Consider the following 288,358-nt stretch of genomic DNA (forward strand, 5'->3'; position numbering starts at 1 on the left):
GCTACTTGTAAACACCAGAGTATTGCTTGCTGAGTGAGGGTTCTAGAAATTAAGGGTAATATAGTTTCACAATTTTCGAAGTAAAAAAATTCGAAATTCGAAGTAATTTTTTGGATACTTCGACCATCGAATAGGATACTACGACTTCGAATTTACTTCGAATTCAATTAAGTAAGCTGCTGACTCGGTCTCTCTGCAGCTTTTATCGGCCCGTGTATGGCCACCTTAAGAGGAGATTGCAGAAAACACTACTAAGTACTATGGCTGCTGGTAGAAATGAATTCCAGGGTGTTGAAGGACACAATATGTAGAAAAACAAAAATGTTGGAGCAAGGCACTCAAAAAGGTCACACATAGATCAGACTAATAGTAAGTAAAAATTAAAGATATTTTATTTGTATAACCAACTCATGCCTAATGCGTTTCGTGCCTTTAGGACACTTGGGGGCAGATTTATCAAGGGTCGAATTTCAAAGTGATAAATACTTCGAAATTCGACCATCGAATGGCTTTACTTTGACTTTGAATATCGAAGTCGAAGTTTTTTTCACCGAATTTGACCGTTTTGTGGTCGAAGTAAAATCGTTCGATCGAATGATGAAATCCTTTGAATCAAACAATTCGAAAGGATTTCCTTCATCGATCAAACGATTTTTCAAAAAACTGCTCTAGAAGGTCCCCATAGGCTAACATAGCAGTTCGGCAGGTTTAATTTGGCGAAGTATTGAAGTCGAAGTTTTTTTAAAGAGACAGTACTTCGATTATCGAATGGTTGAATATTCGAACGCTTTTACTTCTAATTGAATTCGAAGTAAATTCGAAGTCGTAGTATCCTATTCGATGGTCGAAGTATCCAAAAAATTACTTCGAATTTCGAATTTTTTTACTTCGAAAATTCCCTCGAATTCACTTCGGCCCTTGATAAATCTGCCCCTTAGTCATAGGCTTGAAGGACACAAGCCAGGGCACTACAATTGTTTTATTATATATCTTCTGATATAGGATGTTCTTAAACTAAGGGCTGGCTTTGCGGAAATGTTGGATCCAGGCACATAAGATGTGAAAATAAAAAGCTCCATGGGCATTAAAGTAAAAGGACCTCAATATTGATGCATTTGCTACAAGTTATATGAAGCTTGAAGTTCTATCTGTATGAATGTGTTTTTTTCTCTGCCCCAACTGGTAACTCCATTGCTGCTATTGTATGTGGGTCCTGTCACGTCCCTTCTATTCCTCCTTCCCCTCCATGAATCACCTGGAAAACCAGTTTGTCTCCTTCGGTGGGATTTGACACACGCTTCATGTTGCACGGTCAGATAAACTCTATAAATAAAATGCCACTACGGGGGAACATATTAAAACAGTATATATCTAGGAAAGCAGGCAAGGGAATTTAACAAAGAAAAGAAAATGTGTGTAACATAACAGAACTAAATGGAACCGAGAGGATTTCCCACTGTAAAGAATCCCAAATATTTACATAAAAGCTGTGTTTCTTGCCAAGGCAAGGCAAGGCTTCAACTTTTACTTTATAATCAATAATAAATAAACCTGCCCTATTAATATTAACGGGATGTTTAGCTTCAACTAGGTAGTTTGTGTGCACAGAACATCATTTCTCTGCATATTTGGACTGGAAGCTGTTTGCTTTGGCTTTCTATGCTCAACAATTCCATTTATTTAACACCACAAGGGGCGCTGCTGCAATTGCTGTTTATGAAGATATTGTGCAGGTTTCCAAGCAAAGGTGTCAGTGGAGCAGGCGGTATATAAACATCTGCACTCGTACTCCACTGGTTAAGATCAAATAAATGGAAATTAGCCACCACACAAAAAAAAAAAGCTTCTCTATATTTAAAGAAGCCAAACATGGTTCCTAGGAAAATAAAATGTTTATTTAGTGCAAGGTTCACTAAGAAGACATTACCAATCACGGTTACAGGCTAGATCAGGGATCCCCAACCTTTTAAACCCGTGAGCAACATTCAGAAGAAGAAAAAGGAGTTGGGGAGTAACACAAGTATGGGTGCCAAATAAGGGCTGTGATTGGCCATTTGGTAGCCCCTATGTAGATTTTCAGCCTACATTGAGGCTCTGTTTGGCAGTACACCTGGAATTCAAAAATAAACACCTGATTTGAGGCCACTGGGAGCAACAGCCAAGGGGTTGAAGAGCAACATGTTGCTCATGAGCTACTGGTTGGGGATTACTGGCCTAGATGCATATGGTAAATTAGCACCACCCAGTTTTTTATTTTTTTTTACAATTCAAAGGCTCATGCAGGTAGAACAAAGGGGTATCTTGTAACTATTAGGAATTATGTCTTCATTTATATAAGGGGTTATATTTATATAGAAGAGCCCAAACTGAATTTTGCATCTGTTCCCAGCCCTAAATATAGCCTCTGCCTCCAACGCCCAGTTGTAATGGCTTATGGCCAATATAAACAATCGAATGCCAGCCTTAAGCTCTGATTGGCCAGTTTGCCAGCTTAACGACAACTAGATTGTTGCTCAACATTACTTTGATATATAAAGATCACTTGTGAACAAATCCTGCTGCAAGACACGTTGGCGGTCTAATGAACTGACTTGGCCAGACGAAGAAGGGCCGAGTAGAATGAAAGAAGCCTTACTATACAGTACGTGGCATTAGGATTCCAGAAAAAGAGACCACTTTCTAATTGCTACTCTCTTCCCTTGTATCTACATAGATACAGATTCATTACATATTCTAGAGCAACTTATTGCCCTTAAGCATTCTCTTCCCACTCCCACTAGTCAGTTCATGTTTTGTCATTAAACACTTTCAAAAATAAAAGGCTTATAGGACTTCATACTTGTGTATAAGAAATTATGACTCTCTATAGTACATGCATGGGTACAATATAGTTTTTGACTTGTGTATTTACATTATAAGGATCTGTACAATGCTTTGATGCAGGTCCTTAAAGGAGAAGGAAAGCTACCAAGGCAGTTTATTGCCAATAGATTAGCCACAACAGGGCAAGCTATAACACCATTTTTATTCTTTAGAATGCTTTCCATACCTGAGCAAACAGTTCTAGACATGTCTCTGTTTGTTTAGGATAGCAGCTGCCATATTAGCTTGGTGTGACAACTTCCTGCCTGAGTCTCTCCCTGCTCAGTGCTCCTGCTGAGCTCTGTGCTTACATTACAGCAGGGAATGGAGGAGGGGGGGAAAGGAGCAAACTGAGCATGCTCAAGCCCTAGCCCTGGAGGTTTAAGCTGAAAACAGGAAGTCTAATACAGAAGCCCATGTGTACACAAAAGAAGTAAAAAAAATGTGGGGTTTCTTTTGACAGAGGACTCAGAGCAGCATTACTTTGAGGGTTTACTGGTGTATTTATATAGACATTTCTGATAAAGTTAATTTACTTTTTACCTTTCCTTCTCCTTTAAAGAGACAGTAGTGTTGACGATGGGGCAATTTAGAAAACAAATTCCCAAAAAGTCAGCAGTAGAACGTACTTGTCTAACACTGGAGAAATGTTCCAACAAACATTAGTGCTTCTTGGAGAAATCGCATTTTGCGCTGAGATCATGACAAGGTTATCTACAGGCAAGAGAGAGGAGACATAACAGAGGTGCATGCTTTCCATTCCATTTATCCTATGGAAATACACACATTTATCCTGGTATATAGTGATTCAGTATAAAATATATTCCTTGTGTGCGTGTGTTTAGTCTTCATGACAAAGCAATAAGGGTGATACGTAGTATTTACAGTCTACGTTAACCTCCCCTCATTATATTGAAACCACGGCTCATTTAGAAGAAACGATTAATAAGATTGGTGCGTTTCCTCTGTAATACACATAAAAACAAAGAGAGACAAGGACATTCGTAAACCCCTGTACAATTCAGCTTCCAATTTTCCTAGAGGAATAAAATAAAAATATATTTGTGCAACGGATAACCCCCCGCCCCCCACTTTACATTATAAACATGTTACAGAGAGAGCGAAGCCTGTTGTATTCAATAATGTTACGGCTCTTTGATAGAAGCAGCCCAGTCTTCCATTGGATCTTACAGCTGTTGGTTGAACAAAGCCAAGCATCATCCTGTGTTACAAGGGATCTAGAAATGGCCGTACAGATTAAAACACATATATTTATGCTAGTCAGGGTTCGATCCCAAGTAAAGTTGCACTGAACCAGCCAGTGGTCTCTGTCTCAGAATGCGCATAGGCTCAACCCGCTCACAGTAACAGTCAAGTGCAGTTTTGTCAACAGAAACATTCATAATTTGTAAAACTTATTTTTTTTCCTTTTTACAAATTAAATGCATTTTTATGCAATATATTTGTACATTAAAGTACACCATTCCTTTATCATTTTTGTGTTTCATTCAGTTTCCAACAAATATGACCTACCATCAACGCCGACCTGTAGTGGTTTGGTATGGACAGGAGATCTGAGAAAACACTTCAGCGGCTCTTGCGTTTGGTGCAGGCAGCTGAGTTCCAGCTATGCACCCAAGCCTATTAGCCAAAATGAAATGTTAGATGCCACCCACATGAGAAGTCCTATTCCCAATGCAAGTGTAAGTCATTGGAATCCAGGAAGTCAGTGGAAAACATACTTGGGAGAGTAGAGCTTAGGGGTGTTAGTGAAGATGAAGAATTGGGCATGGTTAGGTCTAGCCACTCCATGTTGTCCAGATTTGCATCAGCGAGATCAAGAGATAAGCAGCTATTTGCTGTGAATGGTGTATCAGTGGTCTCCATGGGAGTAGATTCATGCTCCAGCATGGCAGTGTTTTCGAGAAGATCATTGTTGAGGTCGTCTATGAGGGAAAACGTTTCTCTGTCATCACTGTTGCTTTCGAGGTGTGGAATGTTATTTCCTGAAGGTAAAGTTCCATCCAAGAAGGCTTCTAACTGGCTCTCTAAGCTAACCGACAAGCTGTTTGTTGATTCTAGAGACAGAGGTGGTGCCATGTGGATTTGTGGAGGCGGCCTTGATACTACAGTGTTCACTGGCATAGTGGTCACATTGGCAGTAACGGGTCTCATCTTTGATATGGGCGATGGCTCTTTAATTAGAGGGGACATCTCTGCATAGGGGAGAGCAAAATACAAACATTAAGCCAACTGTAGGATAATGATTTAAGCGTGTAAATTTAAGTGATTATTATATGCTTGTTTATATGACATATTCCAAACCTCTTTTCAGTAATTATTCATTGTTCACATTGGTATCTGCCCCAGTGTAGGTTACAATTGAATGTCCTTATCACATTTACACACACACTATAGAAAATGTTACCTGGAGCCCATTAACCTTCCTGTATTTGTGAGGAAACTGGAGAAAACCCAAACAAAAGGGTCCTGGCTGGAAACAAACCTAGGACTCAAGCGCTATATGTAAAGTCCAGCTTCTTTTCATGGAAAGTTTTAGCCAAAATACAAGGAAAAATTAAATAATGAAAATGTAAAAAAAATGAAGTAGTTGAAATGATTTTAAACAAGGAGCAAAAAGGGCATAAAAATATTTGCTCATTATTTTGTTTTTTCATTGTTCCATTTTTTCCTGATAAATGTTCTGCATCTATAATAAGTAAACATAAAGCAAAATTACTACTGAGGAACAAAAGGCAACTTTTAGGGACACAATGTATTTTTGGTGGTTCACCTTTCAGTTCATTTTTAGTATGTTATAGAATGGCTAATCTTAAGCAAATAGCTTCGTTTATTTTAAAAATTGTTTTTGAACTATGTGCTGCCTTCTTCTGACTCTATCCAGCTTTCAAAGGGGGTCACTGACCCCATCTAAAATACAAATGCTCTGTAAGGCTAAAATGTATTGTTACTGCTACTTGTTATTACTCCTCTTTCTATTCAGGCCTCTCCTATTCATATTTCAGTCTCTCTTTCAAATCAATGCATAGTTGCTAGGGTAACTGGAGAGCTGCTGAATAAGAAGCTAAATAACTCAAAACCACAGATAATAAACAATGAAAACCAATAGCAAATTGTTTTAGAATATCACTCTCAACATCATACTAAAAGTTAATTTGAAGGTGAACAACCCCTTGAAATGAAACCGTTTGTCTCTCTAAGTCACTAAGAAAACATTCACAGCTCATTTACTAGACTGCATGTGATAAATGACACAATTGCACTTGATAAGGCGGAATTTGACTGCAGAACCAGAAAAATGAATGCCGGCCATCGGTTCTAGGGCTTTTGGAGACGTGCCAGTAATTTGTACACAGCTCACATCGTGTTTGCTTTTCCTAAACAATTCCACTAGCATTCAGTTCAATCTTTAAAAAGGTTCTAATGTGTTTCATTTGATCTGCTGCAAATAGGGTTGCCACCTGGCTGGTATATTACCGGCCTGGCCAGTAAAAATTATGGTTGATCCTAATGTTACTAATAGAGAAAAAAGATAAATATATAGGAAGGCCGGTATTTTTTACAGAAAAGGTGGCAAACCTAGCTGCAAATGATAAACAAACACGTGTCTGGTTACGGTCGCTGGATGACACTGCTGGATTAGATGGAAATGTCTGGCTCTGATCCATTTATCTTCTCTGGATTCGTTTTTCTTTTCTTTTTTTTCCCATAGTTTTACTTTAGAAGGCCTAAATGCACAGAACTTCGGATGTGGTTGAAACTCGAGCTAACTGCTTGCTATCAGATGTTTAAATCTCAGCACTCTCATTAACATCAGGATTCTTTGACAGCAAGATGAAACAGAGCTCTCAAATTGACCGCTTGCCATAAAAATAATCAGCCTACGCGCTCCCTGCTGAGACTTGTAATGGTTTCTCAAGCTGCGCTCCTTGCTCGGTCTCCCTTAGGTGCTAAATAAAAAGTTTAGTGAAATTGCATCACTAGGCTTTTCTAACTCGTTCGGCGCTGAAAGCACTTGCCATGTTAGACGCTGTGAAGACAAAAGAGAGGCAACCTTAGACTTTGCTTCTGGGAAATATACCATATGTATCTTCAATAGCCTTCACTTGAGGAAAAGAGAAAAGCATGACAGCAAAGCTTACTGCGCACACACAGAGCATTCCTTTGCTCTGAAATTTGTATTTATCCATAGAAGTGGGATCAGCCATATGGAGCTGAACATCATGATATTGCTACTGAGTGCTGATGTTTTAAACATCAGTAAAATGTAAGATAATGCATATAGCACTTTTTTTAAAAAAAAAAAATTCAACAAAAAGTCCTTTGTAGTGAAGGAAGTCAGGCAAAACCTCTTAACCCCGCAGGCCAATAATTCATACAAATTTCAAATTGATCATTGTCAAAAAATGGCAGCTCCCTCTCAAATGATTAAATGAAAAGAAGTAATAATAGTCTGTGCATTAAGTAAGCCTTTCTTTTATTTTCCTAGCTCCTAAAGTAAAATAGAATACGACTTTTTACAGGGGCCACAGAGGAGAAAGTCTCCATCTTGACATGTTCATGTGACAGTTTTAACAACACTTGCTGGTAAATGCTGTGGACATTATTCTCTCTGAGACACACATCTTTCATAAGGGGAAACTAGACTGGCTAGTGCCATGACTGACCCAAAATCCAAACTGTGGATATCACCAAATAAACATTCACTGACCCTATAGAGCAGGGGTCCCCAAACCTTTTTACCCGTCAGCCAAGCCACATTCAAATGTAAAAAAAAAAAGTTAGAGAGCAACACCAGCATGCAACACATCCTGTGGATGTAAAATATGGCCTTGTGATTGGCTATTTGGTAGCCCTTATGTGGACTGGCAGCCTACAGGAGGCTCTGTTTGGCGGTGCATATGATTTTTATGCAACTAAAGCTTTAGAATTGAAAAATATTCACTTGCTTTAAGGCCATTGGAAATAACATCCAATTGATTGGTGAACAACACATTTTTACAAGCCACTGCTTGGGGATCACTGCTATAGAGCTAGCGGACATACCAAGTCTTACAACCTATGAATTGATTTCCACCTTCAACTACATCCCTCCTATTCCCCTCCCTCTTGCCTTACTATATTACAGTGTATTTTGGGTCATTCTCAGGCTTGAGAAAGGGCCCCGTGGGGCCCAAAAAGTTATCTTGTATGTATATACTAATAGAGCCATTAAAGCACTAATTCTGAAGTTGTGGTGTGCTACAGTGTACTTTGAACTAGAGACAAATGAGCAGATTTGGCCAATACAGCCCCGACCGAGCTGGTGTTTTGGATGCTGGCCAGACAATGGATCAGGCAGGGAGAGAGTTCATTGGATTGTGATCAGGAATCAAACTACCATTGGTCAAGCAGGTGCACGGGGGCCTGGCCACTGTAGTGGAACCCAAGGAATGGGAACGAGACAAGGAAAAACAAAAAGACTAATGGTCTCAGAGCAGGAAAGTCCAACTTCAGGCAAGCAGAGATTTCCCATCAGAGTTTCAAAACTCCTAACCTACATAAGAACTCCACTTTCTTTGGATAGTATGATTTCAGAAATTATAGTCTGCCCAAATACATGTAACTTGTGGGCCAGCACTAGTCAAATAATGTGCTATGTAAACATTTTTTCATAATTAATAATTTTGGGAACACTGTCCCATCTGCCTAGTTGTACACTACAATAAAGCAAGCTTTGCGGCATGCAGAATATGTATATGGTTAAATGTGGCCATACGCTGACCAATCCTGTACTGTTTAGCCTAACAGCCTTCTGTGGCTCCACTTCATTTGCTCCATGAACTGGAGTCAGCAGATGGAATGGTATGTATGCTACATGTATATTGGTCAGGATCATCTATCCAACATCCATGCACTAAATATGAAACATGTTGTACACATATGGGCAGCTTAAAGTTGTAGGCAGCTTCTGTTCCAGAGAAGGCTGTTAAACATTAGAAACTGGCATGCGAGCTGAAACCGAAGTCGACTGCAAAGATCATTGTGTGTCATTCCAATGAAGAAGCCATTTATAAATGACCACATACTGTATTTTGTGTGCTGCTTCCTAGTAGCTTATGGGAATAAGCGCCGTGTTCCTCCCTTTCTAAGATCTTTCTCGGAAGGTGTCTGCTTAAGCACAGATGGACATGTATCCAGAAATGAATAAGAGAGCAATGCAAAACAACTTTTCGCAGCTTCAGTGGAAACATTTACTCGAATATAAAGACATTGTGTGTATTACGGGAACACACGGCAATGTTCAACAATGAGGAGGGGCACAGTGAATAATGGGCTCGTCTGTAACACTTGGACTCTGATTGTAATGAACTTGCCCAAGGCACTATGCCACCCTCTGCTTGAGACACCAGTAATCAGACTGCAGTTCCAGAAACAGGCAATGGCTGCCCAGTGATGCTTATATCTATGCTGCTGCTGCACAATATCAAGTGCCATACATGAATACAGATTACACTGTATTTTTTTCATAGGTGTGGCTTCCAACTGTGCCTATATTTCTACTTCTTCTTTGTAAAAATCAGCAAATAGAATATAAAGTGTAGCAACATTCTGTTTGCCAGTTTGTAATCCATCATGGAAAGAATGGCATGCAGCCATTATTTACTATTTTCTACCAAGATAGAGCTAGACACAGCTAACAACGCCTAAAGAAAATAATAATGTTATCTAAATGTACATACGATTTCCATGCAAAATGTGAATATGATTTTTGGTCTGGAGAAAATCAGGACAATGCAGAAACGCATTTCAAACCCATCTGATTGTGAGTGACATGAATGGGGCAGAAAGCATAAAATGTGAATAAGGGGTAAAGATCTGTCTGGGGTTTCTTACTAACCTGGTATACTATGGACGGTGTCAGACTTGCCTACCGTGATACCAGTAAAACTTCCAGTGGGCCCTCCTGCTCACATACACATTTGCCTTGTGTGTCTTTACCATGGCCATACCCCATTTCAATATGAATATATAACAAATTAAAATATAATATGAATTTATATGAATAGTGTGAGAGTGGCCTATGGTTTTGTGGTGGGCCCCTGGCACCCCAGTCCCACAGATTATGGAACAGAAGCAATCATACATTCTTCAATGACAGCTTCAAATTCTTTCAGTATAATTATACATATTTATTTCAAGTTGGCTATGGCTTTAACCAGTGCTTTGCCATATTTGACATAAGTGGTGTAAAAAAAAAAACAGCTGTCAACCATCTGATCTGATGGTGCAGTAAGGACTGTATGGTGTTGTATTAAAACCAGATGAGAGCATGGCCATGCAAAGCTGCTTTAACCCTAGAACCCCCAAAGGTACAGTCCTGCCATTAGATATATTTCCTGGTTTATGGTCTGGTTCTAACTACAATACATCTTAACAGATTATGATCAGGTTGGTCAACCCTCATTCTTCCTACAACTGTGCCGACTGCTTTCAACCCCAAATCTCTTGTGAGCCAAGTTCTTCAGTCAAGAAGGTCTTGGAAGAAGTCAAAAGCTGTATGATATACACATTCACCCTTTCCAGTTTGGAGGGGACATATGTAGAAATACATTTGCTGCATGCCCCATTATGCTATTTATATATTAATAGTATTAACATTTTTGGCACAAGAGGAATAATGTTTGGGGGTGGGGTAGGTTGCAGCACACCTTCTTTGCGCTCAAGGGTTAGCAGCTCCTTAGTGTAATGGAAAGTAAAGAACTTACCCCACGGGACATCCAAGATGGCGACCTCCTGCTCCACCATGCGGCTCTTCCTGGTCGTAATATGACTGCGTCAGAAACGTGTCGCCCCAGGATTGGTCGCCGGCGACGGAATGGACACCGGCGTCAGAATGTGCGCCGGCGTCAGGACGCCAACGTGTGGACGCCGGCGTCGGCGTCATGACGTCAATGCGTCAAGTTTGGCGCCAACTTTTGGACTATTTAATTCCAAGTGCCCTTTCTGTCCTTGCCCAATTATAGGTCTATCTTGTATAGTTCCTGGGTGTGATTTCTTGATATTCTGCAAACCGTGTACCGACTTCTTGCCTGTTTCATCGATTCTGATCCTTGCCGCCTGTATTGACCATTTGCCTGATTACGACTATTCTTCTGATAAATCCTTTTGTACCGCGAACTTGGTGTTGTTGTCTCCTCCTTGGTCCACACTACAACAGAGCCTTCGGGCCCTGACAGTATAATTGGGCCATGGACCCCTCTGAGGAGCCCCAAGTTCCTACTGATGTCGGCAGAGCCGTTCGTGGATTGGCTTCCCGTATGCACACCTATGAAGCCCAGCAAACCCACTTCGGCCAGGCACTTGAAGCAATCCTGGAGAAATTATCTGCTTTATCTCCTGTGGCTCCAGTCCCTATGCCGGTTCCTGCAACTCCGCTCCAGGTTTCCGAGCCTCGCATCCCTGCACCTCCTCTGTATAGCGGTGATCCGGAATCATGCCGTGGTTTCATCAACCAGTGTGAGATCCAATTCACCCTGCTTCCAGGTCAGTTTGTCTCGGAGCGAGCTAAAGTGGGCTATATTATTACCCGCCTGCAAGGGAAAGCTCTGGAGTGGGCTTCTCCTCTTTGGGAGAAGGAAGATCCGGTAATCGATGATGCCAAGGCCTTCATCCAGGATCTTCGCACAGTCTTCGATGCTCCTGGTCGGGCTACTTCTGCCTCGGCTCGTTTATTCCAGCTGCAGCAAGGCACTCGTTCTGTTCCGGAATATGCCATCGAATTCCGAACCCTCGTGGCAGAAACTTCGTGGAATAATGACGGATACCAGGCTGCCTTCTACAACGGCCTGGCGATGCGCATCAAGAACGATCTTGTTTCTCGTGAGATTCCTTCCCGATGGGAGGACCTTGTTGCGTTGGCTGTGAAGGTTGACACCCGACAGAGGGAGTTCCAGGTCGAAGTTTTCCAGGTACCAACCCACCCTGGCGCCACGCTTCCAAAGACCCTTACTTCCCAGTCCGGCTTCCAACCTTTCTCCTCCTCCTCCTCCTGCGGCACCTGCTACCTCTTCTTTACCACCTGAAGAACCAATGCAGATCGGGCGGGCACGCCTTTCCAAACAGGAGAAGCTCCGGAGAAGGGCCGCTGGGTTATGCCTCTACTGTGGGGGAAAAGCCCACTTCGCCCAGGAATGCCCAGTGAAGCCGGGAAACTCCAACACCTAGGTAAGCTTGGGGAGACTTACCTGGGTGGAATTTGTTCTCCTCCCCATTCCTCTGCTCAACGCTTTCTTCTTCCTGTCCAAATCCAGTTCGGCTCCAAGAAGATCTCTTCTCGGGCTTTCCTCGATTCTGGTGCTGCTGGCAACTTCATGGATCGTGCCTTTGCTGTTAATCATACCATTCCGCTCCAACCCTTGGCAACTCCTCTTCGAGTCCTGGCGATTGATGATCGTCCCCTTTCTTCTGCCATCATCTCACAGTCTACTCAAGAACTCTCCTTCAAAGTGGGCACTATGCATTTGGAAAGACTGTCTTTTCTTCTTATCGACTGCCCTTCAACTCCCGTTGTCCTGGGATTGCCTTGGCTGTGTGTTCATAATCCGGTCATTGACTGGTCCTTTTCTCAAATTTCCCGTTGGAGTCCATTTTGTATACACAACTGTTTACCTGCTGTTCCTGTTGTCAAAGTTTCTTCAGTATCTTCAAGTTCTTCTCTCCCTCCTGTGTACCAAGCCTTTTCCGATGTCTTTGATAAGAAGTCCGCTGAGACTCTCCCACCTCATCGTCCCTATGATTGTCCTATCGAACTTTTACCCGGCTCCATGCCTCCCCGAGGCCGCACTTATCCGCTTTCTCCCTCCGAAACTTCTGCTATGAAGTCCTATATCCAGGAGAATCTTCAGAGAGGATTTATTCGTCCTTCTACCTCCCCTGCCGGAGCAGGGTTCTTCTTTGTTGAAAAGAAAGACGGTAGTCTACGGCCCTGCATTGACTACAGGGGGTTAAATAAAATCACCGTAAAGAACAGATATCCTCTTCCTCTCATCTCTGAACTTTTTGATCAACTCAAGGGGGCTAGTTTCTTCACTAAGCTGGATCTACGAGGGGCCTACAATCTTATTCGGATTCGTGAGGGAGACGAATGGAAGACCGCTTTTAATACTCGTGATGGCCATTACGAGTATCTCGTCATGCCTTTCGGGCTTTGCAATGCTCCTGCGATCTTCCAAGAATTGGTCAATGACATTTTTCGTGATCTTTTGGGACAGTGTGTGGTCGTGTACTTAGACGACATTCTTATTTTTTCCAAAAACCTTTTTGATCATCGTTGCCAAGTACGTGAAGTTCTTTCCAGGTTGAGGAAAAACAATATTTTTGCCAAATTGGAAAAATGCACCTTCGAAGTTTCTTCCATTCCTTTTCTTGGCTACATCATTTCTCCTCAAGGTTTTAAGATGGACCCCGCCAAAGTTTCTGCAATTTTGGATTGGCCCCTTCCTACCAGCGTCAAGGCAGTTCAGAGATTTATTGGCTTCGCCAACTATTATAGACAATTTATCAAAAACTTTTCTTCCAAGATCCATCCAATCCTTGCCCTGATCCGTAAAGGGAACAAACCTCAACCTCCTCAAGCTCTCGAAGCCGTCAAGACCCTCAAGGAAGCCTTTTCTTCTGCTCCAATTCTCAGACACCCTGAACCCCTTCAACCTTTCTTCATTGAAGTCGATGCCTCTGATGTAGGAGCTGGAGCAGTTCTATCTCAAAGATCTTCTTCTGACGGTAAACTCCACCCTTGTGCCTTTTTCTCCAAAAAATTTTCTTCCCCTGAGCAGAACTATGATGTAGGCAATCGGGAGCTACTTGCCGTTAAGTTGGCCTTGGAAGAATGGAGACATTTGCTTGAGGGTTCTTCTATTCCGGTGACAATCTTTACCGACCACAAAAACCTTGAATTTATCCAATCCCTCAAGCGCCTCAATCCCCGACAAGCCAGGTGGGCACTTTTCTTTTCTCGTTTTAATTTTATTATCACCTTTCGTCCTGGCTCCAGAAACAGAAAGGCTGATGCTCTGTCCAGAAGCTTTGCTCCTGAAGATTCCTGCCCCGAAGATCCTGTACCCATTGTGCCCTCTACCAAGATTATTGCTGCCTTGTTTCCCTCATGTGCCTCTCAGTTACTTTCTGCTCAGTCTTCGGCTCCTGTAGAGACTCCTCTTGGTGTTGCCTTTGTCCCTCCGGAATTTCGTCATGACATTTTATCCCAAGCTCACAGTTCCAAACAGGCCGGTCATCCAGGGGTTAAGAAGACAACCGAGCTCCTGTCTCGTTTGGTCTGGTGGCCGACCCTAAGGAAAGATGTCAAAGACTTCGTTTTGTCCTGTTCCACTTGTGCTGTTTCCAAGTCCGGACATTCCCCCCCCAAGGGTTTACTCTTGCCACTTCCCATTCCATCTCGACCTTGGACTCACTTGGCGATGGATTTCATTGTCGATCTCCCTGTTTCGTCTGGTCACACTGTCATCTGGGTGGTGATCGACAGATTCAGCAAAATGGCTCACTTCACGCCCCTTCGGAAACTGCCTTCTGCTCCCGAACTCTCTGAACTTTTCATCAAACACATATTTCGTCTCCATGGGTTTCCTGCCGAGATTGTGTCTGATCGGGGTTCCCAGTTTATTTCCAAGTTCTGGAGATCTCTTTGCAAAGCTCTTAACATTTCCCTTCAATTTTCTTCTGCCTACCACCCACAGTCTAATGGAGCCGCAGAACGGGTCAATCAGGCTTTGGAACAGTTTCTTCGTTGTCATGTGTCCTTGTGCCAGGATGATTGGTCGGATCTTCTTCCCTGGGCTGAATTTGCCCACAACAACGCTCTGCATTCTTCTTCCCAAAAGTCTCCTTTCTTCTGTGTTTATGGTCTCAATCCTTTGGCTTTTTCCCAAGATTTTCTTCTTACCAATGTGCCTGCGGCTAATGACCAAGCTGCTCACATGTTGGCTATTTGGCATGCTACTGCTGCAAACTTAGAGAAGAGTTCCCTGGTGCAGAAAAAGTTTGCTGATAAAAGAAGGATTTCTTCCCCTCCATAAAGTCCAGGTGATAAAGTTTTTCTTTCCACACGCAACATTCGTCTCAAGATCCCTACACCCAAGCTTGGTCCTAAATTCATCGGCCCCTTCCCTATCATCGAAATCATCAACCCTGTGGCTGTTCGTCTTCAACTTCCTCCTGAGCTGCGGATACCTAATGTTTTTCATGTTTCCCTGCTTAAACCTACTATGTCTTGCCCCTCTTCTTCTTCCTCTCCAGCTCCTGTTTTGGTTGACGATCACAAGGAATTTGAAATCAAAAAAATCTTGGACTCTCGTATTTCCCGAGGCTCTCTTCAATATCTTATCGAGTGGAAGGGGTTCGGTCCAGAGGAGTGTTCTTGGGTGAAAAGCTCGGACGTTCATGCACCTGTCCTGGTTCGTAAGTTCCACAAACTTTTTCCTTCTTCTCCTAGCCTCGGTGGTCCTGAGGCCCCCCCTAAGGAGGGGGGTACTGTAATGGAAAGTAAAGAACTTACCCCACGGGACATCCAAGATGGCGACCTCCTGCTCCACCATGTGGCTCTTCTTGGTCGTAATATGACTGCGTCAGAAACGTGTCGCCCCAGGATTGGTCGCCGGCGACGGAATGGACGCCGGCGCCAGAATGTGCGCCGGCGTCCGTCGGCGTCATGACGTCAATGCGTCAAGTTTGGCGCCAACTTTTGGACTATTTAATTCCAAGTGCCCTTTCTGTCCTTGCCCAATTATAGGTCTATCTTGTATAGTTCCTGGGTGTGATTTCTTGATATTCTGCAAACCGTGTACCGACTTCTTGCCTGTTTCATCGATTCTGATCCTTGCCGCCTGTATTGACCATTTGCCTGATTACGACTATTCTTCTGATAAATCCTTTTGTACCGCGAACTTGGTGTTGTTGTCTCCTCCTTGGTCCACACTACAACAGAGCCTTCGGGCCCTGACACTTAGTGACCGGCGTGCACTAAATAAAACAAGAAAAAAATAATTTTGTCTGGGGCCAACCTATTCAGGGTTAATACTTGGAAGAGGATGAGTCTCTGCTATAGGCTCTTTATGTGTCATCCTGCCCCTTTCAAGGTAATAGTCACAGTGCAATAACTCTTCTGACCCTGTGCTAGCCTAGGAATGCCTCTGAAACACAATCATAGGAACACCATTTCCCCCTCTGCAGACTAACTCGATTTGGCCATGTAAGCCACCAGCACTTCTTTAGTAAAGACAACTTCTGAATTGCTTCAATAAAGCACCCTTATGCACATCATTTTCCCCTTCATTCATTGCAAGGTTTGAAAAACATAAAATGGGTGCCCATTCGCACTGCTATGCGCAGAACAATATATAGGACTATGGCACACACAACAATTCAGGGCATTTTGCCCACTGCGTTTTTTTTAAATTAAATTTATGGGACCAGGTTTTTCCAGATAATCCATAATTTGGATTTCCATATATTAAGTTCGACTAAAAATGAATTTAGACATTAATTAAACCCAGTAGAACTGTTTTGCCTCCAATAAGGATTAATTATATCTTAGTTGGTATCAAGTACAAGGCACTGTTTTATTATTACAAAGAAAAAGGAAAATGTGTTTAAAAACTTAGACTATTTTATTAAAATGGAGTCTACGAGAGAAGGCCCTTCCATTATTCACAACTTTCTGGATAACGGGTTTCCAGATAATGGATCCTACGCCTGTATTGAAAATGCTGTGTCAACATGCCCAGAATTGACACGTAGTGCTAGCGACTGGACTATATGTCCTCTCATGGGCTAGTATTTGCTACGTTCTAAACATGGGAGCCATTGGTTAAACAGTGGATAATCTAGAAGAGCAGTGTTCATGTTTTGATGGGCCTCTTTCAGGCTGGATTTTTGGGAAGGTTAAAGGCCAGGGATTAGGGTAAAATGATGACATATTTTATACTTAAATATTGTTATATCCTATGGCTGTAGCATTAGATAAAGGGGTGTGTTTTGGAGAATTAGGAAGCAGTGGAGCCATACCTTACCTCCCCTGCACAATGGAATCAACTTTACATGCAAAATGGTACTCTTTGCAAAGAATAAAGGCAATGCTATGACAAAGAGTTCAGATGACCAATAGGATGATCGGGTTCTCGCTTACTCAGTTCATGGTTTAATTTTCATTCAGCTGTTGCTTATTTAAGTTTGGCTTCAGTTTTACTGTCACAGCCAAATTGCCTGTAACATTAGTCTGTCATCCTCCTATCAACAGTGTTTCTCCATGAGGATGATTGGTAAGAATGGAAGGTTACTTCACATTGTAGCAGGACAGGGTCAGAGCTCTGGAAAATGGGATTCGTCAGCTTTGAACTCGGGGGAAATTCTACTATCAGCTCATTTTAAATCTAAATTGGCCCCCGGGCAAGGTCTAAATCGAAAATGAATAGTTATAAGGCAAAATGAGGGAGAAATGAGAAAATCTGTTTTATAGCTTCACATTTACTGATTCTAGAAAGTCTATATGCAGTGATAAGTGTGATCTCTCCATGCAGGAAGGAATAAAGCATATTTGCTCCTGAAAAAAAGTCTGATAACCGTAAAGGTGGCCATACACGGGCCGATAAAAGCTGCCGACAGACCGTGTCGGCAGCTTATTGGCCCGTGTATGGGGCCCCCCGACAGGCTTCACCGATCGAGATCGATCGGATGGGACAAAAAATCCCGTCCCGCCCGTTAGGCATCGTTAGGATCCGATCGTTGGGCCCTAGGGCCCACGATCGGATCAGCCCAATATTGCCCACCTCAAGGTGGGCATATCGGAGGGAGATCCGCTCGTTTGGCGACATAAATGAGCGGATCTCTCCATGTATGGCCAACTTTACAGTCTTCTCTGTCCTGACCAGTAACATTGCAGTGTCTGGATGATCAAGGAAGTCACAGAAGAATCATATTGATTAAAGTGGGACATTTATGATATGATAAAATGCCAGTAGTGTTATGAAGTTACGACTCCGTCAACAAAATAAACATTGCTTGCTGAGGCTACATCTTTATAGTTATTGTTACTTTTTGTTACTTGGACTAGTCCTGTCCTATTCATATTCCAGTCTCTTATTAAAACCACTACCAGGTTGCTGGGTGAATTGGACCCTAGAAACCTGTTAAAATGTCAAACTGGAGAGCTGCTGAACAAAAAAAGCTAAATAATTAAGGAACCACAAAAATAAGACCAAGTGCAAATTATATCAGGCGATCATGGCCTACATCATACTTTTCTGACTCTTTCCAGCTTTCAAATGGGGGTCGCTGACACCTGTACACAAAAATGATTGTTCTGTGAGGCTAAAGTTTTATTGTTATTGCTACTTTTTTTTTATACTTAAACTACTAATTCAGGCCTCTCCTATTCGTATTCCTATTCTCCGCTTGTCATATTTTCATGCTGAAATACTAAACTGGAGAGCTGCTTAAAAAAAACCTTAATAATTGAAAAACAATACAAAATTAAAAATGAAGCCCAATTCAGGGGTGCCCATAATAATGCGAGGTCTACTTTTAGGGCTGAACTCCACGGCGCGACGTCTTCAGATCCGATGCGCTGAGAGGAAGCGCATGCGACAAGACAAATGCGCCGAATATAATGTAATAGAAATATAACACCTACAAACTGCATACATCCGAACGCCGCACGTTGCGTCTTCATCCGAAAGTCGTGTCATTACAGATGCATGCAGTTTGTAAGTGCTATATTTCTTTTACTTACATTATATTCAGCACATCCGTCTTGTTGCATAGATCTGAAGACGTTGTGCCGAGGAGTTCAGCCTTTAATGTTGTTGTCCCATTATGATCTACATTCATAAAGGCATTGTTAGCTTTTTGTTCAATGGAAAATATTGCTTAAATATTGATTTGTGCAAACAACTATTCCTATACAGGTATAAGATCCCTTATCCGGAAACCCGATATCCCGAAAGCTCCGAATTACGGAATGGCTGTCTCCCAAAGACTACATTTTATCCAAATAATCCAAATTTTTAAAAATGATACATACCCCCCGACATAGCCATGCTCGTTAATGGCATATCGGGGAAAGATCTTTGTGTCTATGGCCACCTTTAGACAAGCTGTTTGTTAACAGTGTCTTCAGATCTACTGATCACCATATAAAGGTCTACTGGTAGATCCTGATCTACCTTTTGGGCACCCCTGGTCTACATCATACTAATTTAATATGGAACTCAGCTGATCATTAATTATTAATAAAGAACTCATACAGATGCTACATGCTTTTCATTGAGTGTGAACATTTTTTTCACTCCCTTGTTTTGTGATGAAAAGTCATGTGATTTCCCTCCCTACCCCTAATTTACATATGCAAATTAGGATTCGGTTCGGCCTGCTTAAAAAGGCTGAATCCTTGTCGAACCCCAAACTGAATCCTGGATTCGGTGCATCCCTAATACATTAATTTATATTTTTCTTACCCTGATAAATATTATTGTTTGTTAAGAGGTTCTCCATTCTGCACAACTGCTGTACTTCCTGCCATTGTCTAAAATGGGAGTCCTCAGACCAAGCTCTCCCTGTACCAGTGGATTTCCATTTTAGTCAATGCAGGAGGCATGGTCGGCACCAGGTTGTTCTCTGTCAGCATACTGTATGTCATAAGCCTTAAATCTTTGGGTTATTGGGATCTCACCACCCTGCATCTTAAAAGGAACACCAAAAACAGGAAGCAGGTCTGAAAGAAGAAATCATGAAAACTTGCTCATGCAAGTGACCATCTGTTTCTCTTTATTTAAATACATGCAGAGTGAATGGCTCTGGTCTGCTGTACCTACACAATGGTCAGTTCTGATAACTGCAATATTCAATCGGGGAGTTTTACTCGGAGGTTACTCAGTCCAAAGGTCTGTCTGTAATATATGGAACGGCAGGCTCCACAAACATTCACTAATCTAACGCGTCACATTATAGCTGAGTGAATGAATGAAGGCAAAAGGGGGCTGAACTGTAACGCATTCCCTGATGTGTGTTGTTAGAATGTATTAAAGCAGAATGCGAATGAGGATTAATTATATTTTAGTTGGGATTGAGTACAAAGAACTTTTATATTATTACAGAGAATAAGTAAATCACTTTAAAAATTAGATGTGCTTAATATGGAGACTATTGGAGATGGTCTTCACACAATTCGGAGCTTTCTGCATGACAGATCCCATACCTACACCTGTTCACACATTCTTACTAAATAATATACACAGCGGGTACCAGACAGCCGCTGCCCCGTCTGCAAGGAAATCTTCAGAGTGTCCCAGCATGCTGTAATACCAGTGTACCTCCTCCTTTGCACATGTCCCTCTGCTCCCTCATGTGTCTGTCTGAACCAGCAGACTATTGTGGCTGCAGAGGCAACTGATCCGCACAATCCAGGCTCCCCTGCGACCGTGGGGTCTATTTAGTTTATGCTCTCTATTGCCTCCTTAGAGAGTGTGTGTATTGAGTATTGTAAATGGTCCTTTCCATGACAGGTAAGTTCCATGGTCTAAAACTAGACTCCCTCGTTACATTGCTCCCATGTCATTTTAGACACTGATGTCTGGAATCTCCATGGTAAGCTCAACAGCGGTATGCTACATTTATCATAAATGATTACGCTAGACAAAATGCCAAGCATCCATCTCATGGACATCAACACAGCAATGAAATGGCTGCCACCTGCTTAGTAGCACCGACATAGGTGTAAACATTTTAGTCTTAGAATAAACTGTATAAAGAGAAGCAGAGAAGTCTCACGCGAGGAGCTTCTTTCCTACAAATATAGCTTGGTACAAGGGACAAATTGATTGCCACCAAGGCACCTATGTCTTGTTATAGTCTCAGTATTACAGAGAGATTTGGCTGGGAATAGCTTCAGTTGGGAGGGGGGGAGGCATTATGGCTGGAGTTTGGTTTAGGGGGTAGGATGGTTGGTAGGTACATTTTCCATAGCTACTAATAACATAACCTATTAAAGACTCCTAAAGGGACTCTCTTGGTTTGTTGTTGGAAAATGCTTATATAGAAAAGAACCTAGCCTGGTTATGGTGAGATGGGCTAAAAGGAGCCAAAAAGCCCTTCACATGTAAAACATGAAGCATAAGTACTTCTGAAAACAGAAGGTATTTACTTGCCTCGTGCCATATACATAGCACTGCCTTAATACCCAAAATAAGAGTTTAACTCTCACATAGGGCATTAGGGTCGGAGTCATGCAAATCACTCCTTTATGTCCCTTTAGCCAACTATGTATCCAGAATAGGGTTGCCACCTGTCCTGATTTCACAGCCCGGTTTTTGGAAGGGCTGCCTGGGTGAAAAGTTCCTGTCTGGATTTCCAAATTAGGAAACTTGCAGACAGCCTGTTTCTATCTCATCAGTGCAAGATATTAGAACATAAATAGAAGAAAGCAACTCAGCAGCTCTCTCTCCTACAAACACAGACTGTGACTATAATGAGCACCTAATAAGCTACACCTGCTACAGACTCATATTGAGGAGATAAAAAGAGATTTAACTAGTTTATAAAATAAAATGAGCATCAATGTAAGCGACTTGAAAGACAAGAAGCCTCATTTATAAATGCAAGTGCTACGTCCAATAAGGGAGCAGATCACCACAACACAACTTGTGCACAATTTTTTTAGTGGATATAGTGATATAGGGATATAGTGAATAAAGTACCCCCCGTAAATTATAAGGATATTATAAGTAACCGAGGAGTTTCATGACCATATAAAAACACGAGGCTGAAGGCCATATACAGGTCATGGAACTCCGAGGTTACTTCTAATATCCTTATATTTTGCAACAGGGGGTACTTTATTATAATACACAAGTGTTAGTGAGTCATGTGACACAAATTACATCACTACTCACCGTTTATAACTGATGACATCAGAACTCACCGTTTAGAAGGATATAATTTATAAGATTCATGGTGTTCGTGTATTATAGATGTATCATGAAGCAGTGTAACTTCAATGAGACTACATGAATGGAAATGTCAGCACTGTTACCCCCATACAGTGAAGCATTGTATATAACACAGGGTTTGCAGCACAACATTTTGTGTTTGACCATTTTTGAGTTTGTATCCCCCAGGGAATAGTTTTCAAAATAGGTATGTTTAAACCAATATATATATATATATATATATATATATATATATATATATTGGTTATATATATACTGTATATATGATATACAATAAACTATATCACATATCATCTTTGAATTAATCTACATTCTCACATCAGAGTTGACACATCAGAGGCAGAGAGAACGTGGACTTGGGCACAATTAAGAGATACATGTGGATTACCCCTTGAGGGGGCTTATTGATACTTTATAGCGGAATTTAAGATTTAATTATATTCCTGATGCAGCCTATAACAGGTTCAACTTTAAGTTAAATTTTAGTATGTAGAATAGCTAATTCTAGCAGAAGAATCAAGCGCACACTGAGCCCTTCAATATAATGTCCACCTGGTGCACAGACCCTGGGAAGACAGCGCTCCCCTACTAATTACTGGAAACAAACAAATAGGTACCGGCACTCAAGGTAATTACAACAGGGGACAAGCCCCTTGTGAGTTTATTTGTGTCACAACATTTAGGGGGCGTCCCTCCTTTGTCATGTGATCGCAAATAAACACACAAGGGGCTTGTCCCCTGTTGTAATTACCTTGAGTGCCGGTACCTATTTGTTTGTTTCCAGCAAATAGCTAATTCTAAACAACTTTTCAACTGACCTTAATTTTTTCAGTTATAATTTTTTAATAATTTGCCTTCTTATTGTGTTTCCAGCTTTCAATTGGGGGTTACTGACCCCCTCTAAAAACAAATGCTCTGTAAGGCTACAGATTTATTGTTACTTTTTATTGCTCATCTTTCTATTCCAACCCTCTCCTATTGATATACCCGTCTCTAATCCAAATCAGTGCATGGTTGCTAGGGGTAATTTGGACCCTAGCAACTGAATTGCTGAATAAAAAGCTAGGTGCAGTGTTTTGACATATATAATTGGGTTATTACTGCTTTCAGCCAATGCATGAAGTGATCCGGTTTTGCTGTTTCATAGAAGGCTTAGTTGTCCCATAAAGGGGAATGAGGGAGTAAACCAGTTTTTTGTTATTTCAAACTGCAATGGACTTAAACCCTTGGGGTTTGTGTTCTGCCACCGAATGTACATAGTGGCTTTTGTTTTGAGAGATTCATGCTTATAGATAATTTGTCTGCTGCAATTTTCCATCATATTTGGTTGAGAATGCAGTGTAGTAGGTACTTTCCAATGTTTGTTTTAACAGCCAGCCTTCCAAACAATATGTTTAATAGATTCAAAGAATGGATCATTAATGTCTATTGTATGTTAGCTTAAGAACAGACCAATGAGATCCGTCCTTATGCTTATTCAGAACTTATACATAAATGAAGGACATATACAAGTTTTAACCTGCTTATAAAGGTCTAATAAACACATTGTAATCACTAGGTACCAAATGGCAATAACCCCAATTTTGCTTACCTCCGCTTTTAATGAGAATGTCAAACAGGTCATCCATCTGCTGGCTGTGCGCATTAGATACCTGGGAACAGACACTGCTTGATGAATATAAAGCAACCTAAGCAGCATTCTCAAAGATACAGTGAGCTAAATGCACCTGCTCTGCCGTTTTCAAGGAGAACTTCAAGAATGTACTATTTTTTGGAAAACAGTTACTGGAAAACGGTCATTGTTTAATATTCTAATTTACAATACAAGCCAACAGCTACCAAGGTATAAAAAAGCATTTTTAAAAATAAATATTTTTGCTCTCAGGACTCCTTTTCAGTGAGGAGCAAGGAATGTCAACAGCAACTGAAGTTTCAAAAGGTGATGTTAACAGTAGGGTTGCACTGAATCCCGGATTATTTTCAGCAGGGATTCGGATTTGGCTGAATCCAAGAGGCTAGGTGAACAGAATCCAAACCCAATATAACACCCCCAGTTCAGGCATACACTTTTTGCATACATTGGATCTTTCCATCAGTGCACCTGATTTTTCAGTGCAGATGAAGGGTATGAATTTGGTTCAGTATTAGCAAACCCTGATAGGGGTTCACTTGCATCCCTAGTTAACAGATAATAGACTCTCAGGGGCAGAGACACATTTAGGGCTGCGAGATTGAAAGGACATGAAGCCACCCCCTCTCCTCCACTGCACAGACTGGGGCAAGGAGGGGCAATAAACTCTGGTCTAAGCTATTACTCATGGTAGAAATGTCTACAATTAATATATCAGAATGTTACATGGAATCCCTACTAACACTTGAATAGTGCCACTTGGCCATTGGCAGACACACGTGGAATTCTTAAATTCTAATTAAGTAGCGTTGCAACACTTTCCAATTTATATGGATTATAAGAAAGGATCCCCTTGTCCCTAACACTTTAAACAATAAAATGCTCTGGCAGTGACAATATTCCCATTGTCGCTCCATTAGAAAGAACCTACCTCTGGCTGCGATGCTGGATTGTTTCGAGCTTGCTTTATGGCTTCTTCATAGCGGGGAGGGTCCTTGGATTTAGTGGTAGGACTGCTGAACAATGGATGCTGCTGTACAATGAACTGTTGGAGTTGGGGAGGTGTAGACGACTTCTGTATAGAAAAAAAGTATACATCTCTGTTTCAGCAACTGAAAAATATCTGAAAGCTCTAGGGTTTCTTCCTTTAACAGCAATGTAGAAAAAAGAGCTTATGTTTATCTGCTTTAGGGATAACATACTTAATTGTGCATTGGAATTCTTTTCATGTACAAAATCTCTATGATAAATACCTTCCAATATTTTGTGTCTCCGTATTAATCAAGTAAAGCCAAATCTAGCTATGCTGTTACCGGTCAAAACACCCACTAGTACAATGCTAGAAATGATATCAAAACCACTACAGCCGAGTTGTTGTAACCATGCTTGAAGTGACGGCCATTTTGTTTACCTACTCTGGCCCAAATACTACCCCGAAGGGTCTGCCTACTCTCTATATTTCCTCTTAGAACACATAGATCTTTCTATACTAAACGTCTATGGGGTATTTAGCATATTTAACATTCTTTAGTAAACACCCAAAACAAATATAAACAATAACAAGCAAATAGTGCGGTACCAGAAGGCATGACCTGCAGTGAGAAATGTTATTCTAAATCCAAAAGAGATCATGTAGATCAGAATGAATATGGGCACCCTGCTGAAGTGATAGGAAAAGGAGCGCAGTAATATGCCTGGCTGCCAAATTCTCAAGAAGGTCAGTTTTTCCAGGGCTTATGGCAGAGTAAAAATGCTAAACTCAAGAACTGGACTGGACCCCAAATGTCCATTCCGGTTAGTCTTGTGTGATGTGTCTATGGCAGGGGATATTAGAATCATAATCGAGAAGGAATTAGAGGGATTACTGAGTCTAATATTAAAAGCATGAATGAATAACAATACGAACTTCTCCAAATACTAATATAAAAACCTAAAAATCCTCTATTTTTTGTGCAGTTAAAAATTAAACACCCCCACTAAACCCTCTAAAAGCTCAAATACACTGACCCCAAAATCCTAAAGATGGCAACATTTAGTTTTAGTGTTTTTCTTGGTTTAAAGTAATTAGTATAATCCACTATTTTTAGCACTAACCAAAATGATTTGGGGAAACAAACACAATACGAACATTAATTGACTCCTTAGTGTTTCATTTGCCAGCATTGCCTCCTCAGGCTGCCTAGACTCTATATTTATCTACCAAAAATTCAAACGGGCACATTTTTGGGCTATATTGTTGCAGTTTGCAATGGAACATATTCCCATCACTCACCAGGAAAGGCAGCGGTGACAAAAATGCCCCATATGATATATTCCTCAGGGTTGTGTCGCATGAAACATATTCATTTCAGTGGATCTGAAATTCAAGTAACCACTGAAAACAATCACCGGAGCCTTTTCTAGTAACAGTTCCTCGTCAAAAGGCTACTCACCCGTAATGGGAAGCAATTCTCTGCAATTAAAGATCTTATGTGCTATAGCTCAAAGGGAAATGATAAGGCCTGCTCTTTTCTTCCTAGAACTCTGCACTTCATTTCCAATAACTGTGTCAGTTAACCTCTAAACTCGCTTTAGCTTTCATTCTTTCTGAGCTGGATATAACATATTAAACCTTATTATGGGTTGTTATATTCTGTTTTTGCAGGAATCACAAAATATGAAGCTTGTGTTCATCACATGTGATGCTGGCATATGTTTCTTAAGTACATGGACTCAACATACAGTAGATTGTTTTTAAGGGCACTGTCACATAGTTCAGCTAAGGGCTTTTTCCCCTTGACATCAATACATGTTGCTGCAGGTCACTCCTGAATGAAAACTGCTCTGCTGCAAGCTTCCTGGTAACAGTTGCTTGCAGGTCAGGAGCAAACAGTAATCACTGCACTCTGCTCATTATCACACAGATAATATGTGCTAACCTCATGAAGAGATGTGGGACCATTCTGCACAGCAGTAAGCTGGGTGCTTCTTTGTGGCTGGGCACTAGTTGATATACTAGCGCTGAAGGATTGTGGAACTGCAGTAACTGGATTCTGCGGGTAGGAAAACACGTTGCCTGATGTTGCAGACGGACAAAGCTGTAATACATAAAGTCCAAAATCACACACAAAAAATACTGACATATTTGCCCACAAAGCCCCCAACACTTGTAATTTATGCTGTATTTATTATATGTTTTAAACCCTTTAGTAATGCAAATTACAATTCAAGACATTATCGCCCTCTGCTGGACAAGTTACAATATACTTAAAGTGATGCAGTGCACATTAGAACATAAAAGGGAAAGGCAAACGTGGCTCTTTGACCATTCTCATTATTTTCATCAGTTAAATCACTGTTAAGTGCCATGAATTCTCATTGGAAACCATCTATCTCGGTGTCTCACCTGAAAATGCAGACCATGGGACAATGGCTGGGGAACCATGCAAATCAGCTGTTTCATGAGAATCCCATTCAAATGATTTTTGATGATCTGACCCCATATACGAGTGAGAACATTTTATCACATGACAGTGGTAGCACTGCAGGTGCCAGGGCACTAAATTAGCCAAATGCAACTTTTTACATGCAGCGGGAAGAATATTTGTAGTAACACATGTCTAAGGGCTGGATTACTTTACAATGACAATGATGTAAAAAATGGAGCTGACACAGGGCTCACGATTAGGCTCAAGAATAACAGGACATTGTTTGATGTTGATGAACGCAGAGTGCATCCCAACAAATAAACCGATTCGCTGTGGTGTGTGTGCCTCTACTTCTGGAACATTGTCCATAGATAAATGTAGATTCCAAAAAAATTCCTTATTCCCTTAAAAAAGTCATTCACAGTAGTCTAATCCCAAGCAGACCCCCAGTCCAAGGGCCATGTGATTTAATGTATTCAAGCAAAAAAAAAAATAAAAACGCGGGATAGATTTACTGTTAGTTGAAAAAGGAGCCCAGGTTATATAAAAAGTAGAAAATCTTTATTAGGACATACTCAAACCTAACGCGTTTCATGCCAAAGGTGGGCACTTACTAGCCCATGTGATATAAAAAAATCTATATTAGGACATATTCAAACTTAACACGTTTTGTGTTACTTAAGTGTCCACCTTTGGTATTAAATGCGTTAGGTTTGAATATGTCCTAATAAAGATTTTCTACTTTTTATATCACCTGGACTCCTTTTTCAACTAACAGTAAGTCTATACCGCTCTGTGTTTTTTTTAAACACAGAGAGTAACCCCATAGCTTTAATAATCATGTATAACTTCATCCAATCATATTCTTGTTACTAACTAACTGTAACTAACCTTTCTGATTTGCTGGTTCTGATTCAGCAAGTGCGGTGTGAATTTGTCTTGTGTCGGAGGTGCCGACTGTTTGGGTGGTGCAGAGAGCAGAGTTGTAGTGGTGGCTGCTGCAGTGGAGAGCTGAGCTGGAGCTGGATTTACAGTATGTGGCTGTGCCTTAAAGTGCAAAAGAAAAGTACAGAAATCATATAACCATCCACTGCTGGGCAGTTGCAGACTTGTGCACATATGCATGCTTTGGGTTATATGCATTCTCAAGGCGCCCCCTTTCACTGGTCTGAATTAGGATAGTCAGCAATTATATAGTGGATAATGTACCCCCTACTGTAATTTATAAAGATATTATGTCACCGAGGAGTTATGTGACCATATAAAAGCACGAGGCCGAAGGCTGAGTGATTTTATACAGGTCACATAACTCCGAGGTGACTTCTAATATCTTTATAAATTACAGAAGGGGGTACATTATGCGTTATAATCTACATTTTGTTTGAAATGTTGGGAGGGGGGTCGGCGTCCAATTCTGGTTGCCGGTGTCCAAATCGGGTGCGCCGGCGTCCAATTCGGGCTCGTCGGCGTTCAATTTGAACGCGACAGTGTCAAATTCGGACGTGATGCGTCAAATTCGGCGGCCGGGGACCCCTGTTATAAGCGGCGTGTTCAGACGTTAGATCGCACCGTTTATAAGGATATAATTTACAGTCTGGTCCCATAGGGAAATGACCAGACTGTAGATTATAAGAGAAATATTCTCAGTGGCATCGATTTCCCTGTGTCAATAACCGTCCTATAACATCATCAGATGAGAAAATGCAACTGCTATTGGTTACTGAACGGGCATAACTGAGGTTCATCACATAAGTGGGGAACAAAGTGCCCTCTGCTGATGAATAACCTGAGGTGGCTGCTAGAGACAGAGCAGTGAGTTGCACACTTGGATCATTAATGCCCCCTTCCCCAGGCCATGCAAAGCAGGTGTGGGTTTCATCTGCACTCCATTCTCCTTTCTGGCACTCATTATTTTTATACTGTTTAGTTTATCACTTTACCTCCCCATTCCCAGAATAAAAGCAGCCCTTCCTCACTCTAGTTCTGCTGCCTTAGTAATTGCACAGTATTTATTTATAAATGCATGAATAACTTGCTTACTTTTAAGCATGTGAATGATTTAAATTTACAGTATAAATAACAATCAACAAGATTCTTGGCACTATTTGGATACGTCACTTGACCTGAACTCCTCAGTGACTTATAATATGCTTATATTTTACAACAGGGTATATATGTGTGTATATATGTATATAGGATCGGGTATCTGGAAACCAGTTATCCAGAAAGCTCCGAATTACAGAAAGGATGTCTCCCATTGACTCCATTTTATACAAATAATCCACATTTTTAAAAATGATTTCCTTTTTCTCTGTAATAATAAAACAGTACCTTGATCCCAACTAAGATATAATTAATCCCTATTGGAAGCAAAACCAGCCTATTGGGTTTATTTAATGTTTACATGATTTCTAGTAGACTTAACGTACGAAGATTCAAATTATGGAAAGATCCATTACCCATAAACCCAGGTCCCGAACACTCTGGATAACAGATCCCATACCTGTTTGTATGTGTGTGTATATGTGTGTGTGTGTGTGTATATATATATATATATATATATATATATATATATATATATATATATATATATATATATATATATATATTTATTTTTATGTATTTTTTTATTGGAGACAATAGTAACTGAAATGACGAAAATCAACATGAATGTTGCATCTCAAACTGGACAGGTTTCATTGATCTCCCACAATCTGGACCAGAGGCTGTCTAAACTGACACTAGGCCAAGCATTACGGTCGAAATTGTCAGACAAATATTATCCATTAGCTTCAGTGTAATAGTGGCAAAAGAGTTTTCAATGAAGCCCCCTCAGTCTTGGAAGAACGGTATAAGGGGGTTCCAGGTGCCAGATCCCATTCATGTTCAATTGTTATCATCAACAAAATAAAGCATAAAATATGTCATGGGATCCGTTATCAGGAAACCCATTATCCGGAAAGCTCAGAATTATGGAAAGGTCATACTATGTAACTATCTCCCGTAGACTCCATTTTATGCAAATAATCCAAATTTTAAATAAGTATTTCCTTTTTCATTGTTATAATAAAACATTAGAATCTACTTGATCCAAACAAATAAATAATTAATCCTTATTGGAAGCAGAACCAGCCTATTAGGGTTATTTAATGTTTACATGATTTTCTAGTAGACTTAAGGCATGAAGACCTAAATTAAGGAAAAGATCTATTATCCCTGAAAGCCAGAAATTTGGAATTAGGAAGAATGTGGGACTGAGTTCAGTCAGACACTAGTATTTGGTCAAATACGAATCCAGCTAAAAAGTTGTGGGATTCGTTGAATCCCTAATGATGTCACTACATGTCACTGTTTCTTTAAGAGAAAAGAATTGGCCAGTGCAAGCAGACTGCAGGAGAATAATGAAATACTGAGTTTGCCTAGGTATAATGTCTAAAATTTAGGATTCCACTGAAAAACAAATCAAAACAAAAAAATCGTCAAAATCCTGAACAGAACACAAATTTGCAGGTGCAACTTACCAAAATCCCCCAAAATGTCAACATACGAACCCTTAATATTATGTGAGACCACTAGACAACAGAAGGTCACAATATTTTAACATGTAGAGCATTTTATGGGGTATTTTGTTTATTTGCAGGGTTTGGGATTCTGCTGAATGTTTTGAGGTGAAGTAATAGCATCCCTAGACATCATGGGGGTTATTTATCAAAGTCCGATTTTATCTCAACATTTTCTGCTACAAACTCACATCAAATCCGCTCAGGTTTTTTTTGATTATTTATAATTATATTTTTCCCGAAAAATTCGCTTTGCGGAAAAAAACAGATATTCACGATTTTTTTCACTTGAAAACACCAATTTCTTATGCTTTTCTTATGCTTATAGCACAAACCCACGCTTATCAAAAAATCATTGGGCCTTCTCCCATTGACTTACATGCAACCTCGACAGGTCTGAGATACTGGATTTTCTGATTTGGACTTTTCCATCCTTGGTTTGGTAAATTCCGAAAAATTTGTGATTTTTTCAAAGTCCAATTTTATAACAAAAATTATCACAAATTTTTTGGGATTTTTGCATAAGAATTTAGTAAATAACCCCTTATAATACACAAAAGCCATGAATATCTTGTAAATTATATCCTTATAAACGGTGAGTTCTGATGTCATCAGTTATAAACGGTGAGTAGTGATGTCATTTCTGTCACGTGACTCACTAAAACTTGTGTATTATAATAAATAAAGTACCCCCTGTTGCAAAATATGAGGATATTAGAAGTAACCTCGGAGTTTCATGCCCTGTATAAAAACAATCGGCCTTCGGCCTCGTGTTTTTATATGGTCATGAAACTCCTCGGTAACTTATAATATCCTTATATTTTACAAGAGGGGGTACTTTATTCACTATATATCTTCTACCCAGACATTTCTATGCTGCATTCTTCCCACACTATCCAATTTGTTTCACTTGATTTACCCATAGCTAAAGGGGAACTGTTCCTGTGGTATATGTCCTCCATCATACTTTGGAAATATTGGTTTAAGTTTCAAACACATATTAAGAGGCAAAATAAAAGGACCAAGGACAAGAGAAGAAGATAAGACAGATGATGCTGCTGCTGTATAAAAGACTGTAGAAATGATCCTGTAGAAACAGGCTTTCTTATTCTTACTTATTCCAGTTACACACCTGAACCATGGACAACTGCACTCCATTGGCAGCTTTGATGGAGAGTGGAAGCAGAAGCTGTGCCGTTTGTGTGGCTAGCAATGCCTGGGGCTGTGCCACCACTGCAGTCTGAGGAGGCCTCTGGGAAGTTACATAAAATTGTTGGATAACATTCTGATGCTCGGGTTTGGCTAAAGGTACTTCGTGCTTAATAACAACCGCATTGTTGGCAATAATATTCTGGGAAATGGTAGCAGCAGTAGCTTGCCCTAGGATTTGTCCACCTGACCCAACAGGTTGCTTAGAGTTTTGACAATCAGGTGCTTCAGTCTCTTCTTTTATCTGAAGGTTGAAATGCTTTGGTTCCATTTTTAGCAGGACATTAGAACATGGCTGCTGTTGTTGGCCACGTTTCTCCAATTCCAACTGCTTCTTCAGTACTTCCACCAACTTCTGCTCTTGCTCCAGCTTACGCTTGAGCTCCTCGATTTGCTTCTCTTTTTCCTGAAGCTTTCGGTCTTTCTCTACAGCATCCAATTCCACATTTGGTGTGTTTCCAGGGGTTGCTCCCATGCTGTCCTCATTTACTTTTAAAGGTGAAGTATTCATAAACTGGGATGGTGACATCATTGTCAGAATTTCCGCAAAAGTGTCTGTTATGTTAGTATCTTCTGAGCTGAAATTGGACTGTTCTGAAGGTGTAGGGGACATGGGCAATGGTGAATTAATGCCATCTAACATGGTTTGGTTGTTGCCAATAGAAACACTAGGTGTTGGACTGCTGGAGTTTATTAATGCAGAAGTGGAAAAGGCTGTTGTAGCATCATCTGTTGTATTGCAGGCAGGGTTAGTGATATTCACTGTGTTGGCACTGCTTGGGGAAACGCCATTGCTGCTGAAGTCCTGGAATGGCTTTAATCGTTCAATAAGATCCATTTTTGTGCCAGACACAGGCAGGCCCCTTAACTTTAACTCCATTTTCAGTTCAGCAACCTAAAGAGCCAAAACACATACACAGAGGTGACATTGAGCAAGAAATGCAGACAAGAGCCTTGAGATAATGTTATGCCTGTGCAGTTTATTTAAGGAGAAGGCCTGTCTAAATTAATTTCTGCTTGAGAAAGCTACTTTTGCTTTATAGTTGAGGGTCAATATGGCTTTTGGCTCTTGACACATACTGCGTGCAATGCGTGTTTAGTGCAAGGCACGTCACTGTATAAAGTGACCAAGAGAGCAGTCTGGAGCAAAAACTGTCTTTTGGCTGTGCGTCAAGACAAAAACAGCTTTGTGTTGGCTAAACAAATCAGTAAGTGACTATGCAATGCAGTCCCACATCAGCTCTCACTCATATATCTATATACATATTTAAAGGAGAACTAAACCCCCAATTGAGATACTGTAAGTCCCCACTGGCCCTCCTCCCTGCCTCCCCCTGCACAGTCTTACCCCTGAATTCTGTCCCCTCTAGAAATAGAGACCGCACATGCAGAGTGAGCACAGCGAAGCTCACAGGCGCCAGCAGTAAGCTTCATGTCTTCTTCCTTCCCTTCAGCAATTTCCGCCTCTTTCGGCACATGCACAGTTGTCACAAATCGGTAGATTTTCCCAACTGTACATGCGCCAATATGCCGCTCATTTCACGAAGATTAGTGAAGAGAAGAAGATGGAACCCGTGAGCTCCGCTGCACTCACTCTGCATGTGCGTCACTATTTCTAGAGGGGACAGAATTCAGGGGTAAGATTGTGATGGGGGGAGGCAGGGATGGGGGCCAGTGGGGACTTATCACAATGGGGGGTTTAGTTCTCCTTTAAAAATACAGAGACATCAAAGACTGAAATACAATATCCACTATTTACAATTAGAACTTGATTTGTAAAGAAAAGCCAAAAGCAGATCCAAAAATAACATGCACAGCCCTGAATGCAGACCTCACATAAGTCTGCTTGGTGTATGGCACAAGGGCATAGACATCTTTGGTTGTGGTAAGCCTATGGCAAAACAGAACTTGTGAGGGAAACTTTATAACGTAGGACTGTCCAACCTAAAGCCCTCCAACAGCTTAATGGCTACAAGCTTAAGAATACTGCATATTATCACCCTAATGATGTTTGCCCTACTGTACCTGCAGTCCCACATTCCTTACTATTATTCCCATTGATACTGTATTATCAGTACATAGTCATGGAAAACATGGTAAACTTGTGGCTCATTTCTGAGCATACCCCATTCTCCCTGCTAAAAACATCTGGTTGTCCCCTTCCTGGAGTTGACTGCAGACAGCAGACAGTGAAAGCTCTCTTACCTTCATATCGTCCAGGCTGGAAGGCAGGGGTCCTGTTTTTTTACAAGGAACGCTATTCTGTCTGTTGACACTGCACTGGGCAGGTGGTGCGCCAGCATTCCCATTGCAGATGGTTGTGTTTATGGTGTTTTGTTTTTTCTGTGACCTTTGTAAAAGAAGAAGGCAAGTCTTGTTTAAGTTCACTTGGAAGCATGTACATTCATTGACAAAACAAGTACACTCAGATTATAAACAGAAGATAGCCCTGCTCTAGGGAATTCCAACTGTTGTGTTTTCCTATGTTTATGCCATGCTGGATATGGGCTTACATTTAGTGTAGATCTAACTAAAGGTTATTCAGCCTGAGGCTTTAAAACAACCCCTATAACAAATGTTTGCTTTGGAGGGATTATTTTCCCAAAAGCTTTCACCAAGCAGAATAACCATGTCCTTCCACTAGATGGCATTACATACTTTAGTGGTGCGGGTAGGATTTTCTGGAAGTTGTAGTGTTGTTGCTGTTGGCTCAGTATTTGCAGTTGAAGGAACAGCTGTTGTTGCTGCAGGAGACGGGAATAGTTGGAGTCCATCTCTGCTTCAATCTTCTCACCCTTCTGGTCGGGTGGTATATACTGGTGGTATTTCAGCTTCTTTACCCGTGGTTTAGGATCCTTTGACTTCTTACTACGGGGCTTCTCAGTATGCTTGGGCTGGGTTTGCTGTTTGGATGGGAAAATGTAATCAATGTTAGAAATGATGATTCAAAGAAATATTTATTACAGGTATGGGACCTGTTATCCTGAATGCTCGGGACCTGCGGTTTTCCGGATAAGGGATCTTCCGTAATTTGGATCTTCATACCGTAATCAATCAATCAATCATCTAAACATTAAATAAACCTGAAAAGCTGGTTTTGCGTCCAATTTAATTATATCCGAGTTGGGATCAAGTACAGTTTTATTATTACAGAGAAAAAGGAAATCTTTTTTCAAAATTTCGTTTATTTGGATAAAATGGAGTCTATGGGAGACGGCCTTTCTGTAATTCAGAGCTTTGTGGATAACGTGTTTCTGGATAAACAATCCCATACCTGTATAAACCTTAACTTGCCAGAGCACTAATTCGCTATGTGCCACCTTTTATATCTCACAGATCTATTTTAAAATTTGCAGGAAAGGCGCTAATTATTCCTGTTCTGACTTGTGGAATAATGATATGAAATCAGTTCCTTTACTCATGGCGAATGCCACTTCACTTTGTGCTATAGAGGCTGTCTGCTTTATATCTGGTAAATGGCAAGTATAAATATAGCCCCCCCCCCCCCATGTACCTCATTCAAATCAAGAGGTGCAAGGAGTGCACTGTCATTACTTGGTTGCTGGAGACAGGGATATTTTTCACACCGGTGATCAGATACACATGATACTTAAGGTTGTGTTTGTACAAAATAGTTTCTCTTGAATTTCATTTGTGACTGCTGTAAAGCAGCTGCGTGGGATGTACTAAACTGGTTTAAAACCTGGCAGGGGATTCTTCTCTATAAAATGACAAACGTTTGACGTTTGTCTCCTCTGCACAATCCTACCACATTTATTCTGCTTTGTACATGCACAGTTTACTGTGAGCTCCAGAGTTCCTTCATTTATTCAGAAACAGTGGCTAACTGGCTACATTTTATCTATCCAGCTAAAACAGTGCAGCCTCCAGATTTAATTGAATAATGCCCCAAATCTGCCCTATGTATTAGTATAATAAAAACATTTAGTGGGAGAAAACCAAGCTATAACTAAGTAAACTTTTCATTTCACTCTGAGTTTCCACCCTTCTACAGAGGTGTTTGTGGCAGGCTAAACTAAAAGCTTGGTCACACTCTGCAGTGTAGATTTCCTTTCAGTCTCCCATATGTCTCCTATTGTGTTAGAATGCCTTTAATAAGAAGCCTTATAAAAATGAACGTGAAGTCCAATAGTACAGAAGAAAGTCTGCTCATAGCCTTTATAGGAAGACACTATGAAACAGACACCATACATAATCCCCTGAGTTGAGCTCAGCCCTGCTTGACAAGTTAAAAGTACAGGTATGAGATCCATTATCCAGAAATCCTTTATCCAGAAAGCTATGAATTACGGAAAGGCCGTGTCCCATAGACTCTATATTATCCAAATAATCAAAATTTTTGAGAACCTTGTACTTGATCCAAATTAAGATATAAGTAATCCTTATTGGCAAATCCAGCCTATTGGATTTATTTAACATTTATATGATTTTCTAGTAGACTTAAGGTTGAAGAACCAAAATAAAAAAGATCTGTTGTTCAAAAAACCCCAGGTCCTGAGCATTCTGGATAACAGGTTCCATACCTGTATAGCATATGAAGAGCAGTAGAACAATACAAAAGCACACAAACATATGAAAAGATCTTGGCATAAACATAATATTTACCTTAATGAGAGTTGGCCCAGGCTTGGAGACAGTACAGGATAGAGGGGATCGGGTAGTAAGGTCAGCAGTAGGCACAGGTTTAAAGAAATCCGGAAGAGGTGAACTTACAATTTGGCACTAATAGGAAGAGATTGAATTGCATGTATTTAATAACTATAGTTCTTCTGCATCAGCTAAGGACATTTAACAATAATAACAATAATGAACATCTCACAATCACCAGCTAATTGAAAGGAATGAAGATGACCCAACCATTTCTTCTTCATATCGGCAGCGGAAAGGGAATTAAGTTATAATACATTTGACTTTGGTTAGGCAACAGGGATTGCGCCATATGAACGCTATTAATGGTCAAGCACAGGAAAGCAATTGCCCTTCAAGAGTCAAAAGTAATTTATTTCCGCAGCATAACAAATGTGGAAATAGCTGCAGGGGAGTTCAAATTTGCCATCCTCCCCATCCAGAGAAATCAGATCTGGCAGAGTTTAAGTTTGATGAGTTCTTTACCCCCCTCGTGAACTATAAATCCTGCCAGATGGGATTTGGGAAGGCCCTGCTATTACCACTGCTCCGTTAAAGGAGTGTATATGCTGATTACATTTTAGCATTTGCCACATCTTCAAAAAACTGCTGTGTTTGTCACTTTCATCCAAATGGGTGGCTCCATCTGATGTAGATAGCGAGGAGCAGTTGTTCCCAAAATGCGAGGCTGGCTGGCCTTGGGAGAGAGAAGCATTGGAGATCCCAGCATCAAGGCCAGTTAAGGTGAGATTCGGGAGCAATGTCAATTTGCTCTTCTTTGCTTTGATGCTCAAATTGTTGATAAAGCAATTTGTTCATTCACATATAATATTGTAAGTAGCTAAGGAGGGCTTTGACCAAAAGTTTCTCCTCAAAGACTAAGCTACATAAGCATGAGAGTTTAAAAGCTGTCAAAGAGGCAAAAACTGGCATGATGATAATGCTGAAATGCTGGAGGAACAGGGTGCACAATGTAGTGTTTCAGGGTATCAGTTATTTAGTCTTATCAGCTGTACTGGCTATAACACACAATGCCAACATGGAGCTCAGTATCACCTAAGGGGCTGGCTAGTTTTGCTAGGAAAATGCCCCCTGTAGGGTTACAGCTGATTTTACTTCCTGATGTGGTTCTAGGCCGGAATCAGTTATTGGAGACTCCACATAGTAATTTTCATACTTTCTCATAACATGTATACATCATAACATCCAGCCTTATGATCTACACTCATGGTGGTTTTTTTGTCATACATGTTGTGTTTGCCAGATTTGGTCAATGGGCCCCAGTGGCGTAACTAGTTGTTACTGGGCCCCATAGCAAATTCAATTTAGGGCCCCAAAATATTTATAAGTTGGCCTATTTTACCAAGATATATTAAAATTGCTAATTAATTAGGGTCTCACTGGGCCCCCTACACTCCTGGGCCCCCTGCAACCGCAGGGTCTGCTTCCTCTATAGTTACGCCCCTGTCAATGGCCAATGTTGCCCTGAACATGTCTAGGTAATACCATCACCAAGAACTAAGAGTTATTATGCTAAATATACATGAGCAAACATTGGTTACTGACCTGCTCAAAACTTGGGCTTTGCCGCCAATCAATTGATTTTAATACTTTGTTATTTTGGTTGCATGTGGCTGGGATCATTATATGTGCACCTATACAAAGTGACACAGCAATTGTCCCATTATAATGATGTGCTCTAGGTGTGCAAAGTTGTACAAGACACTACTTCGCTAATGTTATCCGTGCAGTGCTCAGTTTTGGGACAAATGCTGCTTCATTAAAATCTGCTCCATTTGTGTAATATTCATAGAAAATGAGCCCAGATATTGATGGAGTGATCCAAATAATAAAAACGATTGCTCCATTTAGGTACACTGAAAACATTGTCGATGTGTTTTACCTAAAATAGTCAAGAGGGAATAAGATACATCTAAAAGGACCTTTACATTTTTAGTATGATCTAGAGAGTGATATTCTGAGTCAATTTGCAACTGGTTTTCATTTTTTGGTATTTTGCATTTTATTCAGCAGCTCTCCAGTTTGCAATTTCAGCAGTCTGATTACTAGGGTTCAATTACTCTAGCAACCATGCATTGATTTGAATAAGAGACTGGAACAGGAATAGGCGAGGCCTGATTAGAAAGATGCGTAATAAAAAGCAGCAATAACAAGACATTTGTTGCCTTACAGAGCATTTGTTTTAGAGGGGTCTAGTGACCACATTTAAAAGCTGGAAAGATCCAAGTGTTGCGTTGTTTTTTAATGTTGCATTCTCAACCAAGGTAATATGGCAGCTCCCATAACTATGGATATATGCATGAACGAAGAATGTATTTAGGACACAGAATAGTGTATATTCTACATGTCATATAATATATCCATCTCTCTCTCATACACTATTCATTTCCATAAAGCAACATATATTTACAATTTAAAGTATGTGACAGCATTTTTGTATATTTCCCAGAATCTACTGCTTCCAGTTACTAATGCTAGTACGTCCAGCACAATGATTTAAATACTAGAGCGTAGTTTTGCATGTTGATCTGACATTGGCAGGCACATAATGTATCATGTAAGCATTTGTCATCATAGGTAATGCAGAACTTCATACAATGAGGGGGGAAGCACTGTCACTAATACAGGTAATTCAGTTGTTACTGAAAATTAAATCTCTCATAACATAGAAGTGTGGAAAGTCTCATGGTTTCCATTAGAAAACGAAAGCTCCTGCGACCAAACAATCATTTAAAGGCACAGGCTGCTTTTAATTAGCATCTGGCTGTGTGTATACGTTCCTGCACTGATCCCCACAAGACTACAGCAGCATCTGGTGTCAAGCTGTCGACGCGGTGTCTCCAGTACTGAAAGAAATCCTTTGGAAGCACCAGGGGGCACAACATTCTCCTGGTGAACTGGCTTTGGGCCACTTCTTTCTCTTGTGGAAGGAAAGTAATATGTGCCAGAACTTCACAGCACCAAGAGGAGGCAGGCCAGGCACGTGTGATGCGGTGAACAAAATTCTTAAGTTGTACTTTTAACAAATGGCAGGAATAATCACAGGGATTTCTCTTTTTTTTGTTGTTGTTGCAGGCTAATTTGAGTGCAGACAAAGCTGCTTAGAGCCGTCTGCTTGCCATCCCCTGAAGTTAAATATATTACGGCCTGTCAGCAAACCAAAATATATTTCTAGAGAAATCTCAGAAATCCATACTTGCTAAAGGAAACAAAGTCCCTGCTGACAGAAGCAGAGTGTGTACTACAAAGCCGGAGCAAATCCATACAAGCCCATCTCATGTCAAATTCCAGTAGTAAGCAGGCCTCTTAGGAACGTAGGTGCCATTAGGGTAATGCGTTCATTGCAGTTCTGGCAGCAATGTGAGATGTTAGTTTTAGAAGTGTTTGCAAATAACTCAGCACTGTGTAAAACATCTATAAAATATGTTATAATGCACTGCCAATGCCAGTTCTGGATAGAGAACACATAATATTTGAAGGAATGCAATTTGGTGGCTGGTGGATTTTCTGATTTATGTCAGAAAATACCAAGGAAGCTTTATATAGCTGTCTGGCTATGGGCACAGTTCAGTGCTATGTACAGTACTGGATAAAAACCTATATACAAGCACGTGGTGTGAAACTATCGTCTTGAAAATACTACACTATATATCCATTTATTTTTCCTTTTTGTTTCTGGTGTGCTCGACTCCGTTTCCAAAGGTGCTGATCCATTTTTTTTATCCTATATGAAGCATTCTACAGTTGAGAGACTGAAGTAGGACAGGCAGGAGGAAACTAAACTAAAGGACTCTTTTCATTTCTTGTGCATATTTTGCATTTTTTTGCATTGTATTGCATTTTTTTTGTAAATTCTATGTACAGTATTGCAGGATGAACATTGCCATTCTGGTTGTGCGAAAACATTCTTGATTTCTCTATAATGAAATAACTAAAGACCAATGTTCCCTCTCATTCCTTCTCGGCTATGTGCCCAAAAAAATTATTTTGTGCTCACATTTTAAACTTGTGTGCGCATTTTTAAAAAAATGTGTGCGCCAGGTCAGAATAAATGCTAAATGTTGTATTTTCTCACAAAATTCTTTGTGCACACCACCATTTTTTGAGTGCTGGCCTCCAAATGTATGCGCACACACACAAGCACACTGCTTAGAGGGAACACTGCAACAGAATCAGATCCAAACTAAGAATTTGTCTAATAAAAGAAATGAAATTCTATGCAACTTTCCAATATGCATTTATTAAACATTTTCAGTGCTTTTAAAGTTATTTGTAAAAACAATTGCTAATGAAAGTAACATTTGCTTAACTCCTGGTTGTTACTATTTAAACAATGTTGCAAAAGTCTTCGTTCCCCAGCAAAGACAAATCTGCTAATTAGTTGCCTTGTCTTAAGCTGGCCATAGATTTTTAAAAGATCGTTATGGTGAGACCATGATTATTTCGAAATGATCGTATCAATGTACGATGTGTCCATCAACTAAAAAGACCATTTCAGGCGATATTGCCAGCAAAACTGAAGAGTAGCTGCCTGCTTGGCCCTGCAAACATAGATAGATTGCACTGGGACCGATAAAGATTTTTAAACCTGGCCGATCAATTTTCTGACAGATGTCGGCCGAAAAATCGATCGTTCAAATCCCACTAACCGCACGATAATTTGACGGATTGGTCGGACTGCACTGAAATCGTTCGTTCATAAAATAAGAATCGTCGCGATTATGGAGACCTTTACATTGTTTCAGTCTGAGCCATCAGGGCAGAGAATAGAAAGGGACAGACACTGCTTTCAATAGCAATACATGTACTTAATAGTTCTAGAGAATCTGTAATTAATGTATATTGCAAATATATATATCATTAGAATTATGTTTTCTTTTATTAGGCATGCCTTTAGCTGTGGGGGAAAGGAATCATAAAGGAAAGTATTGGAATAAATGCAGCTCTGCTATTGTGCATAGGATGGTAATAAAACACAAGCATCAGTGCAGGAAAAAATCATGTTATACAGACCAAGAGTGTGATGAATTAGGAAATTGTGTTACACCGCCAAGTCAGTGTTAAAAGATAAATACACTTCTGTTTAATGTCATGTCCCCTTTGGGCGGCTCTTTTTAAGGCAAGCATTGCAGTTTATTCCATAGAATATGGCCTCCTATGGATACACCAGGGGAAAGGGAGGTTGCTAACAAAACAATGGCCTGATGAAGAGCAGGCATTATGGCTGAACAGTGGCACAAATGACGTCTCAATTGCTTAAACACAAAAAAGAAGCTCAGTATTTCCAAGGAAGAACCAGGTGCAACTGTTTATATAGTTATGAATGGTAAGTGTCCTCCTTCAATCAATGCTCCTTTCAGGAACTCAGTGTATCCTTATATGTATTGGTATTTGGATTTGTATACTTATTAATGCGTCTGGAGTTCTTCTATCCCCTCTCTACAATATCAGATGGCTACGTTTTGCTGCTCTGGTAATTCATTTCCTAATTCCTAGGACGAGGGAAACTGCAAATGAATTGTGTCCTTCAGATGAATCAAAAATATCAAGGAATAATTAAGTGCCTGAAATGTATAAGTTCTTGGCAAAGAGTTTGTAGTACTGAAATTCATCTGTTGTTCAAACCACTGCACTGTAGAATATTAGTCTAGAAGTAAGGGCTATCCATCATAAGGCTCATGGGCTATTTAAGGCACAAAAGCTTTATACGCACATTTGTATAACATGAACACCTAAACACAATATGTTGGACAACTGGCCTGCTACATGGAATATGTTGGGCAGAAGAACGGTGATATAAAATAGAATATAGAGTTATAGGGTTCCAAAGCACCTTCAAAGCCAGAGACTGTTGATACCTATATTTCTGGAATACATTTCAGTGGTATATGAACAATGTGAGTAAGATGCTTGTCTAATCTGGGCCTATAAAATGATGCAGGATTACCTGGATAGTAGTGTTGGAGACAGGAGAAGAGGAGTCACTTGTTTTTATCTCTCCAGGAGAAGGTGCTGACCCCTGAGACTCTTGACTGGCCGGCTGCTCAGGTGACAAGGCATCACTGCTATCCTCATCAAATGAGAGTGTGTCCAGGTTTTCAGGGAAGTTTGTTTGGCCGACTGCAGTTATAAATAAAAGTAGCGCAATTCATGAAAACATACCAGGCAATGTTTTTCTGAGAATATCTTCACTTTTTCCAAAATTCCTCCCTGTACTCACGATTACCCAATAATACTGTTCAGTAGGACCTGTACACTCTATGCTTCCAACTCTACTTTCTGACAAATACATCAGAACACGTGCCGTGCGATGTGTACTAACTTTTAACGTGCACTTTAAAGGAACCGTACGTTGTGAAAAGTTTTGTTCTGAAATATGTCGTGATCAGAATAAAATGGAGAAAATGTTCGTGGTCAGTGCATGAGAATAGAAAATATTATGTCCAATTTCTTGTAGTTGCTCTGTGCTGCAACTAAGTTGTGGGAGCATAAAATTAAAAAAGGAAGAGAAACTCCAGAAGATTAAATGCAAGTTTGGTATCACGATATGTTTCAGGTCATTTGATAAAGGGTATTGACCCTTTAACATTTTGCAGTTAATCTGCTGGAGATCCTCTTCCTTTTTTATGTGCTCCCAGAATAAAATGGATATTTGCTTTCCTCCTTCTGCACTAGAGGTTCTGAACCTTTTTTTTACACATCTGGCAATCGGTTGGCATTTTGTAACTTGTTTCAATCAAACAGGCCAAGCAAATACTGCATTTAATAGCAATTAAAAAGCTGCCTCTTCCGATTATTCGTGCACAAGTGTGCCTTCTGGTATTAAAGGGCATGTAAAGGCAAAAAAACATTTTTACTTTCTTTTATGAAAAAGAAACCTATCTCCAATATACTTTGATTAAAAAATGTCTACCGTTTTTATAAGAAACCTGACTGTATGCAGAGAAATTCTCCCTTCATTTACTGCTGTGGATTGGAATTGTCAGACGGTCCCTAACTGCTGAGCAGGGAAACAATCATACTTATGAACAGCAGGGGGAGCCCCCACCATGCAGAACTCAAGCAGCTTTGTTTATGATGATCCCTAAGCAGCCCAGACCACACTGAGCATGTGCACAGTCTTAGTCTTGCAAAGATGTTTAACAAAGTTACAAGATGTTGACCCCCCTGTAGCCAAATTTGAAAGCATAAATCATTTGTTTGATTAGGCTTGTGGTGCAGTAAGTTCATGTTTATATTTAGTATACAAAATACAGCATTTTTAGCCTTATTCTATTTTAGACTTGACATGCCCTTTAAGGATACCTAAAGCTAATGCCACATTCAGACTTCCAGGGTTCCCACAGTAGGCTGCATCAATAGGTGCACCAGGTTTGTAAAAAAACATGCATATGCCATTGTGTTCGTTTTGGTGTACTGGGTGTCATTGCTGTGTACACTTCACAGGGTGCATTGCTGTGTACACAACTTCCCGACTGACTGCAATTACACAAAATTCTGGGGGAAAACATTGCAATGGGGAAACAAATATGGCTGTTTGCATCCAAAAAAAAAAAAAAAAACACTTTGTACCTGGTATGCAAAATGCCCCTACAAACCTGCAGCAACTACACGAATACTGGTTCCAACATAACATCCTTTCTCTATACTATAAATGTCACAGAACAACTTATGAAAGATGATGCAAAACATTTGGTGCATTGTGTATACATAAGATGCAAACACATAACAATTTGTATAGGCAAAAGTTAGTAGATATAATTGTGCACAATGAGGACCATCAGTTGTACAATCAACTTGGCCATAAATTAGTACTTGCCTGTAATTGCCTCTTTAACATTCAGGTCTACCGGCAAGATGTTCTTTTCCACCAGCTCCAGCGGCCCCGGTCTCTGAGCGATTTTCTCATTGAGATCATCAGCTAGTCGGGCCCTTTTCAGCTTCAACTGAGTGGCCTGCAATGAGGGCTCTGCCAGGGTTTCTACAGAAAAGACAGGTTGGGCTCTGAACATACATGCAGTATGTACATCTAAAAAGCAATATAATAAACTGTGTTACAGTTTCATTCTGGTATATTTGCAGTAGCATTGCTGTGAGAGAGACAAAGCTTAGTAATGTTATACTATAAGGGGAATTAAAGACTATGGGGAATTAAAGGCTAGTCATTAAATTGTACTTCTGTGAAAATGTATGCTGTCAAGTTCATACTTTTAGGTTTTTTTTGTACAGCAGCTCTCCAGTTTGCAACATCAGCAGCTATCTGGTTGCTGGGGTCTTATTTAACCTAGCAACTAGGCAGTGGCTTAAATGAGAGATTAGCACATGAATAGATGAAAGACTGAATGGAAAGAGAAGTAATAAAAAGTAGCAAGAAATTGCATGTCAACGAATAAATTCTGCACCCTGTAGAACTGTGTTGTGGTTGCAGAAATGCAGCATTTTAATATATAAATCATTTAATCACCAGCCTAAAAAAATTGCATATATTTCTAGAAAGTCCAACTAGAAGAACTGCACATTTATAAGCAACCATCTAGTACAGCCCTGCATTCAAGTGCATTCATAAGAATAGTCCCTGATTTGTCAAGTGATTTGGGAACTCTAATCTTGTCCAATCAAAAACACTGAATTAGAAAACTCAGCTGTGAAATAAATAGTCAGCGCCTTTCCATTAACAGCACTGAATACTTATAGATCAGTTACATTTCTTCCATCAGCTCCGGATTCTTGTGTCTTGACTCCCATACTTTGGTGGCAGAGGATTATGGTAACAGAGGTTAAACAAAAGATCCCAAGTGCTGCAGGTTTTTCATATTTGCTAAAAGATCTACAGATAATAAAACCCACCTTCTAAAATGTGCATCCTCACGAGCTCCGAGCGGTCAGGCCGACTGCGAATCTTGTGTTTTAAGAAGTTTTCAGTCTACATAAGACACAAAGGAATCCATGAGGCTTGTGAGTCAGTGAGTATAAGAGAATGCATTCCCAGTGCTGTATATCTTTGCATTTAGCACATAGAGATGCAGAATTCTCCACAAAAACCTTATGTAGTGACCACAAAAGATATCTGGGGGGTTATTTATAGGTTGTCACTTAGCAGCAAGTAGCTACACGTATTTGTAAGTTGCAAAGAATATGTTGCAGATACTGGACTAAAGTCTGTCTCTTACCCTGGCACGTTCCAAGCTTTTAATCTGCTCATGAAATGCAGCCGGACTTTTTAATGCTGAAAGTAAGTAGAGAGTTATGAGACAGTTCATTTTGACTGGACACAGTTTGCACCAAAAAATATATATTTTTTGCTTTCTGAACACAACAGTCTGTTCTCAACTTTAGAAGGTTAAAATCATGTTCCAACTATAATACAATTTCAGATGGTTAATATCATACTTCATATATTGGAGATGCCTTTTAACAAATCTCCTGTATCAATATATGAACATATTCACTTATGAACACCAAAGCTTTATATTAACTTAAACACACGAAGGTCACAGAAATGACTGTATTTTAATGTGTCTTCATTTTGGTCCCACTGACCTACTTCCTTCTTATCTGTGGCTTTTCCCCACTTCCTCTTCCTGCTAAAACCTCTTTCCATTCCTTTAGAGGACCAGTAACCTCAAATTTTTTTTTTAAAAAATAATTTGTTTGTATATAACGAAAAAAAAACACCAAGACATATTTAACTTTAAAATCGCAAAGTCTTTATTAAAAAATAACTTACCGAAACTCCACTTGCGCTCCTCTTCAGAAAAGACGACAGGGTGAAAAATCCATTGTTTGGCGCTCGATTTCTTCTCCCTGGCTATCTTCTATAGAACAAAAAAACACACCAGCACACGAGACTTGTATCTGCAGGGCAAGCCCTTGCAAAAGTTTTTACTGCCCTGCAGATACAAGTCTCGTGTGCTGGTGTGTTTTTTTGTTCCAGTTACTGGGAGGTCACCGTATCCTCCATCCATTGAGCACCGAGCAAATCTATACATCTACATAACGGGTGTGCGAGGGTCTATTCTAATCAAGGTATCTTCTATAGAAGGCAGGGAGGAGAAATTGAGTGTCGCACAATGGATTGTCGCCCTGTCGACTTTTCTGAAAAGGAGCGCAGGCCCAGTTTCGGTAAGTTATGTTTTAATAAAGACTGTGATTTTAAAGTTAAATATGTTAAAAAAAATTGACGTTACTGGTCCTTTAAAGGAAAGAAGTTTTAGCAGGAAGAGGAAGCGGGAAAAACCACAGATAAGAAGGAAGTAATGCTAAACTGCCTGCACATCTGCTCAGGGAAGGTTTACGGCAGGATTCCCCCATACGGACCCCCAAATCATCATTCCTAAACCCAACGCCATTCATATGTCATTTCCTATACATGCACATCCCACCATAACCAGGGCTAAACAGACAGTTTCTAGCTGTGTCCATGGCAGGATTCCACCTTAGGGACCTGCATCAACTTCAACCAAATCTTGTCTCCTATACTTATCCATCCTGCTGTTACTAGGACTAAAGCCTCCAAGAAAGAATAATTACATCTAAGTTAGGATCAAGTACAAGGTACTATATTAATATTATAGAGAAAAAGGACATTTTTACATTTTTGACTTAATTAAAATGGAGTCTGTGGAAGATGGCCTGTAATTTGGAGCTTACTTGATAACATCCTTCCTCTCGGATAAAGGATTTTATATCAGCAGCAGTGGTGCTTACCCATATGATTCTGGCCACTTTTGGACTATGAATTAATTATTTTGGGCCTTTAGATTTATAATTAACTTCCTGTATGTTTTTCTGATTTCTTACATCTGGGGCAGATTTATTAAGGGTCGAATTGAAAATTCGAATTCTTGAATTTTTTTTTAATGGTGAAAACTCTCAAATTAGAATTGTGAATATCCAAACTCAATTTGAGTTATAATTTGAATTAAAATTACTGGCCCTTTAAGAACTCGAATTCGACTATTTGCCACCTAAAACTTGCCGAGTTCATGTATAAGTCAATGGGAGAAGTCCAGGGACCAATTTGGACATGTCAGCAGCCTTCTTGACATTTGAGTTTTAATTTGAATTCAAATTTCTGGCCCTTTAAGAACTCGAATTTGACTATTCGCCACCTAAAAAATGCCGAGTTCATGTATAAGTCAATGGGAAAAGTCCAGGGACCAATTTGGACATGTCAGCAGCCTTCTTGACATTTGAGTTTTTTCGGAGGAGTTTAGTCTAATTCGATTTGAGTCGGTAAATTAAATTTTTTTTAATAAATAACTCGAAAACTCGATTTGAATTCAACTAAAACTCGATTCTAGTTTTTTCTCCGAAAAAACTCAAATTTCGAGTACATTCAAATTTCGTTTTTAAGTTTTAAAAAACTCACATGAATTTGAAATTCGACCTTTAATAAATGTGCCTCCTTATGTTAATCTTTTTTGTTCTACTTGAAAAAAATAGCTCTAGAGGACATCTTGTTTCCTAAAGCCATAACGGGTCAGTATAATGTTTCTTTAAAGAAGCACAGAGTAAAACGGAGGCAGTTTTACTAAAACATAACCTGGCCTCTTCCATTTAGGAAGAAGTTACATAGCAATGAATTTGTACAGATCAGAGGCACATATTAAGTTCTCAGTCTTTGCCTTAAAAAAAAAAATCACAATTTGGTTAAGCCACGGGACAAGAAAGTTACATTTTCCATAAGGAATAATAATAATGCTCTCCACCGATGATATTCTTAGGCGTTGTCTAGTCATAGAAGGTACAGTGAACTGTATAGACATTTCAGAACAAAGGGTTGAATTTAATTCATATGGACAACGTTAATACGTCTCTGCAACAACAGAATCGCTCTGGAATGTCCTGATTTCTTATCTCTGCTAAAGAAATCTGTTAAAATTAAACTATAAAAACGGTTAAAATATAACCAGTGTTCTTATCCCAAATTAGAGTTTGTATTCAATTAACTGTTTCCTATTCAACAAACACCAGAAGGTACAGCTCTGGTTAGTGAAGAATTCCTGATGTAAAGGGCTAATGGCTTGCTGGAATCTGCGGCCCACTGCCAAGTGTGTTTTTAAAATGTTTACATTTCTAATAAAACTATAGCATATAAATTCAAAAGATGTGATGTGAATACCCAGATGCATTGAGTGGTAGCATAAAAAAGAGTATCTTACGTGGCATGATGCCTTGATCTACAAGTTGTTCTCTTGTCCGCCTTTGCTGAAGACGCAGTTGGAGAACTGTAAGAAAGAAAAATAGATTATTATCCCATTTGTTACCATATTCAGGTCAGTCTAATAGTCAGGGTACCGAAAGTGATGTTCTCTGACCATGAGGGACATGAGGATTAATATATGGAAATATCCTATGTTCTTGTCTAATTTCTTCCTGAAATATCCACAATTTCACTGACATTCGTAAAGGCTAAAAGGAGGGAATGGAGAACACTACTTTATTAGAAGCCATCTCTTACTAGGGGAATATTTATCAAAGGTCGAATATTAAGAGTTTAAATTCGAATGAACTCGAATGACCTCAAAACTCAATAGTAACTTATTAAATAAAAAAATCAATTATCTAAAACTCGGACTAATGTTAACGACCCGAATCGAGTTTTTTATCCGAAAAAAAAAAACCTTGAATGTCAGGAAGGCTATAAACATCTTCAAATGGGTCACAGGACCTCTGCCATTGACTTCTACATGAACCCGGTAGGTTTAAGGTGGTGAATAGTCGAATTCAAATTGTTCCCAGGGTCCAGGTATGATAAATCTCAAAATCAAGTTTGGATTATTCCCAATTTAAATTTGTGAGTTTTGACCAAAAATCCAATTTAATTTTGAATTTCCAATTCAAACCTTCGTAAATCTGCCCCCAAGTTTTTAAAAAATATATAAAAGGAATGAAGAACTAAACAGTGGTGGGTTGTGGGTAGTGATCTATGTTTCCACCCTTGCAGGGCAGTGCACTAATCTTTATATGTAGACAAAAAAGATATGCTCCGCGGCCAGCATAGGATCCTGCAGACATTGTTATCTGGACCGTTTACTGGCAAGATTATATAGTGAATAAAGTAATAGTTTCATGACCATATAAAAACACGAGGCAGAAGGCAGAGTGTTTATATACAGGTCATAAAACTCAGAGGTTACTTCTCATATCCTTAAATTTTGCAAAAGGGGGTACTTTATTTATTATAATACACATGCTTTAGTAAGTCATGTGACCCAAATGACATCACTTCTCACCGTTTATAACTGATGACATCAGTACTCACAGTTTATAAGGATATTCATGACTTTTGTGTATTATATAAGGATAATGCCAATAAAACTACAGGACAATCATGTCTTAAACCAACTTAGTAAGACTGGACCTGCCAATGACTACCAATCCAGACTGCCTACTAGCAACAGACAAGTGCTGTTGGGAAGTTGCGGATCACTGGATTCAAAGTGAGTATCTAAGCTCACAGTCATTCTACCCACTATCGACCTCATTTGCTCTCCCTGCCACAGAGTCTGCAATCCAACCCTATACTGTTCTGAAACATTCAGTTGTTTTTCTGTTACACAGAGAGCTGGGGACAAAGAACAAGTAAATCCAGAGAATTATACAAAAGGTATGAAAAGCTTTCCTCCAAAATAATCTACTGCTGTTATTATTTTCTACCATTGTTTGCACAATAAATTCTTAAACAAACTCTGGACCTGGCCTCGCTAATGGAACGCAAATCTTTGACATTCTTAAAAACATCATAAAAGTGGAATAGGTCATATTGAAGAATTCAATGACATTCAGGGCAGAGACACACGCTCAGATTCGGGCCGATTAGTCGCCCAGCGACAAATCTCCTCTTCTTCAGGGTGACTAATCTCCCGAACTGCCTCCCGCCGACTATTTCGATTCTAGAGATTCAGTGTGCTTTATTTTCCTCGTGAGGCAACTTTGTAAAACGAAAGGCACCAATTGCCTTCCCACCAGCGATTTACATTTTAGCCGGCGGGAGGCAGTTCAGGGAGATTAGTCGCCCCGAAGAAAAGGCTATTTATCGCCAGGCAAATAAATCTCTCTGAATCTGAGCGTGTGTCTTTAATGGGCAACATCAGGGGATGTGACACAGCCAACGAACCAATAGTCAAATTTCTACCTTGCTAAAGCTGCAATGGTTAATGGCATCTAGATGCATCTAGGAGCAAGGACAAATTAGTTGTGATGTGTAAGACCACACATACTAGTCACCTACAGCGTCCTCACACAAATGATTGTGGGTAACGTTGACGAACCAACTTATGTTAACAGTAATTTTTTGGGAATTTTCTGGCGACAAATTACGTTTGCGAATATTTATGCTATAAAATAGTCTTGTTTTATGCCGTTTATTATGGCATGATTCATTGCCAGTTATGTATCTTCAAAACTGCTAAACTGTATAGAGATTATCAACAACACAGTAAAAAGATTTCACCCAATCAAACATGTCTGCATCATATAAATCCACATTTCAATACATCCAGTCACAAGACTTACCCCCTGGCAATAAAATCATATAAATAAAATTCATAAACAAGTTTTACCAATAAATCTGTGCGCATCATATAAATGTAATTTAATCTAGGCTGACAAAGCCTTTAGTCCCTAAATAAATTGTCTTTCAGCTGGAAAAGCTGCTGTAGCAGCAGAAAAAAGAATAATCCAAAACATCTTTGATTATCCTGTCACTTCTCTCTTCTCCGGTCAGGAATGGCGACAGGAACAAGAATGATGGGTAAAACAAGATATTTCCTGTCCCCTTGAGAATTTTCTGGCGAAAAAAATAAATTACTGCCACTATATAGATGGCGGTACCATTTTGAGAATATTCTGGCGTTGAGTTTGTCTTTCGTACATTTAGCGGTTTAGTAAACCTGCCATTAATGTGTACGTAGAGTTATTTTCAGCAAATGGGATAACTGGCGAAAATATATTTTTGCGCAAGAAAATTCTCAAATTTATATTAACCGCAGGTTAGTAAACTGGTGAAAACATATTTGGCGACAAACGTGTCTATATTTTGTGCGCATATCTTTAGTAAACGGACCCCAAAGTATTTAAGAACTGTGAAGTTGGATTCCATTATGGTTAGTACTGTTAACCTGTACACTAGAGAGATGAAGAAAGTGCAAGAACAGGGGTTGAACCAAAGGGGGAGGGGCAGAAAACAGAAATGTCAGATTAGGCAGGGTAGCTTGTTCAAGGCATAGTGTATTTTTCCTGCTAAATGCTGTAATTGTCACTGTCCCTTTACCCCACTTTTACACCCCTTACCATCCAAGGGCCACATTTTTATGAAAAATAGAAGAATATATACCACCTACAGAGAAGGTAAATGTAAGCTCTAGACACAAATAGAGTCGTGTGAAACTTTGTTTTGTGTGATTCTCAGACTGTGTGTGGATCCTCCAGACATTTTTCGCACCGATTAGAAGATTTTTGTCGACTACCGATAAGATCTCTGCATGTAATGCCTCTCTGATAATATCAATGCGTAACTGTCACTACTAATCGTCGGACATGACTTTCCAGAACATTGTCTGATTTGTTCTTTTTACTACTTTATTTAATCTGAATGTGTAGTTGCAGGTCGGAAGATTGCAACATACGATTGACGGATCTAAGAAAACAATTTGCACTTCAATTTAGAAAAAAATCCCAAAATAAATTCAAGCTGAGCAAAGTGACTTTAAAGGAGAAGGAAAGCTCCAAGACAGATTAGCCACAATAGTGCAATCTAGAACGCTATATTTATTCTGCAGAATTCTTTACCATACCTGAGTAAACAGCTCTAGACACTGTCTCTGTTTGTTTAGGATAGAAGCTGCCATATAACCTTAGTGTGACATCACTTCCTGCCTGAGTCTCTCCCTGCTCACTTACAGCTCTGAGCTCAGATTACAGCAGGGATGGGAGGAGGGAGGGGGAGAGGAGCAAACTGAGCATGCTCAAGCCCTGCCCTGGAGGTTTATGCTGAAAACAAGAAGTCTGATACAGAAGCCAATGTGTACACAATAAAAGGAAAGAAATGTTGTGTTTCTTTTGACAGAGGACTCAGAGCAACATTACTTAGAGGGTTTACTGGAGGGTTTACTGATAAAGCTTACTTAGTTTTAGCCTTTCCTTCTCCTTTAAAATTTTTTATGTTTGTTTTTTTGAGAAGTACTGATCATATACAGATGCCCCACTTCACTACTGGTTTATGCACTATAACAAGGGAATTAACACCAGAAGCAATTCAGGCACAATCTTTCTACCAGAAGCAGAAGAAACAACAAAAAATAATGGTCACAGGGAGTGAAGGGATTTCTGTATTCTTGCCAAATTAACCAGTGGATGAACAAATCTGCACAGCAGAATTTGTATGAGCTGTGAAGTCTCTGTTCCCTTTGAAATCCACTCTGCGAGGTGCCATGTATCAGGCACAGAAACTCCGGTGAACATCAGGTCCCTGGGGCGAGGATTTAATGATACCTTATCAGAGATGCTGCAATGTGTGAAACTCTCATTCAAAGCAACTGGAATGGCAAGTATAACACAAATGCTGGCTGTGCAATGTGTAGATCCCTGTCAAAGGAATATTGGCACAATGCATCTTATTGCACAAGCTCATCTGACTAATGGAAACAAAGGTAGAAGTGCACACTGCTCCTAACATCATAAAGGGACAGTATCATTTATAAAATGTTGGTATACATTAAAAAAAAAAAGCTGGTATATGTATTATAACACAATGTGTAATGTTTAGTAGGGGCAGATTTATCAAGGGTCAAACTTCGAGTTCATGGGAGTTTGAAACAACTCACATAAACTCCCATGAACTCGAAATTTGGGGGGGGGGGAATGACCAATCAAATTTTTTCCAAAAAATCAAATTTGAATCCAGGACGTCCCCCATAGGCTAAAACAGCAATTCGGCAGGTTTAAGGTGGCGAATAGTCGAATTTGAACTCTTAAAGGGCCAGTACATGATACACTTCAAAATTTGAATTTTTTTAAAAAACGCAAATCGAATTTTAACTATTCCCTAGTTGAATTACATTAAAGGCTGGTTTTGTTTGTATCTTAGTTGGGACCAAGTACACGGTACTGCCTTATAATCACAGAGAAAAGGGATGCCCATAAATATTTTTTATATTTTGGTTCTGTACATTACCACAATGAATTTTCAATAAAACAATGCAGTTGAACTGCAGACTTTCAGCTTTAATTCCGTGGGTTGAACAAAAATATTGCATAAAAATGTGAGGAACTAAAGCCTTTTTTTAAGACAATCACTTCATTTCAGGGGCTTTAAAGTAATTGGACAAATTAAAAAACTGAAAATAAAATATTCATTTCTAATACTTGGTTGAAACCCCTTTGCTGGCAATGACAGCCTGAAGTCTTGAACTCATGGACATCACCAGATTCTGGGTTTCCTGCTTTTTAATGCTCTGCCAGGCCTTTACTGCAGCGGCTTTCAGTTGACTGGTGACTGACTTGGCCATTCAAGAATATTCCACTTCTTTGCTTTAATAAACTCCTGGGTTGCTTTGGCTCTATGTTTTGGGTCATTATGAAACGCCTCCCAATCAATGTGACTGCATTTAGCTGGATTTGAGCAGACAGTGTCTCTGAACAGCTCAGAATTAATTCGGCTGCTTCTGTCCTGTGTCACATCATGAATAAACACTAGTGTCCCAGTGCCACTGGCAGCCACGCAAGCCCAAGCCATCACAATGCCTCCCAAATGTTTTATACATGATGTGGTATGTTTTGGATCATGAGCTGTTCCACGCCTTCTCCATACTTTTTTCTTGCCATCATTGCCACCAGAGGTTGATCTTGGTTTCATCTGTCCAAAGAATGTTTTTTACTGAACTGCGCTGGTTTTTTTAGATTATGGTAGACTTGAATATCGATACGCCTACCTCCTGGCTGTTGTGAAGGGGTTTCTCTTCACCATGGAAATGATTCTGTGATCATCCACCACTGTTCCGTGGATGTCCAGGTCTTTTTGTGTTGCAGAGTTCACCAGTGATTTCTTTCTTTCTCAGGATGTACCAAACTGTAGATTTTGCCACTCCTAATAGTGTAGCAATTTCTGGGATGGGTTTTTTTTGTTTTTGCAGCTTTAGGATGACTTGTTTCACCTGCATGGAGAGCTCCTTTGAACACATGTTGTTTATTCACAGCAAAATCTTCCACATACAAGCACCCCCCCCCCCTCACATCAACTCCAGGGCTTTTATCTGCTTCATTGATAATGAAATAACGAAGGAATTGCCCACACCTGCCCATGAAATAGCCTCTGGGTCAATTGTGCAATTACTTTTGGGCCCCTGAAATGAAGTGATTGTGTAAAAAAAAAAGGCTTTAGTTCATCACATTTTTATGCAATCTTGTTGTTCAACCCGATGAATTAAAGCTGAAAGTCTGCAGTTCAACTGCATCTGAGTTGTTTCATTTAAAATTCATTGTGGTAATGTACAGAACCAAAATTAGAAAAAAGTTGTCTCTGTCCAAAGATTTATGGACCTAACTGTAGTTTTTACAAAGTTGGATTATTTGGATAAAATGGAGTCATTCATGCAGTATGCAGTAATTCTGAGCTTTCTGGATAACGGGTTTCTGGGTAATGGATTCCATACCTGTAGGAACACATATTTATAAAACACCAACATATTCCGAAGAGCTTTAACAATAAATAGATGTGTTTATCACGCATATTTACATACAAAAACCTACAATAACAGATACAAGAATTAAAGCAGACCCTGCCTTAAAAGTTTGTGATCTAAAGGTTATTTGGGGTGAAGTTAGGTTGATGTCAAGAACACAATTTTTTTTTCTTTTGCCAACATTTAAATGCTAATCCTGGCCTTTACCACCTTCTCCATATTCCACTGATTTAAGTGGCATCTACCTGCCAAAATGCACACAGGCACTACATGTAGGGGGTTATTTACTAAACTCCGAATGGCAAAAATCTGAAAAAAATTTTAGTGGAAAAAAAACCACAACTTTTTCAGGATTTATTATACCCCGAGGATGGAAAAAGTCCAAATCCGAAAATCCGGCATCTCAGACCTGCCGAGGTTGCATATAAGTCCGTGGGAGAAGTTCCAAATATATCTTGATCTGTCCTGGATTTTGTGCAATAATCCGAAGATTTCGTGGTTTTCAAGTGCAAATAAGTTTTTTTTTTATAAAACAAAAAAGAGTTTTTTTCCCCGCAAACAAATTTTCAGAAAAGTGTACCTGAAAAAAAACCTGTGTGGATTTGGTTGGAGTTTTTTTTCATAAAAATATTGAGATAAATGAAGACTTTGATAGCTTGCACAGTATTGAAAGCTTGTGTTCCCTGTCACTTTCAGCCTTCTTGATGGATGATAAGAGTTTTACCGGGTAAGAACTGTTTTAATCTGACGTTGTAAAGCAAACTACCATTATACACAGAAAAGGGGGAAGGTGGTTCACGAAAGTTGAACTTCCCCTTTAATATAGTGAAACCCTTGTTATTCTTTATTGTTACAAAACACATCTTGTATTTCAGTAGATTAAGAACCTCCTCAGCTTTTTGAATGCCGAGACGTCAAAACACTAATCAGACACGTTTGAGCTGGGTTCTCATATTCTAAAAAAAACAAGCTTTGCGTTCCCAAACAGTACCCACCCCAGAAGGTGCCTGGGCAGATCATGCTCACTTCTTTGTTCTGCACAGAGAAATATCGGAAAATATATACATAGAAACAATAATGTGCATAAACAAGCAACTGGATCATTTGATTTTAAATTATAACCTAGTAATTAAGTACAAGGGGTACTTGATGTGAACTTTAAATATGTTTCAACTTGAATTAAGCAGAGAGAAGCAGAAGAGAAGTTTTAACCTCTCTGCAAAGTGAGCAAAAATGATCCACCCTTGAGTTGTTAGGGTTGGGTACCCTGGAAAATGCTTTAGCTTCTGTGTGTGACCTCTCATACACATTAGAACTGGTTACTAGGGTAACTGACAATAGCAAGATAGTGACGCGCTGCAGAAAATATAGTCCAGGACCCACATTTAGACAAAATAATGTTTGATTGTATCGGTTCCCAATCAATGGAGTAAAAGAGCAAAATAAGACTTGGTAGCAGTATAGGCAGTGCGAAATGTATATACAGGTTTGGAAGTAGCAGCATTTTGATGACATGAATTCTGCCTGGTTGTGCTTGGTTTAAGGTATACAAGGAATCTACAGTATAAGTGAAGATTTCTATTTTTTTTCTCCAACAACCAAATGCCATAAAAAAATCAGCACCAAAATGGTAATATAACTTATCAGCTAGATCTTTGGCTTAATTAGGTTTTTTGGCATAGGTGGATGATTTAGGACAAAACAGAAGGCAAACTTCCATGCAGAAAGTGTTGGTTTAATGCAACCAAACCTAAATATCAACTGGACCCTAAGGGACAGGTTTCTGATGAATGCTGAGGGCTGCAATGTCAACTACACTAGGAATAAGGGCATGTGTGCCCGAAACATGTAGTATGTTACACTCCTAATAAAGGAAGATTTGCAGCAGAGATCTGATACTTCAGCGTCCTCCATTTCTATTTGGCCTATTTGAATTAATGGTGCCTGGGCAGGAGCACAGGAGGTACGTGTGAAGAGGTCTACATTATAGACATACTGTATCTGCTAGACCTGTTCTATTTGATTGGACTAATAACTGGAATCCCACAACTGAGGGCTAAATCCAAAAGGGGTGTTTAAATTATAGAACCCCATTGGAAGGCTTTTCCACAGCAGTAACATGTATTTGCAGAACATTTGTAGCTTATGGTTGACCAAGAACAGAGGAAAAAGAGAACACTGAATGCAAGTTATTTTTGTGCACCATACACAGTGCAATCATTGCAAGTGAGGGAGGCCGGAGCCAGTGGCGATCCTGGCCGCTCTATCGCCTGAGGCAGCAGCAGTTGCTGCTGCCCCCCCTCCCCTGGAAATTCGCTCTTAAAGTACCAGGAGCAGCATTTTTGCTACCCCCTGGTACCTAGTGGGGCGCTGCCACCTGAGGCGACAGCCTCAACTTGCCTCATTGGCAAAGCACACCTGGCCGGAGCCTAATATTGAGCCCCTGTAGGGGCTGCTGCCTTCACAGGTTTGGGACCTAGATCAGGGGTGTTTCCATAAGTGTTTGGCCTCCAATAAGGAGTCATGATGTCTCAGTTCGGATCAAGCACAAGGTACTGTTTTATTATTACACAGAAAAGGAAATCAGTTTTAAAAATGTGAATTATTTGATTAAAATGGAGTCTATGGGAAGAAGGTATTCCCAAAATTCAGAGCTTTCTGAATAACTTATTCCACACAATGCTGAAGTGCTCTACCTCTGTATGCTTTCTTTCGAAATCAGGTGCTCAGCAGTAAAATACCCCACCTGCCATGGGTTAGGGAATAGCCCTTTGTCTACTTGAATTGGAGCCAATAATAAAAAACACATTCATCTTGTCAGTGTGCCGCAGTGCTTTGAGTTTTGCATGAGCTTTCTGAATAATGACTTTCTGGATAATGGATCCCCCATAAGTGTACCATTACAGAACTTGAAGAAGTCAGGGCAAGCACAAGCACAGGCGAGAAAGGCAAATGTTGTGTTGTGAATAAAAGACAGTTACTGAGAGTATTAATGACTATTGTATCCTACTGAAACTGCTTGATTCTTTCCCTCCCAAAGGAAATATGGATTTGGCAGTCTTTGTAGCCTTACAGTGGTGCTGGTAATGAGAATCCAATATCCATGGATGCATCCGTGCATGAGAAGTGTGGCATCCAACAGCAACCTCAGTCTCTCTCCTTATAACCCGCAACTCATTCTTTACATCAATCATTACAAGATAGGCTACAGACAAAAAGGAAAAATCACACAGCCACAGACTGTTAGAGGAATAAAGGTTCCCTTTTTGCTTGCTATTATGAGCTCTCCTATCTCACATCCAGACCTCTTTATTCCAATCCATAAAATAAGGCTGCAGCCTTTGGTACTGAACCCTAATACAGACTCGGAAGAGATAAATCAATGGTTGGTTTTGTTCAGGGTTTGTTTAAAGCCACATGAGCTGCTTGTTAGACACACAGCTGATTCTACAGAGAATCAATATGGCATCTAGGAATAATTATACTTTGCCTTTTTATTTCAGGCTCCATGGAAAATGTTGCCTAAGCACACACACACTTCATTCAAAGCTCTGGAATCAGCAGTGTTTGTATACAACTGACTTTCTTCGGCACAACATTGTTTTAATTAATTCATTTACTGTAGCTCATTTGGGGTGCTTTTACTTGCCCAGCCAACATGGGATCTCTAGCTTGTTAGCTATCACACTAGTGATGCTCTGCATTTGTAGGAAATAAAGCAAACATGGACGATATTTTCCAGACAGTCACAACTAAAGGTGTCAATAGACGCATAGATAATATAGTACGAAACTAATTTTCGTCTGATATTCATTGCGTGTATGGTGGAAAAAGAGCCGACCGATATCGGCAGAAGACTTGGATATCGGTCGGCTCGTCGATCAGGCTGGAAGGGAAATTTTGATTGGGCACCTTTGAAGGTACCCAAACATCGGCCATTGTTAGTGGTAGAATTCTATTGTTTCTTCCCGTATATCTACCTGTATATCTGACGATTCAGCTCTACACGTGTGTATTGAAACTAACGATCTTTCTTGGAAAGATCTTTTCCAAGAAAGATGGTAATTGCTACGTCTATGGCCACGTTAAGTCTTATGGGGAATGCAAGCATGAGCAAGTGCACTGAGACCTATGGGTTGTAGGGCACTGATAGAACAATACAGAATGTCCTCTGTTCCATGGAGCTTTATATTTTTGCTGGGAAGGGTCTGCAGTTTTAGGCAACTAAGGATACAGAAAGGCAAGATATGTTAATAAATACCAAAAAGGTCCAGCTTGCAGCCACCAGAGGTTGGAGATTGCACAATAATTCTTAATAGTACCCCCAGAAACTATTTGTAACCGTGATGGTAACGAAGAGCTACAAACAGAGTCTATCTGAAAAGAAAATACATAGTCAAGAATCTACAACAGAGAAGTAACATCACCATAGTAACAGAACAAAAATTGCCATTTAATAGAAGACAGGCTGAAGGGTGTACTTGTTGCACTGGATGTCGCAGGCATCTGCAGAGTCACACAGATTTAGCACTGGGAATTGGGGATTTAACAAAGCTGTCGTTTTCTGGATTTGGCTGAACACCAGAAATGCATTTGTATGTTCAAAAATGTTGTCCAGAGCTTTAAAGTAAATGACTGAATTATGCAAAAAGTGCTCAGATTTGGATTAAGTGTTTCCCTAGTAGGATAGAGTCAATATTGTGCTGGGGTGCAATTATGTTATAAAATATGTACTATTTTGCATCTAAGTAATACTGGCCCTCATGGAGCACAGTTTGTACTTGATACTTCCAGAAATTGCATGGGACTACAGCCCACTGCCTCCTATTGTTCTCTAGGGGAAAACCGTAGACACCCCCATGTTTCCCACTGTCAGGAAGTGACTGGCTGCCACTCCAAACATCCATGTGTATTTCCCTGAGGTAGAATTTTTGTTTGCAAACAACTAGTAAGAGCAGTGGTGTAACTATAGAGAAAGCAGACCTCGCAGTTGCAGGGGGGCCCAGACTGTGGGGTCTGCTTCCTCTATAGCTAATAAAAAAACACCTCCCCAGCCATTCTTTTACCAGCAAGGAAGGGGGAAGCAAGTCGTGCTGGATTGGGATGGGATTTTATTGCAGGGGGGACCAGCACATTCTAGTTATGCCACTAAGTAAGACCAAATGAATAATGTGAACCCAACCAGGTCAGCAAGAATGAGACAACAATCTGTATTTGAATTTTGCATCAATACACATTTGTAACTGTAATTGCTATTCAAAGCAGGATCTGTCTGACGGTTTCTGTCTGTACTACTGCTTCTGACTGCGGAAAAGTGCATCACAAGCCAGCTGAAACCGGAGAACTAACTTCTGCTACATCATTTCAAGAGTGAGAACCAGTATGGCAGAAAAAAATAATAAAGATAGAGTTTGTGCTACTGCCACACTAAAGAAAAATATAAATAGTACCACTCAAGAAATAATTAATGAATCAAAAAATTACGTTATTAAGTTAGTAACGGAGGATTCACTCACAGTTCACCTCAGTCCCACGGTGCAAAATCCAAAACACTGTATCCAAAAAGAATGTGAGGACCTCCAATAATAAAGAAACAAATATATAAAAAGTAGAAAAATTTATTAGGACATAAGACCTAACGCGTTTCGTGCCTATTGGGGCACTTACTTATGGGCTAAATTTTTCTACTTTTTATATATTTGTTTCTTTATTATTGGAGGTCCTCACATTCTTTTTGGATACAGTGTTTTAGGCAGAAAAAAATGTCTGATTTCAACGGCAATTGCATTTACAATGAACTTTCAAAAAGTACTTACCTTTTGAATTCATATAGATATCTATATTGGGTAGTTGCTTAGAATGACATTTTCTTTCATTATTCCAACGTTTGGGTAGATGTCCCCTATAGAGCTATCCTTTCATCAATATATACCAAGGACATACTGTGTTGTAAAGTTCTGTACCATTCTGCTCTACGACAGAGTAGAGAATAAAGAAACCCAGCAGTCCTTTGAATACATCATGTTCACATTATAGTTATGTAGAGAGCAGAGAATGAATCACAAGGGCACAGCGAGTTCAATGCTTCTCTGTCTGCATGACTCATGGTTTGTATTGTTTACACCACAGGAGCATGAAAAGGAACTAACAAAGTAGTGGAGAGATGTAGAAAGTAAGGAAAAGGCAGAATATACAATTCACACCACTATTTAGGGTAGGGGCACACTGGGCGATTCGGGGAGATTTAGTCGCCTGGCCTGCGGCATAGCACATGCGGCTCTTCGTATTCCGAAGTCGCCCGAAGTTTCCTCATGAGGCAACTTCAGGCGACTTCGAAATATGAAGCGCCACGTGTGCCATGCCACAGGTGACTTTTCATTATAGCTGGCGCTAGACCGAGGGCAGGCCTGGATTTGTGGAAAGGCCACCTAGGCCGGATTTTAGGGGGGCGGCATGCTGCCCAACCACACCCACATTAGTTCAAAAACACTGGGGATGTGCAGAAGATACAGTAATTTTGTAAATTTCCTGTGCCCAGTCCACATTGCTCAGGTCCCGATCATGAAAATTTGCATAAATAAAGGGGGAACACGGGTGACGAATGGCAGTGGGTCTAGGGGCACCCGCTATGTAAATCCGGCCCTGACCGAGGGAAGGCATTCGGGGAGATTGCCGCAAAGACGAGGCGTAGTCACCAGGAGACTAAATCTCCCCCCGAATCGCCCAGTGTGCCCCTACCTTAAAGGGGTTGTTCACCTTCCAAACAGTTGAGTGGTTTTCAGATTGTTCACCATGAACAAATACTTTTTTCAAGTGCTTTCCATATTTTATTTTTTACCGTTTTCCAAAAATGTAAGTTTAAATCTAATGTTCCTGCCTCTAGTGTTTCAGTTTGGCAGCTCAATGATCCAAGAATATTCTGCACTATTACAATTTGCTAAATTTAATTGATATATTTAGTTGATACATTTCTCAGCAGTAGCTGTGAAGTATTAGCAACTATTGTATCAATTCTAACAGCTGCCTTTAATGAAACTCAGGAATTCTGTTCAGCAGGGACAAAGATATGTATCAACTAAATGTATCAATTTAGAACAGTTAAAGAGTCTGCGACGCCCCTCTCAGCTGCTTTAAAAGGTGAAAAATGCTATATTAGAAATTAAAAAATATTAGAAAACCTGCCTCAAAAAGTAAATTGAAAAAAGTCTCTATTTCTGGGGAACAATCTGAAACCAACTGAACTGAAAAAAGTGAACAACCCCTTTAAGTGGTATTATTTTATGAGCGTATATGTAATGATAGGATGTAAACCCAAGTCACAGCTGGAAAAGGAACAATAAAATGGCAACATGATCATTCTGTGATATATTAATGTGATTATTAAACGACACCCCTATAAATTCTGTCAGTGCTTGGGTCACATGACCAAGGGAACACTGATGGCGACACATTGCTTGGCAAGTGCATGCACTCTCACATACTGTGCTGGATACCGGACACTGATCTCTCTTCCGCTACTCTGAGATAAGCCAAGAAGTTGATACCTTCCAGATGAACATAATTCCTAATCATTATAACTAATCATTATAACTAATGCTAACCACATGGGACAATTAAAGGGGTGCTTCACCTTTCAGTTAACTTTTAGTTTGTTATAGAATGGCTAATTCTAAGCAATTATAGGCATTTTTTAAAAATTGTTTTGAATTATTTTCCTTCTTTCTTGGACTCTTTCCAGTTTCATATGGGGGTCACTGATCCCATCTAAACAATAAATGGAAGGCTACACATTAATAGTTATTGCTGCTTTTTATTGCTCATTTTTCTATTAACACCCTCTCCTATTCCTAGATCAATCTCTAATTCAAATCAGTCCATAGTTGCTAGGGTAATCTGGACTCTGGGCACCAGTTTGCTGAAATTTCAAAAGGTAAGTAGCCCAAAAGCCACAGATAATAAAAAATGAAAACCTGTTGCAAATATTACACTTTCCATCATACTAAAAGTTAATTTACAATAGGACTCCACGAGCGATTTTGTCGCAATCCGTCGCGCTGCGACAAAACGCATGCCACAAAAATAAGGCAAGAGATAGAATTGATCCAACGCTATCCAACGGATGCAGACGCTGCGTGCTGTACGGGTTTTTCATACCTCTTTATCCCACATCCTGTTTATTTAGCGACAAGTGTAAAATTCCCAGTAAAAGGGCATCAGAATTTCTCTGGAAATTCAGATCTTAATTTCAGGTAACTGAAAGCAACTCCAAGCATGTGCTGGAATCAGCAGAAATGTAACTGGGGGCATATTTGGAAGCACAATATTGTACATTGTATATTTTTGTTTATGTAGGTATACTTCAGAACAATGCACTCTACAGTGGAACAATACATTATTGACAAAAAAAAGTCAAGAAAACCCAGTCTAGTCTACAAAACTTAATTCTACTAGTTACTGCATGTCATGACCTGGATCAATAAAAATGTTCACAAGCTACATTAGAACAATCAATTCTTAACAAAAAAAAAGTCAAGAAACCCCAGTCTAGTCTACAAGACTTAATTCTATTAGATACTGTATGGCATGACCTGGATCAATAAAAATGTTCACAAGCTACAACTTATCTTACTACATCTGTCTAGATCCCTTCCACATGCTGAGATTTGGCACAGTTGTGTGTAAATTCTTTAGGATGGTCTTTGAAGTCTGATTTAAGTGGTCATACATAACAAACAAACATTCAAGGGCAAACAACATCCTAGGCGAAGTATCGCCTTAAGGTGGCCATATACGTAGAGATCCACTTGTTTGTCGATTTCGCCAAATGAGTGGACCTCTCCGCGATATGCCCACATTGAGGTGCGTGATGTCGGGCTGATCTAATCATGAGCCCTAGGGCCCAATGATAGGATCATAATGCAGCCAATACGGGCAATTGGATCGCAGGACCGCTTCAACAAACAGATGTGGCTATGATCCGACAGGATTTTTAACCCTGCCTGATCGACATCTGCTCGACTTTCAACACGGGCCAATAAGCTGCTGACTGGGTCTGTCAGCAGCTTTTAATGGCCCGTGTATGGCCAGTTTTAGAGAGTACAAAATACAATACAATTAAATGCACAGCAACACGGATTAAAAGATAAGAGGAGACAAGAAGATGCAGGCCCCTGCCCCGTAGAATTTAAATTACCCCTGTAAAAGAGCTGGTACAGAAGCTTAAGACAAAAAGGCATATCATTTATGCTAAATCTAAACAAAAGCTTTGGGACAAACATTCAGGATAATTATTCCATACAATCCAAACAGTGGTTGCAGCTGACAATACTGCACCAGAATGGCTGCGAGCATACATCATATAGAGAATCAGTCCTGGAATAAAATGATGCTTGGAAATAGCTATATTCTTGTTTTTGTTGGTTTAATATGGGTTTTTCTTCTATTGATCCAGCCACTTATCACTCCCTTGAAGTGATTCATAGAGAACTGACATCCTGGTTAGAAAAAAATAGAATGTTCCAAGTGGGAGGTAGGACGGAAAAGTCCAAGCAGCACACTGAATACCTAGGACCCCTGCACTCACTGTTTTTCTTTGCTATCCTGAAATTGGCTCCTGGCAAAAGAGTCTCCGTTATTATAGGAAGAGGAAAGCAGAGTCTCTAAATAATCTGTGCTCCCAGATTGCTGTCTTTTTATAGCTTAACTTTAACATCCTGCAACTTCAGCCGTCAGGGATTTGGAGTAAAAAACATCATCAGGAGAGCCACAGATATCACATCCCTGCAATAAAGGATCATTTTTTCCCTTATTTATATAGCAATCACACATTTAAAGGAAAACTATATCCGCAAAATTAAATCAAGCAACAAATAGCTTACGTCATATTAACTAGCATATTAAAGAATGGCAACTGCATCAAGACAACAGGAACATTAATCATGTAGAAATGATGGTATCAAGCATTTTTGAAGCACTAACTGTACATACTACGCCTTAGTTATCATCAATATGTGTTTATTTATGAGACAAGGCCTGATCTTTTGCTTCTAATTATAATGTGGACAGAACACGTCCCTGCATATCCGCACTTATGCAGAGCTGTTGACTTTCTCTGAAGAGTTGTTGGGAGATATGCAGAACATATCTCCAGGTTGTGACCATACCTCCCAACTGTCCTGTTTTTCGTGGGACAGTCCCGATTTTGACAGCTCAACCCACGGTCTCAGATTGTTACTGAGATGTCCCGACTCTCTCTTTGATCTCCTGAACAGCCAGAAAAAGTTTCTAAAACCTAATCGGCAGAGAGCCCAGAATACTCAGCAGCGATACTTTTTGTAACAATTTAAAATAAGCAAAGAAACAATTGTAACTATAAGCAGGTCTCTTGGGGAAACTGTGACTTGCAGCTTAAAGGGCAATCACCTTCATTACCAAAACTGTAAAACCTGACCCTAAAACCCTCAGAAATGTGTTCAAACTTTCCATAACCTGCTAAATTTTGCAAAATGGGCATGGTAATTAGGGGGTGTGGCCATAAAATGGACGTGCTCAAAATCTTTTGCACAGCAAAACTTTTTGTCCCTCTTTCTATTTTCATGTTGGGAGGTATGTTGTGACGCCAACAGAAGTTACGCCATGCACAAAACTTCTCCTGGAGCCACCGAAACCGTGGAGCGCACTTTTCCCCACTGATGTTGCTGAAATGACCTAGGCATTCACACACCAGAGTTTTGCCTACAAATTGCAGGAAATCTACATCGTGGGAATACATCAGAGTGATGGGAGAACAGAGGACAGAGTTGAAAATTTGGTAACTCCTGAAAAAAATGGGGGAGTTGACAGCTCTGCTTGAGGCAAATAATATGTCAGCTTCCACTCAAATGTATGGTTGAAATAAGTTCTCCATAAAAAGAAATGATAGGTCAAGACTAGATGCTGTTGCTGCTGAAATTGCTGGAGAAGTTTTAAAATTCCCTCAACCAAAGCAATGTGGCAGCCACCATGCATGCAAATATGTCCTGAGACCAAAAAGCTAAGCTCTCTAATGTATACAACCAATATTCAATAACTGTATATTAAGTTGCTTTTAAACAGTAAACATTCCATGTATAAGAAAGAAGCATAACAATCACAATTGGGATTAGACTTTAAATGCACTTGTAATTTCAACAGTGATTTATCGGCCACCAATTTGGCATCTGCATAAAATGAACAACATCCCCAGTACTAACATTAAAGAAAACAGTTGCTAGGAAATGCCAGCAGGGCTGCATAATAATAACAAGTCTATGCATAAGGAAAGCATATGGTACCTCAATATGCGGGTGACAATGCGCGTCAGATTGTGGTTGCAGGGGTTCGGAAATATGATACATGCTTCAAAGTAAGAACATATTGTTCCGTGTCAGGGCTGTCAGCTCTGGTCAGTGTCACAGCCAGGAACAATGCTATCTAAACCCGTTGGAGATACAATATATTCAACACGACTTCCTGCTTGGAATAGAACCCCAGCCAGGCAAATGCTTTGTTTTTATTAAAGTACTTGCACACTAACAATGACTGCAGCCAAAAACAGGATGTCAACATAAAGTCCTAACTGCATTCACTGAATGGCTTCAATATATTTCATAGCAAGGGGTCCAAATCAAATGGTCGGTGTACAAGGGAAAGAAAATCAAAGATTGGCATAGGGATACTGAACTACAAGTCCATGACCTGTATGATCCACCAACCAAAAGGGTCAGGGCTCTATGATTTTGCTATGCCAAATGTAGACAGCTGGGCATAGGTCAAAAAAACTTGAATAAAATGTAATAGATGGTCTTAAGCCCCCATAGACGCAAAGATTTTTCTTTGATGAACGACCGTTTTTAGTGCAATCCAAAAAATCCGTCAAATTATCGCGAGGTTAGTGGGAATCGAACGATTGTGCATTTTTAGACCGACATTGGTCAGAAAATTGACAGCTTTACATTTGCTACTTTTCTAGTAACCCAATAAACTTGGTTATCCTGCAAATATCAGCATTGTAGGGCTCACTTCTTGTGCCCATCCCCTACATGTGGTGTGGAATAGGTTACTGTGCAGAGAGAGCCGACTTTGTCTAATCTCCAGCTCTCAGTACCAAACTGCTCTCTCAGAAATGCTAACAAATATATCAACTATAAACAGGTTAATTAGCTACACTAATAGGCCTATTGAAACTTGTATATGACTCTTCCCTGTCTGCCAGCAGCTTTAATGTAAACGCTGTAACTAAAGGGTCAGAGGTGTTTTCCATTCCCATTGTTCATTCCCTTTGTGTAAGGGGATTCCTGTTCTTGCAACAGATTCTTTGGCAAATCCACCAGTGGGAGTAGATATATCGGTGCATTATACAATCACTGGCCGAATGGATGAATGTGCAATACACCTGATGCAATCATTCAAATGGCTGCTAAATCACCACCAATAATGTACAATCTAGCTACCAGCACATGCAGCTAAATAGTCCAATAATCTCTATGTTTGACAGTCAGCTGCAAGTGGAAAAATGGAACCGCAGTGAATGGGAATCAGCTCAGATAAAACATCTGAATAGTGTAACTGTGCATTTAAAGGCAAAGGCATGGGTGGGTGCCATATACACCCAAAGGTAAAAAGGCACCCATATGCAGTATAATACTTATTTATCCTCAACTACTCAGTAATTAATTCTAATATGCCCCTTCTCCACCGAGAGAAAGGTAATAGGTACTGAATCCTCTCTTTATATTAATGAGAATTTTACCAAATGCTCTAGGCTCCCTGCCCAGTGGGTAATGACCTGTAAAACATGTATGCGTATTGTGTGTGACCTAGTGGAGGAACAAAGAGTGTGATCTGCAAGAAAAGAATTAAAGCCTAACTTTCCCTTTAATATTTAATAGTTGACATATCCTTATTGAATAGCATCAAGCGGTTGCCATGCAGTAAATATCAAAATGTAGTACACGTAGGAATTGGACAAAGCAAGGTTAGTAAAATAAACACATGCCTATACGGCACTACATGGACATACTGGCATTTTGCTTTCTCCTGTAACTGTCTAACTGTCAGGGCTGAATGAAAATCCAATTATGTATCCAACTAGCTGCCTTACCCCTTCTTTGAATTATTCACTAGCAGAGGGAGGGGTGTATATATATATATATATATATATATATATATATATATATATATATATATATATATATATATATATATATATATATATATATATATATATATATATATATATATATATATATAGTTTACAGGCTCTCTACTTCCATTTAACCCAATTTTTGAAAACGTATCACAGCCACATAAAAAATTATCATTGTCTACACATTAACAATAAAATTAGTGTAACTTCAATGTTAAAAGTGAAATTTATTTAGTAACGTTTGGCCCTTTTATCGCGAGCATTTTCTATGCGCACAGTATTTCATAACAAGATGACAGTTACTGTACATAGAATAATGTGTTCTATTGATCAGCATTCAGGCTGAGCTCCTGAGTTAGGAAACCTATGGCTTAGTGGGTCCAATTAAAGGTACAGTTAAGTTGTATATATATATATTTTTTTTTTTAAGCCCTTTGGATAGCTATGCTGAGCTTTTTTGCTGCACCCGCAGTTTTGGGTAAAATATTCACTATTATTCACATGTCTATGATAAGGCTAGACAAAGAATATATTATGTCAAGGGCTATGGGAATCAACAATTAGTCATATAAATGACTGTAGCCTGGTCAAAGGTCTGCTGGAATTACTGTTCACATGGGTGCCCAGCCATAACAAGCCAATAAACTTTTCCAGGAAAAAAAATCCATTGCTTAAATATTTCCCAGCACAGAAATGTATATGCAGTTGAGTAGATATCACAGAACTACTGCAAAGTTCTTGACGGTTCCTATGTGGCTGCAATGAGTACAGGATAGATGAGTGCCAACGTTTATGACTAATTGTGTTAGTTGAAAAACAACAGTGACAACCAGCATGGTCTGAGGTTAATGTCTGTAGAAGGCTCGCTTCTCTTTAAGGTCATTTTCGATCCAAGTCTCCCAGTGAGTCAAAATGAGCACCAATTTTTTTCTATACATATACCTCAGCCTTTATTTAACATATAATATTAGCCCCTTGTATGCCTTGAAATTACAGGTATGGGACCTGTTATCCGGAATGCTTGGGACCTGGGGTTTTCCAGATAAAAGATCTTTCCCTAAGTTCAGTCTTCATACCTTAATGCTACTAGAAAATCATGTAAACATTCAATAAACCCAATAGGCCGATTTTGCTTCCGATAGGATTAATTAAATCTCAGTTTGGATCAAGTCCAAGGAACTGTTTTATTATGAGAGAGAAAAGGAAATCATTTTTAAAAATGTGGATTAAAATGGAGTCTATGGGAGGCAGCCATTCCATAATTTGGAGCATTATGGATAACGGGTTTCTGGATAACGGATCCCATACCTGTACAAATATTTCATTACAAGGTTATAATTTCAATCAAATCTGGTGTGGATAATTAGCCAGTTGTCTTAAAGGAGAAGGAAAGGATATGGCCAAGGCTAAGGCCAAATGTTAGGTACCCCAAGTGATTGTATATACAGTACTTACCTGAAACCCCAGGCCAGATCAGCAGAAAACTGCACTGGCCTGGGGGTTATACCAGTGAGCACCACGAAGCAACCCTCTTACGGCATTTTCTTCTGCAGTTGAACGAAATAGCCGACTTTTTAGTTAAAGTTCGGCTTTTCGTTCTACTGCGCATGCACAGCCGCGTGAAGGAAAGAGGAAGAGAAGAGGATCGCTCCGTGGTGCTCACTGGTATAACCCCGGGCTGGTGCAGTTTTCTGCCGATAGGAGCACCGGCCCGGGGTTTCAGGTAAGTCAATACAATCACTTGGGGGTGCCCAACATTTGGCATCCCCAAGTGTATGGAACCTTTCCTTCTCCTTTAAGAAACATTTATCTATTGAAAAATCGGGAGTCCATATAGCTATTCTGCATGGCCAAAGGGACCAGCCCCAGTTCCAAGGCAGTCAAATCCAAAAAAGTTTATATCAAAAAAGATATATATCCCAAGGCCTTTTAGAGTAAAAATAAGAATAATTTATTGAATTTCACATTTAAAAAGTATTCAGTACATACCACCCTACATATCCCACTTTACGCGTTTCGCACCTTCCGGCGCTTAGTCATAGGTTGAGTAATCTCACAATCTCAGAATACAAACGCAGTTAGCTGCAGCTAATAGAAGGGATGGGTAATCAGAGTTAGTTTGTTTATAGTGATAATATACAAGTCAGGAGGGGAAAGGCCTGTTTAATGATAAACCCAATGTACACTGAACAGAGCGGCACCGGAACAAGAGCTATGAAAATATCCACTAAAATGCTCTCTATTTGGGTGCCGAACCCTTTTTTCTTTGTTTATAAAATGAAATTCCGTGGCACTCCATAACATCTGCAAAGTGCAGAGAACAAGCAGTGGAGTTTATTCTTTCTGTGTACAAAGTGCAGGTAATGATTTACGGCAAAACCTTGTGCACTGGATGAGATCATTCATTTCCTTCAGCACAAGACTGAGTGCCGATGATGTCATTCACGGGCATTGTTTATCCTTAAGGCTGGGAAATCATGCCATCCCTCTGTTTCTTTACAATCAATGACTTCTTCCTGGGCATGTATGATATATATATATATATATATATATATATATATATATATATATATATATATATATTATATATATATGAATTACAGCAGGTAAACTGTGGAAATGGCTCAAATTGCTAAGGTCCGTGGTACCTGTAAAATCATTAGCTTGCACTTCAACCCTTATATATAGGACTTTGAAAAAGTACCAAGGAATAGAGGAAGGAGCTATAGACAGAGATCATGTTATACACTGTGTGCACACGGATTGGCTATAGCCCCTTCATTCAGAGGGAAGAGCTGATTATAGGCTGGCGCTACATCAGGAACAGAATTCGGGTTTCCCTTAGATCAGCATACAGCAGGCATAGTGACTGAGTTACCGTGCCTCTAAACTGATCATTCGACTCAGACCTCAGTGGATGCAAAAGGATTGATGAACTTCACAGAAACAAAAGATGAGCCTGAAAGTAACAGGGGCATCTAATTCCCATGCAGTATGAGCAAGTCACTCCAATGCCTTGGCATGCCAGGAGCACAGTCACATCTGCATCCACTAGGGTTGCCACCTTATCTGGAAAAATAAAATACCGGCCTTCCTATATAGTTATCGTTTTTTCCCTATTAATAACATTTGGGATCAGCCATCATATTTATCGGCCAGGCCGGTGGCAACCCTAGCATCCACTGCCATTCACTTTGTATCCATTAGGAATCATTATAATCATGTCAATGTCTAAAACAGTGGGCACCTGGGTGTGTAGCCCCTATACACCAGCCCTAGCTCCTCTAGATTACCCCTCGAACAGACCATATGGCTGTCTGTAATGAGTATAAACTATGCCCAAGCCCCATGCTGTATAAATGCATGTTAATAATAAGAATTCAATCCTTAGCCCCCTAGGCCGTCCCTAGAGCAGCAGCAGCCCCCCCTGCCAGTCTGCAAAGCTTCTCATTTGTCCCTAGAAGTCTCCAGACGAGTCCCCAGAGACCCTGTCACAGTTGCAGTCTCTGCCAGCCTGCTCTAGATTGTCAGCTCTTGGGATCAAGGTTTTCAGTCGCTGGGATTTCTTTACTACAACATGGGGCGATATAGTAATGATATATGGGCTGCATTAACACTCCCTCCCCCCGGTGTCCCTGTAATACAAATGAACACACTGTAGCAGTCGCCTCATGTCTGCCGTTGCCTTCCTCAGCCCCCGTGTGACATCCCGGCATTACTGACCTTCCTTCAGACTTTTCTGGCTGCCGGGATCGAGCCATTCCTTCTCCTTCAATGGATCCAAATCGCCGGCAGATAGAATGTCGGAAAAGCAGTAGTGCTGCGGCGGCTGCTGCTGTTGTTTCTTGCTGCTATCAATCATGGTGAGACTCGGGCTCTAGAAACCAGCAGAGACAGAGAAGGAGCCGCAGAGCGGGCATTTACAATGACATAGTCTTCCCTTCTGCAAAACGGACTCGCTCCCGCACCGCATTCTCCCACACAGCAGAGCTCAGGAGACAGACCAGAAGCCACGCCCCCTTCTGTCGCACAGCTCCGCCCCTCAGCAGTTTTGCTACTGGGCTCCCAGTCACTTCCCTTGCTGCAGTTTCTTTATTGTTTCACAGGGGTCACGTCCATGTGGCTGGGATTATAACTTACTGGGCATGTAGACGACATTCTAAAAGAATTTACAACATTGTGTTTTTTGTTTTTTTAGCTTTTTATTCAACAGCTCTCCAGTTTGTAATTTAAGCAATCTAGACGCTAGGAACCAAATGAGCCTAGCAAACATGAATTAGGAAAAGATCTGAATGGAAAGATGAGGAATAAAAAAAAAAATTAAATCTGTGGATGTTTTTTTTAGATGGGGGTCAGTGACCCCGTTTTGAAAGCTGGAAACAGTCGGACGAGGAAGACATAGTAACTTTTCTGGTAAAAAAATACCGGCCTTCCTATAAATTTATCTTTTTTCCCTATTAATGACATTAGGATCAGCCATCATTTTTGAAAAAAGACACACATCCATCAAGTTCAACCTTTTTTTTTTTAACCTGCCTAACTGCCAGTTGATCCAGAGGAAGGCGAAAAAAACCCCATCTGCAGTGGCGGAACTACCGGGGGAGCAGGGGGTGCGAGAAGGCCAGGGCCCGCACCCCCGGCAGCCCATGTGCCACTGACAAATGCGGTCGTACGGAGGGGGCGGGGCCCGGCTGCGCGTCACGCACCAGGGCCCGCCGCCCTCTAGTGACGCTACTGCCCATCTGAAGCCTCTCAAATTTGCCTCAGAGGGGGAAAAAATTCCTTCCTGACTCTAAAATGGCAATCGGACTAGTCCCTGGATCAACTTGTCCTATGAGCTATCTCCCATATCCCTGTATTCCTTCACTTACTTAACACCATCCAACCCCTTCTTAAAGCTATCTAATGTATCAGCCTGTACAACTGATTCAGGGAGAGAATTCCACATCTTCACAGCTCTCACTGTAAAAAACCCCTTCCGAATATTTAGGTGGAACCTCTTTTCTTCTAATCGGAATGGGTGACCTCGTGTCAGCTGGGAAGACCTACTGGTAGACAATTTAAAAACTATAAAGGAATAAATAACGACAAGACGAAAAGTTGCTTAGAATTAGCGGTTCTATAACCAATTTAAAGTTAACTTAAAGGAGAAGCAAACCCAAAAGTTGAAACACCTCTACCCCCCTACCCTACATAGACCCTCCTCCACCAGCCTAAGTGTTACCCCGGGCAAATGCCCCTAACTTTTTACTTACCCCTCGGTGCAGATTCAAGCATAGAGTTCACAGACGCCATCTTCAGCCACTTCGATATTCTTCGGAATGAGACCAGCATTTCTGCAATTTTCATGAGTTTCGGCACATAGGCAGTTGTCACAACACAGAAAACTGCTCCAACTGTGCATGCGCCGATACACTGGTCTAATTCTGAAGATTACCAAAGAGAACAAGATTCCGCCTGTGAACTCCGCTGGACAGAATCTTCACAGAGGGGAAGTAAAGACTTAGGGGCATTTGCCTGGGGTAACACTTAGACTGGGGGGAGGAGGGAGGGGGTCTATTTAGGGTAGGGGATAGGTTTTTTTTTTACTTTTGGGTTTGCTTCTCCTTTAAAAATTAACCACTTTTTTATGGGTTTATTTGATATTTAGTCATGGAAGCATGCAATGTTCAGGTATATACTTTCTCTTCAGTAAGGTAGGAAATAATAGCTAAATAAAGGCACATTGTTAATTTTAAAACAAATCTTGTCCATATATGACAGTGTAACCTCCCATTTAGACTAAGGGGTAGGTTCCTCCTTCACACTGAGCACTTAATCTGTACTGTAATTATATTTTATATTTATGTACATTGTATTTCTAATCATGCACTTATTGTTACTTATTAATGCAGTGACCCCTTGTTTGTTACAACTAATTTAATGTTTTGCTGTACAGTGCTATACAAATAAAAATATATATATATACATACATACATACATACATACATACATAAGCAGGCCCAGATTGGCAATTTGTGAATTCTGGCAAATGCTCGAGGGGCTGCTGTTAGAGGCCACAGACAGTCACTATTTATTGGGCTAGTGAGGGGCTGTTTAAAATGCCAGGGCTTGTTTTGAAACCAAGTCTGGGCCTGGCTATACGTTTTCATGTAATTTTTCTGCTATATAGGCAGAATTCCTAGGGATATCCTTAACTCGTTAGCAAAACTGCCTGGTCCACCCCAAGAACAACAAACACAAGCAAGCCCTGTAAAAGCCTACTCTCTCCAGAATGTTTGTCTCTATGGGGTGGGGGTTAATACATAAATCAGCAGCGTTACAGGGCAGTGCAACTGAGCAGCAGCTTTGCCCAGCAGATTGGAATGTTTAGCACAGGGGGAATGTGTAGTGCAGCAGCAATTATGATAAGACATTTCTATGACTCCAGAAGTTGCAGAGGTTTTTCTGCTGCATACAATTAAAACACGAGAGGTGCTACAATCTCTGTATCACATCCAAATCTCTGTATCACATCCAAAGCCTGCTCTTCTGTTCTGCAGAAAAGGGCTGTGCCTTTGACTAAACTGTACACACCCCCCCCCCCCTACTATTTTCAAAATGGGGTACAGGTATAGGACCTGTTAACCAGAATGCTCAGGGCCTGGGGTTTTCCGGATAACATCTATTTCCGTAATTTGGATCTTCGTAGTTTAAACGTCTACAAGAAAATGAAATAAACCCAATAGGGTGGTTTTGCTTCCAATAAGGATGAATTATATCTTAGTTGGGATCAAATACAAGCTAGTTTTATTATTACAGAGGGAAAAAAAACAATTTTTTAAAATGTGGATTAGTTGTATAAAATGGAGTCTATGGGAGATTGCCTTTCTGTAGTTCAGAGCTTTCTGCATAATGGGTTTTTCGGATGACAGAACCCATACCAGTATATTTATAATCATATAATAGCATAGGGGTGCCCTGTTGTGTTTACATGTTGCACACCTATTAAAAGTCATAATCCAGTGTAATGTTCTGTGCAGCACTGCAGTATTGATCTTAACAAGCTCCCTTTATTACGTGGAAGGTTTGATCATTGTTTACAAGGACACGGTGCTTCATAATTGCTTCCATGCAATGCTGTTTAAATGTATCACATTTACAGTAATTCAACAAAGCTACACGGGTCATATGTTAAGTGGAGGACTGTTTATTAATGATCTAAGGCACAACAACAGTATACAATCTCTATGGGATAATATGTATTTGTGCTCATTAACAGTTCTTAAAGGGAATATCAACCCCAAAAGTTATTTATTTCCTAATGAAAGAAAACATAATTCTAAGCAATTGTGCTATATACATTCACAACACATTTTCTGTGTTTTTTAAGTTATTTGCACATGTATTGTTATTGAAATCAGTGTTTGTCCCTTTTGTATTCTCTGCCCTAATGGCTCAGACTTTTGATACAATGTAAGACAAGGCAGCTGATTAACAACCCTATCTTTGCTGGGCAACTGAAACGTTGCCAACATTGTTTAAAAAGTAACAACCAAAAGTTAAAGGGTGTGTTCACCTTCCAAACTCAGTTGAGTTATTTTCAGATAGTTCACCATCAGCAAAGGCTTTTTTGCAATTGCTTTCCTTCTTTTATTTTTTTACTGTTTCCCCAAAATTTAAAGGGATACTGTCATGGGAAAAAAAATTTTTTTCAAAATGGATAAGTTAATAGTGCTGCTCCAGCAGAATTCTGCGCTGAAATCCATTTCTCAAAAGAGCAAACATATTTTTTTATATTCAATTTTGAAATCTGACATGGGGCTAGACATTTTGTCAATTTCTCAGCTGCCCCAAATCATGTGACTTGTGCTCTGATAAACTTCAATCACTCTTTACTGCTGTACTGCAAGTTAGAGTGATATCACCCCCTCCCTTTTTCCCCCCAGCAGCCAAACAAAAGAACAATGGGAAGGTAACCAGATAACTGCTCCCTAACAGAAGATAACAGCTGCCTGGTAGATCTAAGAACAACACTCAATAGGAAAAACCCATGTCCCACTGAGACACATTCAGTTACATTGAGAAGGAAAAACAGCAGCCTGCCAGAAAGCATTTCTCTCCTAAAGTGCAGGCATAAGTCACATGACCTGAGGCAGCTGGGAAATTGACAAAATGTCTAGCCCCGTGTCAGATTTCAAAATTGAATATTAAAAAATCTGTTTGCTCTTTTGAGAAATGGATTTCAGTGCAAATTTCTGCTGGAGTAGCACTACTAACTGATGCATTTTGAAAAAAACATGTTTTCCGATGACAGGATCCCTTTAAGTTTAAAGTTGAATGTCCCTGTCTGGCAAATAGTGCTCCAGCAGCATCTGAACTGTTACAATTTTGCAACATTTAGTTGATACATTTCTCAGCAGTATCTGTGGAATATTAGCAACTATTGTATCAATTCTAACAGCTGCCTTTAATGAAACTCAGGGATTCTGCTCAGCAGGAACAACGATAAGAAATGTATCAACTAAATGTATCCATTTAGAACATTTATAGAGTCGGCGACCCCCCCCCCCCCCCAGAGCTGCTTTAGAAAATGAGAAATGAAACTTTACACTTCAATATCAGAAAGGACAGTCACAAATAGAAAATAGTAAGTAATTGGAAAAAATCTTTATTTCTGGTAAACAATCTGAAACCAACTAAACCGGAAAAAAAAGTGTTTGAACACTTCCCTTTAAGGAAATTCTAATTTCAAAAGCAATTGTTTTTACAAATAACTTTAAAAGCACTAAACAGCTGCAGCCCAGTATTTCAGATACAGTTAATCCATTCTTACTTATCTAATAAAGTAATACTATTTATGCTCCTACAATATTTGGAAGCCACAGACTTTAAGCTTTCCAACCTGTTGAACCCCCAGACTGAATAATGTTGCAATAAACATTGTTACTGTGTATAACCAGACATCCACCAGCATCAGAATCACTTGCTAAGCACAGGAAATATTCTGGTTATGGCACAACATGTGGTCCGGGCCCCAATATTTACTGTTGTAGTTACGGCCCTTAGCACCGAAGCCATGCAATAAATGGAAATCATTTAGGATGCTATAATGTTATTAACATTAGACTATATACAGTCCTGTAAAATTGTTAAGAATACACTGCTAATGCTCCAATAATCCTGTTATACAGATATAATATTTACATGCTGTGATACTAACAGAATATTTACAGCCACAGGTCGGTGGTGCTGAGGAATACCTGGTTGGACCTGATGGGCAGTTATCCGAAATGAACTCTAACTAGTACATCTGTACTTTTATGCTAATGTAATATTAAAGCTCATGGAATATGTTACAGTTCAGATATTTGCACTCCTTAGTGACCCAGTGAAGAGTTTATAGGGGCAAGAATCTCCTCCTTGTTGCACTACAACTCCCATAATACCATTTAGCATGAGAGGAAGTAGTTTGGATCCTATCACTAGAGGATGAGAGGAGTGCAGCTAATTTCCCATCATTCTCTGTGATCCTTAAAAAGTTAGAGTTCGTAGCTAAAGAGTAAAATCTGACGGTACTCACCATGCACAGCAAGAAGAAAAAGAAGCAGATGCTAAGACCACATCTGAGGGTTTGTTTTGGCAGCACGAGCTTTTAAACTAGATATGGGAAGTCCATTACATCACATGGCTCGCCAAATTGGACAGACAGCCCCTATAAAGAATGTGTGTATTTATGCATCTCAAATTGTGCTTAGAAACATCAATTTGAAATCCCGTTTGGCTCCTTATTTAACTGTTTCAGCACTGGCACCTCACGACATACCAATGCCATATATCTGGTATTTAAAGGGGCAGACTCTGCATGAAATAATATAGCTTTGTTCTGTTCTTTTTAATTGCTACAACAGAAGAACAGGGGCTTCATACTTACTCGCTCACTATAACAGAGGACATCTTCAGTACAACTTCAAATACTTATGTGTTCATTTTTTAAATGCTAATGTTGCACTATCATTTTTCATGTGACTGCATCATTTAACTATATTGTTTCCTTTCTAAGGCTGGAACCTAAGCTCTGGGTTCTATCTGTTCTCTAAGTCTTCCAGCATCCATAGACAGCCATGACTATTTATCATCGGCAATTGGAGGCTCAGTGGCTGCTTCTGTACCTTAATGACAGCAACTGGTTTGCATGTTCACACCAGGATAACACAATTTGGCGGGGTTAAGTGATAGCTGCTTATCCCTGATTGTATAGCCAACCTTACCTTAAAAACCGATGTATGATCCCAAAGGCCAGCTTATTAATAAGCCACATGCAATCTGAATAGCCTATAGGTCAGAAGGCAAATATCTGCACAAGAGTGCCTCACGTCAGTTACCAGCATTTTTACCCACTAGAACTTGTTGCCTAACCCATAATACCATACACGCAGGTCTGGACTAGGACTTAAAATATGCCCTGGCATTTCAAATACACAGAAGCCCCAGGCCTGGATTTATGGAAAGGCCACCAAGGCGGCAGGATTTTAGGGGGCGCATTGGTTCGGAAGCTCTGTGGTTGATCATGTTCGGTCATAGTTTTTTAACATTTCCCATGCGCTAATCCCCAGTGCTCCCGATATGATGATGAAAATTTGTGCATGTGCAGGGGTGACGAGCGGTAGCAGGCCTAGGGGCACCCACTATGTAAATCCGGCCCTGAGAGGCCCAACCAGTCCCCCACCAGCCCACTCCACAGTGACTGTCTATGGCATCTCACAGCAGTCCTTCTGGCATTTGCCAGAACTCACAGCCAGTCTGGGCCTGCATACACGTGTTATGTTGTTAGCGGAGGGCAGGCAAAAATCTGAATTAAAGGAGCAGGAAAGTCTTTTTTGCCTGGGGTTAGTTAGGCACCCCAAGTGATTGTGTTTACTTACCTGATACCCAGGACCGGTGCTCCTAACAGCAGAAATCTGCACTGGCCTGGGGTTCTTCCAGCAAACACCACGGATCGATCCTGCTTCTTCTTTCAGCTCACGGCTGCACATGCGCAGTACAGGGAAAAGCCAAACTTTAACAAAAAAGTCGGCTATTTCATTCTATATTCTACTGCACATGAGTCTGCCCCAGGAAATTTGAAGAACAAAGACGCAAAGAAAACAATTGCTCCGTGGTGCTCACTGGCAGAACCTTGGGTCTGTGCAGATGGCTGAAATGGCAAACTATAGAGCAGCTGAATAAAAAGCTGAATAACTCAAAAATCACAAATAATAAAAAATAAAAAACCAAGTGCAGATATCAATCTACATCACACTAAAAATGAACTCAAAGGTGAACAACCCCTTTAACTGCCCAATATTTGATTTGCACTAGGAGTACATGATTCGTTGCAGGAATCTACAAAGATGCACAAAGCACAAAGAGGCCCTGTTATAAATGGAATCTAATGCTGCAATATACAAATTAGATGATTTAAGGATGTAAATTAAGGTCAGACAGAATATATATGACTTAATATACCCGGTATGTACCTAGGACACACACTCACAGGCTTATTTTTATCAGTACATGGGATGAGAGCAAAAGTGTAGGAAGGTTTGATGCTCCTTGGGATAAAGACAAGAGTTTCTGTTTTATCCTTCCCGTCCCTAGTCCCACTCACCCTCCATGTTGTACATTAAGTGTTTCCGGAGGATGCAGATTATACCCTGTGTTTCAGATGCCGCTCTCCTTGGAAACATTTGTGCAGAAGCAGATGAGCAGTGGAGCTCAGTATAACTGCACTACCTGGGCACAGCTGGAGTTCTGTGTAATGTGTAGGCACCAATACAGATCTGCTATTCTTTTTCAGCACAGATCACAGACTTCTGTCTGCCACCAGCAGAAGGTTTGTATTCCAATCTAACTTAAGCCCTCTCTTACACCCACGCTTTTTCCTTCCCTGGGAAAATCCTTTTTTTAGGTTTTTTTTAAGACATAGGCACAGAGGAGGAGACCCAGAAGGCTAAAGTTCAGGAGCTGTACAGCAAATAAGTGATATTAATACTACATCTTAATTGTTATTCAGAAAAGGCTATCATATTCCCCCTATAGCATATGAGATCAAAGCAGCCACGTTAAACACAGGATTAATCAATGGCAATATACCGGCACACATCTAAATGATGCACAAGCTAGCTGCTAGGATATATTCCAGGAAACACCCATTCCTCCACCCTATTGCCATCAGTATCCCTTTCAGAGTGAGATTTTTGCCCCTCATGATTTGCATATTTTGCACTTTGCAGGTTGGCCCATCTTTCATAAATGAGACTGTACTAGGCCCAAGCAATCTAATAATAGATCCTATACTTGTGTTATTAATGAACATTATTACGGATACTCCTCTGAGGCATGTTTGCTCATGTATCAACAGTTTGGGTTTTAGGGTAAAATCACATTTACAATACAGAGAATACCTCAGCATTAACATTAATCTGATGATATAAAATAGGGGAAGCCTCTTATTGCCACTTATTGGCACTACTCCCACCAAAACCAGGCTGCCAACAATATAATAGTAGAAACCAGTAATTGGAACATGTAATTGAACTGTTGTTCATGCCATCCATATGCTGAGCTACATTATAAGAACAACTTGCCTGCAGAATCTGTAATGTGCCATGCAGAAGGAGAAAACGGTAGAATACCATCCAGTGCACAAAATTAGCTTTTATGCATTTAAATATATTGTGCAGCGCTGTAAAAGCACTTTTATTTTAAAATAATGGGCATACCCTGATCAATATGCTCATGTAACAAAGAATGGCAGCAAGTGTATAATATAATAAATAATATAATAATAATTATAAAATATACAGGCCATGCTTGAAAGTGCAGTTATTGCACAAAATCTAATTTCTACATGTCATTTAGCATCATATGGAAGGATGCAGGTACACTTTACTAGCATTTTATTCCATATACTAATACATGACAAACCTACAGTGAAACTGCAATTTTCCAGGTGCTGCTAAGCTACAGCTACCCAACATCCTCAGTAAGAAGGCTGTTGGTGTAGTTCAACAACAGCTGGAGAGTGGCAGACTGTGGATCGGTTAGCTAAGCACAGCACTACCCTTATGCAAGTCTGTGCAGCTATGGTATGCATGGCATGCGGTCTTATCAACACTGTCAGCAGGAGTTCCACTGCAGCGACAAAGGAACACACAGTACATATAAACCAATATGTACACCTTATTATATACACAACTTTGTTACAAAGGGGTGGAAACAACATAATAAAAAGTATAGGTTAGTGTAATCAGGTAACAAGCCATGCACATGATGTGTGCTTTATACTATAAATCTGCGGGCTGAATTTTACTGTACAAAAAAAACCAAAAAAACTGAATTTTACAATTTTAAACAAAAAACGAATATTTAGTTGCAAAAAAAGCAGAGTTTATGGTGTGCCATGGATCACAAGGGATTCTACCTCTACAAGTAAATTCAAAGTATGAGCATTATTGGGCTTCACAAGGTCACTGACAGTAGTAATAGTGACAGCAGGAGGCAGTGGCAACAACATATCTGCACCTAATTCATATATATATATATATATATATATATATATATATATATTTAGAACTGCATATAGATCACGCTGTATTTTCTTGCTATCAGAAGGAATGAAAATAGAGAATCTTGGAGTCACAGTCCCTTTTAATCACAGACATGAATTTGCTAATATGAACAAGAAACCAGCAGGGTACAAATTTCATTTATACTCCATCATATAACACATTAATTACACTCAGTACCCATAGGCTTGCAAAGGAACTGTTGCACTGTAAGTACAGGAATGATAGACAATGAATGTTTTTTTTTTTAATTTTTACTGTTCCTATGAGCTCCTAGTTATGCTACAGTTCATAATGACATCAAATAGTATGTATCTCCCCGAACTGCCTCAGCGTGTTTTCCCATAGGCTATAATGAAAAGTCGCCTGTGGGAGGCAACTTCGGGCGACTATGGAAAATGCATTGCCGCGTGTGCGTTAGTGCAGGCGACTTTTCATTATAGCCTATGGGAAAACACGCTGAGGCAGTTCAGCGAGATTGTCACTCAGAAGACGAGATAATTAGTCGCCAGGCAACAAAATTTTCCCAAATCTCCTCGTGTGAACTACCCTTAGTGAGTAGTGTACTGCTTGGATATACTGTACATAAGCCAGAGCTAGCAGAACTCATTTCTCATTAGTATCTACAATCTCTATGTATAATAAAAGACATATCATTCACAAATCACATTGTAAGTATAAAAACATAAACTAGAAGCTTACTGTATATATTCCAGATTTCCTACAGAGCAAAGCAGTCTTCATTCCTCAACCACTCACTATTATTCACGGCAAAGCACCACTTTCTCAGCAATGACAAAAAACTCCCTCATTCTGCCTGAGGGAGTGGAATAGTAAACAAAACAAAAAAAGGCCCACCGATTGCATGGTATATGTATGCCTCGGGGGTATTGATTTTTAAAAGAGTAAACTATAAGGAAGTGACTCGAAAACCTTCGCCAAGCTGCAAAATAGAAGCTCAGATCACAGATTTAGAATTTAATCTCAGTCACCTGAAACAGGAACATCTGGAGTATTCAGAGCATAGAAGGAAGAGAAATCAAAATAACATTTAAAATGATAGAATACTGACAAGATGAAATGGTCAAGGATGCCCATTCAGTTGTAAACCTCTCTCCTCTTTGCCCTAAACTCACCACTGGGTGCCATATATTTACAAACTTCCTTTTGGTCCCATCTATTGTATTTAGAGTGTAAATACAAATCTCTCCATGGGTCCAGGCTTGGTGTCAGATTCCATACAAACAAGAAGTGCCCAAGGGACAATAAAAACTCTTAGTTGCTCAATAACTGTAAGAGTAATGAAGTTCCAACAGCAGTGTTACGTTTGCAGGGAATTTGTTCCAAGTCCAGCTATAATCCAAGAAACTTCAGCGAACCACTGTTACAAAATACAACATTGAGTAAAATCTAATTTTCCCATGACATATTTATTGCATGGAACCAAGCCATAATATATTTTATTTCAGGCGTTTAGATGTTCCTCATAATTCCTGCTGGGATACTCAAAGGGACATTATATTGAATTAATATACCGGTTAATATTCTTCAGTAGACCCAAAGGGTGTTGGAAGAAGTTCTGGGTCCAGTAAGTGACTGATTGGGTCCAGCACTGACTAAGGGGCAGATTTATCAATAGTCTCATTTAAGTGGTTTTAGAGGTTTTTGAAACCAGAATTGAACTTGTATTCTCTGAAACCACAAACGCCATGGAATTTATTGAAAGATCTGAATTTAAAAAGCATGAACGAAAAGCACCGAATGATCTGGAAAAAATACAAATAAATCGAAAGAAATTTGGGTTTTCGTACAGTTCCTAAGGAAAACAAAATCAGAACACCTCTAAAAGTCTGAATTGATTAAAAAAGGTCCAATAGGATCAGTGCATTTTCCATTGACTTCTATAGGACCTCGACAACTTTTTCTTGCTGATTTTTTGTATTAGAGTTTTTCATGGTTTTTACACTTAACAAATCTTGAATTTTTAGAGTTTTAGAAAAATAGAAAAGTTATGAAAAAAAAATGAATATCAGTAAATAGGCCCCTTAATGTCAATTAAAATATGTATTCTAAACAAATCTTCTTCACAAGGTGTGGAGAATGGAAAGGCCCTAAACATTTTTGATGTGGGGCTCTTATTAGTTGTGTATTGCTATAACAATATTATTTGTGCATACAATTTTATTATGTTCAGGGTCAGACTGGGCCAGACCTGCTTCCTGCCATTCTGCCCCCCAGACCTGCCTCTCCAGCCCCAATGACGGTAAAAGAAGGTACACGAATGCGAGCACATGGGGGCTGAAAATCGGTTGTGCCGGAGGTCCGGAGCGGGATTTGCAGCAGGGGGCTCCTGAGACAACAATCCCTGACACACCTGGGCCCCCCTAGTCCTACCCTGATTATGTTCCCCAACATTTATAAAGATACATCTGAAATGCCCAGCATCCAGTTCATCAGCTAAAATTCCCATCATTATTTAAAGGCTAAGGTTATAGATGGAACTTTACTGATGTGTTAGAAGGAATAATGAACGCAAAAGTAAATTGTACACTGGAGGTGGTTCGGAGTGGGTTTCTTCTGGGTGGTTTCCTCCCAAGTCAAAAACATACAAGTCAACAAACACTCCAAGTCACTGAATATTTTACTTATATTTAGGTAATGTGCCAAGCAGACTTTGTTTGAAGTGTGCTGAGCACAAAAAGCCAAAGATGCCATGACTGGAGAAAGAGATAGACTGTAACCATTGAGCCTAGCACAAACCCTGTGATCCTGGTTGTTCCTAAGAATACACTTTCTACCACAAAATAGGTGTTGCATTTCTTGAGCTCCATTGTGGCTAGGACACTGCTTACAGAAATGAGATCGGCACAAACCTAATTTATAAAAATACAATTTTTTTCCTCCTTGCAGCCAATGCGATGGCTTTATTCCATACCTTACAAGTTATACCCCAAACCATGAGATACTTACCTCTGAACAACATCAGGACCAATATAAGACCCCAAATGTACAATTCTTCAAAAGAGAAGATATGTCACACCCTCGGCACTCCCTTAGTTACTAACATACCCAGTGCTGTATTAGAGAAGTCCACAGGTCTCTGCTCTCTATAATGAAGCACAGAGGCCTGCAGTTCTCTGAGACTTGCCCTACTCAGCAACTGGAGAGGAAAAAAATGGCCAATTGAAGCATTTTTTGCTCACTGCAAGGAACATTGTAAATGACCCCTATGATTTATCCTGAAAAAAACGAGAATTAAAAAAAAAGAAAAAAAAAATCCATAACTTATTAATGGGTTTTAATCAAAGCACTCATCTTTGGATAAACAACAAGTGCTGATTATATTTGCTTTGACATGCCCAGCCTTACATTCCCATGCAGTTATTGAGATTCCGAGGGACATGCTCTTTTGATTTTTTTTGGAGAATAAATCAATTAGAATATGTTTACAATATGACAGGTTATAAAGGCCAGTTCATTGGAAATCTGCATTAACCATGAAGTTCAAAAGAATTCACAAACACCAAAACCCCATCATTCAGCCAGTGGGACACAAGTCTAGATAGTTGGCCTCTCACACAAATTGAGAGTTAACAGAAATAAAAGAAATGGCACACATTTATCTGGAACTTTAAAGGACATTAACATTTTATTAAGCCCTTTAAGCATATTCAAGGTTTAATGGGGGTACAGGAATTTACTATTATTAAGACATAGCATTTCCACTGGAATAGATACAAAAGCAGCATAGAAGAATTGTAAAATATAAGCAAAGGGGGATAGGAGTTTAAGAGATTAGTTTCCCACTTTTATCAAACAATGTCACACACTGAACGCACAAACACATACAAGAACAAGAAGAGAAACTTCATAAGAAATACATGCCTGTCAAAAATAGCAACTAAAAAAACAAGAATGTCCCTATATATCACAATCTTCTAGCCATTCCCCTTATCCACTAAAACATCTTCCAGCAGTGACATAACTAGATGTTACTGGGTCCCCAGCAAATTAATTTTAAGGCCCCCAACATAACCAGAGGTTGCCTTTTTTCCCAATATATGTTGATAGTGCTCATTATTTAGGGCCTGATGGGGCCCTTATACCTTCCTCTGTAGTTAAAACCTTGATCTCCAGCTTTGCAGAAAGCCCAGACACCTTTCAGACAGTCAGGAATGACTTATAAGAAATGGAATACACACACAATATATTAACGACATATGCATGAAAACACACAAATAAATTCTCTCTCAGGAAAGCCCCACAATATATGGCACAATAGTTGGCATAAATCAGACAGATGTGGTAATACGATATCTGATAACTAGTTCACACAAGCATCTTGCCAGCCACACCTAGAATATGATTTCTTCCATATATTCTATTGCTTTGTTGGGGCATGAAGGCAGTGTCAAGACTTAGAGGAGTGTAAGAGGTAGAGTATCATGTATTGCACAAAATATCTAGGTACAGTAGGAGACAATTGAAAGACAAATCATAAGAATGAGATTCAAAATACAGCTTCACAGGCCAGCAAATAAACTGTTTACCTTTCCATTTGTATGAAAATGCATAGATTTTGTAAAATCACACAATCCAATGGGATTTTCAGGTGTGTATACTTTAAGTGCCCCAATGATACCAAACTTCATCATGGTTATCTAAAAAATATCTTCCAAGGAGTCCTAGTACTTACACTGTATATGACTGATTCAACTGCAGGGCAAAGAAAGCCAGTTGAGGGTTGTCATCCATCAAGCAGCAGCTATAATTTGAGATATATAATCCTTCTGTTGGTGATATAGTCCAGTTAGACTAGAGTCCTGCGATAAAGTATCTACACTGCATGGCAATTTTTTTACTTACAGATACCGGATCTTGAGTGGAAGTAATTCCACTGCCCAGAAGATCATCTATAAGTACAGAAGATTTAAACAACTGCAAAGAACATCCCAGAAAGCTCAGCTCTACAGCTGAATGCAAGATGCTTAAAGGGCATGTAAAGGCAAAAAAATAAAATTCCGTTTTTACTTTCTTTAATGAAAAAGAAACCTATCTCCAATATATTAGAAAATGTGTACTGTTTTTAAAAGAAAACTGACTGTATGCAGTGAAATTCCCCCTTCATTTACTGCTGTGGATAGGAATTGTCAGACAGTCCCTAACTGCTCTGCAGGGAAACAATCATACTTATGAACAGCAGGGGGAGCCCCCGCCTTGCTTCCCAGCCTTTCAGAACTCCAGCAGCTTAGTTTCCCTGTAGAGCAGTCGACGACTGTATAGAGATTTGTATTGGATTTTATTTTTGCCTTTACATCCCCTTTAATGTTTCCAACTCCAGCAGCAGGGACAAAGATCATGGAGCCAGATGTAAATCCTATTTGGATGATTATTTTGTTGCAGCCACTGATTCGGCAGAGTTGGTGAAAGTTTGTATTAAACAATACAAAAACTATAAAATCCACATTATATTACACAACAACACAGAACCCAGTGCAGTCTGTATATTCTGATTATCAGTCTTGCTGTATTGGCTTCTGGCAGATATTATTTGACTTGTGCTGTTTTGATAATTTATGATGACCCCTAAGCAGCCCAGACCACACTGAGCATGTGCACAGTCTTGGTCTTGTAAAAATGTTTTGGTTTTGGTTGCTATGGGTAACTGCCCAAGGGCAAATTTGCCCAGTGTTGATAAATGAATACCAATGAATACAAACCAGCAATAACAGAGCATTTGTTTTTAGATGGGGTCAGTGACCCCCATTTGATATCTGGAAAGAGTCAGAAGAAGATAAGTATAAAACTATAAAAAAGAAAAAATGAAGGCCAGTTGAAAAGTTGCTTCGATTTAACCATTCTATAACATACTAAAAGTTAAAGAGGTTGTTCACCTTTGAGTTAACTTGTACTATGATGTGGGCAGTGATATTCTGACACAATTTGCAATTGGTTTTCATTTATTATTATTTGTGTTTTTTTTTAGTTATTTAGTAGGGATGCACTGAATCCAGGATTCAGTTTGGGATTCGGCCAGGATTCTGCCTTTTTCAGCAGGATTCGGATTCGGCCTAATCCTTCTGCCTGGCCGAAACGAATCCTAACTTGCATATGCGATGGGGAGGGAAATCACGTGACTTTTTGTCAGAAATCAAGGAAGTAAAAAATGTTTTCACCTTCCCACCCCTAATTTGCATATGCACATTAGGATTTGGATTTGGTTCGGTATTCGACCGAATCTTTCGGGAAGGATTCGGGGGTTCGGCCAAATCCAAAATAATGAATTCGGTGCATCCCTGTTATTTAGCTTTTAATTCAGCAGCTCTCCAGTTTGCTATTTCAGCAATCTGTGCAAATCAGTGCAAATAACCCTAGCAACCTTGCAATGATTTGAATAAGAGACTGGAATATGAATAGGAGAGGGCCTGAATAGAGAGTGGAGTAATAAAAAGTAACAATAGCAATACATGTGTAGCCTTACAGAGCATTTGTTTGTAGATGGGGTCAGTGACCCCCTTTGAAAGCGGGAAAGAGTCAGAAGAAAAATGCAAATAATGAAAAAACGATTAAAAATAAATAATGAAGGCCAATTGAAAAGTTATTTAGAATTAGCTATTCGATAACATAGCAAAAATTAACTTAAAGGTGAACCACCCCTTAAATTAACGGCGAACCCCCTCTTTAACCAAAAAAACGTGATACCAACTGTAAAACATGTTGGTGGGAATGCAAGTTTCTGTGCTGCTTTGCTGCATCAGGGTCTGGGCAGCTCACAATCATAAAATCCACTATGAATTCTTCATTCTACTATAGGGTGCTTGCGGATAAGCAGGGTACCAAAATGTAACATGGATACTTTATCTAAACATGTTGCCGGCATTCAATTTTCAATCCATTTTAACTGGCAAATTTGCTTTTCTTTTATTTAAGTGCATTTCTCTTTCTGAGGTCAATCAATATCTATATTCATAATTTGCTAACTGGCTAAGTATCTTTCCCCTGCAGCAGCAAAAAATAGGATTTAGCTACTCCAGCAGAGGGATTACGAAACAGAATAAGTGGTGAAAACTAAACATCTATTTAAGAAAGGTTTTTCATGCTACAGCATGACACTTAATGAGTTTCAGCATAAGGGCTCTGTTAATGGAGAAAAAGAACAAAACTGCTATTCAGAAAGCTATAAAAAAAAGCCAAGGAGATGAAAGGAGAAGATCAAATCTCTAATAAAACTAGAGGGAAAAGAAAATACGATTCATAATGAGTTCTTGAGCAAAGTTACATTTAGTCAGAAATATGAGGCGGCCATTTAAATAAAAACAATCCTAAACTAACACTGGCGTATCCTCAAAATGAGGTGGAAAATGTTTGCTATGTTATAGGATAGCCCCCCAAAATGTTTTTAAGCATTTGAAGGAGCAAACAAAACAAGGTCTAATTCTCAGCCTCAGGGGCTTCACAGGCTAGCTAACTGGATTACCTTCAAGGACTGGTTAGTGGTTCAGTCGCTATGGTTTAGTGGAATGGAGCTCCCTTATCAACATCCTGCAGATCAGACACTTTGCTTGTTTCCCAGGAGATACTGAGCAACTCCAGGTTAAAATGGCAGACCAGGCTATGCTTGAAGGAAAACTGTACCCACAAAATGAATACTTGAGCTACAGATAGTTGATATATTAAAGAATCTTACCAAACTGGAATAAATATGCATTAACTGCACTACAACTGAAACAAATGGAAAACGCACTATGGCAATTCGCACAGGGCGCTTGCATGCCGAAATTCGCCACGGGACGTCAGTAGAGGCATTTTTCAGCAGAAAAGCCAATACATAAAGAAACTACCAAATCAATAGACTCTATGGGATCTGCACGTTTGAAACCATACTTTGCGTAAATACACAGCGATGTGCATGAAAAACGCATGTTGATGGTCGCGTGTGGTTTCAGTGGCGTATTTACACCCAGCGTTTCTTTTTTAAAAACGTAAAAACGCCACATCTGGCCTTGCCCTAAACATCTCTTGCCTTGAACCACCATTTCGTGATGGTCTGTGTGCTGCCTCAGAGATCACCTGACAAGAAATACTACAACTCTAAGGGGCAGAGTTATCAAAGGTCAAGGTGAATTTTCAAATTCAAAAAATTCGAATATCAAGCTATTTTTTGTGTACTTCAACTAGGGAATTGTCCAAAAAATTTGAGAATTCGAATATCGAAATGTATCATATACTGTCTCTTCGACTTCGACCATTCGCCATCTAAAACCTGCAGAATTGCTGTTTTAGCTTATGGGTGACCTCCTATTCGGAGTCAATTGGTGGACTTTGAAAAATCTAAGTTTTTTCTGGGTAAAACTATGAATCAAATTTGATCAAATGCGCTATTACTTCGGTTCGTATAATTCGGACCTATTTGATCAAAAACTGACCTATTTGGCCAAAAAAACCAGACTTGATTTCGGTTGGTCTTTTTGAATTCGAATTTCGAAGTTTTTCAAATTTGAAAATTCGACCCTTGATAAATATGCCCCTGACTGTAACAGGAAGAAGTGTGGAAGCAAAAGACTGAACTCTGTCTGTTGATTGGCTCATGTGACCTAACATGTATGGTTTGTTTGGATTGTTTGTGTGCACCGTGAATCCTACGATCCCAGGGGATGGCCCTTATATTTTAAAAATGGCAATTTTCTATTTATGATTACCCAGTGGCATATACAACTTAAAAAGTATATTATCATGAAAATGTTTTTTTTTTTTTTACATGAAGCAGGGTTTTACATATAAGTTGTTTTATGCAATATCTTTTTATAGTTTATTATTCAGGGTATAGTTTTCATTTAAATCCTGGAGGTGGATAGTGAACACTAAAGGAAAGCGGAAAAGAGTGATCCCCTTTGGTTACTTTCTTATCCCCTTTGGTTACTTTCTTATCCCATTTCCAGAAGTTTAAAGGGACAGTATAACCCCAATGTTCAATGTGAGTTCAATGAATAGGGCTGAACATACATTTTTCCCGTTGTAAACATGGAAAATCTATTTTTTTGTTATTTGTTTTTTAAGTAAAACAAGGAAACTGAAGCTACACCATGCTTGGTCCTTGAAAAGCAGATAATTAGACTACCAAAGCACAAACAATGCTCCTACCCAATGAACTTCTCTTCTTATATGTACTGGTTACATCACTTGACCAGGCCCCAAGGATTCCTATGCACTATACATAGATAGGCAAATAACACTTTTTGCCTTTATCAAAACCTGCTGATTGCTGACCTCAAGACTGCTGTTCCTTGGAAATAATATATTATAATATATATGATAGTAGGATAAACAATACATGCTGTGTCAGATTGAAATGTTGAATAAAATATTTGCATTTATTTGGAAATTCTTGAAAATCCGGTAAGTGCTGCCCTTGACCCTGTATAAATGCATGTGTGTATGTACATATACACACACACAGATACACACAATTTTCTTTCAGGTGTATTTTCCATTTTAAGCAAATAATTCTTATTTTTTTAATAATTAATCCCTTTTACTTCATGATAACTAAGCTGCATAAATTCATGCTGGTGGCAAAAAATCCTAGGGGCTTTTTTTCTGCTTTTTTAATATTCAATATTTTTAGCAGATTATAGTAGAGGCAGAAGTAAACTATGGAGATAACACCTTATTCTGAAAAAAAACCCAGGTCCCGAACAGGGGAATATTTTCCATATAGGCACTCGGGGGGCCTGTGTCTAGGGTGGCAGCTTTAAGGGGGCGGCCCTCGGATGCCTATATGGTACATAAAATCCTTTTTCTGGGGGGGGGGGGAAGACAAATTTCCCTGGTGCCAGATTCTTTGTTATAAAATTCTGCAAAGGTGTGGGGTAGAGGGTCTCATGAGTGGTGTGCGGCAGAAATGACGTCACACCCCTGTATGATGTCACACCTCTATATGACGTCACACCCTATGATGTAACACGGTAGCTAGGGCAGCACCTGAATATGCTCCTGGTTCCAAGCATTCTGGATAATAAATCCCAGACCTGCATTAAGAAAAAAACATCCAGTAGAGACATTGTACTTCAAAATACACCTAGACATAAAGAAAAGAGCTTCAAAATCCTTGATGCAATAAGCAAATCAATCATCTTCCAGATCCAAAGAAGAAAAACACAAGTTATGCTCCACTGGGCAATGTGGGTAATAAAGAATGAATACTGAACATTGTGACATGGTACTGAAAAGACCCACTAATTATTATTGTTATTATTATCTAGATGGAGCTATAGAGAACTACTTCCTTTTTGCACATGCCATAATCTGGTGATTGACATCTATGTTTTTCAAACAAATTCTACTTGACTCTCATCCCAAAGTTTAAAATTAGATATTTTTCTTTTTTCCACTAGTACTGTTCACCGAAACATTTGCATTGAAATAAGTCCCTAGCTGATATCCTCAAAGAAAAAAGCTAGTAGGGAGCAAAATCTGGTCAAACTGGATGACTTCATATGAAAGTTATGCCTCTTCCTCTTTTTGTGGCTTATTTAAGGAACTGAAAATAAACTGTTTAAACTGCAAGCAAAAGCCCAGGCGATTACTAAGGAACATCAGCAAATGCCTTGACATTTAGTAAAAAGATATTACAGGGGGGTTTCGAAGAAAATTGGCTTTGATTTTATCATTTAGATTTAATGAAGAATGCCTTTCCATGTATTATGAACCGTATTATGAACCAAACAAGTATATGCAAGAACGTCTTAGACAGATACACTCAGTTTTATATGTCAATTAAGCAGGGGTGAATGTGACACATAGGTTTCCAAAAGATGTTACGTGTAGGATAGATATACTATTTAAATGCAAATCATGTGATGTTAACTTTATCTCTGAGGAAGTGTCATAGGCACGAAACGTGTAAGCTTTTTGCACTAATATTTGGCACTGTGTGTACCACGATAAAGCCATGATTGAAGATGGATGATGGTCTCCAGGGAAAATTCCTTGGTGAGCGCTCATTCAGGAATGTATGTGATGCAGAGTATCAGTGGTGGGCCCTGGCAATGATATTACTAGTTTAATTCTCACATTGGTATCTCAACATAGTATCTTCTTGGAAAGGCAACTTCCCCACCTGCAACCTCCCATGACTGGTATTCCCCCATGACATGGTAGGGGAAATATAAACAAGACTTCAATTTCAGTCTTCATTCTAGTTCTAAGTCACCCATAGCATCCCCAGGCTAGGATTTTGCTACAAAGGCCTGGCTTGGGGCGGCATGCCGCCCTGCTACATCCCTAAAGAGCACTAGGGACGCAGAGCCCCCCAGTGATTTGACGCATGCACACTCTCAAACGGATTGGGGCATGCAAAGATGGATAGGCGAGCAACAGGACCATGTGGCCTAGCGGCACAGCATGGGGAAAATCTGGCCCTGATCATCCCCACTTATTTATTTTCAAGATGTAGATTTTTTTGCCCCTAAATTCTGGTGTTTTAGTTACCCCCGTGTGGAGCATAGTAATTTTGTCGCAGTAGATAACATAAATGCAGTAAAGGGGCAGACAATGTCTTTTATTTTGTGATCATAAAGAAAAAAAATAACTGTGGCAATAAAACACTTTCTGCCCCAACACAACATGGGTTTCTTCACACTCTATTAGCTCTTTCCCTTTCCTGGTTGTGCACTTACATTCCAGCAATGGCAGTGTCAGACTGGGATACCAGAGGCCCAACAGAAAAACTTAGACCGTGGGCCGACTTTCCAAACTATTATTCCTCCTCACTCAACCTCCTTATTCTCCTAGTCTATTATATCTACTTACTATACTATATTCTTCCATTATTACACATTTTTCCCCCATAAAGAAATTGGGAATAACCATGAAATAGGCTGAATGGTTAGAAGCAAGAGCCCCACTGGCCCACCGGGAGTTTTCCTGATAACCCGGTGGGCCAGTCCTACACTGAGCAATGCAAATTGCCATTGTTGAGCGATTATGGAATGAGGATGATTAGAAAGTGGCTGAAAATTGGACAGATAGGGGTGTTGTTGGGTGGCTTTAAATATCCTGATATTTTTTAAACACAAATTCTAGGTTGTGTGCTGCCCAATCAGAGCCTGGTGCTAGAGCAGAGGGGACCACTTGTGCATGAGGTTTTGGTCCATGCACTGCATCAGTACAATAGTAAAATCCAAGAGATTATCTGCTTTTAGTTAACAAGTCTTTACTGGACTTTATTTTTAGGGCTCTTCAATGTACACTCTATTTATATTGCAGTGACTCAGAAGCAGACTGTGCATCACTGCCAAACAAGTAAGGCAAAACCACCAAATAAAATGTTGTTTTCTGGAAGTGATCTCAAATGAAAGTATGATCTGGGAAAGAAAGAATATTGCCAAAGACCACATGTATTTTAACATTTTACACATCCATCTCTTTCCAGTAGCCTAGTGCATCTATTCCTTGAATACTGAAGCAAGCTTTGTTATGTCTGAGTACATCTCAAAGCAGTTCTAGGCTGGGACAACAGGGGCCCACCAAAAACACCTTAGACTAGGGGCCCACTCAGTACTATCATTCGTCTTCCCTCGCTCAACCTCTATTTTCTAGTCTATCTTCTTTACATACTATAATACTATAATCTCGTATTCCATCTATTTAGTTATTTGTTCTCATAGAAATAGGGAATGGCCATGAAAGGCTGTGGACGCAATAAATACAGGGGTTATGGAAGATAGCTCATTGTACAAGTTGATCCAGGGACTGGTACAATTGCCATCTTGTCAAGGAATTATTTGAGAGGCTTCAAATTGGTTGTTTTGCCTTCCTCTTCCTATAATCTATTATTCCATCTATTTAGCCTCTTTGTTCTCATAGAAATAGGGAATGGCCATGAACTAGGCCAACTGTTTAGCGGCATGAGGCCCACTGGGAGTTTTCCTGGTATTCCGGTGGGCCAGACCGACACTGCCTCAAAGGGTAAGTATTATGCCATTAAACTCTTATAAACATTTTAAGAATGGGTTACTTTCTATCTTGTATATTTTCGAAGCAGCACTTTTTCGTTAATTAAAATAAGAACAATTTCTAAATGAAATTTGAACTCAATGAATCTGTATTTGAATCTGATTTACTAGCAGAAGGGTAAAACCAAAGGCAAAAGCTCTCCCTAAATCGGCTGAGATGACTGACACATAAGATAGCTTTAAGAAGGGGCTGGACTTTTTTTTAACAAGGGAGGGAATACAGGGTTATGGAAGATAGTTCATAGTACAAGTTGATCCAGGGACTGGTCTGATTGCCATCTTGGAGTCCGGAAGGAATTATTTGAGAGGCTTCAAATGGACGCCTGAAAAATACCTGGTGGGCCCTGGCCAGCCCAGACCCGCTCCCCCGATCGGCCGGCCCCTAAAGAAAAAGAGTAGCTGAAACGCACCAGCATTCACGAAAATGTTCGCTCATGAGTGCTGGGGGGGGGGGCACGGGAGTCTGGATGTCCGGAGGGGGCACCTCTGACTGCTAGGAGGGCCCTTGTTGTTGCAGCCTCCAATGCTCCAGTCCGACCCTTGGTATAAATATTCTGAAAAGGCATTAACACAGACATACACCACAGGCAGACATTTTTTATTCTGTTTTTAGCGGTTTAGCAGTTAAAATGAGAGTCATTTTGAAAACTCAACAATACATTCCATTTGCTGAAATTTCTCCTTTATGCAGTTTTTCTCTTTTCTGTTTTGCAGCTGGGCCTGCGTGGGAGTATGCCAGCTCATTACCACTAATACAACCTCTAATGGAGGTGTCACGTTGTGAAGGACAGCACACATATGTGTTGGTGATGTTAGTACTGACTACTCTTGTAAAGTAAATGGAATGCAGTCATATAACTCGTCAAATTAAGGGGGAAATAATAACTTCATAACTGAAGTTTTTGACCTTGGCATTTTTGCTTCAACACAATTTTGTGGGGAAAAAAAAAATCACATTTTCATATGTGCTCTTAATTGTTCCAGACCTAAAGTCAAGTACACTCTGTCTGATAGCAAATCAGCATTAATCACTAGCGGTTCACAGAACTTATAATCATTAACCTCTCAAAATAAATTGTGTACAACATGAAGTTCCCAAAAAGAAGTTAAGGATAGTTAAAAAGAAATCAATGGAAACAGGGCTGATGTCTGATCCTTTGATAGTATTAAGGGCACATGGGTGTATTTAGTTAAAAAAAAGAACCATTGTCATTTTCAGAACAAGCCTGGAGATATTAAGCTCATCCATTTCTCAAAGGCCTGAGATTTCCCTGCAGTTCAGCATAAATTTCTGCCACTTAGAATGTAACTCGGGACCCTTGGAACAGAGCAGATGTTTCCTCCCACAAGCTCTCACAATAAACTTGTCTGGGAACAATCAGTTTTAAGGACTTAACACAGGCAAGCGATCAAGTGATGGGAATCCTCTCCCTAGCATGACCCTGCCTTGTGTTCCCAAGATGAAGTCAGGGCTGGAGGATTTTTTCCCAGCCAGCATGTTAAGTTTGCAAAACACAACAAGAAAAGAACATGTATCTGCAACTGTCCCAACAAAACTGACCTTAGTCAGTTAAGTAATTCATTACACAAGCTCATTTATTGAAGGAAACAACATAAACATTGTCCTTAATTGTAGGATAAGAATACCAGATTCGTGGCCCTACACTGGTTCTTCAACAGTTAGCGACTGTCGCTAACTGGAATATTGCTCCAACTGCGCATGCACCAATACGCCGATCGCTTCACGAAGATTACCGAAGAGAAGAAGATTGCTCCTGTGAGCTCCGCTGCGCTTACTCTGCATTTGAGAATGCTATTCTAGAGGGGAAAGAATTCAGGGGTAAGACTGCCCCCAATGGGGACTTATTACAATGGGGGGTTTAGTTCTTCTTTAAGCACATTGCTTTGGAAAGAAATGCACCTATTCTGCTGATAAATGAAGAACATATAAAATGTAATTATATTATTTATATATATAAAAATAAAACTTTAGAAACCCTACCCTAAAAGTATCATTTCCACAACTGCTACTTATATTGTACTTTGCTGCAGTGCAAGCCTGAACTTTAAAGGAAAACTAAATCCTAAAATCTAATATGGCTAAAAATGACTTGTTTCACTGTATATACTGAACTTATTGTACCAGCCTACAGTTTCCGCTTGTCAATCGTAGCAATGATCCAGGACTTCACACTTGTCACATCAGATCTAGGGGACACTATCTTGGAAAGTGTCTGTGACACTCACATACTCAGTGGGATCTGAGCTGCTGTTGAGAAGTTAAGCTTAGGGGTCGTTGCAAATTTACAAGCAGAAAATGAGGTTGGTCTGTAATATAAGCTGATGCTATAAGGTAGTTGCACTGATTTCTGTGCTGCCATGTAGTAATTATTCATATTAATCAGGCCCGGATTTACAAATGGGGCGCCCCTAGGCCTTCTCATCGCCCCCGTATGCATCCCACTCTCTGTGTGTCCCCATCCGCCACAGTGTCTCTTTTCCCTTTCCCTCCCCTCCTGTGTCGTCCTCCCCATCTCCTTGTGCCTGCACATATATGCGCATATTTAAGATGTGCGCATGTGCATATACGTGCAGGCACAAGGAGACAGAGAAGACCACATGGAGGTGACGCGGAAGTGAAGCAACTTACTTGAATGCGGCTGGGCGGCATGCCGCCCCTGAATTTCTGCCGTCCTAGGCCCGGGCCTTTGTGGCCTAATCAGCCTTATACTTATTGTATGTGTTCAGTATATTTTGAGTCTGTCCCTAACTGTCAGTAACACAGAGCATGCGCAGTGAATCAGCAGAAAAGAAGATGGGGAGCTACTGGGGCATCTTTGGAGACACAGATCTTTACTGCTAAAGGGCTGTTGTTGCCTTGGGCTGGTATAGAAGCCCAAAACATAATGTACAACATTTCTACCCTACTTCTTTAGTTTAACTTTCCTTGTCCTTTACAGTATATGCATTTTAGCCTAGGTAGAAGCCATGTGTAATTGAACATGAATGTAAGAGTTCTTACCTTGAAGGCAAAAGAACATCATTAAAATCTCACTACAACTACTTTAGACATGTTTTACCATGAATCAAAATCAAGTTTAAATCCTATAGCATCTGGATTTATTTTCCCAAAAACTGCAAGGTATGTAAATAGTAATAAAAAGAAGGCATTGCAACACTATTGCACAAGCGGGAAGTATTGGGAAATCCACAGTACTATCAAAATAAAAGGTACTCACGAACTCCTATAACTATTTTTACACTCATTTTATTTTTTTTTATCCTAAAAAGACAAAGAATTAAAAGCTTGGCATGTGCACAAAGGAAATGTTTCACTTTTTTGCACCTTTATGTTAAAAGTGTAAAAGTATAACATTTTGCAGTGTAAAATCTATGCGCAAACATCATACTTTCTGAACTGAAAAATGTAGGCAGAGAAAACACACTGGCCTTACTCCAAATGGACAAAACAAAATGGTAATCTTTTTTAAAGACCCTCTACGATTTAACTACAGAAGGGGATTGAGAGCCTTATTTAAGCAGCCTAAAGCTCCTGTTTCTCAATTTGTCCAAAATGTTGAATGTTAGAAATGTAATTGCTGCACCTCTATAATCAAAGGTTCCAACATACATCACCCAACAAGGGTAGAGAAATACATCTGAAAGCATATTCCATATGTAAGTAATTATGAGGTTTGCAAATTGAAGTGCCCCTCTGGAATGATATACAGGTATGCTGGTAAAAAAAACTATTGCATGCTGTTTGCTGTTAACAAAAGAGCAAAATAGCACAGGTATGGGATCCGGAAACCCGTTATCTAGAAAGCTCTGAATTATGGAAAGGCAGCCTCCTGTAGATTCATTCATTTTATCCAAATAATCCAAACATTTAAAAATGATTTCCTTTTTCTCTGTAATAATAAGAGAGTACTTTGTACTTGATCCAAACTAAGATATAATTAATCCTTATTGGAAGCAAAACCAGACTATTGGGTTTATTTAATGTTTACATGATTTTCTAGTAGACTTAAGGTATGAAGATCCAAATTACGGAAATATTAGTTATCTGGAAAGCCCCAGGTCCCGAGCATTCTGGATAACTTGTTCCATACTTGCATAATTAGGATCATGGAGCCTAGTATGAGACCAATACCCCAGTCTCGAGACTCGGGAATCCAAACATAGCATGAGCTATGAAAAGTGTTGGAAGAGAATACTAAACCCTCTGGGGGCATCAGGGCCGGATTTACATAGCGGGCACCCCTAGGCCCGCTGTACTTTATCGCCCCCTTCCCCTCCCTTTTATTCGCTCAAATTTTCATCATCGGGCCCGGAGCAGTGGGGAAATTAAAAAAAAACTATAGTATATCTGCATATCCCCAGTGTTTCTGAACAAATGTGGGTGTTGTCAGTGTCGGACTGGCCTGGCGGGAAACCGGGAAATAACCCGGTGGGCCCGACGCCGGGCCAGACCCCCTCTCCCGATATCTAAATTTTGGGGGGGGAAAAGTTTTTGGCGCCACGCATGTGCAGTGAGCTGCGCAGCTCGGGCATGCGCGCCGAGCAATGCAGCTCGGGCATGCGCCCTGACCGACGCAGCTCGGGCATGCGCCCTGACCGACGCAGCTCGGGCATGCGCCCTGACCAGACGGGGCTCGGGCATGCGCGCTGACCCGACGCAGCTCGGGGCCGGAAGGGGGCCCTGGACCAGAAGTCCTGGTGGGCCCCGGGCCCCCCAGTCCGACCCTGGGTGTTGTTGGGCAACACGCCGCCACCTAAAATCCTGCTGCCCTAGCCCGTGCCTTGGAGGCCTCTCCACAAATCCGGGCCTTGGGGGGCAAGGGAGACTGGTATAAACTGTAACTCTATTGCGCCATTTGACTACTTTTTTGTAGTTTTACTACTTTTCCAAATTTTTTATATTGTGACTACCCTTTAGTGGGATATATATGGGATACCGTATATATTTATTGAAAGCAAGTAAAGTGCCCAGTAAATTAAATTCTGTTTGTTTTTCTCTGCCAAAAAAAAGCTTTATAGTAGTAGCGTTCGTTGAGGGGGGCGGGCCCTGGTGCGTGACGTGCAGCCGGGCCAGCCCCCTCCGTACCGCCGCATTAGCCCGCATTTCTCAGTGGCGCACAGACTGCAGGGGGCCCTGAGGGGGTGTGGGCCCTGGCCCGCTCGCACCCCCTGCTCCCCTGGTAGTTCCGCCACTGCTTTATAGTGAATTATTTTTCTAAATGAGATATTTCAGTCCCTGCTATTGTATTCTGCCCAAACCCAGGCCAAGGTGCACTTTATGAATATCATCTTCATATAGAAACTGTATTTATTTTACAATGGGTTCTAATAAAGGTATGTAGCATGTGGATATCATTAATTAGTGAATAGTGTAGTTATGAACAAGATCATTTCCACATAATAAAGTATTATTCAAAATTCATTTATCACCCAAGACGCTGCCAAAATTCTTATTCACTCTCTAATCATATCGCGTCTAGACTACTGTAACTCTCTTTTAATTGGCCTCCCCCTCCAGAGACTGTCACCTCTCCAGTCCATAATGAACACTGCTGCGAGGCTCATACACCTCAGCAACCGCTCCTCCTCTGCATCGCCATTCTGTCAATCCCTGCGCTGGCTTCTGTTACCTTTCAGAATCAAATTCAAATTAATGATACTGACTTTCAAAACACTTCACAACTCTGCTCCACCCTACATCTCTGAACTCATCTCTATATACTCACCCACTCGCTTACTACGCTCCTCTACTGACCTGCTACTCAACTCTTCTCTCATTACCTCCTCACATGCTCGCATTCAAGACTTTGCAAGGGCTGCACCCCTCCTCTGGAACGCTCTCCCACGGTCTGTCCGACTTTCTCCCAACCTTTCTGCTTTCAAAAAATCTCTGAAAACGCACTTCTTTCGAGAAGCCTACCCTCACTCTGCTTAACTACCAAACGCAACACCACATACAACACCACATTTCTCACCCACTTACTTCGATCTTGCCCACTCCCACACCTTGTGTATTACTCCCTTCCCTTTAGACTGTATGCCTATGCATAGGGCCTTCCTCACCTTTTTGTACCTGTATTGATTGTGATGTTTGTTACTCCATATATTCTATGTATGTAATTCATGTGATGTAGTTGTATAATCACATTTACTTTACAGTGCTACGCAATATGTTGGCGCTATATAAATACATGTTAATAATAATAATAATAAAATAATAATATTATCAGGGTTTGACAAATCAGGATGCCTATGAGTCACATCACTGATTAGTAAATTTCCTAGGAATGTGCAATTAAGAAATGTTAGTGCCATTTCTTTTCCTGTGCACACACACAAATGGAAAAAAAAGTTAAATTCCGTGCCCACAGGCCAGAGTATTTACGGTTTTATATTTACATCACAAAATAGAAACAGATGATGTAAAATGATGTACCTTCAAGTTCTGTTTTGCTTATAGAATGGGAAAGCCGTTAGGACTATTTATAAATCACGCCTACTAAAAATTAACTCAGTGCCCATAGGCCACAATAAGTACTTTGAACTATCACCACAAAATAGAATCAGATGGCCAGAGAGGTTATTTTCTTTCCATTGACACAGTGTTGCATGTGGAAGGCTTGCTCTCAAGACATAAATATATGAGTCGCATTAGTGTTCCTTTGAGCTCTGACCTTAGACCTATGTAAAGGTTTATAGCATGAAGACGAGGTTCAGTTTTTACTACACTGCTAGCCACTTAGATTTGGGGAAAGCCAAACACCCATAGTATAGTCTGCAGACAAAGAAAAGGTCAAACAGTGAGGCAATTCCTTCCAACAAGATGGATAACTATCAATACAATGGGCCAGAAGTTTAAGGGAGCCCAGTGGGACTGAAGAGCATTACTATGTATTTTATGAATAAATTATAATCATAATGCTTTTATTTCCTCCCATGGGAATTAAAGCAATTAAGGCAATTATATCAGGATACCAGCAGATAAAGTGACTTGTCCAAGGTCAAAATGAATCCTGCATCAAAGGCTGATCACTTAACCTTTAGACCAACTCCTTCTCAAGAACAGGGGAATGAAAAGGGGCCTAAACTATTATCCTGGTTCACTAATGTCTTGTTCCCACTCAAAAGAATTCTCAGACTGCCCATTCTGCATAATCTACAAAAATCTATAAGACCTAACCAATGTAAATCATGCAGTCTTATCCTATATACTAAACGAAGGTTGTTTCTATGCCCGGCGTGTCGGGGAGGCAGATGCGCGCGCATCTTCAGCTGAAAGGTTAGCAAAGATGCGCGCGCAGAAAGACACGCCGGACATAGGTTGCTGCCAGCTGCCAGAAGATTCAGGCGGACACCGTCCACCTCACTCATGCCCGGCGTGTCGGGGAGGCCCCTCACTCATGCCCGGCGCGCGCATCTTCAGCTGAAAGGCTAGGAAAGATGCGCGCGCAGAAAGACACGCCGGACATAGGTTGCTGGCATAAGATCATCCCCCTCACTCTTACCGCTGTCTCCTTCTGCCTCCCGCCGCCTCTTCTTTGCTGGGCGGCCATGTTGCTACTCCTCTGTGAGTGCCCGGCGTGTCAGCTGAAAGACACGCCGGACATAGGTTAGGAAGGAGGCATATGCGCTGTGCTGGCGGCAGATTCAGGCTCCCCAGACACCGTCCCCCTCACTCTTACCGCTGTCTCCTTCTGCCTCCCGCCACCTCTTCTTTGCTGGGAGAATGGGCGGCACCGCACTGCCCAATCAGCACGCACCATCGGCCATGTTGCTACTCCTCTGTGAGTTTGTGTAATGGCGGCGCTCCTCTGCCTCTGTCACACCACCAGTGCCGGCAGCTACTCCACTGCCTCTGTCACACCAGTTAATAAGCTGTCTGCCTCTGTCACCAGTGCTGGCAGCTACTCCACTGCCTCTGTCACCAGTGCCACCAGCTACTCCTCTGCCTCTGTCACACCAGTTAATAAACTGTCTGCCTCTGTCACCAGTGCCGGCAGCTACTCCACTGCCTCTGTCACCAGTGCCGACTGCCAGCAGCTACTCCACTGCCTCTGTCACCAGTGCCGGCAGCTACTCCACTACCTCTGTCACACCAGTTAATAAACTGTCTGCCTCTGTCACCAGTGCCGGCAGCTACTCCACTGCCTCTGTCACCAGTGCAGACTGCCAGCAGCTACTCCACTGCCTCTGTCACCAGTGCCGGCAGCTACTCCACTGCCTCTGTCACACCAGTTAATAAACTGTCTGCCTCTGTCACCAGTGCCGGCAGCTACTCCACTGCCTCTGTCACCAGTGCAGACTGCCAGCAGCTACTCCACTGCCTCTGTCACCAGTGCCACCAGCTACTCCACTGCCTCTGTCACACCAGTTAATAAACTGTCTGCCTCTGTCACCAGTGCCGGCAGCTACTCCACTGCCTCTGTCACCAGTGCCGACTGCCAGCAGCTACTCCACTGCCGCAGTCACCAGTGCCACCAGCTACTCCACTGCCTCTGTCACACCAGTTAATAAACTGTCTGCCTCTGTCACCAGTGCCGGCAGCTACTCCACTGCCTCTGTCACCAGTGCCGACTGCCAGCAGCTACTCCACTGCCTCTGTCACCAGTGCCGGCAGCTACTCCACTGCCTCTGTCACACCAGTTAATAAACTGTCTGCCTCTGTCACCAGTGCCGGCAGCTACTCCACTGCCTCTGTCACCAGTGCCGACTGCCAGCAGCTACTCCACTGCCTCTGTCACCAGTGCCGGCAGCTACTCCACTGCCTCTGTCACCAGTGCAGACTGCCAGCAGCTACTCCACTGCCTCTGTCACCAGTGCCGGCAGCTACTCCACTGCCTCTGTCACACCAGTTAATAAACTGTCTGCCTCTGTCACCAGTGCCGGCAGCTACTCCACTGCCTCTGTCACCAGTGCAGACTGCCAGCAGCTACTCCACTGCCTCTGTCACCAGTGCCACCAGCTACTCCACTGCCTCTGTCACACCAGTTAATAAACTGTCTGCCTCTGTCACCAGTGCCGGCAGCTACTCCACTGCCTCTGTCACCAGTGCCGACTGCCAGCAGCTACTCCACTGCCGCAGTCACCAGTGCCACCAGCTACTCCACTGCCTCTGTCACACCAGTTAATAAACTGTCTGCCTCTGTCACCAGTGCCGGCAGCTACTCCACTGCCTCTGTCACCAGTGCCGACTGCCAGCAGCTACTCCACTGCCTCTGTCACCAGTGCCGGCAGCTACTCCACTGCCTCTGTCACCAGTGCAGACTGCCAGCAGCTACTCCACTGCCTCTGTCACCAGTGCCGGCAGCTACTCCACTGCCTCTGTCACACCAGTTAATAAACTGTCTGCCTCTGTCACCAGTGCCGGCAGCTACTCCACTGCCTCTGTCACCAGTGCAGACTGCCAGCAGCTACTCCACTGCCTCTGTCACCAGTGCCACCAGCTACTCCACTGCCTCTGTCACACCAGTTAATAAACTGTCTGCCTCTGTCACCAGTGCCGGCAGCTACTCCACTGCCTCTGTCACCAGTGCCGACTGCCAGCAGCTACTCCACTGCCGCAGTCACCAGTGCCACCAGCTACTCCACTGCCTCTGTCACACCAGTTAATAAACTGTCTGCCTCTGTCACCAGTGCCGGCAGCTACTCCACTGCCTCTGTCACCAGTGCCGACTGCCAGCAGCTACTCCACTGCCTCTGTCACCAGTGCCGGCAGCTACTCCACTGCCTCTGTCACACCAGTTAATAAACTGTCTGCCTCTGTCACCAGTGCCGGCAGCTACTCCACTGCCTCTGTCACCAGTGCCGACTGCCAGCAGCTACTCCACTGCCTCTGTCACCAGTGCCGGCAGCTACTCCACTGCCTCTGTCACACCAGTTAATAAACTGTCATTAGACCAGATACCATTATTAGCAAAACGGGCTATATTATCTCCAAAAAATATTGATGTTGACATGATAAACAACCAAGTGATTGCATTACTTCCTGGACAAAGCTGTGTCTTTCTGAGTACAGACTGTATTGATTCTGAAGACGAAAGTGAGAAACTTAATTTCCCATTACAATATTTAAACACTATCAACCCTGCTGGATTACCACAACACAATCTAATACTCAAAGTAGGAACAATAGTCATGCTGTTAAGAAACCTTAACACTAAGCAAGGTTTATGTAACGGTACACGGTTGGTTGTGAAGACCATGAGACAAAATGTTATCAAGGCAGAAGTGCTTACAGGATCCCATAGCGGTGATACCATTTTGATTCCCAGAATTGACCTTACCAGTTCTGACCAGGAATTACCTTTTAAACTTAAACGACGACAATTCCCCATTAAGGCTGCATTTGCCATGACAATCAACAAATCACAAGGACAAACATTGGATAAAGTCGGCATTTACCTATCTGAGCCTGTGTTTGGTCATGGTCAACTTTATGTTGCATTTTCAAGAGTGCAGCGTTCATCTGATGTTAAAGTCAAGATTTTAAGTACACCTCACCAGGGAGAACTCATTCAAGGACAGGAGAACATTTTCACCAAAAATGTTGTTTATAAAGAAATTTTTCAGTAACACTTTACTACCAATAAACTCAAAATTTAAGAATTCTAATAGCAGATAGGTAACAAGCAATCGGCACAGATTCACTCTACATCCCCACAAATTAGCGTCGCCAGTTGCTGCCTGGGGATGGAGAGTGAATCAGCACCCATCGCATTTTGCTGCCTCACTGTTGTTACCATTCTTTCATTAACGATTCTTTAGAGAATCGGGGGTTTACTGGTATACTAAGAACCTATCCTCACAATTTCTCCCCTGTTGGCAAACTTCTCATCTTTAAAAGATCAATGATGTTAACCGTAATGTTAATTAAAGTTAAAGGTATTATATCATGATTTTTATGGTATAGTTTTTATAACACAATCACACTGTTTATTTTACAATTTAAAGGACGAGGAAACCCCCTTTTTTAACTTTTGTTCCATCTGTTTGACCCCATTATCGGTTTCCTCAGTTTTTTCCTCCATATAGCAGTTACTTCAGCTCAGCTCCCTGCAACATGAAACTTCACCCCAGGTATAATTGCAGCTGCCATATGCCTTTTAGTGATGTCAAAAAGATGGCCGCCCAGCTCATTCTGCACATGCACTAATATCCCCCTGCCCACATACTCTAGACACTGCAATGTCTCCTCAGATCTACTGTGCGTATCTGAAGTAAAACTCTTTGTCCCTGCACCATTCTGTGCATGTACTATTCCTGGGTTATGCACAGAATCGCAGTCTTGGCCTGTAAGTGAAAGCAAGGCATTATGGGACCTTACGTTTTTACTTCTTGGCGATATTTGTAAATGCGTGTCATTGCTACAGGAAAACCACTACATATTCTGCTGAATAGTGAGTGCATATCAAACTTGTTTAGGGTTAGGTAATCTTTTAAGACACACTCTTTTTGGGTGTTGCCTTGTCCTTTAAAATGTTATTCTTGAACCATTAAATGTCATTTTTTAGCTGTAATATTGGTGTGTAGGCAGCCATCTCAGGTAATTTTGCCTGGCCATGTGTTTTTAGAAAGAGCCAGCACTTCACAATAAAACTGCTTTCAGATAAGCTTTTGTTCCTGCAGGAGACACAACTTGAGTTAGTTAGACTTGGATTTCTACTATTGAGTGCTACGTTCATATTACTACTAGGTGGGGCATAGAAGCATTTTTTTTTAGCAATGTAGGTATCGGGGAGTGGTTTTCGGTTTACCTTTCCATTGTTCTGCTGATGGGGGAGAAAGAAAGGGGGGTGATTTCACTCCAACTTACATCGCTGCGGGTACCGGAGAATCGAACATGTCTAGCCCTATGTCAGATTTCAAAATTAAATATAAAAATTTGTTGAAAAACCGATTTCAATGCAGGATTCTACTGGAGGAGAACTGATGCATTTAATAAAAAAATGATAGAATCCCTTTAACATCTCCATGATTCCATTAGTATGGGCCACTCTGGCTCACAACATTATAAAACAATGTCTTTAAATATTATGATACATCTCTCTGCCTGGTCTAGCAACACCATTGCCAATGACATTCCCATTACACAATTATTTAGACACAAATGGTAGCATTAGTACATGCTCTCTAAATGTTTAGTCTGTTATTTCCTCTTTCCAGTGCTGCAGGAGCTTTGAGGGTTATTGTTGAAAGCAGTAACTAGGGTTTATGTTAGAAGGGAAATTCTCGGTCGTAAAGACAAACAAGGGTTCATGACAATGAATTTACTGTTACATGAAAAACTGTATAAGCTCTGCTAACTGTATCCTTATGACACCACACATAAAAGTGAAAGGGTAACTTTGGTTGCTGAGATACGCAAGTCAGCAATGGGGTTTTTTTTGCGTAGTTTCTGCTCATAATATACAGCACACTGCTCTCTTTTGACACTTTTCTAATCATTTACTTTCAGCAAAATGATGCCTCATCCCGAGCCTGCCAAACAAATAGTACAGAATCCCATCAACATAGGGATTCATTCCTCTCTTCTAGTTTTTTTTAGCTAGGTCTCAGGACCTGAGTGATTAAATCATTTGCAAAATGGCCACATATGAATGGACAAATTGCATAATTAATTAGGGACCCATAGGGTTAATGTATTCCTATGGCTTTAAATCCCTACACTTCCTAATTCTCTTTAATATAGTTTTTGGTTAGGATAGTGAATTGGGCTTAGTTTAACTCCCTGATCCATTTCTGCTACATGGGATCCACACCATGAGGCACTTACAACCTAGAAGGCATATTGTGAGGTCTCCTCCTTTGACTGTACGGACATTGATTATTTTTATTAGTCGCAACAGTCTAGGAGAGTTGTAGTTCAACTACCTCTCCCCTTCATACTTTCCACTTAGTGAAGGCTCATCCTGGGTGTTAAGAGTCCAATATAATTGATACTCTGTCCTCTCGGCTTAATGTAGCCAAATTAGGGTTACAAAATATTTAGTGTTATTCTATGCCACCCTTCTCATTTCAACTCCTACGCTTTGCAAAACAAACATGTATTTCATACCCTCCTATCACTTAACCAAGACATACTTTCTGGGATATCATACCCACAGCTCATGCAGATGTACTACTCAGGGGAACCGATAATGTGTATGACTTATTATTTATATTATGGATTCTTTTATAATTTACACCAGAAATGTTCATCCTGCAGACCTCTAGCTGTTGACATAATTCCTTTCCCTGCCAACAGACTAAGAGGCTGAATATTGATGATTTCCACTGATTTTTTCATATAAGGGACCACAACCTTCCTGCATAGCTGTTTTCATCTAATTCCAGCCTTTTAAATCAGTCTCCAGTACAGAGATGTCTAAAATTTGTTACCATGCCTAATAGAGTTTGAGAATGTAATGATATATTCATTTGGTTGCTGCTTTAAGTGATCTAATGAATAACTGGTACTTTATATGATTAGCACAACATTTGTTTTTAAACTGTCATTGGCTGATCTCTCTAGACTGATGGATACCACAAAACATCTAATGTCTCTGTATCCCCTGGGTTTGTTTTACAAAACCATATGATTAGAGCAATTTAATATGTTGACTTACTCAATCATATCACACCTGCTCCAATAATTAAAATAAACCTTGCATTGTAAGCTGAATAAATGGGAGTAAGAGGGTTAGATTCATGATTAGTTTACTTTAGTCGCAATGCAGAAGCGATCCTTCTTCAGTGTCGGACTGGCCCGGCGGGAAACCGGGAAAAAACCTGGTGGGGCCCGACCCTTAATGGACCCCGGCCGGGCCAGACACCTCTCCCAAAAAAAAAAGACTTCTTTAGGCGCCGCGCCATCTGTGCATGCGCGCAGCAACATTCATACAGAGCCCTGAGCGGCGCCTTTCAAGAAGGAGCATTGAGCCGCGCCGTCACGCAGGTGCGCATCACGGTAGGGGGTCGGAGGGGGCCCTGGACAGCAGTCCTGGTGGGCCCCGGGCCCCCCAGTCCGACCCTGTTCTTCAGAGACTATTATCCCACTGCTACTATAGGAACCATCTCTCGCTACTATACCTGCTGTCCCATAGTCACACTCCCTTCCCAGAGAATATTATCCCACTGTTACTATAGACACCATCTCTCCCTACTATACCTGCTACCCCACAGTCACACTCCCTTCCCAGAGACTATTATCCCACTGCTACTATAGGCACCATCTCTCCCTACTATACCTGCTATCCCACAGTCACACTCCATCCATTCCCAGAGACTATTATCCCACTGTTACTATAGGCACCATCTCTCCCTACTATAACTGCTATCCCACAGCCACAGTCCCTTCCCCAGAGACTATTATCCCACTGTTACTATAGGCACCATCTCTCCCTACTATACCTGCTATTGCACAGTCACACTCCCTTCCCAGAGACTATTATCCCACTATTACTATAGGCACCATCTCTCCCTACTATAACTGCTATCCCACAGCCACAGTCCCTTCCCCAGAGACTATTATCCCACTGTTACTATAGGCACAATCTCTCCCTACTATACCTGCTATCCCACAGCCACAGTCCCTTCCCAGAGACTATTATCCCACTGCTACTATAGGCACCATCTCTCCCTACTATATCTGCTATCCCACAGCCACAGTCCCTTCCCCAGAGACTATTATCAAACTGTTACTATAGGCACCATATTTCCCTACTATACCTGCTATCCCACAGTCACACTCCCTTCCAATAGATTATTATACCACTGCTATTATAGGCACCATTTCTCCCTACTATATCTGCTAGTGCTATCCCATAGCCACAGTCCCTTCCCAGAGACTATTATCCCACTGCTACTATAGGCACCACCTCTTCCTACTATACCTGCTATCCCACAGCCACAGTCCATATTGTGCCTATATTAGTAATGGAGTTAATAGCTGCTGCTAATGTAGGCTCTCACACAGACCTTTCTAGAGGCTGTTATACCCACTGCTCCAGAAGGTGCTTCATTGTTTACATAGTTAAAATGTATACATGTATGTTATGCAATGCTACAATATGCAGCCCTGGGCAGTCATCCCTCTCTTGTAGCCCCCTAAATACAGTTCTGTTTCCAGGATGCTATAAGTATCTCAACTACTACAGTACCACAGGTTTGAAAACCTCTAAAATTAGAAAATATCTAGCAATTCCTAACCAAATATAATGCTATCTGCATGTTTAGTGAATACATATCTTTATAAATTGCCTACTTAGAGGATGGGGGAATAAAGCTAATTATAAGTGGCCTTATTAACCCCTAATGGAGATCTCTCCTGGAAGAAGCAAGAGATGTCAGCTAGTGATTGCCTAAAAGGCCTTAATAATCAGAGGTTATGCAATGGAAATCTTGTTCTAATGTCCCCAAATAGTGATCACTGTATGGGGAGCCATAAAGGTTGCAGTCCCTGGAGAGAGCCGAGTTCTGGCTTCAGTGCATTTTCACAGGCTTTCCTACAGAAAAAAATTGTTTCTTCTCTACTCTGACTGATGCACAGAGAATGCAAAGACTGTGGGAACTGGCAGTACCAACACCAAGTCATACATCATGGGAAAACATGGCCACTTGATTCCTTTTAGATAACAGGAAGATATGTGCTGAGGCTGTATGAATTTAAGCAGACATTTTATTTTTCTTTGCAGCATTGTTTATTTACAACAGTCCAAATATAAGAGCTCAGAATTACTCTGAAATATATATGCTGTGCACACATGTTTCACAAAGGGCTACAATTTCTAAATGCGGAGGGAATGTGGTGATACTAAAAAGCAACTTGACCATCAGTTATAGACGTATGGATAAAGGCAGACAAGAATAAATCTGCACAACCCACTGATGACAAAAACCTTCCGAAAAAATACATTGGCATTGGTGTCAGTGTGAATTGCCAGTTGTAAAACATATAAATCTCCTAATTGCCAGAAAATGCAGGAGAAGGCAATATTTAGCAGTTACGTGATTCATGTGTTTTAGCACCAGTATTTCACACTGACACCAGTGCTGAAGTATTTTCAGGAAATTTGTAGCACACAGATTTCCCACAGGCGACAAATCTCATTGTGCACCTTATGGTATAACTATATGGGAGATTTTATTGGATTGCATCCTAAGTCATGTGCAGTTGCATGTGTCTAAATTAAACGTAATATATACTGTATTAAAATTCACACATGGTTTGACTGGGCCAATGGGTCATTTAGAAAAAAGCAGACGGGCCCTGCCAGAAACAATGGACACAAAGGAGAAAGGGAAAAGGGTATGCACGGGACTGGGTGAAGATGTGGCGAGTACAAAACTTTGGAGAAGCTTTTGACTCGGGTGGGGGCCCCTGAGATGGTAGTCCTGGTGGGCCCTGAACACCATAGTCCGACACTTAATTCACTGCAATTGTCAGATGTAGACACATGAAAACAAGTAACCATCGATCAGATCACATTTTACATGACAGCATGGAGCATCAGATTTTGTATTATCCCATAAATATTGTGCTGCATAATGTTGCATGATAAGAACCTTTGGATCAGATAAAGTCTTAGCCACAAAAGCTAACCACACCTTCCATGTTTGTGTAGTTCTACCCTATACCATATATTTGCACCATTTGATCAAACTGTGAAATCTTCTGAGCGTGGTTTGATGAAACCAAAACTTTTTTTTTTTAAAAAAAGGGGGGTTGTGGGAGCAATCAAAGGCTAAGTTAAAACATGTTTAAGTACAATGGAAGTGCTACTGATTTGTCCAATTAATCAAGGCACATTCCCTGGTCCCGTCTCATAAGTAATTCAGTATTTATGCAAGTGCACGTATTTACAAAAACAGGGGTTTTTAGTTATAAAGTAATGATCATAAAGTTGATAAGCCAACTTAAGTTGATAAGTTGCAGCACCCCATGCCCACCCCTTTAAACAAATGGTGGTCCTATGCTTTTAAAAAATGGGCGTTGATTTGGGCAGTCTCTCTCTCTTAAAAGCCGCAAAAGCTAGTGGCGGGGGAGGATCTAGCCCTCAGACTGAAACCAAGGTTCAGGAGACACTTATTGCAAGTATTCAAGGTTCAGGAGACACTTATTCCAAGTATTGCTACTATGCAGAGAGGTATAAGCCTTTTTATACTATGACGGGAGGTAAACAAGTTAGGGACCACCGTATGGGGTTTACCTTGACGTGGTATGGTGGCTTATCAACATTATGATCATAAATTTGTTTTTGTAAACACGCACTTGCATATATACTAAATTACTAATAAGACAGGGGACCAGGGAATGTGCATTGATTAATTGACCAAATCTGTACTTCCATTGTACTTAAACATATTTAACCTTTGAGTGCTCCCACAACCCTCCTTTTTTATATATCAAAACGTTTTTTAGCCAAAATAAAAAGACTGGGAATGACTATTACATTTGGCCTCCGACTTGCATGTAGAAGATTTAAGAGAATAGCATAACACCATGTATGTTGCAGGTGGGGAGCTTACCACTTTTATTTAAAGTGACCACATGTGCATCAATGTTTCGGGGGGGGATTAACCCTCGCTTCATACTGACGAGTGCCGACCGTCTAGAGAGATCTGCACCACCAGGGCAGGAAGCATGGTGGAAAGGGTGAGAGGTGCGGTTCATCTACACACGACTTGCATGACCAGCTGCCAACAATATGCAGATGGTCAGATATCAAGCAATGGGAAATGTATTGAATATTAGGGATACATTTGCTTCGGTGATGTACCACAGAATAAGCGTAGTTTTAGGAAGTATATCCTAAAATTTGATTTTTATTCTGTTAAACATGGTAATCAATCCATGCTTTGGTGATAGACATTTACATGAATGGCTTTTTTATTCCAATCAGTGCCACATGATGCAGCACCAGAGATGCAACTAGTTTGGATAATGTATAGCTACAAGTCTGAGCAAATCAGAGATATCCGATCACATATCCATGTATATATATATTTTCAGCTCTGTGGCACTGAATAGTCCATCAAGTACAGCAGCAGAGTTTCTACAGGCAGGCACAGTTTGGATATGGGTGCTGACAGATCCAATAGCTAGTGTTTTGACTTGCACAGACTGTTCTTTGGCAGCGTCCTCTCTTCCACTTGTCTCCACTTTAGTGCAATCAAACCCTGTTTAGCCCCTTTCTTTAACCGTTACTTTCTTATTTGCCTTCCACAGTGCACAAATCACACCTTTAGTAACAGATATTTTGTCCAAATTAAAAGCAATGAACTCAAAACAAAGCGGGAAAACCAAATAAATCAAATCAATAAAGGGGATGTTTACCTTTAAGTTATCTTTTATTATGTTCTAAAATGGCCTATTCTGAACAACTTTATATATACTTTAATTATGTGCCTTCTTCTTCTGCTTCTTTCTAGCTTTCAAAAGGGGACTCTGAGCGGTTGCTATTAATCTATTGTTCTGTGAGGCTGTAATTATACAGTATTGTTACTTTTGATTATTATTCTCTTTCTATTTAGGCCTCTCCTATTTATCTTATTTAATCCACTGCCTGGTTGCTAAGGTAAAGTGGACCCTTCTTCTTCAGACCATTCTCTCTGCTACAAACTAAAAATTGGTACCAACTAAAGTTAATGAGAAGCAAACCAAAGATAAAATTAGCAACAATAAAAAGCACATGTGCGTTATTTGCATTACCCAATGTAAATAATATACAAAAAAAGCAAAAAAAAATTAAGCTACTGGCACAGGGACCATATTCTTTCCCGACACACATTAGCTGATGAAGAAACACTCATAGCAACCCCTACCATCTTTCCTTCACTTAAATTGGAAATGCCGGGCTGCCCTGTGTGCCTTGAGGCTAAGGTGCAGCCCATTCAAGTAAATGACAAGCTGCACAGCCATATGTGGGCACTGAAAAACAACACAGACCTTAGAATGTTTGTTTGTGCTAATTAGGGCTGTTTTCCATCAGATAAGTAGGCTGATCTCATTCGTAAACCTGCTTATTACAAGCAGATGCATTTAATGTCATTAAATGTCACCCAGTACAACATATGGATGACACCTGAGATTAATAGTGGGATGTAGTTAAAAAAACAAATAAAATAAAAGCGCAATGTGAACAATTTTGATTTGCGCAAATTTAATTTAGTTTTGCAAACCTGCAAATGCATTTAGCCAAATAATTTAAATTCTGTAGCCTGACAGCGTGCAGTGTATGTAGTATAACTTCTTACAGAGAAATATTATATTTGCACGAAAAAAATGACAATGTTAATGTTGGAGGCACATTATTTGCAAAAGTACTCCGCAAATCCTCAGTTTGGGAATAATTTCTCTTGCCAGTTTCTATGTAGTAATGTTATTTATACCTGCCCGCCAAAAGTCCCAAAATGGTAGCCTCTATTAGTTTGGCTAAAATACTACTGGCTTCTCCCAAATACCTTACTATTTCAGATGCCCAAATTATTGTACATTGATTTTCTCAAGGTGATTATTCACTTGCAACATTGGCAGCCAGATATCCCCGCTGCTTACTACAACACCATGGGGGAAATTTACTAAAGGGCGAAGTGACTAACGCTGGCGAAAATTCGTCATTGTGATGTCATTTCGGAACTTCGTCGATTTACTAACGGGTGCTTGCTTAACTTCGCTAGCGAAGGAGATAGACTCTAGTGGTACTTCGCACCCTAACGCTAGTCGAAGTTGCGATATGGCAAAGAAACTTAACTACGCTAATTCACTAAGATTGAGATTTGACTGAACGTTACCTCTTGCGCCAGACTTGCCTTCACCACCTTAGGCAAGCCGAAGTGCAATAGAGTAGATAGGACTTGGCCAAAAAACAGTTGAAATTTTTTCTAAGTCCCAAAAAACGCTGGCATCTTACTTTTTACAGGGTGATAGGCTGCAAAAGATCGTAATTTTTTTTTGGGGTACTCTCCTTCCCCCCTACATTTCCTAACATATGGCACCTAAACTATACAGTGGGCACATGTGTAGGACAATATAACAGCTCTAGTTTATTTTATTAAGGTTCCCTGGGCTTGTGTAGTGTAATGTATTTGCTGTAACATATACGTCCATTGTACTTTAACTTCCTGCCTTATGCAAAGTAGCCAACGCCAGCATAACTTTGCTTTGCTTGCCGCAGTAACGCTAGCGCAACTTCGCAAATGTTCGGCACCCTGGAAGCAACTTCGGATTTTCGGGAATTATCGTTGTTCTGGCAAATCTACGCCTGGCGAAGTGTTGCAATGTCAGCGAAGCAGTCGCTGGCACAATTTCGGAGGGAGTAAATTTGCCCCCAAGTGAGCAATAGGAAACTGATTAGATGGAACAAACTATGGCAAAACTGATATGAGTACTAGCACTTGTGTTTGGTTCCCCACACCAGATGGGAAAAGATGTGAGAAAAGAGAAACATTTTACAAATGTTTATATGAAAGACACTTTTCTCCCTTCCCCTCTGATCCACAAGTTTTTATTTTAGGATGCCTAAATGTAAGTTGGCTTTTGAACATAATATAACATTATGTGGAAATGGCAGACCTATCTTTTTTTGCATTGGGAGGGACCTGGTTGCAGTTGCACGTTTGCCAAAACAAGGAAGTTTGCCTAGACTTGCTACATTCAATACAAATCTTGTACAGCTTGAAGGTATCAAACAATGTTAGAGAAGTTGCATGTCTCAAACAAATCTTTATTTGGAAAATAAGTGAAATAAGTTTAAAAAGACATGAACCAGGTGCCATACTGTAGTGGGTGGTGCACGTGGGCTTTACATAAAACATGCTAAGAGGAACAGAGAGAGATCTAGACAGGTGCAGGGAAGCACAATGTTCCAACGGAAAGAAGTACCGGTAATTCGTATTGCTGTGATGAGATGGCACACAGGTGTTCAACACAGGGATAAATATAAATTGAAATTGTACAAGATCTGCTTGTATTCACATTAAAAAGGTGAAGTATTTTCAGTTTGTTTAATCAGGGAGGCATACATTTAAACTAGCCATACCCTAAAGATCTGCTTGGACTAATGACTGGATTATAATAGCTGCCAATGTAGGCTGTTGGGAGAGTTCTCACCCAGTCATTAACATCAGGCCTACTGTACCTGCTTGATATTGGGCTGGATTTTTGGCCAGATATCAGGCGGACCCCATACACAGGCAAATATGCTGCTGGCAATCTTTTGAACAAATGTCCTATTTTATGTAAGAAAAGTTTTCATTCTATGGTTCTGTTTATCTCTTGGAATGACATTTGACTTTCTGTATAACGACTAAGAATCATTTCTATTTTTCTGTTACCTTTATGTAAACGTGTCCTGTAGAACATTTTCAACTGTCTGTCTTGTGTCTACACAGCAGCTTAATCATATAAACTGTAGCTGTAAAAAACACAATTTTTTTTGATGTTTCAGATCCTTTAAAGGAGAACTAAAGCTTAACTAAAGAAGTAGGCTAGAAAGGTTGTACATTATATTTTGGGCTTCTGAACCAGCCCAAGGCAACCACAGCCTGTTAGCAGTAAAGATCTGTGTCTCCAAAGATGCCCCAGTAGCTCCCCATCTTCTTTTCTGCTGATTCACTGCACATGCTCTGTGCTGCTGTCACTTACTGAGCTTAGGGACCCACTCACAATATACAGTACACATAGAATAGAAATGTCACCGTTTAAGGCTGATTAGTAATTAATACAGATAATTACTACATGGCAGCACAGAAACCAGTGCAATTAGCATCAGAATTTAATAATCAGCCCTGTAGCATCAGCTTATATACAGACAAACCTCAATTTCTGCTGGATAATTAGTGACAACCCCAAAGCTTAGCTTCTCAACAGCTGCTCAGAGCCCACTGAGCATGTGAGTGTCACAGACACTTTCCAAGATGGTGACCCCTTAATTTTTACGGTTTAGTTCTCCTTTAAAGGGTTGATTTTCTATCTATCTATCTATCTATCTAGATATAAATACTGTATGTGTGTGTCTGCGGTAAGCAATTTAGATGTGCCACTAGGGTGGAAACAGATGTGATGTTCTTTCCAACAGTAAGACGATCAAGCACAGTTTTTTTCAATTATACTCCCCTGCCTGACTTAATTTGTATTACCAGGTAGGAGACCATGTTCGGGAATACTAACATCTGGCTGCCCTGGAATAAGACGATTAGGCAACTAACTAAATAGCAACCCAGCAATAATCTCCCAGTTTAACCAATTGCTCCTGTTGTTGCACATTAGGTTGAAGGAGTTCACTACTACTGCATTCTAATTAGGATCATGTACACGGCCATCTTTTATTATTACAGGCAAAAAGGTAACCATTTTTAAAAATGTGAATTATTTGCTTAATATGGACTGTATAAGAAATGGTCTTCCTGTTATTCAGTGCTTTCTGGGTAACAGGTTTCCAGATAAGGGATTCCATTCCTGTAGAACATGAAAGATCTCAAAGTATACATACATTTATTTGAACTTTACTCCCAAGAATAAAGTATCAAGGCAAAACACTAGGAATTTTCCTGTATGCCATTAGTAACCAAAGAACAGCTCAGGTTGTCTTTAGAAATCATAACAGATATTGGGGCAACATGGCACCCACATACTTTGCAAAGAGCCTAGTCCAAAACTGTGTGGCTGCCCCCAATGGGCAAAATCAAGGAGAATGAGTATATGTCATTGGGAACATACCTGGGAAGGAATGACCTTTCAAACAGGAATCAGTATGAGGCAAATAATAAAGAATACAAAAACATTTGCTTACAGGCGTCACATGGTAACTTGCAAAATATTTGAAGCGCCTGTAGCAATCTTGTGCGAATAATTATTTATTGGTTTGGCTTGAAGGGTTGTATTGTTCTCCCAGTCTCAGTGTGTAACTGTCCATAGCCCTTTTCTTATTGCAGCTAATAACGTCTTCCACACTCCATTTATTATATTAATGGCTACCAGTCAGGATTCCTCCATTCATCTATGACAAGTGTCTTGTTCAAAACTTGTTATTGCTACATGGCTTGTGCTAAATATGTACATTCCTATAGGTTCATGTAAGAGATTTATATGGAATTTCTGCAGTGCTTAAAATTCTCTGGAAAGACATATTTGTGGTGATTTAGTGCCAAAGAAGATACCAAAATTGTGATAAAGCACAATGGGCAACGCAAAAGCAAGGTTTGTCTGCCAAACCGCTGTTATTATTATTAATAATAATATTAATAATAATAATCATGCCAGTAACTGGCTATGATTTTCTCTGAGCCTGCCCAGGATTCATCAAGAGGAGGGCCCTTTCCCTGCAGGTAAATACGTTATTGCTTTATTCATGCAGAGCCTATAATAAAGAGTCACAGCAGCAGAGGGGGCCACTCGCTAGTTTATGTCTAACACAGGCTTGCAAACAGCTGTCAACCAACTGGTAACTATCTTCTTTTTAAACATATTCAGGTCTACAGAAAGCTTTAACAAAATGAGAAATGAATGTGTTTATCAAATCATATACATTTATAGAAACCCAGATATTTGAGATATTTTATATTCTATAGGTACGATGAGAAATCCTTTACCCAGAAAGCCCCATATTATGGGATGGCTATTTCCCATAGACTCGATTTTAATAAAAGAATCCACATTCTGGAATAATAAAACAGCAAACTGCTTATTGGACCCATAACAATGTTTAAAATTTTTTAGTAGACTTGAGGTATAGAGATAGAGAGAAAAAAACCCTTATACAGAAGACAGGTCCTGAGCATTCGGGTCCAATACCTGTATGTGGTAAACAAACTGGAAAAATGTATAATTTAGTCTCTACATCTCATTAGGCAGCTTGCAAATGTTTGCCGAACGTGCTCATGAATGTATAAGGGTCAGGGCACACGCTCAGATTCGGGTAGATGAGTCGCCCAGCGACAAATCTCCTTTTCTTCGGGGAGACTAATCTCCCTGAACTGCCTCCCGTCGGCTAGAATGTAAATCGCCAGTGGGATGGCCCTCGGAGCGATTCGTTTTCCAAGGTCACCCAAAGTTGCCTCACGAGGAAACTTCGGACAACGAAGAAGAAGAGGATATTTGTCGCCGGGCGACTAATCTCCCCAAATTTGAGAGTGTGCCCTAACCCTTAGGGCTGTGAAACACCAGATTGTCGCTACAAGTAGCAGTGATCCGAAAGACGACCACTTGCCACTTTTTATAGACAGCAAAGAAACAGCAGTAAGTAGGGCCAGATCTGCAGATATGGTCTAGAAAAAAAACACAAGCACTTTTCTGACAATAACCCATATACAGGGCTGCCTGCTGACAGTTAGGAGCAAAGAGATCCACAGTGGTTTTGATTGCTGCTACTCATGTCAGAACAGTCAGTGCACCATAGCAGAGCCCTTATAGATACTTATAGCACCTGGACAGTCTTTCAGCTCTGAAGAACAATCAGCCGGGAGATAAGTCTCTATTTTGTTATTATGTACAGAGATAAAATCAGGCAGAAATGACAGCGCTGTCATGTTATGGTACACGCTGTGCTAGAATGAAGGATTCATTCAATGTGCCCAGAACATGAACCACTATTTTTAGATGCGGACTGATTTTGGTATTATTACAAAAGTACATTTCACGAAGATCATAAAAAAATTATGTTTTCTTGGACTTTAACAAGCGCTGGAATGCTTCTTGCTGAAAGGGCGATAAAGCTCTGGGAGACCAGAATTTGTTTATTTCCCTGCTTATGACTTATTCTCAGATTTTATTGGCATGACAGCTTTCCCTTGGTCACAAATAGGTGTAGGGATAATAGCTGTGTTCTTAAACATGCAGAGAGCATGAATCAAGTATAAAGCAAGTGTAAAGCAAACAACAATACGAGTTACATGTTCTTACCGGGATACTGTCCAACGTACATCCCTTTGCCAGTTGGAAGAAAGGGTAAAGTAAAGCCTACCTACCATAAAGACTCAAAGCATTTACAGTACATATCACTAACCACAATAGCAATAAGTAGCCCTGGAACAGCTTTGGATATAAATGGGGGTGAATTATTACTAGTCCTGCTGAAACTCCACTGGGGCTCAGTTATAAACATTGGGCAGTAACTCACAGCAGCCAATCAATGATTTGCAGCAGGTTAAACGATGGTTGGCATGGGTTACTGCCCAGGTGCAAATTTGCCCAGTGTTTATAAATGAGCCAAGATGTGCTTGACTTTGCTGGAATGTACAAAGAGAATTTGAGAGGGTGGTCTGGTATATAAGGCCCTGCAGGTTCTTCATAGATCAATGAAGTCATATGAAAAGCCTGGGACCAACACAGCATCCCAGACTTATTTGAAGGAAAGCAAGCAGATACAAGATTAACCAGAGGTTTGCAAACCTTTTCTTTTATCCATAGATCCTGTAAGATTTCTTGATTCAGACCTTTTCTGAACCATTCACATATTTCATGTACTCCTCTTTAACATCTTCCCTTTTGTTCTACCTTTCCCCATATATGTTTTTTATTGTGCACTCAACCTCTTAAATTCAATCTTCTTCGGATCACCATACCTTATATAAACTATAAAATATAAACGATAAACAAGCCTAAAAGGATTGCTTCACCACCAATTTGGCTTTATACAGCTTGGTTACCATCAAGTCCAAACTACTGTTTTATTTTTACAGAGGGGAAAAAACCAAAATAACTAAAAAAAATCTAAATGATTTGCTTAAAATGAAGATGGCCCTAATTTGGCATTTCTAATACTGGGTAGCGGGTGACCCACAGAATGGGAAACAAAGCTATAAACTGGTGTGAAATTGCTTCCATTATTTAGAAAAAAAATCTATTTTACAAATTGATAGAATGCAATCAGGCCATAAATTATCATTCTAGGCCAATGTACATGGAGAATTCAATAAACACCACAGTGCTGTACTGACTGGAAGAAAGTTTTACTTTCAAACCTACATGTCCAGTAAGATAGGAAATAATTAACATCATTTAAGAAGGGGTGCTTCCAGTATTTGATTACATTGCCTTTCTGTGTTTATCATCCTGTAATTGCTGCCTTGGTGTATACTCTTCCAGCTGTTATCCCAAAACCATCCCACACAGGAACACAAACACAGTAAATACAGGTCGCTAAATGGAAATGTACGCAAAGAGTAAACCGTAAAGAGCAAAGCGTGATGGATAAGGAACACCGTTTTTGGAAACAAATTATGTTGTTCATCCCTTTACCTTCTGACACGAGATCAAAGCAAAGGCCAAAATGTTTTTTTTCTAATTACATAGAGATGTTACAGAGGAAGCCAATTATGATAATCTAAAGCTGGTTGTACACGGTCCGATTTTAACTGCCAACTCAGTCCCCCTCAGATTGAGTCAGCAGTTTATAGGACAGTGTAAGCCCTTCTGATAAGGGGAGGGGTCTTTGTTCTTGAACTATAAGGGGGTGGGATTTCTGAGAAGTTTAGAATAGAAATGAAGAAAGCTATTTCACTCACCATTTTTCCGCTCCTTGAGAGGAGGTAATTGCTGCACAGATTTCAATGACAATTCCTGGAAGTCATGAGCAACAGCTTCACTTTGTGGACTATGAGCCAAGCGCAATAATGATCCAGGTTCCTCTTTCATATCTTGTGCCATATGATGGTTCATCTTGGCTTAGGGACAGAGAAAATCCCAGGGTCCTTTTATTGCACCTGCAATTACTAAAGAAAGAAGAAATGAAATATTTAAACCAATATTACTTGCCCCATTTATCTACCTTATTGTATATATTGTATCTAACAAGATACAAGCTCTAACAAGGGGGTGGAAAGATATCAGTTGGAATCCAATTGGCTTGGCAATTGCCAGTAATACTAAACCACATTGATTTAAAGTTTTACTGACATTCAAAATAAAGTTTCTAAACAAATTTCATAAACGTTTCAGGGTTTGTTTTCAAAGTAATTTCGCTCTGTTTCAGTGGATCTCCGCCAAAAAACATTTTTGCATAATGCACATTAATTTTAAGTTTTAAGCATCTTTTCTTAACACATTTACTGAAAATTTTCAGTGGTTTTAAACACTGAATTGAATATTGTTAAAGGGATACTGTCATGGGAAAAAATTTTTTTTTCAAAACGCATCAGTTAATAGTGCTACTCCAGCAGAATTCTGCACTGAATCCATTTCTCAAAATTTTCTCAAGATTTTTTTATATTCAATTTTGAAATCTGACATGGGGCTAGACATTTTGTCAATTTCCCAGCTGCCCCTGGTCATGTGATTTGTGCTTGCACTTCAGGAGAGAAATCCTTTCTGGCAGGCTGCTGTTTTTCCTTCTCAATGTAACTGAATGTGTCTCAGTGGGACATGGGTTTTTACTATTGAGTGTTGTTCTGAGATGTACCAGGCAGCTGTTATCTTGTGTTAGGGAGCTGTTATCTGGTTACCTTCCCATTGTTCTTTTGTTTGGCTGCTGGGGGGGGGGAAAGGGAGGGGGTGATATCACTCCAACTTGCAGTACAGCAGTAAAGAGTGATTGAAGTTTATCAGAGCACAAGTCACATGACTTGGGGCAGCTGGGAAATTGACAATATGTCTAGCCCCATGTCAGATTTCAAAATTGAATATAAAAAAATCTTTTTGCTCTTTTGAGAAATGGATTTCAGTGCAGAATTCTGCTGGAGCAGCACTATTAACTGATTCATTTTGAAATTTTTTTTTTCCCCATGACAGTATCCCTTTAATTATGTAACTGTTGGCAGTGGTAGTAGTAGCTAAAGAAAGAGGACCAACCCAGAGTCTAAGGTCGATGTGACATTCTAGTACTTCAATTCCGAAAGGGAGAACCTCCCAGTACCTGTATAATATAAAGACTACATTATACCATATTGTGTCTCCTTTCTCTCAAAGCAAGTTTTCTTTGCTCCTTTGGTTAGGAGCTATTATGCACACTGAGCAATACAGTGGATAAGGATGAGGCTTTCTAGAAGAATCTTTACTCGTTACCTGTGCGCTATATGTTTATAGACTTGTTTTTTGTGATTTTCAAAACCTAACCTTTATGTATTTAAAGGATGCATTTCAACTATTGTTTGATTCACCAAGCAGGGTTGCCACCTGTATTCACAATGCCTATGTTGTTTCTAGGCAAGGTAAACAGATAAGAAGGCTGGTATATGTTTGTAGGAAAGGTGGAAACTTAACCCAACCTGTGACCTGATATTCAAACAAAAGGGCTGCTGTTGATGATTCACATCTAGGCAACCAATCAGAAAGAGCCTGGTACACATTTTAGCAGTGACATATTGAAGACACATTAGATGGCTTATTTGCACCAAGAAAATGCAGAACAACATAAGAGACAGTATTTGCAAAGGGTGTGATATATGAAAGACAAATGTCTACAATAGTCGGCCAAATCAATTCATTGCACATTTAGATCAACCCAAAGTACTGTAGGTGTTTGAACTCTCTGGTTGACTCATTAGAGTGAGGCCTGACCAGTACTGATAACTCTAAACTGCAGCATAAAGTGATTTCCATATGGCACCGCATTACTTATAATTTATTAAGTGCCAACATTTTTCACAAAGCTGTAAAATATGGGAAAATGACAAACCCTGCAACAAAACAAGACAAAAGGCCAGAGGGCTCTGTTTGTGAAATCTAATCTCAACAGCATGAGTACATTGCTCGGCAAGAGCTTATTCATTTTATTTATTTGAAGGATAATGACAGTTAAAGTTGCTACGTGCTCAGAGTGAAAACTCAACAGATAATTGATGTTCTAATAAATCTTTTCCAATTGCAATTGATATATTCTTAGACAGACTTGCAATGCTCAGAGGTATACTGTAGTTCCCCATTTATCTACACCAGAGTATACAATGCCTAACTTTATTTAGTATGACAAACTGCTGTTTCATATACACGTAGCTATTTCCTGAAACCCCACAGTAATTTGACATCCAGATAGCCTGCACAGTTGCGGTAAATATCCCTGTAGTTAGACTGCAAGTTAATTTGTGCTGAAAAAAAAAAACAATTGTCAATCAAGTCTAACTGTTCCATATAACCCCATATATATATATAACCATACCAGAGTCTCTGGAAGAAAAATTAGCCTTGGTAAAATACAATTCATACTATTCTTTTAGGTATTTACATTTATAGATGTTAAACCCACAGTGCCCTTGGTTCTAAAGAAGTACAGGGAGTCCTCGACTTACATAGACCCGACTTACATACAACGGCTATTACTGTAATGTACCGTGGTTTTTTTGGCCTTTGTTGGCATTTAGCTTTAATACACCACCTGCCCCAATCCCACTGGCATGTGTTGTCTACTGCAGAGCACAGAAAGGTAAACATACATATGCATAGAAAGGTAAAAATAAATACTATGTTAAGACATACATCTGTCTACCCCACATTTAATAAATAAATGTATATGTTTTAACTTGCATACAAAACTTACATACAAAACTTAAGAACAAACCTTCAGACCGTATCTCGTACATAACCCAGGGACTGCCTGTACAACATCCAGCATCAATAAAACAACAGAACTAATTTGGAGGAAGAAGCATCGACCTTTTGGATCTCTCTTCCCAATGCCCTGATATAACAACGCCCAGAGTGAAGGCTTATGTTGTGCATACATATAAATGTACATCTCTTCCGCCAAGTGCCAGACAAAGACGTATACCAGCGCTGCCAGTTTCTTTCAATGTACAGGTAGGACTCACTAGCCAGAAACCGATTATCCAGATCTCCAAATTGTGGAAAGGCCATCTCTATTTAAATCAAATTAATTTACATTTGTAAAAAAGATTTCCTTTCTAACTGTAATAATAAAACAGTACCTCATACTTGATCCAAACTAAAACTTAATCAATGTAATCAATTAAAACAACCCCATTTGGGTTTATTTAATGTTACTAGACTTAAAAAAGGAAAGTCAACCCCAAAAATTGTTTTTGCCTAATAAAAGAAAAGATTATATGTAACAATGTAGCAATATACATTCATTACAAATTTTCTATGTTTTTTTTTTTTTACGTTATTTGTATATGTATTGCTATTGAAAGCAGTATTTGTCTGTCCCTTTCTATTCTCTGCTCTGATGGCTCAGACTGTTGATACAATGTAAGACAAGGCAGCTGACTAACAGACCTGACTTTGCTGGGGAACAAAGACTTTTGCAACATTATTAAAAAAAAAAGAAACAACCAGGAGTTAAGCAAACGTTGCATTCAATAGCAATTGTTTTTACAAAACTTTAAACACACTGAACAATTTTTAATAAATGTATATTGGAAAGTTGCTTAGAATTATGCTTTCTTTTATCAGGCGGATTTTTATTTTGGGGTTGACTTGACCTTTAAGGTATGGTCTTTCAAATTACAGACAGATCCCTTATCCATAAAACCCAAGTCCTGAGCATTCTTGATAACAGATCCCATACCTGCATAAAAGATTCTTCTGAAAGTTTTTTATTTTTTTAAGGATCTTGCATTATAGGACTTGAGTCAAGGCTGTGCTGTTAAATGTGGGACCTACAGGGTGGGGAAATGAAGGACTGCATCCAGTCCCTGGCCTCCAGCTGTACATTGAGTACTCAATATTAAACATGACAGTAATATAATGCTCAAATATTTGCTATGCAAGTTTAATGGACTCTCTGGCAATTAGCTCACAATGAAATACAACAGTGGCACACTGTCGGTTTTTTTTGTTTTTTTTAAAATGTAATAGAAACACTCTCTGCAAAGGAATCAAGCAGAGAACTGCCAATGTAAATGAGAGTAAATTATATTGCCCATAGGCACTTCTGTATCCTATTCTGAAAAGAAATTTGAGCAAATGTACAGGGTGTGCCATAATAAAGATATAGTATAATAAGGAACTGGAAAAACAATTATCTTTGCATTACAAGTTAAGGTTGCAGATTCATTTCCCCAGAAATGTATAATTCAAATCAAATCTAATAGATGCTGCGTGTGAAACCGCTAGAGAGCCTGACTTCTAATAAACTGCAAGAGCTCCCATCTTGAGAGTACAGCAGAGCCTGCTGAAATACCTTGTGTTCAACAACATTCAAAGGCTCAAAAGTGGAAAATAAGCTATCACATAGCCAAATTATCCCAGCGGTACCTAAATGATACACTGAAGCTGAAGATTAGGAATGCAGTGTGTTCTATATTGAAATGATTCCATCGGGCATCCACCAGTCAATACAATCTTCAGAATTCCACTGCACAGAGCTGGCAGGTGCCACAGACATTTTTCCCCAGCTGCTGCAATGAGTTCAGTCTTTCTGGCTAGATTGAATAAACGTTTCCCCAATTTTTCACATGATCTGGCAATTTAACAAAAGACCACAAGCATCAGGACTCCAAAACGAAAGTATTAATAATATAAAGTAGCTTAGCGACTGGCCAAACTGATAGCAATCAAATATATCCACACCAAAGAGGGCAGAATGGATTGGAGGTCAAAAATTAGGGATGCACCAAATCCAGGATTCAGTTCGGGATTTGGCCTTTTTCAGCAGGATTCGGATTCGGTCAAATCTTCTGCCCGTCTGAACCAATTCCAAATCCATATTTGCATATGCAAATTAGGGGCGGGGAGGGAAATTATGTGACTTTTTGTCACAAAACAAGGAAGTAAAAAACGTTTTCCCCTTACAAAACATAATTTGCATTTGCAAATTGGGATTCAAACTTGGTTCGGTATTCGGCCAAATCTTTCGCAAAGGATTCGGGGGTTCGGCCGGATCCAAAATCCAACATTTTAATACTCCCTTGCATAAAGTGTTTCCCCTTCACAAAGTGGGCATGTATACATACTGTAGAGCAGTCACCATTTTAAAAGTAAAAAAAAAAAAAAGTCCACATGAGGTATGGCTTTTCAGCAATTTATTCTGATGTGTGCTGCAGACTGCAGTTGTTCCCCTGCAGCAATCAGAAACAAAAGGGATAAAGACTTATTTAAACATAGTTTAGGTGGTATATTTTTCCTATTTAAAGCAGTTCTTCCCCCATAACATCAGGTTTCTAGGCAGGCAGTAATTTGAAAGCCAAAGCTTCTACATTTCAGTGCGTTGGTCAGACAAGGATTACCAAAAAAATTGGGAGCCTGCAGGTTGTGGATAAGATTTTTGGATACAAGTTCATTTGAAGAATTTTCTGCTTCTTCAATACACCTGAATTGCTCCAAATGGATCATAGCACTGGCTCTTTAACACAGCAAGCTATTTTTTCTCTCTTTATTTTTGTCTGGACACAAAACAAACTATAGCCTTATACTTGAGTTGTAGGTGTTCTCAATCTTTGATAATCAACAATCTCCTGCAAGATCAAACATGAGTATTAAAGGATGCTGGATGTTGTAAGGCCACCACTACGGACTTCAGTGATGATATTAGAACCAATGACTACAGTAAAGAGAATGATTGTGAACTCTTTGGTATTCCCTGGATTATCACTAGTGCAAATTTGGTCTAATCTAAATCACAAAAACATATTCACTTAATCTGGTTAAACTAAAATCTCACAAATGATTCTTCTTTAGTGTTGTTGGTAGTAAACCTACTGGTTAAATATTCAGTCTAGGTTGCAAAAAATAGAACATCTCCAAAAGACAACTGGAGTCCAGCAAGATCACAGATGGAGATTAAAAGATGTGGGAGACACGTATATTTTGGCTAATGGCAGGGTCTGCTTTCCTCAAGAAAGAGCAGTTCAGGTGAATCATGCCCCAAAAGAAACATCAGAAGACCTTGATGTAAAGCCTGCATGTCCCATTGTACATCAATCCACAGTAGGATAAACTATGTACAAAAAGAGAAACTTCAGGAACTTCTGAAGAGCTCCTGGGGAAGTCTGTGGACAGTTAAGAAAAAAACTGAGCTCTCTGGCAAAAACGTCCAACGCTATGTCCAGAGGAAAAAAACTATGTGCACCAACATCAACCCAAGCAGGAAGCAGCAGGAGAAAGAGCATCATCTTTTGGGCTTCTTTGTTGTCTAAGGACCTATACAATGTGCTATCAAAAAAGGTTGGAATAGAATTTAAAATTGTAGCAAATACTTTTACAGGAGTATATCAGGGTAGTTTAGTTACAGCAAGTAGATCCCCAGCATTAGTAACCAATGGCCCTAATGGCTGAATGGAAACAAATCCATCTACTGGAAAGTCTTCCCCAAGGCTGGATTTGACCTAGCCCACACTACCTCCCCCTGCGCAAGGAGCACGGAGGAGGAGCCAGAGCACAGGGGAGCTGCGCACTCCCAGTGCGCCTGAGAAAGCGTCTGGAGCGACATGCCGCCCCTAATGCTTTGCTGCCCTAGGCCCGGGCCTTTGTGGCTTCGCAACAAATCAGGGCCTGGTCTTCTCTATAGCAGCAAAAGGAAGACCAACTTCATAATAACTCCCATGGTATGGGAAAGAGATGTTGGACAAGCAGGTATATAGATACTTTTGAGCAGTCTTGTAAAACACAATTTTGTAAGTCTGATCAGCAGCTACAGGAATTGTTTGGTTAAGGTCATTGTTTCCTAAGGATGTTCGACCACTTAGAAATACAATGTTTCACATCATTTTTCTGGCTTGGGCTGTGAATGTTTGAACAGTGTATTCATCGACAAAAAGACGAATGTGTCTTATTAGTTTAAGCAGATTTTGTGTGTCCATACAACATACAGTACTTATGAGTAATTAATGTAGTAATCCAGGAAATACTAAAGGGTTCACAAATATTTTCTTGCAAATCTGTATAGATTTAAGGCTGTGCATGAGTTAAGGCTGGCTGGGTTTTCGCATATTTTAATTTTCCCTTTAATAAAAGCAAATCTGTAAACCTGATACAGGAACAGATTATTCTGGAAAATTAGGCATTTAATGGAGTAGTGTTAGAAATGCAAATAACTAAGAAACCAGGTGCAAAATACTAATAATAATAATGAATGCTATAGTAATGTATTTTGCCAGAAACACTGGAATGTAGACCCTATTGAAATGCACAATTAAAATAAAATTGCCTTCATCAATTTAGCAATCTACATTTTTTATGTAACCAGTTTTGTTTTTATCTGTTGGATACACAAAGCATAATAGATGCCAGCACATCAGTGTTAAATTTATTTTGTTTGCAAAAAGCAATTTGCTATTGCTTTACCAAGTTCACAAGCATTTCAACAACAAATTTAAAACCACATGCACAAAAAATTTTTTCAAGATAAATTTTATAGGAGTAATTTGCCGGCATGGCAAAATTTTCCTTAAAATGGAACAAAAGTCGATTACTTTGTTGCGCACATTGAGAAGCATCATGTTGGGTACCACACTAGAACGCAATACGCTTGAATTCAAAAGCAGCAAAGAACAAGAAGTTTAATATACAGCCAATATGCTCTACAAAGTCCTTTCTGGGGCTTCTCCTTCCATTGAATATTTCATGCTCTAACGTCTGGTCACCTGCAGCTTCCAAGGCAGCTGGCTGTCACTCAAGGCATAGTGGCATATGTTGCTGCTCATCGTTTAACATGAACATTTGGCGACTTTTATACTTTTCAGTTTTGCAGGAAAATAGGACAATGTTTGACCTAAAAATGCATTTCAGTGACATTTATAGGATATAGTTTAAACCATATTCATAATTGTATTGGCAGATATATGCACTGTTTTGGTCCCACTAATATGTAAATATAAATATTGAAGAGAATTTTAAATATAGAAAATTACCCTTTAAAACACTACAAATAACATGTCCGGGCAGGGGAACACCCCTGCATCGCTATGCGGATGCTTCAAGCCCAAACCAACAAGGGGGGACTTGGCCTCCCTAACTTAACACTATATTTTTATGCCAATCAATTGGTATACGCTAGGTGATGGCTTAAACCAGACCCTAATAATCAGGCCACTGTTCTGGAGGCAGCGCTGATCTCCTCATTTGAAGTTTTGGCCAACCAATTGCATAGGGGTCTGCCATCTGTCTACTCCCTAACGCCCCCCATGAAAACAGTGACCTAGGTGGTCTCTAGAACAGTGACAGCAGCCTATAAAAAAATCAAATAGCCGGTCTACATGGACACTGCTCTGGGGAAACAACACTTTTATTCACTTTCTTTTTTTTTGTGTTATCTTTATTTAGATTTTTCCATACAAGGATATTCAAAAAAAACTTCACTTTCAGGCTATCCCAAATGTAAGTGCCTGGGCAACTGCAGGGGTAAAATACTTAGATGATATAATGAAACCCGGCGAACTCAAGCAATTTGATCAACTGAAGCAGGAATTAGGGTTGAGCAATCATATGGTGTTTCGTTATCTTCAACTTAGGCATGCATACTTAGCTCAATTTTCAGGGGATGCCCCTAATGTTAAAGAGCTTACTCTAGAATAATACCTGTGTAGGCCACTTCTTTCCAAACCTCTTAGCTGGTTTTATACCACTCTACTACAGGAAGACTATGACCCTATAACACACATCAGTTGTAAATAGGCTCAGGATCTCCCACACTAAGAGGAAGGAGCATGGAAAGATATTTTGGAGCAGGTACCTGGAATCTACATCTCAACTAGAGACAGATACTGTATATACATATAAAGTAATGTAATTTTGAGCAAGGTATCTATATACATGTATTTTGGGAATGTCCCAAGATTCAGAGGTTTTGGGCAGCCGTACTTAAGTTCATGGGATCCTCATTAGGACTACCCCAAATCCGAACTACAGAATATTGCCTTATGGAACATGTGGAGGACCTGAGTTTGTTAGCCAGTGACTAAGTCTACAGCAACTCCTTCATTTTGCAAGGAAAGACATTCTTCTGACTTGGAAGGCCACGGAACCCCCAACTTTTGGATCAAGCTGGTAGACGATATGCTTCCGAAACAAAAGAAGACTTACCTACACGGCACGTGGCTGCCCAGCCAAATTTGGGAAAATATGGGACCGGTGGTTGGTTGACTGGCATGGCTGATTAGTGTGTATCTTGGGCCGAATGTATTGATATGAACCTATTACATTACAAGATGTAGGTAACCCACCCCTCTCCACTCTTTTTCTTCTCCTTCTCCTTAACTCTCACTATCTCTACTATCCAAGTTAAAATGAAACTTTAAAATAAACAAAAACAAATAACATGTCCACAATGACATGAATACAGGCATAAGTATCATAGTATGGTAAATGTTCCCTTAACCATCTTCTATTAGATGTGAATAAGAATGAGTTTCCAGAGAGGGGAGTGGAGGAACATGAGTGGCAGCAGCTTTTGGAACCCAAACTGTGAGCAAGGGCTGATGTTCATTGTCAGTGCCCAAGCTCTTATGTATAAACTGAAGCAAATCCCACTAGAAATGTTAAAGCTTCCAGCAGAACATCTTAAAAGAAGCCAAGAAGGTTGTTTCAGCAGCAAAGAGAATACCAAGAAATGAATACCCTTGTTTTTGGATTAAGATGTTAGGCACATGTGTCTAGATACTTTTACCCATAAAGTGTAGCTGTATCCAAACGACTACAGATATGGGAAACCGTTTGTTTCTCATGGGCTCCATTTTATCCATATTCTTAAAATTGACCTTGTACTTGATCCAAACTAAGTTATAATTAATCCTTATTGGAAGTAAAACCAGTCTATTTGGTTAATTTCATGTTTAAATCAAACTTTAGGTTTGAGGATCCAAATTGAAGATCCAAATTACAGAAAACCCCGGGTCCCAAAACATTCTGGATAACAGGTTCCATACCTTTATAATACCGTCAAAGCTTCCTGAGCTCATAACCTCTGTGTTCATATATCATAGAACACATGTTGTAACTGTATAGCCCTGTTAAACATTTTTGTCACTTTCAAAAAAAGCTTTGGGTAATTCAAACTTTATTGCAACATACGACTTCCTAAAGCAGAGAAACTGCACCTTACATTCCTTCTCCTGTACTTCCCCAGCACTGAGTACTACAGATATAACAGAATAGGTGTTTTTGTCTCATCAGTACTACAAATACATGTTGCTTTATAATCAGGCTGAATCCTGACAACTCCTCTTAAAAAGGCTCCCACGCAGTCCTCGAAATGCAGTCCTATGGTTACCATAACTACACGGCTCTACTTATTAGAACAAAAACTCTTGGGATTGGCTGCTATATGGGCTAAAATCACACTCAAATAGTTTGCTGCAAAGCATTTATATTGTAAGCACAAAACATTGTTTTGAAGGTTTTTTTCCCAAAGAATTCATGAAACTGCGTTTATTTTTTAGGTAAGTGAAACGGAGAACAAAGGGGATAATCCCTGTGTAGTTTCATCAAATACACCACCACATCCAGTGTGACTAGTTTTGAAGGAAAACCTTATTTAAAATCGGCATAAATTGTCTAAGGTTAGTGCTAGACAGGCCTGTGTATAAGTGCAGGCCAAGAGACCGTCCCTTCGCTCCTACATTTAGTCTTCTGTATTAGCACTGTGAAGTTTTGGGGGGTCACACCTGGATTTGCACCAACATATAAATGCAGGCAACTCCAGCGTGCAAGGAAAACAGTCTGTTTTTTTTTTTTAAATCAAAAGGGCTTTCCAGCAGCAGTAAAATTGCAGAAAAAATGTCTTCAGCAACCAAAACTGAATTTTGGTTATTTTAGCAGAAACGTTTCCAAATCTCTATCAGAACCAAACTTGTGGTTGTGTTGTCTATTAAAGGGGTGACTCTTAAAGGGATAACTCAAAACTTATAGAACAGGGATATATACCTGCCATCCAGGATATATCCCCTCCGACTTCTTCATATCCCACCCCCCTCTGCTTCAACTCAGGGAAGGTGGAGGCACTATAGGAACCAAAATAAAGTACTAGGGAAAGAGCATCTAGAGCCACTGCACTGGCTTGGGTGCAGAAATATGGAGTGGATTTGATTAATAAATGCATACTTGCATTTTTCAGCACTAAAAGTTTCTCCCTGTGTCAGCACCCAGCCAAAACAGTGGCTCCAGGTGCAGATACAGAGGACTAAATATAGGAGGGGAAGGGATGTTTCTCAGCCTGTGCTAATACACAGCTAAACAGCCCATTCTGTCAGTAACCATAGAAAATGATTGGTTTGGGCATCATTAATTCAAATATAATACAGATCAGTGGTGTATGTAACTATAGAGGAAGAAGTCCACGCCAGGAAGTTACGTGGAACCACCACCTCCAGTCACTCTCTTACCTACAGCTGGGGAAGGGGGATGTAGGCAGCTCCAGCGCTGGGCAGGGGGGGGGGGCGGCCATGAAGGCCAGGGTGTTAACCACTGATACAGATATAGAATCTATTATCAAAAATGCTTGGCACTGAGGGTTGTCTGGTTAAAATATATCTCTCCTTAATTTAAATCACCATACCTTGCTAAAAAGCATTTCATTGTTAAATAAATAGAATAGGTTTGTTTGCCACCAATATGGATTTATGCATCATAGTTAGGGTCAAATACTTGGTACTCCCTTATTACATAGAATCAAAGAAAGAATATTATATTGAAGGAAAACATCTATATCCTATATAATAAAGTTGAAGTGTCTCTGCTTCCAGTCCCTGTGTCCGTGGGATTGCGCTACTGTGCATGTGCATGTTCTAGCGCCCGTTAATTTAACGGGCTTAATGCCTAGTAGGTGTATAATGCCCCTTTAAGCAGATACGGTTCAGCACAGGTCTGGTGATTTCCAACCAAGGTACTAAACTCCACTATATATCCTATATGACATGACACTGCTCAATTACTTAGCCCTATAGTGCCACCTCAGCTTGGGACTCAGTACAGCAATGCTCCAAGGTAAAACAGTTCAAGGCAAAACAATCACTGTTTCATTATCTGTACTAGACACAACATAATTATCACAGACAGCACCCTCTCAAATATAGCTAAATTTTGATGCCTGAGGTGGCCGAACCCAAATCCTTTAGGAGTTCCTAACAGTCTAAAAGAAAACCTTCTTAAAGATGAAAAATTCAGTAGATAAAATAACGTGCTACATAAAAATGTAATACAATGTAAAATGTTTAAACTGGTATGATGATCTTGGGAGAAACCTCTGAAATGTGCACACATATTTGTACAGTGATTTTATTGGTCTTAATGGATATCTTGATGACAAATGTATTGCGGATTGTAACGGCAAATCAATTATTACATTTTAACCATGCTCTGTTTGGCAACTTGGCTTTTCTGGCACAGAAGCAGACTTGTTGCATAAAGAATAGTTTTGCCATAAGACTAGAGGAAATACCCAAAGTAATCTTACAGCCATGTACTCCTCTGCTAGATGCAGATAAATAATAATAAATAATCATGTGATCCAATTCAATCTGTACTCCCCTAGTAATATATCTCCTTAAAGGATAATCAAACTTATTTTGTTGAATCTTGAATATATAAGAAGCCACCAATCATCTGACCTCACCAAGCATCTGCGCTTTATGTGGAGATGAAATCTAACCGATAATATCATACTTAAGCCATTGGTCACCATCCTCTACATAAAGTGCCTCAAGGTTGAAAATAAAAAGCCATTTTGAGGGTGTTTAGAAAATAGGTACTAATAGTTGCAAAAATATTCAAATAGGACGCACTTCTCTTACAGAGCAGTCCCATGTTCAGTCCTTGAGTCATTAGCACTGAACTTGTGCAACTCACACAGATATAGTGAGTTTTGGGGTTGATAAAGTTGTATCCAATCTTAAGTAAACAGCATGTTGGAACTGTGAGCCAAGGAGTCTGGGATGATTCAATAGATTAATCTCTAAGACAGAGTTTGGCAGCACTGCAAGGCAGCTGGTTTTGATTGCTTCGGCCTCATGTTTACATGGGATGGGATGACTGGAGATGTACAAATACTGCATAATGCAATTAGCTGAAGACTTTAGAAGATCACAGTGTTACAACAAAACAGCCCTAATGTTTCGAGAGGCTAAAAAGTTATTTGTTACTAGAAAATGAGCTTTTATCTAATGTTTGAAATATTTTATTTGGTTTTCACAATAAACCATAAAAATCAATATGATAACAAATAGTATGCAGAATAAGAAGATTAATACAATGACATATTAAACAGAATGTATATGAGCTTTTATCTAACATTATGAGATACGTGTAAATCACAAAATTTACATCCAGTTAAAGTGGCTTATGGTGTTCCCTTATTAAATTACACAAACTAGAACAAGGCACATTTTATAGGCTCAATAAAAGAACAATCGGCAATAAATAAAAAATGTTCAGTGGGGAAAGCCACACAATATGATCAACTCTTCAAAAATGCATTTTTTTCTCTAACGCAATAGTGTCTGTGCAACCCACACTATTGTCTGATATCATTTAATTCTGTACTATTTAAGGTATGAAAATGGGGATTTGTGAAAAGTGAAAATGTATTGCAACCAATGTTTTGTTATGTACTATGACATGCAATGTGGCCCCCCGTATACCTCTTGATTTTCTTGTATGCTTTGACTTTGTTGGGTGCACAAAATACAATTGCCGGATACCACTTATATGTCCAAGCACAAATCAGGATTTGAAGTGACAGCAGAGGCCTTTTTGCCCCCATCTTTTAGGTGAAACTTGCACGAAACGGCAAAAATAAATAAATTGATATGTCTACTGGATTTTTTTTATATGAGAAATAACGCTTTTGCAAAATGAAATGGAAATATAAGAACACAAATCTACTTCTGTAGAAGCACAATATATTTGATCTATGGATAATGGATCAAGCCCTTTTAAAGCAATGGCACACAAGATTGGTTGCCCAACATAAATCTCTTCTACTTTCAACTAATATAAATCGCCAGTAGTAAGCCATATATGGCACTTAGTTTTCCTGAAGTTGCACCACATAGGTTTGCCCCAGTGATTTACATTATAGCTGTTAGGAAAGCATTTGGAGGAGATAAGTCACCTGTAGAAGAGGAGATTTATCACAGGCGACTAATCTTGTGCGCCAGTGCCCTTAGGTTTCAGCAAGGTAATTAAATATGTATGTATAAATCTGTAAATGGTTTAATATCTAAGCCAATGGAAAAAAAAAACCTTTTCATTCGCAATGACTATTGCAAGAATGTTTAATGAACTGTCATTATGGATCCAAGTGAAGAGATATTTTAACACTAGTAACTACAGCGGGTTACAGTTCACTAGGTTTTTAAAAGAGATTTAAGTTTTAGAGAACTGAAGTTATTTTTGGAACCAAGCATAACTTAATCAATGGCTGGTACTGTACTCTATTTTAATATCTATTCAATCAACAACATTGTTTCCATCCATTTTCCAAGCCCCTTAGGTTGTGTGCCTTGGCAGTACACATGCATACACAGAGGCATAGTTAACAAGATTGAAGAAAATATACAAATCCATCAAACTTGATCCCATCAATCAGTTTTTATAGATCCTCCAGTCAAAGACATATAATTGGCTGCTTTGGACACATTTCAAACAAAAAACCACTGTATAAAATATGTTACATGTATTCAGGGGCCGATTCACTAAGGGTCGAATATCGAGGGTTAATTAACCCTCGATATTCGACTAGGAACTAAAATCCTTCGACTTCGAATATCGAAGTCGAAGGATTTAGTGCAGATAGTTCGATCGAACGATTATTCCTTCGATCGAACGATTACATCCTTCAAATCGAACGATTCGAAGGATTTAAATCCAATGATCGAAGGAATATCCTTTAGATCAAAAAAAGTTAGCCAAGCCTATGGGGACCTTCCCCATAGGCTAACATTGACTTCGGTAGCTTTTAGATGGCGAACTAGGGGGGGTCAAAGTTTTTTTTAAAGAGACAGTACTTCGACTATCGAATGGTCGAATAGTCGAACGATTTTTAGTTTGAATCCTTCGATAGTCATAGTCGAAGTAGCCCAAAAAAACCTTCGAAATTCGAAGTTTTTTACCTTCGAATCCTTCACTCGAAGTTAGTGAATCGGCCCCTTATTGTAAACATCATTATCCTTTCCTTTTAAAAGTTCAAAAACCTGTATGCAGCCATTTACTGAGATCCATTAGAACCTGCCCTAATGAAGCTTACAATCAAAGGTCTGTATTAAAAAGACACAAAAGACACTAGGGTCAATGTCATCATGATCCAATTAAAGGGGACCTGTCAACATAAGAAATAATTCCAAATCATGTTAACTGGGCAAAATAAATTTAACTTACACTACATTTTTTTATTTACATTTTGTTTCCTTCGATCTTGGAATTACTCAATCACAGCAAGCAGGAGGGAGACATTTTGTGGACACTGTAATTAAGACAAATTGTGTATCACCTCAAAATCTTGTGTATGCGCCTGAATGGGGGACCTAATGTCTATACACATTGTCCTACACAATTATAGCGTATTAGGAGGGAAGCGGGAATGTGAGGAGTGCTGAGACATCTAGGAAGTGCTGAATGAAAAGTGAAAGTAATTGACTGCTATAACATGTATGGATGCTTTATTGAAAAATTATTTGGGTTCTATGTTTAATTTGCAAACAACTTTTATTATACAGTTTTTTTTATATGTAGGTGACAGGTCCACCTTAAAATGTCTGCATGGTCATGGAGTGTGGGAGGAAAACACACAGGTAGCAAATGATGGTGTGAACTCTGCAGGAAAAACCACACTTGCAACCGATTGAGTCTGAACCCCCAACAATGTGTATTAAGAATAGTTGGCTTAGAACAAACTGTAGTTATTCAACTTGAAAGTTTATCTGAAGTTCTACAGGGAGTCTTGTCTGCTCACAATCCAGCTTTTCATGCAAGTTTAATGACTGCTATTGGGCATTGTAATCCAACAACCGCTTTTCTGAGTCTGCTAAAATTAAAATTGTATCACTGAATAATTACTTTATTTTATGTCAGCCTCGGTCACGGTTTCTTTATATTATACACAACTCATTAAAAAGAAGTTCCAACATGACACATGAAGATTCTGTAAAATAAACTGAACTAAACGTTAGGGAGAATGTGTTAAAAGTTGTAACCCATCAGATATTTGTTTTCAGACCATTGCTAAGGGTTGCTAGATCTGGTGCCAATTTTATTACATTACTCTGTTCAGTATGGAGCATGCGTTTTGAACAGGTCCCGCAATGCACTGTACATGAGCGTTTGTTCTCCCCTCCATTCTATCTGTTGATTGAGTTGAATTATGAATACCCAGTGAGTCTGAACGCAAAAGGAAAAATTTAATTTTTATTATACTTTTGCTTTTAAGTCTGTAAAATGCGGCTTTTAGCACAACTGAAGAATAACACAGTTATCCATCTAGCAATTATGTGCAAACTGTATACAATTTACAGAAATCATATTGCCAATAACTGCTGCTTAATCCACACACACTAACAGGCATCCGGAGTATTAAAAAGCATAAAGTGTATCACAGGAACTAGTGTTTATGATGTAGAGGGAAACAAATCCACATATTAAAAGCATGAAGGACACTTACTATCGTTATGGCAACTTTTGTGCCTCACAATGAGGCACGGCAACAATCGCTAGAGATGATGTTGTCATGTCGCCACTGTCATGTTGATTGAATATATAAAAATTCCTGCCTTTTTTACTATTTTTGTACCAAAAGTGATTTTCCCCTGATAAAGACCACTATGGTGGTCGAAACGCGTCGGGTTTTCTGCTATGATTTAAGTTGTTAGATATCATAAACTTTGATCTTTTACTTAAATCTGAGTGTGCAATCCACATATTTATTTATTTATATGATATTTAATCAGGAGGCTTTGATTGGGCGGCCCCCATTGGATTGGCACCTCAGCAAATTTACAGGGTGTGCACCTTCCAAATTATAGTCTGATGTTGATGGAATCCATCACAATGTCAACTGTATCTTTATTAACAATAGAATAATCCCATTAAAATGATTGCTATCACAAGAAAATACAAGAAAATACAGTGTGTTGTAAGACAATTCTTTATTTATTTATTCTGTTGTTTGTTTTGTATTGTCACAAAAATATTCAATAAAAACACGTTTAAAAAAAAAAAAAAAAAAGATTGCTATCATTGCTATGGCAACTGATGCCGTGGAAATTATCTTCATGCCGACACCGTCAGTGAACCACCATAAAAATGAATTACCAAAGTAAACACCATAGAAACTAAGTTACCACAGCGACAATCAGCAATTGCTGCCATGGCGAACACCGACAATTCCCAAGGTGCTGCCATGAAACAGATTGTAATGGCAACTCTTTCTGTAAGAACTACTGCCATGGAAGCATGGTGCCAACAGTGAAAACAGCACGCTATACCAATGGAAGCTAGAACTACCACAAAAAAAGATCTTTTTGGTTATAGATGCCACAGAGACAATACCATTGTAATCATTGCCATGGCAATTATCCTGGCTGCCAATATCAGGTAGAACATACTTATGAGGAGTTATTGACACATTATGATCTTTATCATGACAATCATTATGGGGACTGTTGTTGTTTTGCCAATGATTAATTTGAAGTAAAATACCATGAGAACAGATTAAACAGGGATGGTAAAATTAAAGAAGAACTAAATCCTAAAAAATGAATATGGATAAAAATTCCATATTGTATGAATTAAACTTATTGCACCAGCCTAAAGTTTCAGCGTCTCAATAGCAGAAATAATCCAAACTTGTCACAGGGGGTCACCATCTTGGAAAGTGTCTGTGACACTCACATGCTCAGTGGGATCTGAGCAGCTGCTGAGAAGCTAAGCTTAGGGCTTGTCGCAAATTTTCAAGCAGAAAATGAGGTTGGTCTATATAATATAAGCTGATGCTACAGGCTGATTATTCAATTCTGATACTAGTTGAACTGGTTTCTGTGCTGCCATGTAGTAATTACTGAATTACTGTATTAATTACAAATTAGTCTTATACTTTGGCATTATATTCTTTGTGTACTGTATATTTTGAGTCTGCCCCTAAGCTCATTAAGTGACAGCAGCACAGAGCATGTGCAGTGAACCAGCAGAAAAGAAGATGGGAAGCTACTGAGGCATCTTTGGAGACACAGGTCTTCCCTGCTAAAGGGCTGTGGTTGACTTGGGCTGGCACAGAAGCCCAAAAAATAATTTACACCATTACTAGATTAATTCTTTAGTTAGGCTTGAGTTCTTCTTTAAGATGGAGACTCTTGCACTGGGGATCAGTACCATAGGAACCACTGTCATGCCAACAGCGGAGATATCGATAAGTACCATGGTTTCTGTCACTATGGACAAAATATGGCAACTGTTGCTAAGGTACCTTAACTTTGTCATAGCAACCAGTATCATGGAAACTATCAATGTTATTGAGGCATTTCCCTAAGATGCCACTAATAGAAAAGCCGAAGCCCTTTCGACAGTTAATGTGAATCTGCTCTGTTGAAATATTCCATCAAGGATCACGTTACTGAAAAATACTACCACAGGAGCTAGAACTATAGAATCCATTGTAATAGAGACCATTGTTACTGAAAATGTTTTCATGCCAACTATTGTTATATAATGGACTCACATGACAATTTCTGGTATAGTATAGTATTCCAATGGAGACCTTTATTGTGACAAAGATTACTGCCTTAAAATAAAGTATGTTTGTATGTATAGCTTTATTATATAGTGGAACTTGTATATGCAGTAATGTACATTTATTTAAAACAATAAAACAGCGCAGATTAAATAAACTTGGGACAAGTACTAAGTTTTATGGGACAAAAAAGGATGGAGTTCCCTGCTCTGTGAAGTTTACAATCTGAATGCCACAGAAACTCTTTGAAAGAGAATTGTGGCCATGGCCAGACACAGACTGGCAATCTGTGAATTCTGGCAAAAAGCCAGAGGGGCCTAACTATAGACCCAGCAGACCTCGCAGTTGCAGGGGTGCCCAGACAACATCTATGAATTAACATCATGGCAACCACTAATAAGGAAAAAGTTGCCATGGATCCTGGCAACTTGGAATCAGTATCATGTGGACTGTCACTATGGCAACTGCTGCCAAGTAAACCATAACTGTTTCCATGGAAATCATTACCACACACAATACAAGATCAACATATAGGGATGGCTCAGTATCAACACATTGCATATAAGCATATAGTGGTATCTAGGCCTGGACTGGGAGTCAAAATAGGCCCTGCCATTCCAAGTAAAAAGAGGCCCAAACAGCCCCATACCAGCCCACTATATGGTAACTTTCTATGGAACCATACAGCAGCCCCTCTGGCATTTGCCAGAACCGACAGATTGCCAGTCCGGGCCTGGTGGTATCAAAGAATGTGTTTTTATGTGTTTAAATCCCACCTTAATAGAAAATAATAGATTCATAATGAATACTTTCGCTGCTTCCCCGAATACAGAATGTTGTGGGATAAAAAAAGCTGATGCAACAATATACAATTGCCGTTGTCCACCTGGGGCCAAAGAAAAGAACGGAAATTACAGTCAGAATCACTCTTAATCTATTCAGCATTACATTTGCTGGAAGAGCATTTGGGGATAAAAGCAACGAAAAAAAGAACAATTTTAGCTTTGCTTCTGTTTGTTTAAATAGAATACAGGTGCAGCAGTGTTTGTGTTACAAGTAAAATACTTAGACCTTGAACAGGACAAAGTAAGGAAAAGCTTAAAAGATCTAGTTAAGGAAGGAACTAAATAGCTGCTTCCTGTAATGGGGCCGGCTGCTTTCCAACCTTCTAAATCACAGAAAGGTGATATTGTATCTCGGGGGAATTATTGAGGCAGAGCAGCCAAGAGAAATGAACGGACTATTTGATATTCATAGGAATATTTTATGCAGTCATTGAGGTGTCCATAAATCATTACCCATTATCACTAAAACAAAAAAGGTTTAGTGCCAAAATTAATTTAATTATTGATAGCATTAGTTACATAAAAAATGAAAACAACGACCAGAGCCATCATAGAAATCTTGGGATCCCTGTACAAGGGCCCCAAGTTATTTTGCCCCCCATTAACACAAGTGCATACTAGCAACATCTTTGGCTATGCCCATCCGCTAGAGGCTAGACTAAACATATATTAGAATTTTTAGGTAGATTTTACTTGGACTTGATGGATGTGAAGGTGCTTCATGAGGTGCAGATAATTTTAAAAATACAAGCAAATAATTGTTATTGCTCACCCAAACAAAAAAATGTTTTAGTTGTTGATCAGGCAGGATCCATAATTATATCTAGTATATGACTGGCTTTAGCCTACTACATACACTGCAGTGAGGTCATTAACTAAACAGTGATTTGTCCTTTTCTTTGTTGCTGGTTGTGACTCGTGAAACAATGAAGGGGAAGCCATCCATCCTTCAGTCCAATTCCCAAAATACTTTGCAAGCTTATTTGCACAACTGTTAATCAGCTGGCTTCTGCTGCATTGTTTGAGAAATCAAAGCCAGAAGTGCAGATAATAGAAATGGAGAGAAAAGAATGCACTTAATAGCAATTAGAACTTTGAAACCAATAAAAAATATTAATTAGCATATATTGGAACGTTGCTTCACATTTTCTGTCATTATACAAAAACAATACAAAAATAAAAATCCATGGGTATTTCCTTTTTTTTTTAATATATCATCGAAACTAAATATCTTATGTCCTAGCACGCAATATGCTTAGCATCCAAACAGCACAGAGAACAGATGGCTGATTAAATGAATTTTCATATATTTCATTTTATTTGCATCCAGCTAATGTAACCAGAACATTGCAATGGGGTAAAATAAAAGGGACATTAGATGCTAGTTATAAAACAGCACTGATGGGAAGTGCCAAAGCTGGACTAAGACTAACTATTTGCAAGAATACATTCAATCGCTAAATAGAAACTACGCATTCAAACCCATTTTATAGCCGCACAATTACATTTAGATGCTAATATACTTTGAAGCAACAGTTGCCATGGGGACCGTTTATTACATAGCACTCTGCATTGCTACTGGGGATATATAAAGGTTATGTTTTTCAGAGCAGCATAATGTAAAAATGGCTTATTGGATTTGCATTACAAAAAAACATATACAAGGAAAAGTCCACCTAATTGGTGAGGTTGCCAAGCAATCCGATATTTGCCCTTTTTGGCCACACCTGCACTGCTCCAAATATTTGAACAGGCCATCAGGAAGGCCCAGGTCTGGACTGGGAGTCAAAATAGGCACTGGCATTCCAAGTACACAGAGGCCAAAATAGTCCTCCACCAGCCCAATAAATAGTGACTCTATGGGACCTTACAGCAGTCCCTCTGGCATTTGCCAGAACCAACAGATTGCCAGTCCCGGCCTGGGAAGGCCTCACAGGTGAGTTAAAAAGATGCAGACCTAAGCTGCAGAATTGCCTTGCTTTTATCTGTCCATGTGTCACCATCTTAAAACTACTGCCATTGAAATTTCCGAATAAAAACACAATGATTAAACTGCCTTTATGTGTTTGGACTGTGAAAAGAAACAAGAGCACCAGTAGGGAAACCCGTGTGGACACAGAGAAAAGATACAAAACTGCTTGCAGAGAGTGCCCTGGCTGGAATCAAACCTAAATCTGGCCACACACGGACAGAGTTAAGTTGGACCCTTAGACCAAGTCGAAAACCCATCTGCCCATGTATGAGCCCTCCCTAATTTTATCCACTAGCACACATCTATCTGACAAATTTAAATATTCTGTCGGGACCACATCGTTCTCCAGCACATAGGTGGTTATATCAGACAAAGATCCATTCCTTTGGCGATCTCATCAAATAAGTGGATTTTCAGCTGTATGGTCAGTGTATGACCCCAGAACTGCACGATAGCAATGCTAACCTCAGCAAGGAGAAACACACGGTTTAAACGTGAAGGCTAGAAAATCATATATAAGAATGGAAATTAGAACTATAAAGAGTTAAAATAAGAGTATAAAGTAATCAAATAGCTCAGAAATAAAAACACTTTATTGGTAGCCCTGACTGGGCAAACAGTATTAGGTTTCTCAGCCTGACACTCTTCCAGCCATCACATATATGTATATGATTGTTTTTACAGTGCTATGTTAGCCATTCAACCAGAGCGGTCTGAGACCTCAACGATGACAACTATTTTAGATTACCAATTTTTCACGCTCTTTTCCAAGGAGGGGAAACATTTCCTCCAGAAATGAAATGCTGCATGAAATGACTAGCACCTGCTGAAAGCACATTCCATAGATTTCAATTAAGCCTCAACCAGCACTGCAAAATATACCACCTCCTCCTACAACAAAGTGTTTAGAGCTATTATTTAACTGTCTTCCCAGTACAAGAGCAGATGCAAAAGTAGTGTGGCGCAATCAGCTGCCAAGATGGAGCAGTGATGACAGAAGGAGATGGACGCGGATATGCATGTGTTTTAAAATGAAGCAGTTGTGGTGATATTTCCATTTTATAAACAATTACACTATGGAAGAAATTGGGTCTAAATTCATATCTAAAACTGTTCAAATCATATACAATGCTCATAAAGTTACTGAGCCTACATCAAGCTCTTTAAAAAAAAAAGTACCATCCCTAAAACTTTGAGATTTCTTCTGCTTCACCCTTGACTAGGACCTTACCTAAGCCAAGTTTGTAATAGAAATGGATGGCACACTGTTACTGAGTGATAATGAAGTGTGCCATATATGTGTGCTTTAATAGTAATAGACAATTCCAAAGAACTTTAGTAAATAAATGGGAAGGAGAAGAAAGCAACCTACAGACAACCTGCTAAAAAAAACCCTACAAACCAAATCACTTATCCCAACAAAAATCTCTGCTCGAACCTATTGATGTCAATATTACAAGGATATCATTTGGGATTGGTGAGCTCTCAGACTTGCACAGATAAATGGTACAAAACCAGTTTTGTCCCCAGTGCCAGGTAGAACTGCAGTGTGGGAGACTAGGGGAGATTGAGATCCAACACAGAAGCCCCCAACTCATCCTTTGCTTTAGAATGGACCGATTCTTCTGCTTCCCCAAGGTGTACTGTGCTTGTGATATTGCTTTGTAATTTGTCATTGTTGCCAAAAATGCCCATAAAGTGTTAACGTCTGGCTACCATGGGAGTTAATCCACATACAATGTAACAAATGAATACAATTCAGTTGTGAAAAATGCCTAAAACAATGATTAGACAATGTTAGAGAACGACCACATGGCCTTAGACGATCTTTGTCTAAGGTCCTGAGATGTTAATTTAATATCAATGACAAATTTCCCTTGACGAACTAGCATAGAAACCATATTGTTCTTTTCCACAGAGTAACAAAGTAGCTGAAAATTACTTTTTTTTTCCTCCCATTTTTCTTTTTCAATTGCTATTATAGTGGGCCGAAACTGCTTCAGAAATAAAAAGCTAGAACAATGTTGGGGGCTTTTGCATGCAGATGCCAATTTAACGGCAGTTACATGCTTAAAAACGTGAGCACTCAAATATGAAATGAAAAATGATATTTCCAAGTCTTTCTTTGTACTCATTAATTCCAGAGGCATTCCAAATGCGATTATAGAAGGCTGAATACTTTATTAAAGCCACATTATCTTTGTAAGCAAGCTGACTCTTTCAAGTAAAAGGCAATTAGACCTGGCACTATTTAAAAGCACTGGCGATGCATGCTGAATACCTATGCAAATTGCGATTTCCTACACAAGGTCACATGCATTTAAGCTGAATTAGCTTTAAAATGCTTAATTCCATTTAAATAAAGAGATACATCTTCTACTAGAACAGTAAATCAATCTCTCACACAAATAAACAAGGCAAGGTTTCTTTTTAGTCACTTGGCAAGGTCTAAAGGCTAAAGTATATACCAACTACTATTTCCAAATATGAATATGTGCCATGCTTCATTAAACCCCTGTTTATGCCAGATAAAGAGAGAAAGCAAGCTTAAACAGTTTAGCTTAATACAAAATGTACTGTATATTTTATACAGAACGGATATATTTCTCTTTTTGCAGAAATGAACAATACGCTTCACATCAACATACCATTGGCTCTAGTTGGAGCTAAGTGCCTGTACCTCCGTAATTCTATGTCCACTCAAACTTGAGGAAATGGAAGACATACAAAAAATGATTTCAAGCTTTATTTGGAGGGGATTCCATACCACTTTTGGGCCTACAGAACCCATTCTCACATTGTCTTCTATGCCATCCTACATGCATTCATGTAAAAACAACTTGTTTCATGTTCTTTCCCCAATCATTTAACTTTTGTTATGTATTTCCATTATGTCCTACTGGCTGATTTGGTTCATGAAGGAATTTGACATGTTAAGTTTTGGATAGGTTGCTCCATAAAATTCCATTAATCGATACAGTATCCCTTACAATCAGTTACAATTACATGCTAATTGTGATTTTTTTTACTGACAACACCATAAAATACAATTTTGTATAATTTTATTTAGCGACACGAAAGCACACAGCTCTTTAAAGAGAGTAACAGACAGAGTGAATAGAGGAAGAACTGAAAGTTCATTACAGTCATAAGGAGGTCCTGTCCTGAGAAGCAGAGTGGAGACCCGCAAGAGCATAGCAGTGGATGTATGTTAAAGAATCTGGCAATCTGAAAGCAAAAATCTACAACTTACAGTATGCATTTGCATACATGCAACCAGATGACACTGTTGGCTCCTCATACTTTAGAGAAACCATGATTTAAAAGAAGGGGGTTGCGCTCATTTGAACATGTGCATTACAATACATAAACATGCTGCAATTAGCATTGACTAATCATGTGTGGGTTGACCTGAAATCCACAGGTCGGATGGGTTTAGGTTGAAATTTGGGTGACCATTGTGGGTCAGACAAGGAAGTACACCCCTCCTCTGCTCCTGAAGATTTCCTGTCTTTGAACTAGAGGCCTCCACAGAAGTAACATACGGAGCTGGAAGATGGGGTGTGGGAGCTGGTATGGTTGCTGGTTTGGCTTGGGTGCTGGTTGAGTTTTTTCAGACCTGCACATTAGTATTGCAGACCTCTGGAATGCATTCTGTGGTCATGGCAAAGATGTCTCAAGCAAGTGATGTAGCAGTAGATGTAAATGAGTATTGGATAATTTTAAAAAGACAAAGCCCAATGTGTGTTTATGCATTCATTTAGGAACTGCTGACAACGGCTAGTTTGTATGTTTAAATGATGCCCATTTAGTGAATTGTCATTTATAGTACCATTTATAGAATACTACCAATTCTCTGGCAATTCTGATAAACAGTGCTAAAAAAAGTACTTTGTCCATCTGATTTCTTTGCAATGAAAAGCTGTCATTTGTAGGTCATTAAATTAGTCCCATCGGGTTTATTATGTGACTATATTGAAACTCACAGGCACTGAACTTTTTTTGCACTTTGAGCTGACGTTCCACTAACACACCTGCACAGTAAGGATAAAAACACCCATATTATCTGTATTGCCTTGATGTATTATTATGATGGATGAGATTCAGAGCACCACATCAATTCCTCTAATGTTAGGAAACTGCTAAGTTCCATTTTTGGAATTCTTTCGCTTTGCGCTCGCTGTTCAATTAATAACTTTAGTTGATTTGAATAATGTATTAGTATAATATTACACTGGTTTACTGCAGGAGCAGGTAATTAAAGAATCATTTCCAAGCAACAGAAGCATCATCATTTACAATTGCGTTTGCCAACACTAATAAAACAGAGTATATATTAAAAAAAAACATTAAAAGGCTGGGCAGGCTATTTGGCACTGGTTCATATATCCCTTTCTATAAGCTTATTAAATAGCTCTGTGTATGCTTTTTATTCAGATCTTTTGGAAAATATTTAAATATTCACATGGTTTAGTAAAATCATACAAGACATACCCCATATGTAATACAAGGCACTAAGTTTGCCATGGGGCAGTAACACATAGCAACCAATAATACGTTTTAAACAGGTGACTGGTAAATTCTACCTCCTGATTGGTTGCTATGAATTTTTGCTCCTGGACAAACTTAGTGCCTTTTGTCACATAACCCCATGACGACTAATTTACAGAATGGTAACGCTGCAACAACCCAGTAACATTGCTCACTGGGTTAAGGCTCCTTATGTTGTTGGCCTGGTGTGAGATTTCAACATTCCCAAGTTCAAAACAGGAAATGAACGTCCAACTGGAGAAACATACCAATCAGGAGATGAAATGCTTCACACAGGCATCGGGACACATTCTACCAGTGACTGGTATGGAATGTGAAGCAGATTTAGTTACAAGAGGTCAATCAGTAAAGTACCCACTAGCTAAGCTTTCGGTTATGCTGATATTTTCTAGTAGATGCAATTGTCAGAATAAAGTTCTCTAGCTGTATATATGATTCAGGCAAGGCAAAACGTTTGTATGGTTAAACATGAACATTTATATGTACAGTATTTTGTGGTAAAGAAAAACGTGTAAATGAGACCATGGGACTTGCTTTGGTAAAATCTGAAGTCATGAAATGCACACACTGGTAGTTTTATGACACAAAGGATACAAAAAAATAGAATCAGTTACTGAATGCTAACAACATTTCTGTTCCATTAAGTTTTGTGGCAATTTCTCTTCATTCTCCACTTATTCTACACCTTACGTCATTTTTTCCATTTGCAGTTGTACCTCTGTCAAATGTAAATCAGCTTAGATTTGTCTTTCTGTTTGCTAATTTCTTATTTATATCTCATGGTTTTCTTCCTTATCTCTTTGTCTTTTCTACTCCCGGACACTTTTTTAATTTTTGCTTTTTTTGGTCCCTCTCTCAACCTCCTATAAGGTTTATGCCACACGGGGCTGAACCTCAGCCTGCTGAAAAACACAGGCTGAGAATCAGTCCCTTATCTTTCCTGCACCTGGAACCATTGAATCAGCCTGTGTGCAGGCACATGCGGAGGATTTCTGAATTTATCTTTCTATTATTACTGCCACTTAACACTACATTCCTCTGTCCCTTTATTACTCTAGCAATTCTCAATCATCAACAACACTGGTTCTTGATCTTGTATCCACATATGTTGCTGGACTACAATCCTCAGGATCCATCGAGGAGTTGTATGGAACATCGAGGATACAAAGGTTAAGAAACAGAGTCCCCCTTGATATCTATATCTGTTCCATCATCCCCTTAGTTACTTGCTGTATTGTAAGTTTCCCTAAAATATGAAAGGTAGGGACATGTTCTTTGTTTATTTACTTTACTACTACTATATGACATATGCATCTCAGTTTAATTGTAGCAGGGTTGTCAGCAACTGTTATTCTAGTCTTAGAATAAAGGGACTGCGAAATCAAAGTCATGTTAAATCACCTTTGAAATTTTTATAAAGATACAGACTTTAATAATAAGCAAGCATCCCTAATTACATTCTTCCAAGTCTCACTTCCTCCTTCTACTTCATTAATCTCATATTCAGCATATGGATTTGTTCATCTGCTAGAAATGCTGAACTAAATACAATCAATAATACTAAAAAAGTTATACCTTATTAATCATTTTATTTGAGTCAGTAACTAAGTGGGGGTAAAAGACATGGTGATATGAAAGAGAAAATATACAGTTTAAAAAGCATGATGAGTGATGATGGATTGATGATTAAAAGCTTAAGCCAACAAACGCATGTGTACCTAAATACACCCATTTTAAACTTCAAATAAAATGGCTTTAGTTCAAGATTATCATTATTAGCAACAAAACAATGAAATTATCATTGGTCATAAAATTCCATTATCAGCAACAAACAATGAAATATATAAAATGCAAGTTTAGCTAATGTTTGTAATAAGAACCTTAATGTATACAATACCTACATTCAGCACATTGTAACAATGATATTAATATATTAAAAAGCAAACCTTTTTTTAATTATCCAGAAGGCCTGAGTTTGTTCCTTACATTCTTATCAGCTACTGCATTTCCTAAAATCTGCAACAACAAAGCAAAAAAAAATAATTAACAAATGTACATAGTATATGCAAAATTGTTAAGAGGACAAGGGCAACCATCATGGAAATACTTGGGTAATGGACGCAAACCCTTGGGGAGAAAAGATCAACCAAAGGGGGAATGTAATTAAAAATCACAAGCGTTATTTAAAATGTTGTTTTTGCGAATGTTTAGTGCTGTTCACAGTGTAAAATCATTTGCTGGCTAATATTACATCACTCATTATCGATAAGCAAAGGTTAGGGGCAGATGTATCAACGGTCGAATATCGAGGGTTAATTAACCCTCGTATTCGACTGCCGAATTAAAATCCTTCGAATTCGAAGGATTTTGCGCAATTCTTTTGATCGAACGATCGAAGGAATAATCATTCGATCGAACGATTAAATCTTTCGAATTGAACGATTAGAAGGATTTTAATCCATCGATCGAAGGATTATGCTTCGATCAGAAAAACCTTGGAAATTCTATGGGGATCTTCCCCATAGGCTAACATTGGCCTCGGTAGGTTTTAGGTGGCGAACTAGGGGCTCGGAGAAATTTTTAAAGAGATAGTACTTCATTTATCGAATATTCCAACGATTTTTAGTTTGATTCGAAGTCGAAGGTCTTAGTCGAAGTAGCCAATTCGATGGTCAAAGTAGCCAAAAATACCATTCGAAAATCGATTTTTTTTTTGTTCCTATATTTTCCTCTATTCCTTCACTCGAGCTTAGTGAATGGGCCCCTTAGTGTTAACACCTGCTCTTGAGTTTCGTAAAATATTTTGTTGCAAAACAATGCTTTGCGATTGCAAAATTTTAATACATAAACTGCGCATGTTTGCAACAGCCATTTGTTCTCAAACATTGCGAGGAAGTTGAGGAGATCTCTAATCGGTCAAAAAGTATGCAAACATGGCCCCAAAGGTGTTTGTGAAACATATTGTAATGAAACATATTGCATTTCTATATACCGTATATATATATATATATATATCTATATATCTATATATCTATATATCTATATATCTATATATCTATATATCTATATATCTATATATCTATATATCTATATATCTATATATATATAGATGCAGGGATGACAGTGTGTTGATGACTAATGACAAAGAACAAGACTTTATACCCATGAAAACTTATTAGAAATCTAGCAGAGGTACCTAGAGATATAATTTGCTTTCAATTTGGCCTCATACACACCTGCAATTAACCTCATACTGCAAATGGCTAACAGAAAACAGCAGGCTTGTAGTCTAAATTTTGTGTTTGACATTCACCACATCAGTGAATGCAATTTTCATGCTATGCAGTTGCAACACTATCCAACATCAAATCAGACCCAGCTGGCTGTAGTGAAATCAATTTGTACTGGATTTGCAAGGGAATCCATAGATACCAAAAAATTATTCAAAATCCGATTTTATCATATTAGTTAAGCAAAATGAACTGTAGTTACACTATATAAATTATTTGAATCTTGTTTCCTTCAGTCTAGGAACTCATAATTACAGCAAGCATCAGGAGTCATTTTGTGGACACTGTTATTAAGACAAGCCTTGCATCATCTCGGAATCTTGTTTGTGCACCAGAATGGGAGACCTGATGTCCATCCCCATGTCCTGGCTACACAATTACATGGTGAAGAGAACGGGGGAACGTGGGGAGAGCAGTGACATCTAGGAAGTGCTGAATGGAAAGTGAAAGTAATTGTCTGCCCTCCTCTATGCCTGAAGCATAGAGGAGGGGAAGACAATATTATATTGACAGTTGAGATTTTTTAACAGCTATGAATGCTTTAATAAAAATAGAAAGTGGATTTCATGTTTAATTTGAAAAGGACTTTTATTATACAGATTTTTGTGTCAGGTGACAGGTCCACTTTATAGCTAAAACATGATGCAAGTCTTATGAACATGACAGTAGTGTGTTTGAGTGAATTCCACTAAGTGCAAGGCCATGCAATTCGATGGAAGAGCGGACTACAACTTACTAATCAGATAAGGGCTGCACCAAATGGGTTCAGGGGCCCCAAATAAATACATCTTTAACCACAGAAGAAAGATTTAAAAAGAAAACCTGTAATCAGAGACATTGGGTATTTATACCAGGTCCATGAAACCAAACTATTATGTTCAAAGTGAGAACACACCCACATAATTCCATCCATTTGCAGCAGACCACCATAACAATTGTCAAGTTGTTCAGTGCTTAAAGGAGAAACTCAAATGAAAAAAAATGAAATTTGCCTCATAAAAAAAATTCTAAGCAACTTTTCAATATACATCATTTGACATGTTTAAATATTTTATACAAATAAATGATGTGTCTCTGTGTTCTCTGAATGGCTTTTCCTAACTGTTAAATCAAAATCCAGCTCTCCTTAAGTCATTAATATTGGACTGTTGCTTAGAATTTCTTTCATTTAGGCGCAGTTTCTATTTAAAACCCAGTACAAAAAAGTCAGCGTAGGTTGGCAGGGTGACATCAACGAAGGTGAGGGTTTTGTAGAAATCAATTATTGCTTTAAGTTTCTCCTACTATGTACCCAGACCTGTTCCTGGGGTTAAGTCACTTGGCTCAAACCTGAGCTGGACATGTTGGCCTCAAACACCAGCAGGCCCCTTGGGTTTCAATATGACTGTGTCTGAATGCTAAACTTTGAACACTTTAAAGGGATACTGTCATGGGAAAAAACATTTTTTTTCTAAATGAATCGGTTAATAGTGCTGCTCCAGCAGAATTTTGTGCTGAAATCCATTTCTCAAAAGAGCAAACAGATTTTTCTTATATTCAATTTTGAAATCAGACATGGGGCTAGACATATTGAAAATTTCCCAGCTGCCCCAAGTCATGTGACTTGTGCTCTGATAAACTTCAATCACTCTTTACTGCTGTACAGCAAGTTGGAGTGATATCACCCCCCTCCCTTTTCCCGCCCAGCAGCCAAACAAAAGAACAATGGGAAGGTAACCAGATAACAGCTCCCTAACACAAGATATACCCTCATACTGTGAGGACGTGTTTTAAGTGTGCTGCAGGACTGTGTGTTCTCCCAGGCCCTTGCGGGTCCTGGGGGAGTTAGTCCCGGTCCCTATCCCTCTGTGACCCCCTCCTTTATACCCCCCAGTATAATTAATTTCTCCATTTTTGTTATTTTTGGGGGTTCCCCCCCTCCTCACCCCTGCCTAAATGGGGTTAAGGAAGAAGGGAGATGCAACCCCTGCGGGTAGACGAACCCGCCTTGGAAGCAACCGCAGAGCAATGGAGGAAAAGTCCCCAGTACCTGCTGAACGTACACGAAGTACGAAAAAGAACAAACCAACTAGGCGGCAACTACCTGAATATGACTCCTCTTCGATAGAAGAAGCCGAGGAGAGCAATGGAAGACATCCGGGTCCGGGAGGAAGTGCAGGGACGAGTGCAGGGAGCTGCGGCGTGACTGCAGGGCCTTCCGACCTGGTGCAGAGTGATATCCCGGCAGTGAGAGGAGGAGAGCTACCGCAAGAGTTGAGTTCAGCAGAGGCAATGGAGGAAGCAGCAGGAACGATTGCTCAGGAAGTTGCCGAGCAGGTCCTGGAGGCAAATGCTGCACAGAATGGAAACCTGGCTGCAGGGACTGATAGATCGCTCTTGGTGAGTGTTAACTTGCCTGATACTGAAGTGGCTGCATTTGTGACTGTGGGGGAAGGAGGCACAGAGACTGTGTCAGTTTTGGAAAAGGGAGATGTCAGTTTGGGGAAAAATATTCATGTAAAAGAAAAAAAAACGAATTTGTCTGAGCCAGCATTAGGAAAAGACACTGAAAAGAATGTTGGCTTGGTAATTGAATATGATAAAATCATTGGAGCACTTAATGAGTTAAAATGCCTGGAGACCAAACAGTCTGTTTTAACCAAAGGCATAGATGTGCTGATCAGAGACTTAAGGCTGTTAAAGGGAGATCGCAGGACTGAGGCCATTAGACAACTGGCTTATTTAAACAAAGACTTTGAATCGGTGGACTTACAAATTAAATCAATTCTGAATGTGATTGAACCGTGGAAAGAGTTGTATTATAATAAAAAAAGATTTGAGGAAATGAAAAGTGGGGGAGGGATTGCAGAAACGGAAAGGCTGCTTAAAATCTCACAATTACTAAATGAAAATGTTTCTTGTGATGTATCTGAGGTTGTATCAGTGCAAGAAAGTGTTAACATCCCCTCTGTTAAAAAAATTGGTAGTAACTCCACACCAGAAGCGAAAGGGTTAAATACTCCTTTTAATCAGATAGATGAGTCTTTAAATTCTGAACAGCCAGTAGAGGGCACTTCCCTTTCTGGAGCAATAGAAATGACCTAGAACCAGGTGCAAACAATAAAGAAGGAGGCAGTGTGTGGGGGAAAAAGAAACTGTTTGAGAATTCACAGGGGGAGGGGCAGGAGGAGGATGAATATGGCAAAAGACAGAATGCTGTAAAGATAAAATGGGTAGGTGAAAGAGAAAACTTTCCAGGTAGGAGATTTGTAGCAAAGATTTTGGTCAAACAAGTTTTGGGATTCGTAGTAGATGATATCTATGCTATGCTCAGTTTTACTGATATTGAATTTGACTTGAGCTTTAAATTGGCACAAGGATTAGAAGAATTTTGGAGACGTTACAACCTGACAAAACATGCTAAAGAATGGAAGGATTTTAAAGTCATACCCATTTCTAAACCTGAACTTAAAAATATTACAGTCATAATGAAAAATGAAACTGTACATCCTGAGGATATTTTGGTATGGCTTAAAAGACAGTGTACAGTGATGTCACCACTTGTAAAAATCTTTGATGAAGAAGGCTTTTGGATAGGGGGCTATAAAGTTCAAGTCAAATTGAATACAGAAGGCTATTCACAAAAACATTTACCCACGTCCTTTTTCATTGGTAGAGATAGGGGTGTTTGCTTTTATGTGGGACAGGCCAAACTTTGTTTTAAATGTGGGGCAAGAACACATCTCGCAGGGAATTGTAGCATTAAGAAATGTGCCTTCTGCGGAGAGATTGGTCATACCAGTAAAGAGTGTGAAAAAGATATTAAATGCAACCTGTGTTTGAAAATAGGCCATGCCTTTAAAAATTGTCCAGAAGCTTGGAGAAATATTAAGAAAGCTTGCCCTAATATAGAAGAGCAATTGAGAGAGAATATGACTGATGTGACCAAGGTGACTGATGTGACCAATGTGACTAATCTTCCTGAAATACAAACGCAAGGAAAAAATGAGGTAGATAATAGCATTAGGACAAAAGAAAAGATACCCCTTGTTAAAGAGGGAGAAGAAGATGAATGGAAATCTGTGGGAAAGAGAACTAGGAAAAGGAAGACAGAAAAGAAAAATGTGACTGGTGAAATGACTGTGGTAAGCCAAAATAGATATGAGGTCTTGGGAAAAAAATCATGGGGGGAAGTAGTTGAGGAATCAGAAGAGTTGGAACGAATAGAGGGGGAGGAGGACGAAAGAGAAAAAAGAAAAAACCAGGTTCAAGACACCAGTCGAAAAAAAAAGTAAAAACGAGCCTGATGATGTGTCCCTAGACCTAGAGTGGGAGTCTTTAGAAGAGGAGGAAATGGAGGTAAATCTACACCCTAGGATACAAGTTAAAAGGACAGGGGATGAGAGTGAGGCCTCAAGGAAAAAAACAAAAAAAATGAATCTGTCAGTTGATTTTTTGACCATTAATGTATGTAGTATAAAAACCAGCAAGACCAGATTTTTGGCTTATGATTTTTTAAAACAAACAGAAGCTGACATTATATTTCTCCAAGAGACAAGACTCTCATCTTTGGGGGAAGTTAAGGAGGCAAAAAGGGAATGGAGAGAGGGTTTATCTTTCTGGTCATTAGCAACCAAACCTGCAGAAGGAGTTGGTATTTTGTTTAAAGGAAATAAGAAGGTGATTGTCAAGAAAGTGGTAGATATTTCACTAGGAAGATGTTTAATGTTGGACATTATGATAGAAGAGAAACTAATGAGGCTCATTAATATTTACGGAGCTCATACAATTTCAGAAAGAAGGTCTTTGTTGACTGATATCAAACCTTTTCTCTTCACATCAATTCCAGTAATTTTCTCAGGAGATTTTAACCAAGTATTGGATGAAAAGGATAGGACAGGCAAAATAAATAAATACGAAAGTTTATTTTTCAAAAATTTGATTAAAGATGCTGGACTAATAGATTTAGCAACTTACGATGGTAGAAACAGCTGTCATACATATAGATGCGGCACAAGGAGTAGCAGGATAGACTTCATCTTCATAAAAAATGGAGAAATCTTCTCCAAGTTTAGAGAAATTATAATGGAATTTTCAGACCATCTGGGATTAGCCTTTCATTATGGTGGAACAGGAGGTATGGGAGTAGGTAAAGGCCTTTGGAGATTAGGCAAAGAATTACTAGAGGAGGAGGAGGTCAAAATTGCCTTTAAGAAATTTTTTAAGTTGCAGGTTTCAAAAATTGAATTTTTCGATTCTGTTTCGGAATGGTGGGATTCGGCTAAGGATTCTTTCCGGACCTTTTTCGCTTCTACCTCTTTTAAGAAAGGGAGGGCTAAAGAAAAAGAGAGTTGGTCTTTAAGAAGGAAACTTGAGATCTGTGTTTCGGCAGGGGAGGAAGGGGAAAAAGTAAACCGGCTGAAGTATTTGTTGAGACAGCATCAGTACAACCGGCTTAAGTCCCTGGTTCTGGAGAGGGACTACGGAACCTCGGTTTCCCCGGACCCTTGTCAGAATTGTAAGGAGACTGTAAAGAGAAAGCAGGTTGAGAGCCTTTATGACTCCCAGGGTAATTTAGAAGTATCTAGGGAGGGAATCCTGGGGGTTGTAGAGACTTACTATGCTGACCTTTTCAAAGAAACAGCTTTGGATAAGGAGAAGATCCAAGTTTTTCTAAAGGCAACCCCAGTATCAGACACTGCAAATTTGGACATTTCCCTGTTGATATCAGAGATAACAGAGGAGGAAGTAAGGCAGGCATTTGACAAACAACAGAAAAAGAAAGCTCCTGGACCAGATGGGTTAACAGCAGAATTCTATGTCACCTTTAAAGAAGATCTGGTTCCAGTGTTAGCCCAAGTCTTTAATGCCTGCCTAAAAGAAAAACATCTCTCACCATCTATGCAGCACTCCTCTTTAGTTCTGATATCGAAGGGGAAGGATTCGAGGCACATTGAGAATTGGAGGCCAATTGCCCTTCTCAATTGTGATAGAAAGATTCTGGCAAGGATTCTTACACAGAGGTTGGGTGCGGTGGCAGGTTTTCTTCTCTCTGCATCTCAATTCTCTTCAGTAGAAGGGCGAAATATCTTTGGAGCTGTTTTGTCACTAAGGGAAGCACTGGAGAGATGTAAAGGTAGGCAATGGGGTAAATACTTTCTATCTTTAGACCAAGCAAAAGCCTTTGATAAGGTTAACCACAAGTACCTATGGGCTGTTTTGCTTAGATATGGCATTCCGGAAGAATTTGTAGAATGGATTAGGACTTTGTATAAAGGGGCAAAGAGCTTCCCGCTGATTAATGGTTGGAAAGGTGAGAACTTTTTGGTGAGAGCTGGTGTGAGACAGGGATGTCCCTTGAGTCCGCTCCTGTATGTTTTCTCTTTGGATCCTTTTCTGGGGAGACTGCAGAATTGCGGGCTTGAGGGAGTTCCATTTCCGCTGGGTCAATCCTTTAAGTCCCTTGCCTACGCGGATGATGTCACTCTAGTAATATCAAAGCCTGAGGAGGAGGACAAGGCTTTGGAGTGTATCAGAAGCTACTCTGAGGCATCAGGGTCTCAGATCAACCAAGAAAAGTCGGAAGCTTTTTGGACTTTAGAAGGGGAACCTTGGTTTAAACTCAAGAAATTCCCAGTGGCCCCAGAAGTAGTTAAGATCCTAGGGGTGAAATTCGGGAAGGGAGACCTGGCGAAGGTAAATTGGGAAGATAAACTGAATGCTGGTCAGGCAAAAGTTCAGCGATGGAAAGCATGGAAGCTGACCTATAGGGAAAGAGTTGACATTATTAAGACTTTTTTGATTCCGCTTTTTCTTTTCATTTCGTATGTCTTTTTATTGCCAGAATCTCTCTATGCCCGGATCCAGAGCCTGTTCTTCCAAATGCTTTGGGGGAATAGGCTCAACCCAGTAAAAAGGGGGATCACCTTCCTGCGGAAGAAAAGGGGAGGGTTGGACATGCCTTGTCCAGTGGGTTTCTTCTGCACCATTTTTCTGAAGTTTAACTTTGGAGGGGTGGTGCAGGGGAAAGAGTCTTTGTGGGAAGTCAGTGTAAGAGACTGGGCATTGCCTTTTATTAGAGATTGGCTACTCGGCGGTAGAGTGAAAGAGGTAAGGATAAGAGGAGGCCTTGTTCCCACCTATCTGCGGCAGTCAGTAAAAATCTTAAAAAAATGGGATATTTGTTCAGAAGATTTAAGATCCTTAGATAGGAAATCTCTATATTGGAAAACAATAGACCTTTACTTTTCCTCTGAAATCAGTGTCAGAGATTGTCCCAAGGAAATGTTAGAGGAAAGTATAAAGTATCTGATAGATAGAAGAATGCCAAAAAAGTTTTGGGACACATCATGGCTTTCCCTACAAGGCAAGATGTTTGTAAGAGGAAACATGAAACACCTTAATGTTACAGACAGAGAATGTCCTTGGGGGTGCAAAGTAGAAGAAACCCAACAACATTTTTTAGTAGATTGTCCAGTCTCTTGTTCTCTAAGGGAAAATGTTGCAAAGCATCTAAAACTGAATCTAGTAAAAAATCTAGACTACTCAGAATTGTCTTATGGAATAGTAAAGAAACAGAGAATTGGAAGGAGAAATAAAGCCACTTTGTACATTATTATTGCAGTCCTGCGTTATCATTTGTGGCAAATGAGATGTAGACTGACTATTGGGCAGATACAAGTATCAGTGAAAACAGTTACAGAAGCAATTTGCAGAGACATTGTTTTCATAAAAACTAAAGAATCAGAATTTTCAGATGCTCAAAAGAAAATGTGGGAAAATCTATAAATTACTCTGTCTTTATATTTTGTTTTGATTAATCATGTAATTGATTGAAACGTATTCTTTTTGTACCTTTGTTTGAAAATTTCTGATTCATGTTTATTGTATTATGAATATTTTAAATAAAATACCCTAACACAAGATAACAGCTGCCTGGTAGATCTAAGAACATCACTCAATAGTAAAAACCCATGTCTCACTGAGACACATTCAGTTACATTGAGAAGGAAAAACAGCAGCCTGCCAGAAAGCATCTCTCTCCTAAAGTGCAGGCAAAAGTCACATGACCAGGGGCAGCTGGAAAATTGACAACATGTCTAGCCCCATGTCAGATTTCAAAATTGAATATAAAAAAATCTGTTTGCTCTTTTGAGAAATGGATTTCAGTGCAGAATTCTGCTGGAGTAGCACTATTAACTGATTTGTTTTGAAAAAAACTTGTTTTCCAATGACAGGATCCCTTTAAAGCTAGCTCCCAACTGGACAGTGTTGTTGATAATTCCAAATGATCGGGCAAATTGGTGCCGAAATCTAAACATACAGATACAGTATTTATTTTAAACTTTTCTAGACAAAGTATGGAGTATAGTACAATGGATATTTTACAATCTTGCAGTGGCTACTGCCCATACTCTGGCCAGAATATAGTCAGGCATGAGCAGGATGCAACTCAAATGACAAATCGATAAAGGGTAGGGGAGTGGTAGGGAGGTTGTTGAAATGAAAATTTCAGGTTCTTGCTGCAATATATTCCTATAATGTTCCTCTTAATAAGCAGTTTTGGTTTCTGAAATTTGTTGCAAATGTAAAAGGCTGTAATAATCACTCACACATTGAGTCTTTACTCATTACAGATATTCTGCAAGCGAAAGTGCAAACAATTGCATTGCTTGTACATTTCTCCCTCTGATCAGAATGTTTGCAGAATGGACTAGTAGTAAACAGTTCGTTCTGGAAAATAAAATTCCCCAGCCACAACTCTCAGAAAGATTTGGGTTTTTGTTGTGAAATTACTCATCAGAAGTGGACGAGAAACCAAAGATGCACATAATCTTATTTAATGTTATCTGATGATGCTGAAGATAGTGGGTACAAATTACATTGTTACTGTTTTTTACAATTTCATTATGTGTGGTTCAGCCTTCAAAATGTAGGGCCTGATTTAGTGAGTACAAAAACTTTTAAAATTCAGATGCAAAAATTCAGCATCTAAAATCTTTCAAATGTAGAAGTCAGTGAAAGTTGTCCTAGTCACATTAAAGCAATTTTTTTTCAATTCAAGTTTTTAGTTTTTTTTTTTGTTTTTTTATGGTTGGTAGACCCATTGAAACGTTTATCAGTATTTTATTCTATCAATTTAAATTTTTTTGGAGCTTTTTCAAAAATACGCACACATTCGAGTTTGGGAAGTTTCCGAGTTTATCTGAATTTAAGAGGAAAAGTTGTGTACTCTTCCTGCTCCATTTGTCATAAATTATTTTGCACAAAGTTTTTTGGCTGCTTTATGTCGATTTACTTCCATTGTGTATGGGTGCTTTGTGTAATTAGGTGTAATTAGGGTAAATTTAAGAGAAAAAAAAAAGTTATACATACCTATCTAATCAGAATTGTCTAGCTCAGGAAGTCCCAGTTCAGCATAACAGCAGTGCCACGAAGTAATAACATTTATCATCATAAAATTAATTGCCCATTCATCAGTCAAGATACCTCTTCAATATAAAGACAGATAACCACCAGGCTTAGCTAGAGGTAAAGTCTATAATGCAGAAATAATAATGAGTGTAGGTTTAAATAATGGAACTGCACAATGCCAGAAGTTTTTGGCTTCAGTCAAATGTTAAAAAAAAAAATGTAGTGTTTAGCCGTGTAGGCCACAAAAAGTATAGTGTTATATGGGGTAGGGTATTTTTTAATGCATTAACACAAAATAAGGTTTTAAGAAGCCTTTAAAGTTGTGTTCTGAAACCAACCTCACTCATTTTCCTTATTTTTTTGTTAAAATACGGATCCATTGAGGAGAACATGAAGAATCTGGACCTTTATGATTTTTTTACTACACTGAAAAATCAGACAACACTGCGTAAAATTAAATCTTTTCTTCAATACTTGTTTTGATACATGAACTGTAATTTAGTGCCAGACTGTAATTCTGTAATTTCAGACTAAAGAGTAATTTTAATCTAGTGCGAAAGATAGAGTTATGAAGATATACTGCAGTTCCTCTCTGTTGCTCATTAAGGTGGTATCAGCCTTTTTCTCCTCCCACTACTGAAATCCCATAGACCAGGGATCCCCAACCTTTAGAACCCGTGAGCAACATTCAGAAGTAAAGGGAGGTGGGGAGCAACACCAGCATGAAAATAGTTCATGGGGAGCCAAATAAGGACTGTGATTGGCTATTTGGTAGCCCCTATGAGGACTGGCAGCCTATAGGAGACTCTGTTTGGCTGTACAACTGGTTTTTATACAACCAAAACTTGTCTCCAAACCAGGAATTCAAAAAATAATCACCTGCTTTGAGGCCACTGGGAGCAACATCCAAGGGGTTGGAGAGCAACATGTTGCTCACGAGCTAATGGTTGGGGATCACTGCCATAGACTAATGCATGTCTATTGCCTAACCATGTAACATATACTTGAAAACAAATCAGCTTAATACAATCATTCATAGTCATCAGTTTGTTCCAGAATTATGGTTCAGAATGTCACTTTGTTGGTTTGAGGAAGGAAGTAAAAAAAGTTTATTTAAAGAGTAAAGATACCCAAGCATGATTTGCTTGAGTTGGTCAGTTTGGGCAAATAATTGACTATTGCCCTGTCCAAATAATCATTTGGACTATTAGCAACAAATCAGATATGGTCATTCAGAAAAAGAAATTTTGTTGGCTTATGGGCTCCGTCTACCCGAATGGCACTAGGACTGCATTGCCAGATGAATAGGGAAATGGCATTCATGTGCTGAACATGAATTCATACTATATATTACTGTACATATAGATTTTTAATGTGTAGCAAATATTCATTGATGGAACAATTTGAAAAAACATCAACCCCCCAATTAATCCTGATTAATTGTGATATATAACTGTAACTATATAGTCAAAAGAAAATTAAACTACTGTGTTTCCCATCCAAAGACATTTATTTCATTAAACCAAGCAAAAAAGCCAAACCAAGCTTGTATTTTTGTGTGGAATTACATTAAGAAAACCATACTCATTTTTAGGAGAATATATTATGTACCTGAATTAGTGATTATGTCAAGGAACAGGTTCTCGTTAAACTGCAACTCCATTTTACTAAAAACATCAGTCCAGCTGTGCTTAATATCTAAAACCACAAAGTCTCTGAAGGTAACACATTAATATTGCTTGTAAAGATATGTACAGAGCAACTCCAAAAATAAAGATGAATGAAAACATTGGGGGCCCATTTATCACACACAACAAATCTGGGATTCAAAAAGTAACACATCTGCCAATACTCAATTCCCATTCATTCACCAAGTTCATGTGAAAATAGAGAAATCTTTTTAATATGCCAAAATTCCGATATCATTGTTATTGCCTATTTTCTCACTTGCTCTATATTACAGCCAGCTCAGAGCTTGGTATTCATGCCACCTAAGTCAAGTTAAGTGCAGGATAGTAAATAGCGTGGATAGGAAAACTGGTAATTAGATCAATTATGATTTACGAAAGCTCATAAATACATATGCACTGTAGTAAGGTCTGTGTGTTGCTGTGAGTTACTGGATATGAGACTTTTGTTACATTTCCCTAAAAGTCGTCATACTCAAACCAATGCAGTAACATGCTGATCTATGCCCTTGGTGTTACATGACTAATCAGTGCAAGTGGGTATGAGGTTAAATCTTTCCCATATTACAGGAGTCCACTTCTGAAGTAAGTAAGGGAATACTTAACTCCTTGTTCATGCAATATATACATACATTATATAGAAACAATTCCAACATACAGTATCTCATTTCAAAACCAATGGTATGAATATTTAGTAGACTCAACCATCCTTTATTCTTCTGGAAAAGCTTTGTAATAGATGTTGGAACATTGTTGACATTCTTTCATTCAGCTACAAGAGTATTAGTAAGGATGGACACTGAAGTTGTCTAATCAGGCCTGGCTCAGAGTTCCAATACAGACCACGGGTCAGAGCACTGCCCAGGCCAGTCATGTTGTCCTGCTCCAATCTCCGCAAACTAAATCTCTACAGTCTCCCAATGAACACATCTCATTCTGGTGTTGTGTCCAGAGACAGTCTGGAACTCACTAAAAAGTGTTCCAAATAAATGTATTTTATTTTCACACATCTCTACATAGTACTTTTGCCTACATGCTTGACACTAAACTATTCTGCTTTAGGAGAACAAAAGTTCACAAACGAGCATAGAGGAAAAATAGCACCCTATCATGGCATCATGTTGATTGTGCCTGAGCTCTCCAGTACAACACATTTTACTGACTGGAGATTACATGGAAAAATGTTTTAACAATAGATTTTCTATCCACCAATTGTAAGATGTGTCCCTTCTTGCTTATTGTTCTTGCAGCATATCAAATATTATGGTTGTGCTTTCCACAGAGGGTGAACAGTTGATGGAGCAGGGGTGTCATAATTAGATGAAGGACCAAGTGGGGTCCCATGCCTTAAGTCCATCTTAGGTGGCTAGAAATGTTACTGGAAGAAGCAGCTACAGCTCAAGGAACTGGTTACTGCTCTGCTTTGAAGAGGATGTTCATTTTCTTAATAGTTTTGAAAATAAATAGATCTTGTCATTTAAACAATGTTCTGAATTTGGTTTAATTTAAAATAACTGGAGAGTTTTTAATATATCTACCTGAAAAGGTAGCAATGCGTACATTCTTGGGTCTTCTCTGTTTGCCAAAAGGAAATAGGACCGGCACACAGAGTGATTCAAACAGGGGACAAGCCCCTTGTGTATTTATTGTGTCACAACGTTTTGGGGGAGTTCCCCCAACACAATTTAAATAGCCAAACAAATAACCCCAATAAAATTTACACTAGAAAGTCATCTCACCAATATTCATTCAATATAAAATTGAGTGATAGTAAATTCAGCACATCCCTTTACATTAAGCCCACTGATTCCATTTATTGAGACCAACAAGTTTTCCAAATTTATTTAAAGGGTTACCCAAAAGCCAATTAATGAGAGTCAGGAGAATCACCTCTACTGAGGAATTATTCAAACAAGAGTCAAAATGAAAAAAAAGTTTATTGAAAAAGGTTAAAAGATGAGTTAAAAGAATTCTGGAGGAAATAGGTAAAATACCAAGGGAAAACCTGTTACAGCAGAGAAAAAAAAAAAAGATAATTTTCAAATAATCCCCTTCGTGTCAACATATGATACTAATTCCAAATTTATCAAACAGACTATTCTCAAATATTGGGTTATTTTTGTGAATGATCCTCATGTAGCCAATCTGTCCTCCAATCTTTTCCTATAAACGAGGAAGACACATATTGAGGATCTAATCAAGCAAAAAAGTACAAACACTACATCTAAAAAAATGTAATGGTATTATCAAAGGTGAGAGTGTAATGCACCTATTGAAAGGAACCCCACAGAACACCAAAGGTTTTCATGTTTTCATATATGTAACTCAAAAGGGGTAATCTACTGTATTAAATGCCCATGTGGCATGGCATATGTTGGTCAGACACAAAGATCAATAAAAGTTTGCGTTAATGAACACAAATCAGTAATATGAAATTACCAACCAGAGAGAGAGGACAAACTGAACAAGAAAAAACAAGAAACAACCCTAGCTAAACATTTCTTTGTTAGCAAACACAGGATTTCACAAATACGTTGGCAAATCCTGGAAAAGGTGAATATAAAGGACAGGATTTTAAACAAAAATTATTGCAACGTGAAAGTTATTGGATATGGGCCTTACAAACGCAGACACCAAGAGGGCTTGATGAAGAATTCAGTCTAACATGTTATCTGTAAAGTTATCTGTTAGTGTTTATACGTTTTATTGTATATTAAATCACTTTCCTTTACTTTTCAGATATTAATATGAAAAATATGAGAATTGCATCCAGGGTGAGGTAAAAAAACGTATTTCTCCCCCATTATTAGGGAGAGTTGATTTCATTATTCATTGGTAATTATCCTGAATATTTTTTTCTTATTTATTATAATTTTTTTGATATGGACATTACTTAATTGTATGGACATTATACATTGGACTTTTTTGGACACTATCCAGTAATTGGATCATTTGGATATTTGACATTTTTGTATTCATGAGATGGTGGGTTATTTGGCTATTTAAATCATGTTAACATATGTGACTGTATCACCTGACAATGGGGGAACACCCCCGAAACGTTGTGACACAAAAAAACAATTGTCCTCTGTTTGAATTGCTCTATTCCCTTTCTGCAGATTTTGGGAGTGCCATCTTCCTTAAAGGAAAACTATACCCCCAAAATGAACACTTAAGCAACAGATAGTTCATATCATATTAAGTTCATATTATATTAAGTGGCATATTAAAGAATCTTACCAAACTGGTCTATATATTTAAGTAAATCTTGCCCTTTTACATCTCTTGCCTTGAGCCACCATTTCATGATGGTCTGTGTGCTGCCTCAGAGATCACCTGACCAGAAATACTGCAGCTCTAACTGTAACAGGAAGAAGTGTTGAAGCAAAAGACAGAAATCTGTTAATTGGCTCATGTGACCTAACAAGTATGGTTTGTTGGTATGTTTGTGTGCACCGTGAATCGTACGATCCCAGGGGGCGAACTTATTTTTCAAAATGGCAATTTTCTATTTATGATTATCCAATGGCACATACTACTAAAAATGTATATTATTATGAAAATGGTTTATTTACATGAAGCAGGGTTTTACATATGAGCTGTTTTATGCAATATCTTTTTATAGAGACCTACATTGTTTGGGGGGTATAGTTTTCCTTTAAGGTCTGTGCACCAGGCTTAACCTTACTCTGAAGGTCCCAGGTGTGCACGTGAATTCTTTCTACACTTCTCTGCCAGCTGCGGGGGATTGTGCTCAGCCTGTTTAGGAAGCTTAAATAGTAATATCGAAGGGAGGCGCAGGCAATTCTTGCTAGTGTGCATGGCCCTTCTTTTGCTAGTCATTGATCTGATTGGAATAAATGCCAATTCACAGTAGATATTACTACCTATGCTTCCTCCTCTCTGTTGGTGTTGGCAATCCCATGGTTTGGGCAGAGAGAAGAGGCCTAAGGAACTACGCACTGCTACCTAAATTAAACTAAATTGCAAATATTTTAAAGTGAAAAATTCTGTTTATTTCCTACATATTGCAAAAAAAATTAAAGTTGCAAAAAAAATTAAGTTTATTTCCCAAAACTTAAACAAAAACGTCCCCTTTAATTTGCCACAGATTTAAAGGAAAAAAATAACTTCCAGAAATTATTTTATACAGTACGTAATATTCAGTGCCTACTTGATTTGTTTAAGCTTTTTACATAGAGCACATCACACCAACAAAGAGTAAACTTCATAAGGTGCTTCAGTCCAGCAGCAATTTGTTGGAATTGGTAATAGTGTTCTTCCATGTTGCCACCATGTGAGATGCTTTCAGTTCTAAACAAACAACACAGCAAGACGCAGCATATCAAACTATGGCAATATATGGCCTAACAATTTCATTAAGAATGCTTTTCTTTGAGATGTGAGAACCGAATGTACTTTCAGTCATTGTTGTTTTATACATTGAGGCTGTCAGACACATGAAAAAAAAATGTAAAACTAACAGTCTAATGTATAATGTTCTCAAACAAAAATTACAGGATAAAGCCAAGCCCTTGTGATGGTGCTGATATGATGGCAACTCCTTTCCTGTACCTTGGCTTAGCGGGTTTCCTATTAAATAATAGCCAATTTAGCTTCTCAGCACCAGCTCCATAAGAAAAAAAAAAACCCTTTATACTGCTGAACTGGACAAAAACAAACCTGATGGATAAAAACTGTAACCATTTAAGTGCTGTAGATCATATTATCCACAATGCTAGCAGGGGCACTATGCTCCACTGGTTACTGGGGCAGCAAAAATCTAGCTCTTGGTAACTTCTAACATCCTTGACCCCTCCACCGACATTATGGACTCACCCTTGACCCCCACTGGCACAAAAAGGTGAGTGTGCAGGGGAGGGGTGGCAATAACAAGCTGCCCCAGGCAGAAGAAGGGCCAGGATCACCCCTGAGGGCTAGCTCTAATGGGCCACAGACTCAGTAAGTTTCCTCTTCAATTTATGCCGCATCACTAATTTACTGGCAACACTTGAAAGGTTCAAGCATAGCCATCCAACTGTTTCTGCTAATCTGCCCAGGGTAGCAGGTAAGTGATTATAATCTTTTAGCACTCCCCAATAATTGTACAAGGTCTTGCCCTTTAAACTTTATGCAGTGCAGATGTGCAAGTATTCTGCTGTGTTTAACAGGAATGCGCTGTAATTTACACCAGTAACTGCCCAAGTTTACAGCCTTATTTTTCTCTCTCCCAAAGATGAACACAAGGGTCAAGGACAAGGTTTAGTAGTAGTCATTTATTCCACCCTATGTTTTTGAACTCTGAGAGGAAGCTTATGAAAGAAATGAAATACAAAAACTCCAAGAGGAGAACTGAACAAACCCAAACACCCAGCACTGTGACAGTCTATTCCCTTGCACCTCAACGAACGCTTACTAAAGCAAATATACAATATCTTAGCGTGCTTGTTTAAGAATGTAAATTAATTATTTACCTGCATATTTATGTCTACGTGGTTTCTTTCCTACATCTGTTAAAAGTAAAATGAAATATGACAAAGGCCCCTTCGGCTCAAATGCAATGAAAACTGGAGTCAATAGTTGGTTTTAAGTAGGAAAAGTCTTTCACCTTGTCTTTCAAAAATGGAATATTATGAGCTTAGAAAATAGAGTTGGAACTTAATGAATCAATAACAAATTAGCCGAATGTACTTTAAAAGCAGAATGGCTGAGTGGCTGGTCCTCCACCTGCCTTTAACATTGAAGTCCACAGAATTCCACTGCTTGGAATTGCACTTAACAGCTGAAGGGCTATGACATTGACATCTTTGTTCTACTCTGTCTAGCTATTTGGCGCCAACCTGTCTCTCTCACAAGGCTGACGGCCTTTTCCAAATATTAATGACAAAATGTGAAAGTGAGTACTTCTCAAGAGCACTATAATATTCTTAACGCTTAATACCTATATAAACTCTTTTCGACTACAGTGTTTAACTTTGGCTCGTGACATTTCGTCCTTGAGTTTGGTTTGATCTGCATCTGCATTAGGTTCCTGAGCAAAGACTGGTGTTATTCCCCTTTTCCTAAAACTTTCAGTTCACGTTAAGCATACACATTACTGTGTTATACCTAGTAAACATAGATTTGTTTTAATTCTTCCCTCTCCATTAAAAGGCTGATTCGCCATTATGTGGTATATTTTACTAAAAGCAAACAACAGCTACTACTTTGCACTTCATTACTGATCCTTTTAGATTAGCAAAGAAAACAATTGTCTGAATCTTTACTTCTCATATAATATGCATTATGGCAGGGATCCCCAACCTTTTGAACCCGTGAGCAACATCCAGAAGTAAAAGGAGTTGGGGAGCAACATTAGCATGAAAAATGTTCCTGGGGTGCCAAATAAGTGCTGTGATTGGCCATTTAGTAGCCCCTGTGTGAATTTTCAACCTACATTGTGGCTCTGTTTGGCAGTGCACCTGGTTTTTATACAACTGAAACTTGCTCCCAAGCCTGGCATTCAAAAATAATCACCTGCTTTGAGGCCACTAGTAGTAACATTCAAGGGGTTGGAGAGCAACATGTTACTCATGAGCTACTGGTTGTGGATCACTGCATTAGAGAGTAAATAGTCAGATGGGTGTACGTGCAAAGCACTGAGCTACTCTGCACCGAGCACTAATACCCCACATTAATGTTTTGCCTAATCAAGTGAACACATTCTGACTGACACCTTTATCAGTTTTGCTAAATGTGTCAAATAGTAAAAAATAATAATAATTACACTGCAGGGAATGCTTTTGGATTCCCCCAGACTGATCTTTCATAAATCTGTCTTAATGTAAATGTACATAGGCAGCAGAAATTCCATACTGAGCACCACAGATTGAACAACCATCATAATCACATTTCTTACAGTCAATTTGGCAATGATTTTTTCCCCAGTGAGAAAAATAAACCCAAATATATTGAGTTTCTTACTATAAAGATCTATAAGATTAAGTGAAAATATCATCAATATACCACAGTCCTACCTGTAAGTGTATAACTGAGAGTGAAAAAATTATGAAAACCTGCAAAGTAGTGCATAGGCAAACCTGCACTCATTACTTCTGACTGTTGTACAGGTATATAGCCTTCGATATTTCAGCAAGGTTTTGGCAATGACATAAATAATAAATACTATCATCATTAAACCAGCTCTTTGTCTCTCCTTATCATTACTGTGTCAGAAGGTCTGTGTTCACTACAAACTCTGCTAGGATGGTGTAATCATGTAGTAGGACATGGATGTAATAGGACATGGAAGTCCTTGTGCCTTGGGTGTCAATGTTGCTTGGCCGGGGTCTGTAAAGAAACACTTCCAGTTGACTTGAATGGTAAAGGCCCCCATACACGGGCCGATAAAAGCTGCCGACAGATCGGATCAGGCAGATATCGCCCACTTCAATGTGGGTATATCGGGGAGTGATCCGCTCATTTGGCGACATCGCCAAACGAGCGGATCTCTACGTCTATGGCCACCTTATGGGTGTGGATTTTCCTTCATCAGCGTTAATTATTTCTCCCTATTTATGTCAATGAAAAGAGAAAGGCTGCGTGTGCAGACAATTACTCGGTGCCATAATCAATGAGGAGAACCCTGTGTGCTTATAGAGGCAAATTACATACCCCAGGCTAGTGCAGTTAGTGCAGTGCTAATAGAAGCACTGGCCTAGGGTTCTTCTAGTGAGCACCACCGAGTGAGCATCTTCCTGCTTCCTGGCTGCGCATGCACAGAAGAGAGGAAAGCTGAACTTTAACTTAAAGGGATACTGTCATGGGAAAAAAAAAAATGTCAAAATTAATTTGTTAATAGTGCTGCTCCAGCAGAATTCTGCACTGAAATCCATTTCTCAAAATAGCAAACAGATTTTTTTATATTCAATTTTGAAATCTGACATGGGGCTAGACATATTGTCAATTTCCCAGCTGCCCCAAGTCATGTGACTTGTGCTCTGATAAACTTCAATCACTCTTTACTGCTGTACTGCAAGTGATATCACCCCCTCCCTTTTTTCCCCCAGCAGCCAAACAAAAGAACAATGGGAAGGTAACCAGATAGCAGCTCCCTAAAACAAGATAACTGCTGCCTGGTAGATCTAAGAACAGCACTCATAGTAAAATCCCATGTCCCACTGAGACACATTCAGTTACATTGAGAATGAAAAACAGCAGCCTGCCAGAAAGCATTTCTCTCCTAAAGTGCCGGCACAAGTCACATGACTGGGGGCAGCTGGGAAATTGACAAAATGTCTAGCCCCATGTCAGATTTTAAAATTGAATATAAAAAAATCTGTTTGCTCTTTTGAGAAATGGATTTCAGTGTAGAATTCTGCTGGAGCAGCACTATTAACTGATTCATTTTGATAAAAAAAAAAATTCCCATGACAGTATCCCTTTAAAGACAGCTTTTTGTTCTACTGTGCATGCATCCACCCTGGAAATGTTGAAAACTGAAGAAAGAAGAGCATGGCTCCAAGGTGCTCGCTGGAAGAACCCCGGGCTGGTGCTCCTATCAGCAGAAATCTGCACCGGCCCGGGGTTCTTCCAGTGAGCACCTTAAAGAAATCCTCTTCCATCTTCAGTTTTCAAAGTTCCCGTGGCAGATGCAAGTACAGTAGAACAAAATAGCCGGCTTTTGGTTAAAATTCATCTTTCCTCTCTTCTGTGTCAGGTAAGTAAATTAAATAACGTGGGGGTGCCTAACTTTTGGCACCCCCCCAATGAAAATTGCCTTTCCTTCTCCTCCTAAACCAAGAAATCAAGAACAGAAGTCAGGGTACCAAGACAGATTATGTAATACTGGATCACCTTCCAGTTTGCCTCTGTAGAAACCGGACAACTAAATCAGTTGTGGATGCTAAAAAAAACAACATCCAATTAACCATACCTCTCCCCTTCAGTTACAGTATGATATATATTAAAAAAAGCTGTCCCTTTAAACAGAGAACACAACAGTCCTCTCTACAACTGGAAATTCAAAGTCAGCCTTTACTCGTGGGTGGCTGGTCTACGCCACTGTCACTTCATTAAGGGCTTCAGGAGAAAATGGCAAGTGTTATATAACCAACCGATGATATTGTTCTCATTGTGATCATTACGAACGTCAAAGTCTGTTTTGTCTTCCGCTGCACAGCAGTGGAATCAGGATGCACAATACCACTCTCTCAGAAAGACTTTGTAATGCGTCTGGGCCTATTTGTTCTCCTCTGTGTGCTCTCATGACAACCTACATATTGCCTGCAGCCAGCGCATTGAAGTTCATAAAACCCTAACTTTATACATCAGTTCCATTTTTATGAGTGGTTACCTTGCCAACCCTAATTAGTACCCACTTGGATGTACTACACTAGCATATACACCTCTGCACATGCACAATATTTATAGCATATATATATACATATATATATATATATATGTATATAGGCGGTTGGTTGGTAACCCTGGACGTCGAGTCCCTCTACACCTCCATCCCTCATGATGGGGGTGTAGAGGCAGTTACGGTGGAGCTAATAAGAGATGAAAGTCTGGATGGAGGACAGAAAAAGTTTGTGGTCCAATGTCTAGAATTACTCTTGCATAATAACTATTTTCAGTTTGGGGAAGATTTCTATATGCATATACGTGGTACAGCAATGGGGTCCAATGTGGCCCCGGCATACGCAAATATATTCATGAATCAATTTGAAACTAAATTTATATATGGACATGAATTATTTAAACTACATTGCAAGACATGGATACGTTATATTGATGATGTATTTGCGTTGTGGGCGGGGCCACATTGGACCTTGGAAAAGTTTGTTCAGGAAATTAATACAGTCCTACCTTATATAAAATTTACCTTAAATTCACATTTTGAAGAGATTGCGTTTTTGGAGACAAGAGTATATAAACAAAAAGGGCAGTTGCTCACAGATTTGTACACAAAACCCACGGACCGCAATCTCCTGCTTCACTTTAAGTCCTTTCACCCACCTCAATTAAAAAAGGCTTTGCCCAAATCACAATTGAGCAGAGTGAAGTGAATAGTGACTTCGGGTGAAGTAGGATAAAAAAGGCTGGTGGAAATGTGTGATAAATTTCGAGAGAGAGAATATCCTGATAAACTTTTGAAGACACAATTGGAGGAGATCCAAAAACTGAACCGGACAGAGATGCTTAAGAAAAAGCCAAAGAATAAGGAAAATAAAGTGACGTTTGTAACTCAGTATAACACACTTAGCAAGCATATTTCGAACATTTTACGGCGAAATTGGCCAATGGTGAAAGAGAATTTGCCACAAGTTTCTGCCTTTGCTAGACCGCCGGTTATAGCATACAAAAATGGAAGATCATTGGGCTCCATGTTGGTACATTCAGACATAAGGAAGAGCACGAAAATTGGTGAAAGAACCAACGGAAAAGTGAGGACTTTTCCCTGCTATAATTGTAATTGCTGCTCGAATGTCCAACAAGGAGAGAATGTGTTCCACCCAAGAAAGGGCTATCCAATTAGGATCAAGGGCCGTTATTCTTGTTACTCAACACACGCTATATATGTGATTAAATGCCCGTGTGGATTAGTGTATGTGGGACAAACAAAAAGAACGGTCCGCGAACGCATGAGGGAACACAAGTCAGCAATAAAGACAGGCAAAAAGGAACAAGCAGTGGCAGGACACTTTCTTGGTCATGCCCATAATGTGAACCAGTTAAAATACCAAATAATAGAGACTATTGAAACTAAACAAAGAGGGGGCAATAAACAGAAGGAACTTTTGTTTAGGGAAGCATACTGGATCAGGAAATTAGAGACGTTGGAGCCATACGGTTTAAATAAGGAATATGATCTGGGCCCCATTTTTAGGTAGTTTTAATGTTGTACATAAATAATGATTTTAGATATGTTAGCTCCCTCCTTTAAAAACAAATTAATATATTTTTCATGAATAGTTGGGGATGTGTGGGATAATACTGTTAATACGATAAATGTTTCCCCCCCCTTTTTTTGATTATATCTACTTTTATCTTTTCTACAGATCTTAATATTGTAGACTTTTTGTCTAAATTGCACTTTACGATGGATTTACATGTGATGATATGATGGACACTTGATATTTGGTAATATGCACTTTATTTTTGGATTGTCATTGATGTGAATGTATTAACACTTTTAGACCACTGGGTGGTGTGATAGAGTATAAAAGGACAATTTTGAGTATGTGCCAGTAAGCTTGATAAAAGGCCATGTGGCCTGAAACGTTGCCGTGATGCCCCTGTGAAGCACAAATAAAGGCGTTTTAATATATATAAAAAAATTGTTGGTGCTGTCCTGAAGCCTTTTGTTGTCATTGCGGATCTATTAAGCTGCACAGCTCCAGACGTTTGCACAGCAGACCAACTGACTGGCTAAGATTGGAGTAAAGGTTGCCAAATAAGCAGATCTTTGCCCAGTATATCCAGCTAATACTGGCAATGGATCATAAAATGGATCATAAAAGGAGCCAATGCAGGCCATTGGGAGAGGCCAACATCAACAAGCCGATGCAGTCCTCATTCCAATGGGATTTTTAAACTTGACTGATAGATATCTGGACAATTTTCAGTCAGATATTTCTCAAATAGGCCATCTGACAGGGACAGATATGTTGCCACCTCAGTCTGAAGGGGCCAAATCTGCAGCTAAAATCTGCACATTTATGGCCAGTTTAGCATTTTGTTATTCTCTAGTTCTAGGATTAGGCCATACCTCAAGCCTCCATGTATCCACAATGAAGGCAAGTAAACCAACAGGACTAACTGGAAATTTTCAGTTTGTGCAGATTGTGTTTGTGCCCATGTTTGATATGCCACAAAACCTGGCTAGGTTAGAACAGACAGAAAATGTCCAAGGGTCCACAAGAGAAGTTGGGTGTTTGTACATTTCCTGCATTCCTTCATTTTTACAGACTGCTCTATTTATATCAAAACCTGTTCGTTCAAATTTCACATTGAGAGATTGAGAAATGAATTGCTTGGCTAGTGACTAATTGCAAACAAGCTCCCAGCTCCGAAGCTAGCTCCCAAAAGAGTTCTGAAGACACCATAGAACCTGGCTATTGTGTGTCAGAAAGAAATGACCCTCCTATCACAACTAGCATGCCATGATTGTGGAATCACAAAAAATTCCCAGCATGCCTGTTTTTTTTTTTTTTTTTTAAAGTTGCAGGGACTTTCTGTCAGATCTGCTTCTAGACACCATCCACTGTATTCACTCCTACTACATGGAGTTATCAATCTGAAATACAGGATTAGTTCCTTCCTGTTTAAGGAATAAATACTTGTTGTTTTTTTTTTCTTTGAACTGGAGCCAATATAATAATTGCATAAAACCTATAAACAGAGATAAAACTAATTATGTGGTTGAACATTTATGACAGACATAACACTACAAGAACAAAAGCCCCTGAGCTTGCACAGCTGAGCTGACGTATGTTGTGCTGAAACATTCTGACATTTTCCTTCCTGGTGAACTACATGAATTAAACAGAAATACTAAATAGCTAGACTAAGTCTTTGCCACAAGATGAAGGGCTTGGGGCCTGCAAGCTGGCAGCCCTCCAGCTGTTAGTTACTACAGCTTACCAACTCGCTTACCAACTCTCCCAACAGTAAAAAAGCTTCATACACTTGGGTCTGGTTTTTAAACTGAAGATTTATGCCTGGTCTTCTGGAACTATTTTAACAACATTTTAAGGACATTTGATATAGTGGCTTTATGCAGAAGCTCATTTTTATTAGCAATTATTCATAAAAAATAAGTTTATTCTAGTATACTCTAAGGATATATTCCAGGCAATGTACCCACTAATTCCATCTCTGTTATGTGCACAAAATGTTGTGTTTTCACTCAAAATTCTTTGTGCGCACCACAATTATTTGTGTGTGATGAAACAAGCATTAGAGGGAACATTGATTCCAGGTCATTATATTGTTACTTACTTTTAGCTGCAAAGCTAACTTTTATTAAAAATATCTTACTATTTAAGCTACAAAAAATCCCCATTGTCCATCATTAAAAAAAACAAAAAAAAAACAGCTTTGTCCAGTCGGTCATGCCGGAGACGAAAAGCCCCACAAACATCTCTTACTAGAAGTGTTTCCTATAGCAAGTGACCCTTAGCGAGTCACCAGACTCACTATGCAACAATGTTTTGCATAATATGCATAATTCTTGGGTGCTCGTTTTTCCCCTTTGTGGGTAGAACTACACAGATGTTTTCGGCGTGATCCGACGAGCTGCAACAAATCGCATGCAACGGAAATAAGGTAAGAGATAGAAATGTCGGATGAAGTCGCAGCATTGATCTGACGCGACACGACTGTCAGATGCAGATGCTGCACGCTGTAATAGTGCGTCGGATCGCGCCGAAAACGTCTATGTAGTCCTACCCTGTATCATTTAATTTTAGGGTTTCTATCCACAGCCTAGCTTTTTAGGGTTCAAGCACACTGGCAGATTCAAGGAAATTTAGTCGTCTGCGGGGTGACGATTTCTGAAGTTCCTCGTGAGGCAACTTCGGAAATCGAAGTGCATTGGCATTTTTTTGTCATTATAGCAGGCGGCAGGCAAGGGGAAGGCCGTTCGGGGCGATTGCCACCCCGCAGAAGAGTTGATTAGTCACCACGCGACTAAATCTCCCGAAATCTGCCCCGTGTGCTTAAACCCTTAATCCTAAAATGATTCTGTGTCAAACTGTTAAGAAGACCCCTGGCATTCACATTTTGCTTTATCTGTGACATTAAAATCTGTAAATTGCTTGCTTTGATGAAAGTTTTCAAAATTTTTTTATGTTATTTTATGTTTATGAAGAAGAAATACATATTTATCAGTCATATATTTTTTAAAAAGTACTCATTCTGGTAACTTTTACCCACTTAAATCAATAATGTTCTATAACATTTAAAATTTTAGTTTTCTTATCTTATAATTTTTGAGATATAAATGGTTTATTATAGCACTTTCTCAACCCTACATTTTCTCTTTCCACAAACAATTCAACTATGTTATTTGTCAACAGTTCATTGCAAACTGATGACTCATCCTGGAATCAGCCAGTTAGAGAAGGTGAAATCACTGACCTATCCGCAGCAGTGTTTTGGTTTGAGCCAGGAAACAAAATTGTTGGGTTAAGGAACTCACAAATAAACAGCAATATATAAACAACTGTAAGAAAAACATATTCACATCTAGTTGTAAAAAAAATACAGTTTAGTGGATCATAATGACAGTTTGCTATTAATAAAAGGTCACAAATACAAGAGCAATCAACACTAATCACAAGGCATGTAGATGGCAATAATATGACTGCATAGATCCCATTGGATAAACACTTTTATATAAAGATATGCAATATTAGGATATGTGCATGGGTAGAATCCTGTAAGAAACAACATTTCTAATCATGTCTTGTCTTGTCTTAGCATTGAGCATCCTATAGAGTCACAGGAGGGTCCGAATTGCATAATACAATAGGCTGCTAATTTAAAATTCAAAATAATTTCTAATTTTGGCCAATAGATTTACACAAATTTAGCTGACCATACTTGCTTAGCAATTTTCTTACTAAACATCATTATTGATGGCTTCCAAATTAAGCAGTCAAAGTCAAACCCCAATTTTATATTTCTCAGGGGACCAGAAAAAGTAATATCCTGGAAAACTTAAGAGGGAGGCACATAAAATTGGTGTTTTTCTGTAAAAATTATGTAAAATACAAAAAACCCTGAAAATTTATGATAAGAAACATTAACATGGGATACATTTGTATTTCTTAGGAAAATGGGGCAAAATTATAATGAAATGCTCCCACTGAAATTCATTAGAACATGAAGGGACTGTAAAAAAAAATAATGTAAAATCCAGGAAACCATAAAACGGGGGCATTTAAAATTCATTGTACAGGGATGGGATCTATTATCCGGAAACCCGTTATCCAGAAAGGTCCGAATTATGGAAAGGCTGTCTCCCATAGACTTCATTATAATCAAATCCAATTTTTTTGAATGAATTTCCTTTTTCTCTGTAATACTAAAACAGTACCTTGTACTCGCAACTGAGATATACTCATTATTGAAAGCAAAAGCAGCCTATTGGGTTTATTTAAAGTTTACATGATCTTCTGGTAGACTTAAGGTATGAAGATCCAATTGCAGAAAGATCCATTATCCAGAAAATCCCAGGGCTCAAGCATTCTGGATAACAGTTCCCAGACCTGTAGGTTGATCAAAGTGTTGTGCAACTGTCCCATGGTTGGCTGTCAAAAAGGGAGAACCAGATTGGTTTCATGTCTTGGCTCTTTAGATATTGAGCATACCAAAAACTTTATACATATTATTTCTTGCAGTTCACATTCAGTATTTATGCACTGGCTGAATTATTCTATGATGTTAACCCTTTAACATAATTTTATTGGTCAGTTCTCTTGCATCTGTTATTACCTGTAAGTTATTAAGTCTGTAATTCATTTTTGGTCAGCTGGATTTGTGCTGGTGATTTCTAATGCATGTATAATTAAACAGCAACTTTTACGGATCAATTATTTCCAGCACTGGAGGTGTAAGCTAACGAAGCCTGCAAACTGGATTGGGGGGAAATAATATTTATGGATGAACAACACCCAAATGATTGAGCTCCCAGTGAAGGTGACCATGCCGAGACCCACACATGCACATAATGTTCTACATTAGACCGCACATCTGGCAGGGCAACAAATCAAAATTAAAATCCCCAAAATAAAGAAAAATAGCATCCAGAAAACAGAACTACAACGCCAAGCTTCAAACTTTTTTTGGGCACACCAAAGTCCATTTTGTCTCAAACATTAAGCAATTCTTTTCAAAATAAACAGCAAGAATTTGTAACTCTGAAATGTGTGCCAAGCAAAAAAAAAAAAAAAAGACATCTGAGATATAAACTACCTACAAAAGATAACAAATATTCTCATAAATGTTTTTTGGCACGGAAGACATCTGCTCACATTAAAAGGCAATCAATCAAGAAGCAGAGTGACATAACGATGTGCAATTTAGCCAGTATTCTTGGACTGATGACATTTACAACCATCTGACACAGCCAAGGTCAGCGGAACAGATAATCACATATTTGGATTGTATTAATTTAGCATGAAGATATATTTATTTGCTTCCAATGTATTTACAGAAATAATTTAATCACAAATGCAGACTTTATCAGTTAAAGTAAAACACCTCTCATTTTAATGCAGGTTCATAAATCGTTTCTAATATATATATATATATATATAAAAGAATCTATTTATATATATATATATATATATATATATATATATATATATATATATATATATATATATATATATATATATATATATATATATATATATATATATATATATATATATATATATTTTTTTTTTTTTTTTTTCCCCCTGGGGAAAAAAAGAAGACCATTGCGAGGGGATATGACTATTTTTTTATTTTTTACAAGAATATTAGAGAGCATTAAAGACAGATAGCCGGGAATGTTTTTTCCACCATAAAAAGGTTCATTGCATGAGAGGCCACCCCTTCAGACTAGAGGAAAAGAACTTTCATTTGAAGCAACGTAGGTGGTTCTTTACAGAGAGGGCAGCGAAGTTGTAACTGATTCTGTTTATGCCTTTAAGAAGGGTTTAGATAATTTCTTGGACAAGCATAATATCATAGGCTATTGTGATACTAAAAATCTACAATAAGGGGCCCATTTACTTAGCTCGAGTGAAGGAATAGAAGAAGAAAAACTTTGAATTTCCAATGTTTTTTTGGCTACTTCGACTACGACTTCAAATCGAACGATTCAAACTAAAAATCGTTCGACTATTCGACCATTTGATAGTCGAAGTACTGTCTCTTTAAAAAAAACTTCGACCCCCTACTTCGCCACCTAAAATCTACCGAGGTGCCATGTTAGCCTATGGGGAAGGTCCCCAAAGGCTTTCTAACAATTTTTAGGTCGAAGAAAAATCATTCAATCAATGGATTAAAATCCTTCGAATCAAACGATTCGAAGGATTTCATTGTTCGATCGATTTTTTGTTCGATCGTTCGATCAAACTATTTGCTGTAAATCCTTCGACTTCGATATTCAAAGTCGAAGGATTTACATTCGGCAGTCGAATATCGAGGGTTAATTAACCCTCGATATTCGACCCTATGTAAATCTGCCCCTAAGTGTAGATATGGATATATAGTTGATTTGAGTGTATGGAGGATAGGTGTGAGTGTGTGTATGTATGGGCGCTGGGTTCATTTGCAGGGATTGAACTTGATGGACTGTGGTCTTTTTTTCATCCCAACTTAACTATGTGTATATATAGGGTTTGTGTACTAACATTTAAGATAAATATAGCCGGAGATGTTGCCCATGGCAGCCGATGAGCAATTCGATTTAAACAGTCACATACAAGTTACAAAACAAAACTAAAGACCTGATTAGTTGCTATGGGCAACATCACATGAGATATTTATCTCCAATGTTAGTAAAAACCCCATTCAGTTTTAGCTCATGAACCACTGTGTTTCTATTCAGATAATCCAAAATATTTATGCTGGACATGAAAAAAAGATATTAATTTCTTGGACAAGGACATCATAGGCTATCGTAATACTAAAAATATACATTAAATATAGATATGGGTATATTTAGTTTATGTTACTGTATGGATGCTGGGTTCATTTGGAGGGGTTGAACTTGATAGACTTTGGTCTTTTTTTCATCCGAACTTAACCATATAACTATATTGTAACGGTTGGCACCCTCAACCCAGAACCGATGCCAAGCACCCTGGTCTCGGCTCGTGCTTCTGACTGTAGCAGCCGCCTTTGGCCTCGGGAGGAGCCCTCAGCTACTCAGATGCTGCCAAGTCTTATAACTAGAGGTGCGAGGCAAGGGGTTCTGGGCAAGCAGAGGGGCACAACTGTAAAGCAAAAGTCTTTGGGCAGAAGGTCGTGGTACAAGGCGTTAGACAGAATCATAGTCAGATCAGGCCGGGTTGGGGCAGGAAGAGTACAAACAAAGTCAGGCAGGCAAGGGCCAAAACCAAGAAGTCAATCAGAGGGTTAAGCAGAATTGGAGTCGGTAATCAGGCAAGGGGTCAGGACACAGAATGTAGAATCGTCAAAAGCCAGGCAAAACAGGTAATCAGAATCAGGTTAAGAACAGAATAGCAACAGCTAACAGCACCAGTTAACAAGTCCTATAACGGGCAATGCAGGAATGAATGAAATCCCTTTAAACGTAATAAAAGAAAAACTGGCACTCAGAGCTCGATGCATGCGGGCAAAGCCCTGCGTGTTTATTACAATGTAACGTTTCGGGGGCAGGCCCCTTCGTCAGACCTGGTCTGACGAAGGGGCCCGCCCCCGAAACGTTACATTGTAAGAAACACGCAGGGCTTTGCCCGCATGCATCGAGCTCTGAGTGCCAGTTTTTCTTTTATTACGTTGACTATAATTGGGGTTGCCGATCCCTTCTGACTGTGCACCGGGCCGGGCCAGCTTATGCTGGAGAGGCCAGGGTGTGCTGGTGGGTTCTGGAAATTGAAATCCCTTTAAATACATGCGCGCTGGCGTGATGACGCCATAAAGGGGTCTGCGTCCATAAAGGGGGCGAGACGCAGGCGCGCGAGCCCTAAGAAACAGACATGGCGCATGAAGAGGTGCGTCCCCGCCGCACCACTAGACAACCAGGGTAAGAGGATTTTATGACCACTGTGTTCTGATAATCCAAAAAAATTATTGGAGAAGGTTTTTCTTTAATTTGGATGACTATACTTTAAGGATACAAAAGCAGTAAATAAACCCAAAGGATTGGTTTCCCATCGCTATGGATTTGTGCATCTTAGTTGGAGTGAATCGCAAAGTGCAGTTTTATTATTGCAGAGAAAAAAAGAAGCAATTTCAAAATAATTTTTGCTTACAATGGACTCTATATGAGATGATTGTCCCATAACTCAGAGCTCTCTGGAGATTAAGCTTCCTTATTAGAGATCCCACACCCCTATTTACATTTGTCTTAAACTAAAATTCAGTATGGTCCCACATTACACCTATTTCCATGAATATTCACCAATGTTACACAATACCCATTTTCCGGCTTTGAAACCATTGTAAAAGGATAATGCTGCTAAAAGGCTTTGATGAAGAAGCTACCTGAATTAATTACAGTGTAAAACTAAATAAATAAAAGCCTAGGTGACAGATGCCTTTAGAAAGACTCTGGATTAACTGAAACTGCTGTAGGGTTTCATTTACACCAGAGGTGAAGATAGGTATCTTCACCTCAAAACTTCAATTCTTTGATTTTCCATGTTATATGTATTTCTGACGTCTAATATTTTACACATATTAGAATATTCCAGGATTTATTTCCATATATAATTAAGTAGATGCAAATATTTTCTGTATAAATGGCAAGACAGTCCTGCTTTTAGAAGATGTTAATAGAGCAAATGAAAAGCTTCAGACTTTAACAAACAAACTAGCTCCCCTACATTTCCCACTTACAGAATGCTTTCAATGCGGACAACTGAGCTTTCCATTCATGGAGCAAAGAAACGTTAGCATTGCTGTGAATTCCAATTCCTAGAACACAGTAATACTCAGCCACAGGAACACTACTGTTTCTTTTAGGCTTAGAATTCCATCCTTTTATGAGATATATGTGCTGAACAGTTGATAAAACAAGGGAGTGATTATATGTTAATTATTTAAGGTAATGTTCAGATATCACCATTTGGGCAGTATTTTATTGGGGCACCTGACAAAACTGAAACCTAATTCAGCAATTCATTTGGTGCCTAAATACCAGTGGGACGGTGTGTCACAACAAGTGAGAAAAAAACAGTTTTTAATAAAGTTCCAGAAATGCCCTAGTCACTCTACGCTAGTTCAGTGGGGATGGTAAGGTATGGGTGCTAATGCATTTTTCAGTAGTCACAGCTGAAAGGGGGTATAAATATTATTATTTATAGCAGTGATTCTTCACTAGGTTTCCTCAGAGCCTGTAAAGAGAAATGTCAAAAATCTATATCAGAATTCACCATTGTACTAAGCCATAAGATCAAATGAGGGACAAACTGGGCGACGCTCCCATTTCACTCCAACCTCTGAATAGTGCACCGTATTGGCACAATGTGTTTATTCAGCAGCAAGGCAAATTAGACCACGTCCTTGCATCACAAGTATAATAAAGTGTTAGTAAATTATCACTTCCAGGCTACTTGGTTTGTGGTTTCTTGTGAAGGAAAAGAGAAATAGATGCAAAGCTAATTGCACGAATTACAGGAACTATATTTCTTCTGCCAGTTAAGATGATGACATGCAATTGCAATCTTGCCATAGTCTATTGGAGGTTATAGAATGAAATGCTGACTAATATGTTAGCATACACATGAGGTGTATAAAGGAGTATCCAAATATTAAAATACAAATGATAAAAGATGCACCACATACTAAATTGTACTTTAAATAGATCTGTTGCTCCTTATGACATTTTTTCCAAACAAATGTTGCTGTCGCTGATGAAAACAAAACTGCCCAGTATTTTAAGAAGATGCTTTATTCAACAACTGCAGTACCACACATACCACCTGTTGTGATGTGAAGCCACAGCTTTCCATAGACTTTAAAAAGACCTGTAACATTTCATAGAATGTAGAGCTAGACACATTATGGTTCATTCAGAAATTTGCTAACACAATAGATATAAGAAATGAAGAGAGATCTATGCAGCATATTTAACACCCATCTAAAAGAGGATAATAATGTCCTGGAAAGCAAGAAAAAAGGACTAGGAAATGAAGTTCTCAAATCTATCATGTTCAGTAAGTAGTACATTGCAGAGCCCACCAATACACAGCAATAGTACTGTGAGCTTGAAGGTTTGCCAGGCATAGACTTGTGGTGAAATTCAACACTCATCACTACTGTCCATTAAAATGATACTGACACTAAAAAATTACTTTTTAAAATATGAATGTGCATTAAAAGTTACCTATAGCTCATTTTTTGCTGAAAGGTTTGTTTATCTAAGTTATTGTTAGTTGAATTTTCTAAACCTGACTGTTTTGCCAACCTGACTGTCCCATCTAAGACTGTCATTCAAAATTTCTTATGCCAACGGACAAATATGGCAGCCCCCTCATACAGGAACATAGGGCACCAGACAGGTAATGTAAAAGCATTGTGCAAATACTTAATGGCAAGTTATAAGTTGCTTTCAAAGGAAATATTATGATAGATGTAAAAAAGAGTTTAATTTCTGGTGTCAGTGTCTTTTTAATGTAACCTCTAATTTGAACTTAGTAGTGTGTGCAAAAAATTGTCTTTTGTGGGTGCCTGATTGTGTGCACACACCTTCAAGAAAACAGTACTGGGCATCATTGTGTTTCTATACTAATTACATATAATCTAGTTCATATTCTTCAGATATGTCAGGTACTTATTGTACTATAGGATGTTATACTTGAATAATAACACCTATATACCCAGAAGTGAAGTCATCATGAAACTGGATGTGCCGTCTTTCAAGAGAAAAAAAGATACCAGTTTATGACCCACATCTGCATCCCACCAAATTACACTTTTTTGTGGGTAGTTTTCTGCAGCATTCCAGATAATGGATTCCACAATCAAAAACACCTTTGTGCAAGGTCCCAGTGGCAGGTTAGGTTCCACAAAAATGCAGATAATGGACAGGCCGTGGTTAGGCAAATGCAGCTTCTCGTAGCAGTGTGAGTGAGCAGGTGAGGGTTTCTCGAATTTTCAGATTTTTGATGATACAGTAACTCCTTATCTTATGGCAAACACATGAGAGAGATGCACATGTGCATATAATAAATGCAAATGAATAAGTAAAGAATTTAGGAAAGGTATTCACAAATAGGACTTGCATGTGATTCTAATACAAATAATATATGATAGTATATAATCATTGTTTTTAAATTGCTGCAGTTTAGACAGCAAACCATGAAATATACCCCAGAGAATGAGTCATTGCTGAAACAGACTGAAATATTCCATTTAAAAGCAATCATCAACTAAATGTTTTATAAATACACATAATGTTGTACTTGGAGTAAAAAAAAAAGCAAGTGCTGGAGTGGTTTCTCTGAATCTCCCTCACATAGTTGGATTCCCATTGTGGCAAATGCAACACTGGCCGAGATGCCTTTGAAATACAGCTGCCCTTCATCTTGAATCTGATGGGAAGCGACTCTCTAAACAACACTAAACACTAACAGGTTTGTTCATCCAACCTTCCACAAAATGTCTCGCAAGCTGGTATAATTGGCCAATGAATTCTCATGCAAACAGACAAGCCTTTACTCTCTCTGAAACCTGGCTCAGGGAAAGCAGCCAGAACACCACACTCTGCTCTTGCTCACAGTTTATATCACAAAACACAAACTAAAATAGCCCAATGAATGATGATAACTGTGGTTTATCTCATTATTGCCAGTACATGAATATTCCATAAAAATATTGGATGGTATTATACTTTACCTAATGGGAAAAAAGGAATAGGACTAATACGGCACACAAAATGTATACTCTCACTGAAATTTTTAAATAGGGATGCACCGAATCCAGGATTCGGTTCGGGATTCGGCCTTTTTCAGCAGGATTCGAATTCGGCCGAATCTTTCTGCCTGCCCGAATGCAAATTAGGGGCAGGGAGTGAAATTGCATAATTTTTTGTCACAAAACAAGGAAGTAAAAAATGTTTCCCCTTCCCACCCTTATTTTCCATATGCAAATTAGGATTGGGGTTCGGTATTCGGCCGAATCTTTCAAGTGGATTCGGCGCATCCCTATTTTTAAAAAATGAATCCTGTTTAAGTTCACTCAAATGGCAGCAGATGTAGTAAAGAGACAGCAGGTTTATTTTCACAACATAGGACCATTTTCAACAGCACATAAAATATACAACAACAAATTTAAGTTTCTTCTTTCTACATCAGGCTGTGGGTAGAATGTAGACCTCAGTAACTTGCTTGGGACAAGCTGAACCAAGTTAACATTTACTGCCCTCTTCTCTCCGCCCTCAGTCCTCCGCCCTCTCCCCTCCCTGCTCAGCCCTCTACCCTCCGCACTCGGCCTTCTGTTTTACCTCTTCATCCCTCCGCACTTTGCCAGTATTATTATAGAGATGTTTTAAACACATTTCCGCTTTATCGAACTGAAAGCTTAGAGAGAAGACTGACAGATGAGTTCTGAGCGGGGAGAGCGGAGGGTAAGTGCGGAGGGATGAACAGGTAAAGTGGAAGGTTGAGTGCTGAGGGAAGAGGGCGGAGCACTGAGGGAGAAAGACGGAGGGAAAAGGGTGGAGTTCGTATTGCTGACGGCTGAGAATGGAGGTTAGACGACGGAGGTATGAGTGCAGATTTGGAAGTTGAGTGACGGTAAAAGCGACCGATGCGGCATTCTTAAAGGGATACTGTCATGGGAAAAAAAAAAATTCCGAAATGAATCAGTTAATAGTGCTGCTCCATCAGAATTCTGCACTGAAATCCATTTCTCAAAAGAGCAAACAGATTTTTTTTATATTCAATTTTGAAATCTGACATGGGGCTAGACATTTTGTCAATTTCCCAGCTGCCCCAAGTCATGTGACTTGTGCTCTGATAAACTTCAATCACTCTTTACTGCTGTACAGCAAATTGGAGGGATATCACCCCCTCCCTTTCCCCCACCAGCAGCCAAACAAAAGAACAATGGGAAGGTAACCAGATAGCAGCTCCCTAACACAAGATAACAGCTGCCTGGTAGATCTAAGAACAACACTCAATAGTAAAAACCCATGTCCCACTGAGACACATTCAGTTACATTGAGAAGGAAAAACAGCAGCCTGCCAGAAAGTATTTCTCTCCGAACGTGCAGGCATAAGTCACATGACCAGGGGCAGCTGGGAAATTGACAAAATGTCTAGCCCCATGTCAGATTTCAAAATTGAATATAAAAAAATCTGTTTGCTCTTTTGAGAAATGGATTTCAGTGCAGAGGTCTGCTGGTGTAACACTATTAACTGAAAAAAACATGTTTTCTGATGACAGGATCCCTTTAAGCCATAGGACATCGCATGGAGGAGAGGAATTTTCCAGAGGATGTCCTAAAATGCATTCCGTACAAGTTTTCTTCAGCTTTTTACCTGCAAAAGATCACTCTCTACACCTACAGCACACTTCATTGGCACACCAGGTGCTCATTATTTAAATTACCTTTGTTGGCTGCCCCTTGTGCTTTCTAACAGGACATTCTGGGAGAGACATGCCTACCCTCTACAGCAGGGGTCCCCAACCTTTTTTTACCCGTGAGCCACATTCAAATGTAAAAAGAGATGGAGAGCAACACAAGCATAAAATAGTCCCTTGGGGTGCCAAATAAGGGCTGTGATTGGCCATTTGGTTGCCCCTATGTGGACTGGAAGCCTACAAGAGGCTCTACTTGGTACTATACTTAATTTTTATGCAATTAAAACTTGCTTCCAAGCCTGGAATTCAAAAATAAGCATCTGCTCTGAGGACACAGAGAGCAACATTCAAGGGGTTGGAGAGCAACATGTTGCTCGCGAGCTACTGGTTGGGGATCACTGCTCTACAGCTTACCCAAACACTGTGCAACGATATATACATCATAATCATAATGGATCAATGTTAACTGGGCTTTCAGATCTTCTGATCAACATGTAATGATATTTCCATAGCTTCTATAAATGTGTTATCAATTCACTTTACAGTTCTCGGCTTCCTTTATTCTCAGGCTGTCTGTCCACAACCAGCCTGCTCTCTTCACATAATCCTGCTTTAGGTTAAAGGGGTTGTTCTCCTTTGAGATAACTTTTAGTATGATGTAGATAGAGAGTGACATTCTGAGACAATTTACAATTGGTTTTAGTTTTTTATTATTTCATATTTATTTCTTCGAGGTATTTTGCTTTTTATTCAGCAGCTCTCCGGTTTCTGATTTCCACAATCTGGTTGCGAGGGTTCAAATTTCTATAGCAACCATACATTGATTTAAATAAGAGACTGGAATATGAACAGGAGAGGCCCTGAATAGACCGAGGAGTAATAAACAGTAGGAATAACAATAAATTTGTGGCTTTGCAGAGCATTTGTTTTTTAGATGATCCTCATTTTAACCCCATTTGAAAGCTGGAAAGAGTTACAAGAAAAAAGGCAAATAATAAAAAAAACTAAAAAAAAAAAAAAAAAAAATGAAGATCGATTGATAAGTTGCTTAGAATTGGCCACTTTATGACATACTAAAAGTTAACTTAAATGTTAACCACCTTTTTAATTTTACACAAGACTTATTCAGCCCACTACTGCCAGTAAATAGAATATGTCCTTATCCCTGTAGACAAGGGGTGAATTTTGACCAGAAAATGCTCAAGTGTGTATTTTCTGAGCCAACTAGGTAGGGGGCCGCATTGGTGTGTCACAAAAGCACTAGCAAAATATGCTTAGAAGCTGGTTGGGCAGCCAGGTATCATTGCTTTACAGCAATGGCTAAAAGGATAGTCGAAGACCACAATTTGTTTCAGTGGATGCCCCAGGCTTTAGTTTGAGATTTGGCCAGAGCTCACAATTTTTGCACGATTCAGACGTGGCCAAATGCTTAATAAACAGTCAAGCAAATCCTTTAAATATTATTTCATATACATTTGAAGCACTTCAAGGCAACCAATTACACAAATTTGAGATCATTTTCACAAGTTTGAATATGATAGCCAGGGATTAGGTTTACTGTGTAGAGAAAGACACAGGTATAAAATCCTTTACCCAGAAACTCGTTATCCAGGAAGCTCCAAATTACAGGAAGACCATCTCCTATAGATGCCTTTTTAACCAAATCAAACTTATTTTCTTTTTCTCTGTAATAATGAAACAGTACCTTGTACTTCTCAATTAAAGTATAATTAATCCTTATTGTTGGTAAAATAATGCTATTGGGTTTATTTAATGTTTAAATGATTTTTATTTAATGATGACTTAAGGTATGGTGATCCAAATGACAGAAAGATCCCTTATCCGGGAAACCCCAGGTCCTGAGCATTGTGGATAACAGGTCTCATACTGTTATAAAATGTTGCTAGCACTAGGTAGCCTATGTATTAACCCTTTCACAGCCATGCAATCTGTTTTAGGAGAACAGAAATTCTTTAACTTTTTTACCAGTAATAGATTTTTGCATGTTGCTGGCAGTTAATAGATTTAAAGTAGAAAAAAGCCTCCCCCACCTTCAGGCCCCCTCCTTGCACCACCAGCTACTCTCCCAAGCATACCTCTTTATTGCACATTCTATAAAAATAACAAGTTGTGCACAGAGTTTGGCAGGTGCCAGCTTGCACCACTTTGGTGTCTCCTCTGCCAATGGCACTATGCAGTATTGCATTTAAAAAGCAATTAAACACAGAGGTACACTTGTGTGAGTAACATGTGGTGCAGGGAGGGAGCGAGGCCACTGAAGGGGGTTGGCGTAGTCCGCAGAGGTTTCGAGGTTTCATTCTCCATTAAACACATCTTTTATCAAGTACAAACATTTGTGTATAGCTGCCTTTCAATTTTACATAGTAGCAGAGTGTATTACCATGTTAGCCATGTATCAAAATCAAAAATAGAGTAGGCGATACCATTTGTTGACAAGGGGCAGATTTGCTAAAGGGCAAAGTGACTAACGCTGGTGAAAATTCGCCAGCGTGACGTCATTCAGGCACTTCACCAATTTACTAGGGGGTGCAGGCGAAACTTCACTAGTGAAAGAGACAGACACTAGCGATCATTCGCACTCTATCGCCAGGCGAATTTTCGCTCTGGTGAATGGACGTAACTCCACAAATTCGCTAAAATGTGGATTTAATTGAACGTTACCTCTTTTATCAGACTTGCCTTAGACAGCTCAGACCAGGCGAAGTGCAACGGAGTGCATAGGACTTCCTCAATTTTTATTGGAAAAATTTTCTAAGTCCCAAAAAACGCTGGCGTCTTTTCCTTTTTTCAGAGTCATAGCCTGCAAAGGTTTGTAAAAAAATTTTTGGGTAACCGGAATCCCCCCTCTATTTTCTAACACATGGAACATAAACTATACAATGGGCTCATGTGTAGGGCATTATAACAACTCTATTTTCCCTGGACTTGTGTAAAGTATAGTATTTGCTGCTACAAATACGTCCATGTAACTTTAGAATTTCCTACGGTATGCAAATTAGGCAACGCTAGCAAATCTTCGTCAGCATTTGGCGCCCTGGACGCAACTTCGCATTTTAGTGAATTAGCGTTGTCCTAGTGAATTTATGCCTGGTGAAGAGTTACGATGGCTGCAAAGCCGTCGCTAGCGAATTTTCGCCAGTTAGGGAATTTGCCCAAAAGTTCAACCTCTGAATTCAATACCACATTATTAGAAGAAAAGATTAACTGGCCTTTTATGTGTCACATTATTAAGGCCTGAATTTGTAGCCTAAAAGCAGTCCCATATGAAACAAAATAGAATGCGGTCGTACTATACATGGCAAATTAACAAATGTTCTTAGATGGCATAGAAATGGCTGTGAATGGGTGCCACACTGCTGATCTCCCACCTACCCTGAGTGCTTAGGCCCTGCCAGATCCTGCATAAACACCAGCAGTGCTAAGCATACTGCCATAACAAAAGCAGTGCCTGTCACAACCTTCTGCTAAATATATCCCATGAAGTAAAGCATTCCAATGAGATTAACCCAGTGCACACACTTACATGTAGCAAAGCGATGGCTCCAGCATTCAAACCTCCTTCTGCTTATTCAGCAATACAAAAAAACATTAATACAAATAATCAAATACCGATATCCATGTGTGTGAAAATATTTTTGCTCAAGTGATTATGCTAAAATTATATGGTTAATATCATATATAAATAGCATGAAGAAACACATATAAGGTAAAGTGGGTTAGTCGTTTATCATTCCCATAGAAATGGAGTACTAGTAGTGACAGACTTAAAAAAAAAAAGCCTCACTAGCCAAACCACTCCAAGTAACAAAGGATTACCTTAAAACAATTTACAATCCTGATTTTTTTCCATATCATTCCATTTCTGCATTAAAATGGGTTACTAGCAAAGACCCTTCCACAGGCAGAGGTCTGGGAAAGATGGGTGATAAAGATCAGGAAGAGAAACTGAAGAGAAAGCTATTAAAGTAAGTGACTATTTTACGTAATCTAGGCTTACTCAAAAAAAAAAGGAAAATTATTCAAACCAATCAACAAGAAAAATGTATAATACATATTTTAAAGTGACTCTGTTAATCAAGAAGCATCATATTAAACATGGAGCTAATAGGGCTCATTTACTGATCCCAGGGGCACAAGTGCAAGAACACGAAGGGGAAATAAAGCACCCCTAAATTCTCATCTACGAAGCCCTTGTGCCTCTTGGTCTGCTGCATTAAGGCAGGTGGCATGGACAGGGCCCTGATACAGGCTGAGCCACTCATGCTCTCTAACTTTCACATCTAAATGACAAGGTATGGGGCACATGGGGGCACATATGTACCTCCGCCCCTTATGAATTGAGCTCTACCTTTTTGGGGCACAGAGTTACAAAATGCATGACACAGCCTATAATGTGCAAAAATAAAAGGGGGGTCGATTTTGGCCTTTGTGCACTTTAAATACTGCACTGCGCATTGTAAATGAGCCCAAAATCTTTAAATATTGTAGTCCAAGCTTCAGGCCTATCATGGCGTTGCCCCCACAGCCTCATATTAGTCAAATAAACATTGTAAGGACATGTTGTCCCAGGGCTAAAGTTCGACAAGGAGGGGCATCTTATCTTACATGGCAGAAGAACAAATGTCTCACTATTTAATTGTGAGAAACTCAAACTTCTGGCTTGTTATTGTTTCCACAATCTCACAATGGTTCATTCTACATTTCTATCTACGAAAAAAAACAACAGCCAAGTGATATTATTATGCCTATAGGCACTCCAGGGAGAACACTGAAGTGAACAAGCTATTAATAAATACATGTGCTGACTTCTCTACTGAGCAGTTATTTATATCATACTCACACATGCACACTGAACACACTGAATAAGTTGTAAGAGTTGTTTTTGTATGGAGACTTGAACTGTGTCAGTTTATGAATTAAGCCAAACACCCAAGGACCCAAGGATCCCCCCAACTGTGGAACCCTTCTGAGCCGGTGACCTCCACCCCTGTTATTAACGTAAAAGCATAGTGCAATATAAATAATCAATTCTTATTTCTGATAATAAAATCTGGTAAAACTCCTGTACCAATCAGAGGGAAGGTGAACCCCTTTTATAACAGAAGTTCATGCAAACAGGGAGAGGTGGCAGTTTATGGCAGTCGGTGTGGTGAGAAGGCAGCAAATAGAACCCAAATGTGCTTACTCGTGGATCAAGGTGATTAGGGTTAGAACAATTATGGGGGGAGGTTAAAAGCATATAGGTTGCACAGCACAGATTACTTAAAATAACAAGAGAAAAATTAACAGTTGTGTCTATTGATGCATGAGAACCCTGGAGCAACTGCCACCTCTAAACCAGGTGGTAGCTCCAGTGTTCTCACAGCACCCTGCAACTGCAGCACAGTTGCACCCAAAGAATACTGCAAGAATGAGAACAATTGCACCAATTTGGCATTGAAATGCCATTGCAATTGGGATAATCTTAATGCATCAGCTACAACTCAACCTGCTAATGGCCATAAAACTGGAATTCTGGGGGGAAAATGCAGACATAGTTAATTGGGTTGAAAAAAGACCAAAGTCCATCAAGTTCAACCCCTCCAAATAAAACTCAGCATCCATACATACACACACTCACACTGACCCAGCCGATAATACATTATATAACTCATACCTATACCAACTATAGAGCTTAGTATCACAATAGCCTTTGATATTATGCTTGTCCAAGAAATCATCCAAGCCACTCTTAAAAGCATTAACAGAATCGGCCATCACATCCAGCAGTGCATTCCACAACCTCACTGTCCTCACTGTGAAGAACCACCTACGTTGCTTCAAATGAAAGTTATTTTCTTCTAGTCTAAAAGGGGAGGGCTCTGGTGCAGGTAAAAAAATGTTCCCAGCTACTTGTAAAGTGTAATCCCCTTGCAAACAGTTCAGAATCTCTGTTTTTTCTGGTCTCATCAACCAGCTGACCCCCTCAGATATTAAGGGTCCCACCCCTTCCTGCTTAATTTATTTTTACTATTACATATTTAAAAAATTATTTTGGATTCTTTTTACAGCTTGCTGCAATACCCTTTTCCATCTCAATTTTAGCATGATTTATTGGCCTCCTTGTACCTGATACGCATTGAAGCTGTCCCAGCTAACTTGAAAGCCTTAAAAGCACATCTTTTCTCAATGCCAACACTTCTATTGAACCACAAAGGTTTTGTTTTGCGACAACTAGGAAACAGAAATGGAAGGCTTGGACTACACCATATCAGTAACAGCTACAAGGAACATACCCTAAAAAGCTTCTACTGGAAAAAGCTGCACTGTCAAGCTAAAATCAGACTCTATTTCAGAATTAAGGAAATGAGATAGAGATGAAAGGAACTGAATCACTGGATTCCTTCAAAAACTTTTGCAATGGTGGCAATTCCCTGAATACATAAATAATCTCCTCTTTAGCTTTTCATTCACTGCTGTGTGTTCCTGCTTGCTGCAAGCCTCAATGCCTGCCCTCATTCTTTGCATAAGTACATCATTCATGATCCACATTTCTTTATGAAGGTGCTGTGTCAGGCACTGAGTAAGGTTAGTGTGGTACATAGCTGCTCCCTCACTTGGGCAGAGAGGATTATAATGATATCTGTAAAAGTACAATCCCCAAAACAGAAAAGTAATCTAAGTGATATTTAACTTATTATGAAACCTTTAAAGGGCATGTAAAAAATTTAAATCTGTTTTTACTTTCTTTAATGAAAAAGAAATCTATCTCCAATATACTTTAATTAAAAAATGTGTACCGTGTTTATAAGAAACCTGACTGTATACAGTTACATAGTTATAGTTACATAGTTAAATTGGGTTGAAAAAAGACAAAGTCCATCAAGTTCAACCCCTCCAAATGAAAACCCAGCATCCATACACACACCCCTCCCTACTTTTAATTAAATCCTATATACCCATACCTATACTAACTATAGAGCTTAGTATCACATTAGCCTTTGATATTATGTCTGTCCAAAAAATCATCCAAGCCATTCTTAAAGGCATTAACTGAATGTATATCTGACGATTCAGCTCTACACGTTGTATCGAAAATGCAACTGAGTGAAATACTCCCTTCATTTACTGCTGGGGATAGGAATTGTCAGACAGTCCCTAACTGCTCTGCAGGGAAACAATCATACTTATGAACAGCAGGGGGAGCCCCCACCTTACTTCCCAGCCTTTCAGAACTCCAGCAGCTTTGTTTGTTTCCCTGTAGAGCAGTTGACGATAGTAGAGAGATTTGTATTGTATTTTATTTTTGCCTTTACATCCCCTTTAATGTTTCCAACTCCAGCAGCAAGGACAAAGATCATGGAGCCAGATGTAAACAGATAAACTGGGATTCTATTTGGAGGATTATTTTGCTGCAGCCACTGGTTCTGCAGAGTTGAAGAAAGTTTGTATTAAACAATACAACAAGTATAAAATCCACATTAGATTACACAACAACACAGAACCCAGTGCAGTCTGTATATTCTGATTATTAATCAGTCTTGCTGCATTGGCTTCTGGCAGATGTTATTTGACTTGTGCTGTGATAATTTATGATGATCCCTAAGCAGCAGCCCAGACCACACTGAGCATGTGCACAGTCTTGGTCTTGTAAAGATGTTTAATAAAGTTACAAGATGACAACCCCCTGTGGTCAGCTTTGAAAGCATAAATCATTTATTTGATTTGGCTTTGTGGTGCAGTAAGTTCATGTTTATGTTTAGTATACAAAATACAGCATTTCTAGCCTTATTCTATTTTAGACTTCCCTTGTCCTTTAAAAATGCAAAGGCAAAGCTATTATAGACAAAATGTAACTTTTAATATTTCCCATGGCACATGTCATTTCTCAGCAGAGAGGGGGAATTCCTCCATGGACATTCTCAGCTCCTGAAACTCCCCTTTGGTTTATAACCCTTCCAGCAGTATTTTCATTAAATTTTGTATTCATTCCAATGTAGTAAGTTAATCAGCATCTACACACAGATTGCGATAAAATTAGTTGCCACCTGTCTGTTCTCAGTTGTGCCAGAGAGCCAAAAATACATTCATTGACCTCTTACTTATATGCACTTGGCAGACAATTGCTCTGCAGGGCTGTGCATTTTTAAAATAGGCCCTTAAATACTGACTGCAAAAAAAGAAATAAACAAAACACACACACACTAATATTTAGTTAATTAACTTTAGTGGGTCAGGACTTCCCTAATTGGATTGTTTTTCGTATAAACTTTTATGAAAAGGGATGTGAATACTTTTGTTTATTTCAATTATTCTTCCCTCTATTCATTTAGAAATCTTAGTAGAAGGGCCAGGTGCCCCTAAAGTAACCTGCTTCCATTCTCAAACTGCAAATTTACTTTAGAGAGAGAGTTTACCTTTAACAGTTTAATAATTTCTAACAAATTCTTCTGAACAAGACTAAATCAGTCTCCAATGTGTGATTCTCAGGATATTCAATAAGAGCCTTCATGATAAATGTGTGCTTAACTTCACACCTAAAAGTGTAATTTACTTCAGGCAGGCTTGCAAACTCTTTAGTAATGAGCGATGCCTTGTGGTCTGTAGGCTTTAGTTCAGCAGATCAGTAATTATCTGAAGTACATACATAGTCTTGAGATTGTCTGGCCACTGTGTTCTTATGTGGTCACAAAGCATTAGTGTCCTTGATTTACCTTTTTCACACAAGGATTTTCCATTAGAAAGAAGATCATAAATAATCACACAGCATCTCTGTCTGTCAAAGGTTATGTTAGAAGAGTTGGCAGCAGAGCCAAGAGCATTTATTCTGCCTTCAACTTAGATTTTCAGTAACAGCATGACACGGCTGGGACAGAGAACCAGAGTTTGTTTAAGCACTTTCAGGAGATTCTGAAGGCAACGGATGGTAATTTCTTCTGTTTTGCCTATTGCCCGTGGACAACTTAAAGGGGTGGTTCACCTTTCAATTAACTTTTAGTATGCTATAGCTTAAGCAAATTTTCACTTGGCCTTCATTTATTTTCTTTTTTCATAGAATTATTTGCCTTCTTCTTCTGACTCCAGCTTTCAATGGGCGTCACTGACCACATCTAAAAAACAAACACTCTATAAGGCTACAAATGTAGTTATTGCTACCTATTATTACTCATCTTTCTACTAAGTCCTTTTCATATTCATATTACTGCCTGGTTATTAAAATTATTACCTGGTTACCTACTATAATGTGGACCCTAGCAACCTCTTAAGCCAATGCTAGCCATCTAGGGATGCATCATGCTACTGGACAAGTTAGAACAGAGTGTCAGACCTTGTTGTATTTCTACCCATTTTAAACAACTCATTTATACTTGCTTAAGAATTCTTGAACAAATAGTGTCCAAATTTTTCCAAATTAAGATGGCCTTAGATGGGCAGATTTAAGATGTTGATTCAGGCCCTTTAGACCAATTCAGCATGTATGGGGCTCTTAGATAGGCCCACCCAATCTATATTTGATCAAAAATCGGCCATATATCGCTTCAGCAGGTTTGATTTTATGGTCGGATCTTGTCTAGTTAATGTGCTCCTCGCTACAAAGACTCATATTCCTGTCATTGTAATCTGATCTTTTGTCCCTAGGTCCAACAATTGGATTAGCCTGATATTGCCCACCCAATGGAACAGCTCTGCTCATTTGGTGACCTTGCCAAATCAACAGATCTTATATTATGGCCACCTTAAATTAAGCCCTGGGTCTGATAAGCACCATAGCAGAAAAGTAGCAGAAAACATGGCTGCAATTTCCTGAAAGGGTACAAGTAACTGCTAATTGATAGAAATTTTAGACCCTCACTGTAAGACTGCTCCCTGCATGCACCAATTACCTACAGCTAATACCATACTGCAGCATATTATTATTATCATCATCATCACATATTTATAAAGCAACAGTTAAAAAAGAAGGAAAGGTATAATCACTAGGGGAGGAGGTTTCAAAATGTTAAGCATCCCCCAATGATTATAATAACTTACTGGATACCCCAGACCTGTGCTCTTCCTGCAACAGCCTGGGGTACATCTGTAAGAAGAGCAATCGTCTTCTGCTTCTTCTTCCACTTTTCTGTTCTTCTTTTCAGCCCCAGGCTAGTGGGCATGTGCAGTAAAGTGAACAGTTCAGCTTTTTAAGCTAATACACGTGTGCACATTACTGGGAATGAAGAGAAGAAGAAAGGATAGAAAGAAGATGGTGATGTGGTGCTCTTACAGAAGTACCCTGGCTGTGCATTTTTTAGCAAAGAAGAGCACAGGTCTGGGCTATCAGGTAAGTGATTATAAACTTCCCCCCAGGCATTATACTTTTCCTTCTAACTATTTCAATTCTTTCTGCTGCAAATTGTAGCAATCCAATGGCCATGGATGTCAGTCATATATCCCTGAAACCGTTGGCCTGGTAGAGAGATATATCGAATTCCAGCAATAATAATACATTTTTATTGTTAGGAAGGAAGTTGTGCTAGTTAACCAAGTTTAAGCAATACACAGGAAAGGTGACTAATATTTCTAAAATAACAGCAAATAACTTTTCCTCCACAGAACTCTTATGGTTAACATGTTTTCAGACCATAGTGTCCTCAAACTATAGTATCTACTGTGCTTCATACCAAGGAGCTATTTTCTAAAAATTTGATCAAACTCATACCCGCATCACCTTAATTTGCCAATAATTATTCTCGAAAAAAATTGGTGCAACAAAATGGTGAGACTTTTTTTGATGACACTTGAATCGTGAGACTTTTTTTCAAATTGTCACCTGGTGAATTTGTTGAGTTTTCAAGCAAAAACCAGTTTCAAACACCCCAAAACACCGAAAAATCACGAAAGCAAAAAGGACAAGGAAAGTCTAAAATAGAATATGGCTCGAATTGCTGTATTTTGTATACTAAACATAAATGAACATAACATAACATAATGAACTTAGTGCACCACAAGCCTAATCAAACAAATGATTAATGCTTTCAAAGTTGGCCACAGTGGGTCACCATCTTGTAACTTTGATAAAACATCTTTGCAAGATCAAGACTGTGCACATGCTCAGTGTGGTCTGGGCTGCTTAGGGATCGTCATAAATTATCAAAACAGCACTAGTCAAATAATATGTGCCAGAAGCCAATGCAGCAAGACTGATTAATAATCAGAATATACAGACTGCATTGGGTCCTGTGTTGTCATGTAATTTAATGTGGATTTTATAGTTTTTGTATTTTTTTTACAAATACAAACTTTCTCCAACTCTGCAGAACCAGTGGCTGCAGCAAAATAATCCTCCAAATAGAATCCCAGTTTATCTGTTAACATCTGGCTCCATGATCTTTGTCCCTGCTGCTGGAGTTGGAAACATTAGAGGGGATGTAAAAGCAAAAATAAAATCCAATACAAATCTCTACGCAGTCGCCGACTGCTCTACAGGGAAACAAAGCTGCTGAGGTTCCGAAACACTGGGAAGTAAGGTGGGGGCTCCCCCTACTGTTCATAAGTAAGATTTTCATTCATCCAGGTCATGGTATATCTAGTATAGGGAAATCTAAAAACAACTGGACTTGCTGAGTAATCAATGAAGACGTTTCACTACTCATTCGAGCAGCTTCTTCAGTTTAACTGACTGGTGTGGGAAGTTCTCGGCATATAAACATATAAGAGCATATTAACACCACATACTTCAAGTACAAGAACCTTTTTTATAGACAGAAACATGGATGTGCAATGGGTTCTCCAGTCTCTCCAATTGTAGCTAACTTGTACATGGAAGAAGTGGAAAGGAGGGCCTTACTTACTTTCCAGGGAACTACACCAAGTCACTGGTTCAGGTATGTGGATGGCACTTGGGTTAAAATCGGATCCAATGAAGTGGCGGCCTTTACAGAACACATTAACTCAGTGGACAATAACATCAAGTTCACAAGGGAAGATGTCCACGAGAACAAACTTGCCTTTTTGGACTGTTTGATATGCATCCAAGAGGTGGGTAACTTGAAGACAGAAGTATACAGGAAACCCACTCATACGGATCAATATCTGTTGTTTGATTCCCACCATCTGCTGCAACACAAACTGGGTGTCATTAGAACTCTGCACCACAGGGCGGAATGTGTGGCAACTGATACAGAGTCCAAAGAAAAAGAGCAAAAACATCTTAGAGGAGCTTTGAAAGCGTGTGGCTACCCAGACTGGGCCTTTGTCAAAACAGCAGCAACCAAGCCCAACAGGAACACCAATAGAAATAACCGCCCGGAGACACATAGTAGGCGAAACAGTCATCCCATATGTAGCTGGAGTGTCAGAGAAACTCAGGAGGATTTTCAACAAACACCACGTCCCTGTGTTTTTCAAACCTAGCAACGCACTGAGACAAAAACTGGTACCTCCAAAGGATCCAACACCAAAAGAAAAACAAAGCAATGTGGTATATGGAGTCCAGTGTAGCGAGGAGTGCACAGATCTATACATTGGGGAGACAAAACAACTGCTCACCAAGCGAATGTCTCAGCATAAAAGGCCGAACTCTACATGGCAAAACTCAGCTGTCTTTCTACACCTAAAAGACAAGGGACACTCCTTTGAAGACAGCAAGGTCCAAATCTTGGATAAAGAAGACCGCTGGTTTGAACGAGGTGTGAAAGAGGCAATTCATGTCAAGGTGGAGAAACCATCCCTGAACAGAGGTGGGGGCCTTCGACACCACCTGTCTGCTACATACAATGCTGTTCTAACATCTGTACCCCGGCTGTTTCAGAACACTTCACATATCCATTCATGCAACTCTCACAAGTAACACCTGTATCTAGGAGTTGCATGACACATTGGATAATCCTATCACAGTAACTACACAGAATCAACACCTCTGTGAATTTCTTCAGATGTCAACTCTTTGAAGAGTTAAAATGTGTCATTGCGATTGGATTAGTGGAAGAGTTTATATGCCAAGAATTTCCCACACCAGTCAGTTGAACTGAAGAAGCTGTTCGGATGAGTAGTGAAACGTCTTCATTGATTACTCAGCAAGTCCAGTTGTTTTTAGATTTACCTATACTAGACATAAGTATGATTGTTTACCTGCATAGCAGTTAGGGACCGTCTGACAATTCCTTTCCACTGCAGTAAATGAAGGGAGAATTTCACTGCATACAGTCAGGTTTCTTATAAAAACAGTACACATTTTTTAATTATATTGGAGATTGGAGATACATTTCTTTTTCATTAAAATATTTTTGTGGTCGATTGCTGGTCTGAGAATATAGAAAATTAAGAGACATCAGTGAAATCTTTAGAAAAATGTTCAGAAAAAAACTTTTTAAAGACTTTTTTTTTTTAATCTCGAGTCCATAGAGAATGTAAATGTTGCTATTTTATCATTTGTGAACAGATTTAAACAGGAAAAAAAAAAGAAACAACCCACAATCTATACAACATAAATTTAAATATGGAAATGGTGCAAAAAAAAAATGTTAGAAATATTAGAACACGAGACTGCTCCAAAGAAAATGGTCATGTTTCTGATAAATCATCTTGAGTCACCAAAATAACAAGTCAAAGTGCGTGTTTAAGGGGATGGGGAGCAGACATATTTATGACAGTTATACGAGGTCCCGTCAAATTTGTCTGGATATACACATGCACGTTCAACTGCTTCCTAGAAGGGCAAGACATTAACTATTTTTTTTCCAAAAGGAGAGCCATGGTGAACACTGGGATAGTGACTGATGCGGGCATGCAGCATAAGTAATTGCTAATAATAAGGGGCAATAATGACATAGGTAGTGAATTTTGTAGCCACTGCTGAATAAAGTTCTGATGCCCTCCCTCACTACTCTTTGGTTAGTGTCATCCTCTGCAATCCAATTCCAAAAATCTTACATTTCCTCTTCAATAGCTGTATTGGTGATGTTTCAGATGTAAATTAACTTGTTGTTTCTAGATTAGTACTCTTTAATCTGCATGCAGGCTTTCTGCAGAAGTGGCACTGCTATATTTGCATGCAAACTACCAAAGTACCTTTGCTTTTGGATTGGTGAGACCACGGAAGGGGCAACCCTAGTTTTTGTTCTTCTGTCTTCTGTATCCTAATTAGGGATGTAGCGAACTGTTCGCCGGCGAACTAGTTCGCGCGAACTTCGACTGTTCGCGTCCGCCGAAAGTTCGCGAATGTCGCGCGGCGTTCGCCAATATGAGTTCGCGTTCGATTCGAACAAAAATCGTTCGACCATTCGATTCCTTCGACCGCTAAAATCGAAGGATTTTCGTTCGAATCGAACGATCGAAGCCATTCGATTGAATGAAATCATTCGATAGAATGGCTTCGATCGTTCGATTCGAATGAAAATCGTTCGATCGAATGATTAAAATCCTTCGATCGTTCGAATCGAACGATTTTGCGGGTGTTCGAAGTTCGCGAACTGTTCGCATTTTTTGCCGGTGTTCGCGAACACATAAACGGCAGTTCGCTACATCCCTAATCCTAATACAAATATCTGAACTTGTGTATTTGCCCTGAACCTGTATATTTAGCCTGTGCTTGTCTTGGGCTTGCTTGCATTCAGCTTTCCCTGAACGCAATCTGAATTCTGATCACACTGTATCCAGTTCTGTCCAGCATGTCATCTGCTGTGTCACACCATGCCCAGTCATTAACCCACCTAGTAGTGCATTTCCACCTATCCAGTCCTGTACTCTGTCTACTCCACTTTGTCTCTGTTCAGTCTTATTTCGTCCCTGCCATCCTGTTCATGTTGTGTTCAGTACTTCAACTGCTTTGCCTTTCCCCAGCCTGTTCTCTACTGCCCCTTGTATGAAGGATCCCTCGTTACATTAATCCCTAGTTTCTAGGGATTCCCCACTACTCATAAGGTCACTCCTGACACAAAGTCTTTTGGCTTTGGTTTTTGGCTCACAGACAAGAGAACAGTAGGCACAGCTTCACAGAACTTTTGGGCAGTGAATATGGGATAGTAGTGAAACACAAAAAAAAGTACAAACAAAAGTTACTTAAAGGAACAGTAACACCAAAAAATTTAAGTGTTTTAAAGTAACGAAAATATCATGTACTGTTGTCCTGCACTGGTAAAACTGATCTGTTTGCTTCAGAAACACTACTACAGTTCATATAAACAAGCTGTTGTGGAGCAATGGCGGTAATTGAAAAACGGCTATATGGCACAGGTTCACTAATGGATAACAGATAACACCATTAGACAGACAGAGCTGATTTGCTATCTGCTGTGTAACTTGAGCTTTTTCTCCTTTGAATGGCTGCCCCCATTGCTACACAGCAGCTTATTTATATAAACAATAGTAGTGTTTCTTAATCAAACACAGCAGTTTTACCAGTGCAGGGCAACACCATTATATTTTCATTACTTTAAAACACTTTTATTTTTTGACGTTATTGTTCCTTTAAAGGGGTTGTTCACATTCCAAACACTTTTTTCATTTCAGTTGTTTTTAGATTGTTCACCAGAAATAGACTTTTTTTCCCCCAATTGCTTCCCATTTTTTATTGTTTTTCCAAAATTGAAGTTTGAAGTTTTATGTTCCTAAAATTTTATTCCTGAACCAACAAAAGTTTTTTTAAAGCTGTAATATTGGTGTATAGGCAGGCATCTCAGGTCATTGTGCCTGCTTTCAGATAAGCTATTGTTTCCTCTACTCAATGTAACTGTCGAAATCGTGGCCTTCTTCGTGGCGTAGAATGGTCACAATTAGGGCTGTTTGGATGCTCTAGGGTACTGCACTGGTAATGCAACTTCCTTTAGTGTTAAAAAAAATACCCCAATATCTTTCTGTTTAAACTACAATGTAAAGGGATTCTGTCATGGGAAAAAGGGGAAAAAGTTTTTTTTTTTTTTTTAAATCAATTACTAGTGCTGCTCCAGCAGAATCCTGCACTGAAATCCATTTTTCAAAAGAGCAAACTGTTTAATTTTGATTTCTGACATGGTGCTAGACATGTTACTTTCCCTGGTGCCTTCATTCATGTGACCTGTGCTCTGATAAACTTAGTCACTCTTTAGGGTCTGGCCACACAGGCAGATTCGGGGAGATTAGTATCCAGACGACTCTTGTTCGCATAGATCTGCCTTCAACCGACTAAAATGTAAATCGCCTTGGGGCAGGCACGGGGAACGCTTTCCGAAGTCGCCTGTAATTGCCTCACAAGGAAACTTTGGGCGACTTCGGAACACAAAGCGATCTGTGTGCCTGCCCCCAGGCGATTTACATTTTAGCCGGAGGAAGGCAGGGGAAGGCAGATCGGGGAGATTAGTCTAATCAGACTAATCTCCCTGAATCTGCCCATGTGGCCAGACCCTAAAGAGTGACTAAGTTTATCAGAGCACAAGTCACATGAATGAAGACACAAGGGAAACTAACATGTCTTGCACCATGTCAGAAATCAAAATTAATAGTTTGCTCTTTTGAAAAATGGATTTCAGTGCAGGATTCTGCTGGAGCAGTGATATTAATTGATTTTTTTTAAAAAAACAAACAAAAAAAAAACATTTTCCCATTACAGAATCCCTTAACATTGTAGTTTAAACAGAGTACCATAAGGAAGATATTGGGAGTAATTTATTAACACTAAAGGAAGTTGCTGTACAAGTGCAGTACCCTAGAGCAACCAAACAGCCATTCATTTTGACCATTCTACTGCAGGTTAAACAACTAAAACAAACCACAGAGCACATTTTCTTTGTGTCCTCAATCTGTACAACAATTTACAGAAAGGTTGCCTCTGGAATTCAAGATTCATAAAGTGTGAATAGTGTCAGGTTATATGCTGTAATATGTTATGTCTAGAGAACGTTTCCTGGAAATATCGAAGAATTCAAAATCTGAAAACTGCTATTCTGCTAAAAACAAGAAAAAAACTATTTAAAAAAAAAATTTGCTTTAAGGTAGGCTTTTACGAGGTATAATTTAAAGCTGCACACAAAACCACATCTCAGAATGCTGAACCATACAGTGTTCAGTGTGAATGGTCTCTCTTTTTATATTTACTCTCAAAACAAATATTTAGATTACTGTAATATATGAATTTTTCATGAAACGGCAACAGATTTGTGAAAGACATTGAAGTCTATGGGTGACATTTTTGTGGCTGCTACTTTTTTTGTAGCAAAATACATTAGAGGCTATGGGCAAGTTTTTTTGTCTACTGTTTGACATTTTTTGTTGAACGTGAACTTTCACTGCCACCGAAACTCAGAGATTCACAGAGAAACAATACATGGCGAAAAAATTTGCTCATCACTAAAAGCAAGTTCTGCTTATAAAAGCAACAACTAGCAAATGAAATGTCCTTTTAAATGTTACCCTTCTGTCAAAGATGGATTGCCTATTATACCAACCTAGGCCACTTCTGTTGTGATTATTGGCCAAATCATATAACCAAGGCTGTGGAGTACATAAAACCTTTGACTCCTCAGTTTTTAAAGTAACAGAAATAATGTACTGTTGCTCTGCATCGGTAAAACTAGGGTGTTTGCTTCAGATAGATTACTATAGTTTATATAAACAAGATGCTGTGTAGCCATGGGGGCAGCCATTCCAAAAAAAAAGGCACAGGTTGCATAGCACATAACAGATAAGCCCTGTCCAATTCAATGGTGTTTTATCAGTTATTTGTTATGTAACCTGTGTAAACACAAAGTTTTTAGCAGTGCATGTTAACAATATATTACATATTACTTTAAAATGCTTTCATTTTTCAATGTTATTGTTTCTAATGTTCTTTCCATGTTGATGGAAAGAATTAATACAAAACATCCAAGGCATTTTATCACGGATTGTTAAACTACATAAACCAAAAAACAATTGGAAAACCTAAAACATTTTTAAAAAATGTGATTTCATTGAAGGAAACAATATTATAACATGACAATAGATGTTCTCTGGTCCTTGTCTGTGTTTTAAATGAGGGGTGGGCGTGTCTTCACTGTCCCAGCCAGAAGCACAGTAGCAGGGACACAGCCAATCATATCCCTGCAGTCACTCAAGCAAAGACAGGCTTCAGTTCCCTATCAGGTCAGTCTAGCTGCTGATTGGTTTTTATCCTACAGTGCAGTGTGCAGAGTGCTACTAGCTTCCCTGTACAATCAAACAATTTACGAGCAGAGAATCGAGGGACTAGTAATGTTTTTGCAGAAATATACAATAAATCAGCCTGAAACAACTGATCCATATATCATATATCAAATGATATACTGTATAATATATGGAAGAAGGGGTAGTAAAAAACAAAGATCTATATATTTCACTAGAAGAGGAAACTGGATCAGGCAAAAACTTCTGCAACACTGCTTTAGTCATTCAGCATGTTTTGGGTTGCATACCTCATAGTCAGACTTTTAAACTGCAGGTAACACAGAAATAAAACAAATAAAAACAAAACTTTTTTACAATGCTATGAGTATTATATTCCATCTATTCCACCTACCATGGTTATTTTCTCAAGTTACTGTAAATCCTGCTACATGAGTATGTGAGGAGGGGAATAGCAGCTGGACCAGAGTAATGCAAAATGAATTGGATTGTCAGTGCTGTGGTTCATTTCTTTTCTACTTGCTTGAGGTGCTATTTTAGATGTACCATGTGCCTTGCGTGTCCTTCCACCAAATCAGAAAATAACAGGTCATATTTTACAACACAGCTTCCCCAAGGAGGCCCACTGGGATATACTGTCAGGGGAGATATACTCCACAGCTGTTTAACCCTTTATGTGCCAGGGAATGTAGAATCCACAGTGCTGAAACCACCTATATAATCAGGGCATATTTTCTACACAGACACTTCTATATTAAAAATATATATATGTAAAAAAAAAAAATCCCCCCCACCCCAGCCACTGCCAATAACCTCATGGGTAAATCCTTTGGTGGAGCTTAGTTACCTGGGCATCTCTCTGTTCCACAATCAGTGAATGCACTAGCAATGAGGGATGAGTGCAGCCAAAGGTCTTGTGTTTAGTGGCTAGGACAGCACTTGAACCAAGAGCTGCTCTCAGCACTGCATATAATATGTAACATTTGCATATAATATGTAATTTAAATATTAAAAAGGACAAATTAGTGCATTATTATATCCCATTAACCCTTTATATGTAAAGTCCACAGCTCATGTTACAGATTGCTGGGACATTTGTTTTACGTTTCCAGGACCTTTATTCAAAACCAAATAGTGAGTTGCTGGGCACCACAAACAAAGACTTTTTTCAATGGCTTTCCATCTTTATTTTTCCAAAATGGAAGTTTAAAGTTTAATGTTCTTGTCTCTGGGATTTCAGTCTGGCAGCTCAGTGATCCAGGAGCATCCTGAGCTGTTACAATTTGATACATTTAATTGATACAATGAGTGGATACATTTTTCAGCAGTAGCTGTGGAATATTAGCAACTATTGTATCAATTCTAACAGCTCCATTTAATTAAATTTTGCTCAGCAGGGACTAAAATAACATGTATCAACTAAATGTATCAATTTAGAAGCTAATGAGTTGGTGAGCCCCCCCCCCCTCACCCAGAGCTGCTTTAGAAGGTGAAAAATGAAACTTTAAATTTCAATATTAGAAAAACGGTCACAAATAGAAAATTGAAAGTGATTGGGAAAAGTCTTTATTTATGGTAACCAATCAATTAATGGTGAAACCAACTGAACTGAAAAAAAGTCTTTGAAGGTGAACAAACCCTTCCTTTTGTAAACTTGCCATGCTTTATGGCGGAGAGTCTAGCCATTTTTTAACAGAGCATGCAGACAACAGCAACCCAAGATTTTATCTGAAAACCATGGTTCAAGTCTCTGTTTGATTAATTATTAGGAATTTGCCAAATCCAGCAATAACTTAGCACTGAATCCAAGCCGAATCCTAAAGTTTTGAACTGAATGCGACAAACCGTTCAATATTGAACCAAATTTTTTTTCCTCCTATATGAATGTGCAAATTTGGTTTCAGATTCAGTTTGGTTCATCCCCATTAATTAGGAAAGCAAAGCAAAGGGAACAACTCTTCAGTGTTTTAGAACACTGAGCTATACCAGAACTAGATACACAGAGAACTGTTCAGCACTAAGTAAAAAAGTGTATACAAACATAAAATAGCACTGAAGTAATTTTGGCATTCTTACTCCTGTATATATTTAGTCAAAAAACAAGCACATAGAACAATAATGATAACTTCATTCCAGTCATTTATATTAAATCAGATTAAACACAGAAGGTTCCTAAGCCACAATATAGCACTAGAGGAAACTGGACCAGCACTTTTGGATTGCCATGAACCCTATATCAGGTTAAATTACTTCTGCCTATTACACGCATGAAGGTTTACTTCACAGCAACCCAAAATATCAAGTTCTGCTCTGCAAGGTTAAATGAGGTGGTTCACCCATAACTTAATTTTTTTTAGGTTATAGAATTACTAATTCTAAGCAACTTTTCAATTAGCCTTAATTTTTTCGTTTTGTTATACTTTTGGAATTATCTTCTTCTAACTCTTCCCAGCTTTTAAAAGGATGTCATCTAAAAAACAAAATCTCATTAAGGCTACAAATTTATTGTTATTGCTACATGTTATTACTCATTTTTCAACCCAGGCCCACTCCTAGTCATATTTCAGTCTTTTATTCAGCTCACACCTGATAAAGGGTTTGTGGTAACCGGAAAGATGTTGTGTGACTAAAGCAATTGTACAGACTGGTCCAGTTTTTGCTTGTTCTACATTGTGTGTAATAAGTGTGGGTCAGGATGAGGTGCTAGAGGAAAACCATGGACAGCTTGGTTGTCTGCTTGTGGGATTCTAATATATTGTTTTAAAAAGTTACTCATGTTTATCTAATCTGTTTAATGACTGAAATTCCATTCTCAAGACTCAAAACAACATATAGAGCCAGACACAGTGCAGGAGATACAAACTAGTCAGAATCCATTCAGCCCTCTTTCAGAACGTCCTGCGTTTATCACATATTCAAAGTGTATTGGAAGACAGTGTACTGGAAAGACAGTTCCAAAACCAACTGGGTACCTTGTCAAAAGCTTGCATTAGGCCCATGAATAAACATCAGCAAAGTAACTTTTCACAGGCCCAAAAAAAGCAGCAGAGGTGGATCAATATACTGAATATTGCTGTAAACGCACCCACAAAACAACTTCTTCTGTGCAGTTAATAGAGCAGAGGTTCCCAATCCTGTCCTCCAAGTATGAGTGTGAAACTCCTGATCCTTTCAGCTGCTTTCAAGCACAACACCCAGACAATGTGCCCTTTGAGCTATGCACACACCCCATTGTAAAATGCTTTTAAAAAAACACACAATTTAGAACTGGTCTGGACCCACATTTCTGCCATAGTTTATTTTTTTTCCTGTAGAAGAAAAATAATTTTTGAACACAAAGCTTTTTTAAAAAAAAAATAGAGGTAAAGCTGCTCCCAGAAACCCCCTGAAATGGGAATTTCCCGAGAACTGCAGTTTGGCCCTTGCAACAAGGGGCTGTTCATGCTACCAAGTGGGGCGCATTTAATAACCCGGATGCTAAACTTAGACTGAGTGGCATAGACAGTCACTTAGACTGTAAGCTCTATGGGGGAGGGACCTCCTTTCTACTGTGTCTCTTACCACATAGTACTTAAGCTCTGTGTATATTTATTGTGTATATACTTTTATATATTGTACTTATTTATATTGTACTTTTATGCATTGTACTGCACTGCTGCTCCTTAAAGGAGAAGGAAACCCCCAGGGCGCTAAACCCCTCCCCCCCTCCCCTGTGCTGCCCCCCTCCCTCCTCCCCCCTGGCCTACCTGTCCCCCTGGGCAAATGCCCCTAACTTTTTACTCACCCCTCTGCACAGGTCCTGTCCACGGAGTACGCAGTCGCCATCTTCTCCCACGCGCGTCTTCTTCCTGCTCTGATCGGCGTTTTCTGGCGCATGCGCAGTAGGAACAGGTACTGGTACGGCTCTACTGCGCATGCGCCGAATGTCACGAAGTGAAATCGGAAAACTTCGTGACATTCGGCGCATGCGCAGTAGAGCCGTACCGGTACCTGTTCCTACTGCGCATGCGCCAGAAAACGCCGATCAGAGCAGGAAGAAGACGCGCGTGGGAGAAGATGGCGACTGCGTACTCCGTGGACAGGACCTGCGCAGAGGGGTGAGTAAAAAGTTAGGGGCATTTGCCCAGGGGGACAGGTAGGCCAGGGGGGAGGAGGGAGGGGGGGCAGCACAGGGGAGGGGGGGAGGGGTTTAGCGCCCTGGGGGTTTCCTTCTCCTTTAACAGCGCTTTCCAAATAAAGCTATACATACATACATACAACTACACAGTGCAGTTACCCTTAGCAACCATTCAGCAGTTATCTTTGAGCACACCAGTTAAAAAAATGAAAGCAACAATCTGATTGGTTGCTATGGGTAACTGTTACAGAGCCATTTAGCACCTCTGTTATAAAATCAAGCACAACAAGCTAATAGCTGTACCCATTCTTATTACATAGGACAAAGATCCCCAACCATATAATTTAGAAATGTAAAAAGAGTTTGGGAGCCACATAAACTTCCCATGGGGGGGGGGGGGGTTACAAGTGATTTGTGAGCCCTATGTGAACTGCCAGCCTGGAAAAGACTGTACAATCTTGAAATAAAACTCCACTTTGTGTATTAGATTGTAAGCTCTAATGAGCAGAACCCCGACGTCAGTCAATATTGTATGTGATGGGTTGTAAACATGGAAGTACAATACAGCACTGCAAATGATGATGTGAACATGTTATAAATACATGATAATAACAACTCCCAAAACCTCTCCCTACAGCCTCTGCTATAAATTGCAGCATCTCCTATAAGACATTCTGGCAGAGGATGCTGGGAGTTGCAGTCAACATCTTGAGGCCACAGTTATAGAAGTATAGAAACAGCTGCAGAATAATGATTACCATTCAGCTGAATGTAACAAAGCATGCTCCATGTGAGTTGTAAGGCAGTAAAACACTACGTGATACAGTGTAAGCACTCTAGCCTGGGAAGATCCACACAGCCCTACACACACACCAGTGCTTAGCTAAGGAGGGGGGGGATACTGAAAAGAGACAGAGGATAATTTATTTGCATTCCGCCTTCACTGACCTACTGCTCCCCAAGCAAATATAGCATCACCCTGCCTGGAAGCCCAGTCATTCTGCAACAGTGCTACGCAATATGTTGGCGCTATATAAATACATGTCAATAATAATAATAATAATAATAATAACTCCATGCACTGAGCAACCCTCTGCTGCCAAACAAACTAACAGTGATCCCCCTGAAATTCACAGTGTACTGTCCCTTATGTGCAGCTAATGGCTGCAACTGTCTCCCCCTAAGCTGAGCCAGTGTTAGTGCTGGATGAAGGCACATCACAAGCTGTAAAATAAGTGGGTGAAGCAAGGACACTTGCAGCAGTGCCACTAGGCAGGCATGTTACCAATCAGTACCTGAGTGTGAGTAGTCTCAGCCTCTCTTCCTCCTTTCTGCATGGACACAGCTTGACATGCGCACCAGTCCCCGCCTCCTCTTTTTTCTCCTTCTGGCTCAGAGCACTGGCAGGAGGCGGAGCCTGCTTGAACTGAACAAAAAGCATGCAATGGAGTAAAATAGTCACCTTCCAGCCAGCACTAACATCCAGGCAGATAACAAACCAGCTACACTCTCCACCTGAGGTAAACACACCTCCCCCAGCTGATTGGTCAAAACACTCTAGCATTGCTTTCAATGAAGCTGCCAGATATGGAGTGTGTGATGTCATCAGCTCCTCCCTTGGATGATGTTCTGTGTGATGTCACCTGCTCCTTCCTTCTCATGGCTGCTGAAGTCTTGAAAGTGATTAGAGAAGAGGATTCTGACAAAGAAGCAGAATATCAGTGAGAAGTGTCACACGGGAGACTGCACAGAACAAAGTCAGTTAGAGGCGGTGCTCTGGGTGCAGCCAGGGAATGTGTGTGCAGGCTCTGTGTTATACTGATTTACAATGACACATACATCCCAACTGTCCTGTTTTGAGCGTGAAAGTCCCGATTCTGACATCTCAACCCGCAATCCTGAAATAGCCCGACTTTCTCTTTGATCTCCTGCACTGAACAGTCAGAAAAAGATACAAAGTTTCAAACTTAATTGGCTTTTGGCAGAGAGCCCAGAATAGATACTTAGATAATTTTGTAACAATATAAGATAAGCAAGTCTCTTGGGGAAGCTGATTTGCAGCTTTAGGGCAAGGCCAGACGTGGCGTTTTTATGTTGCGTTTTAAAAAAAAAAAGCATAAATATGCAGAAACTGCACTTCCACTGAAACTAATGGAAAACACACTATGGCAATTCTCACAGGGCTTTGCAAGCTGAAATCCACCACTGAACGCCAGTATTGGCGTTTTTTAGCAGAAACGCCAATATGTCAAGAAATTACCAAATCAATAGACTCTATGGGATCTGCAAGTTTGAAACCACACTACGTAAATACGTATTTTAAATATGGCACCCAAATACTCGCGAGATAAATGCCGCATATACGTTTTTAGGGCCGACGACGTAATTACGTTGTTTTGTGACGATCATTCCTTCTCCATTTTTGCATGTAAATAGTTTTTCTATTTCTAAATAGCTTTTCCATTTTCTATTTCCAGCCAGCGGAATTATGGGGAACGAGAACAATGAGAAGTGCATCTTGGGGGAAAAGAAACCTAGGTGCTGAAAAAAGCATGTTGGCACGCCGGCGGAGCTTTTTTAAAAACGCGACGTAAAAACGCCATGGCAAAATTGAACACTATCGCATCTTCCCTTTGATTGGCGAATTAACGTGAGCAAAAATTCGCCAGCGTTCGTTGCCGTGGACGCAACTTCACATTTTAGTAAATTAGCGTTGTCTGATCCAATTTTCTCTTGGCGAAGTGTTGCGATGGCAGCAAAGGCAATTTTTTGCCGCTTAGTAAATTTACCCCTTTCTGTGAAAGCCAAGACAAAATACAAATTATAGCCATAAGAAATATTTTATATTTTTATCTATTTGGCCTGAGCAGTATATAGATCTGAAATCCCATTTAGGGATAGCCAAGATGAAGCACACATTGCCATACCATACCACTTTCTTGAAGTGACATATATATAACCTAATCAGACTACAGATTCTTTTTAAAGAAACTAATTAGGACATTATAGCTGCTGTTAAGGTGGCCATAGACTCCAAGATCCGCTCGTTTGGCGACATCGCCAAATGCGCGGATCTTTCCCCGATATGCCACTAAACTGCGTGGCTATATCGGGGGTAATTCGAACGTTCGGGCGTATGGCCGAACGATCGAATTACGATGCGCCAAGCGGCTCCGACGGGTCGGTCGGGTAAAAATCCAACCTTCCCGATCGATATCGTGGCCAGATATCGATCGGGAAGACCCGTCGGAAGCCCCCATACACGGGCAGATAAGCTGTCAAATTGGTCCAAACGACCGATATCGGCAGCTTTATCTGCCCGTGTATGGCCACCTTAAGCCTCCTTGCTTGTTTATTGATGTTTAGGTCTGAAGTTGATGATCATGGATTACCTATATTATTAAGGCTTCCTCATAGATAGAAATGAAAGAGCCTTCTGTCTTAGTAAACCATAAAGTCATCAAATTGCATGCAAGCCAATGTATTATAAGCATTTAGTAAAATAAACAATAGTAATGGAAATGTACAAGAATAGAATTTTCTGTTCATTTTTTCCCCCTTTTCTGCTGAATTCAGAACGAGTAAAACCATAAATCACACAACCATAGGGAAGTGGCTAAGTATTAGGTATGCACTGAATCCTGGATTTAGCCTGGCAGGTTTTGGATTAATCCGAATTAAAGTGGCTGGCTCAATGAAATGGAAACACTTGAATAAGAGTCCTGCAGCGTGTCGGGTTACTCGCAAAAACCTGCAGAACACTGCAGGTTGCAGATAGAAGTTTCGGGAGCGGGTATAGACGCGGGTTGGCGGTTCTCCGGGTTTACGGGTCTTGTTTCGGGTCGTGGGTCTTTTCAATAGCAAGATTTATATTTTTTTCTGATCACTCCTACTTCAAATGATGTCATTTCCGGTTTACAACAACTGCACGTCATGTTTTACTCCTCTTTTTCTGATTACGCCAATTTCTAATGATGTCACTTCCAGTTTACAATGAGAGCACTTCCTGTTTATTGATGGTCTGTTCTGATCTGTAAATTTCAAGTTAGCGAACAAAGCTAAGCTCGGAATCATAAAGAACTACGTATCTTGGCTCGATTTCATGCAGTACCCTTGTAAGCCCAAAGAGGTCACTACAACCTTGCAAAGGGTGAATAATAATGAGTGGATTTATGACTTTTAAAATGCCATAATAGGAATCTGAAAGCAAGTTCAACTGGAGGTCTTCGTACTTGGGTCCTCAATGCTGCTCTCTTGGCTCATGCTTTTCTTTCCATACTTTTCTTCTTCATCATTTTTACCCACTTCATCTTCTTCTCCTTTGCCTATTATTTGCATTAAGGTTAGTTCTGTCTTTTTATTGTTCTTTTTCTGTTTAGATTTGCCCTCTGTCTTCTTGGAAATGGATGTTTTCATGCTTTTGTTGTTGCCTTTAGGCTTCATGGCTTTCTTGTTTTTCATCCAAACCTCTGCAGCTTTTTCAACCTTCCCAAAGGTTTTACTTTAGTTGTGTGCAAGTTTAGTTATCACTGGCACAAATTAGCACTTGACCTTATACATAGAAAAATATAAAGAAATTAAATAAATATCAGGAATGCATTATTACAGGTATGGGACCTATTATCCAGAATGCTTGGGAGCTCAGGTTTTTTGTATAATTTGGATCTCTATACCTTAAGTCTGCTAAAAAAACATTTAAATATTCATTAAACCCAATAGGATTATTTAACCCCAAATAAGGATTAATTATATCTTAGTCCAGATCAAGTACAAGGTACTGTTTTATTATTACGGAGAAAAGGAAATCATTTTTAAAAATCTGGATTTGATTAACATTGAGTCTATAGGAGATGGGCATCCCGTAATGCGTAATTCATAGCTTTCTGGATAACAGGTTTCTGGATAACAGATCCCATACTTGTATCTTTTTTTGTCACTAATAGCTCAATCACTCTCTCTATAAGGAGCCCTAAAATGCATTTTGTTATGTTATGACTCTACCACAAATTGAAAGACACTTGGCTCCTGAGCGACTGTAACATATAAAAGGAGGAAAAAACTTGAGAGACATAGCCCTATCAGTTGTTGTGTCATAGCGAAACTACAGAATCAAACATTAAAGATTTTCCTCAGCATTTAATAAATCTGGAGAATAACAAACATCTTAATTCAGTTCTGTACGCATTACAGCCTGTTAAGGTCAAAGAAGAGACACGTCTCAAGCCTTTTTCTGTAATTGTGGAATCTGTTACTGAGTGTTCTGTAAGCTAAAGACTTTTATAAAGCATTTAGGTAATCAATAGTTACAGTATTTGAGGGAAGAGTTACAAGCTGATAAACACAACTATGATTTAAAGGAAAGTACACCCTGTGATCATCAAAAGCACAGTAAAAAGTTGAAAATGACCCTCGTGCATGTCTGTTGCATGTAGGGTTAAAAGAATTGTACACACAATATCAAAGTACGCTAGTCAAGGAATGATTATTTCTAGGCAGTGTTGGACTGGGATGCCAGGGGCCCTCCAGCAAACCTTAGACTGTGGGCCCACTTTCCAAACTATTATTCCTCCTCTCCTCACTCAACTTCTTTATTCTCATAATCTTTTATCTGTACATACTATACTCAATTGTTCTTTCATTATTAAACCTCTTAAAGAAATAGGGAATAACTATGAAATAGTAATAAATATCTTGACAGCGCTATATAAATAAATGATGATGATGAAATAGGGCAAATGATTAGAAGCAAGAGGCCCACTGACATCTGGGCCCACCTAATAGGACTCAACAGATTCAATATGGCAAGGGAAAGGAAAGAGATGGCCAATGCCACTCAAATGCGCAGCTATAACAATGTTTCTGATGTGATTGTATAATACAGAAAGGTTTTTGCTTGTCTACTATCTTCACAATATGAAACCTGTCAGTGTAATACATTACTGTAAGCAAATCTGACATGTATATGTGCGGACACAAAAAAGGTTGAAAATGAATTCTCAATGGCAGAATATTTCAGGGTAACGCACGGAAAGGAACATATTTTGTGTGTAGTTGGAAAAATTTGTAGAAATGAAACATACATTCAAAACAGAACTACAGGTGCATTCTAAAGTAGGGGATAGTTGTACTATGTATTTGATTGGAGTGCAATGCCATGGATGTGTTGTTAACACCCGCTCCCAGACTCCATTTCTCCACCTCCTCACAAGCTCACTTGGCCCTGCCAGTGCCTCACTGTTCTTGTTTTCTTGCTTAATATCCTTTAAAAATTCACTTAATGCTTCTTAATTGCCATCTGAATAAACGCATTACAAGTTGTATCATCAGAATTGTGCAATCAAAAGGTTTTTTTGTCAAGTTGACACTACTAAGGGGCAGATTTATCAATTTTCGAAAAAAACTTCGAAATTCGACCATCGAATAGAGTCCTCCAACATTCGAATTCGAAGTCTGGGGATTTTATACCTAGTACGATCGTATTCCGATCGTAGTACAATCCTACTTCGATCATACTTCGAATCGAACGATTCGATCTATTTTATCGTACGATTTTCCCAAAAAATCCTTTGATTTACAAAAAACCTAGCAAAACACACAGGAGGCGTGCAATTCAGCAGGTTTAAGTTGGCGAAGTATTGAAGTCAAAGTTTTTTTAAAGAGACAGTACTTTGATTATTGAATGGTCGAATAGTCGAACGATTTTTACTTCGAATCGAAGTCGAAGTAAATTTGAAGTCGTAGTATCCTATTCGATGGTCAAAGTATCCAAAAAAATTACTTAGAATTTCTAAACATATTTGCCTAAACATAATTCTAAGCAACTTTGCAATATACATTCATTCCAAGGGGCAAATTCACTAAGATTCGTATTTGCGCCAGCGTCCGCATCGCCGCACTTCGGCAGGTGTATTTTCACCAGCGCTACACAAATTCACTAAAATCCGAAGTTGCGCTCAGGGGAAGCGTAAGGTTGTGAAGTTGCGCTAGCGTTAATTCGCCAAGCAAATCGAAGTTACGCTAGCAATGCTTAATTTGCATACGGCGCCAAAATGAAGTTACTACACAAGCCTGGGAAACCTTCAAAACAGCAAATAACATTTTTATTTTTCCCTACACATGTGCCCACTGTATAGTTAAGGTGCCATGAGTTAGGAAATGTAGGGGGGATTTTCAATCTTTTTCAGCCTATCACCCATAAAAAAGAAAAAACGCCAGCGTTTTTGGGGACTTTTCAAACTTTTTTTGAAGCAATCCCTACCTACTCTATTACACTTTGCCTGGTCTGAGGTGGCGAAGGAAGTCTGGCGTAAAAGGTAGCGTTCAGAAAATTCGTAGTAGCTACGTCCGTTGCGCAAATTCACCAGGCGAAGTAACACTAGCGAATTTACGCCAGCGTCCGCTAGTGAATCGTCGAATTAACGAAAATGCGCTACGCTAGCGTTAGGCGCTTTGTCCTTTAGTGAATTTGTCCCCAAGTGTTCTGTGTTTTTTTTTTATTTGTATATGTATTGCCGATTAAAAGCAGTGATTGTCTGCCCCTTTTTAATCTTTGCCCTGATGGCTGACTATTGATACAATGTAAGACAAGGCAGCTGATTATCAGATCTGTCTTTGCTGGGGAACTCAGACTTTTGTAACATTGGAGTAACAACCAGGAGTTGAGCAAATGCTGCTTTTAATAGCAAGTGTTTTTACAATTAATAAAAGTGTATTGGAAAGCTGCTTAGAGTTATAGTTTCTTTTATTAGGCGCATGTTTATTTTGGGCTTGACTTACTCTTTAAAGGCAGCATCTTCGAAGAAATGTTAAAAACACTGACAAAGAAATACGTGCCATACTTGGAAGTGATAAAAGTTCCTATACAACAGGTTCATGTAAATAGAAAAGGAATTTGTATATACATCTGTGCTCCTTCAGCATTTAAGACAGCCAGGGCAGTGGAATAAGTATATATGAAAAGCATTTTACAAAACTGGACTGATATAGAAACCATTATTTTTCTTCATACATTTATAAATATCCACAAAATAAAAAATCCTCCAGTCCAACAAACATGATCAGTGGAAAACAAGTTACTTGCCTTGCTTTTTGTTTGAATCCAATTGTTTTGACTTCTTAATTGCTTTGGAGTCAGGAACATGGAAGGCTCTGGCTCGAGCGTGCACAAACATGGAGGTGCTTGAGTCAAGAAACAGCCAACCTTACAAATAATCAAAAGGTATTTTAAAAGAAAATCGTGTACATTTTAAGTAGTGTCTCGTTATTTTATGAAGCTATAAAAAGACACTGATGTCTGATTTTATAAGGCAGAGGCATACTGATTGTCTCGGGAAGCTTGCTGATACGGTCTCCAAAGAAAACTGCTACTGGTAGGTTCCATTCTATTCTTTGGAAATATCTATACAGTAGATAGATGTCTTTTGATTAAACTGCCATGCAGAATCCTGTACAGCTGACCTGCCAATTTACACCATGCAAGATTTATGATGGTCCCCCATAAATAAGAACACCTAGGAGACATGCTCATAGTATGGAAGATATAGTAAAGAAAGAAGGACTTACTACAAAAGTACAGTTAAAGATATGTGTGTAAGCATAAAGCACCGCCTACTGGAACTGGAAAACAGAAATGACCTGAATTCTGCCCAAATGTCTTTTCACTTGCTTTCATTGATTCCAGAAGATTCAGGAAAATCACACAGTCATACTGTGATAGATACTGTAACAAGGTACGAAGGATCTTCAGGTCCTGGACCAAGGACTGGGTCTTTGCTCCAAGTTGATGCCACAGTGGATCTAAGTAGTGACGAATAGTCTATGGGACAACAAAATAGGTTACAAAGTATAACCAGTGCACCATATTGCTAATTGTGTGGTCTGCATGCTGCCCTCTGATGTTCACCCCAGGAGTTCTCTTCACCACCGGAAAAACTCAAGATGTAGCGCTTGAGTTCTTTTAAGTAAGCATTCAATATGGAAGACTGGATGGCTAGCATGGAAGGGGTCATGGAGACGTGCAGCTCAATGACATCTGGCTTATGCTTGTCTAAAAATTAATTTACAGACATGTAACCTGCAGTAAGAATATTAGCAGACAGAATTGAATTAGCCTAGAATATGGCATGCTACAAATAACATAGTAATACATGTAACTTAATAATAGAGCTGATTTGCACCAGTACAGTTTGTAGAAGCAATAAATCAGAAATCGGATTCCGTCAGCCTATAGCAACATAGAAAATGAAAGCAAAGATCTGCTAGGTCGTTACTGGTAACTGTTCAGTGCAAGGTGGTGCCTATATCAGTAAATAACCACATTGTATTCAAAGAAGGGGCAGAAAAACTTTGAATGTGCATTTAAAAGGGTGCTATTTATGCAACATAGGAATATGATTTGCAAAACACTGAACACAAGCTGCCATATTTGCATAAAGTGATAGAATGAAAACTATTGCTTTGGCGTTGTAATATTCCTGCCAGTTGGCTAAAATATGTAAGAAAAATATTCTAAACTCGCTATAGATGTTGTGCTTATAGGAGATGCCAGCAGTGCCTCTTTTAATGTGGCTTCAATGTTTTTCCCTGAATAAAACAACATTAGAGACCTGGATTCGTCATTTTCAAGTACTTCTATATATCCATAGTGTAATGTTCCACCAGTTCTCTACATATTTATATACACATGACACTTGCCTTATACAAACACTCTTACTAAAGCCAGTGGTCCTTTCATGTGCTCAGTTGCTGAATAACTCTTTTCATATACATTTTGTTCATGTCAATATAGCCTTTAGACAAAGATGGCTAATTTAATTAATTAGAAATGTAAATTAGAACATAAAAACAGAAACTGGAACATTTTGTAATATTTAGTAACATTTAATAACATTATATGATATATGTATAAAAGAGCTAACACTTTCAAAATATCCAACTCCAACATACAGCTGTATGCTCGGGAATAATAAGGAGCAACTTGATTATTCCAAAAACAATGTAAGACCACAGTCACCCTTTCAGCAATGTGTCTAGTAACCCATAGCAGGTAAGCGTTTATTTTCAAAACAAACGTTGGAACGTCGGTTGATGTGGAAAAACATACTTATGGGTATCTACACCATGGAGAAGAGACGGAATCCTGCCAAAGAGCCTGCCACTAGATTGCAAATGATACCATCTCAAATGTTTACTTTCTGGATACAATCCACCTGTCACAGCTAGTGTCAGGCAGTTTACATTGAAACGAATGACAGGCTCCTAAGGCACATATTTACTAATACTTTACCGCACCTGTAAGTATCTCCTCCAACTACAGTTCTTCTTCCCACTCAGCAAGCACCCCTATTGTCCACTACGGTTGATGGTGCTGCCTTTAAAGTGTCATCATGTACTAAGTTAGAATTTTGTGTGGGACCATGTAATATATAATATCTAGACTCTTGGTTGCTTCATTTAAGAGGTTAAATGCTGCCACTTGCCATTAACACATTCTGCATTTTGGGATGAAATGATAGAACATTTTTTGCTGGATCAGTAACTACCATGTGCGTTATGAGCCTTAAACTGGCCTAATACTTTGTGGCTCATCACAAGTTGCTGATACAAATGATTGTTTGCCAGTTCCTTCTTTCCTCAACTTCAAAGTGGAGCATACAGTGTAACCTGTAAAAGATCCAAGTTGTGTCCTGCCTGCTATGATTTGTTTCTGGCTAATTAAGCAGCTCTGACTTAAGCAGAGAAGCAGAGAAGCGTGCCATTTCGAATAAGAACCAAACACCGAGATCTGGCAAAGCTTCTCCACCTTCCCGACCAATGTGTTCTGCAAACATGAAGGAACATCAAGCAAACAAGTTAATCAAAACAGACCAAATAATAATACTTATATTATCTAACAGCAAATTATTTCAGTTTATATTTCTAAATATTATAAAAACAATTGGGGTTCCGTCAAGCCTAAATTCTGGAAACTTGCATATTTTGTCAGATTAAATATCTAGCCTACAGTGCTGAAAAGCATTTATTTAATCAATTTACTGCAGGTCATTCAATGATCATTATGCACCAACCTCAGAATGCCTGTGACCTACAACTTAGCTTAGGTGCTAGTTCACTCTAGTTCCTTGTAGCTGCAGCAAAACATTATTTTTAGGGATGCACTTGTTTAAGATATATACATGGGCAACTTTCACAATTTAACATACAAGGCATAATACTAATTGATAAATTGGGTGGCCAGTTGTTGGCTAGATACAAGTCAATGGAGTAATTGGTCAGCACTCACCCAAACCAAAATTTTATCGAAATGGTGCACGTGCAGGGTTGTCCACTCCAACCGGATAAACAATACGTAAATAGAATCACAGCACCATCCAAAGCGTATTTTTTTCTTAAAAAGCCTTTATTGCATTCTCTGGCTTGGATCTCGAATGAACAACGTTTCAGGCCTATGTGGCCCTTTGTCAAGTTAACAAATTACTGCTGATTGCACAGTTTTATACTCACATATTAGATCGCCCTCTAGGTGCCAACAATCAAAATTGATTGATACAAAAAAGAGGGACATAAAGGCAACATTGTCAGATACATTATAGTATATGGAAAAGTGTCCACTTATTTCCTGTAGATTCTATTCTTCCTGTAAAGGATTTAATTCTCATAGTATGGTATCTGCAAGACAATAAAAATGACCAATGTTTGTGGACAAAATGATTTAATACTAATATTAAAATTAAAAACAATCATTAAAACACTATCGGTATATGGGATGTAAGTCATATTCGCAATTAAGGCCATGGGGTTCCAGTGTTTCTAGGCGACGTATCCATTGTGCTTCCTTTTTTAGCAACATTTTAACGCGGTCGCCGCCGCGCCGAGGTTTTGGAATATTGTCAATTACCTGAAACTTTAATTGCTGGACCCCATGACCCTTCTCAGCGAAATGACTAGAAACCGCTTGATCTAGTTTTTTTAGTTTCACTGCCGATTTGTGTTCCCGTATTCTGTCTTTTACGGCACGAGTTGTCTGCCCTACATAAAGTCGACCACATGGGCACTTAATTGCATAAATTGCAAATGTGGTATTGCATGTATAAAAACCATGGATCTTTATCGGGGTGCCTTTTCGGGGATGATGTACAACATCGCTTTTAAGGACATTCGAGCAACAGTTACACGACAGGCAAGGGAAGGTGCCCATATTTCTAGGGCGCAAAACCCGTTCTTCCCTTGAACATCCTCCCAAGTCTGATTTTACTAGTGTAGATCCTATGGTATTGTTCTTTTTATATGACATAAGTGGCATGTTTTGGAAAAATTCTACCTCAGGGACCCCATCCCTCAATATGCCCCAATGTTTTCGTATGATTTTAGCTACCTCTTGGCTCACTGTATTGAATTTCGAAACAAAGGGGATGCGCTTGAGTTCCCCCTTGTTCTCACATTGGAGACTTGCATGTGAGGCTTCGATTCCCTCACGTTGTTTTTTGAGGAGCCCTGGGGGATAACCTCTCTGGAGAAAATTTGTTTCCATTTCATCTAACCTCTCCTGTTGCAAACTACTCTCTGTCACTATTCGCTTTACGCGAACAAATTGTGATTTCGGTAGCGATTTCTTAGTTTGTATAGGGTGAAATGAATTATAATGAAGTAGAGTATTTCTGTCTGAGGACTTGCGAAACAAATCCGTAGTCAGAGTATCCCCCTTCCTTATAATAGAGGTGTCCAAAAATGCAATCTGTTCACTGCTAGAATTCAAGGTAAATTTTATAAAGGGTAAGGCAGTGTTGATCTCTTGGTGGAATAAGTTGAGGGTACACGGTGGCCCCGTCCATATAGCGAACACGTCATCGATAAAACGAAACCACGCAACGCAATGTTGCTTAAATAATATATTTGGATAGATAAATTTTAGTTCAAATTCATTCATGAAAATGTTCGCCTATGACGGGGCCACGTTCGAACCCATGGCCGTACCCCTTTTCTGTGTAAAGAAACTGTCTTGAAACATAAAATAATTATTATATAGGACTAACTCGAGACATTGCATTATGAACCTTTTTTGTGATCCATCCATGGTTGGATCCTCAGTCAGTTCGATGCGGACAGCCTCCAAACCCCCATCATGTGGGATGGAGGTGTAGAGACTCTCCACATCAAACGTGACCAGGATCGCATGCGATGGAACATGTTTAAATTTTTCCAGTTTCAGCAAAAAATCATTTGTGTCCTTCAAATAAGATCTATGTTTCAAGACATAACCATTGATCATTTTGTCAACAAAAATAGAGAGCGGAGACAAGACAGAATTTATGCAAGAAACAATTGGGCGGCCAGGTGGATTGTCTAGCCGTTTGTGAATTTTTGGCAATATATAGAAAATGGGGGTAACTGGGGCGGTTTGTTGGAGAAATTGTGCTAATGTAGGATCAATTACTTTCAGCTGTAGAGCATCCATGATAAGGTGCTCTACCTTTTTCTGTATGGCAAATAAAGGGTTAACCTTAACGCAGTCATAAGTATCAGTGTCTTGTAATTGTCGCTTTATTTCGCTAATGTACATAGTCTTATCCATAATCACTATGGCTCCGCCCTTATCAGCCGGTTTAACTATTAACGTATCATTCTGTTTGATTGCTGACAATGCATTATATTCACTAGCGGAAATATTATAAGGTATTTTATGTAGCTCCCCATTTCTATATTTAGCCTCCAAATTCACCATATCACGTTTAACTTGAGTTACAAATGCATCAACAAAAACATTACCCTCATCGGGTCTATAAGTGCTAGGGGTCTTCAATCCCAAAGAATGTCCCATAAAGGTGTTAATACAAGGGTTAGCCCAATCCCTTGTATTTTTTGCAAATTGTGTTTTTAATTTGATATCTCTGAAAAAGCGATACAGTTCCAGATCTAGCTGAAAGAAATCTGGGCCAGTCACTAGGGCATAGGATAGCCCCTTAGCTAGAACTTGTTGCTGGTCTGGCGTGAGTGAAATGCTAGATATATTTACCACTATCTACGCCTGCGGTAGGTTCCCGATCGGCCTCTCTTTTTTTCTTCTGTGTTTTCTCCCTGCGCGCCTTCTCCTTCGGACGCCGCATCTGTCGCTTGTGATCCACTTAAAAAAGAGGACGTTGTAGAGTTGGAGTCGGATCTAGGACGTGTAGGTGAATAACCTCGTGGTGGATGTGCTCTGTGTCCCCCGCGGATTCCCAGACTGCGCTTATTTCCACCCATACCGTCATGTGAGGGCCTGTTCCAACGGTATACATTACCAGTACTGTAGTCGCCGGCATCTCTTTGGAACTTAGAGCGCTTCCGCGCTTCCACTTCACTCCGGAACTTCTGTACATGGTCCGCCAGCTTCTCGGTCCCCTCTGCAACAATCTCAGGAAGAAAGGAGTTCCGCATCTCCAGTTCCTGTGAGGCAATCTGTTGTTTGATCGCAGGTAATTCTTTTTGGAGACGCTCCATGGTGGCCAGCATTAAATCTAGGGAGCATTTATTAATGATAGCTTCCCATCTTTGGCAAAAATCTTTGTCCTCTGCAAACAAGGTGGGGCGCAAATGGACCCTCAAACCCCTGGGTATACGGTTGATCTTCACATACTCCGATAGTGTTCTCAGGTGTAGGTCATATGCCACTGATTTCCTTTGGGAATTTTCCAATTCTCTAAAGTTCTGCTTACAGTCCTTAATATTGAGGAAATCAGTGGATCCTCCTACAGCCTCAGTAATTCTGGACTTGTCGAGATCGCTATATGCAAAAGTCATTATAGCTGGTGGGGGTGCACGGGACCACGTGGAAATAGAACAATGGAGTAATTGGTCAGCACTCACCCAAACCAAAATTTTATCGAAATGGTGCACGTGCAGGGTTGTCCACTCCAACCGGATAAACAATACGTAAATAGAATCACAGCACCATCCAAAGCGTATTTTTTCTTAAAAAGCCTTTATTGCATTCTCTGGCTTGGATCTCGAATGAACAACGTTTCAGGCCTATGTGGCCCTTTGTCAAGTTAACAAATTACTGCTGATTGCACAGTTTTATACTCACATATTAGATCGCCCTCTAGGTGCCAACAATCAAAATTGATTGATACAAAAAAGAGGGACATAAAGGCAACATTGTCAGATACATTATAGTATATGGAAAAGTGTCCACTTATTTCCTGTAGATTCTATTCTTCCTGTAAAGGATTTAATTCTCATAGTATGGTATCTGCAAGACAATAAAAATGACCAATGTTTGTGGACAAAATGATTTAATGATTAAAATGATTGTTTTTAATTTTAATATTAGTATTAAATCATTTTGTATCTGACAATGTTGCCTTTATGTCCCTCTTTTTTGTATCAATCAATTTTGATTGTTGGCACCTAGAGGCCGATCTAATATGTGAGTATAAAACTGTGCAATCAGCAGTAATTTGTTAACTTGACAAAGGGCCACATAGGCCTGAAACGTTGTTCATTCGAGATCCAAGCCAGAGAATGCAATAAAGGCTTTTTAAGAAAAAATACGCTTTGGATGGTGCTGTGATTCTAGATACAAGTCAGCCAAGTCCTCCCTAGGGCTCTGTACATGGGCCATTAAGCTGCCAAATTGGCAGATGTTTTTGGCCCATCTACGCCCAGCTTAACATACAGGCATCATATTAATTTGTTGCCTTAGAGACAGCTGCAGTGTCGGACTGGCCCACCAGGATACCAGGAAAACTCCTGGTGGGCCTAGGTGTCATGGTCATTCCCTATTTCTTCAAGGGGCTTAATGATGGGAGAATAGAATATAATATGTAGAGATAAAAGACTAGGAGAATAAAGAGGTTGAGTGAGGAGTGGAGGAATAATAGTTAGGAAAGTGGACAAATGTAATCTATGCAAAAAACATAAAGTTCTGTCCACAAAATTCTCTTTGTTTTTCAAGCAGTCTGTGCTGCCAGTGGAACAGAGTTAACAAGCAACCATTTTCTTTCTAATTTTCTGTGCACATGTAGGGTAAAATCAGAAAATCTGATGCACAAGATAGTAGTTAGTGTCAACAGACACTAATATTATTATGTTCTAATGAAAATATTTCATGTAAAGTAGAACTAAACCCTCTCTAAGCCTAAGACAATCTCCAAGATCCCTCTCCACAATGTCTGTTACACTGAAACGTGTTCCTATGTGTGAACCTGCCATAAAAGTGAAAAGTTGCACAGCAGCGTTCACAGGTGTTATCTTCTCCCAGGATGGATCCTCTGTCCGTTCAGCAAACCTAAGCCTGGAGGAGCATGTGCAGTTGAAGCCTGGTCCAGGATCCGCTTCAGCTGTAATATTCTGAATCAGAAAAGTTTTATAAGAGGCTTTGAAGAGGATTTGAAGTGTAAGAAAATGGTGCCTGTGAGCTCCACTGTGCAACTCTGCATGGCTCTATGGCAGGTTCAATGATAGGGACATTTTTCAATGTAATACACAATGTGTGGAATGATCTTAAAGGGGAGAGCAATGGAGGGGGGCTGAGGTTTGTAGAGGGTTTAGTTCTTCTTTAATGAAAGTAGATAGTAGTTAGAAGCTGCACAACAATCTGTATTTTTTCCTCCAAAGTAGTGACTATCCTTAGCACTTGGTAGAACAAAAACACAGTGAGTGATAATAAACAAGTACATAAATATATACTACCAAACTATACATTACCATGATTTTGATCAGCACCCAGGTAACTGCTGTTCTTTGGTTAAGAGTGCACCTGACAGGATTGTATATATATATATATATATATATATATATATATATATATATATATATATATATATATATATATATAAATAATTAGACTTATCCTCATACAACAGACCGTAATACAGAGCTAGTTACTGGTCCTACTTAGTGAATTATATTATAAATTAGGTGTTTATTCTAAAAATGACAGACTTACCATTACTCGTTCCACTTGGCAGAATTGAGTGTGAATGCAACTGGATTGTCAGTGAAGGCTTTACTAAAGCCCTGCTTATTCTTCTGGCATAGTATAAAAGCTTCTTGGCAGGATTCTATGATCTTGTGTGCTTTATACACAAAGATACCTAAACAAGTATAATAATACATACAATTTACTACATTTAAAGGCATTAGAGTGACAACTGTTTAATTATGTTGGAATAACTGAATATTTGTGTTGATGTGCATATGTGACATACCCAATGATCAGACGGCAGCACCACCCCAGGATTGCCCCTGGCCAAAACAGTTATTTACAAGACCTTACAAAAAAATTGTGTCTGACCATGTTCTTAATAAAATTAAAAACAAAAACCTCATTCAATTAAAGAGGGTGTAAACCATATACATTTATTGTTATTATGCAATTTATGAAAAAGATATTGCCCAATATACATTGCTCAACAGTTTTACTGATTTCACATTCACTTGAAAATGAATTCGCTATTGAAAGCTATAGCTGTCCCTTTCTATTCCTTTCACTGCTGGTTCTGACTACATGTACTATTGAAACCACTATGGTCCAACGTATTTGTCCTCAATACCAGGAATCGAGTGTGTGTGTGTACTGTCTGCACTCGGTCGCTGCTTTTGTTCATGGTCAAAAGGGGACCTTTTTACCCATAAAGAGGATCACGGTACCAGAGGCCACCCCTTTAGACTAGAAGAAAAGAACTTTCATTTGAAGCAACGTAGGGGGTTCTTCACAGTCAGGACAGTGAGGTTGTGGAATGCACTGCCGGGTGATGTTGTGATGGCTGATTCAGTTAATGCCTTTAAGAATGGCTTGGATGATTTTTTGGACAGACATAATATCAAAGGCTATTGTGATACTAAGCTCTATAGTTAATATAGGTATGGGTATATAGAATTTAATTAAAAGTAGGGAGGGGTGTGTGTATGGATGCTGGGTTTTCATTTGGAGGGGTTGAACTTGATGGACTTTGTCTTTTTTCAACCCAATTTAACTATGTAACTATGTAACTATGTAACTATGTAAAAGGCGCACAGTCAAAGAATATGTAAAGTTTTGCAGCTAGGAATGCAACAATGGTAAAGCACTTTTGCTATAGTGTTTAGAATTAGGGATGAACAGAATCCAGGATTCTGATCGGCTGAATCCTCGCTCTTGGCCAATCTGAATCCTTAAAAGCATGTGACTTTTCTCCACAAAAAAAGTAGTGGAAACCATGTGCTTCACTGTTCTCTTTTGCTCTTCCTACCCCTAATTTGCATACGTAAGTTAGGATTCAGTTTGGTAATCAGAAGAATCTTTTGTGAAGTATTCTGGGGTTCAGCTGAATCCAAAATAGTGGATTCTGTGCATCGCTATTCAGAATGCACTGACACACAGTAATATCATTGTTGCACAAAGCGAATCTATTAACATTTGAGTGACATCTAGTGGTAGTAGGCACAATTTGCACTTTATAACTTTTTATATTGTTCTAAATGTTTGCACTAGGCATGTACAAAATATCTGGCCCTGTTTAGGCAAGAAAAATAATGGCCATAGACTATAAAGGCTAGAAAAAAAAATGTTCCAGTTTAAATAATGTAATTGTTGAGCGGTTTGATGCTTATTGACTTCAATGCATTCGCCAATTTCTTTGCCGGTTTGCAAATTTTTAAAAAAGTGAAATGGGTCAGCTCCACCTATCACTAGTTTGCACATAATCTGACTGAGCTTTATTGGGACATTAATTAATTAATATGCAACTGAATTGGATCCATTTTATCACCTGTTGTGAGTGTATTTAAGTCACACATTGATCACTGTTTGGTATACTTGATAAAGGACCTAATGAGGACCTATACGTTGGACACAAACTGTATGTGAACAAACATTTTTTGCTGATCCAGCGCGTGCTGGTCCTACCTCCAAGATAGGTTGGATAGATATGGCCTACAACTATCTTTGTTTTAGTAACAGTAGCAATAAACTGAGTAATGGTGAGGAAACACTTGTTAGGTGGACATCTAGTGGCAGATGCATAGTTTTGCACTAGTTGTAAGCTGTTCATACAAACAACGAATGCAGCTAAAATATTTTATGTGTATATATATATATATACAGTATATATATATATATATATATATATATATATATATATATATATATATATATATATATATATATATATATATATATATATATACTGTATAGCATACAGTGTAACCTGTAAAAGAGCCAAGTTGTGCCTGCTATGATTTATTTCTGGCTACTTAAACAGCTCTGACAAGATCTGGCACAGCTTCTCCACCTTCCTGACCAATGTGTTCTACACAAGAAGGAACATCAAGCAAACAAGTTAATAAGAACAGACCAAATAATAATACTGATATTATCTAACAGCAATTTATTTTCAGTCTTTTCTAAATCTTATAAAAACAATTGGGATTCCTTCAAGCCTAAATTCTGGCAACTTGCATATTTTTTCAGATGAAATATTCAGCCTACAGTGCTGAACAGCATTTATCCAATCAATTTACTGCAGGTCATTTAATGATCACTAAGTACCAACCCCAGAATGCCTATAACCTACAACTTAGCTTAGGTGCTAGTTCACTCTAGTTACCTCGTACCTTGTAGGAAAACATTATTTTTAGGGATGTATACGATATGTACACAGGCAACTTTTATCAGGGCCATCTTAACATACAAGGCATCATATTATTTGGTGAATATATATAAGACTTTAAGCTGCTGAGTTGGCAGATGTTATTGGCCTGTCTACAATCAAAGAATTATGGCAAGCACTCCGTATACCACTCGTAGAATAAAACTGTGAACTTTATTTCAGCAGTTTAAAAACATCCATGTCCTGACGCGTTTCATATCCAATTATACATAGGCATATTGCCTATAGGCATTGCCTATGACTATGTATCTTTCGATATGAAACGCGTCAGGACATGGATGTTTTTAAACTGCTGATAAAAAGTTCATAATTTTATTCTATGAGTGGTATATAGAGTGCTTGCCATGATTGTTCAATTGCATCTCACCTCCAGCTAGGGGTTCGGGGCTATGCACCCGGACCACTCATCACAGTGTCGGACTGGCCCACTGGGATACCAGGAAAAGTCCCGGTGGGCCCAGGTGTCAGTGGGCCCTCATGCTGCTAAACATTTGGCCTATTTCATGGCCATTCCCTATTTTTATCAGAACTAAGTAGTTGGAAAAATAGAGTATAGTATGTAAAGAAAAGAGACTAGGAGAATAGAGGTTGAGTGAGGAGAGGAAGAAAGGAGAGGAATGGCGGGCCCCTGGTCTAAGATTAATTGGTGGGCCCCTTGTCAAAGGTTTTTGGGTGGGCCGCTGGTGTCCCAGTCCGACACTGACTCATCATAATTGGTGAGTGCGTTCTCCTTTCTAGATCCTTGCTTTGTTAAAGTATATGCTAATCCTCATGACCTGGGGTATAAACACCAGGGTCAAAGTTTTGATTGGGTGAGCTGCTAAAATTATAAAGAATATGTATTGCTACACTAACAGCATGTTCTAAAATTAAGTTGATTCTTGTTTCTTGAAAGTGCAAAACGAACTGAGCTAAAAATTATTTTTTGATTTAGTATTGGCCTGTCTACGCCCAACTTTACATACAGGCATCATATTAATTAGTTGCCTGAGAGACAGTTATAATGCAATGCAAAAAACGTAAAGCTCTGCCCACACAATTCTTTTTGCTCTTCAAGCAGTCTGTGCTGCCAGTGGAACGGCGTTAACAAGCAGCCATTTTATTTCTAAGATTTTGGGTACACGTGGGGTAATATCAAGAAATTTGATATTTCAAGAACTAATGTTTTTGCAGTTAAATTTATAGATGATGGTGTATTACTCACAACGTTCCGTCAACAGAACAGACAAACTTTAAAATATCTTCATTTAAAGGAGAACTAAACCCTCTCTGAACCTAATCCCCACTCTAAACTCCCTCCCCACGATATCTAATCCACTGAAAGGTTTTCCTATGTGTGAACCTGCCATAAACATGGAGAGTTGCGCAGTAGAGTTTACATATGTCATCTTCTCCCAGTATGGGTCCTCTTCTGTCTGTTCAGCAAACATAAGACCGGAGGAGCACGTGCAGTTGAAACCTGGTCCAGGATCCGGTTCAGCTGTATTTAGCTCTGCAAGTTCTGTATCAGAAAAGTGACATAAGAGGATCTGAAGTGAAAAAAAAGGTTCCCATGAGCTCCACTGTGCAACTCTCAACGTTTATGGCAGGTTCAATTATAGACACACTTTTCAATGTAATAGATGTGGAGGCCAGTTGAAGGGGTGCTGAGGTTTGTAGAGGGTTTAGGTCTCCTTTAATGAAATTACATATATAAAAACAGATATATTTTTTGAGTTAGAAGCTGCGTTCTGATCTGAAACAAATTGTATAAGCCTATATATATATATATATATATATATATATATATATATATATATATCTGCATACAATAGACTGTAGTTACTGGTCCTGCTTAATTAATTACATTATAAATTAAGTGTTTATACTTAAAATAACAGGCTTACCGTCGTGGCCATAGATACAGATTTTTAACAAACAGGTTTCTCATTACTTATTCCACTTGACAGAATCGAGTGTGAAATGCAACTGGATTTCAGTGAAGGCTTTAATAAAGCCCCTGCTTATTCTTCTGGCGATTGAAGAGCAGTAGAAAAGCTTTTTGGCAGGATTCTATTATCGTGTGTGCTTTATACACACGGTTACCTAAACAATTATAATAATACATATCATTTATTACATTTAAAGACATTTAGGGGCACATTTACAATGGGTCGAATATCGAGGTTTAATTAACCCTTGATAGTCGACATCAAAGTTAAATCCTTCGACTTCGATATTCGAAGTCAAAGGATTTACCGCAATTCGTTCGAACGATTAAATCCTTCTCATGAGACTGCCTGTGCTGTGACTGTAGCAATGTTTGTTGGGGTTAGGTGTGCTGTGACAGTGTGACTGGAGTGGGGGGGGGGCACATATAAAGCACTTGCCTAGGGTGCCAAAATAGCTTGGTCCAGCCCTGCCCGATATACATTGATGAACTGTTTTCACTGATATCACATTCACTTGAAAATGCATTTGCTATTGAAAGCTTTTTTTTGCACAGTGATTCTATTAACATGTCAGTGACATCTAGTGGTAGTAAGCACAATTTGCACTGTAAAACTTTCATATTGTTCTAAAGATTTGCACATAATCTGACTGAACTTTATTGTGACATTAATTAGTATGCAACTGCCAATTTTGGTGCCATTTTTTCGACTGTTAGAGTGTATTTAGGTTGCAATCATCCAGCCATCTTTGTTTTAGAAACAGTACCAATGAACTGAATAATGGTGAGAAAACAAATGTTAGGTAGACATCTAGTGGCAGATACACAGAGTTGTACTAGTTAAAATGTAAGCTGTCAAACAATGAATGCAGCCAAAATATTTTATATATATATATATATATATATATATATATATATATATATATATACACACAAACTGTGGTAGGTGAAGCACTCCCACGCTGAAAACTCACTGACCCAGGTGCTATCCAATTTTTCAAAGTTCATCAAAGATATAGATGCACACTGGGAATTTTGAATGAACAAAAAATCTTCACCTTTATTAATTCATCCTTAAAAGAAAACAGGCCAACGTTCCAGGCCGCATCTAGGACCTTTATCAAGACACAGGTTCCGTTTTAAAACCTCGGTAAATAGTTAAAATCACATTAGCTAACCAATTAGTATACAGCCTCACTCTGAAGCATGACATCACAAAAATATTCCCCCACGATATGCAGGGGAAATTCAACCAACCTAATATGCATGTCATTGCAGCAGTTTCCAAGGATAGATATAGTGTATCCCATAATCCCTACAGATTGTAATAAACATAAACTATGGGGGAGAATCCTATCTCTGATTCAGAAAACATGAAAAGGAACACTGTTCTTTTAAACCAAATTATGAATATTTCATTTTTTATTCTAAATACCTCACTCTGTAGTAATATTTTGGATCTGTCTCCTCCTTTGCGCAGGGGAGGGATATGGTCTATGGCAAGTTTATTTAAAATGGAGGAGGCTGATGTGATACAGGTGGACAAGCATAAGCAAGAGTTGCTGCAATTTAAACGGGAAACGTTGCGGCGAGTGAACGAAGATTATGTAAACTTCTGTGTGTACAAGCGGTTAACTTGAGAATGTGATCCCTTCCCCTCACAACATATAAGGAGATTTCCAAGGCGCAAGTTGATAAAACCACTTAACTCAGTAGATACCGACGGTGACGATGCCCAAGTGATACAACAACCTACTATGCCAGCACTCACGAAAAAAATATATTCACTTGCCTGTTTGAAGAACCGTAGCAGGATTATTCAAACTGAAATGTAGTCTGCACACTCAGGTCTCAAGAGCAAAAAAATATGTATTTAATACTGGGAGACTAACATTTCAGCCAGCAATCGAGCCTTTTTCAAAGTACTAATACAAACAACAACAGGGCCTAATATACATATAGTGGCGGGAAAATGGATGACATCACTGCTTATAACATCATTAAAAGGCGACCATGTACAAATAATGTATATAATACAATATCTAACAAAATAAACCTCCACACATATTCACAAATTCAATATCACATTAAACAAAACCAACAAAATCCAAATAAAACAAATCCACACAAGCGCAAACACCATATAGTTGTTGTGATTGCAATCTCCTGCTTTCCAATAGTACAAGCCTTGTACAAAACATGGAATTACACATAGGTATAGTAACACCAATGTAACAAATATGATCCTTATTATATGTAACACTCGTGTCAGCTGCAAAAGATACATATGTGTCGATTGCTTCTAAAAGTGTATCCTAATAATCACGCTGTATTTCCTGTGTCTATAAGTGCTCATATGTCCATACATATAAACAATTGATTTATTGTTAAAGAATTACATTCTTTCCTTAAAAAGTGTGGTGTTAAAATTTTTTAATGCTTAAATTGGTTCATAATGTGTGCACTATGATCCATGGAAATAAAACAATACATATCAGTAGTGATGGGCGAATAAATTCGTCAGGCGTGAATTTGTGGCGAATTTCCACGTTTCACCGCCGGCCAATAAATTTGCGAAACTGCCGTGAAAATTCGTTTTGAAAAAATTTGCGCAAATAAAAAGGAGGGGACAGGGGCGACGAACGTCAGCAGGCCAAGGGGCGCCACTTTGTAAATCTGGTCCTGGGGAAACCAGTACACTAACCTGCTAGTAATGGTAGTAAGTCTATTTCACATTAATTACATATTTGTAATTGTTAAAGTTACTGTATTTGAAAATGAAACTCTTACTGATAGCAATATCTATTTGACTGTTTACATTTTCTGGCACAGTTCTGGCTGTAGTAAAACACCACTCAGATGCTCATATGTACAACCAGACCGAATATAATGGAATCAGATAGTGAATGTTTTTTTAGCTCAAATTTATGTTTCAATGTGCGTTAAATGCATAAAAACACAGGGAAAACAGCCCATGTTTAAGAGCCCAAAAGTCACTCACTCTGTTCCTGCTCGTTCAGCTGGCCTTAGGTCCCCCCGATTGGATCCTCCTTGATGGCGCACTTTCTCCAGGAGCAGTGATCCTCCTGTGTCTCCAGCCTGCCTGCATGCCTGTTTACACAAGTAAGTGACATTACACACTCACAAACACACACTTTTTACATTAACACCCTCTTACATTTACACTTAAACATATACATTTTGGAGGAATCATGGGTTTTTCACACATTCACAGCACTTACACCTACTTGTTTATGCTCACATAACACACAGTTTGACAAGTGTACACACACATGCACACAATTTACTAGCTTTTTTTGGTTACTGCAGCATCTGTTTTTTTGCCTGAAAAAAATGTTTTATTGCCATTGGTGTATTCGCTTACTGCATTACCTTTTGTATGTTATTTTAGTGATTATAGTCTACTAGAGGAAAGATCACAAGGATATAAATGAAATTGATTGAAACAAGGGGGGTCTGACAACCTTCAGTATGTGCAAATTAATTAAGAAAACAAAAGAAGACCCCTTATTTATCAATACTCAGTGCCGTGTTTCTGTTAAAATGTCTTGATGAAGAATTAATTAAAAAGACTTCCACAAACCAGATGATTTACTACTAATACAATTAATAATTTAATTACAAATGAATATACCTCTCCCACCATTAATTGTCTTATATTTCTATATACCCACTAGTTTTTCAATAACCTTTTCTAAAAAGTACTAGTGCAATTATTAATTAGTTCATAGATATTTACTTATAATCTAAAAATAGTACTTATAAGCTTCTATAATTGATGAAATCAGAATTTAAAAAAAAATCTGCTATTATGTTAATTATTATTCCACCGGCCTTCTTAATTTATATGTTATAATCAGGTGACTAATTAATAAACTATAAAGTGCTTAAGTGCTAGTCTGTTGTGTATAAATTCATCCAATAAATTAATATCTGGTATTACTCCAACAAATTAATCAACATTAAAAACATTGAAAAGTGCTTCAGTGCTAATTTATTACATATAAATTCATCCAGTAAATAGCTTAATATTGTTCCAATTGCTCAGAATAGTAGGAAAAGATATTCAAAAAAAATTTCAAAATTCTTTAAGACAAAGGAAACCCAAACGTTTTTTAAAAATGGTGTCAACTGTTTGTATAAAAGAAAATAAATTTCTTGCCGACACAGCTACACAGCTTTAGTTCAGTGGAACTAACCTTTACATTTTGGCAGATGGCCTTCATCATCCTTGGGAGCGGTCTTCTTTGTTCTTCTTTGTTCTGTTATGTCACAGCTTCTTTGTTCTTTTCAGTTGCTGCTTCATTCTTCTCCGGAGCAGACTTCTTCATTCTTTTCCATCGTGGCTTCTTTGTTCTTTTCCATTGTGGCTTCTTCGTTCTTCTCCGGAGCAGTCTTCTTCATTCTTTTCCTGAGCAGACTTCTGCGTTTTTTTTACGGAGTTTCTTCTGCAGCATGGCCAGGTTTGGGATGAATGTCATCCCTGTGCCCCCCAAATGGTGGCCCTGATATTCCTGGTCGCTAGTAGCTTGTTCTGTTTTGATATTACTGGAAGAAATGCAGGAAAACTATAACAGACAAAAATGTATCGTTTGGTTTGTATGTGGTGTAAACCTACTGTTAGTAGAATTTCTGACCTTCAGAAATTTCTAAAAAAAACTATACCAATTTAGAATTGACACATTTGGGTTACATGAGACTTTTCATAAAATAAAATATGTTTCTGATATTTGTGTAATATTATGGAAAATATATATTTTTTAAATATTGAGTATACTATATATATATATATATATATATATATATATATATATATATATATATATATATATATATATATATATATATATATATATATATATATATATATATATATATATATATATATAGTCAATGGAGGAGTCGGCACTCACGACACAAGGTTCACAGTTGCCTGGGTGCAGTGTCCAAAATAAGATTCAATATTGCACAAATAAGGTCCGCACTCTAAGGACTTAGGAAAAGTTAAGAATTTTTTTATTCACATAGGAGACTGACGTTTCGACCTCTTCAGAGGCCTTTCTCAAAGTACTGACAGAGATTACAGAAATGCTTTAAATACACAGAAATGGCGGGAACATTAGTCAAATTGGAATAGACGTGTCAGCATGGTCATCAGTATACGTCACATAATTAATCTACACATGTTTCAAACAATACACTCATCTGGTGTTTCACTTTTGACTATTACAAAACACACCAACATTTAAATTAAACCTCTCCTACACTCTACACTGTTAAAATGGTTAAAAACAATACTATGTAACATTTTTGTTGCCCCTCTATGGCCATTTCCTATTTTGTTCTGCAACAGCTGTTCATTTAGATATTTTATGTTACAAATAGTATCCAATAAGAGATAAGATTCAAGGTCTGTGTGGACTCTATAGTGAGCTCCCTCGCAAGTCCATTCTAAAAGCCCTTAAGTAATGCAGTAATGTGGCCTTCAGTTTCGGCCGAAAACATGCATATTGCTCTCCCCTCTAATAATAAATCTCCCTAAATGCGGGTACTAGCACTTCCATTCTGAACCGGATGGTTAATAAAAGTGAGAACTCTGTTCATTTGTGTTGGGACAGCTGCTTCTGGGTATATATGAGCCTGCAAATGTGTACTTAAACTTAATTAATTTATGCTCAGTGTTAATAAAAAAGCGCTGGAAAAACGCTAATCAAATGTGTAAATTACCCCAATCAATTACTGAAAATTAGAAAATACTTGGCCAATAGGCATTCACATATATTTAGTGCACACCTCCTGTGTTTAATGTAATATACCCCACAAGTAAAAATTAAAATTGCACAAACGAAAAACAAAAAGCAAAAAACCGTGATAATTGAAATGAAATATAATAAAATAAAATAAATTAAATAAAATATAATAAAATATGCTCAGCTCATTGTCCCAGTCCATTGCAGGAAAAACAAAACTGTCTCAAGGATGCCCACCCACTTATTGTCCACCACTGGAGAGTTGAAAAAGTATCAATAAAACCGACAAGAATATATAGCCGGCGATCAGGAGAGTGCCTGCTTGATTTAGATGAGGGAAGGCTCGTGGGTGTTTGCAGCTGTGCGCTCAGACAGTCAGCTTCATGAATCACTTGTTTTCAGACGAATCCCATAAACTGTCGGGGCAACCCCTCAGATGTAACCACAGCAGTGCAGAGGGCCATCCCATTCGCACCCACTAGGCCCACAGACCAAATACCTGAACAGCCGGCTTAACTCTGCTGTCGCTGATGATTTGCGCACAGATCCACACACGCTGTTCATTACCTCCAAAGCTTGTAGTGTGTCCTGCGGAAGGCAGGAATCAGCGTCCTCACATCAGAGCTCACCACTGCACGTTTGCTTTGAGTGTTCAGCTTGCACGGCAACTCGGTTTCCCATTCATTCGCCATTCCTTTAGCAGCGATGTAAGGGGCAATTAGTATTTTGTGTATCTTACCCCAAGGGCACTTGGTGGGGGAGCTTACATAGAGTCTAGACCCTATACTGGATCAGCTCCACACAAGACCATTATAGACCTCACAAGGAAGAGGTGGTAACGTCCATCCACTCTAAGACTTCCAACGCCAATCATAGTATTAACATTCCTTTGTTTGAATGAATAATCACATGTACAGCTCACTCGGGTGCCAGGCTCATATTAGTCGAAATACAGTCAATGGAGGAGTCGGCACTCACGACACAAGGTTCACAGTTGCCTGGGTGCAGTGTCCAAAATAAGATTCAATATTGCACAAATAAGGTCCGCACTCTCAGGACTTAGGAAAAGTTAAGAATTTTTTTATTCACATAGGAGACTGACGTTTCGACCTCTTCAGAGGCCTTTCTCAAAGTACTGACAGAGATTACAGAAATGCTTTAAATACACAGAAATGGCGGGAACATTAGTCAAATTGGAATAGACGTGTCAGCATGGTCATCAGTATACGTCACATAATTAATCTACACATGTTTCAAACAATACACTCATCTGGTGTTTCACTTTTGACTATTACAAAACACACCAACATTTAAATTAAACCTCTCCTACACTCTACACTGTTAAAATGGTTAAAAACAATACTATGTAACATTTTTGTTGCCCCTCTATGGCCATTTCCTATTTTGTTCTGCAACAGCTGTTCATTTAGATATTTTATGTTACAAATAGTATCCAATAAGAGATAAGATTCAAGGTCTGTGTGGACTCTATAGTGAGCTCCCTCACAAGTCCATTCTAAAAGCCCTTAAGTAATGCAGTAATGTGGCCTTCAGTTTCGGCCGAAAACATGCATATTGCTCTCCCCTCTAAAAATAAATCCTCCATTGACTGTATTTCGACTAATATGAGCCTGGCACCCGAGTGAGCTGTACATGTGATTATTCATTCAAACAAAGGAATGTTAATACTATGATTGGCGTTGGAAGTCTTAGAGTGGATGGACGTTACCACCTCTTCCTTGTGAGGTCTATAATGGTCTTGTGTGGAGCTGATCCAGTATAGGGTCTAGACTCTATGTAAGCTCCCCCACCAAGTGCCCTTGGGGTAAGATACACAAAATACTAATTGCCCCTTACATCGCTGCTAAAGGAATGGCGAATGAATGGGAAACCGAGTTGCCGTGCAAGCTGAACACTCAAAGCAAACGTGCAGTGGTGAGCTCTGATGTTCTGTGCTTACTGAGGACGCTGATTCCTGCCTTCCGCAGGACACACTACAAGCTTTGGAGGTAATGAACAGCGTGTGTGGATCTGTGCGCAAATCATCAGCGACAGCAGAGTTAAGCCGGCTGTTCAGGTATTTGGTCTGTGGGCCTAGTGGGTGCGAATGGGATGGCCCTCTGCACTGCTGTGGTTACATCTGAGGGGTTGCCCCGACAGTTTATGGGATTCGTCTGAAAACAAGTGATTCATGAAGCTGACTGTCTGAGCGCACAGCTGCAAACACCCACGAGCCTTCCCTCATCTAAATCAAGCAGGCACTCTCCTGATCGCCGGCTATATATTCTTGTCGGTTTTATTGATACTTTTTCAACTCTCCAGTGGTGGACAATAAGTGGGTGGGCATCCTTGAGACAGTTTTGTTTTTCCTGCAATGGACTGGGACAATGAGCTGAGCATATTTTATTATATTTTATTTAATTTATTTTATTTTATTATATTTCATTTCAATTATCACGGTTTTTTGCTTTTTGTTTTTCGTTTGTGCAATTTTAATTTTTACTTGTGGGGTATATTACATTAAACACAGGAGGTGTGCACTAAATATATGTGAATGCCTATTGGCCAAGTATTTTCTAATTTTCAGTAATTGATTGGGGTAATTTACACATTTGATTAGCGTTTTTCCAGCGATTTTTTATTAACACTGAGCATAAATTAATTAAGTTTAAGTACACATTTGCAGGCTCATATATACCCAGAAGCAGCTGTCCCAACACAAATGAACAGAGTTCTCACTTTTATTAACCATCCGGTTCAGAATGGAAGTGCTAGTACCCGCATTTAGGGAGATTTATTATTAGAGGGGAGAGCAATATGCATGTTTTCGGCCGAAACTGAAGGCCACATTACTGCATTACTTAAGGGCTTTTAGAATGGACTTGCGAGGGAGCTCACTATAGAGTCCACACAGACCTTGAATCTTATCTCTTATTGGATACTATTTGTAACATAAAATATCTAAATGAACAGCTGTTGCAGAACAAAATAGGAAATGGCCATAGAGGGGCAACAAAAATGTTACATAGTATTGTTTTTAACCATTTTAACAGTGTAGAGTGTAGGAGAGGTTTAATTTAAATGTTGGTGTGTTTTGTAATAGTCAAAAGTGAAACACCAGATGAGTGTATTGTTTGAAACATGTGTAGATTAATTATGTGACGTATACTGATGACCATGCTGACACGTCTATTCCAATTAGACTAATGTTCCCGCCATTTCTGTGTATTTAAAGCATTTCTGTAATCTCTGTCAGTACTTTGAGAAAGGCCTCTGAAGAGGTCGAAACGTCAGTCTCCTATGTGAATAAAAAAATTCTTAACTTTTCCTAAGTCCTAAGTCCTGAGAGTGCGGACCTTATTAGTGCATATGTTAAAGTGCAATTTTTTTTTTTTTTTTTTTTGGGTCTCTAAACTATTCTTTCAAATATATGTTTATTTGTAATACAAGAAAAAAGCGAAGAAAAGGAAAAAAGGAAAAAAAAAAAAGGAAAACCCAATACGAACATTACAGTGCAGTGTTAACATGTACGATCATACAAAAATTACATACATTATGAGACTGTTTCTAATAATAGCACATCGTCACTCATAACTGAAATAAATGGGTTCCAAAGAAGAAAAGAAGAGGGGAAGGGGCGCATGCTTCACTAGTAGCGTACTTTAATATCCTTTCTTGAAACCATACAATAAAAATACACTTGCATTCAGAGTACGAGTTGCTTGTATTCCCTTTCACCTTTGAATAAGAACCAAGTCATCCACTGGGCAGAATAGACTCTCAATTGTTTCTCAGTACGTGCGGAGCGTTCCTCAAATTGTTGAATCTCGTCTACTTTCGCTAGCCAGTCCCTGACCGTGGGCACACGTTGTGTGTTCCAACGTCCAGGGATTAACAGTTTAGCAGCATTCAACAAATGAGGAAGTGCTGAATTGGTAAAATTTATTCTATCTTCGGGGGACATGTGGAATAATAAAGAATATGAGGGGTCATTAAGGTCCCTCCCATTAGCTACGTGCGAGCATATTTGGAGAACACGTTTCCAGTATTGTTCAATCATAGGACAAGTCCAAAAAATATGTAACAAAGTGCCCTCCCCATCTCGACATCTCCAGCATGTGCGTGTTGCAGTCGGAAAGAGTTTATGTAGCCTAGAAGGTGTATAGTACCAATTTGTTAGGATTTTATAATTTAACTCTTGTAGCCTGCTACATCTAGAGCTTCTCGACAAGGTGCGTATCATATCTAAAGTTTCATTTTCTGATAACACGATGTTGAGTTCTCTGGTCCACGTTTTTATAAATTTCAACTCTTCTATCTTGCCTGCCCCTATAAGACCTTTATATATGGACGAGAGAGTATGCTTGGGAGGGGAAGAGCTGGTCCATAACTTTTCAAAATCAGTCAATGGTCTAATAAAGGCTTTATCTCCTCCCAAAGAGTTGTAAAAATGACTGAGTTGGCCATATTGAAGATGCATGAGAGGGGTGAAAGTCCGTCGCTGCACAAGTACGTCCTTAGATATCATTTTACCTCCATCTAGCAAATGTATAAATTGTAGATGGTCATCCACCAGCCAGAGTTTATATTGGCCCTTATCCCTTGCCGGGGGAAAGGCCGGGTTATTTGTTATAGGAATTAAAGGGGATGGGTACTGGGTTATATTTAACGATGGTGGGAGGCTATCCCAGATCTCTAAAGTGTTGTTCAAGAGGGAGTGTTTCTTGGTCAAGAGTCTCCTATCAATTCTATCAATCCATGGGAGATGTAGAAGATGCGTCGCTATCGCCTGTTGTTCAATTTCAACCCATAATTTATTATCTAGATGGTGCGACCAATCTAGTATTCTACTCAATACTGCCGCCTTGTAGTATTTATGCAAATCAGGTAATGCCATACCCCCAAGGTGCTTAGGCCTGGTCAGGATGTTTTTACTTATTCTAGGGTGCTTATCTAACCAGACAAACCTTGTGATAGATGCTTGGAATTTATTAATCCAATTTGCTGGATACTTTAGGGGAAGCGCTTGGAACAAGTATAACAGTCTAGGGAGTACATTCATTTTTACAACATTTATGCGTCCGAACCAGGATAGTGTGGAAAGTCTCCATCTTTTCAGATCCTGCTCTATTTTCTTGTATAGATTGGAGCAATTTAATTCTCCCCATGTATTGTAGTCTTTTGTCAATGTAAGGCCTAGATATGTGATGTTGTTTGGTGCCCATTTGTAAGGAAAGTTCTGAGATAGGCCTTGTACCGTTCTCCCTGCGAGTGAGATGTTCAAGGCATGTGATTTATTATAATTTATTTTAAAGTTACTCACTTCGCACTTAAAGTGCAATTTAGACCGCAATCGCCATGCTTTTTTGCACTGCATCTGGTTCAATTGCAGCCAGAATTAACGCAACTGTGCATGCATTACTGTATTGTAATCTCAAATTGCATGGAAGTCTGCCTGGCATCATCTAATTTTTCAGATGCAAGTGTGCTGCTCCTATTGACATTGGGTGGGAAGAAAACCCTGAAGCTACAGCCTGGGACCTCCTGGGACCACACTTTCAGATGTACATGTGCCCTATAGTAGAGTTCTGCATGAAACCAATATTTCAGACCCAGACCCGACCCGAACCAGCAACCCGAACCGCAATCTGCATATTCACCCACTTGGATCCGCTACCCGACCCAATACTGCAATACTATCTGCAAACCGCCTACCACCATTAAACAGGAAGTGTTGTTGCTGCAAACCGGAACTGACATCACCAGAAGTGAGCTGAGATAGAAAAAAGTTTTGTAAAATTTTAATAGGAGTAAAATATAGACAATATAACATGAGATTAAAAATATAGATGAGACCCAAAACCAGACCCGCTACCCTAAGACTCGTATATCTACCCGCACCCAAAAATATTACCCTCTTCCCAAAGGGTACCCACTTTTTTTGCAGGTAACCACAGGTACTCGACCCGCTGCAGGACTATAGCAACCCTTTAACTAACCTAATCTTCAGGGGTGTAACTATAGAGAAAGCAGACCCTGTGGCTGCAGGGGGGCCCAGGAGGTATAGGGGCCCCATAATTCATATACATTTTGAATAAATACTGGTAAAATAAGTCAACCTCTAGACATTTTTTGGGCCTGAAAAATAATTTGCAGTGGGGCTAAGCAAAATCTAGTTACTCCACTGCTTATCTTGTACATTGTTGCAGCTTGAGGTTTTGACATTTTTTGATTATTATTCAGTTACTGTTGTTTCGAACTTGTACTTAAATTTCAAGCTTCCGTTAATAATTTAGTCCTCAAAGCTAAGCACGACATCTTTCTTTGCATATGAAACATGTTAAACACAGCAGCTTGGGAAACTAGCAATGAGATGCAGATTACAGCAATCTTATGCGCAAGAGGAATAAAGCTTATAGCAAGTTTATGATAATAGTGTTTTGTAACTGCATCAGCGACTAAATAATTAGACTTCTGCAGCATTACAGATAAACTTTAAGATAAGCTTCTGGCATACATTATAATGAAAACAAGGAATGTGACCTTGGAAAATGTCAGTTGTGATGTGAATGCATGCAGATTTTGTGTAGCCCTCACAGTAACCTGATAAGTGGCAGAGATAATGCACCCCTGCTAATAGTAGCAGCAATATATATGCTTGAGCTTGTGCACTCAATAAAACAACTGAAATAGGGCTGTTAACCCATTAGGTCACTTGAATACTGGGCAATATGATTTGTTACTTTAGTAGCAATTTGGCTGCTGATCTGTGATAGGTAAAGGCAAATTACATTTATTAACCAATATATAGTGAATAAAGTACCCCCTCTTGTAAAATATAAGGATATTATAAGTTACCGAGGAGTTTCATGACCATATAAAAACACGAGGCCGAAGGCCGAGTGTTTTTATACAGGTCATGGAACTCCGATGTAACTTATAATATCCTCATATTTTACAACTGGGGGTACTTTATTAATTATAATACACAAATTTTAGTGAGTCATGTGACAGAAATTACATCACTACTCACCGTTTATAACTGATGACATCAGTACTCACCATTTATAAGGATATAATTTACAAGATATTCATGGCTTTTGTGTATTATTAAGAATATAAAGCCCATATTCACATTGGGGCACAAAACCTTTATTTTGAGCAGCAACCATAGATACTGTATATTGACATAGAGATTCTGAATGGTTCCAGGGCAGTCACCCGTAACAACCAATCAATAATTACAGTGCCAGTTAGATATACAGGTATGGGTGTTATCTGGAAACCCGCTATGCAGAAACTCTGAAGTACCGGAAAGGCCATCTCCCTTACACACCATTTTAATCATATAATTAAGGTTTTTTTAAAATGCTTTCCCTTTTTTCTGTAATAATAAATAGTACCTTGTACTTGATCCCAACTAGGATATAATTAATCCCTGTTGGAGGCAAAACAATGCTATTGGATTTCATTTGCGCTTAAATTATTTTTTTTAGTAGACTTAAGGTATGGAGATCCAAATAACAGGATGAGCCCTTATCTGGGAAACCCTAGGTCCAGAGCATTCACGATAACCGGTACTATACCTGTAATTACCTTTTGAAACCCCACCACACAATATATAATCTTCAGCAGTTTCACAGAAGAGCTGGAATAATTCCAGACACTGGTGAGTGATATTAATATATACTTTCTTTATTTGCCCAATTCCTACAGAAGCTGGCATATAAATAGCAATGATTTTGTTTAATTTAAAAGTGCCTCTTTAGTCACTGTTCTTTGCATTGGTATTGAATATAAAACAAGTTGATTAGAAAGTAAAATCATAGGGGTTGCCAGGTCTACAGAAAATGCCCATTTTTCTATCAAATGTAAAAATGGAATAGTCATCTCATTGTATCCATGTCAGTGTTCTCTTCTCTACAGAACAGAGGAAGGTGCAATCAGTACAGTACAGCAAGCAAAGGCAGTGGATATATAGACAGCACTGTCATCAGTTCCACAAAGGGGCTTTGCAGAGCTCTTCCCTTGAAAGTATAATCATTTACATTATTCCCTTTAATAGAAGTGGCAGAAGGATATAAAAGATATGGCAATGCCATTTACACAAAGCAGCACATGACGAGCACATTGAAGAACATCTTAGTGCCATTCTCTTATGCAGTGGGGCTAGACTCTGTGGAGTGCTAACAAAAAGGTTAATTGTGTAGAATATAAGATATCATATCCATTTCCAAGAATATTATATTGTCATTATAGAGATAAGAACATAAGAGGCTTTTTATTCCGCAGTTTGCATTTAAATCCTTTATTCTACAGCAGATGATTAATAACATGTCAAAAAGTGGAAAAAAAGTAAAAAGAAAGTAATTAGAGATGAATTTAAAGAAACACTAAAATGCTGATGTTTATGCTCTACAGATATAAGTATCATTAGGACTGATTTTACAAGAACTAATTGGTAACCTCTTATGTGAAATATCTAGTGATGAGCACATTTTTTTCGCCAGGCATGGATTTGTGAATTTTTTCTTGAAACTGCAGCAAATATCCGCTGCGACAAAATTGACGCAGAGACAAAAAAGGCCTATAAGAAAAAAACGTCCACTGACTTTAATATATTTAAACAAAAAGTCGCTGAGACAAAATAAAGTCGCAAAGACAAAAAAGTCGCTGAGACAAAATGCCCATTGACTTTAATGTATTTGGACAAAAAAGTCACTGAGACAAAAAAGTCACTAAGACAAAAGATTGACGCAGAGACAAGAAATCCATTTCTCAAAAGAGCAAACAGATTTTTTAATATTCAATTTTGAAATCTGACATGGGGCTAGACATATTGTCAATTTCCCAGCTGCCCCCAGTCATGTGACTTGTGCCTGCACTTTAGGAGAGAATTGCTTTCTGGCAGGCTGCTGTTTTTCCTTCTCAATGTAACTGAATGTGTCTCTGTGGGACATGGGTTTTTACTTAGATCTACCAGGCAGCTGTTATCTTGTGTTAGGGAGCTGCTATCTGGTTACCTTCCCATTGTTCTTTTGTTTGGCTGCTTGGCTGGGAAAAGAGAGGGGGTGATATCACTCCAACTTGCAGTACAGCAGTAAAGAGTGATTGAAGTTTATCAGAGCACAATCACATGACTTGGGGCAGCTGGGAAATTGACAATATGTCTAGCCCCATGTCAAAATTCAAAATTGAATATAAAAAAATCTGTTTGCTCTTTTGAGAAATGGATTTCAGTGCAGAATTCTGCTGGAGCAGCACTATTAACTGATTCATTTTGAAAAATGTTTTTTTTCCCATGACAGTATCCCTTTAAGTCAAAGATCGTAAAGAAAAACATACTATTTTGTAACCAGAGTCTACAGTCTGTATATTTTGCAGAAAATGTATAGTAAAACACATCATCAGTTATTGAGTAGTGATGGGCGAATTTGGGGCATTTTGCTTTGCAGAAAATTTCCCGCGGAATGGCGAAAAATTCGTGAAACTGTGCCGGCATCTCATTTTTGACGCCGACATCCGTTTTTTGTGGGAATTCGCCGCAAATTTGCGCCTGGCGAATAAATTCGCCTATCACTATTGTTAAGGGTTTTAGAAGGAACACTTTTTTATTTATAACACTTCGAGCACGAACAATAATCCTGAAGTATATGTAGGTGGGTAAAAGTATAGAATAGAGCAAAAGAAAAGTGCCAGGGAGTGTTTATCTATGTCTAGAACCTGTGGCCTTTGATAAAGATGGAAGCATTTGGGTTAAACTACACCGGTATACTTTGTATACTTTGTATTGCAGCAACATAAATTGTCCTGTGATGTCAGCCCTAGCACCTGAAGACCTAATCAGACCTAGTTACACCATATATGATCATGCTAGTTGTGTTAGTTGCTCATATGGACATAGCCCAAATAATATAACTTGTATTTGTGCTATTCTCTAAAGCCGGTAATTTCTGGTGATTGTGTCTCTGTTAATTGTGGGTTCTGCATTTTGTCCAACACCTTCTCCAAGTCATCATGACGAAAAAATGTATCACACTATGAAAACCTGTTCTGACACCAGCAGAACAAATTCTGAATAACAACACATATCTTCTGTGATAATTATGTGAGCTCCACTTTAATAAATCTGTCCGTATTTTCTGTTTTTAATCTCCCCAATTATATTTCTGTTTTGGTCATTTCTTGAAGATAATTTTGAAAAAAAAAAAAAACCTTATTTGCTTCCCCTTTCATTAAAGCTTTTGATAATGGGCTGCCTATTGAGCTTTTCCCACTAGATAAGAAAACTTGTATTCAGATGTGCTTTGGTATTTTGTGTAAAGGGCATTGACATACGGCACCTTTTATATCTTTTCTTTTACCATTAAAGGGAATAATGAAGAGCTATGCAAAAACCCTTTTGTGAAGCTGATGACTGTGCTACTATATATCCCTCTCTTTTCTGTGCCAATTGCACCTTTCTCTGTTCTTAAGAGAAGTGATCATTGACTTGGACACAATAGGATTTTTATAATGGGCACTTGATCTGGATTAATCAACCCCTAAAGTTTAAGCTTTAATTATTTTGTTTTATATTCCGTTCCTTGCAAAGAATTGTGACTAAAGAACCAGTATTTAAATACATATATATCTACCTTTATAAAGGCAGTGAAAAGTTAAAGTATTAAGGTTATTCAGCTGTGATAAGGGAATACTGTATGTGTTCTACCATTTAATAATATTGATGGGCAGTAATTGTAACTTCAGCTGTAGTACAAAAACATGCAATAATTAAACTCAGCAAAGGTGTTTTTCCTTAAAAGCACATTCTCTACTTGCTCTTTAGTAATACAAGTGGTAGGGTTGTGACCAACAGTTGCTTACTGCTTCGTTAGTTACTGAGTGCTACATCTGTTCATTTGATGCTGGGGTATGAGACTGCCTGATGTTTGTATGAGTCCATGGAAATGACACAGTTCAGTCTAAAATACCAGAAACAAACTTCTGTGTGCACATAGACAGGGAAAACAAATGTCCAATCATTTCTCTGCTTTCATTTTCTGATCAAATACAGTTTTGGGATCTGTTATCCAGAAACAAGGAAAGATTCACTGGCACTCGAAGGCTGGTGCAAGTAGGGACAAGCCCTGGCGTTTTTATTAGCAGAAAGGTGGAACGTTTCAAGGATAAACCCCCTTTGGTAAATAAAGCATTAGAGAGATTATTATATGATCCCTTTATATATTTATACATAGTTATCATATCACCCCTTAAGCGCCTCTTCTCCCCAGTTTGGCCAGTCTTTCCTCATAGCTAAGATTTTCAATACCTTTTACCAGCTTAGTTGCCCTTCTCTGTACCCTCTCTAATACAATAATGTCCTGTTTGAGTGATGGAGACCAAAACTGTACGGCATATTCTAGATGCTCTATACAGTGGAAGAATGACCGCCTCCTCCCGTAAATCAATGCCCCTTTTAATACAGCTCAAGACCTTATTTTCCCTTGATGCTGCTGACTGGCATTGCTTGCTACAGCCAAGTTTATCATCTACAAGGACTCCAAGGTCATTTTCCATGATGGATTTGCCTAGTGCAGTCCCATTAAGTGTATAAGTCACTTGGATATTCTTACATCCCAGGTGCATGACTTTACATTTATCAACATTGAATCTCATTTGCCACTTAGCTGCCCAGATTGCCAGTTTGTCAAGATCCTGTTGCAAGGATGCCACATCCTGGATGGAATTAATTGGGCTGGATAGTTTTGTGTCATCTGCAAACACTGATACATTACTTACAATACCCTCCCCTAAGTCATTAATGAACAAGTTAAATACAGTAGAAGTGGACCCAATACCGAGCCCTAAGGGACCCCACTAAGAACCTTTCTCTAAGCAGAGAATGTCCAACTGCCCTCTGTAGCCAGTGTCCTATCCACATGCATGTGCACTATTTAATTTGTAAATCAGATCTGTTTGGCTTTCTAGCTACTTAAAAAAATACCCACAGGAATTTTTAAAACTCTTGAACTATAGATGTGATTGACTTTATTTCAGTATTTGAGCTTCTAGAGAACTATCCCATTCTATGAAACAAAACCACTTCCATTTCTATGGGTTTGGTATTCTTTACTGGACTGTTGGAGTTGAATAGAATGTCATAGGTCTACTGCTTTTGGTATAGCTTTCTAATGTAGCGTATGTATTATGTATTACTCTTCCTTTCTATTCTGCATGCAGTTAAAGTTACTGAATCACCAACACCAAGTGCAACACAGAATATATAAGCATTATATAATATACAATATAAAGAATATATAAGCATTAAATTTAGTTTTTGTTCCTTTCTTTAACCATCTGCATATGTCCTATTGTATAGTACTGACTAAGCTATTAATGCATTTTCTGGTGTAGGCCCTCTTTTCCTTTTGTATTGCTTATTGGTCATATTTTGCATATGATCGATACGTTCTCTGTATACACTAATTTATCACATTAATAATAATAATAGTAATAATAATAATGCAATATTATGGATCTGAACACAATGGTTTTAAATGTATAATGAATCTTTCAAAATGATTAGTTCCACTAACACTGTCATGATTGTAACCCAGCAAGTGTTGATATGGGACAGTTATCACTCCATAATTCAGCACTGGGTCATGATGGGACCCTAATAAAAAGTCCTCTGAGAAGGATTGTCCTGAATTTTCAAGTAAGGTTATGGTGTAGGCTTCTGAAGTAGCCATTCTCTAGTTAATCTTATCTAATAATATATCTATAATCTATAATGTGCCTACTTAAAATAAATCAGGCAAATATAATTGTAATTGAATTCTTATTTCTCATGTTTGGACATAGCTAAGGAAACTATAATTTCCTGTTAGGATTCACTAAGATGGAGAGAAACACAACCATATTGGCGTTTTGGCAGATCTACACTGTAATCTCAGTTGAGAGGCATTCCCCATTTGGTTTAAATCTTTAAAAGCAGACCTTTCACCCAGACATAAAAAAAACTGTATAACAAAATTATTATGAACTATCTATGAAACCCACATTTTTTTAAAGCAAAAACATCCATAACCATTATAAGCTAATTCTAAAATGTCAGCTATCAATCATAGAAGATACAAATCTAATTTCATTGTGATATAAAGTGACCAAAGACTATGAGAAAAGTAATGTCCACATAAGTCTCACCTGAATATTCAGAAATGTATTGCTGCCCATATCGGGCTTTTAGCGCAATTAGTTCGATCGAAGGATTGAAGGAATAATCAATCGATCGAAGAATTATCCTTCGATCAGAAAAACCTTGGAAAGCCTATGGGGATCTTCCCCATAGGCTAACATTGGCCTCGGTTTTAGGTGGCGAACTAGGGGGTCGAAGTTTTTTTTAAAGAGACAGTACTTAGATTATCGAATGATCGAATATTCGAACGATTTTTAGTTGGAATCGTTCGATTCAAAGGTCATAGTCGAAGGTCGAAGTAGCCAATTCGATGGTCGAAGTAGCCAAAAAAAACATTTGAAATTCAAACTATTTTTCCTCTATTTTCCTCTATTCCTTCACTCGAGCTTAGTGAATGGGCCCCCTAGGTCTCCCATTTTTTACATGACAATACCACATTTAATTGTGGTCCACTGTTAAACTAATGCTCATGTAGCTCCTGAAGTTTTCCAACGCCAGTTCCTTTGTTTTCGTTGTATTTCACCCGTTTATCTACTATGCCTTACAATTTGATGACTAATAATTTAAAATTTGATTTAATTATAATTATGATTTATTTATAAAAGCACAATTGAAGCCGGCAACAAGCTTTTTTCCCTCTTACACATTTGATTATTGCAAATCTGTATCTTATGCCTGGCTTCACCAGCAGCTTTGTTTAGCAAATGTCAGAAGCAAAGAAAACTGTCATCTTGAAATGAAGAGTAATTGTTACTTTCAGCTTTTATTCTAAATACATGCTTAAAAGGGCAATATGTATAAAGATTTTAAAAAGTTGCAATAACTTCATAACAATGAAAATATGACTTTGGGGACTATCCAGCAAACACTGGATGGAACTGGATAAACTCGCATAAACTCTGTTAATGTATGTAAAGCTGCTAGAGTTTATTATTAGGGGCCGATTCACTAACTTCGAGTGAAGGATTCAAAGTAAAAAAACTTCGAATTTCGAAGTGTTTTTTGGGCTACTTCGACCATTGAATGGGCTACTACGACTACGACTATGACTTCGAATCGAACTATTCGAACTAAAAATCGTTCGACCATTCGACCATTCCATAGTCGAAGTACTGTCTCTTTAAGAAAAAACTTCGACCCCCTAGTTCGCCATCTAAAAGCTACAGAACTCAATGTTAGCCTATGGGGAAGGTCCCCATAGGCTTGGCTAACTTTTTTAGATCGAAGGATATTCCTTCGATCGTTGGATTAAAATCCTTCGAACCGTTCGATTCGAAGGATTTTATCGTTCGAACGAAGGATTATCCCTTCGATCGTTCGATCGCACTATTTGCGCTAAAACCCTTCGACTTCGAAATTCGAAGTCGAAGGATTTTAATTCCCAGTCGAATATCGAGGGTTTATTAACCCTCGATATTCGACCCTTTGTGAATCGGCCCCAAAGTGTCATCATAGTATACAGTGCTCAGAAAGAGAATGTCTAATCCTTCACATCAATCACTACTATGCACTGGAAGAACATACTAAATTCATGCACATTGTGCCAATTATCCATGTAGAGAATGATTATATACACACAATGATCATTACCATATTTCAAATGGATCTAACAACATGTCTGATATGAATCTGCATCATTTTGAGCAAATTCAGAATTTGGGTCTTTGGTCTTTTTTTTTGTTTTTAAAAACAATTTAAAATATTTTCTGTTCATGTGTGATTGAACTTTAGCTCATTATGCATACTATTAAAAATACAGGGTTTTTTTTTGTTTATTAAATGCTTTATTCAACAAATAAAGGCATACAGGTGAATAGCATAGTTATACATAAAAAAAAAAATGTATACAGTATAAATACATAAAATAAGTAAGTCTGCATTTCACAAAATAACCTCATTTGAAGTCCTAGGGGCAAATTGACTAAAGGGCGAATTTTTACCAACGAAGGCTTCGCCACACTTCTCGCCAGGCGCAAATTCGCTACCACTAGACTAATTCACTAAAATGCAAAGTTGCTTCTCTGTAGCCGAATGCTGGCGAAGTTAATTCATCAGCGCGAGCATTTCTGACTAGCGAAACTTCATTCGCTACGGTCAATTTGATAATACATATATGTACATATAGGGCGTATAGACGTCTTTATTAAAGATGTTGGTGCAAATGCTTGAAGTGGCCACTTATCACAAATGTCAAAGGAAGCAAAAGAAAGACAAAAAAAAGATATTCTAATGCCCTAGACATGAGCCCACCCTAAAACAAACGTGGCATGCCCCTCAAATGGTTGAAAAAAAATGTTAACACAAAAAATTGAACTTTAGAAGGCAATCCCGCTATAATATAAGAAAAATGCCAGCGTTTTTTAAAACTTTTATGACTTTTCGGCATACAGGATATGATGTCACTGACATAAGACTGAGGAGGATGTAGCTTCATCTTATCAGTTCGCCAGGTCTAAGGTGGATAAGGAACCTCTGGCAAAAGAGGTGACGTTCTGTAAAATTCGCAGTTTAGTTAATTTGCAGAGGAACGATTTTTCGCCTGAGCGAAAATTGGCCTGTCAATAGGGTGCAAAACTACGCTAGCAACGCTTTCTTTCGCTAGTGAATGGTCCTCTGCGCTTATTAGTAAATTGTTGATGTCCCTGCGGATGGGATTTCTGGCAAATTTTCATTAGCGACGGCTCCTTTACCCTTTAGTAAATCTGCCCCCTAAATGGAACTTAAGAATAGCAGTTGAGGAGATTAACTTTGTTGAAATAGATTCATAGCTTTAATTGAATGAATAAACTTGAAACTTTCAGAGGGAATAGTATGGGTGGCTAATTATGGTACCAATGGGTTATCAACAACGCTCAAGGCATTGGGACCATGGTATCAATAGCTGAATTAGAATATTTCTAACTTGTCTATGCTGTGAAACAGTAAAATACAAGAATGGCTTTGCGTCATTAAGTTCCCTGTAACATCCCCACAGATTTTAAAAACTGAATTCCAGAAATTGGGCAGTACCAGGAAGAAGTACCAAATATGTGGTATTATCTCATCTCCAACACCTATCGTTCACAATCAAGCCCATCTGTAGCAATACCACTGGTGCTTATTGCTAGTTGAGATTTTAATATTGGTTTTAAATATTTTTTGCTGGGATATAACTAAACCTAGGTCTTGTTCCCATCTCCTTAAAAATACAGATGTTAATCTAATTTTCTACAATACGCCACATTAATATATTAAAATTTGCACATTTGAGGGTGTGGATGTAGACACAGTGCAGAATGCCTTTGAAACTGATTGTATGGTAAAATATTTACAATCCACAGCAGTGAAGAATTATTCATCTCTTGTTTCCCTGATTAAGAATAAACTTAAAATAGATGTCACTAATGGACATGCATATCTAAATATGCCAGCATGAAAATGTGGTTCATCAAACTTCATGTAATTCAAAACAGATTTCATTCAATCATTTACATGAAATGCCAAATATAGGTGACTAAATTCTTCTTCAGCTTGAGTCAGTGTCAACAAACTGTCATCATTCATTGGTTAAAAGTCCTAGTTACAGCTCGATTAATATTTACTGATTTTATGTGGTTGCAGCAGCCAGTTATTTTTATTGCAAAGTAATAAATGTTAAATCTGTTTATGGAAGGGTAGTAATCCTTAAAAAGACCGTTATTGTGGGAATAAAGGGTAACTAAATGATACAGGATGACTACATTGTTAGATAGACAGACAGATGTGGTTTTTAAAACCCTAGTATGGGGTACCTAGGGTCCCTTCTTTTTCATTCCAGGTTCCCTTTGTTGACCAGCTGATCAAGAACTTTCAACAAGGGTCTGTTTGGAAAGGAAACTCACTCAATTTTCCCCACTTAATGCCCTTTTGTTTTCCCTACTCCATCTGTTCATCATCCTATACTACATTTTTTCTGCCATACTGTTTTTTTTGATCAAGCTTACCAATCAGTAGTGAATACCTTCTAACTTCATTAGAATCATTTTGAAGATGCATCACTGACCCCCAAGTAGCCCTTTACAGATAAAAAAACCTATTTATTTTAAGTTTTTTAAGTTTTTCCAAGGGTTTAAATAAAAAATGGAAAGCACGATTTGGCCTTATGTAGTAAGGCTACACTGCCAAGGCATTGTCAATTTTAACACAGTCGTATCCTAGAAATATATGTTTGTCCCAGCATAAAGCAAATAAATTCACAGTAGGCTGCATGAAAGAGCCACAAAGAAATGGTAACCGTGTTCAAGCCAAATGGATGAATGTGAGCATTCCTGTCCTGTGTGGAGTGTGAAATACTTTGTGTGCTGCCAGCCCTCTATGATCTGCAGTACAGTTCCAAATGACTTTTTATTATATTTCTACATTTTTATGGCTGAAACCTATCACAGATTGCATGATCCTTATGCCAGATCACTTTACAAGGGGGAACGGCTGAAATGCTTTGCTATTCAATCAATTCAACCAATTAAAAAGTTGCCAAAAATCTGTCTTTTACTGGCAGAGTAGTATATATACTTTGGAAGCTACTGCTTCTTGTGCACGCACTAACATATTGCAACAGAATAATTCTGATCTATAAAGTGTTTTTCCTGTTTGTAAATACAACATGCACACATATTTATGGTGGTCAATACAGTTCTGGAACTGATGTTTAGCTGCACCTTGTTAAGCTAACACACATGTATGGGCTCTGCCATTATAGCAATCAAAGGTTTAATTACAGAGGAAGCAGACCCTGCTCCTGCAGCTGGGCCCAGGGGGTATAAGGACCCCACAAGGCCCTAATTAATATACAATTTCAAAAAAATTTAAAAAAACGTAAACCTCTAGACATTTTGGGGGCCTCAAAAATAATTTGCTATGGGGCCCAGTAATATCTAGTTATGCTACTGGTAGCAATAATGCACTTTGCCCTTACTCTACTTGTACACAGCCTTTGTGCTTTTTGTATACTAATATTGGCTCAAGTCTGACCAATGATGGTATTTTATGGCGTTATGAGCAACAGCTCCTTAGTAGTGCATTTTATACAGTACTTTCTTTCATTTTTGTTTTCCTCATTGTAATAGATACATCGATATACAACTTTATGCTCATTATGGGGCCCATAATAAAAAAAACTTTGAATTTCAATTTTTTTTTGGCTACTTCGACCATCGAATTGGCTACTTCGACCATCGAATTGGCTACTTCGACCTTCGACTACGACTTCAAATCGAACGATTCGAACTAAAAATCATTCGACTATTCGACCATTCGATAATCGAAGTACTGTCTCTTTAAAAAAAACTTCGACCCCCTACTTCGCCACCTAAAACCTACCGAGGTCCCCATAGGCTTTCTAACAACTTTTAGTTCGAAGAAAAATAGTTCGATCGATGGATTAAAATCCTTCGAAACGAACGATTTTTCGTTCGATCAAACTATTTGCGCTAAATCCTTTGACTTCGATATTCGAAGTCGAAGGATTTACATTCGGCAGTCGAATATCTAGGGTTAATTAACCCTCGATATTCGACCCTATGTAAATCTGCCCCTAAGTGTACTCTTCATTAGAACAATAACTTGTTTAATAATGAAATAGTTGGAGCTCTACAATTGTACAATTTGCAAACAATTTGTACTACTTCACCAGAAATCCCATAACAGATTGCTAACGTGTCTTGAAATATTGATAAGAAAAAAAAATTGATCTTGGAAGAAATGTCTTAATGTCAGCCAGAAATCTAAAAACGCATTCACAAAATTGATATACAGAATCCGCAGCAGTTTGTACTGATCGCCTTTCAGTAGTACAGCCGAGCAGGTAACAGGTGCAGTGAGATAAAAGGCCATTTTAATACATTGCAGATGCAGGAAGGGGTGGTTTGTGATAAAAAAAAAATGAAGGATTCTCATGCTATCAGGCTTTTAAACCAAAGAATACAAAAGTAACGAAAAGGAAGAAACTTAGCATATTTTACTTTGAGAAATGATGCTTTTTATTCAGGTCTTATATCTTTATGTCACTTTCCTAGTAAGAACGGAATGAGGCAGGGATACTGAGCAGATGGAAGCGGTTGTCTTGGCAACTGCAACTCAGTGAAGACTCTCGAGTTCAGTTTTTCTAATTTAGCAACTGGATGGTATAAGCGGTAAATATAACCTCTAAATAAAAATTTAATTTATTGAAGTATATATCAGGAGAGTAACTGCCGAATGTTCCCCATGCCAACTGTCACTCTAGCAAGCAGTCTTTTTCTCTGTTTCATTTTTTTTTTTTTTGTTTGGAGTCTTTTCTGACTACAAAGTAATTGTGATTTGTATTTTTCATTTATAATGAATGGACCAAAGAAGGAAGCATTTCTGTCCTTGCACCTGAATTATTTGTAATACAAAACATACATACAAACTTAGTACAGAGACAGAAGGGCTACATGAAATAGGTAAGATGATAATTAGCCTTTCAACTATTTACATATTTCACATACTTTGGCAGGGGCTCTTGCCCCTCTGTTTACTGCCCCTTCAGCAGCATCCCTGGGTCCAAAGGCATCTCACTAGCACATCATTAGGAAGCATCAGTGGTCAGAGAGTGATCCAGTTGACTCAGAGGCCTTCCAAGATTTCATGGGTTACTTAGAGCTGCTGTAGCTACAGAGAGATGGGAAGCCTGAAGAAAAGTTTTGCCTTCGTGTACCAGACAAAACCCTTCTTCCACTTCTTCATTTTAGTGTGGAGACTGTCTAGACACATAGGAAGTGACTCACTGCACAAGATGGACAAAAAAAACATCTATATCAGAGGAAACAGTCATCCATCTGATTCAAGCACTTTGTTTAAAGGGGGTGTTCACCTTTAAATTCAATTTCAGTATTATGTTGAGAGTGATTTTCTGAGACAATTTGCAATTGGTTTTCATTTTTTATTATTTGTGGTTTTTGAGTTATTTAGCTTTTTATTCAACAGCTCTCCATTTTGCTATGTCAGCCATTTGGTTTCTAGGGAACAAATTACCTTAGCAACCATGCACTCCAGAGACTGGAGTATGAATAGGAAAGGCCTGAATAGAAAGATAAGTAATAAAAAAGTAGCAATAACAATACATTTATAGCCTTACAGAGCATTTGCTTTTTAGATGGGGTCACTGACCCCCATTTAAAAGCTGGAAAGACTCAGAAGAAGAAGGCAGATAATTCAACAACTATAAAACATAAATAACGAAGGCCAATTTAAAAGTTGCTTGGAATTGGCCATTCTCTAACATACTAAAAGTTCACTCAAAGGTGAACCATCCCTTTAAGCCTAAAGATGCTGCTTGTGTCATCTGGTCATGCTGGTCTGAAAGCACTCATAGTTTTCTATAGGCTTAGCATTATTATTATTATCTCACCTAGGTTTAATTAAAAGCTTTACAGAGAGACCAGTGGGAAACCCTCCTAAATTTTATTAAAAGCTATACATTGAGACTGGAGGGAACCTTGTTTAAATTTTATTATAAGCTATACAGTGAGACCATAGGGGACCCCTTCTACACTGTTGAGGGAACGGGGTTTGTTGAGGTATGCTAAAAACCATGATATCCATCAGGATGGTGGGTAGTTGGGTGGACTCAAAGTTTTGCTTAGCATAAAAGTGCATACATGACCCAGTTCATTCTTGATTATATAAAAAGCATTTACCTAAGCAAGCCAGAATTACCCCAACGTTTTCGCCTTACGCCTTTGTTAGTTATTAATGCTAAAACAGTGGAATAATTCTCACTGGCTAATGTATGCATGTTACATGCATTTTTCTTAGACTGAACTGCTATGTATGTATTTTTGTACACTTGCATTTGTACTATTATGTGTGTATAACATTGTTTCTGCAAATGTCTTAATGTATCATAAAAACAGTCACTTAGGAAGTAAAAATCTAAAACCTTATCCACTTTTAATGCATTCTGTGTCCATATGCAAACAAATTAAAATGGCCACACGATATGATGGGACATTTGGGCCATGATGGGGGTCCATGTTTTATGAACCAAAGTGCCCACTGATGACCCCAAGATTGAGATAGATGTTTTGTTTGCATTCGGTCATATTGTGACAGAAAGCATAAAGAACACCCATACATACCAATTATTTTTTGTGGTAATGTGACAGTTCGTTGGCTAAGTGACATAAGTAAGAATGCAAACTTTGGAGAAGAAAATTGCATCTGTTCATCAGGCATGATGTTATACTTGTACAATTTTAGCTCAGTTGCATCCGATTTATGGCAATGCACATTTTGAAGCATCAGCCACAATTGCATCAGGCGCAATGCAATCGTGTCAGTCGCATTGCCCCCTTGAGACCGCAACAATACTGGAATTCTGCAAAAATGTTGCATTAAAAAAAAAACTTGGCGAGTGTTTTTAATAAATAGTAACATAGTAATATAATAAGTTAGGTTGAAAAAAGACACACGTCCATCAAGTTCAACCTTTTAACTTTTTTAACCTGAATAACTGCAAGTTGATCCAGAGGAAGGCAAAAAAAAAACCCATCTGAAGCCTCACAATTTGCCTTTGGAGGGGGAAAAATTCCAATCGGACTAGTCCCTGGATCAACTTGTACTATGAGCTATATTCCATAACCCTGTATTCCCTCCCCCCTCCCAATGAATTGGACCTGCTTAGGAAAAAAAAACTTAGCGAGGGTGCCTAATTTATTGCCACCTCCACCCTCCAATGAATTGGACCTTCAAAAACAAAACGAACCCCTCAAAAAAGTAATATACTTCAAATGAAGCATCGTTTTGTGTAATGGAACTAAAAATCATACACTGTGAATCCTAAAACCGCAGCTCAAACATTGATAAATGTCCAGTGTTTTGCCTGTGAGACAGTAATTTGAAATTATAATAAGCAATGCTTCTTAGGGAGACAATGATTTATGCATTTAAACTTTGCAGGGGGATGAGCCTGCTACTATGTGATTGGTAGTTAGTGAATGAGAACCTGTGTCAGGCCCCATAAATCAAAGCGGTGCTCAGTACATATATGGTCGACATCGTTTATTATGGTTACTAATAAATATAAAATACAGCTTTCTGGAAATAGTCTGCCTGATATTTTGCAGCTATACTTTGTGAGTCAATGCATTAAAGATGACAGGGCTTGTAATCTATACCCTTATTAATGTCTACTCTTTTATAACCATTGTGTCTCTTTATGTCCTGCGGGGATTTGGTTCAAAACGATTAGTTGCGCCGCCGAATGTAGACGATTGATAACCTAGCTGATGCAACGTGATAGATAAGTGAACATCAAAGTCATTTTTGTCCAGTCCTATATTGTCAGGCGCCTTCAAATTCTCTTTTGCTAGTGCTCACATTAGAGAGTTAAGATGTGTAGAAATGTTCTGCAGCAAGCCATGGCAGTCAAGGTCATTTTCTCAGTGACAGTGCTGGTGTATGCTGGAGGCTTATTCAGGGTTATTGCAAAGGCAGGATGAGAACAGTACATGCCCAAGTAATTGTGTATAATGCTCACGCTAGAGATAAAATGATAGAATGGAGTATAAAGCCATAAGTATAGTGTGCTAAATGCAGTTATTCTTCTTAAACAGAAGCTATTAATCGGATGCCTGCTAATGCTTTGTGGGATTTGTCATGAACTCCTTGACTTGTGTTGCCTATTAGCAGTTACAGAATGTTTTACATGCGTTGCTCTGCACTTACCATTCCTATTTCAGGAGCTGACAAACTGGATATAGGGAGTCCCTAAGGTACCTTTTAGGTAACTTTTATTATGTTTATAGAATGGCTATTTCTAAGCAACTTTTTTTTATTTTATTTTTATAGTGATTTGCCTTTTTCTTCTGCCACTTTGCAGCTTTCAAATGGGCGTCGCTGACCCCTTCTAAAAAGCAAATGGTCTGTAAGGCTACAAATGTATTGTTATTGTTACTTTTTATTACTGATCCTTCTATTCAGGCCTCTCCTATTCATATTCCAGTCTCTTATTCAAATCAAAAGCATGGTTGCTAGGGTAATTTGGACCCTAGTTACAAATGTGGTTCAGATGCAAATTGAATAAAAAAGGTAAATAACTCAAAAACCTTCAATAATAAAAAATAAAAAACAATTGCAAATTATCTCAGAATATCATCAGAATACATCATACTAAAAGTTATCTCAAAGGTGAACAACCCCTTTAATCACTAAACGTCTAATCTATAAATTATACAGGTATGAGATCCTTTATCAAGAAACCTTTTATCCAGAAAGTACGGGAAGGTTATCTCCCATGATGTCCATTTTCATAAATTAATTCTAACTTGTAATAATAAAACAGTACCTGGTACTTGATTTTATCTATGATATAATTAATCCTTATTGGAGGCAAAACAATCCCATGATGGTAATCAGTTGCTAATAAATGCAGAATCCATACCAGAAAGTCCTAGTCAATGCGGTCTGCTGAATGGTTGTCATACTAGAGTTTTTAACCCCTAGCACTCATACAACATTAAACCGTTGGAACAGTGGGAACTCCTACTTGGTTTAATGGTACTTGATAGTAGCCTTCCAGTTGGCACAAAGCTCAGGTAGGATATATATCACTACTTCTGGGACTGGGAATTGATCATTTGGCTTGATAAAGGACTGCTGCTGAATCCTAAACATTGCACCAAATATAAAAATTGGCCACATAATTACCAATTTAATAAAAGAAGAGTACAACAATTTTTGGCCAATTCACTTTGCATTTGTGAAAACTCTTTTTGCATCAGTGACCATTCACATCTCTTTCTCGGGTATATTTATCAAAGAGTGAAGTTAGAGATCACAACAGTCCACTAGTGTGACATTCTACCACTCTCCATTCATTTTTATGGGATTTTTAAAAGAGTATTTATCAATTCGTGAAAGTTTATCCTTTGATAAATACGCCTTAAAAATCCCATAGAAATGAATGGAGAGTGGCAGAATTTCACTCTAGAGGACCGTGGTGATCTCAAACTTCACTGTTTGATAAATATACCCCTTAGGGACTGATTTACAAAGCAGCGAAGATTCTCCATCGTCAACTTGGCACCCAGCGCAACACTCCGCCAGGCAAAAATTTGCTCAGACTATGCTAATTCACTAAAATGCAGAGTTTTGTCGTGGGTGCCGAATGCTGGCGATTTTTTGCTAGCGTTACTTCAGCAATGCAAACATTTCAAAGCGAAGATGCTCTAGCATTCATGCCTAGTGCAAATTTGCTAGAGGTCTTGCGCTCAGGTTAATTTACATACGGCAGGAAATTTAAAGTTGAATGGGCGTCTTTATGTTATATGTTGCAGCAAATACATTTCCACTGTTAATTACACATGTCCAGGGAACCTTAATAAAGACAAGAGAGTTGTTATAATGCCCTACACATGAGCCCACTGTATAATTAATGTTTCCTATGTTAGAAAATGTATGGGGGAACCTGGTTACACTAAAAAAAAATTTGTAAGGACTTTTGCAGTCACTCTGAAAAAAGGAAAAGATGCCAGCGGTTTTTGAACTTTGATGCTTTTTCCACTCACAGAATATGATGTAAGTAACAGAAGATTGAGGAAGATCTATGCACTCCATTGCACTTCTCCTGGTCTGAGCTGGCGAAGGCAAGTCTGGCGAAAGAGGTAACGTTCATTAAAATCTGCATTTATTGAATTTGCGGGGTAACATCCATTCGCCAGAGCGAATTGTCGCCTGTCGATAGAGTGTGAATGACCGCTAGCACCTGTTTCTTTTGTTAGTGAATTGTCACCTGTGCCATTAGTAAATTGGTGATGTCCCTGCGGGTGGTAACACTAGCGAATTGACACAAGCGTTATCCACTTCACCCTTTAGTAAGTAAGTAAGTAATGTAGTAATCTTCCCCTTTCTCTAGTGAATATTCACCAATTTACCAAGAGCACAAGAAAAAAATTTGGCCAAGAGAATTTTTTCCCAGGTTTAGGTTGCCATTATAACGATTGAGCAGGCAATTTTGCATCTCATTCTCTATTCTACATTAAGTCCTCCATGCTAATTTCCTACCTGTATCATTACCCTACGGTGTGAATTCACGAGAGGATTTACTCCACTGTTATTCTATCAGGAAAATGCACTGGTGAATATTCAGAGAATTTATGCCAAGAGAAAATTCACCATGTTTCTCTTGCAATAATGGGACCTATTATGTAGAATGTTAGGCCTAGGGTTTTCCAGATAAGGGATCTTTCCACAATTTGGATATCCATATCTTAAGCCTACAAAAAGTGAAATAAACCCAACAGGAGTGTTTTGCCTCCGTAAGGATGACTACAGAGAAGAAGGAAATCATTTAAAAAAGATGTAATTGCTTAATTAAAATGGAGTCTATGGGAACTTTCTGGATAATGGTTTTCCGGGTAAAATATCTCATACTTTATACTATAGAATTAGAGAATTTTACAGTGTTTTTTATTAGTTTTTTTCTTGTAACATTGGGTAAGGTTATAGGTAAATGTGTGGTCCACATGCTTTCCCATGCTGTCTGCATTACTATCCCTCCAAAACACCTTAATAGTGATGGGCGAATTTATTTATCAGGCATGGATTAGCTGCCCGTAAATGTTTTCGTGAAACAGCAGTGATAATTTGCTGTTAAAATTGTCACGTCGATAAAAATATTTGTGTGTCAAAATTTTTTAGACGCCAACTGACTTTAATGCATTTGGACTAAAGAGTTGCGGGTGTCAAAATTGTTGCGCATAAAAATTATTTTGATGCCCATTTACTTTTTACATTTTTACATTTACAATTCGTTACGCAAATTTCTCGCCGTTTTGCAATTTTTTCTGGATTTTCACAAATTATGCAGCAAAGCTAAACGGGACAGATTCACCCATCACTACACCTTAATCCTCATCATTCGGACAATATCGTACATCTGTAGATGCCCAATTAGAAAATCAATGACATTTAAACCAGGCTACCAAGTTCTTCTATGTCTCTTGTATACTATATACTATTTCATCCTTATGCACTAATTCATACCAATGTGACTGAAGGGTTACCACAGCAAAAGAGCTGTGTTTGGAAACTTCAGCTATAGATGGACTGAACAAACTTATTGTCTGATATGATGTACTCTAGTTTGTCTGAAATATTTTTTTTTATTACAGAAATGTGCTGTTTCATTTTTATGTGAACTATGGCTGGAAAAGAATTTATGATGAACTGGTACAATGTGTAAGGTGTTACTGTGCTGCACTGTAATGAATCAGCTTCACTTCAATTCTACCTTGGGTCATGTTAGTTATCCTAAGAAGAGCTGCAACTCCACCAGAAATCTTGGGAGGATGCTGCCTAAAATGAAGTTTATAATCTCAAGCAGTGTTGGACTGGCCCACCGGGATACCAGGAAAAGTCCCGGTGGGCCCAGGTGTCAGTGGGCCCTCATGCAGCTAAACATTTGGCCTGTTTCATGGCCATTCCCTATTTTTATGAGAACAAATAGGCTAAATAGTTGGAAAAATAGAGTACAGTATGTAAGGAAAAGAGACTAGGGGAATAGAAGTTGAGTGGGGAGAGAAAGACAAATAGTGGGCCCCTGGTCTAAGATAAATTGGTGGGCCCCTGGTCAAAGGTTTTTAGGTTGGCCCCTGGTGTCCCAGTCCAACACTGATCTCAAGGCAGAGCCACAGCAGAGAGATTATTCAGGATCATAGTGTCTGGAGGACTCATAACCAGGAGGAAGTAATGAAACACACAGGTGAAGGCAGAGACGTTTTCATTTATACTTGTCTGTCGCTGTATTTTTATGATTTCTAGCAATAAATAAAACCCACTTCTAGATAATGCACGTTACTGTTTCAGGTCTGGATAAAGAAACAGAGCAATACTTTGCGAAAGCAGCGTCTCCTATGGACAATGTTATACTTTGAACAATAGCGTAACCCACAGGAAATTTATTGTATATCTTCCCAAAACTTTCAGAAGTTGATCAGTTTTACCCATATATTTAAATTGCTTATTAATTAGTGCACTACTGAGCATTTGCGCTCCTACCACAGGGCTGGCTTCATCTATGGTTATGCCCCTGGCTTTAGACCACTAATGCACAAGTTGGAGTATTGCCCTAGAAAATCACCCTGAAATATGTTCAGACGATCAGACCCGAACTTGCCTTAAGACTACCCACTGGTTTAACCAAAATAAGACATTTCCATGATTTGTACTGAAATCACCATCATTAAGAAATACCCACTAGATGGTGCTGGCTGACTACAGCAGCTGTTATAACTGGCAGCATTTTACCTTTCCGTTTTATCTTTATCTCCATTATTTTAGTATGGAAAAGTTGTCTTTGTACTTTGCAATAAACACAAGTGCAATTTTGACTTATATAAGCTTTTTCATCATCTCACCATTCATGATTCTCCTTTGTTACATTAAATTGATTTCTTTCCTTTCATTAGTTGTCTGATAGCCATGTAATTGAATTTTTTTTCCTGCCAGATGTGGTTTTGCCAATATCAACTTCCCCCTCAGTTTGTGAAACAGAAATACCACAATGTATTATATTATGTAATTTTATTAACGTTTGTTCCTAGTGATGAGCAAATCTGTGAGCATTAGCTTTAGGGATAAGTGTTTTTATTTCTTATAAAAATCTGGGGAAAAAGACGTGTATATAAATAAAAGAGCTAGCTGAACTTACATACATATGTTGGGGGGGATTTGTGTACATACTGTATAAAATGCTCACCCTGAAGGTATATAGTACACGTAAACACATTTAAAGTTTGCTTTTACATTTCTATAACATGTACTGTTGCTGTGTTTTTTTATTTATAGTATTTTTGTATATTTTTGGCACACTACCACCATCATTCTGTTCAGCTCTTTTACATAATATTGGAGTATGTGGTAATAAATTGTATATTTTATGTATGTGGTTAGATCAATCAGTACAAGGCTCTAAATGTTTCCAAGGATAAAAGAAAGCTGTAATATCAATATGACATAATATTGGTGCAATAAACAGACCAAGGCCAAGGCCCAGTGTGACGTTAACTGTATTAGAACATGAGCATTCTGGTGTCCTGGGCAAACCTGCCAAATGGTCATAGTCTGTAAGAAATAAAAATATACAAATACAGTACATACACAGACAAAAGCACTTATATGATATACCTTATTGTTATGGTATAAATCTTATCTTTTAACCCTACCATCTCCATGTTTTTCAGTTCTATAATGTCTTTGCATTCAATATTTTCTTGTTAAATTTCTTAATTCTTGTATTTTTATTAAGGATGCACCGAATACAGGATTCGGTTCGGGATTCTGCCTTTTTCAGCATGATTCAGATTCGGCCGAATCCTTCTGCCCGGCTGATCCAAATCCGAATCCTAATTTACATATGCAAATTAGGGGCGGACGGGAAATTGCGTGACTTTTTGTCAGAAAACAAGGAAGTAGAAAATGTTTTCCCTTTCCCACCCCTAATTTGCTCGGATTCGGTTCGGTATTCGGCCCGAATCGTTCGCGAAGGATTCGGGGGTTTGGCCGAATCCAAAAAAGTGGATTCGGTGCATCCCTGATTTTTATTCGCCTCCTTTCATCTTTTTAATTACGTTAAACAAAATCTCTCAACTTTCTACTCCTTTTTATTTCTCATTTGCGATTGTCTCCCCTACCCTATCCATGTATTATCCTCCCTTCTGCATAAATGTGCTGATCTCTTCAGCGTCGAACTGAGGGGCCCGGGGCCCACCGGGACTGCTTCCTCGGGGCACATCAACCCCCCAGGCCCCCCAGCCACAAAGCCCTCCCCTGTTCCCCCCCGCCTAAGCGCAACCCTTCTCCTTCTTGCAGGCACACGGAGGGCCAGGGAGGGAGGGAGGGAGCTGTGCTAGTGGCTTTTTGTAGGGAGTGGGTGTAGGCCGGAAGGTCTACGAGGGCAGGGCCCACAAAGGTTTTTTTCACAGTGTCCCACTGGCCCAGTCTGATCCTAGATCTCCCTGTTTCAATAAGCAATTCTTTTTTTACCTCTATCATGCAATAAGCTCATTCTCATACTTTTCTCTCTGTAGGACAGACCTCAACCCAAAGTCCACACAAAACTCTTCCCTATGCCAGTGCAAATATTCCTGCTAATATAGGAAATGGAGCTCACTGCTCTATTTCTTTTACTACACTCTTGTCCAGCACTAGGAACTGGGTAGCCGGTAAGAGAAAAAAACACTGCCGTTTGTGAGTGATCATTGCAGCTACTGTGTTCACACCCTCCAGCAATTGCATGGTCACACATGTGTCAGCAGAGTTACTGGAACATCTGTAGGTAGAACGTATGCACACATTGTCACCTGTTCTGCTTCCTCCTTCCCATCTCTGTACCTGGCTAAAAAATGCTGAATGGAACATCAGGATTGTAGGGAGCCATCTGGCACCGCGTACAGTAAGGTTCTCTTCTTTGTGATCACCAGCAAGTTGCCTAATTAAAGCCAGGTCAGGACTGACTTAAACTTTGAGATTCAGAATGATTACCAGGCAGAGGTCAGGTCAGGCAGCAGGCAGGCAAGGACCTTCGTAAACTGAAATCAAACCAAATAGTTCACAGAAAGGGGCTAGGAGTAGGTAAAACACCACGCCAACCATGCTATTATCAGGACAGAAAGCTCCTTTAAGGCATAAAGGGTGCCGAAGCTAGAGCGGAACTGGCATCAGGAGGTGCGCAGGTTGTAGTGGGACGTATGCAAGTTGTGGCAGAATGCATGCATAGTTGCATTAGAATGCATGCGCAGAAGTGAATCTGTGTTTTGATACATGCACTCAGTTTTCCATTGATACAAATGTGTCACCCCCCTGGGTAGAGGTTGTGTCACCACCTTGGAAAACTGGGCAGCAAACTGGAAAATGAGGTTCAATGTTGATAAATGCAAGGTTATGCACATTGGCAAAAATAATATAAATGCAAGTTATACACTAAATGGCAGTGTGTTGGGCGTTTCCTTAAATGAGAAGGATCTAGGGGTCTTTGTAGATAACAAGTTGTCTAATTCTGGGCAGTGTCATTCTGTGGCTACTAAAGCAAATAAAGTTCTGTCTTGCATAAAAAAGGGCATTAACTCAAGAGATGAAAACATAATTATGCCTCTTTATAGGTCCCTGGTGAGGCCTCATCTGGAGTATGCAGTGCAGTTTTGGACTCCAGTCCTTAAGAGGGATATAAATGAGAGAGTGCAGAGACTAAGTGCAACTAAATTGGTTAGAGGGACGGAAGACTTAAATTATGAGGGTAGACTGTCAAGGTTGGGGTTGTTTTCTCTGGAAAAAAGGCTCTAGCGAGGGGACATGATTACACTTTACAAGTACATTAGAGGACATTATAGACAAATGGCAGGGGACCTTTTTATCCATAAAGTGGATCACCGTACCAGAGGCCACCCCTTTAGACTAGAAGAAAAGAACTTTTATTTGAAGCAACGTAGGGGGTTGTGGAATGCACTGCCGGGTGATTCAGTTAATGCCTTTAAGAATGGCTTGGATGATTTTTTGGACAGACATAATATCAAAGGCTATTGTGATACTAAGCTCTATAGTTAGTATAGGTATGGGTATATAGAATTTAATTAAAAGTAGGGAGGGGTGTGTGTATGGATGCTGGGTTTTCATTTGGAGGGGTTGAACTTGATGGACTTTGTCTTTTTTCAACCCAATTTAACTATGTAACTAACTATGTGTACAGCAGGAACAGTAAGTAACCTTACACAATGTGTTATGATCATTGTCATAGGGCAAAACAATTAATTTGAGGGGATGACTGGAAAAAGATGCAGTCAGAAACCCTTATAAATAGTGCTCTCATTCCTGCTGATCTGGGCTTAGTTCAGGCTGGTACCTGTACATAGATTTATTATAGGCATATCAGTTTGTACAGGTTATAACCAAACTTGGTTTCCCTTTTGCACCTATCCCAATATTATTATAATTCAATTACCATTTCTAGATAATCGGACTCCCACTGATGACATGTATCAAACCTATTGACTTCTTAAAATCCCATTACCTCGGTAGAGTCTTGAAAATTTATATTTAAGGGTAGACCTACAAGCAGAACTAGTTAATGGGGTTGTTCACCTGCCAAATATTTTTTTGCTTTTAATTGCAGTTATTTTTAGATTATTTTAACCAAAAATAACATGTTTTTTTTTCATTTACTTTCCATGTTTTATTTTTGACGCTTTATCCAAAATTTAAGTTTAAAGTTAAATGTTCCTCTGTTTTTGGTGTTTCAGTTTGTAACAGGTGCAGCTCTGTTAGAATTTGCTAAATTAATTGATACATTTCTCAGCATCTGTGGAATATTAGCAACTATTATATCAGTTATAACAGGTGCCTTTAATGAAACTCAGGGATTCTGCTCAGCAGGGACAAACAGAAGAAATGGATCAACTAAATGTATACATTTTGAACAGTTTATGGAATTGGTGATGGTGACCAGACAGAAGGATAGAAAGACATAAGAAGGTCAAAAATTAAACAAACCGGTCACAAATAGGCGCATTTACTAACAATCTAATTTAAATTTTTTTTATTTATATTTGAAAGCTGAAATTTAGTGTAAAAACTACAAAAACCTCTAAGGACAGGTAAAAGTTGTCAGGGTCCTATAGAAGCCAATGGGAGCTGTGCTGATCTTTATGACCTGCTTTAAATCAGACTTTTAGAGGATTTTAGAGGGGTTTTTTTTCGCTGCTAGAATTGTCCAAATACTCACAAGATTCAATTCAAATCAGAAACACTTATCTCACTGTTTATCACGTGAAAACTCCATTGAAGTTTGGGTCAGATTCAGTACAGTGAGAAAAAGTTATCTCATAATTTATCATGTGAAAAATCATGGAAGAGATTCAATTCGTGGAGAAGAAACCTTGAGATAAGTTCTTCTGAGCTGAATTGCATTTCAAATTGAATCTTGTTCATGATTTGTCACGTGATTATTATTTTTCTCGCTGAATTTAATCTGGCCCTATATGGGGAAAAAACTGAAACTGAATTTGGAGAAACATTTTTTCTCCTAAAATTGAATCTAGTCCTTGAGTTTTCACGTTATAAACCATGAGATAACTTTTTCTCACTGAATTGAATCTGACCCAATATTTGAAAAATCAATTTGCATAGTCACATTTAAAGTATTCAAAAAGGCCACAAGAGGAATACAGAACAAGACAGCCTGTCCAGGTACTGCTAAAATGTAATGGAAGATAAAAGCTATTTTGAAATAGTGCAGTGTCCACTGAATAGTTTATGTTTAAGTTAATACTTTGTTAGTGCTGCATTTTTTGCAATATTATAATCTATGATCTACCTCCACACTATCTCTGTTGTTGTTCTTTACATTTTCTTTTATAATTACCTTTCCATCGTGCCGCCTACCAACATCTTCCTTATCTTTTTCTGATTTTTCTCCCATTGCTCAGCAGCTGTAACATAATTACTCACTGCTCCTAATAGGAGAGAACACTTGTCCAATCATCTGACTCAGAAACATAACAATAGTATGACTACAAATAATCACTGGCTTGTGATTAACTGAATGGAGGGAACCTCTTTTGTGTACTTTAACTTATAATCACAGGTTTCATCTGAAAATATGATTGTTTTTACATAATTATGTCTTGGTTTCGAATTATTATATTGGTAAATCCTCTTGAAATAGTCTTCAATAATGTTCAGTTATTTATTGGCATTAAAACACATTGACTTTTCGTTTGTTTTCAGAGCTCATAGAATTTACTGTTATACTGTATTTATATTGCAACGTTGATGTCTAGCATGGGAATATGCTCTGTAGCACTTATTAACTTGCCTATGTCAGGGCCCTTCTCCTCTGGGTAGAATTTTCCCCATTCAGAAAGATTATAAAGTGCACATAATACTTTTGAGCATCACTAGGAAAAGGGCCATAATTTAGACAATAATATTTCTGTCTTCTGTATCAAACTCGGCTTGTAGGTGTTTAAATAGGTGTTTAAATATAGTGCTCTATCTACTGTAATATACCTTATTAAAATTAACTTTTAGTATTATTTAGACAGCAGTATTCTCACACAATTTGTAAATATTTTTTTTATTTTTATTTTGTTGTGTTGTTTTAGTTCATGTTCTGCTCATCTCAAGCTTATAATTTCAGCTTCTATTCAGTTGCTGGGGCTTTTTTCAAGAAATCAGGCAGCAGTTTGAAAATGGAATTTAGGGGAAGACCTGAAAAGAATAACAACAATTAAAAATAAGCCTTTAGAGTTGATATTTATTCTGTGGCTTGAGTCAGTGCCCCTCCCTCCCAGACAGACATCATTTGGAGTTGCAGGCTGGAAATAGGCAGAAAAAGAACACTAATACTGTAAATCTATTGTAAAGTTGAGGTCAATCTATAGCATGCTAAATGCTCATTGTAAAACTTGGCACTCCCTTACCTCCCAGCATGTCCATCCCCGGACGATTCTGCACATGCACGGCCAACACACAGAGATATCCTTCTTGATTATTTATTGTCTTGAGGCTCCTATTATTTTGGGACTACCTTGGCTTCGACCAATAACATAACCCTTCTATTGATTGGTCTACTGGAGTCCTTTCTGTCATGCTTACTGTATTTCTACATCCATTATTCCGGTTTCTGCTTCTTCTTTGCTTCCTGCCTCTAATCTTGTGCCTGGGTATTATAAAGAATTTACAGATGTTTTTGAGAAGAAAAATTCTGAAATGCTTCCTCCCCACAGACCCTATGATTGCCCAATTGATTTGGTACCTGGTTCTGTTCCTCCCAGAGTAAGAGTGTATCCTTTATTGGTACCCGAGAAGCAGGCCATGAAGGATTACTTCCAGGAGAATCTCTCCTGGATTACATCCATGAATCTCTCCAAAGGCTTCATTAGAAATTGACATCTCCAGCCAGAGCTGGATTCTTTTTCGTTCAGAAGAAAGATGGAGGTCTCAGACCTGGCATTGACTATCGTGCTTTAAATAAGATGACAATTAAAAATCTCTATCCTCTTCCTCTTATTCCAGAACGCTTCAATAGACTAAGAGGGGCCAAGGTTTTTACTAAGCTAGATCTGTTTGGTGCCTACAATCTTATACATGGCCATCAATGAGATGAGTGGAAGACAGCTTTCAACATCCGAGATGGCCACTTTGAATATTTAGTCATTCTTTTTGGTCTTTGTAATGCTCCTGCTGTTTTTCAAGACTTTATTAATGATATTGTACGTGATTTTCATCAGACCTGTGTTATAGTCTATCTTGATCATATTCTGATTTACTCGGCCTCACTTGCTGACCTGTTCTAGTTTATTTGAGGAACAATTTTCAAGTGTCAAGCTCGACAAGTTTGAGTTTCATAAATCTAGGATCTCTTTTTTGGGATACATTAATTCTTCCTCAGGTTTTTAAAAGGTCTCCATTGTTTTGAACTGAGCAACTCATATTGGCTTAAAAGCTATTCAACGTATTTTAGGCTTTGCCAATTTTTTTCATCGGTTCATTAAGAACTTTTCTTAGACTGTGGCTCCTATTACGGCCCTCACTAAGGGGCAAATTCACAATTCGCTAGCGTTGGGCATTTCCGTTACTTCGCAAATTTACTAACGAACGCTGGCGTAGATTCGCTAGTGTTACTTCGCACCCTTACGCCTGGCGAATTTTCACTACGGACGTAACTACGCAAATTCACTAAGGCTCGCAGTGTACTGAACGCTACCTTTTACGCTAGACTTCCTTCACCACCTCAGACCAGGCGAAGCGCAATAGAGTAGATAGGGATTGCTTCCAAAAAAGTTCAAATTTTTTCTAAGTCCCAAAAAACGCTGGCGTGTTTTCTATATTATGGGTGATAGGCTGAAAAAGATCGAGAATTTTTTTGGGGCTCCCCTCCTTCCCCCCTACATTTCCTAACTCATGGCAACTTAACTATACAGTGGGCACATGTGTAGGGCAAAAAAAAAAATTATTTGATGTTTTGAAGGTTTCCCAGGCATTTGTAGTGATTCTACGTATTCCTCCATTGAAATTTGAATTTGGCGCCGTATGCAAATTAACCTTCGCTAGCGTAACTTCGCTTCACTTAGCGAATCAACGCTAGTGTAACTTCGCAACCTTACGCTACCCCTGTGCGCAACTTCGGATTTTAGTGAATTTGCGGAGCGCTGGCGAAACTACGCCTGGCGAAGTGCGGCGAAGCGCGGCGAAGTTGCGTCTGGCGCAACTACGAATCTTAGTGAATTTGCCCCTATGAATCTATGTAAAACATCTTGGACTGCCAAAGCACATTAGGCTTTTTCTAAATGTAAACAGCTTTTCAATTCAGCTCCAGTTCTTATCCATCTTTTCATAATTTTATTCTGGAGGTTAATGCTTCTGATGATGGTGTAGGTGGCCTTTTTTTCCAGGTACAACTTTATAATTTTATATCGGCCCGGTTCAAAGAATATTAAAACTGATGATTTTTCTAGATCTTCCCTTGGTGTCTGAATTTTCTGCCTTTGATTGTTCTCCTGAGTGTCCATCTGGGAAGATTTTTGTACCTCAGCAAATGGTTCCTCAAGTTCTTGAATTAGCTCATTCATATAAGATCACTGGCCACCCTGGTTTTTAAAAGACTCATGCTCCTCATCTCATTAATCTAGTTTTTAGTGTAAATAAATAATTGATACATCAACATGAAGTGGGGCCTAGACAGTGTCTGAAGCCTGTGTGTCTCAGCTCAGGTAGAATGTTCATTATTTGAGACCATCATATACATATACTTATATACAGATCAGCTGCATGAAAGATGTCTGTTCACACACATTCTTATTTGAATAAAACATGGATTGCAATTATTTTTTCCTAATCGCTGTATGGCCTTACCTGCAACTTTTGAACCAGCCTGTTCATGAAAGGACAGGCAGCTCTTCTGAGCTGATATTTACTGAAGAGATGTTGTTGTCCTCACTGTTATGCTTTGGGCACTGTGCCTGAAGAAATCAATGAGAGTAAAGGTCTTTGGATACATCTGTGTTAGGCATTGCACTACATAACTGAAGCAGTTTGCCATCACTTGCCCTACCTTGAGCTACCCTCAGAACATACAAGGATAGATGCAGGTGGGGAGTTCCATGACCCTGGGTCCTCCAGAAAAATGTTCCTTTCTGCCACATATGCACTCTCATGACCAATGCCTCTCCTTAGCAAGTCCCCTGTCCTACACAGTCACAGTCATGGGGTCTGCTCTACCTACTGTGGCACCATGTGAAAGATGCCAGCCTTGGGTATTAAATACATTTTATCAAAGCTACCAAAGCAGAGAGTGCCTGCCTATTCTTGTGGGTAACACTCAGCTTCCCTTCACCTACTGAGAAGAGAACTACCCTCCCTGAGTTTGTTAGAAATTGTTTATTAGAAATAACTCTGCAAGTTAAAACTGCTTAGTTTCTATAGAAGTCAATTTGAGTTGACCCCGAAGATTTCAAGCAATGTTTTATTCCCAATTTATTAAAACACTCAAGATTTTTAATTATTTATGCCTTAATTTCGACTACCATCACCACAATTTGGCAGTTCTGCTCAGTATTATGACTTTTCAATGCAGTTTATAAAGAAACACCATTGCTTAACATTAAAAATCAAAACCAGAGATAGAAAAAGTGTTCAGAAAGAACCTCACAGTGTCAAAAAGTCCAATAATTGATCTATCACTAAAGTTCTGACAAAGAGAATGTATTCTTGTGGTCATACAGGAAAACAATTAATTTTCAGGCAGCTGGAAAATCTACAATGATATGTTCTGCTTCACTGACGCTCAGTACAGAAAGGATGTTCAGAATGTAAAAACTATTTGTTAGAAAGCACAAAAGGGAAACTATACTTTACAAATGGTTATGGAGAATTCTTTAACTTCCTGGGATAATACAGGATTCTATAAAAGCATGAGACCTGAATGAGCAACAGTGCAGTGAATTGCAGTTATATTGCTCAGAGATTGCCTGGAGACTCCTTGATATATCTTCTGTCATTTTTGCTGAGACAGAGCTCAGTTTTTGTGGTACTACCTAAAATGTGTTTGTTGCAGTTGTTTCTTCCACTGACAAAGTGATACTCTGGATAGAGGTGTGTAATTATTATCATTTTAACTGTATTTTAATAGATGGATTTATAAATAAACATTGATTGAACAATTTTAAGGGTTATAGGTTGACTAATGGTCTTTAAAAATAAAAACTATGATTTACACACACTTTTTTAGACATCTCTGAAGAAAAGACCATATCTGCATTCCCCCAAACCATCAGAAGGAGGATTATTTATCAACATTCTCATGTTAGTGGTTTTAAACACACATTCTGTTAAAACACAGATGTAATTGAATTTATTACAAGATCCAAATATAAAAAGTACTAAAAAACCTCTAAAAATTCAAGTTTTATAATAATTCCTAGCTAAAAAAATCTCATAAAATCTCTAAATGTCTGATTTGATTGAAAGTGGTCCGATAAGATCAGTGCAGCTCTCATTGACTCCTAGAGCACCTCAACAATTTATATGCAAGAAGAGATTATTTCCACTCTTGGTGGACCTGCCCAATAGTTTATGAATCAGCAGGTAATCTACGGAGCACCAGTGTGGTCCACTGGATTAAAAACTATCCTTTATTTATAGTGATCAAAACACAGGAGCTTTCATAAACATACCACACGATTGCGCGTTTCGTGGCTACTAAACACTTTCTCAAAAGCCATATGGTCTATAATGTTTAGCAATAACAAAATGTTGCAGGGTTTAAAAAAATGTTGCACTGTTTGATGCCCATTAACTTTAATGTGTTTGGGGACTTTTTTGGCAAAGCGGAACAGGTCAGATTCATATATCACTAGTTATTCATTATTGCTGGACACAAGCACTATGAACGTTATCACATGTGATCGGGCACAATTCAGCATCAAGTCTGTGAATTACTGAATGTGGGCATTTGAGCTGTGGCTAGAGGAGGGCTGCCTACGGATGTTTCAGTGTTGTGAGTAGTCAGGTAAAGGAGAGGAGAGTAAGTAACAAACAGAAACTGCTATCAATAGCAATTCCATTTACAAAAACATTTGCATTCAATGTATATTGGAAATGTAATTCAAATTAATCAAAAACCTTCAAGTCTTTTCATATTTAAGTGCCAGCTGGTAGAACCATCCATCAACATTGTAACATTTCCCATTAAAATTTTCCACCATATATTTCAAACATTTGGCCCTGTATCCAGCATAGTTTCAAGCCCTTTCACCAGATCCGTAACAAGCCCTACCATCAACAGCATACAGCTCAACCCCCATAGTAATTGTGATGTTCTTCTTCAGCCCTTTCAACTACTCTGCAACCTTTCCTCCTCAACAAATGACACTTCAAGCAACATTGATAGGGATCTACAGTGCCAAAAAATCCATGGCTCCATTGCTGACCCTTGCACTAAAGACACAGCACTACAAGCAGTAGTACCACTTGCCAAGAACTCTCTTTTTGGCTGAAGAGAGCTTATTAAATAGGAGATGTCCTTAGAGAACAGAAAATAAGCATACAATGTATTAGAATTAGATCATAAATTATAGGTTTGGATAATAAGATAAAATTAGGGTATTGAAGTAGAATAAGACTAGAATAGACTAAAATAATACCATAAAGAAATTGCAGAATGTAAGAACAGCATAAGAATAATACATATTTGTACAAACAGTTTATTGTAATCTTTGATCCAAGGCTTTGTCTCCAGATCTGAAGTCAGAAAATAATATATTCCCCCATTCTCTGGCTGTTTTTTTTTTTGCCTTCCCCTGGATAACAGATAATAATAAGACAACAAATACTAAGCGTAAAATTTGAACATAAATAAAACTCAATAACAACTGATAAGTAGTGATGGGTGAATTTCTCCCGTGAAAATTCATGAAACTTGAAAATTGATGCCCAAGTCAATTTTGACGCTCAAGTCAATTTTGACGCCAGCGTTAAAGTCAATAGCGTTGACACGGTTTTGACGTGATCGATTTTTTTCGGATGCACATCCAAATTTTTTTGACACCGGTGATTTTTTGACTTTGGTGGCAATTTTTGCTGGAGTTTCACAAAATTATTTGCCGGCGATGAACGTGGAAATTCACAGCAAATTTGTGGCAGGCGAATTTATTCGTCCATCACTACTGGTAAGGCTGTAGAAAATAATGATATATTAAATACAGGTCAGTGAAGTTAGTAGTTAATAAGGGTAAAGTAAATATATAAATAAGAAAGGGATGGAATAGGCATAGACAGTAGTGCTACAGGAACATAAGAAACAAACAGGACAGTAGATGCCAAAAAATGAGTATATAAATAAAATAGAATCAAAATTAACTTTAAAAGGAATGGATAGACACAGAAGAAAGAGAAGTTAATAGAAACTAAGAATAGAATGAGAAGATAAATAGGATGAGAAGATAAATAAGATGACAGGAAGAGAATCAATAGGATAAAACTGATCAAGTGTAGAAGATAAGAATATATTAAAATGATAACATAGAAAAAGTAAATGATATCGAACACAGTAGAAACTAAGATTAGAATAAGTAGACAAATAAGAATATAAAAAACTGCAGTAAATAATGAGTAGAAAAGAATAGATTAAATTGATACTACAAGATAGAATATATCAATTAGTATTTAACTAAATAGGATAGGTTAGGGACCTGCTCGCAGAGTCTACCTTGAGTTGGTGGCAGGATTGATATCCTTTGTCCAAACATATGTCACAAAACCACACTGTGGCTACACACCGAGCTTTTCACATTCACAAAGATTATAAACGACCTGGATCCCATAGCCATACAGTTCTGGCCAGTATGACAGTCACATATCCACAAATGAATAGAAGAAAGGTGTAGGCCAGAAACTAACTAGTTGGGCTCTGCCTCGTCTTCTACTCACTGTGTGAGTTGGACCACACATGCAAAATATCTGTTGGACAGTCTGAATCATATTTTACTGTTTTAATCACTATAGATGACAATTCCACAATTCCATTTGGCCAAAGGATATAACTAATGGACTCTCTTAAAGGTAGCTTATTATATATAAAAGAATGGTTACAAATAGGATAAGACAGTACATACATATTGTCATAAGTTGTTGAATGGGCCTCTAAATTTACATCATTGGTGCTTGGAACAGCAATTGAATGCCTATATATTTATAAGACTGGTGTAATTCTTTTGAGAATTTGATTTTCTTTTTTCAACACTTCTATTCCACATACAAATTTAAACGGAGCCAGGAGAAAGCAACTGCCATACACCCACTAGGCTCATTTATCAATGGATGATAATATATTCCTAACCTTATCAATCCTTATGAGAAACATTTAATTACCTAGGAAAGATTTCATAGGCACAAAATTGCCGGTTGGGGCAAGGGTACTAAACCGTACAGCAGTGGCAAAGCTACCATAGATCATGGCTGTTGCATGTTGAAGGCTTGTTTAACAGCCTCACATCTTCTGATCCCCCTTCTTTCATTCTATAATCCATTCTTTGACTCATCTCTTTTCTGGCTTGAAATTGCTTCAACTTCTACTCTTAAATTCAAAGTCAGAAAAGAGATGAGTCAAAGAATGGATTATAGAATGAAAGAAGGGGGATCAGAAGATGCGAGGCTGTTAAACATGCCTTCAACATGCAACAGCAATGATCCATGCATTCAAAAAATGTTGACAGGGTCTGGGTATTACATTGGTTTTACTAAATGCTAAATAAAGTTGTTTGTATGCAAAACATGCACAAGACATTGCAAAACAAAGGACATTGCATAGATAAAGATTTGCTTGTATCTTCTTATGAGAGATGTGAAGAAAGAGAAGACGTCTACACGTGCCGTAACTTTTGTTAAAGTCTTGTTGATGTTTGATGAGGCTGCCATTTATCAGTATTACCTGTCACGCTTCAGACAGTACAAACTAAAGGTTGCAGCAGATGTACATGAAAAACGGATAACCACAAACAGCAGATGGATGTTAGACAGGAGTGATAGTCATTCGTCAGCATGAGGGGAATGTCAAATTCTGTATTGTAAAAAGAAATTAAAGGGGCAGAAACATAAACATATGGGTTTGTAGAGCATTTTTTTACTATAATTGTAATAACTACCAAACAATAAGATATGTCTGCCTTCTTCCTATTTTCTCATTGCCATTTTAAATTTGTTTAAAAGACTGGAATTTAGACTCATGTCATTATGTAAGTCTAATGTTCATTAACTAGTGACAATATTAAATGCAGATAACTGATTGCCCTAATGATCTCATCCTTATATTCCAGAGAAAACGTTCTTTCTGCTGCTGATACAGTACATATTTCTTCTGAAACAATTAAAGAACAAATACGCATAGAAAACAGCCTACTGCCACATGGTAGGGAATATGCCTCATTTATAACCACTCTTTATTCATAGGAGCAACCTGCAGGAGGATAGTCACAGAGAAATGCAGTACAATTATTCAGCAGTTACTCACATCAGATACTAATGACAGACTGCAGATTTTCTGATTTTCTGTTGACCTTTAAAGGAATTGTTCAGTGTAAAAATAAAAACTAGATAAATAAATAGGTTGTGCAAAATAAAAAAAATGTTTCTAATATAGTTAGTTAGTCAAAAATGTAATGTATAAAGGCTGGAGTGACTGGATGTATAACATAATAGCCAGAACGCTACTTCCTGCTTTGCAGCTCATTTGGTTTCCATTGATTAGTTACCAAACAGTAACTAATAAGTGACTTGAGGGGGTGGGGCACATGGGTCATAACTGTTTGCTTTTGAATCTAATCTGCATGCTGATGATCAATTGCAAATATATCGAACAGTTATGTCCCATGTGGCCCCCCTTCAAGTGGCTGACTTGTTCTGTTCTGTCACTCCAGCCTTTATAGATTACATTTTTGGCTAACTAACTATATTAGAAACATGTTTTATTTTGCACAGCCTATCTATTTACCCAGTTTTTATTTTCACACTGAACTTTTCCTTTAAGGAGTAGGATTTCCAGCTGAGTGCAGGGAGTTCAAAGGTCCATGACTGTGTTGTAGTAAGTAAATGATCACTATTATACTATCACAGATGAAGTAAAATCAGCAAGTCGCATTTACTGCCCACCTACTTGAAAAAAATATCTTATTTTTTTGCTATAGTAAATGCTACAGGTCAATGTCTAAAGTATGTGGGAGCACCAATTCAACCTTGAACAAAACTCTGATTCAATAACCCTGAATTGTTTATATTTAAACATCTGCACATTTCTTTTTGTGGATATTCAGAATTGGTAGTCCACAATAGTTTCACAGTTACTGTTGTTTTTATATACAGGTTAAGGGTCCTTGTATATACAGTACATCTTGTTAAACTAGTATACAACCTAGAGGGGGTGCTTTATGCTGATTATATTAATGTAAGGCTTTCAGTAAACGTCTGCACTTACTATTGCCAAGATCAAGGCGCACATTTACTAAGCTCGAGTGAATGATTAGAAAATAGAAAACTTCAAATTTCAAAGTTGTTTTTGGCTACTTCGACGATCGAATTGGCTACTTCGACCTTCGACTACGACTTCGAATCGAACTATTCAAACTAAAAATCGTTCGACTATTCGACCATTCGATAGTCGAAGTACTGTATCTATAAAAAAAACTTCGACCCCCCTACTTCGCCACCTAAAACCTACCGAGGTACAATGTTAGCCTATGGGGAAGGTCCCCATAGGCTTTCCTAGCAATTTCTGATCGAAGAAATTCGTTAGATCGATGGATTAAAATCCTTTGAATCGTTTGATTTTTCCTACGATCGTTCGAACAAACGATATTCGAAGTCAAAGGATTTTACTTTGATGGCCGAATATCGAGGGTTAATTAACCCTCGATATTCGACCAATAGTAAATGTGCCCCCAAATGTTAATAAATGTTAATAACAACGGCCATAGGTCCTTGATTTGCTGCAGACCGGGTACAATACACATAGGTGCATGTTAATGAAAGAGTGAGGAGAGAGTGAAATTCTGCCACTCTTCACTTGTTTGGGAGTTTTAGATATTTTTACTTATTTATTGAGTTGTAAAAGTGACACTCAATAAGAACAGTTATGCTGGAATTCTAAGGGGAAATGCTGCATTGTGGGAACATTTCTTAAAGGTCACGGAAGATATAATTATCATTTATAACATGAAAAATATAGCAATAACTTTGCCCAGGAAGTTAACACATTGCCTAAAGGGGTTTCCAAACATTACCTTTGCAATATGACAGTTTTAAAAATATATGCCATTACGCTAGAAAAGTTGCACATATCATTAGTGCTTACTGTATGTGTACTCCATGAAAAAATTCTATTATTTGAAAGTATTTGGGCAGTTTTACCAACGGAGATTTCATTATTTTAACTCTCATATCAACAATATTGTACAAGCAATTATCGATTTGTCTATTAATATTTGCATGAAATTCAGTTTATTGGAAATATCCAGGCAGTGGCGTAACTAGTTGTTACTGGGCCCCATAGCAAATTCAATTCAGGGTCCCAAAATATTTATAAGTTGGCCTATTTTACCAAGATATATTAAAATTGCTAATTAATTAGGGTCTCACTGGGCCCCCTACACTCCTGGGCCCCCCTGCAACCGCAGGGTCTGCTTCCTCTATAGTTACGCCCCTGTATCCAGGTTTTGTATTGGCAGAATGGTAAGTGTGAGAAAGTCAGAGCCTGTGCTATTTTAGAGAGTGGAAAATTTCCAATAAAAAAACAGCAACAAACCGCACAAGTGCTCAAACAGTTACCTAACTCAGAGCTTCTAAACTAATAATGCCTCCAGCATTGTCCTTTAGATTTATGTGTATAATCTGAACATGTTTCATGCTATATAATTTTCTACTGTCTAAAGTCATAATGATTGATATGTGCAGACAAATGATGGCATGAGCCTGGCAAGCTATAAAGATGGATGTTAGATTTACAACTTTTCATATGGAAATATGTTTTCTACTTCTATTGTGTGTTTCCTGTTTTGAACACATTTTAAGAGCGAGTCAGATAAAAAACAAAACAAAAAACATTTATAAAGATTAAGGGGGTTATTTATCAAAATCCACATTTTTCTGATTTTTTTAAATAAAAAAAGTCCGACCAAACTAAAGTCCACGGTTTGCCCTTATTTTTCAATAAAAATAACAAAAAAATTGGATCGCGAAAAACCGATACTTTTTCGGATTGTTGTGGAAAAACGAGCGTCAATCCCCGAAAACGCCAAACATTTTGTGAGGGTTAAAACATCTTCAAATAGTTAAGGAGACATCTGCCATTGACTTTTACAAGAATTAGGCAGGTTTTGGATGGAGTATTTTCAGATTCGAACTTGCAACAGCTTCGGGGCATAAAAAAACGGGAAAAAAAACCACATCTTTTTTATTGCAACTTTTTGCGTTTTGGGATTCAAAGCGGCTGCAGGGAAAAAAACGTGCCTTAGGAAATAACGCCTTACATGTTGTTATGATGGTGACTTGCGTTTCTCTAAGCAGATCCCCAGTGGTCATGAATTCAGTTTTAGACCCACCAGAATCTTAAAAATACCAGACTATTATTGGGACTTTTTTTTCTGGTGAGAATTTTGAAGCTCAGCTATAAAGCATTATATTGTTAAGAAAGACTACAATAGCTCCAGTCATTACAGAGACAAATGAAACCTTTATCATTTCTATTTTAACTTTTGCTAACACCTAATCAAATGCACACATCCCCCTGCTGGCTCAGTAAATTAGTCTGGGCTATTTCAGTGGTTTAATTCCTGGTAGATATTGAATGGGTTTCTTACTGTATATTGCATTCTTATCTAGAGGTTCTTTATGGGTTTCGTTGTAACCCCTAAAGATTATGCAGCCTAAATATATGCACATATGGGACAAAACAAATAAGATGGAGCAGAATTTATTGATGCATCTGGTGCACATGGCACACACATTTATTTTAAGGAAAGTGTGATTGCCAGTTCAAAATACATTATAAGGACACAGTTTAGACAAATGGGACACAGGGCATTTTGACTTGTCTGTTACCACTTGTAATATGAATATGAATAAATGAAAGGAGCTTTGACATACAGGAACCAGTGATAGGAAAAATGCTAAAGATACACATATGCAACAGACCTTATTGCTTTCAGCTTGCACCCTAACTTTAATAGGTCGTTAAAGGAGTGGTCCACCCTTAAGTTAACTTTTAGTATGTTGTAGAATCACTAATCCTAAGCAACTTTTCAATTGGCCTTACTTTTTCTTTTTTTTATAGTGTTTGAATGATTTGCCTTCTTCTGACTCTTTTTGGCTTTGAAATGGGGGTCACCGACCCCATCAAAAAACAAATGCTCTATAAGGCTATAAACATAGTTATTACTAACATCTTTCAACTCAGGCCCTCTCTATTAATATTCCAGCCTGTTATTCATATCAGTGCATGGGTGCCAGGGTAATTTGGACCCTATTGTGAACTATTGTGATAAACATACCACTCAGTCTTGACAGTGTTTTGTAAGCAATTCATTATGTGCAAGTGCAAACAATTTAAAAAATACAGGCTTCTTTAATAATGAGCTTAAGATCAGATAATTTGCAAAGTCATCATACCGTACCAAATTAAACCTCAAATGGTGGTCTTAACTATTTACCTCTGTTGGTCCTATTTTTCATAAACTGGCTCCTTCTTTTTCATTCCATTCCTTGGAAAAAAAGCACGTGGAATGTGCACTGACCAATTTTACCCACCTCCTTTGGTGGGTGAAAGGAGAAAAAAAAAAGGAGAAAAAAATGTGGTAGCCTAAGACTGTAAAAGTCCTCTGCAAAGAATATAGGAGCCCTAAAATTCCCAAAAAACTCCTCCCCACAACACTTCCACTACTTCAACAGTGTAAGTTACAGCTATTCCTCCCATTTCCTATCTAATGCTTAGGGGCCGATTCATCAAGGGTCGAATATCGAGGGTTAATTAACCCTCGATATTCGACTAGGAATTGAAATCCTTCGACTTCGAATATCGAAGTCGAAGGATTTAGCGCAAATTCTGCGATCGTACGATCGAAGGATTATTCCTTCGATCGAACGATTAAATCCTTCGAATCCAACGATTCGAAGGATTTAAATCCAACGATCGAAGGAATATCCTTCGATCAAAAAAACTTAGGAAAGCCTATGGGGACCTTCCCCATAGGCTAACATTGACTTCGGTAGCTTTTAGCTGCCGAACTAGGGGGTCAAATTTTTTTTTAAAGAGACAGTACTTCGACTATCGAATGGTCGAATAGTCGAACGATTTTTACTTCGAATCCTTCGATAGTCGTAGTTGAAGGTCGAAGTAGCCCATTCGATGGTCGAAGTAGCCCAAAAAAACTTCGAAATTCAAAGCTTTTTACCTTCGAATCCTTCACTCGAAGTTAATGAATCGGCCCCTTAGTATTTGTATTTTTGTACAAATGCGAATAAATGTTCATAAATTGAACAATTTTACATATACAGTTTGCCCCTCACATGACATTAGGATAGCAATTGCGAATTTTCTAGTTTGCCCAGTGTATGTAATACTGTAAAACTTCTTAATTATTGCAATTACTGCAAAAGTTGTTACGTCTATTCCTGCGCTCCCCTGCGGCTGAACGCAGAAAAACGGAACGCAGGGGAGCGCAGGTAAAAAAGCTCGTCTGTAAGAGCCCTCAAGCAGGTGTTAAAGGTTTGCAATGAGCAATTAAGATTTGCTATAGAATAAAAATTGCGACATGGCAATTTTTTATTCTTATTTATTCTTATTTCTGTGTCAGTTTGTTCTCTTTGCACATTTTATTTCCCCATAGTCTCTGACTCACTTACCTGACCTGTGTTAACATGACATTGGTCACCCCTTACTGACTCTGCACTTTTATGATGAATTGCTGTGATGTTACACTGTTAACTGTCTTTCTGCTGATGAGTGGATATATATCCTAGCCCTGTAAGAAAGCTCCGTATAAGATTAAAAAAATGTTACAATTATCTGCTTTGTTCCACTCGTTTGCCTCAGGTCCATCATCCATCCTCCAACTTTCAGTTAAAATGTCACTACTTTTTATCAGCAATCGGGACATATCATTTAAGTGTGTCCTCTAGTCCATGAGTTATGAAGCTTTGGAGAAAACTTAACAGGTATGGATCCTTGCTGTCAGAGGGTTCCTGTACCATCACCAGAATGATAAAGAAAATCTGCATAAGGTATATCATTCTATTTCAACCCATCAATAGATATTTACATATTAACTTAAAGGGATACTGTCATGGTATTTTTTTTTTTTTTTCAAAATGGATCAGTTAATAGTGCTGCTCCAGCAGAATTTTGCACTGAAATCCGTTTCTCAAAAGAGCAAGCAGATTTTTTTATATTCAATTTTAAAATCTGACATGGGGCTAGACATATTGTAAATTTCCCAGCTGCCCCAAGACTTGTGCTCTGATAGGCTTCAATCACTCTTTACTGCTGTACTGCAAGTTGGAGTGATATCATCCCCCCTCCCTTTTCACCCCCAGCAGCCAAACAAAAGAACAATGGGAAGATAACCAGATAGCAGCTCCCTAACACAAGATAACAACTGCCTGGTAGATCTAAGAACAACACTCAATAGCAAAATCCCATGTCTCACTGAGACACATTCAGTTACTTTGAGAAGGAATAACAGCAGCCTGCCAGAAAGCATTTCTCTCCTAAAGTGCAGGCACAAATCACATGACCAGGGGCAGCTGGGAAATTGACAAAATGTCTAGCCCCATGTCAGATTTCAAAATTGAATATAAAAAAATCTGTTTGCTCTTTTGAGAAATGGATTTCAGTGCAGAATTCTGCTGGAGTAGCGCTATTAACTGATGTGTTTTGAAAAAAACTTGTTTTCCGATGACAGTATCCCTTTAACTTTACATAAATAATTAAACTACTATGTAAAGGTATTATGTTTTGCTCAAAAACCTCCTCATAACCCGCTAATCTCCTTAAATAATAATACAAAAAAAACTATAATGCAAGTTGTGTAAGTCGAGGTGCGTGAGGCTAGGGGGAGTAGTCTATCCTTTGGTGCCACTAAACACCACCCACCCTCATCCCCTACATATGTGATTGTGCCTTTGCCCTTTGAAGCTGCAATGAGTTTTGTGAAAGATCACATTGTTTGTCGCCATTTGCCTCGCCCATATTTTTATTAATAGTAATAGGTTTTCTGGCCCTGTGTGGAGTCACTTGCAGTTATGCCCAAGGATATTGCTCTATGTTGGTCCAAGTATTTAGTAAACAGACTCATCATATTCACAAAAAAATGGGTCTGAATCAGATCTGATGAAATTACATAACATGTGCAGTGTGAATGATCAACCAATGTGTGGTGTTTATACAAATGGCCTGCAGATGTCACTGTGCACAGGACTTGTACTCTGCATACACAGCTTAAAAGTGAAAGTGAAAGCTTACTGTTGTGTAATGCCTGCATGACTCTTCTAATAAAGCACTGTTATACTCTACTCATCCTCGGCTACCCAAAACATAACACAATGTTTATGCCATTTATCACCCCTTTCAAAATATACAAACACCAGCCCTTTTTATTCTCTTCATAAAACCACATTAATCATTTCGTTTCAGATGCATACAGTGTCCAAATTCTCAAATGTCATCTTGGGTGGGAACCCCAAAACATCACAGCTTAAACTTTAGGCAAACATACTGGTGTCAGGAGTAATTTCTCACCAAAGAGCAGACGTTATTAATCATGAATATTGCTTTGGCTCTTTTCTGTAGAGCATGTTATTTTAGGAAATGTCAGCTTGGAGCTGCACTAAGCCTGAATTATCTGCAAGCAAATACATTAAGAAGTGTCACTTTGTGGCACCCTCCCATCGTACCTAGTAAAGTGAGAATAGCTAATTTCACAAACTGAGAACACTAGTTCCATAACGTATTTGCCTTGAACAATATTCCCTAAGTGGATTTCGGTGCTTAAATGTCTTGAATATATTTATATCACATGGCAAGCTGACATCTGCCTCCGCAGTGAGAGCAGCACTATGAAGGGTTGTTTATTGTAGTTCTTTTTCCTTTACCAGTGAAATCACCCTTTGGATAATTTTGCAAATTGCGTCTGCCTGATGATTCGATTCCTCCAAGGCTACTTGCAGTAACATATGTTAATCCACTGAGCCTGCACAATTTGCTGATCCGTCTCTGACAGAGGGCGTATCCCAAAGCATTCTAGCAGGTGGTTTGATTACGCGTAAGGTCTACAATAAAGGGAAACGATGTGATAAGGGTCAGCGAGCTATAATGTGAGAAGAGTCGGCGTTCCGCCTTCACTCTCAGCTCTGTCAGTCTCACTTACGAAGACCTAGTTTTATGTGTGAGTAATAATAATAGAAGGCATTATTTAGGGCAGTTGTTACACAGCTCAGGGAATTGAGTCACTGTTCTTTCAGCCTTTATAACTATACACCCACACCTCTCATTTTCTCTCTCATGTGTAACAAAGGCAAATAGGTGGGAAAATAACACAAAATAGGTATTTAATTCTGTTTTTCCTGATATCCCATTGTCACACAATTACCACAACAGTTGCTCTTGTTAATATGTCATTGGATTAATGGCGTTATATAATTTTTACACGTATTCAGCAGCAGAGTGCATGTTCATGGAGTAAAATGGCATATACTAAAGATGGAATACTTTATGCTACTTAAAGGGCATGTAAAGGCAAAAAAATAAAAATCCCATTTTTACTTTCTTTAATGAAAAAGAAACCTATCTCCAATATACTTTAATTAAAAAATGACTACCGTTTCACTGTATGCAGTGAAATTCTCCCTTCATTTACTGCTGTGGATAGGAATTGTCAGACGGTCCCTAACTGCTGAGCAGGGAAACAATCATACTTATGAACAGCAGGGGGAGCTCCCGCCTTACTTCCCAGCCATGCAGAACTCAAGCAGCTTTGTTTATGACAATCCCTAAGCAGCCCAGACCACACTGAGCATGTGCACACAGTCTTACAAGTTACAAGATGGTGACCCCCTGTAGCCAACTTTGAAAGCATAACTCATTTGTTTGATTAGGCTTGTGGTGCAGTAAGTTCATGTTTATATTTAGTATACAAAATACACCATTTCTAGCCTTATTCTATTTTAGACTTGGCATGCCCTTTAATGCCCAATATTAACTTGAAGGGGAAGTCAAAGCAATAGGAAACATATTTTAAATCCAATTATATATATTATTGGGTGGAAAAAAGACCATCAAGTTCAACACCTCCAAATGAAACCCAGCACACATACACACAAACACTGACCCTTCCATACACTCACATAAACTATATATACAGGTATGGGATCCAGAAAGCTCCAAATTATGGATAGGCCTTCTCCCATAGACTCTATTTTATCCAAATAATCCTAAAACAGTTTCCTTTTTCTCTGTATTAATAAAAGAGTACCTTGTACTTGATCCTAACTAAGATATAATTAATCCTTATTGAAAGCAAAACCAGCTTAATGGGTAAATTTAATGTTTACATGATTTTGTAGTAGACTTAAGGTATGAAGATCCAAATTACGGAAACATCCATTATCTGGAAAACCCCAGGTCCTAAACATTCTGGATAACAGGTCATATACCTGTACCAATATATTTCTACAACATAATTTAACTGTATGTATTTTTGCATTTTTTTTAATATTGTAGTTAGAAGATTGTAGTTTCACATGCATGCAGGATCCTTCATCCAGGATGCTGTATTCTTTCCCTTTGCATGTCTGTAATAAGCAACGTAAGCAACAAGAATAAAAATCACATACACAGAAACTAAATAATAATTTAAAGGACCAGTAACATCAAAACATTTTGTTTAAAAAAAAAATGTTAGTAAACATAAAAAAAAAACACCATGGCAAATTAAATTTTATAATCGCAAAGTCTTTATTAAGAAATAACTTACCAAAACTCTAATTGCGCTCCTCTTCAGAAAGCGATCGGGCGATCCATCGTGCAGCGCTCAATTTCTCCTCCCTGCCTTCCTTATAGGAGATAGCCAGGGAGAAGAAATTGAGCATCACACGATGAATCGTTTCTAAAGAGGAACGCAAGCGGAGTTTCGGTAAGTTATTTCTTAATAAAGGCTTTGCTATTTTAAAGTTTCATTTGTCTTGGTGGGTTTTTTTTCTCTGTATACTAACGAATTTTTTAAAAAACATTTTTTGATGTTACTGGTCCTTTAATTTATGATTTAGTCTCTGTTTATGTGATTTTTAGTTAATATCACACAATTATAGGAAACTGCTATAATGTGAGTTTTTTCTCTCACTTTTAAAGGGGAACTATCTTGAAAATGAAAATTTAATAAAAGCTTCATCATACTGAAACTTTGTATATACAATCAATTAAATATTCTGCATCGTTTCTGAAATAATCAAGTTTATGTTCACTATTCCTCTCTCAGCATCTGTTTCTCTTCATTCTGTCTTAATTCAGGAGTTGGGGGCATTGACAGTCAGATCCAATATATCTTATATGGGGTTCCCTTTCCTAGAAGATGTATTAGAGTTCACTTACCGTATATACTCTAGAATAAGCCGTCCCGAGTATAAGCCGAGGTACCTAATTTTACCTAATTTTACCTCCAAAGCTTATTGACTCGAGTATAAGCCAAGGGTGAGAAATGCAGCAGCTTCTGGTAAGTTTCAATCAAACAATTGAGCGTTTCTGCTCCCATTGGAGGTGCCGGCATCTCATTTTTGGATGCTGGCGACCATTCTTGGATGCTGGCGACCATTTTTGGATGCCGGCGAATATTCTTGGCGACTATTCTTAGACGCCGGCGACCGTTTTTGTGCTTGACCCGAGTATAAGCCAAGGTAGAGTTTTTCAGCATATTTTGGGGGCTGAAAAACTCGGCTTATACTCGAGTATATACGGTAAATAACAAATTCCAGTACAAACAAAATCTAACAAAATAACTACATGTAGAGAGACAGGATTTCTGGCGATTTTAATAGGGTGAGCTCTAATACAGCTTCTAGGCAAAATGAGCCTCCCTTTAAAATATATTGGATCTAACTGCCAATGAATATCTGAAACCCAACTCCTCCTGCATGAAGAGAGAATGAAGAGAAACAAATGCTGAGAGAGGAATAGTGAAGGTAAACTTGATAAAAAAGATTTCCTTTTTCTCTGCAATAA

At 38.9% G+C, this 288,358-nt stretch overlaps 1 protein-coding gene and 1 pseudogene across 9 annotated transcripts; both read right to left on the reverse strand.

Annotated features, from left to right (window-relative positions):
- Window positions 1-3,546: 3,546 nt before the first annotated feature.
- On the reverse strand, window positions 3,547-210,065 carry LOC100301959 (uncharacterized). 9 transcript variants are annotated; one of them, XM_041577606.1, is made up of 17 exons: window positions 209,856-210,059; window positions 149,668-149,730; window positions 121,314-121,520; window positions 48,520-48,585; window positions 45,526-45,581; window positions 45,203-45,278; window positions 44,175-44,384; window positions 42,303-42,475; window positions 36,314-36,430; window positions 34,346-34,590; window positions 33,893-34,037; window positions 31,611-32,582; window positions 27,810-27,965; window positions 26,430-26,588; window positions 24,443-24,586; window positions 23,473-23,533; window positions 3,796-5,078 (listed from the first exon to the last, which is right to left on the reverse strand). In XM_041577606.1, the coding sequence occupies exons 3-17, from the start codon at window positions 121,465-121,467 to the stop codon at window positions 4,549-4,551; spliced, it is 3,264 nt and encodes a 1,087-aa protein (XP_041433540.1). In that variant the 5' UTR covers window positions 121,468-121,520; window positions 149,668-149,730; window positions 209,856-210,059; the 3' UTR covers window positions 3,796-4,548.
- Window positions 210,066-212,037: 1,972 nt separating this feature from the next.
- LOC108702299 lies at window positions 212,038-231,428 on the reverse strand (annotated as a pseudogene).
- Window positions 231,429-288,358: the final 56,930 nt, after the last annotated feature.

Source organism: Xenopus laevis, chromosome 9_10S (genome assembly GCF_017654675.1).
Source record: "Xenopus laevis strain J_2021 chromosome 9_10S, Xenopus_laevis_v10.1, whole genome shotgun sequence".
In the NCBI taxonomy this organism is placed as follows: Eukaryota; Metazoa; Chordata; class Amphibia; order Anura; family Pipidae; genus Xenopus; species Xenopus laevis.

What these genes read in the sequence shown, in the direction of transcription:
- LOC100301959 (XM_018237140.2), bottom strand. Translation starts at nt 121,467, where the DNA reads ATGAACCATCATATGGCACAAGATATGAAAGAGGAACCTGGATCATTA. An exon ending in CTGGGCCAACTCTCATTAAG is followed by an intron (nt 34,591 to 36,313) that starts GTAAATATTATG and finishes CCATCCAAACAG; the next exon opens with CAAACCCAGCCCAAGCATAC. An exon ending in GTCCCACATCTCTTCATGAG is followed by an intron (nt 24,587 to 26,429) that starts GTTAGCACATAT and finishes TTTTCTATACAG; the next exon opens with AAGTCGTCTACACCTCCCCA.